Here is a 288358-nt window from a genome sequence, read left to right as displayed (position 1 = left end):
TCCCTTCAGCTCCAATTACCCATTATCTTACCCTGTTTCTAACTCCTGCTGGTCTGTTACCAATGATATATTCCAAGCTGATTCTCGAATGTCGGTTCGCATCAGTGGGACCATACAGTATTTGTCCTTTAGTTTTGGGCTAGACTCACTCAGCATAATGTTCTCTAGGTCCATCCATGTTGTTACATGCTTCATAAGTTTAGTCTGTCTTAAAGCTGCATAATATTCCATCGTAGGTATACGCCACAGTTTGTTTAGCCACTCGTCTGTTGATGGACATTTTGGCTGTTTCCATCTCTTTGCAATTGTAGATAATGCTGCTATAAACACTGGTGTGCAAATGTCCGTCTGTGTCTTCGCCCTTAAGTCCTTTGAGTAGATACCTAGCAGTGGTATTGCTGGGTCGTAATCCATTCTGCCATTCTATGTCTTTTGATTGGGAAATTCAGTCCATTAACTTTTAGTGTTATTACTGTTAGGATAATATTTTCCTCTACCATTTTGGCTTTTGTATTATATATATCATATCTGATTTTCCTTCTTTCTACACTTTACTCCATACCTCTCTCTTCTGTCTTTTCGTATCTGACTCTAGTGCTCCCTTTAGTATTTCTTGCAGAGCTGGTCTCTTGGTCACAAATTCTCTCAGTGACTTTTTGTCTATAAATGTTTTAATTTCTCCTTCATTTTTGAAGGACAATTTTGCTGGATATAGGAGTCTTGGTTGGCAGTTTTTCTCTTTTAGTAATTTAAATATATCATCCCACTGTCTTCTAGCTTCCATGGTTTCTGCTGAGAAATCTACACATAGTCTTATTGGGTTTCCCTTGTATGTGACAGATTGTTTTTCTCTTGCTGCTTTCAAGATCCTCTCTTTCTCTTTGACCTCTGACATTCTAACTAGTAAATGTCTTGGAGAACGCCTATTTGGGTCTATTCTCTTTGGGGTGCGCTGCACTTCTTGGATCTGTAATTTTAGGTCTTTCATAAGAGTTGGGAAATTTTCAGTGATAATTTCTTCCATTAGTTTTTCTCCTCCTTTTCCCTTCTCTTCTCCTTCTGGGACACCCACAACACGTATATTTGTGCGCTTCATATTGTCATTCAGTTCCCTGATTCCCTGCTCAAGTTTTTCCATTCTTTTCCCTATAGTTTCTGTTTCTTTTTGGAATTCAGATGTTCCATCCTCCAGTTCACTGATTGTAGCTTCTGTCTCTTTAGATCTACCATTGTAGGTATCCATTGTTTTTTCCATTTTTTCTTCTTTGTCCTTCACTCCCATAAGTTCTGTGATTTGTTTTTTCAGATTTTCTATTTCTTCTTTTTGTTCAGCCCATGTCTTCTTCATGTCCTCCCTCAATTTATTGATTTGGTTTTTGAAGAGTTTTTCCATTTCTGTTCGTATATTCAGCATTAGTTGTCTCAGCTCCTGTATCTCATTTGAACTATTGGTTTGTTCCTTTGACTGGGCCATATCTTCAATTTTCCGAGCATCATCCATTATTTTCTGCTGGTGTCTGGGCATTTGATCAGATTTCCCTGGGTGTGGGACCCAGCTGGTTGAAAGGTTTTTCTGTGGAATCTCTGGGCTCTGTTTTTCTTTTCCTGCCCAGTAGGTGGCGCTCGTGGCGGTCGTCTGTCTGCGGGGCAGTCGGCCCGGAAAACCGCGCGTGGAGACGGGGGTCGCTGGCCGCTGCGGCTTGGGGGAGTGCCAGTCCTAATTGCCCAGCTGGCCCGAGATGCCAAGCCTGACAGGAGGGCCCCGCTATCCAACGTTCCCAGTCAGACCGGGGAGCCACGTGCGTGGAGGGGACCCCAGTCGCCAGCCGCCCCGGCCGGGAAAATGCGCGCCCCTTGGGTATCTCACCGCAGCGGATTCTCGCTGCCCGTTCAGCCGTTCCAGAATGGGGTACGCTGTCTTTTTGGTCTCTGTCGTGACTCCGGGAGCTGTTTCGTATTGTTTCTCTTTCTTTAGTTGTTTTTCTGGAGGAGGAACTAAGACCCGCGCGTCTTACTAAGCCGTCATCTTCTCCGGAACAATACAAACATTCTTAACATACAAACATTCCATACATGGTGTACAATCAGTGGCTTATAATATCATTACATAGTTGTATATTCATCACCATGATCATTTTGTAGAACATTTGCATCACTCCAGAAAAAAAAAGTCATGTATACCATATCCCTTACCCCTCCCTCTCATTGACCACTAGTATTTTCAACTACCCAATATATTTTAACCTTTGTTCCCCCTATTATTTAATTATTTATATCCATATTTTTTACTCATCTGTCTATAACCTAGATAAAGGGAACATCAGATACAAGGTTTCCACCCTCACACAGTCACATTGTAAACATTATATCTTCATACAATCATCTTCAAGAAGCAAGGCTACTGGACCACAGCACTATAGTTTCAGGTACTTACCTTTAGCCATCTGAATATACCGTAAACTGTAAAGGGATATCTATATAATGCATAAGTCAATACTCTGTGTAAAATCTCTCAGCCACTGATACTTTATTTTTTTTCTCATTTCTCTCTTCCCCCTTTTGGTAAAGAAGTTTTTCTCGATCCCTTGACGCCAGGTGCCAGCTTATCCTGGGATTTCTGTCTTACGTTGCCAGGGAGATTTACACCCCTGGGAGTCAGGTCCCACACAGGAAGGGAGGCAGTGGGTTCCCTTGCTGTATTGGCTTGGAGAGAGGAGCTGCATTGGCAAAAAAAGAGGTTCTCTGGGGATGACTCTTAGGCCTTATTTTGAGTAGGCTTAGGCTATTCTTTGCAGGAATAAGTTTCATAGGGGCTAACCCCAAGATTGGGGGCTCAGCCTCTTGATTTGGTTGTACCCACTGCTTGCAAGAACATCAGAAATTCTCCAAATGGGGAAGCTGAATCTTTCTCCCTTTCTCCCCATTCCCCTAAGGGGACCCTGCAAATACTTCTTTATTCCTTGTACAAATCACTCTGGGATTTATTACTAACCTGGACAAACCAACAAAATCTCATGCCTTATTCAAGATTCCCTGTTCTTATGTTGTTCAACTAAACTGACCACACAAATTAAATTAGGAAATGCACTACCCAACATATAAATTTTGCACCAAATAAATATCCCTCCCTTTACTCTCACACAGAAGTTGAAGTTTTAAGATACGGGCGATGTCATCCTTTACCCAGTCCTCTGATATAGGTAACTCCTATCCAGATCAGCTTCACTCATATCTCTCCTCGATGTCTGATCACTTTTTCAACTTTTTAAACCGTTCCCATATAGGGTACTGCCGATTTTCATAACTTCAGAGCTCTCACGCTGAGTCCCAGGTGTCACATAAATACCTGAGTTTCTGGGAAAGACTGGGTTATCTACAAACAACTCAGTATCTCAGAATTTAGAATTAACGGTTACACCTCCTGAATATATGTGACTGCTGGAAGAGCTTACAGTCTAGGACCCTTTACAATAGGCCCCAACCTGGTAACCCATGATCTCTACTTTAGTTCACCAAGTTTTTATATTATAGTTAGTCCATATCATTAAGGATTGATAATATTTGTCTTTTTGTTCCTGACATTTTGGACTGATTCTTAAAAGATGGAAAGCTGAAGGTGCATTTTTCAGGCTCTACCATAGTTGAGGCCCATGATTTTTTACCTGAAATTTCCCTAACCTCCTCTTCTGTCTGTAGTACTTTTCTTGCTCCCTGTTAAGCCATTATCCATGAGTAGTCAGAGTGACCTTCTAAAACATAATTCAGATCATGTCATTCCATCACTTAAAACCTTCTAGTAGCTACTACTTGCACTTAAAATACAATGAAAACTCTTTGGTGTGGCCTATAAGGCCCTACTTGACCAGTACCTACCACCATCAAGCTCAGCCTCCATTCCTCTCTCCATCCCTCTGTCCTTCTCCAACATGCTCTGGCCACTCTGGTGTCCCTTCTGTTCCTCTTCCCAGCCTCTGTCCTTGCTGTGGAATGCTCCCCCTGGGACTGGCTCCTTTCTACTCTCAAACCTCAGCCAAACCTAAACTCCTCCTTAGCATCCTTCTCTGCCCGCTGTATCTAAAGCACCCTCTTCATACTTTTTGATCAGTATCTTATTCATTCCCTTCACATCCCTTATTACTATCTGAAATTGGCTTTGTTGGTTGGTTTTCTTGTGGTTTAGCGCATGTCCTCCCCACTCAGTCTAAACTCCTTGTTCATTGTACAGAGGGAAGGTCCAGCCCTGGCTGACCCATGGTTAGTAGTCAATAAATATTTGTTAAATACGTTAGTAAGCTGGGAGGATGTCTTTGTGGCTGGAATGACTGACAAGGCTGCCCAGGCAGGAGTTGCATTGTCTCAGACACTGGACTCTCTCTCTCCTTTGGTTCTTACAGTCAGATCAACTGTCCTTTTCGCTGTCATTGTGTCACCTTTGTTTGATGATGTCCCACTGCTAATTTCTAATTCTTGATTTTATTTCAAGTAATGTTTTTCTTCCCCATTTCAGAAATCAGAGAAAGATTAGAAAATTCAGTATAGTAGAGAGGGAAAAGAAATCACCCATAGTTCTTTATTCTGATTATAACTGTTGCTAACATTTAGATGAGTTTCTTCTCAGGCTATTTGCTGTGAATATTTTAAATGTAATGATCGTGTGGCAGATACAAAATTGTATAAATTGGTTTTTAAGAAACAATATTTTTTTCTGATTATTAAAGTGTACATGTTCAACTGTAGAAAAATTACAGAAAAAAATGTGAAGAAGGAAAATTATTACCTAGATTCTTTTACATTCATGTATTCTTTCTGTATAGACACATGCATACATGCACACCATACTTGGCATTTCATCATACCCCACAAAACATTCAACTTTACAACACTTAAGGATAAAAGAATATTTTATAAAACATTTTGTTGGGAGACAGGAAAAAGAATCCATATCACATCACATCCATGAGACTCTTAACCAAATTCCCATTTGACACCTCTCCCTCTCCTACAGTTCCCTGCCTGGGCAGCATGTGATATCTTTGAACACAGATTCTGGTGCCAGAATTGCTTGGTTTGATGCCCAATTTCTGTTCTTTATTAGCCGTGGGATATTGGATGAGCTACTTAACCTCTCTAGGCCTAAGCTTCCCCATCTGTAAAGTGGTAATAATAATAGCACCTACCTCACAGAGTTGTTAGTACTTAGAAAATGCTCAGAACACTTTTTGGCACCTAATGAATGTTAGCTGTTCTTCTTGCATTTGGTCTCCGCCAATTCCTTCTGTGGTCTGGAGCACTTAAAATGCCACCCCAGTTTATATTCTGACTCAGCAAAGCAAAAGCTACTTGGTTAGAAAAATTACCACTACCAATTGTAACAAGCCTGTGTGTGTGTCTGTGTGTGTGTGTGTCCATCACCATCCCCCCCGGGGCTCAGGAAGGTAATGTTCAACCATAAGCAAATATTTTCCTACAGAGATTTTTGTTTAGCTTTCCTCATTCGTACTCTCTTAAGCTCATTCTCTCTCTGATTGTGTGCATGCGTGTGTGTTTGCATGCATTATATATATATCACATAGTCCAAGCTCACATATATTTCTTTTAAAGAGAAACTAGCATAAGGGTGTTCACAGGTCTCAGATGGAAGATGGTATGAATAGAAGCTAAGGATATAATATTTGCTTCTTGGTATTTTATTATTTTTTTAATTAAAAAAAGAAAATTTTATACCATTCAAGATGTAGAAGAATCACTATTCAATTTCCTTATTATCATGTAGTCATATTTAATTTTTTTTAATGGAAGGCCAAAAAAAAAGAAGAGAGTCAGTTTAATAACTCTCTCCCAGCACAGTCTTCTACCGTGTTAATAGTTTGCTAATGTTTGTAACTGCTGGAACAAAACAGCAGCAGTTACTGTTTTGTTTGCTTATTGAGCATGGTAAGAACTATCACTGCATTTATGAGTGATGGATATGGCTCAAAACCACTGCTCTTGGTACTAGAGAAGGCACAGAAGCTGGGGAGGAAGGGACGAGGGCTCTGTATGGTAAAGCATTTCTCTAGATAAACACCATCTGACTGCTTTACTAAGATTAGGTTCCAAATCAAATAAGGGAAGACCTACAAATACTCTTTTTTTTTTCTGCATGGGCAGGCACCGGGAATCAAACTGCCTGCTGAGCCACCATGGCCCACCCTAAATACACTTTATGATTTCACGATCCTGTGTTACAGATTTATCTCTTGGTTGAATGGAACGTATGTATTCATGTAATTTTTTCCATAAATGTTACATTTTCTGTGCCCATATGTAAGAATATGTTTTAAGTTGCCGCTACATATCACAAGTAATGTGGCTGGGAATAAAATTCCTAAATCCTTGCCTCCTTCTACAAAATGCTCTGGATATAACTTTTTTTTTTTGCCATGGGTAGGCTCCAGGAATCAAACCTAAGTCTCCGGAATGGCAGGTGAGAACTCTGCCACTAAGCCACCATTGCCTGCCCTGGATATTAAAAAAAAAAAAATTTAGCATAGCTGAGAAATCTGGAACTAACACAAAATGTTCCTTTGCTTAGAATATAGGCATAAAATTTCCCCAGCCTGGATGCTTACAGTACTTGTATTTTCTTGTAATTAAAGGCTATCTCCAAAAGGTTTCCAGAAGTGGGTCTTTTTTTTTTTTGCTTTTTATTGTTTTGCCTCTTCAGTTTCTGAATCTAGTACAGTCCCTTCCCCTTTGCCCTGCCCTCACCACCATCACTCTTATTTCAAGATATCAATTTGCATAATCTCTTCCATTCTGGAATTGTCTGATTGTTTCCTCTTGGTGTATTTAGCTTGTTCTTTCACCACTGTGTTCACTGCCAGTAAAGCTAGGTTTTAAGGTGTGATTAGGTTCTGGTACGTTCTTCATATTACCCAGTGTTCTGTTACTAACAATGCTAAGTTTGATCACATCGTTAAGGTAGTAACAATCAGAGCTCTCTATTGTAAGGCTACATCTCCTGTCTTGACAATAGCCAGTAATGTGTGGGGTTACACTTGGCACTGGTGTTTCTCTTGCATGCTTCATTTCCCTGTAATATTTTCTTATCTTCCTCTTCATCATATAATAGTACTTGTTTTCTTTTAGTACGATGACATCAAGAAAGTGGTGATGCCCTCTGAAGGGCATCCTGGGCGACGCTGAGGACCAGGTTGTCTCCTGTGACTTCAACAGTGACACCCACTCTTCCACTTTTGACGCTGGGGCTGGCATTGCCCTCGACGGCCACTTTGTTAAGCTCATTGCCTGGTATGACAATGAATTTGGCTACAGTAGCAGAGTGGTGGACCTTATGGTCTCCATGGCATCCAGGGAGTAAGAGCCCTGGACAACCAGCCCTGGTGACAGCATGAGAGGAAGAGAGGCTGTTGGCTGCTGGGGAGTCCTGGCCCCACGCGATCCCCCTGTACTGAGAATCGCCCTTCCTCCAGTTTCCATCCCAGATCCCCTGGAGAAGGGGAGGGGCTGAGAGCCCTACCTTGTCATGTACCCTCAATAAAGTACACCCAGCCAAAACAAAACAAAAAATAGTATGTGTCTTTTCATCTCAAAGCATTTTCTTTCTGCTCTGCTTTATGAAGGCCATAGCTTATTGTATTCTTTAGAGAACACCAAGTGCTGTTTTCAAATTTCCTTTTGGTTTCTGTAGAAAATTACTGCCAGAGTTCTCAAGTCTTCAAGATGATGGCTCCTTTCCCACACTCTACAGTATGTCTTCACAGCTCTTGTCTGGGATTTGAGACTGCTCCTTCTCAAAACAGGAGGGATCCAGAGCTGGTGTTTGCGCACAGGAGAGTGTGTGGCTCACTGTGGCTTCTCTCTCTCCATTCACTTAGGTACTTGCCAGATGCCCTTTTAAAATCCATCTCTGGACAACAAGTCAATGGGCTCGAGAGCTCCTAGCTCAGTTTCCATGTCTACTTTGTTCCCTGGACTGAAATGAACTATTCTCAGCCCTTCTGCCTTGTTCTTGGAGGTTCTGCACAGATGAGGCACATCCTGAAGTATGTTCTTCAGAGTTCACTGCCACCAGGGCTCCTCCCCATGTGTGTCCCCTCTTCCCCCTCACCTCTCACTTCCTGCCTTCCCGCTTTGGGAAACAGAAGTCTCTGAACAGATGTATTTTTGTTATAGAGAGAAGTGCTATCGAGGAGTAAGAGGATGGAGATAAGAAGGATTGCAGTTCTTTTGTTGCTTCTGAAAGTCGCAGCTCTGTGGTCTGACTGCTCAGTCTCCTGGTCTGCACAGATTTGATATTTGGGAATCAAGGTCAGGCCGCAGGGGAAAGGAGGAGGGAACCTGTGTGTATGCTGAGGCAGACAGCCTCATGGCTTTTCGTAGGTGATCTTCTGGTTGGGCTTCTCAATCTGGTTTTATAAGCATTGTAGTTAGAAACTGGGGAAAGATAGACTGTTGGATCTGGTTTTTGGCGAGTGCCCCTCACTCTGTCTTCCTGAATATTTTAGTGGGAAATTGGGGACGGCATGTTGGTGGCCGACATCCAGGTCACCCTAGCAGCCTTCTGTCAGACTATCAAGGCCCTCTGGAGTCCAGCTCTGTCTCTTATCCACTCTTATCCACTGCTCTTCTTTCCCTCTTTATTTATTCTTTCCTCTCTTTTTCACCTATATGCTCCCACCCCGTTTTCTTCTTTTTCTCCATTTTTTTTTAATGTCAGATGCCCTGTACTGCTGGATTGAAATGTCATATTTTCTGGCTCCCACTATCTGGTTCTTTGACTTTCTGAACAATTGAAGTATATAATTATCCACTATTTCCACTATAACCCACTGGAAAAACGTTCTGTCCCGTCCGCATAGCATCGTCCTTGTATTTCAGACACGCCAGGTTAATTCTGACCTTCTTTCATTTGGTCCCTCTCACCTGGAATCCCTTTCTTCCACCAATCTAAATCTTTAAGACATCATCCTTTTACCTCCTGGATGTTTTTTTGAGTATTCAGTCCCCCACAAATCTCTCTTCTTCTGAATTCCGGTAACATTTCATGTCTGAACCGCCATGTCAGCCCCCATCCTATGCTCACATTTCCTCTTTGTTTCACGGGTGCCATCTGTGTCTTCGGAATTTGAAACCCTTAGATTGAAGTTCTCTGAGGACAGGGATGAGGATCTTCTTCTGACATCCAGTGCTGGGGGTCTGTGCCCCTGACTTCTGCCTCCGTAGTTTGGGAGGAGGAGAGCAAATTTGCTTAGTGAGCTTAGAGAAAGGTTGGTTTCCTGTCCTCTAATGTTGCTCCTTCTGTGACCTGCAAGTCCACTCCCCCAGCCCCACAGCTGGCGACTCACTTTATTATGTTCCTCCATCACCAGTCTGTCTGCCTCAGAAACCTTCCTCAGTCACATGGACTTCAAGGTCAGGCAATTTCTTGAAACTTTAATTTAATGATCTGTGAAGTAAAAGTAATAATGTCTTCCTCCCAAGGTTGAGGTGAGTATTCAGTGAGTTAGGTAATGCCTGTGGAAGTGTGCTTCATTCAGTGCCTGGCCTGTGCTAAGCACTCAGTTAATATCTGAATCTAAATCTACGTTCATACCTAGTATTGTATAGTCTGTCCCCAAATTAGCTATATACACTACTCTTCTTTCCCTCTTTATTTATTCTTTCCTCTCTTTTTCACCTATATGCTCCCACCCTGTTTTCTTCTTTTTCTCCATTTTTTTTTAATGTCAGATGCCCTGTACTGCTGGAATGAAATGTTGTATTTTCTGGCTCCCACTATCTGGTTCTTTGACTTTCTGAACAATTGAGGTATATAAAAAAAGCCAGTCTGGGTGGTGCGATGGTGGCCCAGTGGCAGAATTCTTGCCGGAGACCTGGGTTTATACCCAGTGCCTGCCCATGCAAAAACAAACAAACAAACAAAAGACCAGTCTTTTAGTATTCACTGCTACCGAGTGTCTTTCTTTTGAAAGTCCTCTCCTTTGTCCTTAACCATTCATTCATTTGTTCATTCATTTATTTATCCATCCATCCATCCAAACACTTACTCATTTATTTTTGACTAGCTTGTAAATGAAAATGAACAACTCGGAATGTGTGTGTGTATGTGTGCAATGTTGTCGCCACCTATTGGTTACCAGGACAAATTGCAGGATGAAAACGGGAATAAGTGGATGAGGAAGGCTTATTCCTGCAAAAGACAGGCTAAGCCTCTTTGAAATTAGGCCTGAGAGTCACCCCCAGAGAACCTCTTTTGTTACTCAGATATGGCCTCTCTAAGCGGACATGGCCAGTGAACTCACTGCCCTCCCACTCTACGTGGGACATGACTCCCAGGGGTGTCAACCTCCCTGGTAACGTGGGACAAGATGGGACCTGGTATCAAGGGATTGAGAAAACCTTCTTGACCAAAAGGGGGAAGAGAGAAATGAGACAAATTAAAATCTCAGTGGCTGAGAGATTTCAAACAGAATTGCGAGGTTATCCTGGAGGTTATTCTTATGCATTATATAGATATTCCTTTTAGTTTATGGTGTATTTGAGTGGCTGGAGGGAAGTACCTGAACTGTAGAGCTGTGTTCCAGTAGCCATGATTCTTGAAGATGAATGTATAATGATATAGCTTTTACAATGTGACGTGTGAGTGTGAAAACCTTGTGTCTGATGCTCCTTTTAACTAGGGTATGGACAGATGAGTAAAAAATATGGATTAAAAAATAGACAAATAGTGGGGAAACAAAGGTTAAAATAAATTGGGTAGATGGATATATTAGCGGTCAATGAGAAGGAGGGGGGAGAGGTATGGTATGTGTGAGTTTTTTCTTTTTTACTTCTTTTTCTGGAATGATACAAATGTTCAAAAAAATGATCCTGATGATGAATACACAACTATGTGATGATATTGTGAGTTATTGAGTATATACCATGTATGGGATGTTTGTATGTTAAGAATGTTTATGTGTTTATATGTTGCTTTATTAATAAAAATATTTTTTTTAAAAAAAGGATGAAGAAGGGAAAGCAGAGCTCCAGCTTGGAACTCTGATGTGCAAGTGACAGGCAATTACACCTATTAAAGTACACTTTTATTGTACTACAATGCATCCCAATGGTTCCCTTTTGTTCTGTTGGGGAATATCCTATTCAGCTCCAGTAATGACTGGGAAACTCACCATAAGTCATAGAATGTTAACGTGCCCGCATGCGTCTCAGTTAAATCAAGTTTGCCGAGCAGGAACACATATGCTAGGGAAGACGGGTCACAGCCAGCTGGGTGGTGGTAACAGGTGAGAGGCGGATTATTGCATCCCTGTGAAGAAATGACACTAACACTGTGCTAAAGGCAGTAAAAAACAAACAAACAAAACAAAAACAATAAAACCCTATTTGGATTGTGGTGCATATTTTAAAAAGTTTGGTGGGGGAGAAGAGCTAGGAAGAGAACATTTATGAAGCTGCGATGGGTTAGGTACAGAGGATGAGACTGTTAAAAGAGGTCACAAAACACCAGAAACCTGTCCTTGGAGGGATGTCCAGCCCGTGCTGGGTAAAGAGGGGCCGCCACAGGAAACCTCCCTCACCTGGAAGAACCAGGTCAGCTTGGCTGCTGATCAAGCACATTCTAGTGTCAGAAAGGGAGAGGCGGTGACACAGCCTGGGAGGTGGTGGAGGCGTGTGATTTCAGGACACAGATGCTGCAGATGAGAGTAGAAAAATGATTTCATTAAATCACCTGAGGGAATGTGTGAGCAACTACTGAGCAGAGGTGACAGTGCAGAGAAAATAGCCCTCCAGACCTAAGTTTTGCTGCATTATTCCTTATTATACCGTTTTCCATATCACTCACTCTTTTTTTTAAATTAATTTTTAAAAATTACCAAAAAACACCAAACAAACGCAAACATTCTTAACTTTCGATCATTCTGTTCTACATATATAATCAGTAATTCACAATATCATCACATAGTTGCATATTCACCACCACGATCATCTCCCGGAACATTTGCATCCATCCTGAAAAAGAAATAAACAGAAAACAGAAAAAAATTCACACAAACCACACCCCCCACCCATCCCCCTCACCGACTACCAGCATCCCAATCCAAATCTATTTTAACATTTGTTCCCCCATCACCATTTTTTATTCCATATGCTTTACTCATCTGTTGACAAGGTAGATATAAGGAGCATCAGACACAAGGCTTCCACAATCACACAGTCACATTGTGAAAGCTACACCATTATACAATCATCCTCAAAAAACATGGCTACTGGAACACAGCTCTACATTTTCAGGCAGTTTCCTCCAGCCTCTCCACCACATCTTGATTAACAAGGTGATATCTATTTAATGCATAAGAACAACCTCCAGGATAACCTCTCAACTCTGTTTGGAATCTCTCAGCCATTGACACTCTACCTTGTCCCACTTCACCCTTCCCCTCTTTGGCTGAGAAGGTTCTCTCAATCCCTTGATGCTGAGCCTCAGCTCATTCTAGGGTTTCTCTCAATCCCTTGATGCTGAGTCTCAGCTTATTCCAGGATTTCTGTCCCATGTTGCCAGGAAGATCCACACCCCGGGAGTCATGTCCCACGTCGACAGGGGGAGGGTGGTGAGTTTGCTTGTTGTGTTGGCTGGAGAGAGAGGCCACATCTGAGCAACAAAAGAGGTTCTCTTGGGGGTGACTTATCACTCACTCTTGCAGTTATCTCAGTTCATCAGGTTTGGCTTCACAAGCCCACCCAGATCCCCCTGGGCCACTTCTTAACCTGGGTAGATAGAGGGCCCGCCAAGTGGCAGTTGCCCTTTACCAATGTGAGTAGGGAAAAACTCTGCTCTCAGAAGGAAAGGATGACCCTTATCCCAGATTCAGAATTGCTTTCGGTGTAGAAGGTCCTCTATGTGCTCTGTCTCGGGAGGCTCCTCAGTGCCCAGTGAGGACAGATGTCTCCCAGATCAGCTGTGTGATGAGGTGGAAGGAGTGCCATTACTGGGGTTGCCCCCAGGGAGCTTTCTGGGGCTGCTGGGCCTGGGCCCAGTGGAAGTCTAGAAAACTGAGATCTCCAGGCCTGGCTGACAGTCTTTCTGCTCCCAGCTTTCTGCTCCTCCCGTGCCCCTTCCTCTTCACAAAGTTGACCCTCAGAACTACACTTTCACTTCCTCTTCTTGGGGGAAATGGTCAAGGCATCGTCATCCATACGCATCCTGAAACTCTTGCTGCCCACAGCCTGCGAGATAGCAAAGGATTTCTTAAACAAGAGGCAAAACCACGAACCTTAAAATGGAAGAGCTGAAAAAGGTTTGGATTACATTAAGATGAAAAACTTCAATTTTCATATATTTCTATTTTCATTAAAAATAAGTGAAAACACAACTCAAAGACTAGGAGAATATATTCACAATGTATATTACTGACAAAGTGTGATATTCAGGGTATATAAATAATGCCTACGAACTAGTAAGATAAAGACCATCATCATAATAGAAAAATGGGCAAAGAACATTGTGCTGGTTTGAATCTATTGTGTACCCCAGAAAAGCCATGTCCTTTAATCCTCATTTAATATTGCTGGGTGGGATCTTTTTTATTGTTTCCATGGAGATGTGACTCACCCAGTTGTGGGTAATAGCTTTTGATTAGATGGTTTCCATGGAGATGTGTCTCTATTCATTCAAGGTGGGTTTACTGGAGCCCTTTAAGAGGGAACTATTTTGGAAAAAGCTGTAGAGCCATAAGAGCCACCAGAACCAACAGAGCCCACATAGCCAGAGACCTTTGGAGATGAAGAAGGAAAACTCCCTTGGGGGAGCTTCATGAAACAGGAAGCTGGGCGAGAAAGCTGTCAGACATCACCATGTGCCTTCCAGCTGAAAGAGAAACCCCAAACTTCATCGGTCTTTCTTGAGTGAAAGTTACCCCTTCTTGGTGCCTTAACTTGGACATTTTCATAGCTTTGCCTTAATTTGGACATTTTCACAGCCTTAGAACTATAAACTTGCACTTAATAAATTCCCCTTTTTAAAAGCTGTTCTGTTTCTGGTATATCTCATTCTGGCAGCTTGTAAAATTAAAAAAATGAATATGTAGTTCCCAGAAGAGAACGCTTCAGTGGCTAATTAGCTTATGAGAATTTGCTCAACCTCAGTAGAAATTGAAGAAATGTAACCAGCAATAGTACAATGGATTAAACCTACTGAATGTATGCTTGAGAGTGGTTGAGATGGTGTGGTTGCTTAATCTGAACCCATTCCTGTGGCCCCATTATAAATAGGACCTTTTGATGTGGCTACTTCAGTTAAGGGTTGGCCCAATTGAATCAGGATGGGTCTTAATCCTATTACCGGAGTCCCTTTATAAGCAGAATGGAATTCAGGCACACAGAGAGAAAGCCACGGGAAGAAGCTGGAAGTCGGTGGAAACTAGAGAAGCTAGGAGAGGCCACTATGTGCACTGCCATGCAACAGAAAAGCCCAAGGACTGAGGGTCATCAGCAGCCAACCTTAGAATGCCACAGTCTTCTGGAAAGAAGCACTGCTTTGATGACAACTTTATTTTGAACTTCTCCTAGCCTCAAAACGATGAGTCAATAAATTCCTATTGTTTAAGCAACCCATTGCATGGTGTTTATTTTAGCAGCCAGGAAACTAAAAGAAATGGGAAATTTATGTTGTATACATGTTTCCACAATTCAAAATTTAAAAAGAGAAACTAAAGAGATGACAATTAAATGTAATACATGATCCTGGATTCGATCTAATAATTGAGGATAAAATGTTCAAAAGTCCATTATTGGGACATTTGAAAAAATTGGAATATAGACCTGTGAGTTTTATATCAATGTTAAATTTCTTAAATTGGTAACTGCACATGAAGTAGCTACATATGTCCTTGTTATTAGGAAACCTACATGGAACTATTGCGTGTTCAAGGAGCATGTAATACATAATTACTACGTAATACATATGTAATACATACGTAAATAGGTTGAGGTATACGTCCTACTCTCAAATGTTTGAAAATAGATAGATAGGCAGATGATAGACAGATAAGTGAAGGGACTGATAGATGGATTGACAGAATGATATGGATGGTACATGTGACAAAATGCTGAAGTTGGGTATCTGGGTGGTACGTTGGAATTCTCTGTATGGGTTTGGATTATTTTTATAACTGTCCCATAAGTTAGAAATTATTCCAAATAAATCAAGAGAAAACAAAAAAATCAGTGGGATGCCATTTAATATTGGCTAGATGAAAAACATTGCTTTATCATACCTGATTTTTTGTCAAGAAGAGTGATTTCCCCAAGATACTCTTGGCCTCTCATCTCATCCTTTCTCCTTCTTATGGAGGCAGAATGAGTTACCTGGTTGGAAAGTGAGAGCTTTTGGTGCACATTTTTCTCCTGGGTGGAACTGCTCTTAAAAAAAGAAAAAAAGATCTTGCATGCAAAGAACACTGTTTCTTCTATCCTTCCTCTCTGCCAAGACCAGCATGCTCCAGCATCCTCAGTCTGGGAAAGTGTGATTATGCCGCAGACTCAGTCGTCCCATGGGTGAGATGTTCCAAGGGCAAGACCTTTTGTCTCTTAACACTAACTCCAACTTTGCCACTGTAAAAGGTGGTGTTTGATTCACCTTCAGTGGAATCTTTTGTCTTATTTTTCAATAGGATCAGAACTTGGGCAAGAGTCTTGTTGGTTGGTCTCCCTCAAAGCTGATCCATCAATTGGCAAAAATGAAAAACAAAAAGAATTTAATGATAACTAGTGTTGGCAAGGAAGTAGAGCTGCAGGACTTCTTACATGCTGCTGGTGATGTAATAGTATATATCATACTATATACTATTATACTACTTTGGAGTATATACTATATACTATTTTGGAGAGAATTAAACAGTATTCAACTTGGAGATGTTGATGCCGTTGGGCCCAGCAGCACCTCTTTTAGGGAGAGCCCTCACTCACATACATAGAAAGACATATACATGTAACATTGTAAACATGAAAAATAAACATCTAGATGTCCATCAAAAGGGAAAAAATGAATAAATAAATCATGGTATAGTTATGCAATGGAGTGATGTACAAATACAAAGCAGTATGGATACACTTGCGAAAATATTGAATGTATAGAAACAAGTTGCAGGAGACATAGTATAGGGTTCTATTCGAATAAACATTGAAAATCATGGTGAACAATGTTATTTATCAACACATGATGATAGTGGTATGATTATGGCAATATGGAGCCACAATTCTGATTCTAAACCCTTGAGGCCAGGTCTGCTTTGATGATTGCATGATTTGATGTTGTTCAGTTTTAAGAAAGGTCATGTGGTCCTATATATTATGAAATGCCTCCATCGGAGTATGAGGTGGCAACCCATATTCAAACATATAAATGTTCCTGCATTGAGATATATGGGTAGTTATTTGAAATGAGATATACACCATCCGTAAAATAATTTCAGGTTTTACTGCCAAATGAGTTTGTTATAAATTTACTAAAAAAAAAAATCTGTTTCTCAAAGCTTTTTGGATTTCAGAATTGTGGGAAATGAATTATGGACCTACAGTATAAAAGCATGCATGGAAATGATAAAGAATTGATTATCTTTAGGGAAGGAAGGAAAGGGTAGGGATTTGGTAGAGGGCTTGAATTCTGTTTGTAATGCACCTCCCCCCTCCTTTTTTTAAGGAAGTGAATATGGCAAGATGCTGAGATTTGATAATGTTTAATTGTGAGTTCATGAATGTATGTTATTCTCTACAAAATGCTGTAGGTTTTAAAATGTGTCATAATAAAAAGTTTTCAATCCTTTTATCCTCTAACTCCAAGGGGCCAAAAGAGATGAAAGTAAAAGTCCCCAGTCACGCAGCTAGTTGGCGGGGGGGTCACAGTGAGAACTCTGTTCCCCCAACCCCCCACCTACATCTCTTTCCTCTAAGAGGATTGAGATATTAACCTATCAACTAAATAAATGATTCTATGAATCAATGAATTAACGTCCAATTATTTTCTCAGAAGAACCTAAATTGTAGACAACATAAAGGAAAACCAACACAGATTCAAAACCAAGCAGAGCCAAGAGCCACCAGGGAGATGTGTGCAGCCACCAAATTCTCAGTGTCAGAATTTGCAACGTTGTGTCCCCATTTGTTTCCCTCTAGGGTTACCTTAATTAGTCCCACTGAACTTCAATCAGTTAAGCTCACTCTTCACCATGTCTCCTGAGATGGCTAATCTCTGAGCTAATCTGCCCAATCTTTGGGGGTTAACTTAAGCTTAAACTTCTTTCTCCCTGTATCAGTTTGAAGCTATTATGTACCCCAGAAAAGCCATGTCCTTTAATCCTCATTCAATATTGCTAGGTGGAATCTTTTTTGTTGTTTCCATGAAGATATGACCTACCCAATTGTGGGTGGTAACTTTTGATTAGATGGTTTCCATGGAGATGTGTCTCTGCCCATTCAAGGTAGGGCTGCTTACTGGAGCTCTTTAAGAGGGAACCATTTTGGAAAAAGCTTTAGAGCAACCTGAACTAACAGAGTCCACACAGCCAGAGATCTTTGGAGATGAAGAAGGAAAACATCCCCAGGGGAGCTTTGTAAAACAAGAAGACTGGAGAGAAAGCTGGCAGATGTCACCATGTGCCTTTCCAGCTGAGAGAGAATCCTGAACATAATCAACTTTCTGGAACCAAGGTATCTTTCCCTGGATGCCTTAATTTGGACATTTTTATAGCCTGGTCTTAATTTAGACATTTTTATGGCCTTAGAACTGTAATAAATTCCCTCTTTTAAAAGCCATTCCAGTTCTAGTATATTGCATTCTGGCAACTTTGAAACTAAAACATTCCCAGACACCAGATCTGTCCTTAGGAGGTGCAGGGCTAGGAGGCAAAGTCATGCCCAGGGAATCATGCTAAGGGGGATCTCCTTCCCCATACCTATTTATTTTTGCCCAGTTGATAGGTAAAAATGAACATTCAGAACATTTAAGGCAAAAAGAAAATTAAATACATTGTATATACACTGTATGCCAGTCTCTTTGCTAAAGTATTACCTGTCTTAGTGAAGGAGGTGTGATTATAGAGAAGTAATGAGGGTAACATGGCTTGTAAAGGGTAGAAAGAAGAACAGAAATCTGGTTTCCTCACTCCGAGGTGCACAAACTGTTCAGTGCCCTTCATGAGGAGGAGGTTGAGAAGCTGGGTTAAGGAAAGTCACATGGCTCTACCTTGCTCATGGGCAGGGGATCTGGATCTTCTTTCTTAGTTCCAGTTGGATGGGCTCTTTCTTCTTCCTCTCTGCTCCTGACCTCTGTCTAGCCCTCTGATTTCCTCCAACTTTCGGCACCCTCAGCCAGGGACACCTGAGGGAGGATAAGATGAGGCTGGAAGACTCAGGCTTGACCCCTTTGTAGATGGTAAAAGATTGAAAGAAGGTAAAAGTCACACAGGACTGAAAGACATTACTGAAAATTTCCCCTAGCATTGGATACTGTATCAATTAAACACTGCAATGGACTCTAACAGAAACTTGAAAAACTGCAGTTTAAATGAATCAAGGATTTTCTTTTTCTTTTGATACAAGAAGGTCAGAGATAGGCATTTTATGGCGTTGTTCAAAGACTCAAGAATATCAGGGCTGAGATCTCAGTAAGTTTTTGGCATTTTCCCCATGGTGCCCTTGGTCACCATTAGGCAGGAGTAAAGAGAAAAGCCAAGGTCAAAGGGGCCTTGCCACCTTTTAAGGTGCTTTCTGTGACGTCCCACTCATTGATTTCTGCTTATATCCGACTGGCCAGAACTGATACTTGGCTACGCTATCTTCAAGAAAAGCTTGGAAATGTAATTATTTTTTAAGGGGAGGCTTTCAACAATATTGGGGTTCTGTTAGCAAAAAAGAAAGGGAATATCAATATTGGATCACCCCAAAGTACTGAAATCCCCCCTGCTACAGATGAGAAAGAATTTTTGCTGTTGGAATCTAGGAGTATACTCTTAGGTGACCCATGAATAGTGTTTTAATAAAAAAAAATCCATTTGAATTTTACATTTATTTCTTATTCACTTGTTTTCAAATAAAGCCAATGTTTTAAATTACTTACCTCCTTACCCCAGAAACTTGTAAGTGGAATTCATACTCCATGTGGATGTCTCATGTTTATCATGCTCTTGCTTATACCCCCATCTCACCTTTACACATCCCTGGGGTGTGGGGTGAACAGTCCATTTCAGAAGCACAACCTGGAATGATAGGGTGGATCTGAGGTAGGAGATGAGGGAGCCATTTCAATTTACTCCCTGCTTTGGAATAGGTGCTGATGCACCTCAAGAACCCCTGGTGTCATCCAGCAGCCTTCTGTCCCAGCACGCTCTGCTCGGAGGAGTTGTCTCCCTGAACCCCATGCTGCAGCCCCAGGCTCCTGGTGGGAGCTTCGTAAAGCAATTTTGGGTACCTTTTCACAACCACAGTGCCTTAGGTTGTATTCCCTAGAAGCAGACCCTGAGATGGGACTTCCCTCTAAGTGATTTAAGAAAGTGCTCCCTGGAGAAACAAGTGAAGGAGTGTAGAGGGAAGAAGAAAATGCACTCTCAGGCAAAACCTCTTACAGGGAGCTCTGGAGTTCAATTACACCTCAGAAACTGTCCTGATGGGAAGAGTCATGGGTTCGGAGAAAAAGGAACAAGTATGCAAAGGAGTAAAAAGGATCCAAGGGAACCCAGCTGTGCCTCAGACTCTGTTACACAGAGGGATGGCCTCACAACCCAGGGAAGCTAGTGCTAGTCACCCCTGTGGCCTGAGGGAAGAGGAAGTGCTCTATTTCTGATTGTTTTAGTTTCCTTGGCTGCTCAAGCAAATACCATACAATGGGTTGGCTTAAACAATGAGTGTATTAGCTGGTGGTTTTGAGGCTAGGAAAAAGTACAAATCAATGGGTCATTTAAGACATTGCTTTCTTCCCGAAGATGGGTGTTCTGGGGTTGGCTGTCGGTGATCCTTAGTCCTGGGCTCCTCTGTCACATGGCAATGCACATGGCGGCCTCTCCTGGCCTTTTCTATATTTCATTCTGCTTATAAAGGACTCAGCAATAGGATTAAAACCCACCCTGATTGGGGCGGACCACACAATAACTGAAGTACCCTCATCAAAAGGTCCTACTTATAATGGGTTCATACCCACAAGAGTGGATTAGATTTAAGAACATATTTTTCTGGGCTATCTAGGTCCCGGACCACTGAGGCAGGATAGGATAAGGCATTGAGGCTGTGGTCCCTGGTTCCTATTCAGCTCCAAAAGCGGTAATGCACAGCTACACACTTCATGGGAGAAGAATTTCCCCTAAAGCCCTCAAACCCACCCTCCCAAAGTCATAAAGCTTGTAAAAATCATGGGTTTGAAGAGGACTCTTAGTGACAGAAAGCGTGGGGTCCTAAAAGTGGTTAAACATCTGCCCCAAAACAAATTTTGAGTACGTGACGGAGCATCACAAGCATGGAGAGTTATATTCTCCTGGAACCAAGAAGACACCCGGTGTTAAAGTTGAGATGAAAAATCTCTGCTGCAAAACCTCCCTATAAAACAAGCTATCCCACTCCACTTGGGGTGGCTCATTCTTGAGCACATCCGTACTAATCCTTTAGCATGAGCTAACCTTTCAGTAAACTTTCCTACTTACTGCTGCTGGCCCTCCCTCTCCTCCCTGAATTCTTTCCTGCAATGAGACTCCCAAACCTGGAATGGAGCTCAGCTGACTCTGATACCAGCAGCGCTCTGGTTACACACCACACTGATTATGGCCAGGAATCCTTTATCCTTGTGGTCTGCATTAAACTTGGACCCATCCTCACCAAAGTCTGATCCCAGAAAGATTTTGAAATTCACCCATTTACTCCAAAATTTCAAAAATTTTTGCCTGGAGGAAAATGAAAATACAAGTGTGAAATTTGCAGCGGTTTCTGTGATTTCTTTTCGTAGCTGCTGATTTTGGATGTTTCATGGACCAGCAACAACTTGGTGAGACCCCAGTATGCCTGGGGGACAAAAAAGGAATTATTATGGGACTACACAGTGCAGAGTAAAAACTTGACATTTGTCTTAGTGCTGCCAAGCTGCCTTACTGCTCTCTCATCCACATCTGTGTATCAGGACATGCATTTTGGGTCTTAATACAGTCACCACCTAACCTGAGGCCACTCCCCCAACCTTTCTCCAATGAACTTTTAAATTCTTAGTCTTTATCTGATACATTTCACACTAATTTTAATTACAGCTAAAAATTAAATCACAATGGATGCATATAAGTGGGTTCACTGTGGTATATTTGTAATTCTGAAAGAATTAGGAGCTACCTAACAATGAGAAATTGGCTTACTAAATTATGGTACATCTACATCCTAGAATACATGCAACTATAAAAGATCATGTTCTTGAAGAGTATTTAAATTCATGATATATATGATATGAGAAATATATAAAGTAGATGCCAAACATTTCATATATACCTTTTAGTACTATCCTTAAGGAAATATGATCACTCTAAAAATATAGCCCAATGTATGTGACAAAAGAATTTTTTTTGCTACAAGTTATTGATCATTATCGGTGTCAGTATAGAGAAACAACCATCCTAAATTTCACTAAGAGGACCCTGTGCAGGTATGATGCACCACACCATCTGCAGTGAAATGTCACCTCACTGACACTTTAGAAAACTGTAAAACTTTCTCTCTCTCTCCTTGCTCTGAAAGATCACCAATAACTAAATCAATGAACACCATCCAACAGTTGAGGAAATATTAAATAACATTAATTACATGAAAAAATATCACATTACTAATGGTTTGTATAAGAGGACCTCTATCTGTCTATCTATATCTATCTATTTATCCAATCATCCATTTATACTTATATATTGTGTTAGTCAAGGTTCTCTAGAGAAACAGAACCCACAAGAGGTATCTGTAAATATGAGATTTATAAAGGTGTCTCATGCAGCTGTGGGAATGGAAGAGACTAAAATCCACAGGGCGTGTTGAAGAGTGCTTTGAAAACTATTGCTTTTTTTCTTTCTTTGCTTTGTTTGTATGGTATATTATGCAATAAAAAAAATCCATAAGGCAGGCTGTGAAACTGGTGGCTTTGATGAAAGGTCTGGACGAACTCCATGGGAGAGGTTCACTGGCTGAAGAAGCAGCAAAAGAGTCTCTCTTCTTCCTTAAGTGCCTTTAATTAATTGGATTATCTCATGGTGGGAGACACGCCTTAGTTGATTGCAGTGGTAATCAGCCACAGATGCAATCAACTGACTGATGATTTAATGCATCAGCCTTCCAGTTTATCAACCAGCCATGAAATATCTTTGCAGCAATGGTCAGGTCAGTGGTTGCCTGAGAAGACAACCGGGCATAATCATTTGGCCAATTTGACACCAGAATCTAACCATTACATACATTAACATGTATGCATACAAAAAATAGTCTGTAAAGAAGGATCCAAGTGAACCACCATGGTTCTGAGATGTTGCCTCTCTCTTCACTGTTGATGTCATCTCTGCTCTTGGGCACTTATGGGAAGACTAGAAAAACACATCTGAAAAGTCAAATCACAATCCAAGCAGGAGGCAAAGAGCAGGACAAGGGTGCTGCTGTGTTGAGCTTAGGCAAATGCTTTAGGTGGCTAAAGGGCTAGGCTCAAATCAAAAGACTGCCAATTACCAGGTGGAACTTTGGGCAAGTTACTTTACTTCTCTAGGCCTCAGTTTTCTCACCTGTAATACAAGAATCATTATAACCACCTTGCTGTGTTATTTGCACATAAATGTATTATAAAGTGTTTAGCAAAGTGGCTGGTGTATAACAAGGAAACAGCAAATGGGAGTTTGTTTTTGTTTTTGTTTTTCTGAAAGAACTTTAATGAGGTATAAAAGAAAACTCATTGTGTCCCATAGATTATGTAGCCATAGCCAATTCTACCATTACCATAGATTAAATTTGCCTTTTCTAGAGTTTGAAATAAACGGAATCATAAGTATGTGCTTCTTTCACTCAGCCTAATATTTTTGAGATTTATCTCTATTGCTGCATGTTTCATCAGTTTTATTCATATGAGCCAAAACCTGAAAATATCCCAAATATCGACCATCAGGTGGATAAATAAATTGTGCTCTGTTTTTGTTTTCTAAGGCTGTCAGACTGCAATATACCAGAGATGGACTGGCTTTTATAAAGGGGATATGTTTATTTATAAATTTACAGTTCCTCAGAGAAAAGGCAGCTAGATTTCATCTGGGTTTCTCTGTTACATGGGAAGGCACATGGCGAAGTCCCCTGGCCTTCTCTTCCAGCTTCTGGGTTCAAATGACTTTCCTCTGGGGTGTTTCCTCTTTGTATCTCCAAACATCTGGGTCTATGCTGGCTCTGAGCATTGAGCTGAGGTGTGCTGAGCTGCAGAGATCTGCTGAGCTCTCCTTCTAAGCCTCCAGTTAAATAAATTAAACTCACTGTGGAAGGCACTCCCCTTAGCTGACTGCAGATGTAATCAGCCATAGATGAATTTCACATGCTGATGATTTAAGTCCCAGCAACAACTGAGCGCCGTCACCTGGCCAAGTTGACAGCTGAACCTAACTACTATAAGGTCTATACAGTGTCCTATTGCTTAGCAATTTAAAAAAGCAACAAGATCTCGATGCACATAACACGTGGATGAATCTCAAAAGCATTACGTAGGAGTGTAATTTTTAATTCTACAATCTGACAACCGGCCTAGATTAACACAGACCAGGGGCCCAGTGGGCTTACTGCATAATAAATGCTGGGCTTTCACAGGAAGGCATAATCATGGTGCCTGCAGAGTGGGGAGAGCTCCAGAGGGAAGTGAAACTCAGGCAGGGCGGGGAGAATGGATGGAGATATGAGGAGGCGGAGAGGGCCTCTCCTCCTAGGCAGGGGGAGGATACCCCAGGAAAACAAGCCTGAGGCATGGGCAGTAAGGAGAGACAGAAGATGCAGCTGGAAAGTTGGGACCCTGTTGGAAGGCTCCAGAGCTTCCAGAGGTGGAGGGAGTTGCTGTGAGGTGAAAGGAGGTTGGAAGAAACTATTTCATATCAATGCTTCAGACTGCAGAGGTGGGGAAGAAAATCTGCCTACACCCCTAATGCAGAATAATCGTGGTGGTTAGGGAAAAGCATATTTGCTCTGAATATGCAGCAATCAGTGTAGATTTCAATATCTCGTAAAGTATTTATCAAATATTTCTTGATAGTGACCCATACCAAAAAGTATGTTTTACATCAGTTACTCTCTGGATGCGCATTTACACACACACAACTGAATGAAAAGTTTCAAGAAATCGTATTTACTTTTATTATGTACAATGCATTCTGAAATTTTCTATCTATTATATCCTATCCTATCCTAAACCATTCCATTCCATTTTACTCTGCACCATGCTATGCTATGCTATCCTATACTATTACTTCTGAAGAAATGCTGGTTATGAGCTACTACATTTATTTCCTGGCCTAATACTGTCCCTTTCCATCTCCTGTGAGGACGCTGGCCCTCTGGGGTGGGGGTAGGGGCGCCTTGCCTTTTCAGGGAGAGGTTGCCACTGCAGGTGTGGCGATAAGCTAGATGGCTTGGGGTGTATGATCGGTTTGGAGGCTGGTTTTGGGGGCAGGGCTTGTGTCCCAGATGACGTGGCCTCAGGCACATCTCATCACCTCTGACCCAACCTCCCCCCTCCTCAGAGGGGTTGAAAACTCCCTCCTTATTTCAGAGTTGTGTGGTGCATTCAGGGATGAGATCAGGTATTTGAAAGTGTTTGGAAAAGAGGGAAAGATTTTAAGGGAGAATGTGTCTCAGTTGCTTTTCTCCCTTTTCCCCCTTTCCACGGAGGTTTGGAAACCACTGCAAGTGATGTGTATCACAAAGTGGGCAAGTGGTTGTCACAAGCACAAGGAATAGTAGTTGTAGTAATAATAAATAATAATGCGTTAGGTGTACTGAGCACCCATTCAGTGCCAGGTGGGTATGACAAGTTTTAGATGTACGATCTCTAAACCTCACCAATATAGACTTAGCTGGGAATTATTGTCCTTCTCTTATGGGTGAGGAAATAGAGGCACAGAGTGGGACACAGAGTCCCATGGGCACAGGGACTGAGCCAGGTGTCTGAGCCAGGCCTGTCTGTCCTTAGGTTCTGTTCCCCTGCCCCCCGCCCACGCCCACCCCCCCATCCCTCACCATGTAGCAGCCCCAAGGCTCTCAAGAGCAGGCCCACAGCATTTAGGAGTCAGTTGTAGGGCATTAGGTGCCCCCATAGAGCTCTAGAGAGCTTTCATGTATACAGGTCTCTCTCTGCCATTGGAAGGCAGCTTTCAAAAATTTCAATAACAATTGCTAACATTTATGAAACATCCAGGGCACTGAGCAAAACCTTACATATGCATCACCTCAGTCCCTCGAGGTAGAGTGTCATTATGCCTGTTTGACAAATGAGGAAGCACTGCAGGAGTTGAAATAACTCACCTGTGGCCACACAGCTAATAAACAGCAGAGCTGGGACTAGACTCTAGAGCCCCAAGTCTGCTGATCACTATGTTTTGGGAAGTTGAGGAACAAGAAATCGGGAAGTGAGAGAGCAAAGACAGCTGCACAAGTCTGAGGCCATCTGATTTGCTTTCAAGGAAGCCCAAATATAGAAGAAGAGAAATGCAGACACACGAAATTGAGCAGAGAGCCAGCCAGACAACAGTGCACCACACACCTAAGACCCCCAGTTCCTGAAGAGTGTTTCACTGTTTCGAAATGACCCTGTGTCAAAATGGCGCCTGCAGATAAGAAGGCACAAAGTCTAACTTGAACTGCTTCCCAAATAATAGCCCAGCCATAAACTTGAGAAATCCACTTTGCTGGTTCTCACTCAGTGCAGGTGTATTTTTCATTAAAAAAAAAAATGTTTTTAATCTAGAGAAGAGTGAAATTGCACATCCCATCTTTGGGTCTCTGACGGCTCAGTGGACCGGCAGAGAATCTCCATCTAGCCCGCCTTGGCCTGAACAGCGGGTCACTGGGAGGCTGCCGCCCGTGGAGCAGGATGGAGAAGAGGGCAAGCAGCTGGAGAGAAGGCAGAGGCTTTATAAATAGCTACCTCCTCCCTCTGCCTGGAAACCACAGCACCGTGACAGGCTGTGAAATTAAATGAAGAGCAGACAGGGCCCCAGAGAAGCCGAAGCATCAGCAGTGATAGAGGGTGCAGGGAGTGATAAGCTGGAGAGGCAGGTTGATTGTAAAACAGGTAACAGGTGGCCAGAAAGGAGTTAAGCTCTGAGGTGTGTGCGTACATATGTGTGTGAGAGTGTGAGTTTGTGTACTTGGGTGTGAGAGACACCATGAAACCAATTGGTACTTTAGCCTGTCTTTTTTAAATATATATATCTTTTTTTATTGTATAATATATATATAAAGCAAAGAAAGAAAAAAGCAATACTTTTCTAAGCACTCTTCAACAAGTAGTTATGTGACAGATCCCAGAGTTTGTCATGGGCTACCATATCATCCTCTCTGACTTTTCCTTCTAGCTGCTCCAGAATATAGGACGCTAGAAGGAATAAATATTTTTTTTCATCACAATGACTTTTTTGTGAAAATAAACATATCCAAAAAAAGCAATAAATTTCAAAGCACAGCACCACACTTAGTTGAAGAACAGATTTCAGAGTTTAGTATGGGTTACAATTCCACAATTTTAGGTTTTTACTTCTAGCTGCTCCACGACACTAGAGACTAAAAGAAATAGCAATATAACGATTCAGTAATCATACTCATTTGTTAAACCTTACCTTCTCTGTATAATTCTGCGATCACCTTTGATCTTTCTCCCACTCTTTAGGGTTATTTGGGCTATGGCCATTCTACCTTTTTCATGTTGGAAGGGGCTGTTGATAATATGGGGTAGGGAGATGGAACTAGCTTGGCCGTCTTTTAAACCCAATCCAAATGGGTCTTCTCTCCTACATTGATGCTTGCATGGGCTCCCTACACTCTTACTGTCAATCAGTTGTTATCATCTCATCCTCAAAGACTACCATAAATCCCATTGCAGTAAAGACATCTTTAAAATGTAACAGTCCCCGTCCCCCACTGGTCAGGAGTAGAAGGACAATTAGGGTAGCCTGATCCCAAGGAAGGGGCACCAGAACTGAATACACCAAATCTTGTGGGGAGAGGAACATTTCCCCTCCACAGAGCCCAGAAGCCCCTCACTGATCTGTCTGAAGAAGTCAAGAAGTACCAGGGATCTGTCCCTCAGATCCTGGGGAGATAACTCTTGGGATTGGAGCATGGGGAGATAACTCTTGGGATTGGAGCAGAGAATTCTATTTGAAGGTAAGCATTTCCTTCACTCGCTTTACTTCCATGGCTGTTTCTTAGATCCCAGTTGCTTCTGAACTGCCTTCATTAAAGCAATTCCATTAAGCTTTCCTGGTCCTTTTCCCTCTTGTCTCCCTGCCCCACTCCTCAGCAGCTTCCCTGGCTCAGGCTGCCCACGGGAATGACTAAGTGTAATTGTCCATGAAGACCCTTTCAAGTCCGTGAAGGATTTATCGAGCCCAGAGCTGAGCTGGGTATCAGGAAGCTTGAAGTCTGCGGCCCAGTCCCTGTCTTCAGGAGCTTGCAGTCTGGTTGGGGAGAAAAGATTGACCACGAGGCAAAGAGGGCCTTATACGCAATAAGGTCTCTGAACAGGAGTAAGCCTGTGGGCAGATCAGCATGTTCTAAGCACTTTTGGCCCAACGATATCCATTACTAAATATACACCCCCACCACCCCCTCACATATACACTTTTCTTCCTCATATCCCTGAGTAGCTAAGCTGTGTGACCGCAGTGGGTTGAAGTAATCAGAAGTCTGCATCCTAGGTGGGTTTCTCTGAGCTGTCTCAATGTGACCTTGACCAATGGCATCACGAGTTAAGCTCATAAACTAAACCAGTGGCTTGAGCCACTTAGGAAGAGATGATTTGAAACCAGAGTTGGTTTTATCTTCTTGCTTTCTCCCTTTCTTTGTGTGCTTAAATATTTATCTTATTTTTTTCTCTACTCTGACTGGAGGAAGAATTTTGCTAACTTGAAGGTAATCTTTGAGTGGCTTTATCCTCCACAGTCCCTTCTAGAGATGTAACTCTAAGCCCTTAGATTGAGGTTTTAGGCACCTCTTCCAGAGTTCCCTTACAGGGAGAGCCATAGTGTTAAGCTCAGCTTTTCCTTCATACCAGGAACCTATTGTTGTAGAATTATGGAAAGCTATTCCAGTGAACATGCTGCCTACTTCTTAGAAATCTGACTGAGCTACATGGATTCAGCCAGAGTCCATTTATATAATGCTAAATGAGTGTTGCCCACATAGAGAGAAGTTTAACATCCCCAGATAAATAGCTTTGCAAGTAGAAAATGCAAATTATGACTTAAAGTCGGCCTCTACTTTTGCACAGTGCATACCAATGTGGCTTTCCCCTTCAGCTAGGGCAATGTAGCTACTAGTTCCTTTACACAGATGGATGCCCTGTGTGAATTGGCTTCATGAGCCTTCTAGAAAAATAAGCAAACTATTAACTACTCAGTTTCCCTTTCAGAAACCCAGGAGGCACAATAGGGCTGGATAAGTTGTATTTAAGCACCAGGTCTATGGAAAGACCACACCTTAGGGCATCACTCTGACCAGGACAGAGTGGTAAACAAGTTAAACAAGTCTGGAGAAAGGGCATGAACAGTCACAGAGATTGACAGGTGCTAAGTTTGTGCCAGAGGTTTTTTTTTACTTTTAAAAAGGGAATTTATTAAGTTGCAAGTTTACAGTTCTAAGGCCATGAAAATGTCCAAATTAAGTGTGCCAGAGGTTTTAATAATTAATTTGTAATTAAGATCTTTTAACAGGCAATGAATCCACTCAGATGAGAAAGAAGTATAAGAAAGCAATGAGAACGTCATAGAATGACATATGGAAGGTAGGAAACACCAGGCGCCAAGGGACAAGAGGAAAAATGAGTTCCAGAAATTGGGACCTAGGAAGGTGCAATGGGAGGATAATACAAGCTGGGGATGCCTGGAGGGCTGTGGAGGTGGATGCAGGTCCCTAAGAAGTGGCTCCTGCAGCCCCGAGCCAGACGAGCCTGGCCATGTGTGCATGTCTGAGTTGAGTTTGTATGGGAGGTAAGAGCAAATGTGGTGGAATCAAGGAGGGGATAGGTTTTAAATTGCTGCCTGTTGATTCTACTTAATTTAATTGACATTTCCTCAATCTTAAAAGTAATAAGGAAAGGTGGGTAGAGGAGAGGAGAAAGAGAGAAGAAAGAGAGCCCAGAAAAAAGATGAGTGGCAAAAACAGAACTAAAGATAAAGTTGGAGAAGGTAAAGTATACATGAATATTAAGGTTTCATAGCCAAAATTAATATGAATGTGGAGGTGGGTAAGAACTTATGTCTTACATTAGTTTGCTAAATGCTGTTGGAATGCAATATACCAGAAATGGAATGGATTTTAAAAGGGAATTTATCAAGTTACAAGTTTACAGTTCTAAGGTCATAGAAATGTCCAAACTAAGGCATCCAGATAAAAATACCTTGACTCAAGGAAGGCCAATGTCTGTCACGTGGGAAAGCATGTGGCTGGCATCTGCTGATCCTTGTTCCCAGTTCCATTGCTTCCAGCTTCCGATGCCAGTGGTTTCCTCTCTAAGCATCTGTGGGCCTTCACTTAGCTCCACCAGGACACAACTCTGGGTTCTGGCTTGCTCAGCATCTCATAAGAAGGCAAATAGCAAAGTCTGCTGGGTTTTGCACCTCTGAGCATCTGTGTCTATGTATCTACTCTCTTTGTTGTCACTTCAAGCGTCTTCAAATGTCTGCAACTCTGTCAGCTCTGAGCTTTCTCCAAAATATTTTCCCTTATGAAGGAGTCCAGTAAACTAATCAAGACACACCTTAAACGGGTGAGCCACATCTCTGTCTAATCAAAAGGTCACACCCACAATTGGGTGTGTCACATCTCCATGGACACAATCCAATAAAAAAGATCCCACTCTACAAAATTAAATCAGGATTGAGGAACATGGCTTTTCTGGGGTGCACAACAGTTTCAAACTGGCACATACCTTTTGGAAGATGGAATAGATATATTGTTCTCTATTCTCCCCACTAAGGGCAACTAAAACACTGAACAATATTTAAAAATAAGCCTAAGGGGATCCTGAAAGGGGGACAGAAGAAGGCAGAAAAGCTAGCAGCTGTTGGATCTAAGGAACTACACAGCGGTGAGCTTCTTGGGTTTTCTTTTGCCTCACCCAGACTTTGGACTGAAGAAGTTAGCAACACAGGCAGACAAAGTATAGCTATCCAAAAAGTCTGCTCTTTTTAGTCAAAGGATGAGGAAAGAGGACGCTTATTAAGACAGACATTTTTTTTAGAAACTAACTGCTGTACCCCAGTCACACACCACAGAGAAAACTGTGAGCTCACCTCCACCCCACACCTGCAAAGGTCTGGTGGAGAGTGTCCACCTCCACCTTCATGAGGGTGTAACCAAGGTAGAAGCAGGGATTTTCATGTCTTCGGACTGGTAAAGAGGCCCGCTGCCCTTACTAGGTACACGTGGAGATCATGTGGGAAGTTGGGATGCCCACTCCCACCCAGGACTAATTAGGAACTCTCCCCTTGAGGTCAACAGAGGTTGAGTGGGGAGCCTTGACGCCCGCCTCCACCTGGCAGTGATGAGACGGTGCACCCACCCCTGTTGGAACGGTAAGACGAAAAGCCAGCTAAAACAGAAGGTTGTACTATGATTCAGCATCTCACAACATAGTACAAAAATATCCAAGCTTCAACTGAAAGCCGGTGTCATACTTAGAACTGATTTCAAACTGAAAGGAAAAAGGTAACCAAGAGATACCAACATTGAAATAACAGAGATGTTAAAATTAGAGGACAAAGATTTTAAAGCAGCCGTGGTAAAAATGCTTCAGTGAACAATTACAAACACACTTGAGACAAATTCAAAAATAGAAAGCCTCAGCTGAGAAATAGAAATTCTTAGCAAAAGAAATAGAAGATATAAAGAAGAACCAAATGGAAATTTTTGAACTGAACAATATAGTAACTAAAATTAAAAGCTCAAGGGCGGGCTCAGCAGCTGAATGGCAAAAACAGCAGGAAGAATTAATGAACTGAAAGAAACAACAGGAGAAATTACACAACCTGAAAACCAGGGGGGAAATAGTATGACAAAAAAATGAATGGAGCCCCAGTAACCTTTGGGACCATGACAACAGATCATGTCATCAGAGGTCCAGAAGTAGAGGAGAAGGAGGGTGGTGTTAAAGATGAACCAGAAGAAATGATGACTGAACATGTCCCAAATTTGGCAAGAGACCTAAACCTATAGTTTTACAAGAAGCTGCGTGTATACTTCATATAAGCTAAAGCCAAAGAACCTCATGCCCCTAAATAGAATAAACTTCAGAAAACTAAAGGCAAAGAAAAAAAATCTTGAAAGTATCCTGAGAAAAATGACACCCTACTTGCAGCAGATAGAAACAGTGAAAATGAGAATGAATTTCTCATCAGAAACCATGGAGGCCAGAAAGAAATGGCATAATATTTTTCAAATGCTAAAAGAAAATAATTGTCAACCCAGACTCCTATACCCAGTGAAAATATCCTTCAGCATTGATGGGAAAATCAAGACATTCTCAAGTGAGAAGACAACAAAGAGAATTTGTTACCAGTAAACCTCTAGCAAGACTGACAAAAAGAGAGGGAGGAGAAGAGAAGGCACAAATTACCAATATCAGTAATGAACGAGGGGATATTATTATAAACCCTGCAGACATCAAAAGGATAATAAGGGATACTATAAACAATTCTATACACATATATTTTACAGTTTAGACCAACGCCTCAAAAAACACAAACTGTCATAACTCTCCCAATATGAAACTAAATTTGTTTATCCCTGTAACTCTTAATAAAATTAAATTCATAATTTAAAAACTTCCAGCAAATAAATCACCAGGCCCAGATGGTTTCGCTGAAGAATTCTACCAAACATTTAAAGAATAGTTAAGACCAATTCTACACAACTTCTTTCACAAAAGAGAAGAGGAAGAAACACTTCCCACTTCATTTTATGAAGTTATTTACACTCTGATACCAAAACTACACAAAGACAGTATAAAACAAACAAACTACAGAAAAATATCCCTCATGAGTATAGATGAAAAAATTCCTAACAAAACGTTAGCAAAGAGAATTCAGAAATATATAAAAATAATATATACCGTGACCAAGTAGTGTTTATCCCAGGGATGCAAGCCTGGTTCAATATTCAAAAGGCAGTCAATGTTACCACAATACAAATTAAAACAAATAAGTAAATAGATGAGAAAGTAAATGTACTCTACATATAAATAGGCTAAAGAAGAAAAATCACATTATCATACTGATGCAGAAAAAGCTTTTGAAAAAATTCAACACTCATTTATTATAAAACTCTCAGAAAAAAAGAAATAGAGGAGAACTTCCTTAACTTGATAAGGTGTATCCATAAAAAAAATATGCAACTAAAATTATACTTAATGGAGAAAAACTGAATGCTTTCCCCCTAAGATCTGGAACAAAGCAAAAATACCTGCTCTCTTCTTTTATTCAACCCAGTGCTGGAAGTTCCAACACGCAACAAGAAAAGGATATAAAGACACACAGATTCAACAGGAAGAAATAAAATCTATATTTGTTTATGGCATATTTGTCTAGGCAGAAAATCCTAAGGACTTTTGCTAGAACTTCCTAGAAATTAAAATTAAGTTCTGCAAGGACAGAGTTTACAAGATAAACATACAAGAAAAATTGTATTTCTGTATATTAACATGAACAACTGGACACTGAGCTTTAAAAATACAATAGCATTTAAATCACTCAACAACAAAATACTTATGAATAAATCTAACAAAATATGTGCAGGATTTGTATGCTAAAAACGACATGATGCTGATGAAAGAAATCAAAGAAGGTATAAATAAATGCAGAGACATATAATGTTCATGGGTTGGAAGATTTAACATAGTAAAGATGTAATCTCCCCAAACTGATATGTGGATTTAATACATTTCCTATCAAAATACCAGCAAGATTTCTTGTAGATATAGATAAAATTATTCTAAAATTTATATGGAAACACAAAGGAAAGAGAATTGCTAAAACAACTTTGAAAAATAATAAAATCAGAAGAAGTAGTCTACCTAATTTTTTTTGTATGTTGTGCAATGGGAGTCACATTTCATTTTTTTTCCATGTAAATATCCCATTATTGCTGCACCATTTGCTGAATGGATTTTTGATTTCACAGTGCCAATCATCTGTCAGTCCTGCTCAGAGCACGCCAGCTCCAGGCCATCCATGCACTGAGGAGGACCCAAGGGCAGGCAGGACCTTATAGTCATCTTGCTAAACCCCTGCCCCAGCTGGTGCTCCCTCAGCTTGGGCACCTCTGGCAGCTTGGAAGGGCATGTGATTGGCATCTGTTGATCCCTTACTCCTGCGCTCTACTCCTTTCAGCCTCTGTTTCCTGTGGGGGTTCATCACTTGGCATCTGTGGGCCTTCAGTTAGCTCCTCTGGGACACATCTTTGGGTTCTGCCTGCTCAACATCTCATGGGAAGGCACACAGTGACAGCTGCCAGTCCATGTATCTCCAAATGTCCAGGTCTCACGTTGGCTCTGTCAGCTCTGAAGCAACCGCCATCCTAGTATTTAACATCTGCTCTGAGTTTACTCCAGAATGTTTCCTCTTTTAAAGGATTCTAGCAAACTAACCAAGACTCATCTAATTAAAAGGTCACAGCCACAATTGGGCATGCTACATCTCCGTGGAGATAATCTAATCAAAAGTTTCCACTCTGCAATATTGGATCAGGGTTAAAACATGGCTTTTCGGGCGGGCCGCGGTGGCTCAGCGGGCAAAGTGCTTGCCTGCTATGCCGGAGGACCTCGGTTCGATTCCCGGCCCCAGCCCATGTAACAAAAACGGAGAAACAGAATACAATAAAACAAGAAAATGTTTAAAAAATGTTTCCCTTTCTTCCTTCCTTCCTTCTCTCTGTCTTTCCTTTAAAAAAAAAAAAAAAAAAAACATGGCTTTTCTGGGGTACATAATAGATTCAAACCAGCACATTAGTCATTAGGGAAATTCAAATTAAAACCACAATAAATAGCACTACATTCCCATCAGAATGGCTGAAATAAAAGATAATGACAGCATCAAGGAAGCTGGTAAGGAAGCAGAGAAACAGGAACACTTACACATTGCTGGAGGGAATGTAAAATGGCAAAGCTGCTCTGGAAAATGGTTTGGCAGTTTCTTAAAAAACTGAATATGCTGCTACCATATGACCTAGAAATTGCCTTTCTGGGAATTTATCCCAGAGAAATGAAGGCTTTATGTTTATATGAAACCTCTATGTGGATGTTCGCAGCAGCTATACTCCTGACTCAAAACTGGAAGCAACTGACGTCCTTCAACAGGTAAATGGTTAAACAAACTGTGATATATCCACACCATGGAATACCACTCAGCTACAAAGAGGAACAAACGAGATGCATTTTTCAACCTGAGTGACTCTCCAGAGAATTATGCTGAGTGAAAATAGTCAATCACAAAAGTTACATGGTATGTGATTCCATTTATATTACACTCTTGCAATGACAAAATTATAGCAAGAGAGAATAGGTTAGTGGTTGCCAGGAAGTCATGGGGTGGAAGGGAAGTGGTTGTGGCAACAAAAGGGCAACACTGTGGATCCTGGTGGTGCCGGAATGTTCTGTCTCTTGAAGGTATCAATGTCAGTGTCTTGGCTGTGATACTGTGCTATGGTTTTTCAAGATGTTATCACCGGAAAAAAATATGTAAAGGGTATGGAAACCTCCCTGTATTATTTCTTAAAACTGCATGCAAATCAAAATGATCTTAAAATAAAAAGTTTAAAGAAAATGAATGCAAAGGAGGAGAAAGTAAAAGGAAACGGGTGTTTGAAAAGGCTAGAAATAATAAAACAAAGTTTAAAAAATCCTACCCATAAACAACGTAGAATGATTTGATTTCTAATTATAAATAACCTAATAGGAAACTTGACTTTTATGTCCCTAAATAAAAAGCTGGGTAGTTTACATTATGATTTCATCTGGACAGATATGAGAACAAAGGAGGTTGTGCTCTCTTAGAGGTCTCCTCAAGGCAATGGCAGAGAACAACCCAGGGAAGGAAGGAGAAGGGAGAGGGGAAGACACCGGAATCTTAAAAAGCAGAGGAGAGGCGTGTTAATCCCTTTGAGGCATTGCCGTGTGGTATTAAGCAGTTCTCAGTAAAGAGTGGAGGGTGAAGATCACACCCAACCCTGGGTGTGGTAGTTAGACTCAGTTGTCAACTTGGCCAGGTGAAGGCACCTAATTCTGTTGCTGTAGGACTTGAGCCAATGGTACGCGAAACTCATCTGTTGCTGATTACACCTGCAGTCGGCTAGGAGGCGTGCCTGCTGCAATGAATGATGTTTGACTTAATTGGCTGGTGCTTAAATGAGAGAGCACAACGTAGCACAGCCCAAGCAGCTCAGCATACCTCATCTCAGCACTTGCAGCTCAGCCCTTTGGAGATGTAGAAAGGAATCACCCCGGGGAAAGTTGTTGGAACCCAGGGACTTGGAGAGAAGGCCAGCAGAGATCACCCTGAGCCTTCCCACGTAAGAAAGAACCTCAGATAAAAGAACCTCAGCCTTTCCTCTGAAGAACTAACTAAATAAATCCCCTTTTATCAAAAGCCAATCCGTCTCTGGTGTGTTGCATTCCTGAAGCTAGCAAACTAGAACACTGGGCTTTACCTCAGTAGAAAATTATATCAAAAAGAAGTAAGAAGGAACTGGGAAATAGGATCATGCTATCAGTTTGCTTAAATTCTGCTCAGTGTTTTGTGAGTCATGCATATGTTTTCTTTTCATCAGCTGTCATCGCTATTCATGACTTTACAGAATGAAAGCGCAAGACTTAGGGCTTTGTGCCTGAAAAGGAGTAGTAGACCAAGAATGGGTTCCACACACCAAAAAGGACCATTAGGGAGTATTGGTGGTTGTGGAGGTGACTCTGAAGGCCCCTGGGTTCGTTTTGGTGGATCATAGCTTATTGTGTCTCTCCAGAAGATTAGATGAGGGTCTGGGCTTAGCCGATCTGAGCACCCTCTGGGCAGAGGCCTTTAGCCGCACGCAGCATGGGGTGGGCGCCTTGAAAAGCGGGACCTGCTGCTCTACCCTGACAGTTCAGGAGCCAGACAGACTTGCGTTTAGACTTGGCTCTGCCTGGGGATTCTGGTAGATCCTGTGGATTGGTCACTTCTTCTCCCTTCTACCCATCTTCCACCTGGGAGATTTGGAAAGCTAAAAGCCGCTTCCCCCTAGACTCCCTTATAGCTTAGGATTCTAGACGAGAAATTTGTGCTGCCGGTTGGATTCCCTTGCACAAGTTTGGAAGGAAGAATCCAGGATGAGGCCATTTTCCTGCCTCTTGCAGTCATCTTTGGTGGTGAGTGAGAGTGAAAATGTGAGGTTTTCTGGCAGCAGGTTTCCACTGTCCACATTCCAGCTTTCTGGGTGTTGTGAGGCAGGTGCAGAGATGCTGCTTGATTCTGATTCCTGATCCCAGGGTTGTATCTTGAAGTTTGTAATTCTGGTGGTTCTGGATCCAAATGATTTAAGCCCCAATTCCCTGTTAAATCACTTTCTGTTTCAAGTACTGGATGCTGAATAATAAAGTGATCTCACGCAGATCTGAGTGCAGTGTCCTCTTCTGTAGAATGAAAACACTCATTCTTATTAGCAACAACCACTTGATGGGATTGTTGGAGGACTAAATGAGCTAGTAAATTTAAAAATACCTTGGGGGCTTATTCTGGGAATACCACAGGCTCTGACTAAGGGCTAAACTCTTTTCCTTTCTCCTGAAAAAAAAATGGGGGTCTCTACTTGGACCTCTAAAGGGCTCAACTGTGTGGCCCTGTAGCTCACTGAAGCCTCTTCCCCAAGCCATTGGGGAACAGGGGCTCCCCTGATTAGTTGGGGGCCCCCATTTGCAGAAAAGCATAACTTGTTGCCAATTTCTAATAACTCCCGTGTATTGCAAAGACCTGAAATTGTCAAAGCCTTGGCATCTTTGAGCCTTACAGGGCCCCAAAGACCTAGCTATAAGTCTCCCTGCTCTCACCAGGGATACCTGCCCACCCCCCACCCCCAACACATGCATACAGAGATGCAAAGATTCCCCACTGCCTAGTACCCCTCTCAGCTGGGCCAGTGCACTCTATCCAGTCCTTAACCTAAGGGGTTGCACTTCCCTACTAGCCCAGGATGCTATTCAAACCAGCCAACCACAAATGTTCTATGGAAACCAGAGGCAACCACTGCTGGTTACTGCAAACCCTGCCTCTCCCAGCCCCTGCTGGTCCACTCTGCTCCCGACAACTCCCGTGTTTCCCTGCACGGTGTGCGGTATCCTTGTTCCCTGGGCTCTACGTGCATGTGACTAATAGACTGTGCCAAATTCATCTGTCCAGTGCAGGCTGTCCTGTGTTTGGCCATCATTTAGTATGTAGGGTAGGGAGGCAAATGAAGAGGGCAAATAGGAGGTGGTCAGATCACCCGCAGACAAGCACGTGGGGTGGGAGGAGCCAGTCCTCCAACTAGGAGGGAGCCACGTCCCTATGCCCCACGGCACTTTTCCTGCAGCCTCAGGAAGGGCCCTCCCCATCCCAGCCCTTGTCATTCAGGCCGGGTTCTGCTAAAGATTGATCATTCCCGCAGTGGGTCTCTCAAGACCCCAGGCCTCTGCAAGCTCACTCATGCTTTGGATCCCAGAGAAGCAAGCCTCTGAGATTAGTGGGGCTGATGGTGGAGAGACCAGACACCTTTAATCTGGCCCAATACTTTCTGCTGTCAGAGCCCAGCCCAGACTGAGAAAGGCCTAAGCTGGGTGCTGAAGGTAGGTGAATGGGGGCTATAGGTGAGTCGGGGGCACTCTGGTTTAGACACATAACTCTGTGTCTAGCTCTTTTATTTATGTATTTATTTATCTATTTTTTTGGGGGGGGGGTTACAATAGTAGGAAAGCAGCATGTGAGTTTCCTTCTGGTCCTATCTCGCGTTTAAACCATCCTGTGGTAGGTATATTCCAACTCTCTCTTCTTCATAAACAATGAGATGACTGAGGTACTCCAGCTGGAAACTCACCTCATAGGGTGAAACAAGTGTGTATTCCTTGGTTGGAGATATTTTCTGCTTTTTCCTACACAGGCCACCAATTCTTTTACTTTGCCCATTGTTTCATTTGTATTAGTAGTCTTACAGCAGCTCTGTTGAACTATCACATTCCCTATTGCTGTACGGAGAGGGTAGGAAAACTGTGTCTTCCTTGTTTTATCTTCATCATCTGTGCCTAGCAAAGTGCCCAGCACAAAATACATGCTTAATAAATTTTTGCCGGAAAGATGTATGGGTGGTTGAGCGGGAAGAAATAACTGTCAACCATGTGCAGGCAGAGGAAGAAGGAAAAAGAAAAAAGAGGGAAAGAAAGAAGAGGCAGGAGGAGGACAAAGAGGATGAGGAGCAGAAGGAGGAAAAGGAGAAGAAAGAGAAGGCAGGGAAGATGAGAAGTGCAGAGTGCTTGGGCACACTGACACTGCAGGTGAGCAGAGAGCAAGCCTGCACAGTTCATGAGTGTTCCTTGGGTGCAGAAAGCTGCTCCTCTGGTGTCTGGCGCTTGCATACTCTGTTCCATTCCCTTTGTTGGACAGGACTGCTCCCTCCTCCCCACCATGCAGCTTCTGTTGCCCCTCTCGGGCTCACTAACACCATGTGGTATCCCAGCTCTCTCTACTGTCTCCTCCTTGTCCCTGTGCCTGCAGACACTCAGGACATGTTGATGGAGTTGTTCTGATGTCTTAAACCAGGGAGACCTTGCCTGTCCTGGGAAGATTGCAGATGGAGGGGCTGGGAGGAAGAGGGATTGCTTCCCAAGAATCTACCTAGGATAAGGATGTTCTCTGCACACCTCCCTTGTTACTCTTTTCTCTGGGGGAAGGGATAACTGGTGAGACAGCAGTGGGAGAGGAAAGATGCTTTTCTTAGAGGGGCAGACAAACTGGGGACTAAGAATTGGCAGGAGTCAACTGAGTTGTGGGGAGGGCATGAGCTAACCTGTAAGGTGCTGTTCCAACCCAGCTCTTGGAGGGCTTGGGTCAGGGCAGCCCATGACCAAAGTACACATCAGGCACGGAGTTAGGCATGAATTGTATTAGGACTTATGGATGGGAGAAGATCGTCCACAGTGGTGGCTGGCTGTGGAAAATGAAGGTTAGTGCACTGTGGAGGGGGTAGGGAGGGCGACTCATAAGGGTTCAGGACAAAAAAATTCCATAGCATGTGACAACAGAGTTTCATCAGGGTCTTGTGACACAGATAGGGCTTTGGAGGTTTGGCATTAGCAGGTGCATTAGTTTGTTAAGCGGCCAGAATGCAATATACCAGAAATGGAGCAGCTTTTTAAAAGGGAATTTAGTAAGTTGGAAGTTTACAGTTATAAGCCTATAAAAATGCCCACACTAAGGCATCGATGGGAAGATACCTTAATTCAAGGGAGGCCAATGGGCCTGGAACTGCTCTGCCAGCTGGGAAGGCACATGGCTGGTGTCTGCTTGGGTCTTTGGCTTCTGATTTCAAACAGTTTCCCTGGGAGCATTTTCTTTCTTCATCTCCAAAGATCTCTGGCTGTGTGGGTGCTGTCACTTCTGCTCTCCAAGCGTCTGCACAGGCTCTGAGGTTTCTTCAAAATGTTTCCCCTTTTAAGTACTCCAGTAAACTAATCAAGACTCAATTTGAATGGGCAGAGTCACATCTCCATCTAATCAAAAGGTCACATCCACAATTGGGAGTGTCACATCTCTGTGGAGACAATCTAATCAAAAGTTTCCACCTTACAATCTTGAATAAGGATTAAAAGAAATGACTGCCCCCACAACTGAATCAGGATTAAAACACGGTTTTTCTGGGGTGCAATATAGCTTCAAACTTGCAGAGCAGTGATCAGGAGAGGGGAGTTTCCATGCTTTGTTTATGATACCATTTGTGCATTCTCTTCTCTAAGGAGGTCTGGTGGCCTTTAATGTTTGTCCCAGTCATGTAGGTGGCTACATGAAATGACCTGCTCTCACCATGGAGGGGAACGCTCTCAGCATCGACAGGGATCCCGGACCTTGGGTCCCCACAGGTGCCAACTTGCTGGTGAGTCAGAAACCTTAAGGCCTAATGTCTGAACTGTGTGCATCACTTATGAGTTGGCTTTGAGTGCTGGACTCATGCGCTCCCTGGAGACAGGGCGCTGATCCTCTCTCCCCATGTGGCAAATTAGGCAATGGGCATGGGGACACTGCATGAGGGCCCCAGGAGAAGGAGGAGGAGTAGGACAAGAAGACACCCCTCTCTCTCTAACAGGGAAGGCCCCGGCAGTTGAGAATGGACTGCGTATTTGCTAGGTTCCTGCTTATTGTAGGATTCTGACTCATTTCCTCAACCAACCCTGTCTGTGACTGTTTTAGTTTGCTAAAGTTGCTGAAATGCAATAAACCAGAATTGGGTTGGCTTTTATAATGAGGATTTATTAATTTTCAAGCTTACAGCTCTGAGACTGTGAAAATGTCCAAATTAAGACATCATCAAGATGATACCCAAACTCTGAAGGCTGCAGGCAATCCTCAGCATCTCTGCCTCATGGCAGGTCTGCTGGTCTCTCACTCCCAGGTTTTGCTGCTTTCAGCTTCTGGCTTCTCTGTCTGGGGCTTTCTTTCGCAGCTTCTATGTCTCTTTCTCTCTCTGCTTCTCTGAATTTCCTCTTCTTATAAAAGAACCCCAGTAAGAGGCTTAAGACCCACCTGAAGCATGCCTCAGCCAAAATAACCTGAGCAAAATGTCCCACCAACAGTAGATCTACACCGCAGGAGTGGATTAGCTTTAAGAACATGATCTGGGGCAGTGCAATGGTGGCTCAGTGGCAGAATTCTCACCTGCCATCGATTCCTGGTGCCTACCCATGCCAGCAAACAAACAACAACAACAAAAAGCAAACAAACAATCTTATCTGGGGTAAATAATAGCTTCCAATTACCAAGGGGACCCAGGGCTTTTCTATGCGTTCCCTGTGCTTCTCCCCTTCACCTTCTACTTGTCACTCACTTGGATTGGAATATGGGTTATTTTTTGACGGCTAGACCCCTGCGGTCTAAAGTGTTTGAGAGTGTGGATTGCATGGCTTGGTTCCATGAAGTGGTGTGATTGGGAATTTCCTAAGTGCCTCTAGTTTTGTGTTGCTTTAAATTTTCTAACCAAAAGAAATTTGTAAGTTTCACACTATTACAGAGCAAATAGAAATGTACTGGTGACCATATTATAGACATTTAGTAGTTCTTTCATTTATCTGACAAGTATATATATGTTATCTTTCCCCTAAGATGCTGTTGGGAGTGAATAGGTAGAGACCACTTAAAAATGATAAAGATTAGTTACTAAAAACAGAGAACAAACATTTTACTAAATAGAAAAATGCTAAACTAATTTCTCTTAATTCAAGAACAAGATACAATGCCTGTTGTCATCACTATTGATCAACACAGCTTTGAAGGGTTTAACTAATACAATAAGGTCGGAAAATAGACTGATTGGAATAAATATTGGTAAAAAAGCTAAAAATATCTTTATTTACAGATGATCTGAAGGTATGCGTAGACAAACTAAGAGATTTTAATAAAATAATATTAACATAAGAGAATTTGACAAAGTAGATAATATATAAACATAGAGCTTTGATCTAGGATAGCAATAAACATTTGGAGAAGTAAATTAAAAAAATTAGCTCGTTTGTAATAACACTTCAGCAAATGGACATGTACAAACCACGCTTCTGTGTGAAAAGACTTAATATCAGAAAAATTTCCTTAAGAAACTAATATGTAAATTTAAGACATTATTATATAAATTTAATGCAAGTATAATCAGAGTCTTACTTCTAAGAACTGCATAAAGTGATTTAAAATCTTATATGGATAAAATAATTTAGCATTTCAAATATTCATAAAATAGTGAAGAGAATTAAAAATGCAAAAGACCAGACATAGGAGATGATAAAATTTAGACTAAAGCTACCAATATCAAATTAGCATGATGTTGGCACAGGAACAGCCCGATAAATCAAGGAAAGCACACATGGATTATTCTCCAGGATAGACTACATGTTGAATCACAAAACAAATCTTAATACATTTAAAGAGATTTAAATTATACAAAGCATCTTATCTGACTATAATGGAATGAAGCTGGAATCAATAATAGGTAGAGAACTGGAAAATCTACAAATATATGACAGTTGAATACACTCTTAACCAATCAGTGGGTCAAAGAAGAAATTGCAAGGGAATTCAGTAAATATCTTGAGACAAACGAAAATGAGAACCCACATACCAATCATATGACCATCTCCATTGATTTAGAAAAGACATTTGACAAAACTCAGCATCCTTTCTTGATAAAAACATTTAGAAAAAATAAGAATAGAAGGCAACTTCCTCAATATGATAAAGGATATATATGAAAATCCCATGGTTAACATCATACTCAAAGATGAAAGACTGAAAGTTTTCCCTCTAACATCTGGAACAAGACAAGGATGCCCACTGTTACCACTGTTATTCAGTGTTGTGCAGGAAGTTCCAGTCAGAGCAGTTAGGCAAAAAAAAAAAAAAAAAAAAAAAAAAAAAAAAAAATGGCATCCAAATTGGAAAAGAAAAAGTAAAATTTTCACTGTTTGCAGATGACATGATCCTGTATATAGAAAGTCCCCGAAATCCTCAACAAAGCTACTAAAGCTAATAAACAAATTCAGCAAAATGGTGGGGTACAGGATCAACACACAAAAATCAGTAGTGTTTCTATACACTGGTAATGAGAAAATCAAGAAAACAATCCATTTACTTTAGCAACTAAAATAATGAAATTTCTAGAAATAAATTTAACAGAGTATGTAAAGGACTTGTACACTATAAAATATTGCTAAAAGAAATCAAAGAAGACCTAATAAATGGGAAGACATTCTGTATTCGTGGATTGGAAAACTAAGTATCATGAAGATGCCAATTCTACCCAAAAGGATTTACAGATTCAACCCAACCCCAAACAAAATTCCCACAGCTTACTTTGAAGAAGTGGAAAAGCCAATTATCAAATTTATTTGGAATAGTAAGGGGTCCCTAATAGCCAAAAACATCTTGAAAAAAAAGAACAAAGCCACACTTCCTGACTTTAAAACATATTACAAAGCTACAGTAGTTAAAACAGCACAGCACTGGCATGATAGATATATTGACCAATGGAATTGAATTGAGAGTTCAGAAACAGACTCTCCATCTATGACCAATTAATTTTTTTTGTATGGTGTATGGTGGGAATCACATTTCATTCTTTTTTCATATGAGTATCCCATTATTGCAGCACCATATGTTGATTTTTTTTCTTTTTTTGGTGGGGAGAAGTGCATGGGTCGAGAATCAAACCTGGGTCTCCCACATGGAAGGTGAGAATTCTACCACTGAAGTACCCTTGCACCCCTTATGGCCAATTAATTTTTGACAAGATAGTCAAGTCTACTGGATTGGGAAAGAATATTCTCTTCAACAGGTGGTATTGGGAGAATTTGATATCCATATGCAAGAGAATGAAAGAGGGCCCCTATCTCACACCATATACAAAAATTAACTCAAAATGGGTCAAAGATCTAAATATAAGAACAAGGACTATAAAATCCTAGAAGAAAATGTAGGGAAACATCGACAGGATCTTGTATTAGGCAATTAGTCTCTTAAACTTTACACCCAAAGCACAAGCAACTGAAAGAAGAAATAACAAATGGGACCTCCTCAAAATAAAAAGCTTTTGCACCTTAAAGGACTTTGACACAAAAGTGAAAAGGCAACCTACACAATGGGAGAAAATATTTTGGAACCACATATCTGATAAGGATTGAATATCTAGAATATATACAGAAATCCTAAAACTCAACAACTCAACAATAAAAAGACAAACAGCCCAACTAAAAAATGGGCAAAAGAAATGAGTAAATGTTTTCCCAAAGAAGAAATAAAATAGCCAAAAAAACATGTAAAAAGATGCTCAAAATCACTAGCAACTAGGAAAATGCAAATCAAAACTACGAGATATCATTTCTTGCCTACTAGAATAGTATATAAATACATCTACACAACGAGAAAACTACAGGTGTTGGAAAAGATGTGGAGATACAGGAACACTTCACTGCTAGCAGGAATGTAGAATGGTGCAGCCACTATGGAAGACAGTTTGGCTGTTCCTCAAGAAGCTAAGTAAAGACTTGCCATATGATCCGGCAATCCCACTGCTAGGTATATACTCAGAAGAACTGAAAGCAGGAATGTGAACCAACATTTGCACACCAATGTTCATGGTGGCATTATTCACAATTGCCAAAAGAAGGAAGCAACCCAAGTGTCCATTAACTGAGGAAAGGATGAACAAAATGTGGTGTACACATAACGATGGAATATGATTCAGCTGTAAGAAGGAATGAAGTGCTGATGCATGTGACAGCATGGATGAACCTAGAGGAAATTATGTTGAGTGGAATAAGCCTGACATAAAGGTCAAATATCGTATGCTCTCACTAGTAAGATCTAATTATAATAAGCAAACTTGTAGAGTTAAAATCTAAAATATTGGATACCAGAAAATAGAATGAGGGTAGGGAATAGGAAGCTGATTTCTTAATGCTTGATTTGCGCAGAATTTTTAATTAGGTCAATTGTAAATGTTTGGAGGTGGGTAGAGGTGAAAGTAGCACATTATTGTAAGTGTAATTAACAGCGCTGAATTATGTGTGTGAATATGGTTAAAAGGAGAACTTTAGGTTGTGTATGTTACCAGGACAAAAATTAAAAGATAAAACATAGGACTGATAACTCAGTGAATCCTATTATAGGTGCTGAACTATATATAGTTAACAGAAGTATGAGAATGTTCTTCCATGAATTATAGCAATTATTTTCTGTAAACCTACAACTTCTCTAACAAAAAAACTAAGCCTCACATTTAGGTCATCTGCCTGGGAATAGCTGACTGTGAAGTACCTATACAGCCTGCGGAAGGTATGAAAAAGCTTGGATCAGTAAGGGTGGGAAATCTTTGAAAGGAAAACCCATATTTCGGTGCTCTCAGAATTTACAAGTGTCTTAAGCCCCTACCTCCACCACCCCTCTGACTCACTCTACCCCTACCCCACCATGTCTCAATGATTCGTAACATCCTGGCCATGTCCAGTATCCCAGGCAGAAACAACTGCCCTTTGAGTAATAGGGGCTCTGGAGGGAGAGGGATGAGAAATGAGTGGGTGGTTGGGGTGCTGGCAGGGTGGACTTGAAGGCTGGGAAAATCACCTCCAACCCCAAAGGAAGTGGCAATCGTTAGATCAGTGGGTATTCCCTCACCAGCAAATTCTTGGGCTCCACCCCAGACCTCCTGAATCAAAAATTCTGGGGTGGGGCCCAGCATTCTGTGTTTTAACAAGCCCTCCGGGTGATGCTGATGCACACTCAAGTTCGAAAGCCACTCCTTTAGACTCTGCCTGGGAAGTCCCAAAAAGGCCTCCCTCCACGGTCTCTAGAGACTGAGGTGCAGGGATGTAAGGTTGTGTGTGACCTGTTGCTGCAGGGTTTCAGCCCGCACACAGCAGCCTGCCTCAGAGAGATAACGTGGCACAGAGCATTTGCATTCATATATGCAAGCAGGAAATAAATGAGCCATCTGTCAGCTTGTGACCCAAAAGGCTAAATGAAGCTGTACAAGAGGCTCTCCAGGAGAAGTGAGTGATGAGGAGAGCATTCTGGCTCAGAGCAGCTCCTTTCTTTCTCTCTGGGGTTACTGCCTCCTTTACGCCCCCCTTCTGGGGCTTGAGCAGGTGTGGCACGGCCTGTTATTTACTGGACTAGTAGAAGAGCTCAGAATCATCGGACGGTGTTTCAAACTAACAGACCCCAACCTACTTTTAAAAAAATCTGGAGGTCACAGCCCTAATAGGTCTACACCCACAGGAATGGATTAAAAGATCATGACCTTGATCATGCATCTATGTGATGATGTTAAGAATTACTGATTGCAGGCGGGCCGCGGTGGCTCAGCGGGCAAGAGTGCTTGCCTGCCATGCCGGAGGACCCCGGTTCGATTCCCGGCCCCAGCCCATGTAAAAAACAAACAAACAAAATATAATAAAAATAAGAAAATGTTTAAAGATGTTTCCCTTCCTTCCTTCCATCCTTCCTTCCTTCTCTGTCTTTCTTTCCTTCCCTTCCTCCCTTTCTCTTTAAAAAAAAAAAAATAAAAAATAAAAAAAATAAAAAAAAAAAAAGAATTACTGATTGCATATGTAGAATGGTATGATTTCTAAATGTTGGGTTAATTTCTTTTTTTCCGTTAATTAAAAAAAAAAAAAAGAGAAGGGGTAATTGGAGCTGAAGTGATACAGACTGTACAATGGGACTGGATATAAAAACTCAGAAATGGACAGCACAATACTACCCAAGTGTAATGCAATTATGTTAAAACACTGAATGAAGCTGCATGTGAGGTATAGGTTTTTTGTTTTTTTTTTTCTTTCTATTATTGTTTTAATTCTTATTCTGTTGTCTTTTTATTTCTTTTTCTAAATAGATGCAAATGTACTAAGAAATGATGAATATGCAACTATGTGATGTTATTAAGAATTACTGATTGTACATGTAGAATGGAATGATTTCTAATTGTTTTGTTAATTCTTTTTTTAATTAATAAAAAAAAAAAAAAAAGATCATGACCTTTTCTGGGGTACGTACAACTCAAACTACCACACATGGGCTCCGAAAGGCCTTGGTGTTGGCTGTGCTGATCTGGAGGGAGCACTGTCATGTGGAAAAGCCTGGGTCCACAGTAACATGTCCACTCAGAGTCACCCCCTGTGCGGTCCAAGGTCATGTTTCAGAAGCAAGCTCCTCTCTGGGTGAGGGACTGCTGGGTTTGTGGGGCTCAAACCTATCTGTGACGCTGCCTTTCTGATTTTAGAGCTGTGTGGTGCCTTGAGGGATGTCATCCCTGCCAATTGCTCCGTTGGTCTTGCCACCCAGTGATGGCCTCTCAGATCTGCTGTCCTTTGTTCTCCACATAGCCAGCTCCATGGAAAGACTTTCTCATTCTCAGGTCCTGCAACTCTTCCTCCCACCAAGTCAGTCCTTTTAAATCCTAGTACTTGTAGCCTCCTCTGCCTGGGCTCTTAAAACTTGCCCTGCTACGACAGAGGGGCATAAGTATCTCCAGCCTAGGGCTACGGAGCTGAGCTTCAGGTCTCCTGGCATGCTGTTGGCAAGAGAAAGGAGGAAATAGTCAACTTCCCCATTTGGAGAATTTCTCAGATTCTCATAAGCAGGGGGGGACAACCAAATCAATAGGCCAAACCCCTGATCTTGGAGCTTGCCCCCATAAAACTTATTCCTGCAAGGGAGAGGCTAAGCCTATTGATAATCATGCCTAAGAGTCACCCCTGGAAACCCTCTTTTGTTGCTCAGATGTGGCCTCTCTCTCTAAGCCATCTTGGCAGGTGAACTCATTGCCTCTCCCTCTATGTGGGACATGACTCCCAGGGGTGTAAAGCTCCCTGGCAACATGGAACCTGTCTCCCGGAGATGAGCCAGGACTCGGTATCATCTGAATGAGAAAGCCTTAAAAAAAGGGATACAAAATAAAAAAGTAATTGGGGGAGATAAAGGATAAATATTGGGTAGATTAAAACACTGTGGTTCAATAACAGGGAGGGGTAGAGGGTAGGGGATGTATAAACTCTTTTTCTTTTCTTTTTATTTCTTTTTCTGGAGTGAAGCAAATGTTCTAAAGATGATCCTGGTGAAGAATACACAACTATGTGTTGATATTGTAGGCCATTGATTGTATAATATGGTTGGGCTGTATATGTGTGGTCATTTCTCAGGAAAAATAAAATAAAAGTGATGCTATAGACTCATTTAGAAAAGGTGATACAGCTTCTGTCTGCTTCTCTCAGATGTTCACTTTTGGAAGCTTGGGCCACCTAGAGAGGCTACAGGTAGATTTTCTGGTTGAGAGTCCCAGGTGAGCTCTTAGCTGATGTCCAGACAAGTGAGTGAGGGAGCCTTTGAGACGACTCCTGCCCCAGTCACCATCCCACTATGCAAGGACCATCCAGCAGAGCTCAGTCAACACCCTGAACCAGAGGAGATGATATAAAAATATTTTTATTGTTTTAAGCATGGAGTTTTGGGGGTGATTTCTTTTTAAAAATAGTTTTATTGACAAATCTGCCCACACATACATTCCATACATGGTGTACAATCAGTGGCTCACAATATCATCACATAGTTGTGTATGCATCACCATCATCATTTTAAGAACATTTGCATTACTCCAGAAAAAGAGATAAAGAAAAAGAACTCATACATCCACATACCCCTTACTCCTCCCTCTCATTGACCCACAGTATTTCAATCTACCAAATTTATTTTACCCTTTATCCCCCTATTATTTATTTATTTTTTATCCTTTTTTCTCATCTGTCCTTATCCTGGATAAAAGGAGCATCAGAACAAGGTTGTCACAATCACACAGTCACATTGTAAAACCTATGTAGCTATACAGTCTTTTTCAAAAATCAAGGCTACTGGAACACAGTCCAACAGTTTTAGGTGCTTCCCTCTAGCCACTCCAATATACCATAAACTAAAAAGGGATATCTATATAATGTGTAAGAATAGCCTCCAGGATAACCTCCCAACTCTGTTTGAAATCTCATAGCCACTGAGACTTTATTTTGTCTCATTTCTCTCTTCCCCCTTTTGGTTAATAAGGTTTTCTCATTCAGATGATGCTGAGTCCTGGCTCATTCCAGGAGTCAGGTCCTATGTTGCCAGGGAGACTTACAACCCTTGGAGTTATGTCCCACATAAAGGGGGAGGGCAGTGAGCTCACCTGCCAAGTTGGCTTACAGAGAGAGGCCACATCTGAGCAACAAAAGAGGGTCTCCGGGGGTGACTCTTAAACATAATTATCAGTAGGCTTAGCCTCTCCTTTGCAGGAATAAGTTTCATAGCAGCAAGCCCCAAGATTGAGGACTTGGCCTATTGATTTGGCTGTCCCCACTGCTTGTGAGAATATGAGAAATTCTCCAAATGGGGAAGTTGACTATTTCCTCCTTTCTCCTGCCAGCAGCATGCCAGGAGACCTGATGCTCATCCCCATAGCCCTAGGCTAGAGAAACTTAAGCCCCTCTCTCATGGCAGCGTAAATTTTAAGAGCTTAGGCAGGGGCTGCTACAGGTACTAGGGTTGAAGAGGACTGACTTGTTGGGGAGGAAGAGTTGCAGGGCCTGAGAATTCTTCAAATGGGAAAGTTGAATATTTCCTCCTTCCTTGGGGGTGATTTCTCAAACAACAGTAGATAACTAATAGATAATCAGTACCATGATTCAGGAAGCTGTGCACTAAGGCCAACCCCCTGTTACGAGCTCCTTTCTAGATAATTCTACCCCTGCAGCGTTCCTGTGAAGTCAGTCATGTGCTCAATGTGTATTGGTTGCATGCCTGCCTCATGCCGGGTGCCATGCTCAGCCCTGGGACCACGGTGTGGAGAATAGGCAGACTTGGTGCCTGCTTCAGGAATCTCAATCTGTAACCAGAGAGCTACCTTCATCTCCTTCCTGAGAAAGGGGAGATCTGGCCCTGCCTGGTCTCCTCTATGTTTCCCTTCAGCCAGGCTGGGCCCAACAACATCCTAGTTACTGTCTGAATTATGGAACTTTACTATTGACTTCATAGGAGAGCTGAAGAAGGGGCCTTCAAGGGATGAGATCAGATGAACAGGCTTGAACAAAAGGAGAGACAGTTTTAAGCCAAGAGGCAAGCAGGCTGTAGAGAGAGCTGGGAACTCCATTGGACAGCAGGGATTTGACAGGCAGCTGGGCATGGCCTGGGGGGACATCACTTAGTGTCCTTTGGGTCCTCTCCTTTTGGGAGAGGAGGTTGGGTCATGTCTCAGGGCTGTTAAAATATATAGTAGTAATTCATTCAGTGCCACTTCCTCAGAGGTTTGTCCAAATATCTCCAAATCAGAAAGAGATCTTCCTCAGTTGCAAGGACCTCTTCAGTGCAGCTCCATGGAACACGGGCAGAAAACAGATGGGACGTTTAAGGAAGTGGTGGGACTACTCTAAGGAAGTGAGGCAGCCACCTCAGAACCTCAGGTGATGGCAGGGGCAGGGGAGGACAAGAGGGTATCAGGTTCATTGTTTCAACAATGAACTTCAGTTAGAAGATCTATAGGGTATGGGGTGATGAGGAAGTAAACCATGCACCTAGTTCTACCCGTTACTCCTTTATCTTGTCTTCTCTACAACAATATGAGAGTAGTACTCTATCTTTCTATATTTTTATTATAAAAATGTGAACAAACTTGATAGCATAGCAGGTAAAAACTCTGCTGTCACCTTGGCCTGCCTGATAAGAGTTTATAGTGAAGACCACACTTATATCTACCGCCTGGACTGTACCATTGATATTTTACTGAATAGTTTGGACACCTAATCTAGCCATCCATTCATCCCTCTATCTACCCATTAATTCACCTTATTTTTTGGATGCATTTCCAAGTAAAGTGCACACATTTCAGTGCCCTTCCCCCTAAGTTCAGCTTGCAATCATTAACTAAAGTTCAATATTTGCCTATAGCTTTTTCTTTTGAGATAAATGCACATACAATGAAATGCTCAAATCTTAAGTGTACATTTATTGAGTTTTGAAAAACACAAATGTGTGTGTGATCCAAACCCTATCCAGATTTAGAAAATTGCTGTCAGCGCAGAATATGTCCTCATGCTTTTCTCTAGTCACTCCTTGACTCTCCTTTCAGAGGCTACCGTTGTTCTGATTTTCCACTGTGAGCTAGTTTTGTCTGTTCTGAAACATCGTATAAATGAAATCATACAGTATGTGCTCCTTCATTTAAGGCTTCTTCCGTTGAGCATAAAATTTTCAAGATTCGTCCATGTTGCTGCCTGTATCAGTAGTCCATTTCTTCTCAATTGCCGAATAGTTTTCCACTTTACACTTTGTTTATCCATTCTTCTATTAATGGGCACCTGGTGTTTCTAATATTTAGACATTTTGAATAATAATGTATTCAGAACTGCATTTTGCATTTAAGGGAATGATGCTCCCAGAGTTTAAGTGACTTGTTGAAGGTCATACAGCTAGTGGGGCGGGGTGGGGGTGTGTGCAGGGCAAACCTAAGGTTTCAATTCAGCCAAATAAGGCCAATGCCAGAGCCCAAAAGGTTTTTAATTACACTGTGATGTCTTTGGCTTTTCCCCTGGCCTGGTGTGGCTTGGGAAATCAAGTCTGATATGAGAAATGGACTCAAATTCATTTGACTAATTTGTATTATAGTCATGCTGTATACAGAGTGGCTTTGAGTACTTGCTCTGCCATTTACCAGCTGCATGACCTTGGGCACATTACTGAACCTGTCCCTGCCTCTGTTTCCCCATCTGTAAAATGGGGTGATAAAGGACATGTGTCATAGTTGTGAGGATAGAGTTAGTGTTTGAACAACCCTTGTAACTGGGCCAGGTGTTTAAGGGCCACATATGTGTTTGTTATTACTGGTATGACCAATATTTATTGAACATCTCCTGATGCCAGATCCCTGTGTTAAGGATGAAATAGCTCCTATCAGACCCCTCTTGCCCACACCTGGCGTCCTCTGGTCCCTTCTACTCAAGCCATCAGTGAAGCCATCAGCTTCATGCAGGTGTAGACTGTCAGTGCCTCACCTTGGCACAGGAACCTGCTACTTGGGCACAGACAGTCTGGGTGGGACGGAGTCACTGACCCTTGGGGTAACACTTTTTTTTTTTAATTTTTAAAATTTTTTAATATTTTTATTTAAGAAAACAAATGATACACTTGGAACCACCAAAAATTGATATCTTAGTTAGCTTAACCATAGGCATATTTAAATAAAGTATCCACATAATCATTGTAAAGCCTGTGTTTGTGCAGTAAGTTTCATAAACCAATTTAAAATTAAGGCAACAAGGAAAAAAATCTACAAATTCAGAAAGCAAAATTCTTAAATTCTAAATATTAAACACTAACTTAAATACTATCTGATCAATGAATATTTCTAAATTAATTTTTTAGAAAATATAACAGCAAACAGACACAAACATTCTTAACATATGATCATTCTGTTCTACATATATAAATAATTCACAATATCATCACATAGTTGCATATTCATCATCATGATCATTTCTTAGAACATTTGCATCAATTCAGAAAAAGAAATAAAAAGACAACAGAAAAAAATTCACACATACCATACCCTTACCCCTCCCTTTCATTGATCACTAGCATTTCAATCTACTAAATTAATTTTAACATTTGTTCCTCCTATTATTTATTTTTATGCTGTATGTTTTACTTGTCTGTTGATAAAGTAGATAAAAGGAGCATCAGACACAAGGTTTTCACAATCACACAGTCACACTGTGAAAGCTATATCATTATACATTCATCTTTAGGAAACATGGCTATTGGAACACAGCTCTACATTTTAAGCAGTTCCCTCCAGCCTCTCCATTATGTCTTAACTAATAAGGTGATATCTACTTAATGCATAAGAATAACCTCCAGGGTAACCTCTCAACTCTGTTTGGAATCTCTCAGCCATTGACACTTTGTCTCATTTCACTCTTCCCCCTTTTGGTTGAGAAGGTTTTCTCAATCCCTTGATGCTGAGTCTCAGCTCATTCTAGGATTTCTGTCCCTTGGGGTAACTCTTGACCAGGGGAACGGTGCTCCTCCATCCTTGGGAGGAACTTCTCGGCATTGTAGGGTTTCCATGGATCCAGCTCCAGTTGTCCATCTCAAGAAGAAGCCCTCATGTTGCCGCTCCTCCTTCTCTGCATCCCTCTCTCCAAGCCCCCCCTCCTGTCTCCAGCATCACACAGGCCTGCAGGCAAGACAAATGAGGAGCCAAGGTCAGTGGGGAGCATTCAAGTTGGCATCTGGTAGCCTGAGGGCACAGGGGGGCATATGACATCGCCCAGCCAGTGTGTCTGGCAAGTGAGGCCCGAGGGGGGCTTCCCGTGACCCTTCCTTACATCCTCGGCACCCCCAGGAAGGATGCTGGCATTTTGTATTGGGGGCATTCAGGGAGGAATCTGATCAAAATAGCCTGTGCCACGTGCTCTCCTTTACCAACCCCCCGTTGTTAATTTCAATGTTCCCTAACTTTTGCAGGGCAAGAACATCATATAGTCCACTGTTCTGCCTGTGGGTTCCTTCCTGCGAGGAGAGGAGTGTCCATGTTTTCCCACGCCCTTCTTTATAGCCTGTGACAAGGGAGGTGAGGAGAACCTGCCTGCACAGGAAAACGTAGTCCTCTTCCCCCAAGGCCTGCCCGTCCGGGAGGACTGGAAAAGCTCTGCTACACTGGTCTCCATCACGCAGGCTCTGGAATCCTTGGAAGTTGGGTGCAGGCTTTCCATTCAGGAGCAGGAGGGGACAGACTGATCTTGGAAATGCTTGATTCAGTTATGTGAACTCAAAGCTTCATTATAGCAACTTATGCAGATGTCTTGCTATTTATAGTTAATTACTGGGAGCCCAGCAATCATTCATTCACATCAAAATATTCGCTGTCTACCACGTGTTAAATACAGAGCTGGGCATCAAGAAATGGAGGAAGCAGACCTGGCCCTACCTTCCTGAGCTTACAGACCAGAGGGGGAGAGGACACAGGGCAGGTGGTGACCCCAGCTGGAGACAGGGGACAGGAAAGACATTTGGTAATTCCTGAGTTGATACCTGAAGATTTAACATAGCTAGCCAGGCACAGGGGAAAACAGGGAAAGAACGTTCCAGGCTGCCAGGGATAGCAGGTACAATGGCCTGGAGCCCAGAGAGCAGGGCAGGTTGGAGGATCCATGAGATGTTGAGTTTGGGTGTAGCATACTGTGTGAGGGAGAAAGGGGCTAGAGCTGGGTTGGCTGGGGAGGGCCTCATTGACTGTGTGAAGGAGAGTCGGCCATTTTCGAAGAGTGATGGGAAGGGCCTGGAGCCCATCTGGCAAGATTTCACTCTATTATGGGAAGTGGACACTGCTCGCCCGGGCACAGTCAGGCTCTCAGCACTGCCTGGTGGGCTCAGTCTTGCCCTGTTCATTCCCCAGCTGGGCAGTTAGAGGCTGTCTGAGTTGCTTGGTCATCACAGGTGCCTCTGAGTCCAGAACCTGACCACAACCTCAGCGCCTGCAGTGAGGAAGCAGATCCCAGGGCTTCGGACTTGGCAGGCATCTGATGACTTTGCAGAAGCCTGCCTGGGGCAGAGGTCCCGGACCTGTGCAGCGGCATCCCAGGGACAGTGTTCCTGGGAACTTTTGACTAAGCTGGAGGGCTGGGGGGAGCACTAGGCCAGCTCAGCTGTGCCGGGGCTGCTGCCAAGCCCACCTTCCCCTGCTGCATGCACGCACACCTCCTTCGCTCACCCTTCCCCGCCTCCTTCTGGGCCACTGTGTTCTGCTGACATGCCCTAAGGGCTAAGGGCAGCCCCTTCCATAAGCAGCAAGTTGTTCTCTCATGGGGCTTGCAGACCTGGTCATAGGGAGTGGAGAGCTGGGGCCAGGAGGTACCTCAGAGCTCATCTCTCGACCCCAAATGCTCCCAAACATCACTCCTTCACCATGTTCATCTTTTTTGAACATACTGGTTTTTGCTGATGTTTTTCTTTAAATTGATTCTTTAAAAATTTAATCTACTGATTTAAAAAGGAAAATGTATTATAATTATATATTGAAAAACCATTTTCACTCTCCCTAAACAGAAGGGAAAAAGAAAAACCTAGTATAAAAGGAGTTTATCCATATACTCATGTAAATTCATGCCCTCTTCCACCAGCAAGTGAGTGTACTTTGGGATTTTGTTTGAATCCAACAGCATTTGGGCAAAGCTTCTGGCACCAGCTCTGTGCTGAGCCCCAGGGCACTAGATCTCACAGCTGGGATGGAGGGACGCAGTTCCCACCCTGCAGCATGGACGATGCAGAACTGAGGGCTCGGGTGGCCACAGGCTTAGGGTAGGTTTGGGGAGGGGCGGGGAGGCGGTGGGGTGGTGGAGGGGAGGGGACTAAAGAGGAAGTTTACCTCTTTATACCCCCGACCGGCAGCGGGTGTAGGCTGAGCAGCTGTGAGGATGTGAGGCTCCTGCTGCATCCAGAAGGGCAGTGGGGGATCCTGTGCTAAGGAACTTGCTGGCTGAGCGGGTGCCAAGGTGCCCTGTGCTGGTGAGTGGCTGCGGCCCCCTAGAGGGGCTGGCACGGCTGGACCTGGGGACCCATGAGCCTCCAAGGTGTGGAAGCCGTGGAAGAGTTTTAGGGCATAAATACTTGTTGTTTTTCCTTTTTGTTTTGGAAGGAAATGTTGCGAATAGAGGAAAGAAGGACACAGGCAGGAGGTGATTCCTCTGACCCAGATGAGGAAACCAAGGCCCAGGACGATACCAGACTCAGTACCAGTCCCAGCGCGAGTAAGTGGCCGGAGAGGGATGAAGATGGATTTCCAGTTCCCACAGCTACAATAGGGCTGTGTGGGGCCAGGCATTTCTGCCCAGTTGCCCTCTGAGAACACAGTGCCTGCCGGACCAATTTATGTTGTTGTTACAGAAAAGTCGCAGAAATGACCTAATCTCCACCCGATACAAAGATAGCGTTCGGTCCTTCCTCTGTGGCCTCCTACACCGTGGGCAGTTCCCACCCTACCTGCCAGGCATCCCAGCCCCCTGGTTTCCTCCAGGCCCACTGGGCAGAGGCTGTTCCTCAGAGCTCAGCCCTGGCTGCTTGCTCATCCTTTCACTTGTTTGAAATTCACATGCAGATGACTCGAAATCTCCATCCTTGCTCCTGCATTTCCGACCCATTACCTACTTTGCATATCCACTTCTAAATCAGCTCAGCATATTCCAGCCTAGACTTGCTCCAGCCCCACCACTGTGACTGACGCCAGCCACCACTTGCTTAGGCCATGCACCAGGAAAAACTCTTAGCCCCTTCCTCTCCCTAGTGTCTTTCCAGCCCATTCCCTCTCCTCCTGGTCTAATTGAGGTCACACTACCCTTACCACAGCCTCCACTCTGGTCTCCCTTCTCCAGTCTTGCTTCATTCCACACTGAAGCTGGTGGGATCTCCCCCAAACTGCACTTGTTAGAACACTGCCGTGGCTCCCTAGGGTTGAGACCCACCCATTTTCACGTGGCCACAGGCCCTCTGCAGTCTGGACTAGGTTTAGCATCACTGCTTAAGACTCCCTGAGCAAACTTTTCATCCCCTCTCGTAGCACTCATGATATGATCGCAGGTACCTAATGCTTGTCTTCTCTAGGCTCTGAGTCTTCTAAGGGTCCCCAGTACCTCACCTAAAGGTTGGCACAAGGTGGACGCTCAATAAATACGTGACTGCCGAGAGCCCGTTAGGGCCGACACAGCCCTTCCACGTGCTGTCTCACGGGTGCCTGGCCTTGGGCCTGGTTGCTCTGGATTGTCCCCCAGGAATCCATTCTGAGCCCCAGACTATTGAGGAATGAAACGCAGCCTGGCAAGGGCCAACTCACAGGTTGAATTCTACTTTTAGCCCATTTTAATTCCGACAAGCATAGGTTTGAAGTCAGACAGACTCGAATTCAAGTGCAATGGTGTGGCCTTGAGCAAAACAGGGAAACTCGGGGGTTCCTCATCTGTGCAGTGGGGTGAGGGCACCAGGTTCATGGGGCCATTGTCTGAATTCAGTGACAGGGCCAGTGTCGGCAGCCCTGGGCAGGGTGAGCTGGTCCATTTGCTCGTCCTCTCATGCTCTCTCACTTGGCCCTTTGCAGGCATGCTACTCTGTTTGGACGTTTAAAATATTGCAAGCGTTTGCTTTATACTAGTTTGTGCCACCTCCAGACCCCACCATGTGGGCCATTTCCTCTCACACCCATCCTGGGTTTTCTCTCAGGTCACTGAAGGGCCCAGTGTGACAGGGATTTGAGCTGACCACGCACCGCAGCAGGCCCAGTTGGCTGAATGCAGCGTGGTGGGGCGAGTTGCTCAGCTCACAGGTGACACTTTCCCTAAGTTTATTACTCGTGCTTCTCCACCGTCACCCTCAGCTCCCAGACCTAACAGTCTGCTCCCGGTAACATGGAGTCTTTCCTGATATTGAGAAATTGTACTTTGCATCCCTTGTACCATATCGTGCTCTTTGTATCCCTGAGGGCTGGACTCGGGCCTCTGCAGACGCTGAGTGAAGTGGAACCGGGAATGGTCAGAGCCAGAGGGGACCCTAGGAATCATTTCTGTTCACCCCTTCTGGGTCAAAGTCTGTTCTTTGACTCCGCATCCTTCTCCTGTCCCCATCTCTCCTCCACGTCCCCTGCGTCCCCGCCCTCCCAGCTCCTTTGAGCCACCTGACCCGTCGGTTTGGGGAGAAGGGAAATCAATAGAGGCACAGATGGGGCTGGACTCTATCTGACCTCTGAGGGGCCGCCTAGGAGAGGCTGACTCTCCTTTGCCAGCGCTCCATCAGCATTCAGGGAGCATCCCCAGTTTGCTGATGAGGAAAGGAGGGTGAAGGGCTTTGGCAGAAATCAACCCCAGCAAGTTATGAACAACCCTTCCTGCCGATGATCAGACTTGGTGAATGCGGACTGACTGGGCTGACTGGAATGCAGAGCAGGTGTGCAGGCAAATGGGGGCGGGAGTGTGGAGATTCCAGGTCCATCTGTCAGGAGAACAAGACCAGATTACAGGGGCAGCCCTGGAAGGGAGGGGTCTCTTAGTCTCCAGCCAAATCCCCGCCTCCCTTCCCAGCATACACTCCCCTCCTGTCCCCTTCCTCCTCCCTCCTCCTGGCTTCCCCTCCCCCTGACTTCCTCTCTCCTCCTCTCTCCCTCCCCTTTTTCACCCGCCTTCTCTCTTTCCCTTCCCACAACCTGACTGTCAAGGTAATATAGAATTCTCCTTTCCCTTTCCCAGGCTGCTGTCCTTTATGAAGTCCTCTGATGCTGCTCTTCAGAAACGGCTCCTGCTCCTTTCTCCTGGGTGCAGGCTGGGTGCAAGGCTTTTGCTTCCTCCTTGTCCAAATGAGGGGTTCATTTGCCCAGGTGCACTGGCTTTGAGGGCAGTGGGGGCTGCCTGAATCCCTGTGCCTCGGACAGAGCGAGGGAGGAGAAGGGGAAGGCAGCCACGGGAGCATGCAGGGAATTGAGACCAATGATGGACTAATGGAAGGAGAGGAAACCATGTGGGTTCCCTCAGTAGAAGGGGGGCCGGGATGGACCTGGGGGTCAGATCTGGCCGGCCAGTGTGAGGAGAGTGGGGTAGCACGGTGCAGAAGAGATGGGCAGTCTGTACTTGCTGAGGGAAGGAGGAACTGAAGGAGGGAAAGGAAGGCTCCTGCAGGTGCTCAGAGCCCAAGGCTCCTGGCTCAGGGGCTCTGTCCAGTCCATCCAGCCCTGGGTTTTCAGGGTCTGACTTGGGAGAGTGTAGATCACCCTTGGATCTCCCTTTTCCGGCAGCCCCCCCAGGGCCCCTCGCCAGCCCTCTGCCCAGGAAAGGGAGTGGAGAACTTGATCAGTCTGGTTTTGCTCCACCTTGGAGAAAGCTGTGTGGGCCCCAGGAGGCCTCGTGTTCCCTGGAGTTGTTTTGTGCCTCGCTGTCCCATCTGCCAAGGGAGAGCGGAGAGCAGCCTGCTGTGCCCACTGTGGCCGCCGTGGTCCTGTCCCTGCCCAGTAAGAACCAGGAAGGGAACTGGGGCGGCGGCACGGTCTAGTTTTGCAGGCCAGCTGTGCACAGTTTTTCACCACAGCAAGCAGTAGGCTCCTTGCTTGCACAGCCGGGGAAGGAGAGGGAGCTGTTCCTGGCGAGCAAGTGCACCAGACCCTTCCGAGAGCAGAGGAGTCGGCTCCCGCCCCCAACACACTGGCACGGAGAGGTTTAGAAATGCTAAAACTGAGGGCTGTTTTGGCTAGAAGTTATTTAGTCTTACCTAACTTGCCTGTTTGACAGTAGGGAAACTGCATGGCCCATGGAGGGAAAGTGATCTGCTGAGGGTCACACATTTAGTGACTGAGCCAGGCCTAGAAACCAAGTCTCCTGGTAATCCTGTTTGTCTAGTAGATGAACAAACGAGACATTTCAGCCTCAGTTAACGGAGCTCATGGTGCCATTGCTGGAGCACAGAGACGTCCAGGGCAAACACTAGCAAAGAAGGAGGCACAGTCCAAGCCAGAGAGAAAAACCAAGGCATGTTGGTTTTATCGGACTTTTTTTTTCTTTTTCGGAATGTATTATTTAGGCCTGTGGAATGCTGTACCTACGTAACTTTTCAGTTGGGACAACTGAAGGAAAGGGCCATAAAAACTTGATACGCTTCTACAAACATTAGCCCTTATTGTGGCGGCTTTTTTGTTTTTATCAGAAGGTTCGCTTTCCTAACACCTGGGCTTTATGAAAACTGATAAAATGACAGAACTGGAAGGAATGGAAAGGTCACCCAGACAACCCCTTGTCGCACAGCCAGGCTCAGGCAGAACCAGCCCAATGCCTTGGGGCTGGAAGCTTGTTCAATTTAGGGACCTTCTTTAAGAAAAAGAATACAAAACCACAAGGGCAAAGTTGCTACAAAAATTAATATTTATTTAGAATGAGAAATAACAACAGCTTGCACATTTTCTAAAGCTGGCAACACAAAATCCAGAAAAATAACTGAATTATTTTATAAATTATTATTATCGATCACCTGCTGTCTCTGATCCATAATAATCTTATCCTACATATTGTGGCTGCATCTTCTTTGATCTTTTCTTCACAGGAAAACAATTTTGTGCTATCATTTCCTATAGAGAGAATAGAAATGCTGCCTTTCCTATAGCGTGTTGGTCCCAATTTGATTTTTTTTCGGTCACTTGTTTAAAAGCGTGCCTTGTCTGGGTTCTCTGCGTGGTGATGCCGTCCTGGAGCAGACCCTGCAGGGGGCAGCCAGTGAACGAGTTCCTGGCTCTGGGGAGGGCTGTGAGGAGCCGGAGGTCACTCATGCTGCATGGCTCACAGCCGTCCCCCAGCAACTGGGGTGGGGTAGGTGGCCGTGAGGCCTGGCTCACCGTGTGCTCTCAGTGGGAAGCTGAGCAGTGTCTCATTCTGATCCTTCTTCCTGGGTCAAAACATCTGGGAATAGCTGAGGCTGTCAGAACAGGTGGAGGTGGGGCAGGCTGCAACCCCAGGAGCCCCACTGGGGAGTGGAGTGTGACCCCGGCTGGCGCTGCTGCAGCCTCCCTACCACTCCTGAAGGAGAACATGCTACTGGGAACTCAGAAAGGCCTGTGGGAGTGCAAAGCAGGGAGGGTGGGCTTTGGTGGTTTTACGGTAAATCCCCTTCTGATCCCAGGTTAGCATTTCCCAGATGGGATTCTCTGGGATAAGAGGGTCCTGTGGGAAACCCTGTATTACTGTTACTGATAAAACTCTGAGAGGTCCTTCAGTTTAAAAGAAATATCAAACAAACAATTTATTGGCTTAACTGAACTTTTCCCAAATATATTTGACTGTAGAACCCTTCTTCCATCTAACAGCTAGTAACATCCTACACTGAGGGAAATGCTGTCATATAGAGTCTTTCTCCAAGAAAAGTGAGGGGAACTGATAATGTCCAAGACCCCCTGAAGGGAACCCACAGGAGGAGACCCCATAGCCAGTATCCCTACCAGGAGACGGATATATCTTTCTCAGTACCGCTGTGCTCAATAAAGGGTTAAACAAGCCTGACACTCAATATGGGCTCAAATTACACTTAATCGAGACCTTTTTAACTTGATTTAAGCAAACCTAGGTAAGGCAACACCAGGAGTGTGTGGAGCCTTCCTAAAATTTTGACCAGAGGGAGGCAAGGCCAAACGTTGAGGACATTCAGGGTTACTGTTCAGGGTTTGGAAAATTGGAGACAGTCTTGGAAATCATCAAACAAAGTGAAAAAAGCAAACTGCTCCAAACCCAGGGCATTTAGTAGTACCACAGGTTATGGCTGAGATTCTGAAGGAAGCATGTTGTGTTGCTGTGCTGCAGTCAACAGAGCTGGACCTGATAGGAGGGAAGGTGGCAGGAGGGGCGTGCAGGGATGGATGACACACGATTGCGTGTGAATTTGAACCTTGGGGTAAAGTAGCCTGGAAAACATTTATATGTGAATAAAAGGAGGGGAGGAAGGGGAGGATTGGTATCAGAATTTGTGAAAAGCCACTTGACCAACTGGAAGAAGTGGATGACGTTTTAGACATAGATTGGAGACCATATATAGTAGGAAGGCGAATTTCAACTATATAGAATCTAGCTGAAAATATCATTCAACTCTTGATTTTCCTTAAGAATAATAATAGAGAACTATTTTTTAAGCTCCTACTTTTGTGCTAAAAAAGACATCTTGCATTTGCTGTCTTATTTAATCCTCAAACAAAACAGTTTCCTTTTGTGTATGAAGAAACAGATTCAGAGAGGTTAAGTCACTAAGGTAAGCTCACACAGCTTACCAGCTACTGGGATGTTGAATTCAGGTTTTCTTTTTCTAAAGCCTGTGCTTTTTCTACTTAACTACAGACTAAGTGGACAAGGGGCTACTTGGGCTAATGACAGCTCATAAGACCCTATTGTATCCATGCTGAACCCAGAACTCATGACTGTGGGGAAGAGAGATTGGACCCATTTAGATGCAATCTTCAGCCTTAGCAATAAATGCTTTAGAGTGAGGGTTTTTAACCTGAGTCAGTGGCTAGAATTCTTGGGGGCCAATGGACTTGGGTGAGAAGCACATCTCATTTGCAATTGCTTCTAACTGAATTTAGCACTTCCTCCACTTTTCATATGGGCAATAAAACACAGTAGTGTTAGCAGTACTTGCAGCTTTGTCACCCAAATAATTTACATTTATTACTATGTTTACAGATATCTCAAAACATTGTTTATGCAGCTTATTACTACTTTGCATTTATAGGAGTTATTAGACCTGATGCTAGACCATGCTATTTGATGTGCTGATGAAGACAAAATACGTAACAGTTACATACTTGTTTTTAAAAAAGGTTTGATGACTTTATTCAATACAAGTAATTGCTTTTATTTTGTGCATTTAAAAATATTATTCCCATTCACCAAACATTACCAGATTGCCTAAGGAGCCCAGGCACCAAATGATCTGGATGTCCTGACTCACAGCAAGGGTGAGAGTTCAAATCCTGGCTGCATTATTCACCAGCTGTGGGACATTGAGCAAGTTATGTAGCCTTGTGGAACTTCATCTGCTAAGTCTGCATTTCTTAACCTCAGCACTACTCACATCTGGGACTGGAAAATTCTTTGCAGTGGGGCATCCTGTGCATTGTAGGATGCTTACCAATACCCTGGACCTTTAGCCACTGGTGCCAGTAGTATGTTCACAGTTGTGACACCCCCAGATATCTGCAGACATTGCCAAATGACCCAGTGGAGGGGTCTGCAGTGGGGGCTTGACAGCTGCTGTGCTGGATACATGGTGTGAGTTCTGAAGGTCATTGGGGATTAATTGCCTGTACATTGTCTACACATTGACTGCCATAATTGAGCTCTCGATCAGTGGAGGCTCTTGACTTGGTTTGGTCTGGACACCAAATTTCAGAAAGTTCAGAGCCAAGATGACAACCCGAGATTCCACAAGGAAACACCCCTCTGGAGTGTTGGCAGCTTTCAAATGGTAATTCCCACAAGGATTCTGGGAAGCCCCCATCTTGGTGAGGATCCAGCTGGGGGAAAGCATGGATCCAGGGGTGGCTGAGGGGTGTGGCCTGATCTGAATGGTTGGGAAAAAGTCCAGCCCAACCTCAGAGGAATTTTAGTTTTTTTACAGGCCAGAAGAAAGAAGAACGTGAGGGACATGTGGCTGCTTAGGGTGGATGGTGCAGGCTGACAGGCAACTGAGAGAAAGGGGGCATTTTTTGGTCCCTCGGAATACAGAAGGGAAATAACAGAAATGTTGAGTGCATCTAGTGCTTTTAAGTGTTCACTTGGCTCAGGTACTGTCCGAAGCCATCTACGTCAACATCGTATTTAATCCTTGTGACAAATTATGAGATCGCTACTGTTAGCCTCACTTTACAAGTGAGGGAGATGAGGCTTAAATGCCAATTACCTCGCCTGACTTCACTTCTGTAAGTGACAGAGCTGAAGCCGAAACCCAGGTCTGTTTAGCCCGTAGACAACACTGCTGAAAGGCCCCCTGCCAGACACCCACAGAACCCAAAGCCGAAGTTGCTAAACCAGCCTTAGGGGCCCGTGAGGACTGCGGCGATGGGGTTTGATAGAACATGGAGAAGAAAGTGGATTCTGCAACCTATTTTAGCCAAGCATCTGGATTTATTATTAAGCATATGACCTAGATAAGGAAGTGGTGATTGGTAAAATCACTATAAGATTAAGAGTTAACAGAGAACAAGTCCTACCAGCCTAACTTCATTCTTTATGGCGTCAGTCTTTCAACGGGTTGGGCCGGGGTGGGGTGGAGATGATAGAAGGCGGTTTGGAGATGGCTGAGCTCTGGGTCTCTGCTCAGATTTCTCATGCTATCTGGGTGGATGGATTCGCAAAGGTGAGTTGGATGACACCAGGGCAGACCGCTTTCTGGTGGGTGGAAGACCGGTACCCCACGAGGAGCTTGATAAGCCAATGTGCACTTATAGAGTTTCAGTTTCAACCTGGAGGTGGGCTCCATAATCAGAGTGGAATATGCCATCAAGACATTCTTGTGGACAAAAGTATACCAAGCAAGCAGATAATCCCATGTCTGGGACATCAGGAAGGGCACAAACATTATGGGCTAAATAATGATTAAACAACACATTTCGAATATGTACCCTATACCAGGGCAGTTCTAATCTCTTGACGTGAACTCCCTCATTTACTTCCAACAACCATATGAAGTAGGTTCTGTGATTTCCCGTTGAGGAAACTGAAGCAGCGAGAGCTCTTGTAGTTAGCAGGTAGCAAATTTTTGCTCTGAGATTTTGCTCTAAGGTGGGAAAAGCCTGGCTGATAATGTGCACAAAAAGAAGATGGTCACAGTGTGCCAAGAAACTCAGGTGTCACCTCCTTGGGGCCCTTTCTTGCCTCCCAGTCTGGGTGAGTGGCACCTTCATGTGCTTGCAAGGCAGCCTGTACATGCATGTCCACTGCCCATCCGTGTGTGCGCATCCCTCCTCCTGTCGGCTCATCTCATCCATTTAGGGATCCTCACTCAGCACCCAGCATCATGGCAATTCATGGACTTCCAGTATACGCTGATGAGGGGATTGTAAAGAGTCTGGAGTTGAGTAATTTAAAGGGTTGTAAATTAGTATGAAGGAAAGTTGAAAGTACCAGGACCAATTTAGCCTGAGCGATTCAAGACGTATATAGTCCATGTGTGACAAAACCTCAACCGAAGACAAAATGGGAGGGGAAGACAGAAGGAAGAAGTCTGTCAGACTCCAGGATGTGGTATTGAAGGACGTGTTGAATTTTTCCTGAGTCCTTGGATGGCCTTGGGGAGGCAGCGTCCCTGCTGGCTCAAATTCTTCTCCAGCCCCATGAGCCAATAAGTTTAAGGAAAAGTCTAGGAAGTTTCAAGTTCTGAAAATTGAGCTTTAAAAATTGTCCCTTTAGGGTGGGCCACGGTGGCTCATGCCAGAGACCTGGGTTTGATTCCCATGTAAAAACAGAACAAAACAAATTGTTCCTTTAAAAATACAGAGCTCTTGGGGCTGCATGTTCAGCATTACCAGGAAATATTGCTGACACAGTGATAGAAAGTCACAGGAACGTGAGAACTCTGCAGAGAGAGGCAGACTCCTTGCTCCCTGTGATGGACATAAAACACGGACAGCCGAGGTGAGCCTGTAACTTATCTGCTTCCTTCCCACGCCTTCACCTGAAGAACACAACGTGTAAAGGATGCTTCGTGGAATGGGAAATGCGACACAATTATAGAGAATTCATGGGCAAAATCAATATAATGGATCTTTTGTTGTTTCAAGTTATGTTAAAACGAACTCCAGGAGGGTTCGTTTGTGTTCTTCTGGCCAAAGACCAAATGAATCGGGGTTGGGAGAACTGCCACAGGAGGCCTGAGTTGCCCCAGCTGCCAACCCTCCCCCAGCACCAGTCCGGCTGAGGGCCGTGTGGAGTAGGCCCTCTCGTAAGGGGGTGTTGGAATGGGAGCTGCTTCTGAGCTGCAGGTGCACAGGGGAGAAGAGCTGGGACCCAGTGGCAGATGGTTGTTGGGTTGGGGGGAGGGGGAGGGGGTGGAAGTGGAAGTGGGCAGCTGTTAAGAGATTGCAGGTACAGGTACACAGCTGGGTGATGTTTGACTCTGGATTTTTAAAACATGCAAGAAAGAGAACTTTCACCTTATCAGCTTGAAGAGATTTTCAAGACCATCTGTTTCACCCTCTTTCAGTGGACAATTGAGGAAGCTGGAGCCTGGAGGGGTCACCCAGAGACACAGCGGCAGGCCTAGCATGGACTCAGATGTCTCTGACTCCAAAGTCTGTTCTCTTTCCAAACGCACAATTGAGGCTGTCTCTAAAATAGCTCTCAAACCCATCCCCTGCTCTCTGCCTCACCCTACCACTTCTCTGCTTCAACCTTTTCATTGGCTCCCAGTTCCTCTAAGGATAGCCACTGACCTGCCCAACAATGGCGCCCCAGTGCAGTTATGGTCTGCCTTACATACCTCTCCACCCCTACTCAACCTCTCTTCCCCAAAACCTCATCACTGAAAAACTCCACATTTCCCAAATCTGCCCAGCTCACTTTCACCTCTGGGTTCTTCGATGCCTGGCTCATGCCCTCTGCTCCTGACACCCAGCTTGACTGCCTTTCGCAGAGGCAGGACTGCACCAGGCGCCATGTGCTCCTGGAGCTCCTGCTTTGTAGTTGTCTCCTCTCCTGCTGGACTTGACAGCATGGACAGGGCCTGGCACATGATAGGTGCCATTTGTTGAATGAAAAGGGGTTTGTAAATAGAGGTTCCAAGCAGAATATGTTAATCTGCATTCTCTCAAATTCCATTCCATCCCCCTTGCCCCAAACTCTTTAGGTGTCTGCTGGTGCCCAGGTTTCATTTTCCATGGCCTTGGAGGATGGGAGGCCCGGGATTCAGGTAGGGTCCCACAGTGGCTCAGTATGAGCTGATGGGGCCCTGTGCCTAGCTGGTTCGTGGACCCTGCTCAAGGAGCTGGTGCCCCACTTCTCTGGCCACTGAAAACAGTGCCATGTGGGTCTAGCTGGTGTGGAGATGGCACTCTGCCTGCCTTGTAGTTGCAAACATCCCCGCTGGTGCCACATTCGCTCTGCATCAAGTTTTAGGATTCTGCCACCATTGTGTTCAATACTCACTCTCCATGACAAGTGTCTGCTGCTCTCCAGGGCACTGTTTTGCCCGTTAGACCAGGAATCTTTACTATAGAACTTTCCGTTTATCACCTAGGAAATGTACGGGCATTAACTTTTATGCTTTAAATCCAAAATAGACAATAAAATTAGGGAAGCAGGTTGGTATTAATCTACCGGGTTGCCCGTGGAGATGGTCTGAGTCTTTCAGAGTCCTTGGGGAGGCTTGTGGGGAAAGCATGCTAAGGAGCCTTGTCTGCCTCCCTGAGCAGAACACTCTGCAGCATGCAGAGAAAGCCTGTGTGGGAAGGAAGGTAAGTGCCCCGTGGGCCGGCACCGCACACTTCCCCTTGCATGGAAAGCACAGCATACAGGAGCCAGCAATGGGCTCCTGGGAGTGGACCCCACGGGAACAGGCAGAACACATTTCTCCCCATTTGCTTTGGGCAGGCTCCAAACAGGCCTCACTGGTAAACCCACTGGAAGGTGGGAGGGACCATGGCAGGGGAAGAGCTTAAACTGCAGGTGCATGCCTGAGTTCAACACCCATGGGACACCCTCCCTTACACATGGCAACACGGGGATAGCAGCTACCATTTATCAAATGCCCACTGTGGCCTGGGCGCTTGGCTTACATTAGCCATCATCAGATGAGGTTGGTAGAGGTAAGACCGCTCTAGTTTCTACATGAAGAAATTGAGGCCCCTGAAATTCATAATATGTCCAAGTCTCAGGGGCAGTTAGCGGGAGAGGCAGGTTTGAAGCCAGTGGATGTGTCCCTTCCGAAGCTCGTGTTCTTTCATGATATTGTGCTGCCTCTGCATGCCCAGGGAATACCTAGGGATGGGGTGGGGGACAACACACAGGGGTATTGGTTAAGGGGTGTATGCCTATCCCTGTCAGGCATGGGGGGAGAAACAGCTCTTTCTGGCAGGCGATGGCCCAGAGTTTTTGCCTTTGAATTCTGTCCCGGGCCTGTGTGTGGCCAGGGGCAAAACATTTCTGCAGGAATAGGAGGCAGCCTTGTCCCTGTGCCAGATGCTGGGACTGGGGTAATTAGGTGGGAAAGGTTCTACAGATTCCACAGCAGCTAATCACAACCTTGCAATTAAAAAGAGCTCCATGGGCGTGAAATATACAGACGCCCTGTGACTTCTGCTGTGATTATGATGGGGGCACGCCAGCCAGAAAACTGCTGCTCTGCTGTTTTCAGAAACAAACACTCAAACGCCTCAGATTGACTTGACGGAATACTTCTGGGTTTTTAACAGCACACTCCTGAACTTGCTCCTGAACTTACTCCTGAACTTGCTCCTGGATGTACCTCCTTTTCCCAAAATAGCAATGCACTTACATCGGGCGTGGTTTGGTCTTGCACACCTCTATAGCACCAATTCACAATACAGCCTGGTTTGTTCTCTTTAGCTAATTTCAGAAGTAGTATGAGAATTACTAAGTTCAGTCAGACCCAGAAGGGCTTCTAAAATCTTAAAGGAAGAGAAAGCCAGTATCATGAAAAGACAAGCTTGAAATATCAGGATTCTTGACCATCAGATAAGGTCATTCTAATGAAAAAACAAAAAACAATACTTGTAGGTGAGCTCTGAGGTGGCTACAGACTTAAAGGGATGGAGGGAAGAGCGGGTGTTTTGGTTAGCCATTGTCTGATGCTGCAACCCAGAAGCATTTCCTTCCTACCAGCCTCTATTCTTAGAACTATGTTGACAGCAGTTTCCTGGGTTTGCAGGTAAGGGGCTGGTGGGGGGGGGGGGGGGCGGAGGGAGGCGGTGCCCACTGCCTGCTGTCTGCTCCAGGTGGGGGGATGTTTACCAGGAGGGAACATTTCCCTGGAGAGCCCCCGATGCCTCCCCTGCACCTGCGCAGGGGAAAACAGAGCACTTACCTGTGGCCTCTGAAACACAACCCACGTGTCAGAGGTGTGGGAAGGAGGACGTGTGGGCTAAGGGGAGGAGCTGCGACCTGGCACGACAGGGATCCTGGGGCCCCAGACCCCACACTCCCTGAGCATGCCACATGACATTTAATCACAAACACATAAGAAAACCAATTCCTTCCACTGGCGCCTGTGGCACCAAACCGTGCAAGCTGCATGGTGAGGCTGTCATTGAATGAATTTGTAATCTCCAAACACCAGTCCCCACTTGTCCACAGCACTGCCTGTGCTGGTGGCACCACGGCCACGTTCTCTCATTTAGCCTCATGTTCTTAATCCTAGATTTGATTTCTATCACCCATGATTGCTCTCATCGCCGTCCTCCTCCACCCGCCTCTACTCCACCAGTAAAGTCACGCTTCAAATTGTCATTTTCTTTTTAATTTTTAATCAGTCTGTGTCAAGAAAAAGACAGGACCTGACCAAGTTTCCAGCTCTCACTGCTATATTGGCGTAGCGGTTTTACAGATCAGACTTTTGTTTATTTTTGTCCAAAACCCAGAGGAGGAAAGGAGTCGAATCCACAGATCAACATGTATTTTGAGAGACACTTCAGGACCTGGAAACATTTTTTCTTATTCAATCATTATTTTAGAAACAATCCCCCCTGGGAACCCCAAGACCAGGCAAGGTGGGAAATGCAGGATTGGCAGGCGAGCAAGGCAGTCCCAAACCCCCAAAGCAGGAGGGGAAAGCTGCTGGGGCCTGGGACGCTAGCTTCCAGATTCTCCAGGACAAAGTGAAATGGAAAAAAAAAATAAGAAAAATCTAATCTCATACTTTACCTGGAGGTGGAGTGTAAATAATGGTGGAATAATTTCAAAATTATTTCTATTTGGGAAAAAAAAACCCATGAGGTCAAGTTTGGGGGTCAGGGGGGAATGATGACAGTAGTTCACTGGAGAGGGGTTTCAGACTCTCAGTTAAACTGTTAAGGGAAATCTTTTTAAAATGCTGAACCAAAACATTACCTTGGTTACTTTCTCCACCACGAGAAGAATTTTAGCACATTCTGACCATTTGTAAAGTAATGGGGTTTACCCAATGCCACACATTTGTGTAACAGACTGTGAATACAAACACTGATGATTCTTTGCCAAGGGAGGCATAGAGTGCACGAACTCTGCTTTTTTGAAGAAACTTCCAGACAGCAGAGTCGGCCTGAGTCTTCCCTTTTCTGCTGGAACTGCCACACCCGTTTAGTGTTGCTTTTGTGTTGAGTTGTCCAGATCAAGGAAGATTGTCCAAAAAGTCACCGGCACCTTCCCTTTGGGGACCTGCCCCTTCCTGAGGGGACAAGGGGCTTTGCTAGTTTCTCATTAGCTCAGCATAGACTTTCCGCAGAGGTTGATCCATCCTCACCTGGAGTCCAGAGACATTCTAAAGCAGATTTTGGAAGCAAATTTACATAATGTGACATGCTTTCAGAGGAGGCAGGTAAAACTGGTAACAGTTCAATAGGAAGTGTAGCTCAGAGGGACGGGTGTGGAGTTGTCCCATATCCTGCAGCACGGAGACACATTTAACACCTTAATCCAGGATCGCACAGGGATTTCCCCTCCTCCCTTCCCCACTGGTCTTGGAAAAATCCTCATCTCCTTTAAAAGCATTGCCACTGCAGTTTGTCAGCCTCACTGCTGAGCCCAAGATGTACATTGTGCATCACTGTCCCAGGTAGATAAATTTAAAACTTTCCCTCCAAATCCTGTCCTTCTGCGGCCTTACCCCAAGGTACAAGGTTCCCTTTCCCAAAGGGGCAGTAGACTAATGGACACTTTGGCCAGTTAAGGATCTTCTTCCATCAGAGGGATCTCTGTAAAAGAAGAAACGGTTATTAGCTTAGGGTAGCTGAAACATCCTGCCATGAGGTGTAATTATGAGCCTCATTGAAATAACTATACTTGTTGAAAATAGGAAGGCCATGAAGAAACTGTTAAGTTCCACATATCAGTTAATAACCAAATATGCCAACTCCACTATACAACATCGATTTGCTGGAAAACAGCTGTGATCTGATGTATGCTTTGTTCATAAAAGATAAAATTTCAACCACTTGCCCTAATGGCCATATAAACCAATGGGTTATGAAGTTCAAGTTCAGAGAAGCAGAAAAGTCTCTCTGTGGAGAACCAGGAGACTTCTGTTTTGCATCAACTATCATTTACTATCAATATAAACTAGAATTTTTGCCCTCATTGGTGAACTTATGCTGGGGCTTCTCTCATCTAGGAGACACAGACTTAATGAATGATTGATACATTTTTCTAATTTGCTATGAGCTACGCTCTGCCTTTCTTTGGACAGGTGCACCTAGATCTTTCAGTTCACGTCTTAACACACACACAGAATTTCTCAGGTGATGGGGTGATCTGTGGACACTGTGGGGTCTGCGTGCATGCATCAGGGTTTTTTTCCTCCTTGCATATGTGTGTTAATCTGTTCCAAAGCATCACTTTCAGAAACCCTCCCTAATTAAGGCAGAGAGAAGAAAAACATTCTGGATCACACAGAACGCCACAAAAACCAGGTCCCAGCCACAGTAGCCTTTCCACTCTGGATAGCTCCGTGCCCTTTTGTGCCTCCTGAAATTTCTGCTAATGGGCTCATTACTTGTGAGATAATGATCACTCCTTACAATAACTGGCCTCAGGAATGGCCTCTCCACGTAAAAAGAGAAAGGAAGCGATTTATACTGAGTGAGAGGGAAGCAGATAGATGGGGCTCTGTGCAGTGCGCGGTAAGGGCTGGGCGCGCAGATGCCGGGGGCTGAGGTGTGCGCAGGCGCAGCGGTGGCTCCAGGCCCACTTACCATCTGCGATGTCGATGCCTGGGCTGCTGGATGCCACCTCCCCCGCTGCGCTAGTGATTGAGCTGGGGTTGTCAGAAGTGGGGCGGGCTCCCCCTTGGCACGTGGGAGGTGAATACAGACTCTGGAGTAGTTCGGAGGAGCCCGAGACGCTGTCACAGGTTTCTGACTCCCCCGCGCCCGCGTCCGTGTCCCCTGAGCCGGGGTACGCAGGGGGGCTCTGGTCGTCCACAGGGAAGGGGCAGCCCGGGCCCACGGAGGCCAGGTACCCAGGGCCTAAGGCACTCAGCCCGCCGCTCACAGCCTCGTCGTAGGACGGAAGCATGACGGGCACGCCGTCCACCACCACGAAGTCAGGGTCACTGCTGGAGCTCCTGGGAGGCCCCCTGTGGCAGAGGAAAGCAGGGCCAAGCTGTCAGGGCGACCCCCACCCCAGGAATGAGCTCACAGGTGTCTCTCACAGCAGCGAAGGTCCTGAGGGCACACTACCCATAGACAGGTCCAGCATGGACGCGGGGAGGAAGAATCAGCATCCTTTCAGGTTCTCCTCTGGCAGATGGTGCTGCCCACCACGCTGGCTCCACAGCACAGGCTGTCCTTCCCACCCAGCTCCTACCCAGGACTCTCCCCCTGCACCTCACCTCGCCCCTCTTCCCTGATCCCGCCTTTCCCCCTGACCCGGCCCTGTCTCCCTGCCTCCGCCCCATTCTCCCTCCCCGCTCCTCTCTCCCTGACTCCCCCCAAGTCCCGCCCCTCTCCACCTGACCCCGCCTCTCCCCACTGTCTTCTGCTTTGGCTCTTGCCCTCATCTTTGGGCTCTCCTGTCTCTAACAATTCCTTCCGCCTTCCTCTGACCATGAACTCACCGGCCAGGGAGAACACACCCCAAGGACCTGCCTGAGGACGTCAAGATGGAACAGCACTATTATAGGAGGGGAAACTATGGACCGTAAGGGCCATGGGGAAAGCGTCATCGCTGTGCTTCTTATGCCTCTTCTTTGTTTTCTGCTACAGCATAAAAATCACTATGTTTTAGTCAAAATAGAAACAATAGGGGGGAAAAAGAGAAAGTTAAGTGCAGCATCTCACAGAGGGACCTCATGCTGCCCCGTTGAGGTCCATCTCTCTACCCACCATCCACTCTGGTCTAAGCCACACCTGTCTTGACTGGTATGAGGACTCCAGGGAGTGGCTGAGATCAACTGATTACGTTCTGCAGGTGCTTCCACACATGGGGACACAAGCGACCCCAGCCTTGCCACTTGGCATCTCAGCACCCTGCACATTCAGTGCTGCTGGACCTGAAGCCAGGTAGCACCTGACACCCAGGCCTGTGCTGTTAGACCACCACACTTTGCTCTCAGCCCTCAAAAGGAACCCAAAGCAGCTGGTGAGTAGCCAAGAGGATTGGTTTCCTATTTTGTCTCCTGGGAAGTGGTGATGACAATGTGGCCAGATGGTAAAGGGACAGAAAGAGAAGAGAACCCTGGTTGGGTGGGCAGATCCTGGCTCACAGAGCATCATGCAAGTGGCTCTGAAATCCAAGTGGATGGAACATCTGGACATGGGCATTTTGGTTGGAGGGTCTTGCCTTTCTCTACAGTTTCAAGTTCACTGTTTTTTGGAAACATCTTGTAAAAGCTCAGAGATGATGGCAGTGGATTTGTTCCAAAGAGGGGAAGGGAGACCATCAAAGCCCATGCTTCCCAGAAGGGAGGAAGCAGTGAGAGCAGCTGGGAATCTGCAGCTAAGCTTGTTCCAAATCAGTCTCCTTTTCCTTCCTTTTCCTTCCACCAGCAAACAGCCATTTGCTGGTGTACCCTTGACAGGCTAAGCTGCGTCCCCTTCCTCTCCTGCCCACTTCCTCATCTCACTCTGGCTTCCTTTTCTCACTCAGAGTCATCTACCTTTTCATCATCCCTCCTATCTCCAAGGTGTCTAGTTCATACAGCCAGATGCCTCTCTGCTCTCCACTTCTCATCATAATAATGCGGATCCAGGCCGCCTCTCTCCAATGATGCGGCAGCTCCTCCTCTGCTGTGCCTCAACTACCACCTTGAGCCTGATGTGCCAGCATGCTCAGTGGCCACTCCTGTGGGGCCTGGAGAAAAAGCTCATTCTTGCCTTGCCTTTGAGAATCGTATTATCTATTTGGAATGATGTTAGGAACTTTCCCAAAACAACCAGAGAACAACATAAGATTAAATATTCTTGAACCTTAAATATCAAGTGAATAAGTTTTGAGAATACTTTTAAACATTTTACGATTTAGTCAATGTCATGGTCAGGTTCATGTGCCAACTTGGTCAGGTGGTGGTGCCTGTTTGTTTGGTTGGGCAAGTGCTGGCCTGTCTGTTTCTATGAGGACATTTCATGAACTTAAATCATGATGATGCTGGCTGCATCCACAGCTGATTGTGTTTTTAATCAGCTAAGGGGAGTGTCTTTTGCAATGAGTGTTGCTTCAGCTAATCACTGGAAGGCTTTAAAGGAGGATTCAGAAGAGACAGTCACTCTTCCTGCGTCAGCCAGCGAGCCTCTCCTGTGGAGTTCGTCCAGACCCTTTAGACAACTGGCAACTCTGATGAAGGTCCTCAGTGAACTCTTAGGAGAGGTTGGCTGGACAACCATGAGAATTAAAGAGTCCAAAATCTGCAGGGCAGGCTGTGAAGCTGGCAACTCCGATGAAGGGTCTGGACGACACTGGGGAACACTGTTACATGAGATGAGGCCATCCGTGTGTGTGTGTGCACGTGTGCATGTGTAGAGGGTGAGGTTAAGGGAAAAGGTGGACACTATCCCCAGTAACTCTGCCCACTTCCCTTCCCTCACTGTTTCCCCTCTGGGGATTTCCTGGAGGGAAGCAAGAGGAAGTGGTTAATTCCAGAAGCCTCCTCTACTAAGATACTTTTCCAGGGGCTAGGTTGTCCCTGTGGGCAAAAACAAATGTCCTTTGCTGAGGTGAGAAGACTCTGGCATGGAAACAGAATCCAAGGCGGTAATTCTTATTCCTTTGCAAAAGGCAGCTTGTGTCAGGGACACGTGGGTTCTGTGACATTTAGGACCCTAACCTCCTTTTCTTAATATTCACAAACTTATTTCTTTGCTTTCTAAATTATTTCTTCCTCTAGGAACAATGACCTGCCTGGGGTAGCCTGGGGTGATTTTTCTTAGTTCATAAAGGCACTGTCGCATTTTGTTGGTGTCAACTCTAAGCTACTGGTGGGGAACGGGCCGGCTGCCCTGCCCATGTAGGAGTTTAGAAAGCCCTGGTGATGGCAACTGTGAGGATGAAGACGCCAACAGAGCTAATGTGTGTAGCTGAGGATGGGGAGTCACCTTCCGATCATGCATGCAGATCCTCCTTCAAGGCACAGTATCAGTAACTCTTTCCTGATTCTCCCATCCAGAAGTCTTTCCTTCTTCCCGGGAATTCCCACTACACATTGTTTCTGCACCTCCATTATATCACAAGGCCCCTGGCCTTGTATTCTAATTAGTTTTGTGCATTTCTTCGCCTCCCTATGGGCTGTAAGTTCCACGGTGCAGTCGTGTGCAGGCAGACCCCGGTGTGCATGGCACGCCCAGAGGGCGCAGTGCATGGCTGACTCTGTGCCCCCCATTCCATCCCCCGAGGGCCTGCCACCACATGGTCTACTGAGCAAAGGAAGGGAAGGAGGAAACGGAAATGAGGTCTGCCTCCAGCTTGGCGCTCTGACCCCTGGGCGCTTTCCTATCCCAGGACAGTGTTTTCAGTTTTCTCCCTCTTTCTGCCTCAGGACATCAATTTGCACTCATCAAAGTCTGGCTCCTCATCTTCCCTCTCTGCTATTTAACGGGGCTGCCACCCGGCGTGGCACCGACCTGGGGGGAAAGTGGGCCTTGAACTTGGTCTGGAACATCCTGGCCAGGATGACGAGCAGCAGCACCAGCAGCACACTGGTGGCCGTGAACGCCACGATCTTCCACGTGGTCAGGAGGGTCTCATGGGTGCTAGGCCACATTTGCTCTGTGGGGGAAGAGAACGGAACAGCCAGTAAGGCTTCCAGAGTGTGATGGCTATTAAGGTTTCCTGCGTGCTCATTTGCTGGATTTATCTGTCAAATGGAGCTGCTCACAACATGCCTCCTGCCCCCCACCCCGGACTCAGACTCCCACCCCCACCCCCACAGAAACCAGCGCCAGGAGCACCGGCCTGTTACATCACGTTAGGGTCCATGCAACACCAAGACCCGTCTCCAGGGAGCGCTCTGCCCTGCTTGAAAATATACCCGCCTGTTGACACTGCAGACCTGGGGAGAGCCAACTGATGGAGGGCTAAATCAAGTGTCTGTTTCTTGCGAAGAGAATGAAGCAGGGAAGGGGGTCCCTGCATGCTGGAGAAGTGTTATTCTGAAATGAATCTACAGCGGGAAGAGGGAAGCTGGGCTAAAGACCTTTGTCAGTGTTCTGGAGTATATCGTTGGTTGGGGTGAAGGAAAGGGCAGAGAATAAAGAGAAGAGGCTGCTCCCCCCACCCCCGGCCATCTCTGGCTGACACTATGTCTGCCAGGTAAGGGCAAGTATGCACAGGCACTTCCAGAACAGATTCTTCCCCTTTTGGCACAGCCACCTGTTTCTTATATTCTCCCTCTTAGACACTCTTCACCCACCATCCTTTTTCCACTCTCTTTCCTCATTTGTTATTATCACCATTTTATGTCTCTCTAGTACCCTGAGTTAATAAATGCTTTTCCCCACATGCTGTGCCCAGGAGAAAAAGTGTGCAGCCGCCTCCACTGCTTACGGCAGGTGGCCGTGGGTATGGTCTGGAAGTTGCTGGAGAGGGTGGGTGGGACCGGGGAGGGTGGGCACTGGTGCTGCAGGTCCAGCTGTACAGTTGCAACCCCAGTGTGTTGAGACCAGTTGTGAGGTTGGTTTGAAAGTGATTTGTTATTAACTATAAAGCACTGAAGCTTGCAAATGGCCTACATTTCTGTAAGTGAGAGCAGGTTTAACCCGTAATGACATCATTTGTATTCTGGTAGGCTTCCTTGGGTGGAAGAGGAGTTACATATGTATTCTGGTCACACCGATGGCCTGTGTCCTGAATGAGAAAGTCATCCCCTTTGCGCATGGAAGAGGAAAAGGCTGGGAGAGGAGAGACAGAGGCTGGAGGTCTGTCTGTGATTGCTGGGTGCCTAGGTACCCTGCTCAGTGGGTCAGGACTGTAGCCTGGGAATGGGCAGGTTAATGCTCCTGATCCTCTCTTCAGGGTCTAGAATCACCGGGCGGAGTCCAATAACATCAGCCCCAGACAGCCATGAAGACGTGTTTCCATGTCTCACCCCTAACCCTGTGTGTGGGGAGGGGCCGGGCTCAGCATATCACCACCGACCACGGTGCGCAGTTGGAACCTGGAATTGTGCATCCGCCTTGTCCAAGGAGGCTGGAGCCTCCTCCAGGGGGAGCCCCTTGAGCCACTTACCCGACCTGATGCAGTGGACTTGATAGGAAGGGAACCACTCCCCGTACTGGCAGGTGATGTACTTGTAGTCACTGGTGAGGCTGTAGCCAGGGTCACAGTAGAACTCGACCACGGTCCCGTGGCTGTACCGCTTACAAGGCCGTGGGTGGCAGATGAAATCTCCGTGACTCACCATCGGAGGGAGTGGACAGACTTGGGCAGTGGGGGAAAATAAAGGTTTCAGAATCACATCCTTACCCAGTCCAAAGCCCTTAAGATATAGACCGGTCTAGGGGATCATGAGGATGAGCTGAAAATCAGTCGTCAGCTAGACTAGGGACGGTCCCTTCGTTGGCATCTTCCTAGGAGGTCAGAGGGAAGCCTGCCATAACATTCTCAACACATGCTCCCGGGACATGGTGTTGTAAAGTGCATATGAAAGAGAGAGGTTCGCTTGACAATGCAGAGTATGCCTATTTATTAGATAGTAGTCAGCTACTCTATTAATAAAGCATGCTAATGTGTGCCAGACAACCCAGTAAATACAATGAAGATATTTATGGATAAAAAAATCTTTGCTGAAAGGAACAGCTGTCCCAAGCCTGTTTCTATGACTATGGTAGTAATTCAGGACTGTTCAAACCACTGGGCTTGTGTCGCTAACCTGAGCCCTGAATGCCCTACTGGGGTTTGGCCATTGACAAGCAGGAGTAATTCTTCGGCTCTGCTTGCAGATTCAGGCCACAGCCTCCTGCTCGCAGGCATGACCCGGTCAGCAGGGGAGAGCATGGGGCTGGGAGTCAGGAGTCTTGGGTTCTAGTGATGTTATGCAAATCACTTTGGGCCTCGCTTTTCTTCCCTGTAAGATGGAAGCTTATTTTACTCTAGTGATACTTTAGAATTTTTCTGACTCTAATATTCTATACTTTTCAGAGGAAAAAAAAGTTGTTTTCGTTTCCTATCTACCATAAGACCACGCTCTGGGCTGCAAAATCAGCCTGGTGGCCAGGAAGATGATGCGTGCAGAGTTTGGTGGTTGTTCATGCCATGCCACAGAGAGCTCTGTTTTCTGCAGGAGGACTTGGAAATAAACAGCACTGCCACCTACACATTCTTCAAGAAATAACCCAACCACAAACTCTACCAAGGCCAGCTTCAAACCCACATGGTTGACAAACAAACAAAAAAATGCAAGTTAAATTTTGAGTCCCTTCCTTGGGGTAACCCGATGCCCCAGCCAATGCAGAATCCCAGGCATCGCCCTGAAATGGTCCTCACCCACACACAAGGCCAAATTCAGACTGGCAGCTGGGAGGCACAGGAGTGTCATGGGCAGTACTCAGTGTCCACTGGGGCCGACCACGAGACAGTCCTCCCAGTTCAGTGGGCTCATGCTGACAGAGGCGTGCCAAGGCTTGGGGTGAGAGACACTTCACAAAAGCTATCGCTAATCCTTCAGACACCACGGCAGCGCACAGCATGGGCTCTTTTTAAGATGAGGGAACAAGAACTCTAGGAGGTCCTGTTCTCTGGAAGCAACTCGAAGAGTGGGTAAGAGCTCAGGGTGGCACCAGATGAGCCCAGATCTGAGTGCTGGCTGGACTACACCAGCCGAGTGACCCTGAGCAAGTCACTTCCCTGAGCTTCAGTGACCTCATTTTAAAGTGGGGGACTCTAAGGGTCATCGTGAGGATTGCTGGTAAGGGCTTAATTCAGAGCCTGACATATTTTAAATGGGTCAGTCAGGGATAACCAGGAGCTGGGTGCTCAAAAAAGGAACTGTAAGAGGGGGATTGCTTACACAGGTGATGAAAAGTGGGCAAGACGAGACGCCCCAGTGGTAAGCAAGGGCAGGAAGCCACCACCACCCCTTGGCTGTAGGACAAGGGGGTCCTTGTTGCTGTGATCCCCTGTGGAAGCTGGAACCAGGGGAGGCCTCCCCAGTGGGAAGTGGGGTCCAGAGGAAACTTGGACAATGCCCGAGATGCTCCTCAACATAAAGGGGTGTGGCAGTTTGAAGGTGTAAAGATCCGAGAAAAGTTTGTTGTTAGTCAATCCATGCCTACGAGTGCGGACCCATTGTAAGAAGGATCTCTCTGGTGACTGAAATCTTAAGCTGTGACCCACCTCCTTCAGCGTGGGCCCTGATCCTCTTACTGGAATCCTTCATAAATGGGATGAACACAGGAAGAAAGACACAGAAACAGAGAGGAAGCCACCGAAGCCAGAAGCTGAAAGCAACAAAACCCAAAAGAGAACGGAGAGACCAGGAGACGCCACCACCTGCCTGGCCGTGTGGCACAAGGGTGCAACCTAGCAGCCTGAGACAGAGGGCGAGGGAAAAATACTCTGGGTTCTCCCAGCCTCCGTCCAGAGTCTCCCTCTTGGCAAGGTCAGTGGAAGCCAGTGGAAAAGGCAGGCTGGGAAAACTGGAGCCTCCAGGAGCCGGCCTGCCTGCCAGACGATGCGGGGCAAAGCTGAGGCAGGGATCTGGGGTGAGCAGGCCCAGGCGTGCACAGTCAGGGCTCCGCCTCCGACTCTGGGGCCTGTGCTCACTCCACCACCCCCGGCATCCGCTGGCCCGGCACACACCTCCACTGTGCTGCCCACTGTGTTGCTGGCACATGAGCCCAAGCATATCCCCACGCAGGCCACTTTTCAGATTCATTTCCTCCAGGCATCTGTGAGCATCCCCAGTAGGGAAACAAGGCAGCTGTAGAGTAAAGAGAAGGCCGGAGAGGAAGAGGCACCAGCCATGGGAGAGGCTTCCTGGGAGGTGTTGAGGGATGCAGCGGGGAGTGGCATTCCCTCTCCAGAAACCCCCCTTGAAGGGTTCTCCTCCACAAGGTTCTTTAAGGAATACAGGGAAGGGAAAGGGTCTGTGAACAGCAGGCATGACCCCCAGAGCCCAAGCGGCTCCCAGAACTAATGAGGACACCATGCTCTGACAACAGAATGTCAGAGAGGCTTTGAGGACAGCATGACCAATGTCTGTCACCCCACCCCACCCCACCCTGGTCTTCAGGGCTGACCCAGCTCCTCTGGCTGTATGTGTGTGTGTGTGTGTGTGTGTGTGTGTGTGTGAGAGAGAGAGAGAGAGAGAACTGCCGGGGTGGGTGTGCCTCCTCCCCATTTCCCTGTGAGTGCTGCCCACTGCAGGTGCTCGCTCACCAGCAGCTGGAACCTTCTCTGCGAGAAGTGGTCCAGGTTATACAGAGCAGTGGGGCTCTCCTATCCAGCCTGCACGTAAGTCCCTGAGGGCCACTGCAGGACTAGAAAATCACCAGGAGCGTTTTCGAGACTGAGAGGATGCATGAGAGCTTGGAAGAGACCCTGCAAATGTTTGCACATTTGTCACCATTTTCAAATCACTGCACAAACCCTTGAGGCAAATGGCTGCATGAAGTGCTACAGAGTTACTGTTCGGTAGCCACCAATCATTTAAGGAGGCAAAGGTAGGCGGCCAGGTGTGGAGTCACTCAAGTTTGTGTTCACATCCCACCTCTGCGACTTGAGGAGCTAAGGGGCCTAGGGCAGGTTGTCTAACTTCTCAGGGCCTTAGGGTACAATGAGGGAAATGAACCTAACTCTTAGCTGTTGGAAGAACTGCTTAGCACAAACAATGACAACACAGAAAGCGCTTGGTAAACAATAGCTATAGGTATTACTGCTTGCCAGACTCTCTGGACTTCCTGTGTCTCCCTGTGAGCCAGGCCAGCCTCATATGTTCAAAGAAACTGTATGCATCTCATGGCCATGTTCCCTCGGAGGCCAGATAAAAACCATCCACTGTAGAGGCTTTAATTCTGATCACTGTCAGAATCGGCTTCTATTTTCTGGTGATGCATTTTCCACCAAGGTGGAGATATTTATCTTCACACCTTGCCTTGCATCTAATGATTGCACCTGGCAGGCCATTAGCTTTGCTCCAAGGGAAACCCTGGGTTGTGCGAGGGGCACAGGGTAGAGAGTGTCTCCTTTAACTTGGAAGGAAACAACAGAAGTGTTGTTAATTATAAACTTAGGAAAGTTTATTTTAAAATAACAATACAGGGACGCCTTAAGCTCTGGGGACTCTGCACCTTCCAAGACAGCCTCTCACTATGGGGCTCAATGGAGACAGAAGCAGAGAGATGCAGACAGACAGAGGGACACAGTCTCACACACAGAGGTTTCAAGCACATGGCAGACAGCCACGTGTTCCTAGGAACTTCCATTAGTGGAAAGGAATTGCTTTTCCTTAGAGCCTGCTAATCAAGCCTGTGACTCAGATCCCATCCATTGGTAGTCGGGAGCCAAATAATACCTGTGAACACCTGAGGGTGGTGTGAACAAAGATTATTCTGCAACTCTATTTCTTTTTTTAATGTTTCTTACAACTTCAGACATTGTTAGCAGTGGTTATCAGTTTTGTAAGGTTTGGAGTCTGGGCATTCAGTGGTTACCGGCAGAATGCAAGTGAGGCTCTGTGGAGACATCTAGAAACAGATGATGACTCCATCCAGCGACAGGGATGTGCTGCTCTCTTTTATGAGGAAGGTACAGCTCCTTTCAGATCAGCAGGAAAATTCACAACTATCCAAACAAGTGCAGAGTATAGTTTTTCACTATAGTTAGTGTGCTGGTTTGAAAGGAAGTATGCCCCCTAAGAAAAGCCATGTTTCAATATAAATCCCATTTCATAAAGGTAGAATAATCTCTATTCAATACTGTATATTTGAAACTGTAATGAGATCATCTCCCTGGTTGATGTGATTTAGTCAAGAGTAGTTGTTAAACTGGATTAAGGGACGACATGCCTCCACCCATTTGGGTGGGGCTTGATTGGTTTATTAGAGTCCTATAACAGAGGAAATATTTTGGAGAATGAGAGATTCAGAGAGAGCAGAGGATGCTGCAGCACCACGAAGCAGAGAGTCCACCAGCCAGCGACCTTTGGAGATGAAGAAGGAAAACACCTCCCGGGGAGCTTCATAAAACTGGAAGCCAGGAGAGAAAGTTAGCAGATGATGCCATATTCGTCATGTGCCCTTCCAGCTGAGAGAGAAGTCCTGACTGTGTCCACCACATGCCTTCTCACTTGACAGAGAAACCCTGAACTTCATCGGCCTTCTTGAATCAAGGTATCTTTCCCTGGATGCCTTAGATTGGACATTTCTATAGACTTGGAATTGGGACATTTTCTCGGCCTTAGAACTGTAAACTAGCAACTTATTAAATTCCCCCTTTGAAAAGCCGTTCCATTTCTGGTATATTGCATTCCAGCAGCTAGCAAACTAGAACAGTTAGTATGTCTTGGAACTTGACATGGTGGGTTAGACTTGGGGTGCGGGGGAGAAGGCGGGGTGCAGAGGCACTGGGAGTCTCTGTCTACTTTGCTGTTAGTCAAGAAAGGGCTGAGTCAGGGTTGGTGATGAGGGGCTGAGACTGCAGTTTCTCTGAATAAGCCCTCGCTACCAGTCCAGCTTCCTCTCCTATTCTTGGGGAGTGCCTCCCCTCACTCTGGCTATTTCTGCCCATTCAGATTTAATTCCAGCACAAATACCAGCCCCTTCACGAAGCCCATCCCTGACCTCCAGTTTATAACCATGGAGTTACTGGGCACTCTACACATATTACATGTCTTATACTTGTGCAAATTCGTAAGCTCTTTGAGTGTAGGGATTGTATTTTAAAAATTTTTGTAACTCCTATAGCATCCAACATCATTCTTGATAATTGCTGTTATTTGAGTGAACGAAAACTTCAGTCTTCACTGTAAACCAGATTATGGTCCTGTCATTTTCATGCTGTATTTAGTCCCATTTTTTAATGGGGTGGTGGGGGGGATTGAGATGTGATAATAGATTTACCCTAGCTTCTTACCACATGGACGCAGCAGGAAAATATTTGCATATGTTTTGTTTGTTTTAGTGACGGGAGCTAGCATATTGCCAGGCTCACCTCTGAGAAACATACTAAAATAAAGTCAGTGTTCCATTTGGCTCTTCCCATGATGCACTCTGGTGTGCAGATTATAATCCAAAACAGTATAAAAATGGAATTTTTAATCTAAACATCCTGTATTGCATGTGGACAACATTTAGAACAGAGACGTGGTGGCAATAGGTGAGGAAGAGCTGAGTGTGGGGATGAGGAGAGGACTGAAGCACAGTGCCAAATAAAGCACAGCAGCTGCCAACCTGAGGTGTGGAAAATAAAGTGCAGTGGAAAAAGGGCTGCGTCTTCCTTCTGTAAAAAGTATAAAACTGAAAAAAAAACATGAATACTTTTTTCTCTTGATTAAAAAACCCAGAAAGGCTTTTCAAGGGCTACGGGAGGCTTTACAGACTACCCACAGCTCTGGACATTCGGCAGCTCCTGATGGGGCCAGGGGCTCGCCTGCCAGCTCTGCGCTTGACCACAGCTCCATAAGCTGGTGACGTGATGGAGATGGCTACCCCGTAAGAAAAGAAAGGAGTGCCTTTCAGAGCCTGGAAACTGTTCCTCAGCCTTCCTAAGGAAGACAGCCCCACCATTCCCTTTCAGAGGGGTGGCCTGGGGAGAAATTAGAGTCTTTTCTTAATATCAGACATCTCAGTGAACCCAGGAAAAGCCAACAATGATGTGTAAGCTGGCAGATTCTCTCACCAGGGGTGGAATGGCCTTGGGGCAGGCAGCTGATCTTTTATGGTACTGTACAGGACACAAGCAGGGTGTTTAACATCTTCAGCCTGACAGAGTACCAGCAGCACTTCCCAGCCATCCCAAAGCATCCCAAAATGTTTCCAATGCCCCTGGCCTCACCCTTAGGAATCCCTGCTTGCCCAGCCCCCTTAGCTTTGACTGCTGGCCCAGCCCTACACAACTAGCTGGCAGATGCCCCGTAATGTCTTGGGAGGGGGAGCCAGGGTGTGTAGCCCAGTTCTGCCATTTACTGGCTGGCTGACCTCAGACGAGTTGGGTAATTCTTTGGAGTCACAGTTTCCTCATCTATCAAATTGAGACAATAATACCTACTAGCTAGAGCTGGTGTAAGGATTGTAGGAGCTAAGGGCATGCAGTAAGTGGCTTGCTGGGAGCCTAATATTAGATAACAATAGTACCTTTTTTGTTTTTCTGGAGGGAAACCCTGCCCCCAGCCTAGTACACAAAGCAAAGCTGCTGGGGAGTGTAGGGAGAGGAAAGCATTTACAGGTAGATGGAAAGTCCCAAATTCCTCATGCATGTCTGACCCTGCTTGAAAGTGGATTTCTCACCCTGGAGTTGGGACAGGGTCCCCTTGGCCAGACACTCATTCTTGAGTGGCAGCCCAACAGAAGGCAGCTGCAGAGAGCCAAGGTAGCAGGCTCCTTACTGGAGCATACTGGCTCTCTGGTGGTTCCAATATAGGGATGTCATAGGATCTTCTCCAGAGATGAATGCTGCCTGGCTCTCAGAGTTATGCAAAGCTCACCAGCTGAGTTCACTTAAGGAGGAAGTACTGGGCTCCCCACCCAGGCCCTCTGGAATCCTGGTTGATTTATGACAAGTGGATCACACTCTCCTCTTGAAAGACTGGGCTTACCCAAGACGCAGTCAACCAGCCTCCCTTACAGGGGGCACAGAGTGGCCTTCTCCCACCCAAGTCACTGCTTCCTTCCCTCCAGCCCTCTTTTTTTTCCCTCAGGTGACTCCTCGCCTCTTCTGGTGCATGCTATTCACAACACAGCATGGTAGATGGGCAGAGTTAGAAGCAGCAAAGGTGTTGGCAGGCAGGTGAGAGATGATGGTGGTCCGGACCAGAATAATGGCAGAAGAGGCAGCCAGAGTGGACTGACAGGACATATTTTGGAATTAGAAACATTAGGACTTGTTGAGAGATGAAATTTGGAGGGTAAGGGAAGAATCAAGGGTGACTCCCAGATTCCTGACATTAGTACCTAGATAGATGGTGGTGCCATTTGCCAAGTCAGGTCTTTATTCTGTTTTGTTGACTTTGTGGGAAGGGATTGAGTTTGTATTGAGTTTGGCTTTAGACTGTTTAGGTTTGAGCTGCCATGAGAGAGTCATCCAAGTGTCAAAGGCATGGGGGTTAAATGTATGGTCTTAAGTATAGACTGGATGAGCTCACCAAAGAGACAGGTCCTAGTCCAAATCCTGAGAAATCAGATAGGAGAAAAAGAGACCGGGGAAGTAGATAGGGCTATATCATAGAGAAAAGAAGAGAGTGTTTTGAGCAGGAGAGAGTGGTTCCTCGCAAGTGGAGAAAGGTGGTACGGAAGAGTGTCCACTGGGTTGGCCATAGGAACTCACTGGTGAGTTTGAAAAAAGCAATTTCAGTAGACGGGGTGGGGAAGCCATTTTGGGTGCATTGAGGAGGGAATGGGGTGGGAGGTGGAGGTAACTTTCTAGAGAAGTTTGCTGAAAGGAAACATCAAGTGGGACAGCTGGAGAGCCAAGGGAGATCACCATTCTAACCCAACTGGAACCATACATCTTGCTTATATGTTGGTGGAAGTCGTATAGTTTGGAGGAAAAGATTAGTGATGCAGAGTGGGAGGGGAAAAGGGAAGGAGGGAAGTTGTCAGGAAGGTGGAAGGATATATGTTCGTTTCCTAGGAATGCCATAACAAATTATCATAAACTGGGTGCCATAAAACAACAGAAAGTTATTGTCTCATGGCCCTGGAGGCCAGAAATAGAAATCAAGGCCTTGGCAGGGCCTCTGAAGGCTCCAGGAAAGTAACCTTCTTTGTCTCTTCCCAGCTTCTGGTATTGCCCAGCAATCCTTGGTATTCCTTGGCTCGTGGCTGCATCATTCCAACCTCTGCCTCCATCTTCACGTGGCTTCTCCCCTCTGTCTCTGTGTCTCTTTTCCCTTTCTTATAAGGACGCCTGTCATATTGGATTATGGGCCAACTCTACTCCAGTATGACCTCAGTTGTACTTATTCTATCTGCAACGACCCTTTTTCCAAATAAGGTCACCATCTGTGTACCCAGGAGTTAGGACTTCAACATATCTTTTTCAGGGACATAATTCAACCCCTAATAGGAGATGTGATCCAGGCATGAAGGAAAGACTGGCCTTTGGTGGGAGCAGGAAGGACTCAGAAGGAAGAGCTGGAGCTTTTCATAGGTGTGACTAGATCAGGAGACAGGGTGGCGGAAAGATGGGGGTGGGGGTTCCTACCTGAAGGCTCCCATTTTCTGAATGAAGTGTGAGGTGAGGCCACTGCTGGGGATGGGAGCAGGGGAGGCTTAGGGTTGAGAATTATATATCACTTATCACACATCCTTAACCCATTCACATGTTTCAGGCTTAAAATAAGGTTTAAAAATAGTCTATATGCCATGTGAATACATACACAAATTAATTTGGGGGAAGGGGCAGGAGAATGTAAAACAACATTGTAACCTATAGCCTCTAATTTTTTTAATCCTTCTGAGCTACTGAGCCTGGGTGCTTTGATTGGATGTTTTAATTCTTAGTCTGACAAAAGCACATACAGTCTTCAGGATGTTCTTCAAGTAGGATAGAGCTGCCCCTTTAGTCTGCATACCCACATTTACCACATAGAGTACCATGTGTGGCAGAAGTCACTGGCTGCTCTCCATAATCCAGATTCACCTCTTGCGGCACTGACTGGAAGCTGTGTTAGCCAGTGAGCTGTCCTAGTTCTTTCTGATCTTCAGCTTCCCTTGCTATTCCAAGTACACTTCTCAGCACATCAACTTTGGGATCAGCTGGGAGCTTGTTAGAAATGCAGAACCTCAAGCCATACCCCAGACCTAATGACTTGGAAACATTTTCTTAGCAAAATCTCCAGTTGATTCATATACACACCCTAGTTTGAGAAGTGCTGCCCCAGATCATAAGAAAACTTTGTAGCTGAGCTCAGTACTGATGAGGAGAGAGAGCTGGTTCTTAATGCCAGATTGGGGACCTGAGCTGGCTTCTAAGAGCCTAGGGAAATGCTGGGAAAGCCATGATTCTATGTGCTGGTGCTAGGGGATTATCTCAGACAACACAGAGTGTCTCCCCCTGCCCCGCCCCCACCTCCTTGCTGGAGTGACTCTGCTAGGAACCAGAAATACAGGGACTGTTCTGCTCTGACATGTACAGAGTCACCCAAACCTCTGCCTCTGGCTTCTAATAATCAAAACTGCTATTGAACCAGATGTCTCTTATCTGATCTAAGTTTGGGTAGGTCTGAGGAAGTTTATGGAAACTTCCATGCCAAAGTCATAGCTGTCTCCAAGAGTACATCTGAAACTTTGCTTTTAGCTCAGGGAAAATCAATAAATATTATACAACACATTACATTTTCCACTTTTGTTTTGTTAGAACAAACCAAGAAGGCCAATAAATGTGTCCACCAAAGGAAGCAAATGATTACAAGGCCGGGTGTTTGCTTGTTTTCTGACCGGATGGAGCCTCATGTTCACTTGCTTGGAGATGTGCTGACAGATCAAATTTAAGATCAGTATCACCAGGCAGCCCTGAGGGAGGAGCTCTGATGTGCTTCCTATCTCAGAGTTGCCACATAAGGGTATCCCTGAGTAAGTGCAGAGTATGGCTGATGACAACGGGAAGCTTCTGTGCAGAAAAGTATTGCTTCATGTAGGAAATCTGAAGTCTGCCTGGGTTTTGGAGACATGAAGCCGCTGAGAAGCACATAGTGAGGGAACAGGTATAAACCCATGATTTACTTGGACAGTCTTTTGCAGCTAAGAAAGGCTAGTGCTAGAATCAAAAGCTGTCATGTGTTTGGGTTCTGATGAGGCTGCTCTTCTTTCTTTGCAATGATTAGCGCATCAAGGGCTAAACAGAGGAGAATCGTAATCACCACAAGGTGAAAATAAATCACATAACATCCGTCTGACAGAAAAGTGCCTGGAGATTAGTGAAAATGTTCCAAATATGATCCCCTCCAGCTGGGATTTCTGATGGTAATCAGGGCATCTTACATGTTGAAGGGGGAGAAATCGAGAGGTACAAAATTAAAAAGGAGTGTGTGTCACACAAGGTCACACAGGAAGTCCGTGAGTATGGAGCATTTTGAGTAAGTCTTTTCTATCTCTTCCTGTGACCAGCAAACTCTTCTACCATCACAGATGACAGTGAAATTTAATATAGCTCGTGTACAGTGGAGATTCTCAAACTACTCCACAAACCGGACCAAGGGGCCACAACAAAAACTTACCTAAATGTATCAGATTTTCTGAACCTCAAGTTTTTCTCCTATTCATTTTTCTTAAAATTGTGGTGCTTTCTTATTCTTGTCTATTAGCGAGTCTTAGCAAATAAATAATTGAGTAGTCAGCTAATAATAGTGGGAAGCAACTGGTCATGCTTTTTTCCTAGCTATATGTGAGTGTGTGTGTGTGCATCCACATGCAATCACACTTAGAGGGAGGTCTCTCCATCATATATAGAAAACAGCCATGTTTTCTGCTTTATACAGTATTATCAGTATTTCTTAGTTTTCTGCAAAAAGACATGCTATTCTGTGAAGAGCAGCACGCTGTTCTGATGCCTGAACAAATTTGAGAGCCTCGGGCTTAGAAGTCATAGAAAGTGAAAAGAGAGGGGAAAAAAGAAAAGTTGTTTAGGAGAACACAAAAGGGGAGAGTGTGAGAGTGAGAATGAGAGTGAGAGAGGAAAGACCGAGAAGATACAGAAGGCAGTAGATTAATGACAGCTCCTAGAGGCTCTTACATAGGATGAAGTAGACATTCCTGGGTTGAATTCCTGGCTCACTTACTATGTGGCCTTGGGCATTTTACTTAACCTCTTTCTGAGCTTCAGTTTCCATCATCTATAAAACAGGAAAACTAATACTTAAATTGCAGACTCATAAAAAAATAAGAATTAGAAGTAATATCTATAAATCAGCAAACACTATCCCTGACACAAAAGTAGATGCTCTATAAACAGTTATTATCATTATCGGTTTATATTGTGAGCCAATGAGACAAAATGCAAGCAAGCAGTAATTGCAACAACATTTTCCAAGCACCTGTGGTGTGGGCTGTATAGCCCATATTTAACTTAACTCTAAAAACAGAGTAGGCATGGCTGTTGCTTCATTTACATCGATAAAGAAATTAAGGCTCAGAGAGGTGAAGTTTATTTGCCCAGGGTTACCCAGCAAATAAACTGCAGAAGGTGGAGTTTTATCTTACATGATTACTGACTCCAAAACTGTGCTCTTTTGCTGATTCTTCCCGGGGGGTTTAAGTGTATATAAGGTGTCATGGTTAGGGACAGGTGTCAACTTGGCCAAGTTGTGGTACCTGTTCATCTGATTGGGCAAGCGCTGGCCTGTCTGTTGCAATGAGGACATTTCATAGGATTAGGTCATGATCGCGTCAGCCACATCCACAGCTGATTCCATTTGTAATCAGCCAAAGGGGAGTGTCTTCTGCAATTAGTGATGCTAAATCCAATCATGGGAAGCCTTTTAAGGAGGACTCAGAGGAGACAGGTTGCATTCCTGCTTTGGCTGGTGAGCCTCTCCTGTGGAATTCATCCAGGCCATCCATTGGAGTCATCGGCTTCGCAGCCTGCCCTGTGGATTTTGGACTCTGCGTTCCTACGGTCACGTGAGACACTTTCATAAATTTTATATTTGCAAGTGTTCCCTGTTGGTTCTGTTTCTCTAGAGAACCCTAACTAATACATAAGGGAAAGGGAGGGTAGGGCCACCCAAAGGCTAAGTCTGAGCACAATAAGGAGTTCTTTATCTGCTAAGATGCATGTTTTACACAGTGGGGTTAGTTTGGAAGAGCCTTGGGCCATCAGAGATACAGAAAAGGCCAACTGGGGCAAACCTCATATACCTGGAATTATGCTCTCGTTCAGCTCAGGTGGCAAAGCAGGATGCTGTGGACTGGGCCAGAGGAGAAGCTAGTTCAGGTAGGGGCTATGGGCAGAGTCCAGAGGATGCTAGCTCACTGGGGTTTGGGAAACTGCCAAGACAATTACTTCATACTTGGAAGCAAGAGGTAGAGGGCAGGCCAAGGGGAGTCTGCTTCTTCCCAAGCCAAGACAGGGTGAGCATAAGCCCAGCACTGGCCTGGTAGAGGCCAGGTGCATGGGGACATGGCCAGCTAGAGGAGGAGGGAGACAGAGGAGATGCTGACTTCAAGCAAGTTACCTGGTTAACGTCAGAATGCCTATTGGAAATATCTAGATACTGAGATTTCCTAAAAATGAAATAAAATCCAATTGTGAACATTAAAGTTGTTAACTTGTGAGATATGCTGCAGTCAGCAGAGTAGGGTAAAACTAACACAGGAAGACTGAATCCCTGGCCTTGAACCTCAAGTGTTCCCTGGGAAGATATCATCATTCTTTTCTTCTCTTCAGGTAGTACCAGTAGAAACCAGGTTGGGGATCCTGCCTCGGGGACAGTAGAGAGTCACCCACAGCTAACCCAAAGGGCCACCATGTCTTTGAAAATGCCGGGCAGTGTGGTAGAGTGAAATGTCTCATATGCTATTTTAGCCACAGTTTTCCACAGAATGCTTGGTTTCTCAGCTTCCTACAAACCTACTTTTCTTCCTAATTCAAAACCATTTTCCTCAGAATTAAGATATTCATGGTATGAAAATACAGACTGATGTAGGCACAGTTGTTTGCTTGTGATATCTTAGGCTAAAGATGAATTTTAAAATCTGAATTCCAATAACTGGCTTCTTCTTTTTCTTTGGCTCCAGCTATTTCCCACCTCCTTGATGCCTTGGACTATTAAATCCCTTCAGTTAATAATCTCTTGGTGGAAGAGATGGGGGTAAAAATGCATTCGGTTCTCACCTGTTAAAGAACAAACCAGCCAGAATAGGAACAAGGTTCTAGACTCATCTTCATAAGCCATAACTACTAGGAGAAATTTGAATTATCAGATGAGACACCGTTTTCTCCAAGCACTCTAACTTCAGGGAAATCTGGGCGCAGTTTAGATGTGGGCATCATCTATTTTGCAAAAACAAAATTAAAAAACCTCTTCCCATACAAAAGGCATTCTGATCTCAGGGTCTGTGAAAAAACAAATGACAGAAGACACACAGATGTCATGTAAGGGTCTGAATATTTTAACTACCTATCAATCCAGCTGTCTAATTACTTTGGAAGAAAAGGCAGGAAATTCTGGCAATCATTGATGAAGACAAGTAAGAATGGGGGAGAGAATTGGAGAAGAGAAGGAAAAAGGAAATGATGGGGAGGAACGACCCCCAAACTACCTGCCGAATATCTCCGAGTGAATATTTTCATCCAGCCTGAAAAAGGCCAAGAAGCAACTGAAGGGATTTATGGTCTCCTGAGTTGCACCTGATTGCAAGAGGTTTTATTATCATGAAATAAATATAAGTCATCTAACTTCCTAGAGGAAAGAAGGAAATAATTCTGCCTGGGGCAGGGATGGAGAAGATATTCTAGAGTTTAAGGCCAAGCACTGTGAATTCCTCATTTGTACTGGTAATCTGTTTTCTAAGCATAATGAAATCACCCTCTTGGCACAAGCCTGTGGCTCCAAACCACCAGTCATATAGTTTGCCTGTTTTTCAGCTCTGTACTCTTTCCAGTGACCTGACATTTCAACCTCAGGAAATGAAGACTTCAGCTTGTGTGCCTGGGAATTTTCCAAAAATACGAAGTGTATAGGGTAAAGCAGGAATAAGTTTTGGTGAAAGAAGAGGCTACGTCCCTTAACTCTGTACCCCAAACAAAACCCACCCTAGCGTTCAGCAAAGGGGCAAAGAAACTTAGTTATAGCACGGAGGGTACGGAATTCGGACGGATTCAGAATGGTGATTCCTGGAAGAAGTTTATGTGTATGATTCTTGTTGTGTACAAATAGCTCTCATTGCAGAAAACTCCCACGTTCCTGACACAATTTGACAAAGGGCTTTGCTGGACCCATAGCATGAGGGCAGTTTCAAATCTCTAGATTTATTTGCTGACTAAGGAATTCAATCCCATCCCTGTGCCAAGAGACATTTCCATAAAGACAAGAGCGAGGGCCTAGGCTCAGACTACCGGGTCTCCCATGCTGGTTCAGGCCCCGTTAGCAGCCCGCCCGCCCGGGTTAGAGTCCATCTCTGAAGGTGAGTGTGTAAGGAGGGGTTATTCTAGTCCTTCTTTGGTGTTCTCCTCCTTTCCTGATTTGGTGGAAGAAATCATTACAGAGATCTGCTTTGCTCCCCTTTGGTGGAGAGAAGAATCACTTTCTCATCTTCCTTGGACATTCATCTAAATCTCTGCATCTGAATGAGACTAAGAGGGAAAAAAGATAATTCTGAGCCAGGACAGATGGTGTTTCCAATAGGCTAAAAGGAAGGTAAAGTATTGAATCTGGAGCCACCTGAGGGCTAAGGCTAGTGAACAGGGGGTTTAGAGGGAAAGGACAAGGGAGAGTTCAGGGCCATCTATTGTGTCAGTAGTCATAAAATCCAAGAGCAAAAGAGCCTACAGAGTAGTAGCAGCATAGCCTGAGAACTTGGTTTTATTTGAAAAATAGGAACAAAGTCTCTTGGTTTTCTTAGCACAGAAAGATCAGTGTTTACAGTCTAAATATAAAAAATGAATAATGAAGCTTTGTGATACCACGGCACAATCTACTCTTGAGCACAAGAGAGATGTGTGACCAAGAAGAGGAAGAGGCTTCAGTAGTAATTACTCACTGTAAAGAAAAAAAAAATTAAGTACAGTGATCCCTGGAAATGCTGGTATGACATGCAAGCAGTTGTTTTGTTGTAATCACTCTGCTGTAATGTATGAACAGTACAAGGAAATGTTATTGGAATAATTTACTATAGCTTGTGAACAATAAAATTAATAGGATTGCTTACTATTTTGCATTTCCCTCTAATAAAGAACTGTTCCAAGCTCACAGGCAAGGTGGTAAAGATACAAACAGTGCTGGATGCAGGAATTTTCATTTTTTATTGCCAGAATAAAAAAGGGGATGTTGAGCACTAATCCATGTGCCAATATCGAAAGACACATTTTCAGTTCATGCAGTGACCTCTATGTTGTTTCAGGCAGAGCTTTGCTGCTAAGGTAGTTAACTCACGAGATGGAAAGTGCAGGCTGGGAAGTACTGGAGATTTCCTCTTGCCCAAACCCAGGGAACACAATTTGTTTTCAAAGGGAATGTAAGATTCTTTCGTTCTCAAGCATAAGATTAAAAAACCCAATAAGACTTAAACTGAAGTAAGCAGGGTTCCTGATTAGGATTCCAAATTAGTTATCTACTTACACATTTGAAGGCTGGGAGTCTGAGGAGATGGGGGAATTTTTGTGTGACCCCAGGCAAATCATTTCATTTCTCTGAAGTTCCTAAGGGAGTAAACTAGATGAATGATTTTCAGACTCTGCACAGGCAGGCTCTTGCTTCAAATAAATCTTAAGTGGGAACACAACATGCGAAACAAACTATTGGGAAGGGAGTGTGATCATGTGATGTGCTGGCTGGAACAAGCCTAGCTCAGGCTCTCTTTGCTTCTTGGGGTGCTCCCTGGGCCTCAGGACCAGGGGACGTTCCACAGCCACTGCCCAGGTGTTCCCTAACCTTTGACAAACCTCTTGCATTGGGAGAAGAGAAAGAAGCAGATAGCCTCGGGCAAGCAGCCCTCCTACCACCCATGTCAAAGTTGGGAATATGTTCTACAACTAATTGTGGTGCTGTGCTTGGAAATTTATAGCTTTTTTGTATATATGTTATTGTTCACAAAAAAAGAAGGAAAAAAAGTCGATTGTGATGATAAGAGAAGGCTAACCTTATTTTTTCCATATATAGCTACTCCTATATTCTGGAGCAGCTGGAAGGAAAAATATGAGAGGATCATATGGAGACCCATGACAAACTCTGGGATCTGTCCTGTAACTACTTGTTGAAGAGTGCTTTGAAAACTATTGCTTTTTCTTTCTTTGTTCTGTGTATATGTTATACTATACAATAAAAAAGTTAAAAAAAAAAATCCAGTGCAGAATAGTTGCCAATTAATTAGGGGACTTGATTTGATGCTTTCTTATCGGGTGGTCAGGGGGTGGACGTCAGAAGGTGAGAGGCCCTGCTCCTCCAGGCTTCCCTGGGGGGGGGGGGGTGGCAGAAGGAAGGGCACAAGAACCACCTGCAGAGTTTCCGGCTCTGGTCTGGGGTCACGCCATCCTTGACTTCACCCTGGACGATAATTTACAGCAAACTTCTCAGCTACAGACATGATTCCTTTTTGTTCTCTGAATTTTCCTTTTATAAAATGGGAACAAGAGCAGCAGTACCTAGCTGTTATAATACCCAAGGGGCTCTCTCACTCCTTTCCTAAGGCAGGGTGGCGTCCTTTACCTGGTGAGACCCAGATTTCCCTGCTGTGTCTCTGCTATTCCCTACATAAGATCCACTTGGAAGTCCTGAGTCAGGATGAAGTGACAGCAGGATTCCTGGAGGAAGAAATCATGTCAGGCTCCTCTTACACCTGGACATGTTTTAGCTTGGGAACAAAGTGGACTGCAAATGCAGCTCGGGAGCTGGGAACCCTCCACATCCAAACTGGCTTTCAGTTTTGATCCCAAATTGGAACCTTTCAAGTTATCTCACATTTGGCCAAACAGGGTTTTTTGATTTCTTATTTCTCCTCCTTTTCTTATAAAAGGACGCAGACCTAAAAGGAACCGTGGGCACTAGCAGGTCCTTAGGAAATCACACTGCTGCACTGCCTATAATTGAATTGAAGCTGTCTGATTAAACTTCCATCTCAGTCTGTGTGTTCTCTGAAAAGAAAGGGAAGGGGAAAAATCACTTCGGGCATTCTGAGTTTGGGGACTGGGCGAACTTAAAAACAAAAAAGTTTGAGATGTTCAGCCTCTAATGAGGTCAGATTTGCTCGCTCCTGGGAGAAATGCCAGCTGCGAGGTTGAAAAAGCCTGTTGAAAATGTCAGCATCGAGGAAGCCACTGCCTAAGTCATTACAGATGAAACCTTACGTAGCTGCAGTTTCTGGAGTGATTTATTCCGCTATTTGGGAAAAGCAAACAAACAAGCACACCAAACTCCCTGGGCCCCTGGGCCCACCTGGCTGCTTTCCTGGAACGCTTGTGTCCCCAGCCGCCTTCTGAACGCAGGGAGTGCATCAGCACAGCAAAAAATGACTCCTCAACTCAGTCCTCCCCAGCTCTTCCACAGCCTCTTTAGAAATCCTTCCAGGCGGTCTCAGGATAGGTAACAATCTTTTCTACTGCCAGAGACCCTGGATAGCTTACACATGGAATATTCAGAATCAGGCACCATCTGCCTAGAGAGAGATTTCCAGCACACCACAGGAGAAATGTAAACCCCTTGGGAGTGGAGACCATGTATAACTTGTTTGCCACTGCCTTCTCTGTACCTTGCCAGACAGTCAGCATATAAGCATAAAAACATGTTTACTGAATGAATAAATAAATCTCACAGGCATTTACTTAAAACAGCACATACCACTGAATTGATTTTTTTCTTTTCAAACTCTAATCTTGACTACACGCTTGATTGGTCCTCTCAAGATCTGATTGTATCTCTTTTTCCTACACATCTACTCAAAGAATGACTTCTGGTTAGAGGGTCTAGTCCTCTAATTTGACTATAGGGAAACAGGAATCTTTGAATGGGGCTACAATTAAGGACTCCGAATTCAATCCCGGGTTCTGGCTCTGTTACCTGCCTCAGGAGATCTCGGCTGCTGTTAACCAGCCCTTTGAAAGAGGTGCCCCTGAGATTCCTGATCCAGATACCCAGCACCACTACACTACTTCAAGAAATTTGAAAATCTGAATGTGAAGAGAATGTTACTGATACTTAAGGCATTTTAATGGTTCTTCCCCAAGGACAGAAAAAGCCCTGTTCTACAGCCACTCATAGCCAGGGTCCCCTGCAGTGCCAAAGGCATGGCATCCAGGGAATTCTGGGTGGTTATCACCTCTTCTTAGACTGCCTATGTGTGTATGCATCCCTCCCTGGAACCATTTGCCGCAGGGATGCTTCACTTACTTATTTTTATACCCCTCAATATCCTTCCATATTCCTGCCTTTCAAACCACTGAGCCAGTGCCCCTCACCAACACACGAAGGCATTTTGCCTAAGTCGATGAGCTCCAAAGAGCTTCGAAATGCACCGTGCTTCTGTATGAGTGTGATGTTCAGACTCTTTCTCTTTTCCCAAAGCTAAAGTGGAGACAGAAAAAACATGCTTCTGTTTGGCCTCTAGGGAAAATAAACCAAAAACAAAAAGCAAAACCTCAAATCCCTGGGTAAGAATTTTCATTTTACAATTGTTATATCACCAACTAGAATTGTCCTTTTACCCATCCCAAATGCACAAGCACTCATGGGCCTCTTGGTAAAAAATAAGCATTTATTTTTGTGCATAGGTGGATGCTGCTGTAAGTGGGCACTGCCTGTAATGATGCTATTTTTTATGGTTAATGAATTTGTTTTCTTCTCCTCTTTAGACTGTAAATCCTTCAAAGCAAAGAATTTTGTCTTTTTCTTTCTTTGTAATTCCCCAGTGCCCAATTTAGTTGCTCTGTGCCTAGCAGGTGTTCAATAAACACTGCTGACAACATGAATTGAGTTCTTAGCACTTAATAAATGAGAAATCATTCACATTCATTCTCAAAGGTTTTATTTAAAAAAAATATTTTTTTGGATTCAATGTGTGTGTGTGTTTATGTAGTAGATAGAAAAAGACAAGAGACTCAGAAGAAGAGGGCCAGAGAATGGGAAATTTTAAGATACACACACAGGCAAGGAAAAGCATGCAGACCCACATTGAGACTGGCCAGTGCACAGAGACCCAGAGAAAGCCTTCTAGGTCCAAATAGTCATCTGTTTCAATGTGTTGCAACGCCCATTCTGGTTCAAGACTTCAGGCGTTTTATTCCACAACACACTGATGGGAAAATACATATGCTCCATGATATTCCACTCTCAACAAGATGGGCATAACAGTCCATCTCTCAAAACACACGACCTGCACCCACATAGCAGGCCTTGGGATTTTTACCCCTTTTGCCGATGCCTGCCAAGCTTTTCCTTCCAAGTTATAAACTCCTTCATGAAGCAAGGTACCGACATGTGTGAACGGGACAGCTGTTACTTTGAACATTTGCACCTGTGAAGCTTGCCCTCCTAAAGCTTTCTCTGTCCCACTGGGGAAGGGAGCATCATGTGGCGGAAAGAGCAATGGACCAAGAGTTGGAGAAGCTGGGCAAGTTATATCATCCTTCGAGGTATCAGTTTCCTTGTCTGTTAAAAGGACATCAGTATCCCTGACTAGCTCACTGGATGAAGTGAGGGTTCACTGCACCCAGGGGACACATGGGACAGTAAGGTCCACTGCCACCTGATGGGCAGCAGGACCTCATTTATACTCCCAGGCCCCACAGCTGGGATTTCTACAGGGAGAATAACAAGAATGGCAAATTCCTTTCTATGCAATGATTCTTTAAAACATTTTTGACTCTTTAAAAAAATGGCTATCAAGACATCCAATTATTTTCCCTGTTGGATGTAAAGCAGTCTGAAAAGTTCATTTAGATAGCATGCCTTGGTGATTAAGAGCATGAGCTTTGAAGCAACAAAGACCCACAATGGAGTCTCAGTTTACCTACTTAGTAACCACGTGACCTTCGTAAGCCTAGGTTTGCTCATCAGTAAAATGAGGCTAATAACAGTATGTGCCTCAGAGGGGTATTACACAGATTAAATGAGACACTGTACCGAAGATTTTGGTCAAGAGCTTGACATGTGGTAAGTTTGCAAACTAATGGCAAATACTCAGCCTATCTTCTCATTATCTAGGATTTTAATATGAAGGCAGCAAAGAATATGCAAATAATCAAAACAGCATCTAAACAACCAAATAGGGTAACTACGTACATGCACTAAAGTGTCAGATCCTCATTCACTTATTAACTGCAACTTTATACACAATTTTAAGAGTAATAATAATGATGAACACTTGATTGGCTACTTACTATGTGCCAGGCACCTCACTAACTAAATGTGTTACATTTGTAATCAATACTGAATCCTCCAATACCAAAGGGTTAGTATAATCATCATCCTCAGTTTTCAGATGAGGAAACAGAGGCTCAGTGACCTGTCCCAGGTCATAGTTACTAAATAGACCCAGAATATGATCCTGGCAGCCTGAAGATAAGTCCACACTCTCAGTCGAGGTGCTACTTTGCCTCCATAACCATGTTGGTGATCCAATCTCCTGGCTCATAGCAGGTCAGAACAAGAGAACGGGGGGCAGAGCTGCAGTGACAGGTGCACTGGCAGCTGAGGGGTTTGTGAGAGAGGAAAGGGAAGGTGGCAAGATGCTTAGAAGAAAGGCTTTCACCCAAACCCATCCACTTTAGGGGTCAGGAAGCCCTAGGATATTTCCAACCCCCCCCAAGAGGATCATCATTCCATAACACGGTGCAATAATTTTCACTATGTCATCAAGAAAAATCAAACGGTGTCCTTAGGAAGACTGGAAAATGAGGAGGAAAAAGTATGGGTGATGTGTGAAAGGGGTAGATTCCTTCTGGACAATTCATTTATGCTGAATAGCCTCTGACAATATGGCATAAATAAGAGGCCCTCTTTTTAAAAAAATGATGAACAATTAAAGAAAGGGTTTAAGAGATACCAACACCTAGGTACCTCTAGACAACTTTTTCATGAATCTTTACCTCTTATTACCATTGCTTACTTTAACCCAGTTTCTATCAAGTTTTTTTTTGGGGGGGGGGTTCATGGTCTGGGAATCAACTCGGGTCTCCCACATGGAAGGTGGGCATTCTACCACTGAACCACCCATGCACCCTCTATCAAGTTTTGAGAAAAAAAAATAAAAACATCTTTTAATCCCTCTGCACCCCTCAGTTTAGAATCGTGGCTTCTGTGACTTTAGCCAATGTTGTATTTAAAGGGATCATAGACTAATTCCATCAGACAATTTAAAGGGATAAGTAATGAAAATAAAGATTTATAGACTGTTTCCGGCACATGGGTGGTTCAGTGTGGAATGCTCGCCTGCCACGCAGGAGACCTGGGTCAATTCCCAGCCCATGCACCCCCACACCCCCCACAAAAAGATTTATAGATTGTTTAAATAAATGAGTAAAAAAGAAAGGTCTCAAGTGGCCTTCCTGACACATGCTGTTCTCACAGTGGGTGCTCAGCATCCTTCCTCAGTGGGCGCCAAGGATGTCAGGGGAAAAGGCCCAAGTGGTCTTTCCACATGTGCTGAACCACGAGGATCATTTCCAATCGGAAGCCGGCCACAGCTCCTGTTTATAACCTTCGATAGTTGCATCCTGATGCTATATTTTGTTTCATACCTATTCATCTTATATTCTCTAGGTTCCTTAAACACTGCTTTCGAAGTCCTAAAATGAAGTTTATCAGCACACGACTGCTTGAAATGCATATACAGTAAATTTTAAAAGATTTAAAAATAGGCATTTCAAATTAACATAACAGGGCCAGCTTTAAACTATCCTCTATTTCTGGTTATCTGAGGAGGAAGAAACCTCTAGGAACCAGAAAAGAGCACCCTACCACCCGCTGCTCAGCCTCACCTGAGCCTCGCGCCCACCCTCACCTCAACTTACCAGCTGAGTCCAGACAGCACAGCTGTTCCCAGCGTTGCCAGATCTAGCTAAGAGAAATACAGGAGGCCCAGTTATATTTGAATTCCAGGTAATTTTTTACTATAAGTAAGTCCCATGCAATATTTGGGATTTGCTTATATTAAAAAGTCATTTGTTGTCTACCTGAAATTCAAATTTAACTGGGCACCCTGGATTTTATCTGGCAACTCTACTCTAGGCCCCAATTCCCTAGAGTATCTAGGATGGGTTGGAACTAGGGGTGAATGGGGCTCTAATTACTAGCTGAGGAGTGTGGAAAAATGAATGGCTCAAGCCCAGTATTCCGGCTCCACTAGGAGCCAGGCTCCCCTCCCTTCCACCTCTTCACTCACTCTTGTCCAAAGGGGCCCAGTGAGACCTGAGCCAACCCCACTCTAAGTCCCATAATTTCCTTTAAGCAATGCCCTCTGACCAGTCACACATCCTGACCTGGCTTCCTCCCACGCTGAGGTGCGCTTCTGTAGAGATGCCTTTCAGGAGAATTCACTTGCTGCCACATTCTATTGTTTCATATTTTGTTTTCCAAGCTAGGCTGCAGATAGTTGTAGGTGGGGCTCTTGACTGGAGGTTTCCTTCTATTTCTTCTTTTCCCACATTGACCCCTTGCCACCCACTGTATTCAGATGCCAAGTGTTTGTTAACTTCGGGCGGTCTTCGGTCATCATTTCAAATGAACAAACATGTCCAACTTGCCAGGCAGAAGTTTTTATGTCTCCACAGACACTGCGTGATTCTGGTAATGGATGCCCCACCCTCCACACCTCTGCCACTACTCCAAACTATTGATTAGCGATACTTAATTTTATTACATTTTCTTTTTTTATTTAATAAAAGCAGGGAAGAAAGAGCTCATGGTTTCAGGCTGTTGAGCGTGTGCCTGCAGCAAAACATTTACAGCTAAGCTATAAAGCGCTTGAAAATATGGAAGAAACATTGACACAACAATAAAACGAGGCATGAGATTAATGATGCCAGCATACAATCTGTTTTCATTTGGTGCAGAGAAAATTAATTTCTGAAGCCATTTCATTTAACTTTGCAGTATTTTGCAGTTTAACCTTTAATGCTTGAAACTTTTCTCTTTTATCCATCTTCCTCCCCATTAAACCTAAGGATGGGGGAAGAAAGTTTTATGGTGAGATGTAAGGACAGCTTTCTGGTAGGTGACCTGGCTTGCTGCCTCTGCTCTGGAGGGAGGCAAGAAAAAGGCACTCAGGTAACAAACATTATGCTGACCAAAGTTCGCCACTCTTTAACTCTACGTAAACACCCATATTACTTATCTAAAACACAACTTCTAAAAGAATAAGATGTGTTACCTTCCAGAGCAAGGCACCGGGGTGGGCTGGACGACCAGATGAGGTTGTGGATGCACTCGAGATACTCTGACCCCTCTAGTTTAAATCCAGGGAAGCAGTGGTAGGAGATCACAGTTCCCACAGGGAAGGAGGTCTGGAACTCAGAGCTGTTCATGTAGCCATTAGAAGAGGTTAATGGTCTCAGGCAGCCTGTGCAAGGCAAAAGGAAAGGGGAAAGTCCTGTTATGGGGAAACATTTCACTCAGTCATTGCGATTGGTTGAGCAAGGTCTCCCTCAAATTCATGTCCACACAAAACCTCAGAGTGCGACTTTATTTGGAATAAGGGTCTTTGCAGAAGTAGCTAAGATAAGATTCAAATGAGATCATTTTAGATTAGAGTGGGCTCTAAATCAATCAGAATAGAAAAGGAAAAGACAGAGACACAGGAGAACACCATGTGACAGCGGAGGCAGAGAATGAGTTAAGCTGACACAAGCCAAGGCATGCCAGGACCTAGCAGAAGCTGGAAAGGGGCAGGGAAGTTTCCTCCTCTAGAGCCTCTGGAGGGAACATGGCCCTGCCGACACCCTCTTTGTGGACTTTTGGCCTCTAGAACTGTAAGAGAACACATTTCTGTTGTTTAAAGCCACCTGGTTTGTGGCAATTTGCTATGGCCACCCTGGGAAGCTAATATAGTCATCTTTTTACATCTAAAAGACAAACCCGATACTTAACTCTTCAGAATTCCTGACTAAAGATGGCACGGCCCAAGGAAAAAAGCCCCTTGGTCTTCAGTGCTCAGACTTCCTTATTCTATTCACCTATTCTGTTTATAATGCGCATATTTGCAAATGGTGCCAAATGAATCAAATTAAGTTGATAAGAGTGGGGGTGTTTGTGAGGATGGGGGACTGAGGGTAGAACACCCCTCGCCTGGTGGTTCCTGGCTCTGACTACACATCAGATAACCCCAGGAGTTTTCAAACATACCAGTGCCTAGGCCCCATTCCCAGTGGCTCCAATATTTTTGATCTGGGTAAAGTCTGGGCATCACCCTTTTTTTTTTTTTTAAGCTCTCCAAGAAAGTCTAATGTGCTGTCAGGGTTGAGAAGGTGCTATACATAAGAGGAAAGACACACCCTAGTGGTTTTGATGATGGCATGGATGGCCAAGGAAGGTTTTGATGCACACTCAACTCCACTGTAGCAGATCATAGAATGGATGCATGCCTGAGAAGGTGCAATTAAATGTTTGAAACTCCAGTTGTGCTTTGAAGTTAAATAGATGTGGAACCTTGCGGTGCAGTGGTATTCATACTTTGACAAGTATCAGAATCATCTATGGGGGGCGGAGGAGAGGGCTTGTTAAAACACAGATTGTGACGTCCCACTTCCAGACCTTGTAATTCTGTAGGTCTGGGATGGAGCCTGGGAATTTGCATTTCTGGTATGTCCAGGTGATGCTGATGCTGCTGGTCCAGAGACCACACTTTGAGATCCCCTGCGGAATTGAGTCCTTGCATCAAGCACAGAAATCTGTGTGACATAAAGAGTGGAAGTGAGACCTGCATTCCCTACTGCTTTCGGTAAAACATCAGCTCCCTATTTTCTTCAAGCCTGTGCAGCCTAGTAGAACATTCTCAGTGGCACAAAAATCTGTTTTGTGTGGCATCTACTGTGATCATGGAATTTCTCATTGGCTTCAGCAATTCCACTGGAGGGAATAATGACACTGCAGGGATGGTATTCTTCCAGGAGAGACTTAATTGTGTGTGAAGTAAATATCATATAACGAAAATACTTCGTTCCTCTTCCAGTCACCAAGTATAGACTATATCATATGCACAGTAGCAGATGCCTTACGTCTTCTCCAAAGCTGACCCTGTATAAGCATCTTAAAGAGATCTCTCAGCAAATTGTTTCAATCAATGACATGTTTTTAAAACACGCTGGTGTACGGTGTCAGGGTGAGACTGGGGTGAAGTGAGTGGAGTGCCAAGGATGCAAAGTTTAGGGAGCACTCACTCTTGGGTTTGGGCAAGTGCTGAGCCCACACGGCTGTGTCCTGGTGTCACAGAGTGCTGCAGACAGCAGACCCATTGTGAACCAGCCAGCATCCTGCCCCAGCATATGATCTATCCTGGAGAATGTTCCATGCACACTAAAGAAGAATGTATATCCTGGTATTTTGGGGCATAATGACTTATATATGTCTGTTAGGTCTCATTCATTTATCAAGTTGTTTAACTTCTCTATTTCCTTGTTGATGTTCTCTCTGGTTGTTCTATCTATAGAGGAGAGTGGTGTATTGAAGTCTCCTACTATTATTGCTGAAACATCTATCGCTCCCTTCAGTTTCGCCAATGTCTGTCTCATGAACTTCGGGGCTCCTTAATTGGGAGCATAAACATTTATGATTGTTATTTCTTCTTGGTGAATTGTCCCTTTTATTAATATATAGTGTCCTTTGTCTCTTATGATGTCTTTACATATAAAGTTTATTTTGCCTGATATATAGCTACTCCTGCATTCTTTTGATTACAACTTGTGTGGAACATCTTTTCCCATCCTTTCACTTTCAAACGATCTGTATCCTTGTGTCTAAGATGAGTCTCTTGTAAGCAGAATATATCTGGATTATATTTCTTAATCCATTCTGCCAATCTGTATCTGTTAATTGGTAAATTTAATCCATTAACATTCAAAGTTATTACTGAAAAGGCATTTCTTGAATCCACCATCTTATCCTTTGGATTTTGTTTGTCAGATCTATATACTCTTTTCCCTATATCTCTTTTTATCCTTTAAGTTACCCTTACTGGAATACTTCAATTCTGTGTCATTCTCCAGACTTCCCTCCCCTGTCCTGTTTTTTTTTTTTCAACTGGCAGAAATCCCTTTAGTATTTATTATAGGGCTGGTCTCTTGTTGACAAATTCATTCAGGATTTGTTTGTCTGGGTACAGAATTATTGGCTGGAAATCTTTCTCTTTCAGATTCTTAAATATATCATACCATTGCCTTCTTGCCTCCATAGTGCCAATTGAGTAGTCTGAATTCAGTCTTATGTGGGTTCCTTTGCGTGTAGTAGATTGTTTTTCTCTTGCTGCTTTCAGGATTTTCTGCTTCTCTTCAACATTTGACTGATTAGTATGTGTCTTGGGGAAGGCCTATTTGGAGTTACTCTATTTGGAGTTCATTGGGCTTCTTTGATTTGTGTCTTCATGTCCTTTATAAGAGTTGGGAAGTTTTCTCCCATTATATCCTCAACTAATTTTCCTAGCCCTTTACTTTTCTATTCTCCTTCTGAGACACCGATGATTCTCATATTTTTGTGGTTTGTTTTGTTCATCATTTCAGGGAAATCCAAGTCAAATTTTTCCATCTTTTTTGCCATTTGCTGTTTTGAGTGCTCGAAATCAGTTGTCCTGTTCTCTAGTTCACTTATTTTTGCTTCTGCCTCTTCAAATCTGCTGTTGTGTGTCTCGTGTATATTTTTTTATTTGGTCTACAGCATCTTTAATCTCTATGATATCTGCTATTTTTCTATTTATTCTTTCAAATTCCTCTTATGCTTTTCTAGTGTCTTCTTGATCTCCTTTATGTCATTAGCCATCCCATTTATTTTATTTAGTAGAGTTATATGAACATCTTTGATTAGTTGTTCTAAAGTCTGTGTCTCTTCTAGTGCTTTAATTTGGTCATTAGGCAGGGCTATATCTGTCTACATCTTGACATGCTTAGTGATCTTCTGTTGTATTTGTGGCATATAAACATCTTGATAAGTTTACTTTGTAAGTCGATTTCCTTCAGTAGTCTAAAGCTTTGCATTTGTGCGATGGATGTGGAGCAGGATGTAGGGCATAGGCCAGGGCATAATGCATTGCAGTGCAGGTATAGGCGCAGGTTGGGGATGCTACGCTAGTGCCTTTGAGCATAGGGTGCACGGTGCGGTGTTGCAGAGGTGTGGTGCAGGGGCCGTGGGTATGTAGTGCAGCTCAGGCAGACCTTGGAGCATAGAAGCAGGTGCAGTTTGAGGGACACAAAGGTAGTCCTAGTCTGCTAGCCCCAGTCTCCCCTTCTGTGTACTCCTGAGGGCTCCAGGCTTCCCTTTGGAATGCTTTAGGCTGTTTGCACCAGCTGGATGGTCTCTAATTCTCTGCATCTCAATTTTTCAGCTTTTGCAACCAGGGCCTCTCTATGTAGTGTAGAAGACCCTTATGGGTCACTTATACCCTGGAATCGCCACCTCAGTCACTTTTCTGTTTCTTGGAGCAGGGGTGAACTAGACCTATCCTATTCTGCCAATTCCTGGAATCCAGCCGTTTTGCAGTAGTTTGTACTGTCTGACTCAAAAAGGCTTGGGTTTTTGTTGTTGTTTTTTTCCATCAGCCCTACTTCTCAGTCAGGGCAAAAACTCCTGATACCTTTAACACTTATTCCAGGTTTATCTGAGCTGGTGTCCTATTTTCAGTAATCATAATTTGTTAATTAATTCCTCAAGTGGAGCTTGGCTGAGCTAAGCCCTTGCTGCTAGTAAAGTCTGTTTCCTTTCCCCTCGGGGAACCAGACTGTTGATCTGTGGGGGAGGGGCACCAACCTCCGTGCCTTGGGGGACTTATAGTTCTGTGTGGGATCTCAGTCAATCCAGCTTGCCCAGACTGGTGCACACTCTGTGTCCGGTCACTGATGTAGCCCCAGCAGTCAGTTCTTGGCTATTTACTAGCTGCTCTAGAGGACGAGCTAAATTCCACACCTCACTAAGCCACCATCTTGCCCCCGTCCCTTCTAGCCAGCACTCTGGACCTAAGGAATGGACCATACCTGGAGGCTGGAGTTCATGGCTTGTTTTAGATAATCCCCACAGCCTCAAATGATTTTTATCTGAGCTGAAAACTGACAATGTTCACAGCAAGAATGAAGTGTGTGAGAGAAGGGAGAAACAATCAATAATCTAAGCAAAAAAAGATAAATAAATGAATAAGCAAAAGTGAATGTATTAAAATCATAGCATAGTTCAAATGAGCGGGCTGCAGGGATGACTGCCCCACTCCTTTTCCGAGGAAGGAGCTGTAGTCTAAGTTATACAAGCTGATAAAGTAGCTTCCCCTAAATAAAGAGGAGCTCAGCTCCATAGCTAGCAGGAGGCATCAGGGCACTAACCTTCAAAACATAAAGGTCCCTTGGGAAAAAATGGCCTCGGAACAACCCCCTTCCTCCACCTCCAAGAACTCCAGGAGATGGAAGGGGTTATAATTCATGGAGTTAATTGGAGAAGGAAAGATATGCTCACTCTTGGTTGGAGACGGCCTGTCCTAAATATAACAGCAGGAACCCAGCTTCAACTCAATAGCTCAAGGTGATTTCTATTTGCACTTCCAGATAATAGAGAAAAGACACCTCAGGCTTTAGTGCCTGGATCTATAGGTGCAAATAAAAGTTAAAGAATGAAATGTCACGCTAAGGGCCAATTATATTCCCCCTGGGGGCTTGGGGCAGTGTGGGGCTATCTACAGCAGCCCTGATTCCTCAGTGTCTGAGCTGGGCCCGCAGGCCGGCTGCAGAGAGCAGGTGGAACGCCAGCAGCTCCGGCCGGCGAGGGCTCTCTCCTGCCTCTGCAGCAAAGCTTGGGGGTGGCACCTCCTCCAAAGGGACAAAGGGCTCCAAGGAGAAATGAAAGCTGGGCTTCGGTTTGAAGAAGCATGCCTCTCAAGAGCAGCCAGCAAACCCTTCTGCTATCGTCGTCATTGTAGAACCACAAAAGTTATTTTTTGACTTTTTTGACACTTGAATGTAGACAGATGGAGGGAGGGGCAGCGGCGGTCAGACAGAGCAACGGGAAAACCTGTTTCTGAACTCCTCACAATGACAGCCCCAAATTTATACCGCCATAGGATATTTTCAAAATGTCACTGGGGAAAAAAGGGCTGCTGCAGAAGCCTACTGTGCTGAAGTGACTTAAAAGGAAATAGAAAGGATGGAAGAACAAAAGGATCTGTGGAAAATATGAAGGCGAGAAGTGACTCGAGTCTGAGGTAATTTTCCTCACCATTTCTCAGCTAGCCCGAGGACTGGAACAAATCAGCACTTAATACAGTTCATTTGAATAAACAGCCCAGCCTAAAAGGCAGCTGCTTATTTTATGGACAGTCTCTCAAAGTGTAAATAAATCATGCATCTCCCCTAAACATGTATTATATAATATGCTAAGCAATGCAGGAAGTTTCTGGGGAGAAGCAAATGGGGGTGTGATGGACTGGGCTACCCTGTACCCTAAAACTGAAGCTTTTGCTTCTTCAAGGGGTCATGACGCACACTCTCATGTAAAGAACTGATTTATTTCCAACTATGGGAAAGCAATATCAGAGGCTGCCAGTTGTGATTTCCAGGCACAAAGTTAACATTCATTTCAACTTTAACATGCCAGCGGTGCAAATGAGATTGCTCTCCCTCTCCTTTCAATTGTGAATTATGCATTGGTTTCTTGGACCTTTGGTCCAAGCCACACATCAAAAAAATAAAACCAGAATTAATGTGAATTCAAGGGCTTATTTTTACAAACAGGGACCCCTACACTGGCCCACGTACATTTTTAAAATGCAGGAGGATAAAGATTCACTGTGCGGTTTGGATGAAATTTGAATTTGATTATTTTTCAGCCCTTCATGCATTATAAAAAGGGATAACATTATTAGGAGAAAATAGCCTCTGTAAAATTGGCTTTAAAGATATTCTCACTGCTACTGAAATACGTATAAATGCCCTATTATTTCCATTAAATATACCATAGTTCATCATTGTGTTCACAGCCTATTTACAAGTCTTCTCATTCTTCAGCCACTTTTGATTTCTTAGAGTGAAGGAGACATCCAAGATGCTAAATAATATGGTATTCCCCTTTACACTTTAAAGCCAACATACGGAGTCAGAATACAAACCACAGGGAGTGGCTGCAGAGAATCCAAGAGCAGAGTTTTGGCCACCACGATGAAGACACAGCTGGAGCCGTGGGGGCGGGAGTCTTTGTTTTCTCCCTCTAGTATCTGTAGCATTCTATTAGAGAAACATGTAGCTGCTCTACAGCATTGTCTGAGAGGAGAGGAGCTGAGAACTAAAGCTTCTGTCCTGTACCTTGACAGATGGGCAGATTGTCCCATGTTCCATCATCACGACATAATGAAACCATGTTGTACAGGTCGGGGTAGCGGATTTGGAATCCTTCATGACAGGTGATGATTAACTTATCTCCGTGTCTGTATGTCTTGTTATGAATCTCAGCATCTTCAATTTGAGGGATACGGCAATCTGCAATTTTGTAGAAAGCAGACATTATTATGGGGACTTAAAACAGTTCATGGTTAAGAGCTCCACGAGGAAGCGTTTACTTTCAGACCTGATCTCAGCCTACACAGCAATCTGATCAAATGGTTCCTTGCTTATCACAAGGTTCAAGTCCCGATGCCAGGCAGCAAGAGTAAAAGGAAGAGGTTGCTCAGAGAGAGGGACCGAGAGACTGTGGATTGAATCACAAAAGGACCTTTATTTTCTGTTTGTGACATTTCACACAGAACAGCTGATCTTGTGGATAATTTTGGAAATAAGCAAAGATGAAAGCTGGGGATTAAGCTGCATTATTCGTTTGGTTGCCTACTCTGCAGAGTTTATGGGCATTGCATACCGCAACATGTCCTGATTGGCTGGCCCTCATCACCACTCCAATCGCACAGCCTCTACCTGTGGGGCCGGGACCAGAGCGTGATGAGAAAATATGCTTTGCAGAATCAGGTGGGCTGAGCTATGGTTGCACTTGCCATTAGCATTTCCACCTTATCTGTTTTTAACAAGATAATAAATAAGCAGCACATACTATTGCCAAGATCACAAAAGCTCAGAGCAAGCAGCTGTACTGCCTCCTAAAAATAAAGTAAGAGCAGAATGTATATGTACAGGAAGAGATGAGGCAGGGCTGGGCATGCAGGAAAAGGACCATGGAGGAACTCGGAGCTCATGCAACAAATAATTAAAAGATAAAATAAAATGAATAAATTATAATTATCGACTTCTAATTCCATCTAATCCCAAGAGCCTAATGAATCCACAATATGCTTGAAATAGTGTCTTATAGGAACCCTGACCCTCATGTTCCTCTAAGCTTTGAACAGTCAGCCCTGAGGCACTGAGCCCTTGGACGCAGAAGGTAGAGAAGGGAAGAAGCAGTGGCTGGCTGGGTGGATGGCTGTGATGGCTAGGAACTTCGGTGGCTTTAGGAAGGACATGTCCCAGGAACAACTGGATGGGGATTTACCAGGGAGCAGCAGGGACTCTGACCAAGAGACTACAGAAAACAGGACAGGTAAGCCTCTAACAGCTGGGGAGTAAAGGGGCAATGTCCATTAGTTGCCTTGGACAGGTCATCAAACGTCTATCAGCTCAGGTCTGCTGTATCTCAGCCATTGCTGCCGTTAGATTGAGAGCTCGAGAGCAGGGACAGCGTCTCCCACTTCCTCTGACATTCCTTCCATGCTTTCAGACCTTTGTATAGGCCTGGCAAAGAAGAAATGCTGAAGAGAGCCGTCTCAATTTCTGCCTGAGAACACTGAGTGCACAGCCCCTGGAGAGCTTGATTAACATGCTCTCAGCGTGGTTTGGCAGCTAAGCCTTCCCCTGAGGAAACCTATCACTTGTTCTCCCCTTTGCCTGTGGATTTTAACAGAGAGCCTTGGCTGAAGAACTGTATTACGACTTCAATTTTGCCTCTCATTTCTGTGTTTCAGGTTGTGGAAAGAGTTCATGTTTAACCAACAGGTTTTCTACTAGAGCAGTTGAATTCCCCCCAAATGAATCCCAGAATAATTCTGTCTGGAATCACAAGATAATTGACAACTCTTTGCATACCACTGCTGCCTTCCTCTTAATGGAAATTATGAATTACATTTTTTCAATATCATGAGGCAGAAATTATTCACGGCAAACAAAAACACATTTATCAAGGCATCCGTCTGTAAAATCTTGGCTGTAAATAGATTCTGTAGCAGTAAAATATATGTCTCAAGAACTATTTTCATGACTGACTTAAAACTTGTTCAAGAGTTAAGCAACATATCCATGAGATGGCCAGTAATAGAGAGAAAAGTCAGTGGGCAGAAATGTCCATGCCATGTGGACACAGGCTGGCCAGTAGCAGAAGCATTCCAGCCTTGTTTCCAAGGGCACTATAGTGGTTTAGAAGGCTAGGAGGCTTGAATATGAAGCTCTACGTTTTCATAAGCTGGAGTCGGGGACTATTGAAGAGAATATGACACAGGGTTCAAAAGGAATTCACAGTCTTCCAAATTCTAGTAATCATGTTTTCTGCTCAAAGGAGTCACGATAGAGAGTGACATAGACAATTTACTAAGTGAGAAGAGTTACACAGCAACTGAGGAGCTGGAAGTTGCAGTTCAAACCCCATCAAGGCAGAGAGGCCTTGTAACCACTCCAGGCTTTCACTGAGACCCCAGGAGAAGCTGTGCCTGAGGAAAAAGGGAAAAAACAAAATCGACTAACTCCAACGAAGCCTAAAACTATCATCCGGAAACTACAATTTTTAAATCTACAATACAAAGTACTTAATTGCTGGCACTGAAAAAGGGTAAGTAGGAAGAAGAGGGTGTCTGGAATGAGTATGTGCCCCAACAAGTTGTCTATGGCAGTAAACAGCCACACATTTTATTTCTATGGAAAGAAAATGATCCAGAATCTTTCGTATTTTAAAAGAAATAAGTAGTGTTAATCAATTCTTACGTTTCAAATAGAAATAAGACGATTTCCCAGTCAACAGAAAGAATTTTTTTTTTTTTTTTTATATTTTGCTATATTTCTTGCCAGTCTTTTCTATGAATATTTTATATACACTTCGGATCATTTACCAAGCCTTTCTATGTACTTAATAAGTTTACTTGCTTACCAGTTATATTAGGAAGGGGCAATATTTCTGCTCTCTGGAATTTACAAAGGCATGGGGTATAATTGGTCTTCCCATTGAATATTTTAAAAGTGACTTCAAATATATCATTACCAAGGACTATGGAAAAATATGTATCAATAGCTGACTCTGCCATTTAGAATCAGGTCAACAATCAGAACTGATGTCTACAAGGCATCAGTGGGCACCCTTAGGATGTAACCTGAGGGATGTCAAAGGTTTCCACCCCAGAAATCATCTTTCACTAATGCACCACAGTTATTATTTTTGTACCCTGCTTCCAGTAACATAGAGAATCAATATAATAGTAAAAGATGGGATCAAAGACCCTAAGCCAGTATGACATGATTATATCCACATACAAAATAATCTATCAGATTAGTTAGCAGAGCAACTTTAGTAAGTAAAAGAAATGTTAAAGAATATGTGCCATATGTTGACTTTACTTCTATTTAAAATGTTAGTTATATGGGAAAATGAATCTGATTCCTAAAAAAGCACCAAATCTTGACATCAATACTCTCCAAAAAATGTTTCCAGGAACCTGGATACTTGATATTGCACTCAGAGATTTGTAATGCACAATAGCATATTAAAAGCTCTGAAAATCTTACAGGAAAGCATTCGACTTAATTTTGTTTAAACTAGCATTTGTAAAATTCATTTATTCATCCATCTGTTCATTCATTGATTCAGTGAAGTACTGAGCACTTGCTCTATGCCTGGTATGCAGGTCTGCTGGGGATATAGAAAAAATCAGAATCTTCTCATGCACTTGAATGGAAGGAGACTGCTAACAGACAAATTAACAGATAAATGAGTGAGAAAATGATGACCATGGACAATGATGAACATAAAACAAAGTGAAATGACAGGGCTTCACTGAGAGACGCCTTCAGTTTGGGTAGGCAGGGAAGGCTTCTCTGGAGGCAATGACATCTATTAAGCTGAGATCTGAATGAGAAGAAGGATCCAACAACCAGTGAGGAGCTGGGAGAAGAATATTCCAGGTAGAAGGAATGGCCAGCGCAAAGACAAGGAAAGAGCTTGGTGTCTTTAAAGGCACAAAAGAAGACCTGTGTGTCTGGAACAGAGTAAGCAAGAGAAAGATGGAAGGGCCAGATCATGTAGATCTTTGTAAGTGAGGACAAGGAATTTGAGTTTTATTTTATGTGATGGGGAGCTATAAAGCTCTGTAAGCATGGGTCAGAACATGATGTGCTTTATATCCTTAATGGGTCTGCCACAGAACCCTTTTTTCACTTAATATCTATGAACATACTTCAGAGTTACTGTTCCAGGTCAGTGCTCTTTGCACCACTACTATTCTACAGAACTGTTGGTCCCTGACACAACTCAGGGAGCACTGACCTGACCAGTAGCCTCATCACCGGGGAAGAAGTTGAGTGGCATCAATGGAGGCAAATGATGTCATCATAAGCAATCAACATAAAGTAGAGAAAAGTAGGGCGAATTGGTGCTGTTCTGAAAGGAGATGACTGGAGAGACTGGGTGCTTCATAGAACAGAAGACACCACCACAGGGAAGTTTTGCTTTAGGAGCAGGGCTAGTTCAGATAGTTTCTATCTTTCTCTCTTTTTTTTGTCTTAAAATATATTGACTCCTATGAAACCCCAAAACACATCAAAGCAGTACACCCGAGAACCATGAGCTCTCAGCTGAATGGTAATGTGAAATTATTATTGCACACCATTGAGGAAAAACACATGTGAAAGAGAGTGGGTCAAAGTAAAGTTACGATAAGTAAGTGTGCTTCTTGTACTTTGTGTTTTCCTTTGACCTATAGATTGGTGCACTTTATTTGTGGTTGACAATCAGTATGTGCGTGTTTTGTTAAAGTATTTACTTTTTTATTTTTTTAAATATTTTTATTTAAGAAAACAAAAAATATTCTTAGAATGGATATTTTAGTTAGCTTATCCATAGGAATATTTAAATACAATATGTAAGTAATTATTATAAAGCCTGTTGGTACAATACGTTTCAAAAATCAATTTAAAATTAAACCAGGGGAAGGAAAAAATCTACAGATACAGATATTAGAGTTTCTTAGATTCTAAATATTAAACACTATCCTAAATACCATTTGATTAACTATCAAAACTGTGTACATTCTCAAAATATCAAGTGGAAAGTTATTACAAATATCAACTTTGCTATAGTAGTGACCTGTTACTAAACATTTAAAAAATTTTTATTTCAGGAGTTTATCTAACATAACTATAGCTGTCTATACTTTTTTTTGTTGTTGTTGTAAAATATAACATACATATAAAAAGCAAAGAAAGGAAAAAGCAATAATTTTCAAAGCACACTTCAACAACCAGCTGCAGAACAGGTCCCCGAGTTTGTCATGGGCTACCATTCCCTCGTCTCAAAACTTTCCTTCTAGCTGCTCCAAAACCCTGGAGGCTTTACCAGAATCATAATAATGAAATCATACAGTACCTGTCCTTTTGTGTCTGATGTATTTCACTCAGCATTATGTCCCCAAGGTTCATCCACATTGTCAGATGCTTCAGGACATCATTTTGTCTAACTACAGTGTAATATTCCAATGTATGTATATACCACATTTTGTTTATCCACTTGTCTGCTGATGGGCACCTGAATTGTTTCCATCTCTTGGCAATTGTGAATACAGCTGCTATGAACATTGGTGTGCAAATGCCTGTTCGTGTCTCTGCCCTCAACTCTTCTAGGTATATAGTGAGTATTGGTATTGCTGGGTCATAGGGTAACTCAATATTTAGTTTCCTGAGGAATTTAACATGTGGATAGTTGTTTCTGTTGTTTTTTAGCTGTCTACTCTGAAGGACTAAGACTGTTACCCAGTCTTGGAAGGCATATATGGAACATTTGCAAAATGTTGATTATACTTGGGTCAAAAAGAAAGTCTCAACAAATTTCAAAGGTCTAAAATCATGCAGAACATATATTCTGACCACAATGCAATTAAGACAGAAATGAATAACTAGAAAATCCCTATATAAGCAATAACTTTTTAAAGAACCCAGGTCAAAAGAAATAACAATAAAAATTAGAAAATATTTTGAACTTAATCGTAATGAAAATATAACACATTAACACTATTATATGCAGATAAGACTATGGTTATAAATATCCTACAAAGCACATACATATATATTAGAAAAAGAGAAATATCTGAAAACCAAGGATGCAAATCTTACAGCTAGTTAGGTCAAGTTTCCTAATCAGATTGCTCAAGCTTTTTACATCTACATGTTCTATAAATTACTGAGAGTTGTTAGATTAGAAAATTCAATATTTAGAGGCATCATTTTCTCCCAAATTTATCTATAACTTCAATGCAATCTTATTAAAAATTCAGACTTTTTTGATAGTTGACATACTGATTCTGAAACTTTTATAGAAAGGCAAAAATCTAAAACCCACCAAGACAGCCTTGAAGAAATAGAACGAACTGGGATAACTTGCTCTACCAGAATTCAAGACTTAGTATAAAGCTACAGTAATTAAAACTGCATAGTATTGATGTAAAGCAGACAAACAGACCAATAATATAGAATAGAGAGTCCTAGAACAGGACATGTGTTCTATGACAAAGGTGGCACTGTAGAGCAGTGGGGGAAAAAACAGTGTTTTCATTAAATGGTCCCGGATTACATCATATACACAGATCAAGAGCAGATGGATTATAGATCTTAAACTGAAAATCAAAATAATGAAGTTCCAAGAAGATAATATAGGAGAATATCTTCCTGACATCAGAATAGGAAAACATTTTTTAAATAAGACAAAAAAAATAAAGCAACAATATAAAGAAAAAAGACTGATAAATTTGACATTAAAATGAAAATCTTCTGTTCAACAAAAACACTGGCAAGAGGTAAAAATGTAAGCCTCAGGATGGAAGAAGATATTTGCAGCACATTAAACCAATAAGGGACTTGTACCCAGCAAATATAAAGAGCTTCTACAAATCAGTAGGAAAAAGGAAACAACAGAAAAATGGGCAAGTGAATTAAATAGGTGCTTCACAAGAGAGAATAACAAGCTGATCAAGAAACATACAAAAAGGTGCTCAACCTCATTACTCACCAGCAAAGTATACATTAAAACCTTGAGATACCACAACATACTCATCAGATGGTTAAAATACTGACAATTCCAAGTGCTGACAAGGAGCGGCTGCTCATACTCTGCTGGTGGGAACGTAAATTGGTACAGCCACTGAAAAACTGGGTGAACCTATTAACACGGAACACATGCATATCCTATGATCCAGCAATTACATATATATATATTACATACACACATACACATTTCTGTTGGACATATATATATTCTTGAACATATATATGTTCTTGAGTTCGTGGGGGGAGCGGGTTGGACATGAGCATGGTGCCAGCTCCATGAAAACCTAGGCCACACATCACTCTCACTTTCACATGGCGGCTGGAAGACCATGCCAAGGGGCAGTGAGTGGGCAGTGATGCCATGAGATCCCAAATCTCACCAGAAGAGAGGGAAACTTAATCAGGAAGTCCAATGCTCTGTATGACACAGCAATTCCACTCTTAGTATATACCAAGGAGAGATGAAAACATGCATCCTCACGAAGACCTGCACATGAAGGTCTGTGGCAGCTTTGTCTGTAATGCCAAAACCGCGTGTATCAAACAGGAATAGGTTCAGCTGTGAGTCACAGATGGGTAGCAAAAAGCAGTGCTGGCTGCTTCAGCCGCATGCACCAGGCCCAGCCAACGGCTGCACCCCAGGTGCCCCAGCACCTTAGACCACTACATGTGCGGTGGCCGCGCTCCGGATATGCTGGCACTTGCAACAGGATGACTTTTCCCCAGGCTCGGCTGCTGCTTCTGTGGGCACCGTGGTCCCCCCTGCTCTGCCGCCAGCTCCCGCCCCATCCAGCCAATTGCCTTGCTTCCAGGCAAGTTCAATTCCAGGGAATTGGACTCTTTCCCTGGGTTTCCTCTGGGCTTTAGGAGAAGATATAATGTGAAGATCTGATCTCCAAATCTGGCGAGCTGTCTGGCCCCTTGATTCAGTTGGAGAATATTGCCATTCTATAGCAGGTGTTTGATGAAATGTTCTCTCCAATTGCAGTTCACACCTCCTATTAATTTGTGTGTAAATTGATGTGCCACATAATTTACTAATTATAGAGTGAATACAAACCAACCAAAGCAAAACTGATTTTGTCTGGGATCTCCACAAATGGTGCTTCTACTTTGCTTTACACATTCAACACCTAAACCTCACTGTGGTGGCAGCAATTAAAACTTTCCCACAGATGAGGATAATTTTTAGCACATAGCTCTCCCTCTTCTTTGGACTCCTACACAAATCCTGCCCAATCTATATCTTTCCATTATTGACCAGAGGCATTTCGGAAAAATTACAGGGAAAATCCCATGTAAATACTCCCGCACGTACAAACATTTATTTTAAAAACGGCTGTTACGCTTTTCAACTTCACGCATTGTAAGCATTTAGTCATGAAACTATGTACTTTAAAAGTCATGGTTGGTGGTGATTTAATATCCCATGTGTAACAAACATGAATCATCATGCTTCGTTTTAGATGTATAGTTAGGTTGCTGTTGTTGCTACTATAAATCATGCTTTACATGAGCATCTTTACACACGAATTTCCTTCCTGACTTTTCCTATTTCTTAAGAAAACATTTGAAAATGGAGATTTTCCAGGTACAGGTGTTTGGAAGTCTCTCAGTGATGTTCAGCTTTCTAATTACTCCTCTGTGTTAGCCATGACCTCCTCCAAAACTTCCAAGCTCCTCATAGTGACCATGTCTGCACTGTCCTATTGTGTCCTTGCTGTATATTGCTGGGGTCTTATAACTGGATAGTAAATACTGATAAATTGAAAAAAAAAAAGTCAAAAGTAAATCAAACTTAAATTAGTATTGCACTTAAGGATGGTGCTTCTGGGTGAAGTGATTACCCAAGGAAGTAATCTTGAGTTAGGAAGGAGGCAGCCTCTGTGGGGAAGGGAGGAGGCAGGGATTGGGAGGGGACCTGAGAGCGCCCTGGGGTGCCAGCAATGTTCCTACATCTTCACTCCCATGGTGTCTGCTTCGTGAAAATTAGTTGGATTGTTCTCTTGTGTTTTGTGCACTTTTCTAAATATTTCACAAATTTCGAAAACGTTCAAAACAGAGGGTGGGGAGGGAAGGAAAACACTAAAAAAATTAAGCCAGAAAGAGGAATAAGGAAGTCCACTGAAAGTGTAGAAGCGAAAGCGGAAGCTTCTGGGCCTGACAAATATTGGGTGTTGAACAGGATTTTGTGGAATGAATGACTACAAGTATTGTGGTGGCACTGAAATTCCAAAAAGCATAAAAGCCTTAATATTTTCAAGAAAATTCTCAGAGGACATTGTGACCTCTTGTAGTTAGTTGTTTGAGAAACTGGGTAAACTGACCTCATTTCTCGCTTTTCTCTTGATAAACACAAACAGTTTTAATTGTAGTATCTTTAAAGAGACTCCGAGGTCGCTCCTACCTTCTGGAAAGTAGCCCTCACTTTCAACACGGAAATGACAGAAAGCACTTTGTTTCCAGAGGAGAGCTCCCAAGAAAAATAAAAGAAGGCATTTCAATTGCCCTTCTCATGTGCCCACGACTGGCGGCAGTTCTTTCCCACATCCCGGCGCTTTCCTTGTGGAGCAGCCACAGCAAGTATCTCGAGGTGTGTACTGAGGCTCACAAGCATTGTAGTCACCTGGAGGAACCTGCTAAACTCAGATTCCTGTGGCATACAAGCCTCTAAGAGTGAGGTCTGGAAATGTGCATTTCTTAACAAGTCTCCCAGACAGGGCCTATCGAGTCAATCACTACGACCCACTGCTGGATGGAAATGTAAGGCCAGCCTGGACGTGGGAGTGGACTGAGAGAGCAGTCAAAATGCAAAGGCCATCTCTCGTCTCTAAGCCCAACTTGGCAAGGAAAATCATTACCCTCTCTCTTACAGGGCACATGACGTCCATGGGTAAAAGTCTTCCTGGCAACATGGGGCATGATTCCAAGGGATGAGCCTGGCTCTGGCACTGTGAGATTGACAATGCCTTCCTGACCAAAAGTGGGGAAAAGAAATGTAACAAAATAAGGTATCAGTAGCTGAGAGAGTTCAAATAGAGTCAAGAGGCTACTCTGGAGGTCACTCTTATGCAAGCTTCAGCTAGATATTGCTAATGGCCATGGTATGCCATACTCTAACATCACTCCTGTTAACCCTAAAGAACACCAGGGCTCTATCTGAGATTCTACCTAAGTTCCATGCACTAAGATTATTTTCCAGAAACCTAAAACCTTCAGATGGCTTCCTAGGCCAGCCAAGTCCTAACATCCAGCCTCTCCAGAACATCAACTAGTCCCTCTCTCTATCCCATATTGTTGGCGTCCTTTCTCAACATGAAAAAGTTAGAATGGGCATAGCCCAAATATCCTTGAAGGATCAAAGGAGAAAGAGGAATTATAACAGAGAAGATAGGATTTATCAAATGAGTATGACTGGTGAATATTCACATTTCTTTTAGTTTCCAGTGTCTTGGAGTAGCTAGGAAGAAGTCTGAAATTGTGTAATTGTAACCCATACCAAACTTGGAAATCTGTTCTATAATTATTTGTTAAAATGTACTGCTTTTTTGTATATATGTTATATTTTGCAATAAAAAAATGTTAAAAAAAATAAAAGCAAAGACTGACTCAGAATTTAACTCGCTCCAGCCCATCCCTTACCAGCTGTGTGAGAGAAATGTAATAAAGAACAGAATCTTATCTGAGCAGGCTGGGAGGCAGCTTGCACGCTTAGGCCTTGTCCTCCCAGTTCCCGGTGTGGGGGCCGGGGAGATCTAAATTAGTAATAGGACTCGAGAAATGCTGACTGGGGAGCCCCAGTCAGTCCGAAATTGCTCAAGACTGGTATGAAGGAAGACAAATGTCTTCAGTGGTGCATTGGGAAAGACACCCGTGGGGGCGGCCCTGCATTTTTCATAAGCAGCCAACCTAATTTTGGGTAGTCTCAGTTGCTAGCTGGTGAAAAACTGCTTTCTGGGGGAATCTCACATTTAGCTTAGTGTTCAAGGTCTCTAACAGTCATTCTGTGGCCTCTTTACAAGATCCAACAAGGACGAGTACGTGTAGTGTGTTGTTGTTATTCTCTATTTGTCTAATAAGTCTCCCACTTAGAACGGCCCTCCACCTGGGCCCTTCTGCAGAAAGATGAATTCCCGGCATTGGCCTGACAGGCTCCTTTCAACACTGCTTTGACATGGAAGAATATGTGCTACAGCTGGTAAAGGAAGAAGCGGCTGCTGTAAATTGGACTTTCTCTCTGCATTTACAGGGGGGCTTGTTTACACAGGGTTGCAAACTCTTGTCTGTGGCGTTCCCGCTGTCATCTGCAATGATTACATAACTGATCATTTCCATCACTTATCTTTGGCATTTATCTGCCCCAGTCTGGCTTTGGATTTTCTTTTCTTTCTTTCAAGTTATGACCACATACAAGTTAAAGAAATGTTTTTAAGAAGAAAAGCCAAACTCGCCAAAAGGTGCAAGGAGAGGAGTGTAGGAGCGCATGACTTCTGTTAACAGAAGTATAAAGAAGAAATGACAGTGTCTCCTAAGACAGGTAGAAACACCCCTCTGATCCCTTCCATTTTAGAAGATGGAGAACGACAAGAGAAAATCTTAGGGGAAGACATGCAAACGCCTGCCCCATGGGCCCAGGCTGCTGTTTCTGATAACCCATGTCTGATGGAACAAGAAAGAAATTTGAAATGACAGAAAATGCACACGAGAAGAAAAGCTTTCTAAATAAAACATCTTTAAAGCATCGGTCTGTTATACAAGAATAACTGTAAAGGAGTAAGACCACCCTGCCTAGAAAATATGGAAAGGAAGATGTGCCTGTTCACTGCTGGTAGGGAAATGAGAGGTGCAGCCCCTTGGAGGGCAGTGTGGTGGTTCCACAGGGGGCTACGGGTGGGGTTGCCACATGATCCTGAAACCCTTGCTCAGTATATACCTGGAGGAACTAAGAGAGGGGACACGAATGGACATTTGCACACTGGTGTTTATGGCGGCAGTGTTCAGGATCCATAATGAATGGAGGAGGCCTAAGGGTACAACCACTGAGGAACGGAAGGGGGAACTGTGGTGTCTACAGACAACTATGAGCAGCGGCAAGAAGGAATGAAGTTGTGAGGCATGCAACTAGATGAATGAACCTAGAGGACAGTATGCTGAATGAAATGTCAGAAACAAAATGACAAATATTATCATGCCTTATTCGTATTTACAAACTCGGAGAATTGAAGTCAAGAGAATGGGTTATCACCTTGTGTCCTACTGTAAGGGGTCCTAGATTGTAAGCTCTTACAGCAGTCACATCTGTTCTGGGGTTATAATTGTTATTTCTAAATTCTGAGATACTGAGCTATTTTTGCATAACCTGGTTTTCCCCAAAACTTGGGTATTTATGTGACACCTGAGACTCAGAATTAGAGCTCCGAAGCTTTGAAAGTCAGCAGTACCCCATATAGGAGCTTTTTTAAGAAGGTAAAAAAGTCATCAGACTTAGACTAGGGATATGAATGAAGCTGATCTGGATAGGACTAAGGTATATCAGAATACAGGGTAAAGGATGATATGGATCATATTTTAAAACTTCAACCTCTGCATGAGACCAAAGGAGGAGATATTTATATGGTGCAACATTTACATTTTTGGGGTAGTACATTATCTAATTTAACTTATATGGTCAGTTTATTTGAATATCATAATTACATGGAATCTGGAATAGGGCAGGACTTGTTGGTTTATACAGGATGGAGTGATGTCCCAGTGCATCACAGAGTGATTTGGGCAAGAATAAAAGTGTGTTTGCTGTCCCCTTGGGGATTGCGGAGAAAGGAGGAAATGTTAAACTCTCCCATTTGGGGAATTCCTGATATTCTCGCAAGCAGTGGGACAATCCATTCAATTGACTGAGCCTTTGATCTTGAGGTTCACCCCTATGAAACTTATTCCTGCAAAGGCTAGGCTAAGCCTACTTATAATTATGCCTAAGAGTCACCCCTGGAGAACCTCTTTTGTTGCTCAGATTTGGCCTCTTTCTCTAAGCCAACTTGGCAGGTGAACTCACTGCCCTCCCCCCCACGTGGGACTGGACTCCCAGGGTTGTAAATTTCCCTGGCAATGTGGAACATGACTCCCAGGGATGAGCCAGGACCTAGCATCATAGGATTGAGAAAGCCTTATTGACTGAAAGGGGAAGGAGAGAAATGAGACAAAATAAAGTTTGTTTCAGTGGTTGAGAGATTTCAAACAAAGTTGAGAGGTTTTCCTGGAGGTTATTCTTGTGCTTTCTACAGATATCCCTTTTTAGTTTATGGTGTATTGGAGTGGCTGGAGGGAAGTACCTGAAACTCTTGAGCTGTGTTCCAGTAGCCTTGATTCTTGAAGACAACTGTATAAATATTTAGCTTTTACCATATGACCGTGTAATTGTGAAAACTTGGGTCTGATGCTTCCTTTATCCAGGGTACTGACAGATGAGTAAAAATATAGGCCAAAAATTAAATAAATGGAGGGGCGGGAGTGGTAAAAAAAATGGGTAGACTGAAATACTAGTGGTCAATGAGAGTGAGAGGCAAGGGTATGTGATACATGAGTTTTTTTTCTTTTTTCTTTTTATTTCTTTTTCTGGAGTGATGCAGATGTTCTAAAAATAATCATGGTGGGTGACCCATGGTGGCTCAGCAGGCAAGAATGCTCACCTGCCATGCCCAGAGGACCCGGGTTCGATTCCCGGTGCCTGCGCATGTAAAATAAAATAAAAAATCATGGTGATGTGTACACCACTGTTATGATACTGTGAACCACTGATTGTATACTCTGGATGGACTGTATATGTATGAAGATATCTCAAAAAAATATTAAAAAAAATAATAATGTGTTGACATTGGTTCATTCATTGTGACAAGTGTACCTTACAGATGTTAGTTGCTGAGATTAGGGGAAATTGTGTATGGGTTATGAGGAAACCGTACTATTTCCACAACTGATCTGTAAATAGAAGTCCATTTTTAAATAATAAAATGAAAATAAAATTTTCATCTTTTTAAAAATGCTAGCTGCCTGCCAATGCAAAAAAAAAAATGCGAGCAGTTTATCTGGGTGGTGAGGTTACAGCCAATTTCTTTTAATTTTACTCCTCTGAATTTTCTAAGTGATCCACAATGAATATGCTTTGTTTCTATCATCAGAAAAAAAGGCAATACAGTTTGTTTTCAAAAATGGGAAAAAAAAGACCACCCTGCCTTTGTAAAGTACCTTCACACAGTTTCAATGAATAGAGGAGATATCTGCCAATTTTACTGCCAGCGTTAGCTTGTGAGCAAAGTTGAATCTTTTAATTAAAAATTTATGATGTAATAATAATGCTTAAACTCATATTGCACCTTTTCCCCAGGAAGCTCAAAGAACCTTCTTAACATCAAATTATTCATCTTTTATAGCAATCTTGGTCAGGTCTATGGGAGCCAAAATATTTTAGTAAACACTTAAAAATAATGTTTGCTGAATGAATTATTTTGTCCCTGTTGCACTCTGCAAGGAACTGGGACAGGGAGAACTTAAGCACAGGACAGCAAGTTGGGGCTGTGACAGGGACAGACTCTCCTCTGGTACTCTATGCCCCCTTAGCAGCGACTAGGTAATGAGGGGATTGAGACAAAAAGTGCAGGTGGCAGGGGTCTCTGGTTGCATATTGAAGTTACCTTGGGAGTTTTTAAAAATACCTTGCCTGGATCCCCACACCCTCATCAATTAAAACAGAATCTCTCGGAGTGGGTCTCAGGCATGTTTATTTTTAAAAGTTCCCCACGTAATTCTATATGCAGCCTGACTGCACACCACAAGTATAGTAGAGCGAGAACTGAACTAGGTGTCAGGATGTTGGTCCAAACCCCAGTTTACTTGCTGTGTGATCTGTGAGGTCACTTAGAAGCTACAGATCTCAGTTTTTTGTACAACAACAACACTGACATTCTCTGATTCTAAGAATTAATGATCTCCCAGCCTCTGTTTAGCACTAGAGAAAATCATGTTCTCTTTTATCTTGTAAAGCAGCATCAGACCACATCCGTATGTGAATGGGTTTCACATTTTTTATGTATAAGAATCAGCTGGGGTCTGGTTGGCCAAGATGGTGGCATAAGTTGCTCCAGGGCGCTGTTCCCCACAGAACCTTCCAACAGCGAGCAAAAAGTGGCAGAGCCATCTTCCTCAAAATGCTGAAAACAGTTACTGGGTGATGCCAAATCAAGAAAACATAATGGTAAGAGAAGCTTGTGACGCCCTTGCTGGCCCTCCCCCTCCCCCTCTCTGGCCCAGGGCAGAACCAGTCTGCTGTCCCTCTGTGGGTCCCTGGCCCTGCTCCAGAAGGAAGGGAGTAACCCCCATGAGGATCTGGATGCCTGTATGTGGGTGCCAATCTATCAGATGGTAACATGAAAGACTGAACCAGGAAACCCCTCTCTGGGTGGACCTCCCACAACCTGCCCTGAAGGCAGAGGCAGCTTGCTGATAACCAAAGCAGTGCAAGAAACCAGTCTAAGCAGCTGGGGCAAAGGATTACCTGCAGTAAGCCCTACAGTAGAGCACCAAGGAGGGGGAGAATGTCTATCTCATAGGCAGTAGAGGGGCATTCAAACTCTAGTAAATGGGGTCATTCCTAAGGCTATGAGCAAGCGTAAGTTCAGAACAAGACATAGGCTCAGAAAAGAAGGTAAGGACCCTGCACTTTGCATTTACCTTGAGCTGATCTTGTTAGGAAGGCTAAACTCTGAAGGAGAGCACCGGCCAAAGCAGAGCTAATTTGCAAAGACTGTGAAAAGTGTTTCTTGCATTGGTTAATTTGTTTTTGTTAGCACCTGTTACTCAAGAAAATCTCTGTCAAATCACTACCTGGATAGAAACTGCAGGTATGCACAGCTCAGGGACTAAATTACAGTTACCCTTTAAAATATTTAAATGGACAGTATTTTGATTTGCTAATGCTGCCGGAATGTAATATGCCAGAAATAGACTGGCTTTTATAAAGGGGATTTAGTAACATACAATTTACAATTCTAAGACCATGAAAATATCCAAATTAAGGCACCAACGAGATGATACCTTCTCAGAGGAAAGGCAGCATCCGAGTGCTTCTGTCACATGGGAAGGCACAGCCATGTCTGCTGGCCCTTTGTCCCGGGTCACATTGCTTTTAGCTCCTGGTTCCAGTGGCCTCCTCTCTGAGCTTCTTCAGAATGTCTCCAAGCACCTCCACATGTCCATATCTGTTTTTTTCTCTTTGATCTCTGTGTCAGCTCTGAGCTCTTTGTCTCTCCAAGAGCTCCTTTAAGGACTCCGGTAAACTTTTAAGATACACCTTGAATGGGCAGGGTCACAACTCCATGGAAATAACCTAATCAAAAGACCCCATCCTAGAACAGGTCTGTCCCCACAAGACTGGATTAGGATTCAAAGAACATGGCTTTTCTGGGATACATAACAGTTTCAAACCAGCACAGACAGTGTGCGACAAAGCATTACAAGACCAAGAAAGTGATAATGATGGTCCATCCAATGCAATAAGATATAAATCCAGGAATCACCCATGAAAAGGCCTAGCCATTGGACATACTGAATGAAGATTTTTATAAAATGATTCTCAACAGCTTTTTCTGTTTGGCATTAGCCATTAGGTAAGCCAATAGGAGTGCTTACAAGTATTTCCAGAGGCTGTGGAGGAATAAGCAGTCCAAGATGATGTGGTTTCTTCTGAGGGTCCACTGCTGACAATACTGCCAGCTCTCTGTGCCCCACAGGACCCTCTGCCCCCATCAGCCCAATAAAGCACACAGACTGGGATACATGGCTAGGCAAGGCTATATGATCTACTGGATCCATGTGTGTTGTGGTGACCTCCAATGCCCGGTTCCTTGGCAAGCTTGTCCATCACGGTGAAAAATAGCTGAAGTTTTCTTGACATCTTCAGTGTGCTGCCAAGGAGTTAGCTGGACGCTGCTGTGAGGACCTGAGAGTCCTGAATTCTTACTAGGTTGGTGAAGATTCCATGTACAGATTCTTTGAGGCTATCTTCATTGATCCATTCCATAAAGCTATTTGAAGAAATTCTGACACCCAGTGGAATACCAAGCCAACCCACAAGCACAGGGAGACATGTGGGCTGACATCTGCATGCATTACATGCATTACAAAAGCTGGGGCCTAGGAAAGGGCCCCAAGTCCCACCACTCAGTTGGTGGTTCTCACTGTGCAGCCTGGAGAAGGATACTCTCCAGCTCCTCTGTTACAGTGCATTTAAACAGTATTTGTGAAATTTATACCTAATAAATAATTTGGCCAGTTAGGTCTATTTAAAAGTATTCTTCTGTTAAAACAGTAGCTGCCTGCAAAATGTATCATCAAATTATCAAAGTTAAAAGGGAATAATGTTTGAAGACTATAAAGAGATGGTGTATGTTGTTTCTAATAAGATAAATGATTTTGTCTTTATCATATTAACAGGTTATAGGTCAGTGTTGAAAGTGCCATGCTGTGTGGTATAATACATGTACAATAAATTATTTAAAAGAAGAAAATCTAATCCTCAATATGCTCAAGGAGATAAAAGGGAACAAAGAAAGATATCAGGAAAACAATTGTGTTAGTTAGATTCAGTTGTCAACTTGGCCAGGTGAGCATACCTAGTCTTGTTGCTGCGGACATAAGCCAGCGGTACGTGAACCTCATCTGTTGCCAGTTACATCTGCAGTCAGCTAGGAGGCGTGTCTGCTGCAATGAGTGATGTTTGACTTAATTGGCTGGTGCTTAAATGAGAGATTGCACCGTAGCACTGCTAAGCAGCTCAGCATTCCTCATCTCAGCACTAGCAGCTCAGCCTAGGTCTTTGGAGATGCAGAAAGAAGTCACCCCGGGGAAAGTTGTTGGAACCCAGGGGCCTGGAGAGAAGACCAGCAGAGACCATCTTGTGCCTTCCACGTAAGAAAGAACCTCGGTGGAAAGTTAGCTGCCTTTCCTCTGAAGAACCAACAAAATAAATCCCCTTTTATTAAAAGCCAATCCATCTCTGGTGTGTTGCATTCCAGCAGCTAGCAAACTAGAACACAATGAATGAACAATATGAAAATCTAAATAGAGAGAGAGCAATTTTTAAAAAAGGAGCCAAACAGCCTACTGGAGCTGAGGACAATAATAAGTGAAATGACAAATTCCCAGGAAAGTTTCAACAGCAGATTGGAGCTGGGAGAAGAAAGAATCAGTGAACTTGATGACGAGACAACTGAAATGAGTCAGACTGGGGAGCAGAGAGAAAAATAATTATAAAAAGTGAAAAGAGCCTAAGAGACCTTTGGGACACCATCAAGCATACCAATTTTTGCAGTTTGGGAGTCCCAGAAGGAGAAAAAGGAGAGAAAGGGGCAGAAGGAATATTCAAAGAAATAATAGCAGACAGCTTCCTGAATTTAATGAAAGACATGAACATGCAAATTCAAGAATCCCAATGAATCCCAAACAGGATAAATGAAAGAGAATCACACCCAGATACAGAATAGTCAAACTGTCAAATGCCAAGGACAAGGAGAGAGTTCTGGAAGCCATGAGAAAAGCAATATGTTCTGCAGAAAGGAGCCCCAGTCAGATTGCCAATTTTTCATCAGAAACCATGGAAGCAAGAAAGTAGTAGGATAGGTTATTTAAAGTTCTGAAAGAAAACAATCATCGATCAAGAATTTTATATTTAGCATAAGTGTCTTTCAAAAATGAGGGCGATATTAAGACATACCCAGATAAATAAAAGCTGAGGGAGCGTGTTACCACTAGATATGCCCTACCATTAGGCATGCCCTACAAGCAATGCCAAAGGGAGTTCTTCAGATTGAAAGGAAAGGAGCACTAGACAGTGGATCAAAGAGGCATAAAGAAATAAAAACCTCCAGTAAAGGTAACCATATGTTAATTATAATTGCCAGTATTATTGTACTGTACTTTTTGGTATATAACTCCACTTTTTACTTCTTACAGGTCCTAAAATGAAAATGCATAAAAAGTAACAAATCTATTTTTATTTTTGGAAACACACTGTATAAAGATAATTATAGACTTTCTGCCCATAGATGCAAAAATCCTCAGCAAAATACTAGCAAATTGAACCCAACAGCACATTAAAAGAATTACACAGCATGATCAAAGGGAATTTATCCCAGGTATACAACAGTAGTTAAACATATGAAAATAAATTAATCTAACACATCACATTATGAGGACAAAGGCAAAAAATCACATGACCATCTTAATTGAAGCAGAAAAGTCATTTGATAAAACTGAGTACCCCTCCTTGATAAAAACACTTGGCAAATTAGGAACAGAAGCAAAATTTCTCAACAAGAACATGGGTATATATGAAAAAAAAAATACAGTTAACATCATAATCAATGGTATGGGAATAGGATGAAAGCTTTCTCTCTAAGATCAGTAAAAAGGCAAGGATGCCCAGTGTTAGCACTGTTATTCAACGTTGAACTTGAAGTTCTAGTAAAAGCAATTAGGCAAGAAAAAGAAATAAAACCATCCAAATTGGAGAGCAAGAAATAAAATCCCCTATTTGCAAATGACATGATCCTAGATACAGAAAATCCTGAAAAATCACATGAAAGCTATAAAAACTAATAAAAATTTTCAGCAAAGTGGCAGGGTATATGAGCATCAGTATTTCCATACACTAGTAATAGCCTGAAGAAGAAATTTTAAAAAATTCCATTTACAATAGCTGCTAAAAGAATCAAATATCTATGAATAAATTTAATCAAGGATATAAAAGACTTGTACAAATATTGTGAAAAGAAATCAAAGAAGACCTAAATAAATGGAAGGACATTCTATGTTCATGGAATGGAAGACCAAATATTGTTAACATGTCAATTCTCCCCAAAGCAATTTACAATTCAATACAATCCCAATAAACATTCCAACAGCATTCTTTGCAGAAATGGAAAAGTCAATCATCGAATTTCCATAGACACATAAAAGGTGCCAAATAACAAAAGCCAACTTGAAAAAAAGAATGAAATAGGAGGACTCATACTTTGCAATTTTAAAACTCATCACAAATCTACAGTAGTCAGAATAGCATAGTACTGGCATACAGGCAGAAGAGAACTGAGAGTTCAGATATCAACCTTCACATCTATGGCCAACAGAATTTTGACAATGGTGCAAAGTCCACCAATTGGTAATGAATAGTTTCTTCATCAAACGGTGCTGGGAAAACTGGATACCCATATATGAAAGAATGATGATGAACCCCTACCTCACACCATATATAAAAGTCAGCTCAAAATGGATCAAAGATCTAAATATAAAACTCCTTAAAGAAAACATAGGGACACATCTTTAGGACCTTATGTTAGGCAATGATGCTCTAGTTTGCTAGCTGCAAGAATGCAACACACCAGAGACGGATTGGCTTTTAATAAAAGGGGATTTATTTTGTTGGTTCTTCAGAGGAAAGGCAGCTAACTTTCCACCGAGGTTCTTTCTTACGTGGAAGGCACAAGATGGTCTCTGCTGGTCTTCTCTCCAGGCCCCCGGGTTCCAACAATGTTCCCCAGGGTGATTTCTTTCTCCATCTCCAAAGGCCTGGGCTAAGCTGCAAGTGCTGAGATGAGGAATGCCGAGCTGCTTAGCTGTGCTACGTTGCAATCTCTCATTTAAGCACCAGCCAATTAAGTCAAAGGTCACTCACTGCAGCAGACGCCTCCTAGCCGACTGGAGATGTAATTGGCAACAGATGAGGTTCACGTACCATTGGCTTATGTCCACAGCAACAAGATTAGGTATGCTTACCTGGCCAAGTTGACAATTGAATCTAACTAACACATGTCCACCCCTTGTCAACTTGGCAACTTCAAGCATCACCTTAAACAGGTACAAAAACTTCTCTTCTTGCTGTGGGCCTGTGAATCTCAAAACAAGTTATCTGATGCCAATATGCAAAGAAGGATAAACACCGGATCCATAGGGAGAAACTGGAAGGAAAACCTGCAGGCAAACACCACTGGATTTCAAAGTCTGAAAGTCATTCATCCTTCGGCTGTAGAAAGTGGCAATCCCACCCTTTCCGAGGGCCTATGCAGTGGCCCGCCTCTTTCCAAATCAACCTCGGGGAACATCGAGGAGACCACCTCTGGGCTCCACTCTCTCCAGGCATCAGGGCCACCCCTGGGCTCTCTGCCATTTCTGGGGCACACGCTCAAGCCCTCCACATGGTGGCATCCAGGCTCTCCCAGTCCCCCAAGGAGCGTGCTCTACCTTCTCCAAGGCCTAAGGCTACACAACTCTTCCACTGCAACAGATGAGAGGCTCATCATCACCCTTCAGGGTAAACTCCCCCTCTCCATGTATACAGGTGGGTCCACTCTCCTGGCCGAGGTTTCTTGGCTTCAGACCTGAGCGTCCATGGTTCTCACTCTGCAAACTCCAGTCTCTCCCTTTTGTGTCCTCCTTTGTCAAGATTGGCAGTGGTTCCATTTACACCAACAGTCCCTTCATGCACTCCAGGTCTTCTCCATCATTCTCTTCACAATTCCTCCAAAATCTTCCCCTTAGCCATCCAAAGCACCGTTCAAACATATCTGGTTTTTGCAAACTGCAGCAGCACCCCACTCTCCAGTACCAAATCTGTTCTAGTTTGCTAGCTGCCAGAATGCAACACACCAGAGATGGACTGGCTTTTAATAAAAGAGGATTTATTTTGTTGGTTCTTCAGAGGAAAGGCAGCTAACTTTCCACTGAGGTTCTTTCTTATGTGGAAGGCACAAGATGGTCTCTGCTGGTCTTCTCTCCAGGCCCCTGGGTTCCAACAACTTTCCCTGGGGTGATTTCTTTCTCCATCTCCAAAGGCCTGGGCTGAGCTGCAAGTGCTGAGATGAGGAATGCCGAGCTGCTTAGCAGTGCTACGTTGCCATCTCTCATTTAAGCACCAGCCAATTAAGTCAAAGGTCACTCACTGCAGCAGACACGCCTCCTAGCCGACTGCAGATGTAATTGGCAACAGATGAGGTTCACGTACCATTGGCTTATGTCCACAGCAACAAGATTAGGTATGCTCACCTGGCCAAGTTGACAACTGAATCTAACTAACACAAATGGTTTCTTAGATTTTATGCCCAAATCATGAGCTACAAGAGAAAAAATAGATCAAAATTAAAAACTTTGCAGAGCAGGCCACGGTGGCTCAGCAGGCAGAGTTCTCGCCTGCCATGCCAGAGACCCGAGTTCAATTCCTGATGCCTGCCCAGGCCAAAAAAAAAGATTAAAAACTTGTGTGCATCAAAGGAACTACATCATGAAAGTAAAAATGCAACCTACAGAATAAGATAAAATATTTAGAAACTACATATCTGATAATGGTCTAATATTCACAATATATAAAGAAATCCTACAACACAACAACAAAAACATAAATCCAAGTAAAAAATGGGCAAAAGAACAGATATTTCTCCAAAGAAGATATACAAATGCCCAGAAAACATAAGAAAAGATGCTCAATATCATTATCCATTAGGGAAATACAAATCAAAACCACAACACACCCACTAGAACAGTTACTATTGAAAAAAAAAAGAAAGAAAATGCTGGAGCGGACATGGAGGAACAGGGGCACTTGTTCATTGATGGAGGGAATGGTGCAGCTGCTGTGGAAGACAGTTTGGCAGTTCCTCAGTTAACAGAAAGTTAAGTATAGAATTACCACATGACTCCACTTCTAAGTTCATACTCCAAAGAATTGAAAGACTTGAACAGATATTTGCACAATGATGTTCACAGAAGCATTATTCACAATTGCCAAAAGATGGAAGCAACCCAAATGTTGATTAACAGATGAATGGATAAACAAAATGTGATATACACACAATGGAATATTATTCAGTTGTAAAATGGAATGAAGTCCTGATACATGCAACAACACAAATGAACCTTGAAGACACCATATTGAGTGAAATAAGCCAGATACAAAAAGACAAATAGTATATGGACTCAGTGATATGAAATAATTAGAATAAGAAAATTCATAGAGTCAGAAACTCTAACACAGATTACCAGGAATGAGTGTAGTGTTGGGAATAGGAAGTTAATGCTTAATTGGTACAAATTTTCTTTTTGGATGATGAAAAACTTTTGGTAATGGATGATGGCAATGGTTGCACAACACTGAGAATGTAATTAACAACATGAATTATATATTTAAATGTGGTTAAAAGGGGAAATTTTAGGTTAAATATAGATGTTACTAGAATAAATTTTTTTAATAAACAACCATAAGATTTTACAACCCCAAAAATGAACCCTAATGTAAATTATGGACTATAGTTAGTACAGTTATAATAATATTCTTTTTTCTGTTGTAACAAAGATACCACACTAATGCAAAGTCTTCATAATATGGGGGAATATATGGGAAGTCTGTGTTTCAGCATGATTTTTCTATAACTTCTCTAATTAAAAAGCAATTTAACAAATGCCATCCTGACCAAAAGGAGGAAAAGAAGTGTAACAAATAAGGTGTCAGAGACTGAGAGAGTTCAAATAGAGTCAAGAGACTACTCTGAAGGTCACTCTTATGCAAGCTTCAGTTAGATATTGCTACCTATCATAATTTGCCAAACCCCAACCAAAGCCATTCCTGCCAATCCTAAAACACATCTACAGTATTATATAAGATTCTACAAAAGTTCCATGCACTAGGGTAGCTTTTCAGAAAGCTACAACCTCCAGATGGGTTCCTGGACCAGATAAGTCATGAAACCTATAGGGCCAGCCTCTCCAAAACATCAACTAGTTCCATCTCCCATCCCGTATAACTGACAGCTCCTTCCAACATGAAAAAGCTAGAATAGGCATACCTCAAATACCCCTAAAGAGTGGGAACAAGATTAAAGGTGATGGTGGAGTTATACAGAGAAGGTCAGATTTAACAAATGAGTGCTAAATCAGTATATTGATATTTCTTTCAGTCTCCAGTATCTTAGAGCAGCTAGAAGTAAAAACCTAAAATTGTGGAACTGTAACCCATACTAAACTTTGAAATCTGTTCTACAACTAAATGTTGCAATGTGCTTTGAAATATATTGCTTTTTTGTATTTATGTTATTTTTTTCAAAAACAGGAAAAAAAAGGCAATTATGTGGATAAATGCACAAATATATGATGATATTGTGAACCATGGATTGCACACTTTGAATGATTATATAGTGTTCTAGTTTGCTGCCTGCTGGAATGCAATATACCAGAAAAGGAATGGCTTTTAAAAAGGGGAATTCAATAAGTTGCTAGTTTACAGTACTAGGGCTGAGAAAATGTCCCAATTAAAACAAGCCTATAGAAATGTCCAATCTAAGGCATCCAGAGAAAGATACCTTGGTTCAAGAAGGCTGAAGAAGTTCAGGGTTTCTCTCTCAAGTGAGAAGGCACATGGCGAACATAGCCGGAGCTTATCTCTCAGCCGGAAGGGCATATGGCAAACATGGCATCATCTGCTAGTTTTCTCTCCTGGCTTCCGGTTTCATGAAGCTCCCCGGGAGGCCTTTTCCTTCTTCATCTCCAAAGGTCGCTGGATGGTGGACTCTCTGCTTCGTGGTGCTGCAGCATTCTCTGCTCTCTCCGAATCTCCAGGCTTTCTCTCTTGTTGTTCTCTTTTATAGGACTTCAGTAAACTAATCAAGACCCACCTAAATGGGTGGAGACACATCTCCACCGAATCCAGTTTAACAACCACTCTTGATAAAATCACATCTCCAGGGAGATGATTAATTACAGTTTCAAACATACAATACTGAATAGAGATTAGCAGAAACGGCTGCCTTTACAAAATGGGATTAGGATTAAAACATGGTTTTTCTAGGGTACATATATCATTTCAAACCAGCACACATGGTATGTGAATATATAATATTTATCAATAAAAAATAATTTAAAAAATTAACAAAGATACCACACTAATGCAAAGTGTTAATAATATAGAGGAGTATTTTCAGCATGATTTTTCTACAACGTCTCATATATATATATATATATATATATATATATAAAGTAGAATCGGCTGGGAGTTTTAAAAGAAATTCAGTTTCCTTGGTCCCACCTCTAAATCCTAATGCAGGAGATATGAGCATATATTTTAACAGGAACTTGACACAGACAGTCCTTGGCATAGACTTTGGGAACCTACTACCTGACATGGACAGATGCCTCCCTGAAGGGATATGGGCCTGGATCCATTATGAGGTGTTTCCCTTCTCCACTCAGCTGAGAAAAACCATCCTTGCTAAGGCGAGATTAGCATACTGGAAAGCACAGATCTGGATTTGAATCCCAACTCTGCCACTTATTACCTGTGAGACTGCGGGAAATGTAGCCTGTCTGAGCCTCCACTTTCTCATCTGTAAATAGGTAACAGAACCTACTTCATAGAGCTATTGTAGTAATGAAAGAGACAATATATACATAAATTATAGGTACCTAATACATAAGATACACAGCTTTATATTTTGCTGTCTTGTTGGGGGAAGGGGATCAAAGGCAAAATGCAGCCTGGGGAACAGGTATTGGGGGTGGGCAGGGTGCAGGGACACCAATGGAGGCTTTGGGTTCTGAACTGATTAGATCAATACAGGTCTCAGGCATGTTCCTCCTTTTCCTTCAACTGCTGCCACTCTGAATCTCTGTCCATCTTTGTCAGCATCCCCAAAAGTATATGACCTAGGACAGGCAATTCAATTTGCCTTGGATAACTCTAACTTAACTGTACTGATCAATATTGTTCCATTATTATAAAATACAAACTAACAGGGTGCATGGGTGGTTCAGTGGTAAAATGCTTGCCTTCCATGCGGGAGAGCTGGGTTCAATTCCCCAACCATGCACCACCCCCTCCCCCCCGAGAAAAAGAGATGATGAAGTAAGGAAATATTTTCACTACTATGATAGCAGGTTTGGGCAAGACATAGGCAGAATCCCTTCCCCCACCCTAAAATGTTTGTTCATAATATGAATGGATCCTAAATTAATTTTATTTTAATGTCTTTGGGATATTTATTTTAAAAAATATACCACTTGCTTTATGGTGTGCAAACCGTGATCTAAATCATCACAGTACTGTAAGGTTTGAAGGGCAGGGCTGGCATCCTTGCACGTCCTGATTTGACACAAGCATTGGATAAGTGTTTGTAAAGGAAATTTATATAAAGCTGATCTTTTTTCCCTTCTACTGTTTTTATGCAATGTGGCGAGAGATGTGTTTATGGGAAAAGTGTCCCCCAAGTGGCCCCAGCCGAGTGATTTTGGAAAGGAGAGACCCAGATGGAGCCATCATGGGGGCTTTTGGTCCCTGCACTTGCCAGGCCTGCAGCCCTGTGCCTTGGGGCTTATTTTCCCTCCTGGGCCAATTTCAGGATCTCCTTCCACCACACCAGTCACCTTCCCCACTCCCTGGACCATAAACATTCTCACCCAGGCCCAGGAACGTGCAGGCTCCTGTGTTATAGAAGCAGCTTGACAAAGCACAGACATCTCTCAAGCTGGAAGCTTCTGGCTCACCCCCCACCTCCACCAAAAAAAAAAATTCATTCCTTCTACTATCAGTTCTGCAAGTCCAAACTTCTATAAGTTGAGTTTACTTGGACTAGGCAATTTAGATAGGAATAAAGGAATCACACAAGAATAGAGGATGACTGATCCTGTGTCACAGTGAGGTGGAGAATAAGGAAGGGGCATCTGTGTGAGCCACAAGTGTACATTTGCCTAATAGCACTTTGCATTTGTAAAATACTTTACTCTTATAAAGCACTTTAAGACACAGGAACTTAACATTTAAACATCTGTGTCAAAGGCAGCATAGAGGACTGGAAGGAGCCCAGGAGACAGGAGACCTGGGCTAGAAAGGGTCCGTCCCTAAACTGCCATTCAACTCTGGGAAGGCTCTTAACTTCTCTGAGACTCAGTTTCTCTACTGGTCAAACAAAAAGCAAGATCAGCATGAAGGCTTGGGTTATCTGGTTTCTATGAGTCCCTTTAACCGGGAAACTCTATAATGCTGTTTGTCCTAACAATTTGCTCTTGCATAATTGATTGAAGTGGTGCTTTTGTGATACAAAGAAGGTGAGACACAACCTTATAGAGGAAAAAATGCTGGCACAGAACTAATTCCAGCTCTGCTGCTTACTCATTGCTGAGCTACCTTGACAAAGGGACCAAACCTCTCTGAACCGCAGTTTCCTAATGTGGATATGAGGACAAGAAGATCCATCTTGGAGGCTGGTTGGGCATGTTAAATGAGACAGTAATTCTGAAAGTACCTTTCAACTTTAATGGGCTATAAAAATGTGATAATTTATTATTGCTATTATTGCCACCACTACAAAAATTCAGTAGCCTTTTAAGAGTTACCTGACAAGGGCAACAAATGAATTCAGGGGACTTTACTATTTGCCTGGCATAAATCCTGATCAGGGAGCAAGGGCCATTTACAAAACAGGGCCGAAAAAAAAGAAGACTTAGCTTCTCTGCTATGCCTCCACCCCCGAAACCACATAGAATAAAGAAGGCTGAGGACAGAAACAATCATGATTTTCTTTACTGTCAGGGAAACAAAAGCTATCTCTTTATAAAGATCTTTCAAGGACCAAAGAAATTTCTATTAATAGTAAAAATAAATACATCATTGTACTTCAGGAAGCAACCCCTGTTTTTCCATGCTTTCCCAAACGAAGACAAAAGCATAACATCATGCCTGGAATATGGAGCCCTGGACCCTCTGGAAACCCATGGTCTCATTTCACGTTATAACTGACCCACCGGTGCCTCCCCCCCCAAGCTACAGCCCCTCCCCACACGTTAGGATCTGTGTGTTAAGAGCGATGCACGCAGACCTGTGCAATAAAAGACCGCCCGCTCCAGGTGATTCTCATTCCCTTTCTTGGCATTTCCATGTTATGTAGTTATGACAGGATTCGAAAGAAGTTCATCTTAAAGTAATAGACTTTTCTTTTTTCCAGGACAATAAAATAACAGAGGACCAGGAGCATATTTTGGTTTTCTTTGATTTCTCATATTCTTGAGCTTATCTGGGTTTTAAGTACTGTGTATCTTAGGCCATATGTTTTAGTAGGGAGGCCTACATACATGAACCAAATAGTTTTAATTAAATAGAATCCTATGGAAGCAACAATTTGCCTGGGCCACATGCAACAGGAGAAAATAAACTTATTTTCTAAAACGTTAACTGTTTATTATACTAATTTTGGCTTTTTTTCTTTATCTTGAAAATAAGAGAAAGCAAATACTTCAAGGGCAAAGACACTATTGTCTCCATCCTCTAAATTCCAGCAAGGAGGAGCATAACTGCTTGTTGGATTGAATTATTACAAAAGTTTCATAAAGAAAATACATAGTAAATCAGAGCAGTATTTTACAAATCGTTATTATAAAAGCAACATCCCAAAGCATAATCAATAATGTTATGAAGAGAAACTGAAACTAATTTCTAATGAACCCAATGAAATATAAGTTCTTTGCCTCATGGAAATTTGGGGCTAGAATTAATTCTCGATTCATGCCATACCTCCTTTGCTGACCCTCTGAGATCTAAAATCAACAATTTGGCATTCCAATTAATTAAACTCAATGCATTTTTAAAACTCTAAATGTATCTACTTGGAGTAAAAAAAAAATCAAGTTGTTTCAACCAACAGAATGAGGAATAATTAATAGAAGTAAATAAATATCTTGTGACAATAAATTTAGGGATAATTGCTATAAATATCGACCTTGTCATTCTTTCACTGCTTGACACAGTTTATTCTTTCCTTAAACGAATCATATCTAACAGAGAACGGATAAGTAGTAACTGATTCAATCCTCTGAGTAACATACATGTTCTGTATCATCATATGCAGTTTGGGGACAATATATTTATTACACTTTTATTGAGTAACACGGAAATGAGTGCTGAATTGGCAGGCTAATAATAAATAGCCTTCATGTATCTGAGGTGCTCTCTTGCATTGATAAAAATGGTGATAAACTGGGTTGTAATTGAGAGAGAGATGAAGACTATTATCTCTAATGCTGAGATTAATTTACCCCCATCCCAGCCCTCATTACACACGCAAGCTTTTCAGTCCTCAAGCAGGTGAAGACCTGAAACAAAAGGCCCAGGGGATGTACCCATCAGTTACACTCAGCTTTGCACATCAGCGGTCCACGCAAGCCAAGCCATACAAGTCGCTTCCACAGGGAGGGAAGCATTTTACCTTCTTGCACGCAGATCGGTCTATCACTGGGGATCCAGCCTAGTGTTCCGTTAAGATGTTTCATGCACAGTCTTTTTGTAGAGCCCTTCAGCTTGAATCCGTCTTGACAGTGAAATCGGGTTACTGAACTTTCAAAGAAAACCCCTCCGCTCGGGGTCCGGAAGCCATTCTCAGGTACGCCTGGGTCAGCACACACGTGAAGGTCATCAAACCCTACATCAATAGAGAGAGGAAAAGGGCCTTTGAGGACATTTCGTGAATGCCGAGTGTCTTATGGCTGATACTGTATTATTTCACACACACGAACACAACCATCCTAATGCACCTATATAGAGATTTCCCTGCATGTTTCATTTTGCATGTTGCTTTTGCTCAGAAAAGTGCTGACTAGTTTTCAATTCAATGGCCAAGTTAGTCCTTCCAGGGGGGTTATATGTAGAGGTGAGACTAGGGAAAGCAAACAAACAAAAAGAATACAAAATGCTAAGTGCCACAGCAGATATAAAAATGCCAAAGGGAGTTGAGGAGGGCGATGTGGTCAGGAAAGGTTTAGGGAGGAGATGGAATCTTGAACAATGGGCAGGACTTCAGTAGGCAGAATTCTGTGGAAGGGAGGTATGGATGGCATTCAGACAGCGGTAGTGAGCGATGAGCACGGCCAGGGGCCGGGAGGGGGTGAGGTGCGTTTGCATGCTTAGGGACCAGTAAGTGGACTTAATAGTTATAATCCAGGGTGGTGGGAGAGATGTACTGGGAGTGCTTTCCCTGATCCCCTCCCACCCCAGGGAAGCAGCCCCTCCTCTTTAAGGCCAAGTTCAGGTATCATCCTCTGGAGACTTCTTTAACCGAACTGCCCCCCAAGCCCCAGCTCAACCAAGCAGAGTTCATGGTTCCCTTCCTTGTTCCCTGACTAGAACATGAATGTAGCTCTGAATTTAATTAGTTGTACAATGGCCACCTTTCAAATCTGGCCGTGAGCCCTTCAATGACAAGTCCTGTGACTTTTTCATGTCCCTGGAATCCACCACACTGTCCAACATAGAAAGCGTTCCACAAATGATTGCTGAATGAATAAATGGAGTTGGAAAAGGGCATTAAAGACATATGAGGGTGACCCTAGAAAGCGAGGTTGGGCAAGGAATCCCATGTGGAGTTCAAGAGCAGAGCAGTGAGTATTGGAGGGTTAAACAGGGAAAACAGCTTGAGGATTAGCAGAAGAGCCCAGAAGCTCAGGTGGAAAAACAAGGCAAAAGTGTGAATAAGAGGTGATGGGGCCTCCCAACTCTGCAAGTGAAATCATTGCCCTCCCCACTATGTGGGGCATGACATCCACAGGTGAAAGTCTCCCTGGCGACAAGGGAGATGACTCCCAGGGATGAATCCAGACCTGGCACTGTGGGAGCAACAATTCCATCCTGACCAAAAGGGGGAAAAGAAGTGTAACTAATAAAGTATCAGTGGCAGAGAGAGTTCAAAGAGAGTCAAGAGGCTACTCTGGAGGTTGCCCTTACACAAGCTTCAGGTAGAACTTGCTACCTATCATAACCTGCCAACCCCCAACCGGGACCATTCCAGCCAATCCTAAAGAACACCTAGGACAATATATAAGATTCCACAAGGGTTCCATGCACTAGAGTAACTTTCCAGAAACCTACAACCTCCAGATGGGTCCCTGGTCCAGATAAGTCCTGAAACCTAGACCAGTCTCTCCAGAACATCAGATAGTTCCATCTCCCTACCCCATATTAGTGACAGACCCTTCCAAGATAAAAAATAAAGAATTGCCATAGCCTAAACAACCCTAATGAGAGGTATGGAAAGATCAAAGGTGATGGTGGAATTATAGCTAGAAGATAGGACTTAAATGAATATGAACACTGAATCATTAAAACATCTCTTTTAATCTCCAGTATTTTAGAGCAGCTAGAAGTAAAAACCTGAAATTGTGAAATCATAACCCATGTCAAAGTTGGAAATATGTTCTACAACTAATTGTGGTACTGTGTTTGGAAACTTATAGCTTTTTTGTATATATGTTATTGTTCACAAAAAAGGAAGGAAAAAAAGTCAATTGTGATGATAAGAGAAGGCTAACCTTATTTTTTTCATATATAGCTGCTCCTATATTCTGGAGAAGCTGGAAGGAAAAATATGAGAGGATTATATGGTAGCCCATGACAAGCTCTGGGATCTGTCCTGTAACTACTTGTTGAAGAGTGCTTTGAAAACTATTGCTTTTTTATTCTTTTGCTTTGTATATATATTATACAATTAAAAAAATTAAAAAAAAAAAAGATGGGGTCTGAAAGAGGGCATGAAAGTGGTGAGGACACAAGGAGGGGATGGATCTGTGAGGCATTTCAGTCCCAGGAGCATGCTGCCAACAGACTAGGTGCTGGGGTGAGAGGGTTATATCTAGGAGGTTTTGTACCCAGATCACTAGAATAAGGCAGACACTGGAAACAAATGTGGATGTCACAAGCTGGTTAGGGAAGGTCAGGTGCAAGGAAGGGGAGTTTCTGTGTGCATAAGGCCCCAAAGGTACACTCACAGGGATGGAATGCAAATGTCACAGAGCAACCGAGGGATTCGGCTCAACTTCCTTCCTCACAAAAATCATTACACAAATCCAAATAGGCAATGAATAGGACCACCATCAAGACATGCCATTTGCCGTCCTTCTCAACTGGCCTCCAGACCCTGGGTCTCTGCCAATCAGTACAGCAGGCACCAAGGGGTAGGAGGCCAAGGGCTTACTGATCAGTCAGGGTTGTCTAAAGAAACAGAACCAACAGAAGAGATCTGTAAATATGGGATTTATAAAAGTGTCTCACACACAACCATGGGGACATAAGAGTCCAAATCTGTAGGGCAGGCTGCAAGCTGACAGCTCCAATGAAGGTCCCCAGTGAACTCCACAGGAAAGGCTGGCTGAAGTGGAAAGACAGATTCTGTCTTCTGAATTCTTCTGAAAAGTCTTTGGGTGGGGCAGGCCACGGTGGCTCAACAGGCTGAGTTCTCACCTGCCATGCCAGAGACCTGGGTTCAGTTCCCAGTGCCTGCCTGTGCATAAAAAAGGTCTTTGGGTGATTAGATTAAGTGTCACTCATTGCAGAAGATACTCCCCTTAGCCATGGATGTAATCAGCCATGGATGTAAACAAACGTGCTCATGATTTAAGATCATGAAATGTCCTCATAGCAACAGATAGGCCAGTGCTTGCTTGACTAGACAACTGGGCACCATCACCTGGCCATGTTGACACACGAACCTGACTATTTCACTAACCTTATACAGAGATCGTGAGGAATTGTAGAGAGAGAGAAAAGTCAAGAACGAAGGGCAGGAGGAGGAAATGATATCCAAAATGACACACCTACTTGTCAAATCGGAGCAAGTCTGATATCTTATCAAACTATGGTGTCCTTATAAGAAGAGAAGAGACAGAAACACACACATACACAGGTAGAAGATGGCTATGTGATGGCAGAGGCAGAGACTGGGGTGATCATGCTACTACCACCAGAAGCTAAGAAGAGGTAAAGGATTCTTCTCTTAGAGCCCTAGGAGGGGGTGTGACCTTGCTGACACCTTGATTTCAGACTTCTAGCCTCCAGAACTTTAAAAGAATAAATTTTTATTTTTAAAGCCACTCGATTTGTGGTGCTATGTTACGGAAGCCCTAGGAAACTAAGAAGGAATGGGTGACAGTATCAGCATCCACTGGCTAAAGACAAGAAAGTTGGGGGAAGAAGTCTCTCTGCCCATGTTTGAAGAAGGAAGCGTGACAGTAACTGTGGCCTTCTCTCCTAAGATGCTGTTCTAGTTTGCTAGCTGCTGGAATACAACACACCAGAGATGGACTGCCTTTCAATAAAAGGGAATTTATTTAGTTAACGTATAATCCTTCTGAGGAAAGGCAGTTAACTTTCAACTGAGGTTCTTTCTTACGTGGGAAGGCACAGGGTAATCTCTGCTGGCCTTCTCTCCAGGCCTCTGGGTTCCAACAACTTTCCCCAGGGTGATTCCTTTCTGCATCTCCAAAGGCCTGGGCTAGGCTGCGAATGCTGAGATGAGGTATGCTGAGCTGCTTGGGCTGTGCTACATTGAGCTCTCTCATTTAAGCACCAGCCAATGAAATCAAACATCATTCAATGCAGCAGGCACATCTCCTAGCCAACTGCAGATGTAATCAGAAACAGATGAGGTTCACATGCCATTAGCTCATGACCACAGCAACAGAACTAGGTAACTTTACTTAGCCAAGTTGACACCTGAATCTAACTACCACAGATGCTTAGTGTGAGCCGAACACAGGGTAGTAGCTATACACTGATTAGTCAATGGAGGGCTTTTATTATTGTTGCTTTAAACTTTTAAGATACAAAAGATCTGAATACATTTTACAAAGCAGGGAGAAAAACAGTGAAGAAAGAAACGTTGCAGACAAGGTGAGGAAGAGAGGGGTGGGTGGGGTAAGATCCCCTGGATATAAGCAGGGTTCCCAAGCCATAGGGAAGGGACTTGTCTTCCACTGAGACAGGATGGGAATTATGCTGGAACCCCCACTGAGAAAGGACATTGCCCACAAAGTGCTCAGCTTGTTTAAACTGGGTGTCAGCCTAAATGGCAGCTCTTCCAGAAAGCCCTTCCTCAACCTTTAGAGCCAAAGAAGGCAACCTGAGTTCCACCCAGCACCCCTGGGCTCACCTCTCTTAAGTGGGCTACTCACTGTCATTGCTGGTTGACTCTGCTGTCTCCCCTCTGGGCAGTGAACTCCTACAGGGGCGACCAGGTCTTATTCTTCATCTCCTCAGCAGCTGGCATGCAGGTGCCTGAGCCACAGTGGGCATCCCACAACTGATACTAATGAAGGATGAGGGGATGAACAAAGAGGCATGCCAGCCACTCTCCTGGACTCCGGGCAACTGTCCTTGCCCCTACCACACAGTTACACCTACTGCCGCAACAGTTTGAGATTATATATTACAGGGAGAAGGGAGGTGAGAAATGCTCTACTGCACAAACACACTCCCTCCCAACATCCTTTCACATTGCTCTCTTCTCCCAGCCTGAGTGGACCACATTCCCTCACGTTTTACGACCTTTCCCAATCCACAGCCCCGATCATATCAGACCTCCTCCCTCCTCTGATGTGGGAGCCACAGGTAGGTATATGCTAGGGATTTGGTCGAGAACTTAATCCCTAACTGCATCCCCACATCCCCCACACACACTTTTTGGACAATCACCTCCTGCTAACAAATGAACCTTCGCGAATGCTGCGTCCACTGCGTCCTAGACACACAGAGCCTGAGCTTGTCATACCCTTTCTGGACACAAAGCTGTTCTCAGTCAGAGATGGACAGATAAGACAGGGGAGAGGTGAAGATCTAGCCCTGGACTCCATCAGAAACAATGATTTCTGCTCTGATAAATAAATGATGAGAGTCTCATGAAAAATACAATGTGAGTGCAGCAGAATTTCCTCATAAATCCGATTCCGTATTCTTTCTTGTAAAAGAAAGGGAAGTCCACTTTCACATAACCATATTAACCTCTGCTTATGTTTCCGTGCTGATAATCAGGAGTTGCTGGCTGTGGGATCCAGCATTGGGACAAAAGAAGAGGAAAGGAAAAAGTAGTGAAGGCAGAGCAATCAGAAGACAGGAAGAAAATATTCTTCATCTTGGACAACTAATCCCATTGAGCAAGACAGTAATTTTCTTGGGGCTGCCAGAGCTTCAGATTCCACTTTTCAAATTACCCCCTAGCAGATCAATTCTCAGGCAGGATCATTTTTCTGTAGAGCCGTTTTGTTAGCACGCTTCTGTAATGATGATCATCAGCACCATCAGAAAACATAGCCATCAAGGGGGTGGGGGAGAAGGGAGGGGTGGAAGGAAGGTGTTAGGAAAAAGGAGCGGAAAATAACTTGCCTGTGAGCTCGCTCAAATATGCCCTAGGAACCTAGGAATTCCGGAATTCCCCTCCCATTCTTCAAATCCTTCAGAAGCAAGTGGCCACAGCTCAGAGAAGAGAAAACAATTCGCAGAATGATTTCGAATGTGTTTGCTTTTTGGAGGGGATGGGAGAAGGGACCATTCTGTTTTACCACGTCGTCGTCAGAAGTGGCATCCCCTAGCAGCTTTTCCTCAAGTCAATTCATAGGGCAGCACTTATAGACAAAAGGCTTCCTAATAGGACACAGGCATTTTTAAAATATGCTAATGACAAGAATGTCATCTATTCCTGCACCCTGGAAGATGCTATTTTGGGATCCCTGAGTTCAGGTAAGCAGTCAGTCAGGTGGGGCAGTGCCTGGGGGCATTGTCCCCTCACCGCCCAGGTCCAGCAGCCCTGCCCTGCCATCCCCTCTGGGGTTTTACAATCAAGCCTCTGCTCTGGGCTCCTATCAGTCTCTTGAGAACTACTATCACCATCACTGGCACTGGTTTTCCTGCCCAGTGTTTGAGATCTCAGAAAAAAATTCAAGGGCAGAATTGTAATTTGAACTCTGGTTCTCAACGCAGGGCAAGAGTCTCTGTTTTTTTTTTCTTCCTGACCAAAAAAGGTGGTAGCAACAGGGACTCTGAGTGCCCTTGCCTTCCCAACAGAAAGAAATGCATCAAACCCTCAGCCTCATTATTAGGTCTTGACACATCTGGTTTGGTTACTGTTGAGCCTGCTGAACCCTGCCTGATGGTTTTACTGAGAGTGACAGAATAAGTCTTTGAAAAGTATCATAAAAATGAAAGAGGTGTGAAATACAATCATTTGGGTTATTCTGACTGAAAAGCCATTTTCTAGAAAGGAAGAGTGTATCAAATCTAGCCAAATCAGTTCAGAACTAGGGCTGGGATTCCATTTCTCTGTAAACTGCTATACGAGTCTTTGGGGAAAAAAACAGGATATAGAAACAAAATTGATATTTTACGCACTTACATAGTGAGAGGATCCTGAAGCTAGTGGGAAAGGATGGCCCTTTGCTAAAGCTTAAACAAACATTTGCAGAGTTTAACAGGGATCACGAGCAACCCTCAAGCCCCTTTCTACCCCAGACTTTCTGGCAGCCTCACAGAGTTGGCACTAAATCAGCTTAGAGGTCATTTGTTCAAACCCCTTTGTTCCCAGAGACAAAAACCTGGAGAGGTTAAGTGATTGGCCCACACTCACTCTGACTGCCAGTGGCAGAGCTGGAGCAAAAACTTTGGTCTTTGGACACCCACTCCAGCACCCTTTCCACAAAAAAGTTGTCCACACTTAGCCTTTTCCTGTTATAATTCAGTTTGTGAATAACTCAAATCTTGATGATCCATGTAAATTCTTTGAGGAAAAAACATTTCTAAATGTTTTGAGTCCCCAGATTCGTTAAAACAGGGCTAAGCAAATGGTGATGCTCAAATATTGAATGATGTAATAGGAAACAATCCTCATGGTTTCCTCAGCCTGCCAGCACACAGTCTCAGCATGATGGGGCTAGGGAACCTGATTTGTCACCTGAAACATTCAAGAACTCAGTCATCAGATACCTCCTGAGCAGACTGCTGTTCTCAACTACATTTCTGGTAATGAACAATGCCCTTGGGGAGATCGCAGCCTAACTCAGGTTTCGGTTTCATGAAATATAGTCCTAAAGACTAGAGTACATATTTCCCTCGTACTAAGAGAATAAAAGGAGAAAGATGAGGTTGGCTTGAGGAGGTCCTTTTTGCCCACTTGAGAACTTTCCTGCATTCGATTCTGAACATCCAACTCCAGCTTACCACGGACTGAAATCTGCCTTTTTCTCATCACCAGCCACACAGATAAAGTTTCTTTTAAACCACCTAACTAGTGTAATGTCACTGCTTCAACAAACCTCTACACCACGAATGGAATCCTTCTGTCTCATTAGAGAAAAAAATCTTCCAAAAACCTTTCTTGTTTTAAAAGACTCTGAAAGTTTAGTTACATGGGTTTGTTAAGTAATAAGCATAAACTAAAAATGAATCACATCACGTAGGTACTAAAGAGCTTTAGATAAGGAGTCACTTTTGACCACCTCCTTACTACCAACCCTCGGCTTATACTATCTTTGAGTTTCTGCACCATTTCAAAAACATTGTGTTCTTGGAACTACCTTAACCTCTTTTTTCTTTTGCATGGGCAGGCACTGGGAATTGAACCCAGGTCTCCCGCTTGGCGAGAACTCTGCTGCTGATTGCACCGCCCAATCTCTCTTTTTAAATGAACATATATACTGATATCCTGTCGTACTCCAGAAATGATCATGAACTAGTGTTGCACCTGTAAAAAGGCATTAGCAATGAAAACAAGAGGAGGAAAGAGGCAATGTTAAAGAAATCATATCAGGAGTCTATTAAGCACATGAACCAAATGTCTAATACTAGTACTAATACAGATGTCCAACACACTGCTTCTGGCCCCTGGTGATCTGATAACACATCATTTCCAGCCATGCCGGAAGTTTCCAGCCACCTTGTAGCCAACGTACATTTGTGCCGGTGCACTAGCACATCTGAAGTTTCTGCACTAACAGCAAATGAAGTACTTTTTCTAAGGTTTGAGATTCTGAAGAAGTGCTACATATTCTGGAGGTCCGCCCACAGCTAGGATAAGGCTTAAACATCTGGAAGGCCTCCTCCCAACAATAACACAGTTTAGAGCTCCCAAACCACTCCAGGAAATGCCAGAAAGATTGAACTAAATCGGGCCCCAGATGGCCCTGGAATACCTCCAATCTCTTAGAATTGAAGGAAGAGCTATGCCCCTTCCAACTTGCCTCTAGAAGAGAAACCAGTGTGGACCAGAGAAGACCTTATAGGAATCAGGATGTGGTAGAAACAGCTGGAGATACAGACACACTGTTAAAATTACAATGAAAATAAACTGGAAAACGTACTTTATAAAAATTCACTTTGTAACATGTATTTCCATAGCAAAATCATTAAATGGCTTCTTGACCTTCTCTGTTTCAGTCTAAATGATCTCCATATTTGACAAAATTTCAGCTCTTGTTTTTAAAGAGAAAAGGAAAGAAAGGAAGAATGGCACTTAAAACATGAGAGATAATGTTTCCATAGAACAATATCATCTCCAGGTCATTTTTAGAGTTAATTTTGTTAGTAAATTTTTTATCTCTTTTCTCTATTTAAAAAAATAATAATAATTTATTTAATATTAAAGAGAATATTAAATAATTCCTTATAGCTGTGTCAAAAAAAAAAAAAGAGAGAGCTATAAGGAAATCAGCAGCATGGAGCATCATCAAAGCTAAATGAAGAATGTTCCGAAGGAGGAAAATTCAATCATCTGTTGCATCTTATTCCCAATTCTGTGTTTTTGGGGAGGTGGGGTGAGGTTCTTTTCTCATTTGTACTTACTATGCTAGTTTGAGACTATCAATTATTTTCTTAGAGAATCATTTCTTAGCTTATCTCCAGGTTTTTCTTTTACAGTCATTAATTCTTAAATGTATCTTTAATAAGTCCTTCTTTATGCTTTTGTTTTGTTTATCTTTATCTATTTCATGCATTGAATTTTAAAACTTGTGGCCTTTATTTTAACTCGTTTAATATTTTAAAGAAATAATTTACTTCTCAATTATAATCTTTGCCATTTATCAGAAAACATTATATAAACTTCTCTCCTTGTCATTATTTTCTAATTACTTTGTATTATCATTTTTTATTTACTTCTTGACTATGACATGCTTATGATTTATGAATTTTAGGAATTTATTGAGACTTTCTTTGTGATATAACAAACACATGGTAAATTTTGTAAAAAATATTGAGGCCAACCTTAAAAGAAAATATATTTATGCAGTTGTGAAATTAGATATTTCTATTAAATTGATGTTTTAGTTTTATTGTTCATCATTTATTTTCTTAGTTATATATTTCCTATTTAATCTGTCAAGAGCTAAAAGTAATGTTAATATTTGTGTGCCCATTGTGATTACATCAACAATTCCTTGTATTTCTAATAACTTTTGTTTACAATTTAAGCTATATATTTTTCTTCAAAGAAAGTTCAATGTACCCATAAGTCATTGCCAACCATACCATTTCTTTAATGCAAAGTAATCCTTAACGGGGTGTTTTTGCCTTGCATTTATACTCATTTAATAAAATCATACCTTGAAATCTACATTGTTGAATTTCAAAAACAAACAAACAAACAAACAAAAAAAAAAAACATTAGAGATAAGGAAAGAAAAAGTATAATGCATTTATACATTCACTTAGTCAACAAACGGCAAGGTACTGGGTACTGGGGGAAAGGGGGCTGATAGTTATTTATTCAAGAAACAATTCTTGAAGTGGATCTACCACAGAACAAGTTTTAACCTAGGACTTTCAGAAGTTTTTGATCTGTAAGTTGTGACCTGTAATAGGCCTTGAAATAATTCTAAGGGTAAAAACCAGTACTTTTTTAGAAATGAAGGGAATAGAAAGGAAAAGTCAGAGGGCACTGCATGTGGTAAGCGTGGGTATTGTTTTATGTGGTTTTATTAGCTTTATTTGTGCATGCATGCTCATTTGCAATGTAAAATATATTTCTTGCAGTGGGTCATAATAAAAAAGTTTGAAAATCACTGTCCTAAATATACTACACCTTGTCATGGAGTTTGAAAACATAAATGTAAATATATGATTCTTATATATAAAAGTATACATGTTACATGCGTATGTATATATATATAAATATGTTTTTTATATAAGTAATTCAAGTAATGCAGTTGGTACTTAAGGGAACAGGTTCTGGAGAGAGATAATCCTCTTTGAATCCTGATTCTGTCATTTTCTAGCTGTGGAATCTTGGGTAAGTTACTTAACCTCGGTAGGTCTTAAGTTTCTTTACATATTACATATATAATGGGTAAAATAATAGTACCTACTTCTAGATCTATTGTAAAGTTTAAATGAGATGTAAATGCATGTAAAGCAGTGACTGGTACATGGTAAATGCACAATAAATTTATGAAACTTACATTTTAATATTCAGCCTGTTTAATTTATAAATGACTATATATTCATATTCAGCCTAGCTCCTAAAGAACATCAACATATAGTTTCATAGAAAGGCAATCTCTTCATTTCCTAGAGCCACCTTAATTTCTGAAAAGATTCAAACCAACTGTCCTTCCTAACTTGCACTAGAATTAACTGTCTTTGAAAAGTACTACTGAGCTCAGAACAACAACAAATACTTCTAAAAAGAGTCCTTTTCTTGGCCAAGTTGTTAGGCTATAAAATAGTCAAGAGTAACACACAATCCCCTAAAGAATCGAATTCTAATTTCTCCAAATAAAGAGCCAAGTTTGGAGGGGAAATCGATGAGAAAGGGCAGCATTTGTTGCAAACAGCTCTGGCCTTTGTTCTAAGAGGTGGCAGCTGGTCCCCCACAGGCGCTGGGATAGGTGTTTGTTCCTGGGCACCAAACCAAACCAAACCAAACCAAAAAATGGAAAACACCAAGAAGTCTAAGATTTATGCGTAAAGAACAGAGCAAAAGAAGAGTTTTAAGACACATTTTCCAATAAGAAACAACCCCCAAAAATACAACAAAGGAAATCAAAGGTTCAACATTCATTTTGTTTGTGAACTTAGCACTATTGTCATTCCATACTTCAGTGTATTATCAGTTATATATTTAAGAGTTATTTTGAGGGGAAAAAGGGAAGCTGATTACTGCCACCATTTATTAAGCTAAACGGATTCTTCACTGCAAAAGTATCCCTTGGGAAACACAGCAAACACCAGAAAGCAAAGCTGGGCTAGTTACTATAGCAATATTTCTGCCATAACACTAGCATGATATACAATTTATTACAGCAAATTTAAACTGATGAGCCTCCACTTAAACCTAGTTTTCTTGAAGACATAACAAAAAGTTGAAGACTGCAGAATTTATCGTGTGGGTTGAAATCTCAGTGTCTGCATCTCATTTCCCAGAATCTTCACTGAACACTGCACTCATGGTTGTAAACATAACAGCAACTCTGAATATTTAAATGGTAATCAAGTTAGGTAACTTGTCTCTAGAAATAGTGAAAATGATTAAATGTTTCTAGAAATATCCAGAGATGACTATAAAGCCTGCTATGCCTGAGCAAGAAAACATAGCAAAAACAAGTCTTAATAGCATAATTTAGAGTTGATTAAAATGGATAAAGTACACAGATGTGGAAGTCACAACACTCCCCAAGTGATGCCAGAACTGAAACTTCCCCCTCTTGATTTAATTCGCTTTGATTACCCAATTATTCCTAAATCCTTTCACTCAGTTTCAGTGCCAATAAAACTGATAACAATGCTCACTCATAATGTGACTTTCACTTCAGTCTCATGATACTGCTCCATAAAAGCACTCCCAGCAACATAAGAAAAGTATTCCACACAGTGATAGCACAATGTGGAAAAGCAGAATAAACCTGGATCTGTTTGAAATAAAGCAAGCACAGAAAGCCATTCATCAGAAAAAATCTGAAGATCCCTTCCATCAACAGAAAGATGGGTGGTAACGACATTTTTTTAATAGATATAAATTTTAGGATTATCAGTTATCAAAACATTTCAATAAGGGCATGGATGCATTTAGACACTGATTGATACAGTTAAAGATGTGATTCTTTTCTTAGGCAAATCATTGTCAAGTATAATTAGCATTACTTGTCCAGCTGGCTCTATGACCCTGAACTAGAAACCTGACCTTCCTGGGTTTCTTATCATTAAATGAGGCAACTGGATAGATTCTCAGGTTCCTTCCATGATTTCTAGTCTCTTTCTGATAGAAATTGGGAATAACCTCCCAAAGCACAAACACTTAGAAGCAGCTTAGAAGTCAATTCATGGGTGATTAAAAAAAAAAAAAATCCTAGAAAGCATTCTCAAAATGCCCATTGTTATTCTTAGTTTAAAATAAAACAGATTTCCTTTCTTTTCCACGATCATCAGTTTCAGAGCAATACTAAAACTGTTCTCCACATGCACGGAACTTCACAGCTTAAAAAGCATTTTACAAAAAAGAAGCGTTTTACATATACAATCTCATTTTATCCACACCACAACCCCATGAGATCAATATAACAGTTTGAAAGGATTAGTCGCACAGTCAAGTTATGAAAATCCAACTGTTAAAAGTAACAACTTTAAAACAATCTCTTTAGAAATACTGGGCATTTCCTCCCCATTATTCATCCATAAATGAGCCCAGATCATCTGTGAGATATTTTTTATTTCAATTTACATTCCAAAGTGCCATGGGGGAATCTAATAGACTTTGGGGGTGGGGTAGGGGGTTCGGGAGGAGGAAGGAAGAGGAAGAAATGAAACAGGAAGATGGAGTCAAACCCTGGTGGACTTGGAGATGCACTGTGCAGGAACAATGTCCTCTTCCACCGCCCTTGGCCCCACTGACAAGCGAACCCAGTACATGCTTAGTCAAAAAACAAAAGGGTTAAAGGGCTCTGTTGTGCTTTTTGTTTGCTTTTAGGATACTAAACTTGAGAAAAACTTTGTGTGCTGGTTTAAAAGGATGTATTCCCCCATGTTTTAATCAGAATCCCATTTCATAAAGGTAGAATAATCCCTATTCAATACTGTATGTTTGAAACTGTAATCAGATCATCTCCCTGGAAACGTGATTTCATCAAGAGTGGTTGTTAAACTGGATTAGGTGACAACATGTCTCCCCCCATTTGGGTGGGCCTTGATTGGTTTATTGGAGTCCTATAAAAGCAGAAACATTTTGGAGAATAAAAGATTCAGAGAGAGAAGAGAACGCTGCAGCAACTACGAAGCAGACAGTCCACCAGCCAGCGACCTTTGGAGATGAAGAAGGAAAATGCCTCCCAGGGAGCTTCATGAAACCAGAAGCCAGGAGAGAAAGCTAGCAGATGACGCCATGTTCACCATGTGCCCTTCCAGCTGAGAGAGAAGCCCTGACTGTGTCCACCATGTGTCTTCTCATTTGAGAGAGAAACCCTGAACTTCACTGACCTTCTTGAACCAAGGTATCTTTCCCTGGATGGATGTCTTTGGTTGGACATTTCTATAGACTTCTTGTAACTGGGACATTTTCTTGGCCTTTGAACTGTAAACTAGCAACTTACTAAATTCCCCTTTTTAAAAGCCATTCCATTTCTGGTATATTGTATTCCAGCAGCAGCAAACTAGAACACTTTACTTCCATCATCTATATGAATTCATCACAAGCAACTTGCCCAGATGTTCAGTAAACACCATTTCTGTTCTGTCCCCCTATGAATGGGTCCTCTGGCCAAAGCCTCAACAGCCACTTACTGATCGATGCCACCAGATCTTTTATCTGAATGTGGCAAGAGAATTTATATAAACAGTAACTTATTTTAAAGACAAAGTTTTATCACACATTTCTCTTACTAGTGGGATCTCTACAAAATATTTTAAAAGCTACAAAAAATATGCAAGTATGTAGAAGCTGAAACTTTTCAGGAATAAAAAAATGGCAAAATCTTATTGTTGGAAAGAAGCTTAGAAATCACCTAAAATAATTTCCCTTACCTTACAGCCGAGCAATCTGAAACCCAAAAAGTTTAAGTGACTGTTCAAACTTACACCGTTCTGAATGGAGAGGGAGGCTAGAACTCTGGGGTACAGACCCCTAAGCCAGATTTCTTCCTACTCTGTGGGCCACAAAGAAATGCTCAGAGAGGAGTTACAATACTTTCCCCTGCTGGAACGGGCACTGTGACAATGACACTTTTACTAAATTTCTCTCCAGAAAAATGAACACGGATCCAAATAAGGATGACTCTGTGAATTCATTTACTGTACAGAGAATGTAGCTCTTTTCTGGCTATAAAAATTGGGGGAACACTGTTTTTATGCATAAAGAGAGTTGTTTTTCTCCCTCTTCCCACAAGCCATCAGAAGGCATAATGGAGTAAGCTGTTAAAATATTTGCTGCAATGCACCAATAAGGATTCAAAGTAAAACGAAGAATAGTGTCATGGTCTTGCACATAAGCTGTCCCCACAACCATCTTGAAGGTCACTGCATTCCACTGCATGGAGAACAGTCTCTCTCTCCTTCGAATAACTGCAAAGAATTCTATTTTATGTCTTGCACTGTGCTGTCTGCCTGTTCATTATTAGTTGTCTGTTAGCGGAAGAAAGCTTCGTCTGAAGGTAGCAGAGAGGAACCCGTGCCCAGGAGGAAGGGGTTCTGGAGACCAGGAGGGAGAAGGACCCGACAGACGGTACCCACACCAGGGATCAGCATGGGCTCCTCCGTGGGCCAGAGAGCTAGGCTTGGAGTGGTGCTTGGGGTGAGCAGGGTAGGTGTAAAGGGCAGCTGGTGCCCTACGAGGAGAGCAGTGCCCAAGACACTGGCTGGAGAGCTGTCCCGTGCAGCTGAGGGACAGCGTAAAACGGCAGCTGCCAGGGCTTCCTTCCTTACCTGGAACCACAGAAGCCCAGGAATCCTGTCTTATCTTGTGAAAATGGATGTGGAGAGGGAGCGTCCCAAGTCAGTCACCAACACACACACATACACACAGGCTAAGCCTCATTCTTGGCATATAAGTTTGGTATGAACAAGGTACAAATTTCTCCAGGCTAAACATCATTCCACGGGCAATTCAGCTTTTCCTTTGGATTGATGTTGCTTATACAGTGCCATATCAGCTCCTCCAGAGTTCCGTTGTTGGGTTCTAGAGCCAGTGGTTGGGACAACTCAGGGACAGTGGCTGGATGGCACCCTGGGTGTGCTGGCAGACTGACAGGGAGGCATCACTCGTGACCCACTGGTGATTGGTGGGACGATTTCCATATATATAATTAACTAAACAGAAAACAAATGCAAAACAGTATATATATTGTCATATATACAGTATATATACTTTTTTTTGGTATGCTGCATGGCAGGGGTCATATTTCATTCTTTTTCCATGTGAGTATACTGTTATTGCAGAACCATTTGTTGAATTTTTATTTGTTTGATTGTTCTTTCTTTCTTTGCTTGTTTTTTTTTTGGGGGGGAAGCACATGGGTCAGGAATAGTATGCTTTCTTAATGTTCAAAAAGTATGCTTGTGCACAGATAAAAAAGAATAGAAAGAAATATCCCTAAATGTCTCTGTTATTTGGGTTTGAAGGTTAATGGATGATTTTCATATTCTTCTTTATATACTTCCTCATTTTCTAAATTCTCTACAAATGAACATTTATAATCAATAAACAATGTTATTTTCAAAAAATTGAGTCCCTAATGGCAAGGGAGTAAGTGAGGGGTGAGAAATGGCCCGTGTGACTCTGCAGAGCTGCTCTCAGAGAGTAAAATCAGTGAGATTCTGCAAGATAAGTGTAGTACAGAGGCCAGGCTCTGCTTTGGTGGGTATTAAATTTCACAGAGATGCCTGCAAATAACATAAAATCCTCTCAGTCATTCCCCTAAATCATCTCCTTGTGTGAGGAGCTGCATTAACCCTGAAACACCCAAGACTGCGAAGGTCTGTGGTAAACGTCAAAGGGCTGTTGACATCGAGAATGCTGCTGGTTTGGTTTATAGCCTTCTCCCCCCAAGAGGGTCTCCTGCATTTAGAAAATAAATGGTGCTCATGCTGGGCAGGCACCATGAGACTAGGAGAGAAACAAAACAGATGGATGCTGAGAAAAAAACTGCCTTCTGGTTGGTATTGATAATGAACTGTTACATCCTGTCTGAAATTACTTAATTTCGGAAACCCTGTATTAGAAATATGCTGGCTTCAATAGAGTTCATCAGTTTGTAAAAAAAGGAGGTGAATCAGAAACAGTTTGGCGAAATACCACCCGTTCCCAAAACACATCCTTCTCTCTGATCTGAGCTTAAATACTACCTGAGGATAAAGGGAAATCCAGCGAAGGACATAAGATGTTATGATAGTGACAAACAGCTTTGCGTCAAAACAAAACAAGAGAAAAACAAAAACAATTAGCTACTAAAGGGCATTGAAGCATTGTCCTTTTTTTTTACCTGAGATTTCTATCCTAACTTATGGGTTTTGAATGCAATACAATAACAGTGGTGACGGAGGTAAGCGGTATATGTAAACAAATATCAGTATAAATCAATTTTAAGTGTATACAGGGAATGCAGATATTTGTTTACTCGGAAATAGAGATTTTCTTTTTGTTGTTTGTTTTTCTTGCAAAATCTTATAAAATCCCCATTCTTTATGACCACAGAACCAGTTAGGTCTTCCTTCCTCTATTGACAAATGCAATTTGTACTATCATTACTGGCCGTGGGGAGGGTGGGCAGGGGCACAGAAAAATCTGCACTTAGGTTTTAGGCCACATTGAGGCTTGCCCTGTATCTCTGTCTGCTTCCTCCTATTGCTGAAAAGATGGTGTAGAACTTCATGCTGTAGGATTCAGCTGTTTGCTAATTTTCACTGAGCTCAATTCATTTTCTAATTGCATCCCTTTCATATTATTCCAGCGAGAAGCTTCAGGTAGCTTCCACCTGTAAGATATCATTAATTAGCAGCCAACAGGGTGAGCAGGAATCGCTGCTCCATTTTCACAGTTAATCATTTAGTTCATGAATGGTGGTGCTCAAAATATTTTATGCCAGCCCATCTAAAGAAAAGTATATATATGAGTCTAGTTAAATTCAAGGACTCTTAGATTGTGAGGGCAGAGATATTCTTACCTTGAGCTGCCATGCAAATAAGATCATTGTAATTTCAAAGTTCAATTGGAAGAAAATGAAGCAGCTGCTATTTAATCTTTTATGGAGCCTACAATTTGTCTCATTAGCTGGCAAATAGGGTAGGCTGGGAACTAAGAGCAGCCTAGGCCCCAACTCTACACAAGAGAAAATGAAGCGATTCCTATCACAGCCCTCACACAGGCCCTCTGGGGAGTGGGTTAGACCTGTTGATGCTGAGCCAGAAATCCTGGCTGCTAGGCCGGCTCTGCAATCCCAGAGACAAGTGACCTGCAGCAAATCACAGAAGCTTTCAGTGCTTAGTTACCTTATCTAAAAAAAGAGAGATTTGGAATTACCCTTGCCCAGGAAAGCAAGGATTCCTAAATGCTTTGAAAACTCTGCAAGGCTATTTAAATGCAATTTGAGAATGACCTGAATTGGCAAACTGAGGCCCTAGTATAGCAGATTTGACAGAGGTGCAGTTGTAAAGCTGGGCCACCCCAAACTGAGACTCAAGGAAAATCCCTGTATTTTTTTTCCCTATCGCCACTCTGCCAGGGAGGCCACTGAGGAAAGGGGAGGCCAGTGTTATTCTCAGGTCATTTTCAACCTGGGAACAGAGCAGCGTTCGCTGGAGAGAAGACTTGGTAAACTGCTGAGAAAAGTCAGGAGACCACAGCAGGCAACTTTAACTCACGGCAGTAGGAGGTGGGGAGGTGGGCAAGACAAAAAGGAGCAGAAAGAGCCCTGAGGGCTGAGGGGGGAGCAGAAAGCTTGGGTTGGGTTCTGCCTGTGTCAACACCTAGCTTGGTGACTTTATGCAGGTTACTAAACCTTTTAATTTCCTGCCACTTAGTCTGTTGACTGGAAAAACGGGAAAAATAATACCTGCCACACGGAGTGATGAGGATTGAACGTAATATCATCCCAAGTCCTGGATAAGTATTCACTGAGCAGAAATCTGACAGTAGTGGGTAGAGCAGGGCTGAAAGTCAAACAAATCTATAAATTTGTTTCAAGTCTTTGGCCTCAGAGTGGCGTGCTATGAGGGGTAGTGATACAGCTGTAGCCCAAAGCCCAGGGACAGAAATGAATAAAACAGAGATTTAGAAGAAAAAAAAAAAAGTAGGAAGGGGGCGAGGTGATCCAGAAATGCCCCAAACATCTCCTATGAACAGAGCATTTGACAGATTCTCTACCTGCCCAGAAGTTCCTGTGTTAGAAAATGGGTTGTTTCAGGTTCTGTCTTAGAGGGGAAAGGAGAGGCTAAGGAGCAGAACTCTTGGACCACTGCTCACTTTAATGTTTTCTAAGTTCATTTGGGGAAAAAAAAATCTACCGCTAATTTTTTTTTTAAGTTTGTCTTAGAGAATAGATCTGATTACTAGAATAGCTATCTCTTGGAACCTTATTCTGAGTTTCAAGAATTAGATGACAAAGATGGGGAAAAGACACTGCTGATTAGAAATCATAATTGCAAGGGAAGGGAATGACAGACTCATAAAATCTATTTCAAAAACCTATACTTACGATAACAAGTTTTCAAAAGGTCAAAGAAAAAGTGTTGAGAAGACCTTCAGACTGTACAACCTCAGGAAGTGGGAAACATACATGGCGTCAGAAGTTAACACCGAAGTACAGAGGCTGCACGGAAAGCACCGAGGTAACTAAGGAGGTATATGAGAGGTGTGGCATGAGCTTGGGAGGAGAGTGACAGGAGCAAATATTGACCGAAACCCACAGTGACTTGCAAAAATCTAAAAAGACCACAAAAGCTTAGGGGGTGGGGATGGAGAATGACTCTATTCGAGCATTTTTACAGCAACCAGTAACCAGGTGCTAGGCCAGGTGTTTCTTGGGAGAAGTGAGGGAGAATATCTCTCCTTTTTATATCATGCTGATGGGGCTGCAAAAGTAACATTGCCTTGCACCCTGTGACTTACAGAGCTCTCCCTGCAATAGCTCCTTAAGTCTTCACTTAGATCCTGCAATCCATTATCAGAATGAACACTAGAGGAAGGGAGATGGGGGAAAAGGTTTGACAGACACCACGCAGAACTGGGACTCTATCCACACCCTTGATAACTGCCCCTGAGTTAAGCCAGTCTACCTGTAACTTTCTTCCCAGAGGGTGAGTCAGTCCCAGAAGGGTCTTCAATATTTTATTAAAATACTTCTACCACAGGGTGCACTTGCTGAACCAGCACTATGCCTAGTAGAGGACAAAAGCTAAGCGTGGGCTGGGACTGAGATCCATGCCCCCATTTTACGAATGAGGAAACAGAGGCTCAGAGAGGTTAAGTACTTTGCCCAAGGTCACCAAGTTAGTAGGTCACAGGGCCATGATTCCAATCCAGGTCCATCTGGCCTGCTGTCTCTCCCTACATGAATCCTCCCCTACAGGCTGTTAAAGGTAGAATCTGGACAGAAAAAGAAGGAAAGGGAGGGCATTGGAGGCAGGGAGTCAGAGACAGGAATGCCTGGGAGATGGTCCAGCAGTGTGGGGAGCAGTACTGAGGGCTGATCAGGTGGAGAAAGGCCTTCAAGTGAAGCAGCAGAATCTTGCTTTGATGTGGTATGTGCAAATTCAGATTGAGCCTGCTAAAATCATCAACTCAAATTAGCTTCCTAATTATCAACAGTCGATGCTCTTATTCTCAGTCCTTTATATCAAGGGGGGGGGCTCTGACAAAGTTGGACTTTCCACGGTTGACCTCCAGAAGTATGTTTTGCAAGGTCAGTGTTCTCTGTGAGGGGTCTGCTACCCCTCTCACTACTGGCCTCCCAGTGCATCCCAACTGAGATCATCATCTCCAAAACCAACGTGCTCCTTTTCCCCATATTCCTCATCCTGTTACTGACCTCACCATCTACCTAGTCATCTAGGTCAGGCACATGGGAATCATCATGCATGGAAGACCCTGTGGGTACAGATGAGTAGGACCGGTCCCTGCCCTTGAGAGCCAGAGAAGAAAACCTAAGGCTCTGATGTGGTGTGACAAGTACTATGACAGGATATATACAAGGGCTTCAGAGGCATCCACATTAGCCTGGGGTGTCAGAAAAAGCTCTTCAGAGGGGCTGATGCTTGAACTGAATCATAATAAATAGGAGTTGACCAAGGAAAAAAGGAGGGAAGGGAATTTCAGGTTGTGGGAACAGCATATGAAAACTACAGGGGAATTCATGAGCATCAGACATTATGAGAACTTGAAGTAACTAACATGACTGAAAGGAAGACTATGAGGAGGTGGTGGGCCGTGTGGCTGGAGTAAGATGCAGGGACTGAACTCCAAGGCTCAAATGTGAGAAACTAAGGGAGGCTATGGGAAACAATGAGGACTGTAAGTAGGGAGTAATCTGACCAAAGCTGCACTATATGAGGAGCACTCTAGCATGAGATGGAAGGGAGGTGGGGAGAGGATGGGAAGATCAATCAGAGGGCAAATCCAGGAGGGAAGGCTTAGAGCCTGTATAAGGACAGTGAAGGTGGTGATGGAGTCATGTGGACAGGAAGGAAAGAGAGTGAAGAGGCAAAATCTATGGAATATATTGGATAATGAAAGATGGAGTATGAATGGCAATGAAGGGCTCAAGCCTGATGCTTTATCTGGAAAGAAATCCAGATGTTTTGTGATGGGAAGAAGAGTTTAATCTGGTACATGTTGTAGTTTGAGAAAGCTCTTGGAATCCAAAAAAACATTTGGGGATATGGATCTTGAGTTCATAAGACAATGTCCAGGTTAGAGACAGAGCTTGGGGAGTGACCAACTTATAAGAGATAGCTGAGGTCATGCTTTGGTGAGGCCACCTAGGAAAGAGAAGATAATAAATAAAATGGAAACCTAAACATGAAAACTTGGGAACAACAATCAGAAGAAAATATGTCTGGAACAGAATTCAACATCCAGAAATAGATCCACATATCTATGGCCAATTGATCTTTGACAAGGGTGATAGGGACATGCAATAGAGAAAGAATAATCTCTTCAACAAACGGTACTGAGAAACTTGGATATCTACAGGTAAAGAATGCATTTACACCCCTTCCTCATAGCATTAAAAAAATTAACGCAAAATGGATCAAGGATCTTAACACAAGAGCTAAAACTGTAAAATTCTTGGAAGATAATAGGGGCAAAACTGCATGACTTGGTTTAAGCGGTGGATTCTTAGATATGACACCAAAAACATGAGCAGCAAAAGAAAAAATAAATAAATTTAACTTCATCAACTTAAAAAAATTTTGTTCTTTGAACGACATTGTCAAGAAAGTGAAATGACAACCTACCAAATAGGAGAAAATAGTTGAAAAAACCATATATTGGATAATGGCTTAATATTTAGACTAAATAAATAATTTTTAAAATGCAACAACAAATAGATAAACAACCCAATTTAAAATTGGCACAGAAGACTTAAACAGAAATTTCTCTAAAGAAGATTTAAAAAAGGAGCAATAAGCACATAAAAAGATGCTCAACAGCATCAACCATTAGGGAAATGCAAATCAAACCCACAATGAGATACCACTTAATACCCACAAGGATGGCTACTATTTAAAAATATGGAAAATAACAAGTGTTGGAGAGACTGTAGAGAAACTGGGACTCCAGCACACCGTTGGTGGGAACGTAAAACAGTGTAGCCATCATGGAAAGCACTATGGTGTCCCTCAAAAACTTAAACATAGAATTACTTATAACCTGGCAGTTCTACTTCTAGGTTGTGCTGGTCTGAATCTGTGGTGGACCCCAGAAAAGCCATGCCCTTTGATCCTCATTTAATATTGCTGGGTGGGAGCATTTTGATTGTTTCTATGAAGATGCGACCCACCCAATTGTGGGTGGTAACTTTTGATTAGATGATTTCCATGGAGGTGTGTCTCCACCCATTGAAGGTGGAGTTGCTTGCTGGAATCCTTTAAAAGAGGAAACATTTTGGAGAGAGTCCCTTTTTTGGTAGAGCCACAAGAAAACCAGCAGACGCCGCCATGCTCGCCATATGCCCTTCCAGCAGAGAAAGAAACATTGAATGTCGTTGGCCTTCTTGAACCAAGGTATCTTTCCCTGGATGCCTTAAATTGGACATTTCTATAGACTTGTTATAATTGGGACATTTTCTCGGCCTTAGAACTGTAAACTAGCATCTGATTAAATTCCCTTATTTAAAAGCCATTCCATTTCTGGTATATTGCATTCCGGCAGCTAGCAAACTAGAACACAGGTATATGCCCAAAGAAAGTGAAAATAGTATCTCAAACAGATACTTATACAACAATGTTTACAGCAGCATTATTCTCAATAACTAAAAGGGGAAAAACAACCCCAAATTATTAAAAATGAACAGATAGACAAAATGTGGTACATACAAACAACGGGATATTATTCAGGCATAAGAAAGTAAAAAAAAAAAGGAAGTTCAGAGATACGCTGCACCACGGAAGAACCCTGAGAGCACTATGCTCAGTGAGGTATGCAAGGCACAAAGGACAAATACTGTCTGATTATCACTTATAAGAGATAACTAGAAAGAGCAAATTTGCAGAGGTAGAAAGTAGATTAGAAGTTACCAGGGGCTGGGAGAAGGGGAGGGGGAGTGTATGTTTGGAAAAGCATACATACATACATACATACATACATACATAAGTAAATAAATAAATAATAAACAGAAGGAAGGAAAGGAAAGGAAAAAGAAAGAAAAAAAGATGTCTATGAAATGGTTAAAGAAGATGTGGCCAGAGAGACAGAAGAACCAGGAATGGGACCGCAGAAGGGAGGAAAAATGTTATCAAGAAGCAAGGGGAAAGCAGGGTCAGAGAACTCAGTGAGGTCAATAATATAAAAAAGGGCCCCCTGGCTTTGGTACCTAGAGACCATCATTGGCTGCAGGGCCAATGGAAAGAAAGCAGGTAGTTACAGAGGCTCTTTCAAGAAAGGCAGACAAATGGGGAAGGAGAGGACAAGGATGGCAGCTAGAGGGGAATGGAAGGTCAAGTAGGGTTAGAAAGGGTTTGAGTATTTTTTTTTTCACATTTATAAATGTATACAAGTAAAGAATGTAAGGAGAGGCTAAAGCTTTAGGAAAGAGAAAGAGAGATTGGTGGGGTGAGTACCCAGGGCATAAACCCAGCAGTCAGGGGAGGATCTTCTACCAAGAGCAGTGTACACAGATGCAGTAGTGTGTACATGATGAGAATGAAGCTGAAAGGTTCTCAGGGAGGTAAGATTTTCAGGAAGCATTGCCTACCTCTTGCCTATTTCAAACATTGGGAAGATGGGTTTTGCCAATAGCTCATATTACTTCCAGGACTCCAGGAAGGTTACTGATGTTGTTATTATTATTACTGCTATTATTACTATATCAAGGTTTCCCATTGCCTACCTCCTGCCTATTTCAAACCACGGCCAATGATAGTCTCTAGGTACCCAAGGAGGGGGCCCTTTTTTATATTATTGACCTCACTGAGTTCTTTGACCCTGCTTTCCCCTCGCTTCTTGAAAACATTATTTTTCCTCCCTTCTGTGGTCCCATTCCTAGTTCTTCTGTCTCTCTGGCCACATCTTCTTTAACCATTTCATAAACATCTTTTTTTTTTCTTTCCTTTTCCTTTCCTTTCCTTTCTTCCATTTATTAGGAAGGAACTAAGTAAGTGGAACCCTCTTAGCCTTCCCTAGAACTCTTTGGGAAACTTTTCCTCTGAGCAGTTATCACACCAGAGTGGACTTGTTGGGCACCAGTCAGTCTGACTTCCCGAAGGACAACGATAATGTCCTGCCCAGTGCTGATTCTGCAGCACCATGCCCTGCACAGGGAGGGCGTGCAGGGAACCTCTGTCCTGGCTGGGCTCCACAACCTAGAAGACCAAGGTGGCCAGGAAGAAGGTACCATCTTGCTAAGGATCTGCTGGGGGAGTCAACCGGGCACCAGAATCCAGCCGAGTCCCAGTGGATCTATGCAAGGCCCTCATAGAGCCTGTGTGTTGGTGTGAATATGTGTATGTGTGTGTGTATGGAAGTGTGTGTGTGTATGCCATCCATGCTATTACACACTTCTTGGAATCTCGGTCCCTAGAAAAACAGAACTTCAAAGATCATTCCTAACTCAGTAACTCACAGCTATAAAATCACAAGGGGATTTTTGGAACTTCTCATATCTTAATCTGGTTCTGAAAAGATTTCGTTTTTAATTCCATTTGGTGTCTCAGAGAGTCCTCAAGCAACATTGGGAAGACGGGCTTTGCCAACAGCTCATATTACTTCCAGGACTCCAGGAAGGTTACTGTTGTTGTTATTATTATTATTGTTATTATTACTATATCAAGGTTTCCCATGAAGCCAAGAAGCCCATTTACTCCAGATTTGCTTGGTTGTGGCTGCCCTGGAGTTGCCTTGACTTCACCAGGATTTACACAAGATTAATGAGCCCTGCAGGCTCTGGCCACACTCACCGTGCTGGGTTAATAACCTCCCCAGGAAATATCCTCTTATTCTACGGCAGGTACCTGTGCATCCACCCAAAACACACTGAAAATTCACCAACAAACCAGCTTGAGCAACAGTGGGGGCATGTGACAGCCTGGTTTTCACTGGAAGGAGGAAAAAGGCTCTTTCAATAGGATCAACTTCTTTCCTAGGGGCAAGCGTCCTCTTGCTGAATTTTAATCCAACATTCTTTATGCTTTTCAACAAAGTCAAAAGTTGCATCTTGTCACTTCTAAACAGCAAAGAAATTAAAGGTGTAAGTAAGTTTAGAAACAGCCCCTTTCCTTTTTCATTGCAGAAGTGTCGAAGGGAGAGGCACGGACAACGGGAAAGTCAAAAACTTAAGGCCAATTAGGTCTGGGTTCCAGTCCAGCTCTGCCACTTACTAAAGAGGGGATTTGGGCTGGACAAACTACTTTCCTTCTGTGACTCCATTTTCTCGTCAACAGAACCACACTGAGTTGGGGTAGGGATCAAATGTAAATGCCACCACAATACCCAATGTATCTTGAGCCCTCAACGAGGCTTCTCTTTGCCCTACTTCATCCAAAAGAGGTTATTGCTTTTTGTTCTCATTTTCTTTTTTGTGAAAAATAACATATATACAAAAAAAAAGCAATAAATTTCAAAGCAAAGCACAACAATTAGTTGAAGAACATATTTCAGAGTTTGATATGGGTTACTATTCCACAATTTTAGGGTTTTTACTTCTAGATGCTGGAGACTAAAAGAAATATCAATTTAATGATTCAGCAATCAGATTCGTTTGTTAAACCCAACTTTCTCTGTATAACTCCACTATCACTTTTGGTCTTCCTCCTACTCTTTAGGGGTATTTGGGCTATGCCCATTCTAACTTTTTCATGTTGAAAGCGCTGTCAGTAATATGGGGTAGGGAGACGGAACTATCTGACGTTCTGGAGAGGCTGGGCTCTTGAGGTTTCAGGACTTGTCTGGTCCATCTGGAGGTTGTAGGTTTCTGGTTGCGGTTATTGTTCTTTAATGGTTTCTTTCTAGGAGTTCCATTTTGTCCTTTAAAAATTGGAGGCAAAGGAACGAAAAATTAACTTTCTTTTCCCGTCTCCCTATTCCCTCCACCTCAATATATATCTAAAAGAGATGCTGTCAGGGGAAGGAAGGAGGGAATGAGGCAGTTCTGAAGAAACCCTGAACAAGAGATTAGAGAAGGTAGCAGGAAGAGAGATGTCATACCTGCCTGTTCACGGTGCCTGAGGGCTGAGGCAGGTGAGGCAGGCACACAGCAAGCAGGGAAGTGCGGACTCCCTCCAGGCTGGTGCTGGCTGCTCGCCTCCCACACCAGAAACGGGGGTAGCTGTGTCCCTCTGCTTCCTGGGGCACTGCGCAGAGGCCTCCGTGGACATCTGCCTACACGTGAGCGGGGGTCTATGGGTTTGCCGGCTAACGTGAACATTTTCCCTGAGTGGAATAGTGCAGTGGAGCAGCAGACACCAGAGGGAGTTCTACAATATGAGAAGCCATGGAAACCTGGCCTTCGGCTCCCTGCAACTCACCCAGGGGGAGTGAAAGGGCTCCCTTTGGGTCTGAGGGCCGCAGGGCATGGCAGCTCCCCAGGCCACACAGCCCCTGAGCCTAGGGGCAATGTTCACTGTTATAGAAGTATCTTTTCTTCCTTGAGGCCCTGCGCTCAGGAGCAGTTGTCTGGGAGAAAGCCTCTCCTGCACAGGCCCATGCCAAGGCGCAGACACAGACCCATGAAGAACTCTAACATTCACAGATTGGCCCTGCCTGCTTCCAGAACAGCTTCAGCGGCACGTGGGCTTCTGGGTAAAGGGGCATTTCCTCTGGGCTTTTCCTGACCTTCTTCTCCAAGTTTCAGACGTACTGTCTTCACTCTAACACTCTCTCTTCCACATCTTCGTGATGTACCGATTTCTATCACGACCTCTCTCACATCTCGCTTTTCCAGACCAGAGCCCTGGGTATGCAGGTGTCTTTTAAGCTACAGCCCACATCTCCTTGGATCAGCCACTGCCAACCCTCACCAGACTTGTCTGTCCTCTGAAATACTGATACCACATAGCCAGGGAAAGCAGACAGGGCATCTGCATGGCAGATAGGGCTGCCCAAACAACAGCCTCAAGCAGCTGGCCAACTGGACCTGACAGAGGGAGCCCTGACCCTCCCTGCCTGCTTTTCTTCCTCATTTTGGAGGCAGCATATGCATGGCATAGAAATGCACAGACATGGGAATCTGACCAGCTACATTCAATTTCTAGCTGCATGACTTGGGCAAGTTACTTAACTTCTCTAGTCAGTTTCCTCATTTGTGAAATGGGAATAATAAAGTACTTACCTCCCATAAAGGAGATTTACATGAAGCTCTTAGAACTCTGCCTGGCACAATAAGTGAACAGCACATACCATCATCATCATCATCATCATCATCATCATCATCACTGGGCATCCTTCCTTCCTTCTGGGGAGTCTTTTTTGACTTCCTCATACATTTCTTCCTCTGTGCCTCCCTACTGCCATGCTCAAGCCACTAGCCTCACACTCAGCATGTCACACTTAATAAAGTGTGTGTTGATCCAACTGGACCATGTGTTCTAAACTCTTCTATGCCATAGATCCCTCTGGCAATCTGGTAAATGCATTAAATGGGATACAAGGATAGTCCAGTGGAAGAATTCTCTCCTGCCATGCGGAGATTCCTGGCCTGTGCACTTCAAAAAAAAAAAAAAAATCAGCCAATGGTGCTGCAATAACGGGATACTCATATGGGAAAAGAATGAAAGTGACACCCATCACATGGCATACTATAAATAAATAAATAAATAATATGCATAAAATGAAATAAACAGGATTACAAAGGAAACTTATACTGAAATTAGTTATCAAACTATTTTTGGGAAGGCCACAGTGGCTCAGCAGGCAGAGTTCCCACCTGCCATGTCGGAGACCTGGGTTCGATTCCTGGTGCCTCCCCATGCAAAAAAAAAAATATATATATATATATTTGAACATCTGTGGTGTGGCAATACAGATGCTTCTTTATTGACATATTAAATAACAACATTTAATGCTATGTCTAATAATTACCTTAACTTTGAAGTAGTGGTGAACATCAACGATATTTTGAGTTAATAACAACTGTAAGTGGGATGAAAATACCTGTGATTTCTATTGGTGACAAGGCCACAGGTGGTACTAATATTACTCTGGTCCATTCTCTGTATTCAGAAGTAAAGGAAAGTTACACTTCAGCTAGAGATTAGTGAAAAGAAAAAGGTATTTTTTTTTCCTCATCTGAGCTCAAAGACCCCTTGAATTGTGCTGAGAACCTTGATTGAGACTATGGGTTTCTAGGAGTTCACTGTTCTATTCATCTTTGTAACCTTAGCGCCGAGTACAGAGCTCGGTACACAGGAAGGACTTAGCACATCGTTGTTGTTGTTTTTTTAATTAATGAATTTCAGACACGATGCCAAGTGCCACAAAACAGACAAAGCTCCTGCCCTCTAGAAGCTAAAATACGTGCACAAATAACTCTGATAGAAGATAAAAGCTGGCAAATGCCATAACGTAGGGGATGAAAGGGTAGGCAGCCTGGCATGTGTGTTTGATGGTGTGTAATGTGGAAAGCAGGGGACTGCAGTAGGAACTGAGCACTTACCAAATTATTCCGAAATGGCAGGTTATAAATCTATCTCCTTGACTAGAGTTAAGCTTTTCATGGACAAAGATCACATGTTATTTATGTTTGTGTAACAGGATGATATTTTGAAAATACTACACTGATGTATTTTTCATTTCCTTCTAATCATGTCCCCTGCAGCCCTCACACAGTTACAGCTAAGCGTTTCCCCAGGAAAGAGGAGCACAGCACCAAAGAAGGCCACAGAGAGGGAAGGAGGAGGGTATGGCAGAGACAGCAGCCACCAGTCACCTCCCAGACAGGAAACACATAGGCCGTCTGCTTCCAGGAGGGGGGCGAGAGGAAGAGAGAGAGAAGGGCAGGGGCTAAAGGGCAGCACCATGTCTGGCTCCTCCCTTCCTTGGGGCTTATCTTCAAGAAAAGGGAGGGCAAAGGAAATAGTAAGGACAGGAGACAGAGAGTGGAGACAGGAGGGAAGAGGGAGAGGGGGAGGTTGATTATAGGGATGAAGCTGAAAGCCACGGGTTCTTTCTTTCTTGCATCCCTTCCGAGACTCTAGGCAAAGAATTTCACCTTGCAAGATGCCTCGGCATCACCATGAGATATCCCAACAGAAAGGAGATGGTGGTGTGTAGGGCTCTGATAGAGAGGGGGCCCAGGAGAATACAAACAGGGCCCTTTGGCTTCCATGTAGCATGAAGGAATCCAAAAGGGGATGTGCAAAGTAGCTGAAAACTAAGAGCCAGCAGGCCTGCCATAGGCTGCTGCAGAGAGGAGCAAGGGGGTTTCATGACAAAACTGCAGGGCCCACCCAGGCCAGAGACAGGATGCAGAAGTAGGCCATGACTCAGACAGCAAGACCAGATGGCAGGTGGCCATGCCAAGAGACCACAAGACCAAAGACCCCAACTGTTGACTTCAGCTTGGAATGCCAGCAGGATGCTTGGTGACAAAGGGCAAGGACTCTGGGAGAACAGCTCATGGGTCTCTCCACTGCTATGAGGATATCCAGTTTCCTCTATGCCCAGGTGCCATTTAGGGAGAAAGGAGAGGGGAGACAACGAGAAGGGAGACACAGCCCAGGTAGAGAGTTTGAAACTTGAATTTACCCAAATATTTATCAAAAAGAAACAGAGCTAATTTAGTCTGGGAGAGATACATTTGTGGGCTCCTTGTCAACCATGGAAGTAGAGCTTCATTGCTACATGAAAAACTACAGAAAATAAAGGACGCAATACCTGGGGTTCTTGCAAAAATATAAGGACTATAAAAGGCCATTTGATGTATGGGCAAACAAGATCATATGGTAGTGAATATTCACAATGAAGACCAAGACATGAAAATTTCTCTTTTAAGATTATATAATATGTTTTATATAATGTTTTAGATTATAAACATTATATTATGTTTTATAATCCATATGTTTAGGATATATCATGTTATTAAATAACATTATTTAATGTTTAGAACATAGACATATATGTTTATAATATGTTCTTTTAAGAACACAGAGAAATAGATTAAATAATATGTTTTAGAACCTCAATATATTTGAGGTTCCAAGTATCTCAAGAGCCAAGATTAGCTAATAAAAAATGAATTTCATGGAACCTATTCTTCCCCCAATGTCTGGATCAATGAAGCACAACTGCACTTTGCCCTGGCCCTTCCTCCTCTCAAAATCAGTCCATGAATGCAGTCATTTCCCTTTCTATGGTTGACCTTGGCGTGACCCTTAAAGGATATCCAACTCTATTGTGGCAGAAAACCTCTCTGAATGTGGCCTGCAGATCTCCTTTAGATAGGTGAGATACAACCCAAATCAACACTTGGGGGAGCAAATTCAGCAAGACTAACCTACTCAAACAAAGAATGAATAATGAGGAGGCTGATTGGTACTCATAGGTAAGACCACCAAACTGCCCTATCTTAATTGCATTTGCTTTTCTTGCCAGCAGGATTTTAATTTATAGACAATTACTTGCATTTTCCCCACCCCAAGACCAAAACACTGTACTCCAGTGTGGTGTTCTTTTCTTATATGTCTCTATGGCATCCACTCCTACCCTGCAGTTGAGATGGGCCTAAGAATCTTTTTGTCTTCATTTTGCAAAGTGGGGAGGAACCAAGGTATTTAGAAATTTGAATGACTTGGTTAGGTCGTACCCAAACAGGACTAAAGTGAAAACCAGCCCTCATTATATGGCTTGACATCGGATTGCTTCTCTCTTATCTCCCTGAGAAGGTGAACAAAACCATTATGAAAAAACATAATGTATGTTTTAAATAATGTATTCATAAAACAAGCAAATTTAATGAAATAAAGGAATTATAAGATAATACCATCATTTGTCTGAATTTAGCTTTTGAGGAGGTGCTCTGAAAAACCATATATTGAGAATGACAGGAGAGATAAACTTTGGAAGTTATGGTAGTTCTACAGAGTTCTAAGGAAAGACCACTCATAATTCATACCAATCTTCATCAATGTTCACGATTTCCTATAAACCAGATTTAACTCATCCTATAATTTTACCTATTCACAGGGAACAAAAAAAATGGTTTACCTATTATATGGTTAAAACCTGACTGTGTGACCTCTACTAGGCTTGGGGCGATGAGGCTGAGGGAAATCCTAAAGAACTGCTCCCAGGCCCTGTTGACTCCACGGCTCCTCCAATCAGCAAGGGGTAGAGGGCCACTGCTAGTCCACAGAGAGCTTCCGTGCATTTAGAAAAGGACAGATGCAGTTCCAGGCCAGAGCACAAGTCCAGTGAACAAAGCCTTCTCGCCCCACACTCTTGAGCAGGCTGCTACCTGCATAACTTTTTTCCATGTGACTGCCCACACCATTCAAGGAGTCGTTGCAACTATCCAGGGGAAAGGAGACCAATGAGTGTTACCGGCTCTGTCCTCCACCAACCTCATCCAAAGCACCCTGTTATTTCCCTAAGGCGTGGCTTCAGGAACGTCTGCAAGGCCCTCTGGGTATTAACCAATGTGTCAGCAGCTGTGCCTCAGGGACCATCCCTGCTTTCTTGACTGACAGATGGCTCCCTCCTCAGAATCCACCTGGGATCAAATCGAGTTCCTAGAAAGTGAGGATCAACTTACCAAAAAGCCTGAAGGGATGGATAACTGGTGGAGGTGAGTCATGGCTAAAAAGATATCTGCCCCCTACCGCTGCTCCACAAACTTTTATTTTGGCCTAGAGTTTTGATGACCAAAGCACCATGCTCTGCCCACCAGACTTCCAAATCCATTTGTCACCGGATAGTTTAGTGCTAAAAAAAAAATCAGCCAGTGTGTTCTGTCCTAACCACCTACTTTCAGTTGTCCAAAGATGGACGATCCTGTCTCAGTGTGCCTCCATCCACCATCATCTTCACTTCTCCAGTTCACTGTACACTCTGGGGGCTGTTTTCTTTTTTTTTAAACTCTAAGAAATTTTTATTCCACCTATAATCAGAAGTCAAAGTAGGGTGGCTCCAGCTCCAAGGCTGGTTAACTCAGTGGCTCCACCCAGATTCTTTGCACTTTTCCTCTCTGCCATTCTGTGTCAGTCAGGGTTCTACAGAGAAACAGAACCAACGGGAGACATCCGTAAATATGAGACTTGTAAAGACGTCTCACGTAACCGAAGGAATGTAAGAATCCAAAATCCATATGGTAGGCTGTGAAGCTGGCAGCTCCAAAGACGGGTCTGGATGAAGTCCACAGGAGAGGCTCACAGGCTGAAGACGCAAGGAAAGAGTCTCTCTCCTTCCTTTAAAAGCCTTCAACTAATTAGTATCTCATTGTGGGAGATACATCCTTAAGTTTATCGCAGATGTAATCAGTCACAGATGCAATCAACTGATGATTTAATACACCAGCCTTCCTATTTATCAACCAGCCACAAAATATCTTTGCTTGCCTGACCAGACCACTGGGCATCATCACTTAGCCAAGTTGACACCAGAAACTACCCATCACACATCCTCACATGTGCGGCTTTATTCCAAAATTAGCTCTATTTTCTCCTGAGCCACAAGATGCCTGACACTACTTCAAGCGTCACTTGTAGAAACAATATCCAGCAAAAGAAGAGGTCTTGTCTTTCTTTGTGTCTCTCTGTAAGAAGAAGGAAACTTTCCCCAGAAATATCCCAGCACTTTCCCTTATATCTTGTTGGCCAGAATTTTATCACATGAGGAAACTTTTGAATGTGATGGATATGTTCATTATTCTGATTGTAGTGATGGTTTCATGGGTGCACGTGTCGAAGCGCTTCAAATTATACACTTCAAATATGTACAATTTATTGCATGCCAATTATATGTCAATAAAGCTGTTTGAAAAATGTTTACATAAGTAATGAATAAATATGTTCTTGTAAAAAGTTACGACATTACATATAAAGCTAAATTATCCTTTTCCATTCTCCTTCAGTTTCTTTCAATTGTCAGATAGTGTCTGTCTTTCCAAATCTTTTTTCTATACATTTATAGACAAAACTGTACCCATAAAATATATTTTGTGTTGGCTGTTTGTTTGGTTTACCTAAAAGTCACAAGATTTGTATTATGCTGCAACTTACCTTTTTGAACATAATATTTCTGGAGGCTTTTTGTAAATCAGCACTTAAGAGATTCTCCTTGTTCTTTTTTTTTTTAAATTAGAGAAGTTGTGGCTTATAGAACAATCATGCATAAAATACAGGATTTCCATATATTTTCACTTTAATTCAGCGGACTTACCAGTGGGTATAGGAAAGAGGAAAAGAGTGAGAAAAAGCAGTTAAGTCCAGTTTCCCACTTATACTCAGAAGATTGAAATACAGATGCAGATTAAATTTTTGGATTATCAATGGCCATCATTTACCCAAATTATCCTATTCTTGATCAACAATGAACAAGGATGACTACAGGTTGTCTGTTCTGACTTCATACTTTCAGAATCTCACTCCCAAAAACACGAAACACCTTTGCCTGAAATCGCCTTACCTTTCCCTATGTATTCACATCCAAGCTCAATGTCATTTTCCCCAAGGTTGTAACTCATCCTCCTCTAACCGTCTCTAGTACTTCATCTACATTTTCCTTTTGACACTTTCTTCTTAATTTTATAGTCATATATGTCCTATGCTCATCTCATATTCTAAGCTCCTGGAAGGCACGCTCTTGATTTCACTCTGAATCCCTAAAGTTCTTACAGCCCAGCCTTTTCCATGGGAAGAGCTCAGTGAAAGTTGATTTAGCGAGTGGCCCAATGGAGGGATAGACGGTAGGAAGGACAGATGGATGGATGGGTGAATAAATGGATTGATAGAAGGAGAAAGGAAAGAAGGAACACTCTTCCTTCATGCATGCTACTATCACTTACTCTCATTTTGTATTTCTTTGGAAATCAACTCACATTCGTTCTCATTATCATACTCATTTGATACCTAAGCACATTCTCAGTTGAGGAGGTTTTGCAATTTCTCAGCTGCCACCAGTAAATTAAAAGTACATTGGCATAGTGTAGCAGGGGAGAGCCATAAAAGCTCCAAAACTTGAAGGGCTAGATATTACAACTAAAATACAACCTACACGTCACTGTTCTAACTTCATATTTAAGAAATCAAAGTTTTCTGTTTGGAAAATTCCCCAGGCCTGCCCTCTCTCACCTGCTTAATGTGCTTTCCAAGTTCTCCTGAAATATCTGTATTCTTTTCTAAGACTCTCCTTGCCTTTTTTTTTCCATTAAATTTTAAGTCTTAAACAAAGAGATTCAGAAAAGAGCAAATGAGAAAATAAAGCCCACACTAAGAAAAATAAAATAGGTTCGTCGACAACAAAAGGAGTATCTGCCAATAACAACAACATTTGTCTTAGTTACTGCTTTTAACTTTCTCTCTCTTTCTCTCTCTTGGCATTAATAGAAATAAAACTGCATGTCTCCAGCCTCATGCAGCTAATGTACAGTTAGCACCCCAGGCAATAGGAGCCAGAGTGTTCGTGTACAATGAGGACAAATTCAAGCAAACAGACCGGAGGAACAATTCATGGCAGCATTTAGTCTCATGGAACCACTCACCATGTGAAAACAGGAGAGAGAGTCCTATGATGGTAGAGACCCACACAGACATAGGGACCAGGTGTCATACAAGTATCTACCTGTCAGACGTAAAAGATGTAAAGACAGCAGAGGGAAAGGAGCAGATTTGGGATTTGGGTTATCTTTGTCCCAATAAAAGGGTCTTGTACCCAAAACTTGTGTTGCTGCATTGCCCCTCTCCTCCCAGTCACAATCACTGCTAAAGTCACACTGGCCGGCCGATGACTGGGGCGACACCTGACTCTGCACTCCACATGCACCCCGGTATCAGGCCACCCAACCCCTTTAATACAGACCCTCTTGGGGATACCTACTAAACTCCGATGTGTGTACTTCGTTAACAGCTTAGGACTATTTTCACTGAGGGCATCAGCAAGTATAACTGCTCAGGGCAAGTGACGACTGCCAATAATCAAGAGCCATAATAATGTCAACTTAAGTTAGATCCGGGGTGCCTTAGAGTTCGCCAGGTGCTTTCACACCCTGGTGACAAGGGAAACCACCTCCTCGGCACAAAGACATTCCTCTGAGCCACGGAGGTCCCAGATGCAAGCTTTTCTTTTTTTCCTTATTCTTCTCTTTTCAGGCCAGCTGTGAAGTCCCGTGTGCCAACAAAGCTCTGTCACTTCCAGCAAAAACACAGCTGAACCTGTGTCCCCACACGGCTGGAGTTGAGCAAAACCAAAAGGGCTTCCGAAAAGCAAATGCAAACATGGCCTAGAAATCACAGTCATTTCACACTGCCCACTTTAAAGCCCTCAGTGTATTTTCAAGGCCTTTGACACGATCTGCCCAAGGCAGAAAACGAGGTTCTTGGGACCTGAGACCATTGAACTGCAACTTGCCTGACTCACACAGGGTGTGCATCTTCAATACACACGACCTTCTGCGCTTTTTTAAAGCCTGTCTGTGAATACTCTGACCAAGTCACCTGCTCCGGCAAACAGGGTTGGAGGCCGAGGTGACCCAGGAGCCCAAGGAATCAGAGGAGCTCACTCCCCAAGCCTGGTAGAGCTGACCCTCAGATGCTGGGGAGGAGGGAGCTCTCTGCCTTCGCCAAGAAATCACACCACAAACCCACCAAAGGGCAATGATGAAACGTCTAGGTTGTACTGAAGTAAGAGCAAGGCAACTACTTATGGATGAGGCAAGAAGTGGGTTCCTCATAAATCCTAAAGGGACATTTTAAAATGCTAGTTTCCCATCTCCCTCACCCTGCTGTCTTTCCACCTCTCTTGTGCTTCATGAAATCTCAACAGGGCTGTGTTGGAGGGCTTTCCTCAAACCCTCTCAGAGAGGGTTGTGTCATGGAGAACTGAGGAAGCTGTGTGGCACTGATTCCCCAGCTTCTGAATTCTGGTCCTTCAGTCAAATGCCAGTTGCTGAGTGAAACAGCAGGCAGGGTGGTGTGTCAAGTACGCTGTGTGTGGCCATAAAACACATACGATGCGGTTCATAAAATATTTGGAGGGTGCTATTAGGAAGCATGGTGAGGTTACCTCAGAACAACTTGTTTTATATGTGTTCAAATATATGTATCTACAGAAAATATTATAGAATATGTATAAATGAAGTATCTATATTCAGACACGCCACCTGAATTCCAACAAGCATCAAAAGGATTGAATCACTTCGGTGAGCTCTCTTGCAAAAATTGGATACTTACTGCTGCTGGTATTTATACCAATTTTCAGGCACTAGCATTACTTAACACCAGCCTTCCTAGTTCACTGCAAAGAGACACATAAAGTTTCTTAGGATCTGCCCATTTCAACTAGAGGTTATTAGTTATTTTTAATACTGTAGTTTGCATTCAAGACTTTAAAATATACATCCTTGGCACTGAAACATGGCCCAACTGCAGTGAAGTAAATTATCCTGCAATTCTCTGTGACTGGAAGTAGTTATAGGAAGATGTGAGCCTCCACAGAGAAGCCTCTTCTTTAGGGTATGTGTTGTAAGAGTAATTTCTTCAGGGCACTGGCAAATAGAACTAGGGGTTAAAACTTCCACCTGTGGCTTGGTGCGCTGCGCTGGATCACCATTCTCTCACACCTGACCTTTATACTTCCCTCCAACTGGAAGGGCCTTGGGGAAGGGGTCCACACTAGGCATGCCTCACACTGGCCATCCTCCTGCATGTTCCCAGCACTCTGACCGTCCCTGTCCATGTGGTCCTGGCACCCTGGGTGGACACTGTCCCATTGCTGTCCACCACTCCACACCGCCCACCCATGCCACCATCTCCACCTTCATGCACTGCTCTCCTACAAAAGTCAGCCTCAGTACCAGATGCAGGGATGGCTCAATTTGCTTTCCTGAAGCCTCTCCTTCCATAGCTGGAGACTAGCAAGACCTTTCTTCTTCAACCCATAGAAAAGTCTATCCATCCCAGGTGCTGACCGTAACCTCACCTGTGAACAGGTACTGATTCATCCACACACACAAGCACACACTCTACTGACAGGCAGCACTATGGAGCAGTGTAAAACTTAGAGCCTGCTGGAACTTGAATCCATACTCCTTGGACAGATGCTAAACCTCTCTCTACCTAGGCTTCCACGGCGGTAAGCCGGGGGTCTCAGTATCTCCTTACAGAGAGGTTGTGAAGCTTCATTGAGATCATGCACATGAACCGCCACGAAGAGTGTCATGCCCTAGAACACACTCCAATAAAAAATTATTCTGAAACAAGTGAAAATGAAGTGAGGGCTTCCTATTGAAACCATGTGCATTTAACACATGGATAGTTTTTCTTCTTCCTAAAATTCTGCTAAAATGACAGCAAAGGATTAAGAAAATGTATAAATCCCCAACAACAGAGGAAACAAAAGAAGCAGCAACACATAAGATGTCTCGGATATTCTGGAAAACAGAAAGTAGATGCAGGAGTTAGCAGAGCTGTGAAGGGCTGAGCTGCAGAAACCCACATAAGTTGGGGAATTGGAACGATCAAGTTCTCCAGAAGGTGGGGTGGGGCATGGGCTGAAAACAGAGGGACTGGCTAAAATGTGTGTAATTAGCAATTAGGCTAATTAGAGCAATTAGTATGTTTGCAGTCAACAGGCAACCACCCCTCCACCACCACCGCAAAAGAGGAGAGATTCATTCTGTGGAAGAATGAACCAGGAAGTCCTAGACTTGTAGATTTGGGGATACCTGGCACAGACAGGGTCAGGGGAAAGTACCATCCACAAAACAGAGGGTTTCAGTAAAAGTTTAAATCCAAACCCAGCACCGCTCCTTGTTAAACTCCATCCACTCCCTCCTGGTATATCTCCTTAGCCCCAGCCCAGGAAGGAAATCAGAGAATTCTCCTCTGGAGGAAATGACCTTCAGAGAAAAGACCTACAAATGTGGACAGTCAGGTATGCCCTTGTGAAATGGCTGAATTCCAACCCAATCAATCTTCAGTGATGTCTGTGATTTGACAAGTCCCACCCAGGCACCTAAAGCTGTCACAGTCTTAATTATGAAAGATCAAGGAAGCCTCCAATTTGAAAGGCAGAGCATGAAGAAATATGAAACAATGCAAAAAGAAAAATTATAATTAATATCTCAGATATAAGAGAAGATAGCGCATCTGTGAAGCAAGAAAAGGTGATTAGATAAAAAGAAATAATTGTTATGGTAATTACAGTTGCTAACCCAAAAAAAAACTCAGTATAACATCTTGAAGAAACTTCGTGGAAATTTCTCAGAAAGAGAACAACAGGCAAAGAGATAGAAAATTGGAGAGAAATGCTAAGAATGTTTAAGGATCAACATAGGATTTCCAGCAGGAAATACAGAAAGAAGAGAGAAAATGAAGTGGAAGAAAGTATTGAAGAAGTAATATAAGAAAATTTCCCAGAAATGAGAGGCGTAAGTCTCCAGACTGACAACATAACAATAAAGGAACAGACCCCCATGCCATGTACATCAATGTGAAATTTCCAAAAACCAGAGTTAAAAAGAAGATCCTAAGCTTCCAGAATGGGACATGTGGTAGAAGGAAACAGGCCACAACCAAAGGACTGGAGACTAGAATGACATCAGAGTTCTGATCAAAAACACTAGAAGGTGGAAGACTAGGGAGTGATGCCTTCAAAATTCTGAGGCAAACTATTTTTAACTAGAATTCTGTGCCTCTCCAAACTATCAATCAAATGTGAGAGTTAAAAAAAAAAGACATTTTCAATAGTCAAATCTCAAAATATTTACTTCTTATACCCCCTTATTCTGGAAACTACTAGGAGAGGTGCTCCATCGAAATGGAAAGACAGAGACTGAGAAAGCACGGAATCCCAGACAGCAGAGAAATCAAGTGCCAAGAAAACTAGGGAGGGAATTTCAAGAATGGCCAGACCAAATTGGGAAAAATGGAATGGATAGGTTACGAGTTGCTTCTGACCACGTGGAAATGAGTAATAAGAAAGATTTATAATTTTGGGGGGATATTTTGGGAATAATTATTTGTAGAGACACAGAAAAGACTGTAAAAAGAAGAACAGAAGGTAACTATTGACTCTTGGGAAAAACAAAATATTGTAAAAATAAATCAAAGAATTGTCATCTTAGTACACTTTTGGCTCAGCAGTTAAAGGTACTTACAAAATTATTGTAATATAAATGGTGACTATCAATTTAAACAAAAATTAGGAGACAACTATTAGGCAAGAAGGAAGACTAGGAATTGAGAAAGGAAACTGTCATCATTGTCCATATTAAGAAGTCAACAGAGAGCTAAAATTTTTAAATCAAGAAACATCAACATAAGCAAATTATTTCAATACAATCATTTTAAATCAAGAATTATCAATATAAGCAAACTATTTCAAATACATCCAGAGATTACCCATTCCAGACAGCCACATGAACAACCAGAAGTGCTAGAAGTACAGCCTCTGCAGAAGACTAGAAGGGACAGTGGGGGAAGTGTTTTCTCACATTAAGTCTTTTGGTTCCATAGAACCGGCCCAGAGATCACAGTTTTCATGCTTTCTAAAATGTTAGTCCATGTATTATTCAATCGGTAAGAATTTTGGTAAATGGACCTTTGGCTTTGTATGAATCTATTGATACAATAGTGAATTGGTGATTCAGTATGAGTTAGCAAAATATTTTGTTAGAGACTTTTTTTTTGCATGGGCAGGCACTGGGACTCGAACCCGGGTCTCCGGCATGGCAGGCAAGAATTCTGCCTGCTGAGCCACCATCGCACTGCCCCCTTAGAGACATTTTTATAAAAAAGCTACTTTCAACTACTAAAGGTAAATCTGATTTCCAGAATGGAAAAGTTGCCATAGGGGTCTTAGAGAATTTACTTAAAGTATTAGCAAATAGAGTCATCAGTTATAAGTCCAGTGGTATCTGAATATAAATGATATTGCTAAAGTAGTTCTATAAAATAACGAGTAGGCCTTAATTCTTACTGAAGTTCAGTTATAACTCTCTCACCCAGAAGAGAACTGTCCTGATGGGCAAGGCTGGAAACTAACAACAGTAACATTTATACTTGTATAACGTTTTACTTAATACTTTCACTTACGGTACCTCATTGCCCCCTTTTTGCAGATTATGTAATATATACATATTTTAAGGGACTTGACAAAATTCACTCAGCTAATTTCCCAGGAAGGTTGGAACCCAGCTCCTCTGACTCTACATCTAACACTAATTCTATCTCACCAACTCCTAGCACAGCTTATGGCACATTGGAGATGTTCAAAGAGCACTTGTTGAAAAGGGATTTACTATGTCCCAGGGCACCATGTCTCCAGCGCATCTTGCCGGGTCCAGAAATACCCCTAGCAGAGCCTGGACTTGCTGAGAGCTGGCTGCTGAGATGGTAGAAAAGGCCATCAGCAAGCAGTCTTCAAATGGCCTCCCTCTTCCAGGTCTGATCCTTACCATCGTGCTCTCCAGACAACAGCCAGTGCGTTTTCTTAAAAGTACTCGTCCTATTTCATTATTATTAACTTGCTTTATTGCCCATGTTCTGTCTAGACTGTACACTCTGTGAAGGCAGGGCTGGATCTACCTTATTTGCCATGGCCCCCTCGATGTTCAAGTATTAATAGAATGCATGAATGAACAACACTTCCTAGAGCCTATCCACAGACCATGCTGTGTGCAAGAAACCTCAAATGTCTAAATTTGGCTTAAGATGTGAGGGAGAAGTATAAGGATCCAGGGAACAAACTACCGAAAATGAGGTGGTGAAAGCTCTTGCTGCAACTGGGTGTTAACAGCAGACGTTCTCCTGCAACCCTGACAGCCCCGAGTAAACCATCTGCTCAGAAGATGGCAATTAGGACACACGGCCCGAAAGCCCAGTATCACTTGCTTGCATCTGTGAGCTGTGTACAAAATTGTTAGGATACACTTTTCCCCTCCATGTGTCTGCGTATAGTTACAGGATAAGTTTACAGAGCCATTATTCAGGGTTGTTTTTGTTCCCAAGAGGAAGGACTATTGTTTTTAGGATAAACAGAGGAAAAAACAAAGGTGGCTTAAGGAGAGAAAATGAGGCCAAAGCACAGTGAATTCCTTAAGAAAGGTACCAGGAAGCCCTCAGAGAGCTGGCCCAACTGGAGGCCGCCCAGGACTCTGGGCAGAGCCTCTTTCTCAAGTAGGACTAAATCTGTTCCATGAAGGTCCTTGGACTCCTAGGAATGCTTGAACTATTTTTCATTTCTTTAAAAAGGTGAATGGAAATAGTACATTTATCCAGGACAAATCTGCACAGGCTAATGTTAAAAAATCAGGTTTCTTTGCTTTGGGTTGGAAATGCCATGAGGTGAAAAGACTTACTGAACACATCTTTATATATATATATATATACACATACATCTGTAATGAAAAATAGAGAAATGAATTAATTACTGCTCAATAACGGTAGCCAAACTCTTAAAACAGAAAGTTGGTGAATTGAAATAAGAAAAGGGGTGAAAGCTGGGAACCACTGTTCTAAGAGGACTATTTGGGCCCTTTGCTTTGTCATCAAGTCCATCAGAGCTGCACAGGGTCTCCAGGGGACCACCAGTCATTTAGCATAGCTGAAAAAGAGAGAGAAATGGGTGAGGTGGTAAAACTGAAGTGGTAGAAGGGACAAGGTGCCTATTACAGAGGGTCTTTCATGCCATGCTTCGAAATTTATACTTCCACCTGCAGCAAAAAGCAACCAGTGAAGGACTTGAGAGGTAAAACAATACATCAAAGGTGTGTTTTAAAACAACTCTTTAGCAAGTTGACAAGATGGATTGGAAGGGGTAAAACTGAAGGGAGAGAGAACCCAATAAGGAAGCTTTCCCAATAAGGCAGGGGTGACTGGAAGCTAGCCTGAATGAGGAGGGAGCTGGGGAGGAGGGGCTATCTACGAGGCATTCTGACTAAGGTAACATATGAGATATGGAAATCCCAGTGACTCCCAGGTCTCTGCTTTGGAAGGCCAGGCAGTTAATAAGGCCATTCACTGAGATGGGAAACTCGGAGAAAGAAGCAGTTTGAGGGAAGAGATAATTTAGTTTTAGACAAGTTAAGGCATGTGGGACAACTCAGTAGAGATGGCCAGAAGGCCGTCGGATAACCTCATCTGCAGTTCAGGAAAAAATCAGAGTGGGAGAAATACACCCAGAAGTTACCTGTTCCAGGTGCTAATTCAAGCCCCGAGGGTAGACTGTGCGAAGTGAGGGAAGAAGAGGGCCAAGATTGAACTCTGGGGATAGAATACATGCTAAAGCCAAGGAGACAAGGTAGGAATGGGTCAGAGGAAGAAAAAGACAAAACAGCCATGTCCTAGCAGTCACGGGAGGAGATGGGTTTCAAGAAAAAGTAGTCAAACACTGCAGAGCTTGGAAGGAGGACAACTGACAAGACTCCATGTGTCCTTGGATTCGGTGTGAGCAGGCCTTTTGGTGGTGACATTTACAGGATAATTTCAGTGGCAGGTGGAGGTGGAGCCCATATTGTTGTGGGCTGAGGAGTGAGTTGTAAGTGAGGACAGGGACTAAATATGAGCTAATATACCTCTAGGAGCTTGGCTGTGGGGAATGGGGAGTGTTAGGGCAGGGCCAGCATAAAGGGAGGGTTTTCACTTGAGAGGGGAAAGGTTGGCCCTGTATATGGGCTAAGAGAAAGGAATGGGAGGGGTAGTGAGCGAGGGAAACAGAATCCCACTGCATCATCTCCTGAACCCCTGGCCTGTCATTCCTCTGAAAGTCTGTGGCATCACCGGCTGGCCAGAATGCCTCGGGACCCAGTTCTGCTTCAGCTTCCATCCCCTCGGGAATAAGTCCGCTCAGATTTGGCGTGGGATTGAGGGTGTCATTAGAGCAGGGGCTACCAAAGCTGGGTACCTACCCATCAGAATCCCACAGGCAGCTTTTAATATAGAAATTTCTAAGCCTCATCCAGACTCTACCTTCTTAGAGTCTCTGGGGGTAAGGCCAAGAAATTGTTGATTTCTGACGCATTCAGAGACCACTAATTTAAAAAGCCTCAGAGGTTATATACCTAAGACTCCATAACCCTTGACTGCTCTTCTCACAAGGAAGCCCAAGTCTTACATTCCCAGAACTGGTCCAGCCCAAGGTCTGCCCCTGCATTGCCCAACCATCCTGAGAAAGGCAAATACTCATATGTTAAGTATTCCTCTAACAGAGTAACGACACAAAAGTCCTCTATCTCCTTAAAATTGTCCTCCTTTACAAAACAGGGTTAGGAAGAATTGCAGGCAATAGAGCCTCATGATAATCTTGCTCTCTCTGGAGGTTCTGCAGCTCAAATCACATTTACTGAAGAAAATTGCATACAGTCAAATCCTGGAGGAACATTTTGGCTTGTGACATGGGTTTTAGTGCTTGTCCAGACCCCAAGAAAAGACTGGATAATGCCAATGCACACCCCATGTGCCTGAGAACCAGGGAAGTCACGTGTGTGTCCATCACTCCTTTTCCCAAGACATTTGTGCCCTGGTGATCCAGTCTGACCTCCTAGAACTGACAATAATTCAGGCTCTGAACTCTTTCTGAGGGGGGCAGGGGTGTCCGAAGACATACAGGAATCCCCCCACTCTGTGAGGCCTCCACGTGGGGTGCAGAGCCAGGAGATGCCACAGCTGTGATAGAAAACACAGGCCCCTCTGTGTCAGGGAGGAGACAGGAAGTCTCCTGGTTAGCAGAAGGGTTTGAAAGGAGACATGCCACCTTCAAAGGTGAGGATGGGGCTGTCAATATTCAGTCTTTTAAATGCCCACTAATTCAAAATGGGATTCTGTCCAGCGCTCATAATATTCAACCTGCTTTGATTGCTGGGGAGCTGTGTTTCCACCAAAAGCTGAGCAGTAAAGACGGCAACTTGGTCTTCACAAGAAGTGAAATGCAAATCTCTGCTTCCTGTGAACTAGTAAGGAAGTTTGATAGAAAGAGGACACATTCCATGCTTCAAAACTAAAATAAGTGCCCAGCTGATACTGACTTTTAGGGAAAGACATAATTGATCTCATACATCTACCCATTTTCTTTTAAGCTAGTTTGCATGTAGGAGCTTTTTCTAACAGAGGGAATAAGAGCATTTTGACTGCCAAAATGTACATGTTTGACATGCAGCATCCTAAAACTATCTGGAAGAAGATACTGCAATGATCTGGTGTTCTTTGGGAGAAGTGTCCTGGTGATGGCTTTTATAAAAGCCAAATGCATCTAAAGCAACCTGGTGGCCCTGTCGCAGATAGCATTCATCTCCCTGCCTGTCTCCCATAATATCCTGGGGACCCAGAATGCAGCGCCGGAAGCCTGCCGGGGTACTTGGCAGGCCACAGGCGCTGCTGCAATTAGCAAGCTGGATCATGATTCAGCATCAGAGGCGGGCAGCCTCCACCAGAGCATAGCGGACAGCTTAAAAATAGCAAAACGGCGGCTGCAACCCGCCAGCCCAGCTCCCAGCAAGGCATCGCAGCTGCAGCGCACAGAGCCTCGAAAGGGTCCCGCCCACCGCAGGCTCCTCGACCCATTCCCCCAAGCTGCGTTCCAGCTGCAACGCCGCGTGGGAAATGGAAAGGGCCGGCTCCCCTCGAGCTCCCCACCTTACAATACCCAGAGCAGAACTGCGGTGGTCTCCAGTTCCATCCATGGGTGCACCCGTGTTCGCAGGGTGAGGTCTTCTTTTCAATTCACAGACAGAGAGATAACCAACGCGTTCCTCGCCAAGACCCGAACAGGACAACAGCGGCACGTGCGGGCCCCCCCCCAGAGGGGGCGCCGCTCAACTCCCTCTTGCTCATTTAAAGACCAGTGAACAGGGGAGCTCTCAACGTGAAGGGGGAGAACTGACACCTTGGTTTAGTGGGAAGAGCTGGGACTTTGAATTCAGAGAGGCCTGGGTTCAAACCCATCCCAGCCCCACGCCATCAGATAGTACCGTGCTTTCTGTTGGCCCTGCACCATCCCTGCCATGGGCAAGTTATGTAACTTCTCAGGGTTCCAGAGTCTGATGCAAAACAGAGCTAATGATCACTAACTTGCTGGTCCTGTAATGAGTAAGTGAGTAACACGCAAAGCATGGAGAAGGGTGCCCAGCATATGCAAGTTTGAAAAACTAAACTTCCCTTTGCTCGTTCAAAGCTCTTCAGTAGGACTGGCTGAAGGGTGTGCCTAGCAGGAAAGCACCCGCACACAGTGGCACCACGGCCAGGAGGATGCCAAGGCCTGGGGCATCCAGGAGAGAGGGCCTTCAGGAGGACCATCAGTGTCCAGTTTCCCCTGGAGGACCCTCAGTGTCCAGCTGGTTTCCACTAGAGGATCCTCAGTGTCCAGCTATTTGACTAGTTTTCACTTCAGTGACATTCTCTCCATCAGTAACATTTTCTGGATGAAACTGGGATACCCTAAGGGCTGATGTTGTCTGTAAAAATGTTCTACCCAATAACCCAAAAAGAGATTTAAAATAATGGAGAGTCTTGCTATTTTTCCAAGAACACTAGTATTGAAAAGATGTCACTTGTCCCCAAATTAATCTACAAAATTAATAAAATGATTCTAAAATTTATCTGGAAGAATAATTTCATGGGACTAGTTGAGAACATTTTGGAAAAGAAGAGTAATGAGTGGGGAATTTGCTTTATCAGATTTTAAGAGGCACAAGCAGTAAAATAGTGTGGTACAGGCATAGGAGGAGACATCAAATCAATGGAATATAATAGAAGGTCTAGGAACAGACCCAAATATCTATACAAACTGAGTATATTATAAAGATACTTCAAAACAGTAGGAAAAGGATGGACTATTCAATAAATAGCATTGGTACAATTGGCTAACCATTTGGATAAAAGTAACTATATTCCTACTTCTCCAAACATAAACAAATGAATTTCCAGTAAGATGAAAAGTTTAAAAATAAATAAAATATAGAACTTATAGGTGGATTTTAAATAATCTTGGGTTGGCAAAAAACTTCTAAGCATGCCACCAAAGGACAGAAACCATAGAGAAAAAAGGTTGAGAAAACTATCATAAATAAAATTAAAGGCAAATGAAACACCACAAAAAAATAACTGCAATACATGTGAAAGGGTGAACATTTGTAAATAGTTTTCACAAATGATTAAGAAAAAAAGATAAGTTCACCAATACAAAAGTAGACAAAGAACATGAACCAGCAATTCAGAAGAATAAATACAAATGATCAATAAAGATATGAGTCCTCTGCACTCCTGCCACACTGACCTTCTTTCAGGTTCTTGAACATTCTGTGTTACCTCCTGACACCACATCTCTGCACAGCCTGTCCCCTACCCTGGGAACACTCTCCCTTTATCTTCACCTAGTTGAATCCTTCAGTACTTTGCTCAAAGCTACCTTCCCCAGGAAAGCCTTCCTTGGGCACTCCCCCAACTCAGATCCAGTGAGGTCTTCCCCTGCCGACCCCCCACAAACACCTTCAACACCAGGTAATTTTCCTTTAGACTCCTAAGAGCACTTAGAATATAATGTGAGTGACAACGTTCTGGATATCCATCTATGCTTATTTAGCTCCAAAAATCATGTCTGCCCAATGAATCTATATGAACTGAATGACCACTTAAGAAATCAGAGAAAGGAGCATTTACAGGTTTTAACAACTGAACAGCACAGGCCATTCTTGCAATATTTCAAAGAGATTGGCATATTTTATGTGCTCAACATACATAGTGCATGAAATAAGAAAGACCCAAAGAGATAAAAGTGTCCCAGCCAGAGGTCAGGGGAGAAGTGGAAATGGGACCCAGCTACTTAGGTGAGGCTCTCATTCAGTTAAAAAATAAGTTTGGTCAAGAGTTCAAGTATCCCATTTGCCTGGTGTTCTTAATGCAGTAAGGCTGTGCTGATGTAGCATTTTCCTATGGGTTTCTTCTTCTGAGAAAATTGGCCTGCTTCTTTGGAGTCAAGTAAAGAGCCAGCATGCCCTTTAACAGATTGAAGGAATTGCTCAAGAATTGTTTGTCCCTGAAAAAGGCTTGAAGCACTGCCAAGGACAACGTCCACTTTCCTTATCAATGTAGGCTTGATAGGTTCAGTCTGCCAGGACTGAGCTTTAACCTTCAACGCTAGAATTCTTTGAAAAATTATGACCATATCCCCTGTTCTCCAGAGCTCATGGCCCTCCTTTAATCAGGATAGGCATTTCCCATTGAGGCTGGGCAGATTCTCCTCCTGCTAAGCTCTAAAACAAAGCAGGCCCGTCTTGCTGTCCAGGAAGAGTTTGACATGTATTCACAGAAGGCAGGCAGATTGCCTCCCTGAATCCGTCTGGACAATTTTCCTGAGTTCGGAACAATGAGAACTATTTCTTACATTCAAGGCTAGGAGTCTGAGGGTTAGAAGAAGAGATTCTGAGGAAATAATCAGAATTCCTCTCTGTTGTCCCTCCCTTCTTGTTTCTAACTTCTCCTCTAATCATCTTCCCTTTCTCTGTCTCCCTCTTAATTTCTCCCTCTTACTTAAGGGAAAAACAATACCCTTAATTTGCTTTTAAATTGAATATACACAACTTCTGTCACCCACTATGAAAAATAAATAAATAATTGGATGTTGTGACAGAGCCAGTGGGGCTAACTTATACTGAAGTGGTGCTCACAAACCAACGAGCAGATACGCCCCACAAAGTCACTAATGAGCTCTTAACACTGTTTTTAGTTCTCGTGCATTCCCTTGACGTCTGCAGAATTTCACTCTGCTGACCACCCCCTCCTTGAAGCCCTCTTGTCCCTGGCTTTGGTAACACTGCCCTCGCCTGGCTCTCGACCAATCTCTCTGAATGCTCCCTGTCTCCTACTTAGAAACTGAGGCACGGAGAGGCAAAAGGACATGTCCAAGATCACGTGGTTATTAAAAGATGGAGCCAAGTTTCCCATCCAGGCATCCTGATTCTCCCTCTCCCCGAGCCCTCAGGTGGGCTCACTCACAGGCCCTCTGTCCCTCAGTCTGCTCCTGGACCACTGAGAACTCCTTTTCATTACTGCTTCCCATGAGATGACTCCTAAATCCACATTTATAACCCCAACTTCTCTCTTTCCATGCCCCTCATTCTTGAAATTCCAGCTGGGCGATTCCACCTGCATGTCAAAATTTAAATATCGTCAGACCAAACTCATCACCTTTCTAAAATAGCTTTTCTTCCTGACTTCTCCGTTACACTTAATAATTCCACTCTTCTCTTTGGCATCCAGACTAGAAACCTCTGGCCGCAATTTCTTCCCTGGTCTTCTATTTTCATCCTCTGAAATGTCTTTCTCTTCCTTTCCATTCCTACTGTCTCTGGGCCCTTAGTCCCTCTCCCCCATAACACCCTCCTCCTGGTTATCTGCCTCTGGTATCTCTCCTCCAGTTTCCCTGCCCAACACAGGCAGACTAATCACCGTAGAATGGAGTTTCTCAACATCAGAAGTATTGACAATTTAGATCAGAAAATTCTTTGTTCTGGGAGCCACCCTATGCATTGTAAGATGTTTAGCAGCATCCCCGGCTCTACCCGCCAGATACCAGCCAGAAGCAGTCCTTCCTCCTGTCGTGAAAACCAAAAATATTTCCAGATATTGCCAAAGGTCCCTTGGGGGCAAAATCACCCCCAGTTGAGAAATACTGCCCTAAAGGTGGCTGAAGCATGCTGCTCCTTTCAGAAACTTTCAATGGTTCACCAATGACCAGATGTGCTGGTTTGGAAGGATGTATGTCCCCTAGAAAAGCCATGTTTTAATCTAAATCCCATTTCATAAAGGCAGAATAACCCCTGTTCAATACTGTATGTTTGAAACTGTAATCAGATCATCTCCCTGGAGATGTGATTTAGTCAAGAGTGGTTGTTAAACTGGATTAGGTGACAACATGTCTCCACCCATTCGGATGGGTCTTGATAAGTTTCTGGAGTCCCAGAAAAGAGGAAACATTTTGGAGAATGAAAGGAGATTCAGAGAGAACAAAGCAGAACAATATAACCATGAGAAGCAGAGTCCACCAGCCAGCGACCTTCGGAGATGAAGAAGGAAAATGCCTCCAGGGGAGCTTCATGAAACAGGAAGCCAGGAGAAGAAGCTAGCAGATGACGCTGTGTTTGCCATGTGCCCTTCCACTTGAGAGAGAAACCCTGAACTTCATCAGCCTTCTTGAATCAAGGTATCTTTCCCTGGATGCCTTAGATTGGACATATCTATAGACTTGCTTTAACTGGGACAGTTTCTCAGCCTTAGAACTATAAACTAGCAACTTATTAAATTCCCCTTTTTAAAACCCATTCCGTTTCTGGTATATTGCATTCCGGCAGCTAGCAATCTAGAACACCAGATGAGTTGGACCCTCTGGTCTGATACTGAGGCTTCTGTGTGGGACCACTTCCTAGCCTGGAATCAGTGGAGAAGAATCCAGTCTCCAGGGTCAGACTGCTTGGATTTGGATCCCAACCCCACCACTTCCATTCTAGGACCTTGGGTCTATCCTTTAACCTGTCTATGCCAAGGCGCCTCCTCTGAAAACATGGATAAAAGTAGCACCTTATCCATAGAGTTGTTAGGAAGCTAAATGAGTTAATACATATAAAGCACTTTAAAAGTGACTATCACATCAAGTGATTGATAAACATTAGGTGCCATCACCATCATCATCATCATCATCATCACTACCTTTCTAGCCTGTATATCTCCAAAACATGCTTTTGGTTCCGGTCAAAACGAATCCTTACCTGGCTGAGAACACACCTTATACTTGTCCACAGCATGCCTATGTGTATGTTTTTTCTTCTAAAATCTTTTGCTCCCCATTTCCTCCTCTTAGAATCACACATACTTTTCAAGGCTACCTCAAAAGCCAACTCTAAATCCTTCCCTCTTCAAACAAATCAGAAGCAATCTTTTTCCACCCCAGAACCCCACAACACTCAAAGCCCTCAACATTTGCTTTTCTCTGTCACAGTTATAGGGGTAGAATTATTTCCCCAACTAAATACATCTGATTCTCTAATGGCAGAAGTTCTATCTTAGAGATTGCTATGACCTCTAAAGAAGCTGACATATCCACACAGGAAGAACTTAGTATCTAACTTGAATTATGAATGAAATAACTAAGCCACTATTTTATAAAACTGTGATTTCTTGTCTAAGACAAACATTTTAAGGCATCTGAACACTCAACCTCTGCTATACCGATCTGGATATTCTTGCTAACTTATACTTTAATAGAAAGTTTTCACCCTCTCAGTTCTTGTTATAAGATCTTGATCATAATGGATACCATTTTCCCCACTTTGCTTTATGAGGTCGTGTTGAATTAATCTTCTCACATGAACTAGAACTACTAAATCATTAACTGCGGCATGCTCATTGTACTTCTGAGTTGGCTTTGATGGTTCATGATAGTAAGGAACAGTAAAATCTTACAGTTGATGCTCGTGAGCGTGAAGTTCTCACATGAAAGATTCCTCATCTCGTCTGCTCCTGAGCAGAGTCTGGCCCAGGGAAAACAATTCACACTATACAGCAGTTCTCACCAAACAATGGGCTCTGCACAATCAGTGTACTGCAGAAGAGGTCTGGGGAGTCTGGGCCTGCTGTTCCCTGGAGATAACATCAGCCCAGTATGCTGCCGGAAACCCCGCTGTCAAAAACATGCTGGACGTCATCAAGAAGGAAGTCATCGCGTTGGCCTCGGGCCACCCACAGGCCTGGGAAGGCGGACCACTAGTGCTCCTCAGCCAAGCCTCAAGGGACAGGAAGGCCCTGGTGGAGAGACACAGGTGCACGGAAAAATGAGGAGATGGGGGTGGGGTAGTCAGTGGCACAAATAGTGACCTTTCCCAAGGTGGGGTGGGGTGGTAAGCCTGAACGGACAACAGCATCCTGACATTCTACAGAGAAGTACAGAGGGTTCTCTGAGCAGCCCTATAACTAGGAGACACCTTCTGAAGCCAGCAAAGGGGCAGTTATAGCTGAGGAAACTAAAGAAGTATTTAGCAGCTCAAAAGAGGATGAAATAGGCCCAGAGTGGGGTGGTACCTACTCAAGAAGAGTCAAATGAATTTATGGACAGCAGGGTTCACAGGAGGTAAGGAATCATACAAGCAACACCAAGTAGCATTTTCATTGAGCTCTGTTCTGTACCAAGCCTCGTTGTAAGGGCTTTTCCATTAGTTAGCTCATTGAATCCTCATAACCCCCAAGGAAGGCAAGTGATGCTACAGAGAAGCCCCACCTGAGAGAGAGACCCAGAGTCCCGGCCCCAGCTCTGCCACTGACCAGTTGTGAAGCTGGCAGCTCCCTCCACTCCCCGGGCCTTCATTTTCTCACCAGTAATTAAGACAACCTCTAAGCCCCTCTAGATTGAATACAACCCAAAGCCTAGACTGGGTGGGCCACAGATCTAAATAACAGGGATGTTTATTATGTTTCTAATATTCATTAGGCAAAAAACCACTTCTTTCATATGCAACTAAACCATCCGTTTATAACACTGGAAAGAACAGCATAATCACTGTTATAAAGTTCATAATGCTTCAATATGTCATAACAACATGCTGAATGACAGAGAGAACTGAGACAAAAGCATCTCTTTTGCCTGTTTATTGGAATATTTTTCATTCTGCCACATTTCTGGGAGCAAAAAATAAAAATAAATATTTTCCACACATAATCTTCTATAACACAAGCTTTTGGATCCTATCTATCTTTCATCTCTGATTCTACCACCTTGCCCAGCACAGTGCCCTCTTCACAATACTCATTAAATGCCTGTTGAATAAATGATCATTTCACCTCTTCTATATCTATTTATTCTCTTGATATTTATACAGAAACCATTTCATAACAGTTTTTTTTTTCTAAATTACACAGTATTTGCAATTGCCATGGCAGACAGAAGTTAAAACAAAGAAGCAGCTCTCCGATGGCTGCCAGTCCCCATGAATTTCTGAGCCAGAGCCATCTAGTTTTGTGTCTTTACACCTCTTTCCCCAGTACCCCTTGAGCCCTAACCAAAGGTATTTAATCCCAAGCCCTCAAGAGAAAGGAACTTATAAATATGAAAAATAATTTCCCAGTCTCTTAAAAACTATTTTCTTCTCTATGATCAATATCAATAGCTTAGCCACAGACTCACCCTATGTAGTTTGTTCCATATCTGTGACGTTTAAACCTTTTTGAGTAATTAACTCATCTGAGAATCTGTTGAAAGTCATACACCATCTTCAGAGAAATGCACACACAACTCTTCATACATTTTCAGGGCTAGTTGGGGGGGGGGGGGGGGGACTAGTTCACAGACCTCCTGAAGCAGGCATATGGACACTTACTACCTAGGATGTACTAAGCAGAGAGAGGCCAACGAGGGGCGTCAGACTGCAGATGACTTGGCTGCTGGCTTCTCTGTCAATTTGGAGGAGGCCCTTCTTTAGCCAAAGGGGCTATGGGTCTCTAACACAGGCTCCTTATAATGGCAGCACAACCAAAATTGGACACATAAATAACTCAAACACTCCATTTGTTTTAATTCAAAGTATCAGAAGGAAAAAAAATCAGGAAATTTTTTGATTAGAAAGAGAGAAAAAACTGCCCCACAAAAGATAATTGTGAAATAACTTAAAAGTAAAATATGACATCGCCTTCTATTACTACAGATAGTCTCTGCAGTCTAACACAGTAATGATTCAATATTCACCTGACCTAAACCAGGAGGGAGCCCTCTGCTTGGCGTGGGGATCCACTTGCAATTGATTTTTAGTAGCCAGCAGCTGTTATTGGATAATGGGAGAATCTAGCAGTAGGTTGATCAAGTTACAGCAAATGTTATGGCCCTATAATTTGGAAAACTCAGCAAATTTGAGCCTCCAAATAATCTCTGAACCCCACCACCAGTGCTGCATGTAGTTTGTATAGAGAGAACATCAGGAAGTATTTATGAATGACTTCATGAAATGCAAGCATAGGCAAATGGACAGCTTGGAAATACCACTATGGCACACACACGTGCACACACAGATGTGGTCTCGTCAGCTATACCTTTGATTATATCGCTACTTCTTCCCCTTCTTTAACTTATTCTCACTCGTCTTTCTGAATGCAGTTCTGGCATATCCTCCTAGAAATCTTGCTGAACTACCCCTGACTGGGGTAAGAATTCTACCTCTGCCCCACAGCACCTTTTCAGTGAAATTGGCCTTTGTCTCCCTTTGATAGCCCATGTAGACTCGAGCTTCTTGAGGGCTAAGACTGTATCTTATTTGTATTTCTATTCTTAGTACCTAACACCCTTATTGGCATGTAGTAAGTGCTTAATACTTTGTTGAGTAAGTACTAGAGTAGACAAAGATAAGCTGGAAAGACCTCCTCACTCTCTCACCCTTAGGAGCTCAAAGCAACATTTGAACGCCCTTCAGAGTAAGTGAAAAAATCAGACACACCAGGTGCTGTCCATCACTAAGGAAGGGACAAGGTTTAAGTCACAGCCAGATAGCAACCCTTTCATTGCCCTTCCTGCCAGTTATCTCAGCTGCTGTTGCCACTTTACCCAGACGTCAGAAGCAAGATGGAAAAGAGAGTTTAGAAATAATGAAATACATGCACTTCCCAAAGGGAAAAAAAAAATCAACAAATGGTGCTATGATAACGGGACTGAAAAAGAATGAAATGTGACCTCCACCATACAGCATACAAAAAGAAAAATAGAAAAAGAAATAATGGAATGTTTGACTCAACACTACCTTTCATTTGTATGGTAGGTGGTTTAGGCTGTCAAAGCTAGCTGCAGAGTCCTCTAACTCTCTGATCAAGCAGTAATTTTTGGACTGAGACTATGTATGAATACCGTGCTCTGAGAGACAACAATCCAGTGGAAAATCTAGGAATTTGTAAACCAGTTGTGGCGGTCTGGCATTGGGCTGTACTCTCTCAGTCCTACACTCATCCATTAGACAGCAGGAAATGCTTACTGAAGGTCTAAAACATGCTGAGCACAGTCAGGTAAAAAAAGATGAACTGGCTGTGGATCCTGGTTTAAGAAGTTTGTATAACTAAAAAGACAAAGATAATGATGATAAAGATAACAGGCAACACTTACTGAAATATTACTCCATGCCAGGCACTGTTCTATGTGCTTTCCATATATTAACTTATCTGGTCCTCACAACAGACCTACATGTATAAGTATTATCCCCATCTTACAGATGAGGAAACTGAAGCACAGACAGATTAAGCAGCTTGGCCCACATATAAGGCAACTAAGCACTAGAGGTGGGATTCAATCCCAGGTGGTCTTTCTCCAGACCCTTGTCTCAATGACAGAGACCTTCTCTTTCCTCATCTTCAGGACAGTGTGACTGGACAGGGGGTGGTGCTGGTGAGAGGACATGAAGAGGTGCAGCCTGCACAGTGCACACTCACGTGGAGGCAGGTGTGTGCTCAGCAGCAGCTTGCTCAACCCGCTCCCCTCAGACTCTACCCTGTCCAGGCAGACCCTGCGGGGAGCCAAGGAGTGCCACCCCCTCACCTCTAGTCCAAACCATCTCCATAGTCCTCTCCAGCTCAACATCCCATGATTCTAGTGCTTTGAGGATTCTGAGAATAGAGAGATTTCTTCAAGCTAGGGAAGCCAGGGGCCATGTGAGAGGCTCCCAGAAGGTTGTACAGGTGAGATGTAAGCTGATTTTTAAGGGATGGGAAGGATCACAGCTGTGTAACAGCCAGGTGGAGGAAAGAGCAAAGTGGCTTAGGGAAGACTGAGTGATTGGGGTTAGTGGGTCTTATTTGAAATTTGGTCCACTTTTGTTTTTGCAGTCATTCAGCCTTCCTTAATGCATCAACTTTCTTCTGCAATTCTCAGAGAATATGTGGCCATCTAGCTCTTCAGCTTTATTAGTTGTGTCTCCCCTAATCCAGCTACAAGACTGAAAAACTAAGAGTTCAAATTAGTCGAAAGTCAAGAAGAAATGGGAGTGGCACAATCTTCTGAATTTAAGTGAAAGCTTATGCTCGACCACGGAGAACATGACCCAGTTTAGCAACAACATCCACACAGCAGGCACTGAAGAAAATGCTAAGTATTAGAAGACTAAGGAACGTAGGAGGTGAGATGACACAAACCACACAGCAAAGTCAAAGTGGAGACTCTGCTTTTGATTAAAGCTCCTAGTAACCACAGTGCATAGAGGAAACAGAAAAAGAACAATTTTAACAGCAGCAAAAAGAGACCAACAGGAATCTACCCCTGCGTTTGGCTCTAGTTCTCCACCCAAAATGCAGAGGCAACTGCTAGAAAGAGCAGGTTCACTTCCATTTTTAGATATTCTGTGTGTTTGGAGAGCCCCTGAAGAACTGGATCTTCCTTCATTGGAGATAACAAAGGGCAAAAGCTCTGTGCGTGTATTACCATGTAAATGAAAACTGCAGCAGCAGATTTTCAGCAAAGCCACTCTCAAGGGGATAAATGTCTTAGTACCTAAGAAAACCATAAAAGACCCTCCTCTATAATTCAAAGCGTTTTGGTCTGCTTACATTTGAAAGAACCCTTCCCCACATAAGAACCTGGCATTCCAGAAGCCCACTTGCAGCAAAGGTCTGAAGACAGTGAGGGTCAATAAAAACCTCAGCAGGTGCCCTAAGCAGGTAAAAAGACTGCTTTCCTGAAGAGCTCTTAGGCTGGAACACAGTCAGAGGATTTCCAGGCATTTCCCCCAAAGGATTAGGAATCCCAAGATCTCCAGCCCACAGAAACCAGAAGCAGCTTCCCACTTGCAGAGCTATAACGAGATTCCCAAGAATCAGAGACAGCATGCAGCTGGAAGTGAGGGGAGGCATTTAGCAAAGATAAAGCACTTAAGTGATTCTCTGGATCCCAAGGCAGCTTCTGATTCATCCTGCTGCTCCACCTAAGCCAGAAGATGCTGGCCCACTGTGTCCATATGCTGCCAACCACGATAGCACCAAGCAGGACAAGGGGGTGGCAGAGGGAAAGACACATGTCACAACTTCCTCTCTCACGTACCTCTGAAGCACCTAAAACAAAGCACTTGCCTGCGACCTGTATTTAATTTCTTTTTCCTGAGCCCCTGTGAGCACACAAAAGGGACCAACTGGGCTTGAGCCAAAAGCTGTTGAGAAGTTCCTCTCAACACACAAGGACCTTCTCCATCTCCAGACATGACTATTCACTGAACGTGCCAGCAGCAGGGACACAGCACAGATTAGTACATCCCATTTTGCTACAAAACAGCTCGTGCAGCTGCTTCACATCCTATCCATATAAAATGAGCTTGCACCAGGGTCAGGACTTGCTCGTGAGGAGGTGTTTACATGCTGCAGAGAGCATGCCAACCTGGTTTAGTACTTAGGGAGGCAAAAGGCAAAAATGGCTGTAGGCACAGTGGAATGATGTCTCCTTCTAGACAGGCAATGATAACTCTGTTTTGTATTTATAAAATGCTTTATCTTCTGACACTGCCTCCGCATAACCGCATCATCTGGGCTCCTGGGAAGTGTAGAGGAACAAGCCTTATTGCCCCTGATTTACAGATGAAGAAACCAAAGTGTGAAGAGGTTAAAAGATTCCCTGCAGAGGTGACAGAGCTGGTCACAGGGTGTGGGAGTGACAGAAGAATCCCTCTCTGACAATCACACCTTTGAAGATTAACTGACAGCCTGAGAAGAATGAGTCTTTGAAGGACTCAAGGATTGGCTGCCAAAAGATTTGTGCAAAAGGGCATGCATCGGAAGCACTAGCACATAAAAATATCACAGCGCCCCCAGGAGAAGGGAGGAAGGGGCTGCAGCAGGAAAGACATTCCACAATCACTAACACTACTGAGGAACCAGTTCCCCTCGATCCAATGACCCCAAGAGGGGAAACTCTCAAAGCTTCCCATGGCCACCCAGAGACCTTGTCGAATTCTAATTCTGCCCAAAGTTCTAATTCTGCCTGTTAGCTTCGGCCTTTCAGTAAAACCTAAAAACATTCTGAGTCTCCTGCAGGTGAACTTCCAATATCTCTATGCAGACTCTCCATCAGCACAGAGATTCATAGAGATTCTCTTGGCCCTGCTCTCCTTTCTTTGCAGTTGGTATGGGCACCCAGAATTCAAATTACTTGAACATTATCTTAATAGTAACACAATTAGGAAAATCAGTTGCCCCCAAATTAGAGTGGACCATCAATAGCCAGAATCAAGCTTATTTTTTTTATTATGAACACTGATTATCAGCATGATTTCTTAGCCTTCTTACTGGCTTCTCCTCTTTACACTTAAATGTGGATGTTTCCTGTACTACATCCTCGAAACCTCTTCTTTGCTTATACTACATGCGCTTCCTGGGAAAGTCCAGCCTTTCCTGCAGGTCTAACAACTCTCTTGATGTTGATGGTATGCAAATCTACATCTCCAACCCTAATCCCTCTTGTGTGCACCAAGTAAATACGAAACTGAGAGACAGATGGCGCCCAAATGGATGACCTGCAGGCAACACAAGCCTCCTTATCCAAAATGAACTCTTTGGCTTCCAGTCCAAATGACTGCTGCCATGGATCTGTTAATGCTCTCCCTCCATCCCCATGTCCAATCAGCTGTCTAGCCTCAGTTATTCTCCCTCTTTCATATCTTTCACAACCATTTATTCCCTTCTAGTTAAAGCCCTCATCATGTCCATCCTGGGCCAATAAAATCGTTTCCTAAGTGCCCCCCCCCCACTAGAATATAAATCCTCTGTGGGCAGAGCTTTGTTTTGCTCCCCACTGTATCCTCCACCTAGCACAGGGTAGGTGCCGAATAAATATTTAAGTAAAGGAGTCTCTGCTTCTGTTCTCTCCTGTGCTGTTCCATCTTCCACACTGCCACAAGAATTCTTTTGTAGAATGAAGATCAAATCATGTCATGTGCCTGACAATGTGGGTTCCCAGTTGCCCACTGTGTAATGTTCAAATTCCTAAGCATCGTAGTTAGGAAGGTGGAGGGGTCCAGTCTACCTCTTCAGTCTCTTCCCAACCTATCTACCCTTTAGTAAGGCTGCCCTGAGCTACTCCTTGTCATCAATACATATTCTTTCTCATTCCAGGACTTCGCTCGTACTATCCTTTCTCCTGAAAAGATCACCTCCCAGCACTTTCTCTGCCTAGATAAAGTATTGCTCAAGACTTAACTCAAATGTTATCTTCTCTGATAAGCCTCCCTGACTCCTCCCCCATCCCAGAGTTTCTGAGATAAATGTCTGCTATAGGACCTACCATCCCACCTCATGACCAGTTAGGTCTATAGGATGATTGGGGCCAAGGATCAAGTGACCACCTAGTAGAGGTCTAAACCACACATCTGCCTTGGCCTATGCCACTCTGTATTACTTTGCATTTGTTATGCTATATCCCTACAGGGCAAAGGAAGCTCCTGGTAGGCTAACCCCAGCATTGTGAACATAGAAATCATTCATCACCTGCTTGTTGGTGATGATATGTATTCCTCACACAGTTATGGTGCCTTCCTTCCAGTTAATGTATTTGAATCTCACTACAACCACAAGAGGCAGATGGTCCAAGAATTATTGCTATTTCCCAGAAAATTAAACTGAGGAAGTGATTAGGTTACTATCCTCAGCCAGCTGGTGACAGCAGCAAGTAAAACTGACCCTGTGTACTTTTCAATGGACCCTATATCCCTCCAGTTATTTGCCTGGAGAAATTAAAACCTATCCATCAAATCGTTATAAACAGCAAGTGAGCACCTCCCATGCTCACTTGGTAGTGTAAACAGAAAGATGGTAGGAAAAAATCGGGTTCCAGATTGGACACATCTTTCAAAGGTTGCATAGAGATTCAGGACTGTATTGTTCTAAATTAGATGAATTGCAAGTTTCTAAACTATTTTTTCCTCATTTTGTTTCAGTATAACTTAAACATATAGAGATGGTTCCAACACTGAGTGATGCTGTCATACTATAACCTAAATTTGCAGATGTGTCTTCAAAATGAAACTGCTAGTTTAAAGTGCACTCTTGGATTAGATTCGCACACAGTAACTTGGAGTTAGTTAATAGCAATCTAATGGAATAGTTAAGAACCTCTCACAGCCATAAGCCTGACAACATCAAATACCTATAAAAGAAGTAGATCTTGTTGTTTCCCTCCTAGAGAATACCAGGAGTTGACGTTTGGGGGGAAGTCTCAAGGATTCTTCTACGTACTGAGAATCTGAATTTGAAAACCTGCTAGATCAGTAACAATACTGGAGGCACATAAATTTGAAAGAATGTATTGTAAGAATGCATTTTATTTCTTTCTTAAAAGAGCTCCTTTTTACTGTACCACCCAATTTCACCACATATCTATAAGATCTTTTTGTATTTTGTTGCTCTGACAAAAAGAAAGACAGTGCATGAGAGAAACTTCTGTTTAGTCTTGCCCCCATGCTGGTAATTCCATGAGACAAAAGTCACCAATTTCAAATCAAAGAATGAGATATCCAAGTTGAACCTTCATTTCCAAATAACCTCACCCTAACTCATCCTCTCTTTTTATTTTTTTAAAAATATTTTTTAGGGGCGGGCCGCGGTGGCTCAGCGGGCAAAGTGCTTGCCTGCTATGCCGGAGGACCTCGGTTCGATTCCCGGCCCCAGCCCATGTAACAAAAACGGAGAAACAGAATACAATAAAACAAGAAAATGTTTAAAAAGATGTTTCCCTTTCTTCCTTCCTTCCTTCCTTCTATCCTTCCTTCCTTCTCTCTGTCTTTCCTTTAAAAAAAAAAAAAAAAAAAAAAAATATTTTTTATTGTAATGAATGAACAGACATACCAACATTCTTGACATGGTTACAATCACTGGCTCACAATATCATCACATAGTTGTGTATTCATCACCATGTTCATTTTTTTGAACATTTGCATCTCTGCAGCAAAAGAAAGAAAAAACTCATACATGTCATACACTTTACCCCTCCCTCTTACTGACTACTAGTATTTCAATCGACTCAATTTATTTTAACCTTTGTTCCCCCTATTATTTATTTTTTAATCCATATTTTTTACTTATCTGTCCATACCGTAGATAAAAGGAGCATCAGACACAAGGTTTTCACAATCACACAGTCACATTGCAAAAGCTATCTCATTTTACAGTCATCTTCGTGAAACGTGGCTACTGGAACACAGCTCTACAATTTCAGGCACTTTCCTCTAGTCTCTCTAATAGACCTTAAACTAAAAAGGGGATATCTATATAATGCATAAGAATAACCTCTAGGATAACCTCTCAAATAATTTGAAATCTCTCAGCCACTGTCACTTTATTTTATCTCATTTCTCTCATTTCTCTCTTCCCTCTTTCAGTCGAGAAGGTTTTCTCAACCCTTGATGCTGAGTCCCATCTTATTCTAGGATTTCTGTCCCATGTTGCCAGGGAGGTTTACCCCTGGGAGTCCTGTCCCATGTAGAGAGGGGGAGGGCAGTGAGTTTGTCTGGCCATGTTGGCTCTCTTTAAATGCTCAATCTATCACATTTCCTCTTACTTCTAATAACCAAAATCCATTCCTGCAGACTGGTATATATCGACAGAGTCACCCTTGTGCCTGCCTCCTGCAGCACCCTGTGCCTTCACTCAACTGCGGAGTCATGGAGGCCCATTCCCCACGGTATTCTCAGGTTTACTGTCATGTCCAGATAATGGCAAGAATTATTTTGTTTTACTTCTCTGGTGTTCCCAGTTTACCTTGTTTAAGATTAATAAAGCAGTTACAATACTCTCAATTAAGAAGCTATTTTTAGTGCACTTTTAATTCCAGTTTATGAACAACTTGCTTAATTATTTCTATTTGTTTTTCTTCTTGAGTGGATAATTTCTTCTTCTTACAGTGGTATTAAGGAATCAATTTCTTAAAAAAGGAGAAATGGTGAATGAACTTCTTCCCTAAGCTGTAGCATCTTAAGCTCATACCATCAAACATCATTTTTCTGAACAGCTGAGTAAGTGACTTACAGATCTCATAAGCCACTGAATCAGTTATTCTTGCTTCAAATTTAACCTTCTTGAGGGGAATTTTACTCATGCTCATGATCCTAAAATATAATTTTTCTTTTTCCTTTTGATATGTACTAACTGGAATAAATCAAAGGCTGGCCCAGAATGATGATGAGGAAAGTCTTGAACTCAGGAGGCTCGGCTCCTATTCTGGCTTTGTCTGAGATCACAAATTTAAGAAAAGAAAGAGAAGAAGAAGAAGGGATAAAATCATAATCTCTTCCTAATCAATAAGGGTTGTTAAGAAAATTAAAGGTGGTGATCCATGCAAAAAACACTTTGCAAACTCTAACACTCTAGACACATATGCACTAACATAACTATTAGTGCTTGTCTAAATTACTTGGAAAAGAACCACTCCAAGGAAGGCTATCACACTGAGATAACAAACGGCTTAGAGAAACATCCAAAGGGGATGATGATGGCAATAACTGTCTTATCAGGGGGTCTCTGCCAGGTGTTTATTCAGTGTGTGATCCATTTGACCACTTTCTTCAGTGTGGTGGTTGGGAACTTTGTGCCCCAGAAAAACATGGTCTTAAACTTAATCCACTCCTGTGGTTGTGAACCCATTGTAGGTAGGAACTTTTGATGACACTACTTCAGTTAGAGTGTGGCCCAATCAATCAGGAGGGGCCTTAATCCTATTACTGTAGTCCTTTATAAGTAGAATGAAATTCACACAGAGGTATTTAAAAAAAACACACACACAGAGAAACCAGAAGCTGAGAGTCAATGGAAACAGAAAAAAAGGGGGAGGCCAAGAGAAGTTACCATGTGCAATGTCATATAACAGAGAAGCCAAGGACCAAGGATCGCCAGCTGCCAGCCCTAGAACACCAGTCTTCAGGAAGAAAGCATCACCTTAATGAGACCTTAATTTGGACTTCTTCTAACCCCCAAACCATGAACCAATAAATTCCCATCATTTAAGTCAACCCATTGCATAGTATTTGCTTTAGGAACAGGGACAGAAACTAAAACAGCTTTTGGTACCAGGAGTGGGGTGCTGCTATAGCAAATACCAAAAATAAATAAATAAAAATAAAATGCAGAAATGGCTTAGAAATTGGCTAATAGGTAGAGGCCAGAAAAACTGTGAGGTGCTTACAAGAAAAAGCCTAGATTTCTTTGAAGAGACTACTGGTAGAAATATGGGTGCTAAAGGTACTCCAATGAGCCCTTAGAAGGAAATGATGAATGTGTTTTTGGAAACTGGAAGAAAGGTGATCCTTGTCTGAAAGTAGCAGAAACTTAGCAAAGTTGAGTTCTGATGCCAGATGGAAGGCAGGACTAAAAACCATGAACTTGCATATTTAGCTGATTTCTGAGCTAAGTGTAGAAGGTGCAGCCTGGTTTCTCCTATAGTGAAATGAAAGAGGAAAAGAATAAACTGAGAAGTTAATTCTTTAGCACAAAGAAATCAGAAATTGATGATCTGGAAAATTCTGAGCCTGTCCAGATAGTGTGCTCAGAGACTAGGGCATGAAGCGGCTCTATCAGGGACCTATCTGAGTATCAGGAAAGTAAGTTTCTGGAGAATAGGGCTCCATGTGAAGGTTTAATTGAATATGGATACAGTCAGCCACTTCAATGGAAGTCAGAATTGGAGGTACACTTATCCAGGAAGGATCTGTGGAAAGTCATTATTCCTGATGCTTTTGGGCCCCAGAGCATGGGGCTTACTGTGTGGTTATTTTCATTGTAGGTAGCAATGTGAACTGCATGCAAAGCCGACAAGTGTTTTGTGAAATTTCTATGAGTGGAACCACCAACCAGCCTGGATTGAAGGGGACAGAGAAAGGACAAACTGAGGAAAGAATGACTTCTATGGCAGAACAATGGAAGCTGAGGTCTAAACCAATGAGATCTCCTTGAGCCTACTGAGAGACAATGGGAATTGTGGTAAAACACACTTGGAGGTTCACAGTTACCTTTCTTCACCAAGAACTCAAAGTTCAGAAAGTCTGGACTTCACTTTTTCTTGGGTTGTGGGACTTGGTTGTTGTTGTTGTTGTTTATTGGCTTGTAGGTTTTAGGCTTTTCAGCCACAACACAAAAGAGTTCCCTCAGATCAGGGTGAGATGGGTCAAAGTTCCAAAATATTTGACAACTGCAACTTAATGAGAAATGTTTGGATTGAAAGAAAAAATGCATTTAGACATTGGGATTTCCATTCCTTGCTATGCTACAGAGAAAGCTTTTAATTAAAAGAAGAATAATCTAGGTCTTCACGTTTCATTTATTAGCTGGGTGATCCTGGATAAGTTGCTTAATCTTTCTGTGTCTTAGTTTCCTTTTCTGTAAAATAAGGATAGCAATAGTCCCTACCTAGCACATTTAATGTGAGGCTCAAGTAAAGTGTGGTGAACAGCTTTAGCACTTGGTAAGCACTCTCTGAAAGTTTACAATTATTACTGGCATTATTTAATGATTAAAAAACTTTTATAAATCACTTAGCTGACCAAATTAAAATGTTATCCCATCTTTTTTCCAATTTCCCATGGATAACAACAGTTGAATAGCTCATTCTTGTGAGCATGGACCAATAAATCAATGTCATCTCAACCTTAGGAAAACATTAGAGTCATGGAGGTTAGTTGCATTTTTTAAAAATTTAGATAAAAATGTCATATCTAATGTATGAAAACGTATATCCTACGTATCTGTCTTAGATACTGAGTTTAGTTTTGGTGAAATGTGATTGTAAATAAATTAGAAAGCCTATTCTTATGTCTCTTCCCAACAATTCAGAGGCCATGGTCCCAATAACCTATTTAGACATGTTGTTGCTATGTGTGGTTATTTCCATTATAAAATACTGAATGAGATTTCAAAATAAGGCAAGGAGAAGGAGGAGCAGTCTGGAAAATATTTCTCACCAGAACCAATAAGCAACACTAAATTTTAAAATGAGTTAAAAATTTCTGTGAAAACCATAATTTTCTGCAGCTTCTTCAATGAAAACTTTTGAGAAGAGATCAACTATTACTTTTATGTTTTCCTCAGACCACATTCAAGACATGCAACAGACAGGCCACAAAAGATGGATGGACAAATGGTTAAATGGTAAAATAAGAATAATAATCAGAGCAAGCCTTATGCAGAGTTCAGAACTGATCAAATTCCTATAATTACAGAGTCAAAGAATATTAGTAAGACAGAAGGAGCAGAGTCGAGAAGTCACAACTTGCCCAAAGCCATATAGCTACTTAATGGCAGAGATTGAACTTGAATATCTGTAATGGCAGAAAGAAAATTATATTTGGTGCCTGGTCATCCTGTCTGGCTTAATCGTGAGTTCCCTCTGAACAACCACCCAGTTAGCCCCGCCCTGGGCATTAGCGTGACTAGTGGGGCCTGAACCTCCACGATTTGGCTGAAAAGATCTGCCCTTAGCTTCTCCAAGCAGCCCTTACTGCATCGTCTCCAAATGGCTCCTTGCCCTTTTGCACCATATTATTTCTAGCAAGGCCTGTATCTACATATGGCTTGGACAATTAAGAAGCTGCCCTCAGATTCTCCAAATGGATTTTGTTGCCTCTGCTTTCCATATTGTATAGTTTGAAACTCCCAATCCCAGCATTGCAGGAAAGCTCAATTCCTCCCCTCTGGACCACAGTAAAGGCAAGAACCCAGGTCCCACACGTTCATCCCCCTTGCCCTCCCCCACAGACCCTTGCAGAAGCCTAGGTTACATAAGCCCAAAAGGTCCCTTTGCTGCCTATTCTCCCCTCTCTCCCTCCAGGGCCTTTGATCTAACAAAGCTGTCCTTTCAGGCATTCCTGGCAGGCTGGCAATCTGTGTTTGTGACTCATCACCCAAAACTTTCACATAACATCCACAACAACTCTGTCAACCCCATAAAGAATGCAGGGCCTTGATGCTGCACTAAAGATTCCCTTCTAAGAGCAACCCTCCTTGGCTTTTCTGAACTTTTTGAAATATGCTTCTGACACCAGGATCAGAGAATAATTGGGGTGCTTTTTTCTTCACGTATCCAATCGATAGGCTAGATTCTGGTGTCAACTTGGCCAAGTGATGATGTACAATTATCTGGGCACTGGCCTGGTCATTGCTGCAAGCATATTTCATGGCTGGTTGATAAACTGGAAGGCTGATATGTTAAATCATCAGTCAGTTGATTGCATGTGTGGCTGATTACCTCTGCGATCAACTAAAGCATGTCTTCCACAAAGTGATAACCCAATCAGCTGAAGTCTTTCAAGGAAGAAGAGGGACTTTTTCACTGCTTCTTCAGCCAATGAGTCTCTCCTTTGGAGTCTGTCCAAACCCTTCATCAGAGCCAACAGCTTCACAGCCTGCCCTATGGATTCCGGACTCTTCCATTCCCATAGTTGAATGAGACACCTTTATAAATCTCATATTTACAGATCTCTCCTGTTGGCTCTGTTCCTCTAGAAACCCTAATAGAATAGAAAGAGCTCTCCTGTTGGTTCTGTTCCTCTAGAAACCTTGACTAATAGAATAGAGAGAGTTCTTCACCCATACTCATATTCTCTCAGGCATTAAAGAACCACTGATTCTCTCTCCAACATGCCTGTTCAGGCCTCTAGTCTAGAGATTTGATACTTACTTAAATGAAATCCTTCTCATGTCTCCCAAAGCATGCATATTTCACCTTGTGGATAAAAAGAATTTCCATGCTGCTTATATTAAAGTGGCCTTTGGTTGAAGAATCATTATCTTTTTGAGGAATTGGGACTTTGTTTATTGTTTGAATTAAGTATGGTTTGAAATTGTGGCTTTTAAATGTAGCACTGCATGAAAAGCTTACTTATCATGTAAAAACAGTTTTCTCAATAAAACTCCAAGGGCAGGCAATAGTGGCTCAGTGGCAGAGTTCTCGCCTGCCATGCCAGAGACCTGGGTTTGATTCCTGGAGACTGCCCATGCCAAAAATAAATAAATAAATAAATAAAACTCCAAAAGACTGACACCCCAAATCAGTGAAACACTCAGAAAGCATTTGTTCCTGCGTGTTGGCACAGAACCCAATGCTACAGCCAAATGGCCCCAACAAGACATCAAAAACCTTAACAACCACACGAGTACCACAACCTAGGTGTGCAGAGAGGGTAGTGGGACTGGGGGTTTGCTCTGAGTAACAGACTTGCAACTAGAGGAAGGAAATCAAGTATATAGCTCAGCTGATGTTACACCTCTGCTCTAAAACCTTCGGTAGGTCCATACTGCCTGCAAGTGATATTCATAATCTTCACTGGGGCTTCAAGAACCATTACAATAATATCCTAACCTATTTGTGCTCACCCTACTTGGTTCCCTGCAAGTATTCAATGTCCTAGATTAGTCATATTATTCTCTGCTCCCTGAACAGTGCACTCATGTAGCCATCTCCATACCTTTGCACAAAGCGTCTTTCCTTCTGAGATACTCCCTCCCATTCCATCCTAAATGCTACCTCTTCTCTAGATCCTTTCCTGATTCTTCCCCCAAACTCTGGACCATGTCCACTGAATACAGCCTCAAATGCCATGAAAATCTTATGCTTTTGGAACTCAATCCATGGCACTTATATTCTAATGCTATGTCAGTCATTTAGGAATCTTTTTTCTTGCTCTCAGTCAACAGAAGAGGAGCATCTACCTTGTGTCAGACACTGTGCTGGGTTCTTGGGAGACGGCAATAAAGAAAGGCAAGGTTCTTGCCTTCCATAGGCTTACAGGCTGGCAGATGAGATGACACTATGGATGGATGATTATTCTAAGTGCAGTGGGGACCCAATGGGGGAACTTAGTGACCAGAGAAATGTCAGACAGCAGCATTTCAACTGGATTTTGAGGAGAAATTACTTCATTAAGCAAAAAAAAAAAGGAGGGCTCTTCTAGGTTAAAAGAGCATCACATGCAACAGTCAGCACAGAATGGAGATGGGCACTTAATAATACTCACCAGATGAACAAAGCAAAGACCCCCAAAGATTACTGTGCCATCTCAGCCCTCTCCTCTTTTTTCACTGCATTTTTTGAGTGCTATGTGATTTTTATTCCTCACAGCAACCCCACATCACCATCTCATTTTATAGATAAGGAAGCTTATCTGTAAATAAGGGGTTGTAAGGCCCAAGGTTCCAAAGCTATCAAATGGCAGAGTCAGGCCTCAAATCCTGACTCTAAAAACTTAGGGATGCGCTAGTAAGTTCACCTCCAAAGACCTCTTTGTGGAGCAAACTTGTGGCTCTCTTCCTCAAACCCTAGATGAACGACTCCTGGCAGCCCTCAGCAACCCAGCAGACCTCTGGAAAAGTGCACTCGGGTGGAGGGGAGAAAGAAGAGCTAAAGTCACGCTCCATGCATGTTCTAGAACAGCAAGATCTCATATCTCTCTACAAACCTGCCATTAGGCCTCTTCAGTTATTTGGTCTTAGGCCCTTTTTTCTAATTTACAAAAGAACCTGGAGAGAGTCACCACTAGTCACCTCAAGGTAACTTAGGCACAGGAAAGCTCCCTTAGGACTCAAAGAATTGAACTGAATCTCTAACTTCCCAGGACACAGCATTTTGTTTCTCGTGTTTCTCGTGTTTCTCGTTTCTATCATACATGTATTGGGCACATGCTTTTTTCTCCTAGCAGAGACTATTATATCTTGCTATGGTGGTGTTCTTTTTATATTGAAAGCAATCAGAGATAAAAATCCACATTTCAGAACAATGTCTATTAAATATGCACCTTTTATGGTTAAAAAAAAAAATGAAAGCACTCCCTCAGAGAAGAATTTCAGCATTGAGTATCTCCTAAAGATGGGATACTGGGTGAGAAGACTTCTGCTTCTGTGTAGGCCATTTGAGTTTGGTAATTGAGAGTGATGTCAGAAAGCCGACTTCAAAACAAACTTATTTTAAGAAATGCCTTAGTTTAAAGCCTTGCTAACCAAAGTGAGTTAACAGCAGAAGCAGCATCACCTAGGTGATTGTCAGAAATGCAGAATCGCAGGTACCATTCAGACCAACTGAATCAGAAGTTTAACAAGTTCCCCAGGTGATTCACATGCACATTAAAGTTTTAGCATCCCAGGTTTAGCGAATGCTAAGGAGAGTTGATTCCATTGCCATCTTGGAGCCTCTATATAGGTTTATTTCCTAGGAAAGAAAACCTCTGTAGAATGAACTCCATAGGACATTCCCTATTACCCTTCCCCACCTAAACTGTTTATTCACGGAGGAATTCTGAAGTGATCAATATTCCTCCAGAAATCACACTCTCAGTCTGAAGGAGTTCAAGATGAAATAAAGTGATGGCTAGCCTTTCTGCAGGGTACGAATACCTAAAAAGAAAGGGCTCTGAAACTGAGAAGTGAAAGGCAACCATATGTCCACCGTCCTCTTCAGGGTTCTAGCTCTTTTTGCTTCATGTGTTCCCTGTGGGAAGAGAGGGACAGAGGACATGCTTCAGGAACCTAAGAGGCAACTGACGTGAGACCGAGGGGGCCATGCTGTGCACTGAGCTGGCTGGGGGATCCTTGAGGAGGGTGCACGGTAAACACAAACTAGCAGAAACAAGAGTGCTGCCTTCAAATCCAGCAGGGCTTTGCTCAGACCTCACACATCGAATAAGAGCCGCCAAGGCTCCCAAATAACAGGGGAGAAATAAATACGTGGGAGAAATGGACCGAAAGGATGGAAACCCATATGGACCTGCTTTGAGGAAATGAAAGCTAGAACTGGAGACAAGAGAAGAAAATGGGGAAGGAAACAGCCCAGCCCAATGCAACACTGTCCTGCCCACTTGTGCCCATTCATCCGTGAAGCAGAGCTAATGCCTGGGGTGGGACAGAGGCTAGGACAAGAGTCCTGGCAGGCCACACAGGTCCTGACCTGGCATAACAACATCTGAACTTGTTCCCTATGACAAGGAAGTCCACACCTGGCTCAGAGACATGTCTGTGGAAATAAGGGCACCAACAGTGTTACCCCTTGTAAAAACAAAACAACAACAACAAAAACCAAGTACCCACCCAAAGCAAATGTTTTCTCACTACTTCTAACAGACATGCTCATCACAACAAGCATCTTTATATTCTGGGCATCGTTTAGCTCTTTAAGTGAAAGGTCTGTGTTATTGATTATTCTATGTTAAACCCTAATTTGTTATTCCCCTCCTCCACTTCTGCTCATTTGTCACTCAATTCTTCCATCTCCACCTTCTAATTCTCTGAAACAGCAACATTTTAAACACTAAAAAAGGGCTTTTAAATATTGATCCATACTTGTTTTTCGACCAATGATCACTTATTTATATGTTAACAGTATTTCAGCTCCAGAAACACAATTCTGTCCTTATAACATGTCTGTGTCAGCAAGCCCTCACAGAAAATGTGAAATGGACAGCAACGAGACACAGCAAAGAGGAGTGGAGGCAGGGAGACTCTAAAGCTCTGAAATTCAGACAAGAACTCCATCTGTCTTCCCCTACCACAACCAAAAGATAGCCCCCTTCCATAGAAGCAAATACGTTATGGATTAAAAACCTACAGAGAATGAAGCTATCAGTATTATTTCGGTTAACTTCCACTTCATAAAAGAGCAATTGACTTTTTTCTCTAGGAAAATCATACCTAGATAAGCAAAGCAATTTTCCACAAACACAGGTAAATCATACTGAGATAAGCAAAGCAAATTTCCACACACACACACACACACACACACACCTGAAGGAAAATCTCTGCATCCCTTCCCCACCTCCAGCATGCACAGAAGTGCTGGCACCTACCACCTCCCAGGGAGAGAGAAAACGAAGAGAAAGTTAACTTTCAAATAAGCCTGCCTTCAGCCCGCCTGATCATGTTTTCAGACCCTTCACATTCACAAACGTGATTCTTGCAACTATTGTCTAAATCCAAGTGCAGAAACCTGGCCTCTATCTGCTGAGGGCACCGACTAGGCTCAGAGGTACACAAATACACCTTAACCACATGTACCCCCCTCTTTATTTTTTCTTCTCTTGGTCAAAGCAAGCAAAGTGAACCAGGTTTTATTGTTTTTCCTGTAGACAAGCCAGGCTGGGCAGCTTGGGAAAAGCCCAGGACAGAGGGTGTGCGTGGGAATCTGTGTGGGAGCCACAGAGGTATTTTCAGGGAGCTCCAGCGGTTTCGAAGGGTGGTCTTAGGCTGGACCCAAGGGCCTTCGGATTCTCTGGTACCCCTGAAATCTGGGCGTATGGAGATACGGCGGGGTGGGGGGTGTGTGTGTGTGTAGTGCTGTCCTTCTAGAGAAGCTCTTTCTCCCGGGCGGGCGGACCGTCCCAGGCCCTCCGGGTCACAGCGGGGTCACTCACCGCCCGTGAGCTGGGCAGGGCCGAAGCACAGCGCCAGCTGAAACCACAGGATCACGGCCAAGAGTCTCTGGGGGGACTGAGGCTGCTGCTGCTGCTCTAAAAATCCATCTCCATTGCTCGGGTTCATTCCATGATACATCTTTCATCCACAGAGGGCATCCGGCTTGCAAGAGTCTGCAGTCAGAAGCGGAACACGACAATACCCTGGGCTGCTGGGGCTCGGGGGCCCGGCACCTCGGTTTCCCGGTCTCCATCCGCGGTCCTCCCCCGCGCGGCCCCCGTCCCCTTTCCCACGGCGAAATCCTCCCGCCCCTCCGAGCGGGGCACACTGAGTAACAGCCGCCGTGGGATGCTGCGCGTGCGGGAAGGATGGAGGAGGGGAGGGAGGGCAGGGGTTAGCGCACCCTGGCTCTGGGCCGGTCCCTGGAATTCAGCGGCTGTGACCACGATAGGAAAGTCTAAAGCCTTCCTGCGTCTCGAGGCCGAGGAAACACTTTTGCCTGGGCCTCTACATTTCACTCTTACGAATCTCACATTGTGGCTCCAGATCTCCCCAGCTACTTCTCTGGTTTTCCCTGGGATCGGGATGGGTCCTATTGCCCCAGTCTCCAATGAGATTTCTCTGCGCTGTCAAAAAAATTCCTTCCCTGGGGAGCAAAAACAGGTACCAACTCCCCCTCCCGGGCCTGCGCGCTCCTCCCCGGGTTGGAAAGCCCCTTCCGGGGCTCTGGGTCTTACCTGTGGGTCTCATGCATGCAGCTTCCTTCCCTCCTCCGCCTCCTCCTCCAGTCAGTCTAACCCGCATCTGTGCGCGACCTCTGCTGCCGCCGCTGCGCTAGCGAGCGAGACGAAAGCCTCGGCGGCGGCGGCGGCAGTGGCGCCCGGCTCCAGCTCCCCCCGCCCGCGCTCTCCCTCCCCAGGCTCCCGCGAGCGGGCGGGTACAGGCGGAGGACCGCAGCCCGGACGCGCGCCCCCGAGGAGGCGCCCGCGTGCCCGGTACCTGGGCCCGCGAGCGCGCGGTGGCGGCGCGGAAAGAGGTCGGTGGTGGGGGCGGGGCAGTGGGCGCGCGCGCGGGCACGCGGGTACGCACCTCCGCCGACCGAGCCGGCGATGCGGCGAAGGGGGAGGGGGACCGAGGAGAGCGAGGAGAGGGAAAGGACCCGCCATCGTCGCGACCAATGGGAAGCCCGCGCGCCTGCACCTGTCCGGACGCTAGGCGCCGTGCGGACGCTCTCGCGCATACGCGCGGCCCCGATGCCCCTTTCCAAGCGCGGGACGACGGCCCCTTTCCCCGGCTGTGCGCGAGCCCGGGTGCCCGCCGCGGTGTCCGCGCGTCCTCTGATGCCCCGAGCGCGCGGGGCGGGTCAGCTTTAGACTCTGCCGCTGCGGAAGCCGTTCAAACCGACGGGGCGAGAGTGCGCTGCGACCCGCTTCCCCACCCCCAAGACCCAAGCAACAACTGTGTTAACTTGGACAGGGCGGGAGGGGCTGTCAACTGCTAAAGTCTCTTATTTTCCCGCGGTAACACCCCACCACCGAAACCACCAAGGCTTTGCGGAACCCGCGGGAGCCTCTAAGGAGGCTGACCTACCCCCCACCCCCTTGGGTAGTTTCCCTTTTGCAAGCCGCAGGTGTTGTGCGTGAGGATTCTTGGCCTGCCCTGGAGATGCACCGACCCCTCCGAGCCTCGGCGGGGGAGGAAATTCCGGGCAGGGGTGATCCGAGTGGTTGCGGAAGGTTGTGCACCGGGAGGAGGAAAGGCTTTTGGAGCCCTGAGTGGGATCAAGGGGGTCGGGGCTGTTTGCCCTCCCAGCGCCCAGTGGAAAGGGTTCGCCTGACCGGTGCTGTCTTTCTGAGCAGTTTCTGGCGCCCAGGCTCTCCCCGCAGCGATTGTCGTTCCCAGCGGCTCTGGCCGTCCGCGGTCCCTTCCCAAGAGGCCTTCCTAAACCTGCCTCACCCCAAGGGACGACGTGGTTAAGGGGTGTGAGCTAAAGAGGTGATGCCGGCAGCCAGCACTTTAGAACCAAGGGCCTTCAGTTATTCTGTAGCAATTTGTGGATGCGAAAACCATGTTTCTGGCGCTGCCTCTGTATCATCTCATGCTTCTATCGGCTTTCCCAAAATTTCACATACTGATGGTAGTTGGGAAATTACAGCTTTTACTGTGTCGACTCTTACAGGGAGTAATTTTAACAGATTCTTTCAGGATAGATTAAGCTTTTAGTAGATAAATCAAGCTCAGCATTTTCTGCCTTGTAAAATCGCGGTTTCAGAAGCTTTGGACAGAAAAAGTTTAAGATTTTGGCCAGCACAAGTTTGTTCCCACTAAAGCTTGTACTTTGGGATTCAAATTCTTGGTTGGGCACTATTCCACATTTCCAAGGTCATATGACTGCCTCTACAGTTTGAATATTTATTCCATTTTTTTCTCAGTAGGTTTTCTGAAGCTTTTCTAATAACCGTCATTTCAACAAAAGCTCAAAAATATTTGTTGATGCACATGTTCTTAAAATCATAAATATATATATAAGTGCATTGAAATCTGTTCTTCAGCTACAGAACAATCCAATTGTACAGAAGATGCCAGGATTGAAAGGAACATCTAAGTTTATCTAGTCCAAACACCCTCTCCCTGCTTGAGTTTTCTCTTTAGTATTTCTAATAAGTGGCTATTCAGCTTCATTGACTACTTCTTGAGGAAGCCTGTTGTATCTGCCAGCGACTCACTTAGAAAGTTCTTTCTCATATTGAACTGAAATTTATCTCCCTGTACCTTTTACCCACTGATTCTAGCTCTTCTCTCTTGGCTCACACAGTTAAACCAAATTCCTCTTCCTTTCAAAAACACTTCTCCCATTTGAAGATGGCTTCATGTTCCCTTAATTCTTCCATTCTCCAGGTAAAATGTGGCCACTTCCTTCAGTGTGACAATTCCTGGACTCCTCACCAGCCTTATGGCCTTTCTCTGGATGTGACCTGGTTTTGAAACAACCACCACCTAACAATCAAAGTTTGTGTCCAGAAAGGGGCTGTGTTATTCAGTGTGTTGGGTCTGACCAGCACATAACAGTGCTGGCACTTTGGTAGTCTGAATAATTTGCTTCTATGAATGCAATTTAAGAAAACAAGCATTGTGGGGGGCGGGGGGGGGGGGGGGAGTTAGAGCATACTATTTTGTTAATTTTTTACATTATCTCACAACACAAATGAAGAGCCAGGGTTAGACTCATTTTACAGATTAGGATGGTGATCAAAAGATTAATCTATTTGCTCAAGGGCACCCAGCTAGTAAAAGCCTCAGACCTGAATCCAAGGCAATTTGACTCCACCTAATAGTTTTTCCACAGTTATTTCAATGAATACCTTCCACCTCAAAGAGTCTACAATACAAGTCACCCTGACTATGTTTTGACATGTATTTTTCTCAAGAGGTAGGGAATGAATGACAGTCATAGGTAGATGGCAGGAAGGGGGCATAGTTTACTTCCTACTGAGTGAGGAAGAAAAAAAGAGCAACTTATTTTATCTATCTTCCTCTCTCAACTCCAACACCAATGGAGAGGGCCCCCCACAGCCCCCCTCCAAGACACAGGAGAGTCCAAGGGACAGATGTTTCTGAAGAGATTAGAAACTCAACCCCTCCTCTCCCTCCATCTGCATGCTCTGCACTCTCCATTCATGCAGACAGAATTTAAGTTCCTCATTGTCTTCACTCTTTTCCCCCTTCCTACACCTCATCCTCTCTCTACCCTACCACACACACACCCTCGGATTATTTTTCAAACTTTACTAAATTCTTCTTTGTGACATAGGCTCTATGATTGTACCTTCAGTAGCCAATAAGATTTCACTCCAAATACATTGATGTAGCACTCCTCTGAGCCTGGCACAGTTCTAGGTGCTGGGTATGCCACAGTAAGCAAGGACACCAAAAATCCCTGCCTGGAAGAGCTTACATTCTAGTTAAGGAAGACAGGTGATAAAATAAGGAAAACATTCAGTATGTTAGATAGTGTTAAATGCTATGCAGAAAAATAAATCAGGGAAGGAGTAGAACAGATGTGCACATTAGAGTACAAGCGTAGTTATTGTTACAAAGTGATCCAAACTTATAGTAACTGAAATAAAAGTTTGCTGTTCTCATGTAGTTGTCTGACCATTCTAGTGGAACATCTGTGCTCCACTGAGTCACAAAGAGGCCTGGGTGCCTTCTATCCCATCTCCTAAGGTGTTGTCTTTATCTGTATAGTTGAAACTGGGTCACTGGCATGTCTGGGGTCTAGCTTGAAGAAATGTAGTAAAGAAAAGAAGTCAATTGCAAACAATTTCCTTTTGTTAGTGAGAATCTAGTCACATAGTCATATCTAGCTGTAAGAGAAACTGGGAAATATAATCTTTATTGGGCAGCCATGTGACCAGGAAGAAGAGGAGAATAGCTAGGAGGAGGTAGAAAAACTAGCAGTTTATGACAGGTTCTGTGCTTCTGCAAGAAGAGAGGTTGTGATTTTCAATAAAGTGGACAGGGAAGCCCTCCTTGAGAAGATGACATTTAGGTAGAGACCTGAAGGAGATAAAGGAATAAGCCATACAGTTTTCTGAGGGCAGAGCATTTTCAGGCAAAGGGGAGAGAAAAGGCAAAGGCCATGATATATAAGAAACAAGAAAGAGGCCAGTGTGGCTGGAGTCGAGTTAGTGATGGAGAGATCCTGAGGAGATGAGGCTAGAGAGGTCAAGGGAGGCCTAATGGAGATGGACCTTAGAGGACTTTCACTCAGAGGGATAAGAGAAGTCATTGGAGGTTTGTGAACTGAGAAGGGACATGATGGACTTAAAGTGACTGAAAAGAATGTGTGTCCAGCATTGCGTCAACCACACCCTACCACTCTCTGTGCTCCTGAGTCCTTTCTTCCTCCCTCCCAAGGGCCTCTCAGTTCCTTTGCCCATGATGCCCCAGATCCCCTGGCCTGCTTTGATAACACTGCTTCAAAATCTTACTCAAACCTCTGTAGAGTGTCTCCCACACCCTACACCTTTTCATTCATTCTTCCATAATCACATGTAGCACAGACTATTACAGTGAGTGCTTGCCTACCCATGCCTTTCAAAAGATCATAAGTTCTCTGAGAGTAAGAACAGTGTTTATCTAATTCATCCACCTATTGCTGAGCACAGAGCCTGAAACACAATAGAATGATCCATAATTAATTTTCTGAATCATTAATTAATATTAGAAGGAAAGGAGGGAATCCCCACCAATCTCTCCCGGACAGTGGAAACAAGAGACAAACCAGTTGACCCTCTTCTCTCTTCTCTTTTGGTTTCCTCATATCCAAGAAAATATCTGGTCAACCACAAGCCTCTTAATGAATCTAGAACTTGCCAGAACATGGGCCTCGCATTGCACTGGATACAGTGCTGGATGAAGTTATAGAATTTTCAGAGCTCTTTCATTTGTCTCATCTGAACTTTCTACAGCCTCTGCCCTGGAGGAGCTACATGTTCAGTGAGGAGACCTGGCTTCAGGATCTGGAGTGTAGAACACGATAAATGTACTCATTCATTCATGCCCTCATCCTTTCTTCCCTCTATTCAAAATGCACTTACTGGGTACCTGATATATTTTAGTCATTGTCCTAGGTATGGAGGATACAAAAACAAAGACTTTTGTCTTCAACAAGTTTATAATCTAAGGGGAGAGCTTAATTAAAAAACTAACCTGCAATTATAGTGTTATAGTTCCAATCTAAGTGCTAAGATTGGAAAGCACATAGTAGAGGGAAGGGTTAGAAGGGCTCCTAGAGGGAAATGTGTATGTTGTTTGGAGTGTGTGTGTGTGCATGTGCATGTAAGAGGATGTGTTAGTTAGATTCAGTTGTCAACTTGGCCAGGTGAGCATACCTTAGTCTTGTTGCTGCGGACATAAGCCAATGGTACGTGAACCTCATCTGTTGCCAATTACATCTGCAGTCAGCTAGGAGGCATGTCTGCTGCAATGAGTGACTGGTTTGACTTAATTGGCTGGTGCTTAAATGAGAGAGCACGATGTAGCACAGCCTAAGCATCTCGGCATTCCTCATCTCAGCACTAGCAGCTCAACCCAGGCCTTTGGAGATGCGGAAAGAAGTCACCCCGGGGAAAGTTGTTGGAACCCAGGGGCCTGGAGAGAAGACCAGCAGAGACCATCCTGTGCCTTCCACATAAGAAAGAACCTCAGTGGAAAGTTAGCTGCCTTTCCTCTGAAGAACCAACAAAATAAATCCCCTTTTATTAAAAGCCAATCCGTCTCTGGTGTGTTGCATTCCGGCAGCTAGCAAACTAGAACAGAGGAATAAAAGGGAGAGGAGATGCAGTGAGTTCCTAGGCAGAGGGAACAGCCTGTGCAAGGACTAGGAGAGGGAGTCTAAGGCCAAGGCTGGAATTTAGAATAAAAAAGGTAGAGCTTCTGAGAAACACCTGGGCCATAAGAAGAAAGAATTGGAAAGCCATGAAGGAAAGCTTGGCATGTGTCTGAAAACAAAAGAAGACCCTGGGGGAATGGGAAGATATTGGTTAAGGGAACCAGTAATGGGCTATTCACCATTAACCCCTAAATACATGAAAAGTGTTCAAACTCATTCATTAATCAGAGCATGCCAATTAAAACAACAGAGGACATTTTCACTCAGCAGATGGACTACAAGTAAAAAATATCAAGTGTTTGGTGATGAAGCAGAGAATAGGGAATTCCCATATTCACTGGTAGGAGTGTAAATTGCTATGACTATAGTGAAGGGTAATAAAAGGGTCAAAACTTTTCATTGTTCTTATTGCAATTGAACCTCTCAGTATCTGTCCCTAAAGAACCACTGGCACATTTGCCTTAGACACTTCACCCATTAAATGACGATCTCATACAACTGCTGAGAGGCTTAAATAGGATTACATCAGCAAGGCACCAGACAGAGTGCTCACCATGTAGTAAGTGCTCAGGAAGGTAGGTCAAAGGATATTCACTTCTGATTTTTTGTGTGTGAAAAATCGGAAACTTTCTGAATGATGGAATAGCTAAATAAATTGTGGAATAATCACACTACAGAACAACATGTAAACATTAGGAATAAAATAGATTTCCATATAGAAACATGGAGGGTTCTATAAAACACTGTTGTTGAGTGAAAGAAGCAAATCGTGGAACAAATGTACAGTTAGATGTGATTTATGGAAAAACAATGCCCATTGATTTTCTATGGACTTATGTGAATACACACACAAAGTTCTGAAATGATTTACACCAAACAGTTGGGTGTACCTTCGGATTGGTGAGAGCAGTTGGAATTGCTGGGGTGGAATGGTCAAAGGATAGTTTAGTTTTATTTCTAAGATATTTAATTTTGGGGGGTAAGGAGACCATTATGTAATGTTCTGGTAATTTAATACTGATTTGAAAGCACAAGAAAATATGGGGGAGAAAAAGATAAGCATAGCACTGACAGAATCCTTTTGAAAACAGAGGTAATACACATCTCTCTTCACAAGGATGTCTTTCGACTGAAGGCTTTCCCTTTGGAGGATAGGGGAGAAATGCCCAGTGTGTCTGTTTGAATCTGTTGTGTACCCCAGTGTTCTAGTTTGCTAGCTGCCAGAATGTGATATGCCAGAAACAGAATGGGAATTTTATAAGTTGTAAGTTTACAGTTCTAAGGCCATGAAAATGTCCCAGTTAAAGCAAGTCTATAATGATGTCCAAATTAAGGCACCAACAAGAGGTTACTTTCACTCAAGAAAGGCCCGTGAAGTTCAAGGTCTCTCTCTCAACTGGAAAGACACATGGCAAGCATGGCGACATCTGCCAGCTTTCTCTCTCCAGGCCTCTTGTTTCATGAAACTCCCCCAGGGGTGTTTTCCTTCTTCATCTCCAAAGGTCTCTGACTGCGTGGGGTCTCATGGGTCTCATGGCTCTCTAGCTTTCTCAAAAAAATGTCTCCTCTTTTAAAGGATTCCAGTAAAGTATCAAGACCCACCTGGAATGGGTGAAGTCACATCTCCCTCTAATACAAGGTTAGTCCCACAATTGGGGGAGTCACATCTCCATGGAGATAATCTATTTGAGTTTCCAACCTATAGCACTGAATAGGGGTTAAAAAAAAGGCTGCCTCCACAAGATGGAACCAGGATTCAAACATGGCTTTTCTAGGGTACATAATCTTTTCAAACTGGCACACCCAGAAAAGCCAAGTTCTTTAATTCTCATTCAGTATTGCTGGGTGGAATCTTTTTTATTGTTTCCATGGGGATGTGACCCACCCATCAAGGTGGGGTTGCTTACTGGAGCTCTTTAAGAGGGAACCATTTTGGAGAGAGCCAACAGACCCCAGGGAAACCAATGAAGAAGCCTGGAGGGAAAGCTAGCAGATGTGTGCCTTTCCAGTTGAGCAAGAAACCCGAACAGCATCAGACTTCTTGAGCCAAGATATCTTTCCCTGGATGTCTTAGTTTGGACGTTTTTATAGCCTTGCCTTAATTTGGACGTTTTCATGGCCTTTTACTTTGTAAAAGCTGCCAGAATGCAATATACTAGAAACAGCATGGTTTTTTAAAAAGGGGAATTTATTAAGTTGTTACAACTTAATAAATAATAAAATTGTAACTTAATGAAGTTGCAGGTCAATGATGGTGGGGCAGGAATGGGAGAGGTGGGGACAAGGGGAGTTGAGGAATATTTGCTCCACCACAATCATTCAAGGACCCAGTCAGAAGGCAACTATGTCCATTTCCACACATGGTTTCCAAAAGTCTTTGGTCTTTGACATTTCAGCCCATAGGGGAAAGCAAGAAAGGCTGATATGGGCCAGGTCTGTAAGTAGGCACATCTTTTCTGCCCACATTCCATTAGCAAGAGTGAGGTCACATGGCCAGCTAGTCACATAGCCACATACGGATGCAGAGGGAGCTGGGAAATGTCATCTGAGGGACAACTCTATTCCTGGGTAAGAAGACAAGCTCAGATTTCAATAGGCAACTATCCACAGGCTGTAAATTAATATGCATCCACACATTTATTTGCTATTTTTTTGGAGAGAGGGTGCTTTCTTTTTATCTGTACCATCTGCTTAGATAGTAAGCTCTTTCAGGGTAAGGACCATCGTGTTCTTTAACTTTTGAGTCTCCCCTCAGCAATGCATTCTGTACCCAGTGGGGTTTTTAATAGATGAGCTTCTCACTAAAATGATCCTCAAGTAACTTCAATATGCAAAGATGGTTGCCACATCAGACCCCGGCATAAATATCTGATATTTAGAGTATAGTTTCAGTTTGTTAAATTTAAATCACTAGGGGAAGAGGGAGGGTGGAGAACAGAAGCAGAAATATTCTCTGATCCTTTAGCCTTTTTATTTAATTCTGAATTGGGTAAATTTTCATTAACTTTAAGCTTTGGCCCCTATATAGCAATATTTGGTTCTTGGATTAAATCAAACAGATGTTGCTAATGAGAAAGTCCAATTTTCTTTTTCAATTGATGACCAGGTAAAGATAACCCAGTACTTTTAGAAACACTTTCAATCATTAATTACACAAGAAATGTTATTTTCCTGACCTTTGAATTGTGTCTCATCTTCTATCACCTTGCCTTTTCTTCTTAGTTTCTTAAAGACTTTTACCTTTAAAACTACTGTCAGCTTGGCACAAATATTTTCCTCAAGATGGTTAATGCTTAGTGACACCAGAGAAAGATGTAGGAAGAAAACAAACCTCAGCCATGATATCATTTACTCAACATACATGCAGTATTCTTTGAGTGCCTGAGATGTGCCAAATATAATGAAAATCCATAAAAATGCAAATAGACTTCATCTCACCATTTAAGAAGCACACAGATATAAACTCGGATCTACATTTCTTATACATGTAATGTCTTTATTCAGTCACCCATTCATTCAACAAATATATATTGAGCACCTACTATGTGGCAGGCACTTCTCTAGGTGTTAAAAATACAGAATTGTGCAAAAACAAACAAAAATACCTGTTCTTCTGGAACTACATTGAAGTAGAGGGATTCCTACCCCTCTAACTTAGAAATGATTTCTTTAACCTGTAAAGACCCTGATATTTTAGTATCTTTCTTTTGGCAATTGATATGGTCCTACCAGATATATCTAAGTTGTCAAAGAGGAGGGACTAAGTTTTCAACTTTATATCCCCCATTATTCCTAGGACAAGGCTAATAAAAGCATATCCACTAAATGAATAAATAAATGAATGTCTTTTCACAGAAGTCAAAACCCAGTAGGTAAAACAGGTGAAGACCCAGAGGAAGCTGACAATGCTCTTCTCACCTCCATTCTCCAAAGTCAACGAAGTATTGCATCCATACCTCCTACCTGGTCTGGGATGAAAGGATGCAGGAGAGACTACATCAACCCCTGAAGAGTGCATCATGAATAAATTTTGCAATGGTCTTTACATTATGATTTTTCATTTTCAGAGAGATAAGTTTTGGAGGTAGTAAAAGCATGAGAAACAATATAGAAAACTTGAAGGCACATTTGGGAAATTATGAATAATCTCTTGTGGTTAGAGAATATGATGTTATTAGTCAGGATTCTCCAGGGAAACAGAACTGACAAGATATATCCCCCATTATATATACATAAATATTGTACTATCCCAAAGCTATATATATTATGAGACTTATTATATTGGTTCCTGTGACTATGAGGATTGGCCAGTCTGAATTCCATAGGGCAGGCCACAAGCTGGGAACTCCAGTGAAGGTTTTGATGAATTCCCCAGGAGAAGCTGTCTGGCTGAAGTAGAGAAAGGCGTTCTTCTTTCTGACTGCTGAAATAATCAGTTCTCCTTTAAGGCCTTAAAGGAGACTTTAGGCTTTAACTGATCATATGAGACTTCACTCATTGATGAGGCTTGATTGTCATGTAATCAGCCATAAATGCAGTCATCTGATGGATGATTTAAATCTGTGAAATTTCTTCACAATAATAGTCAGGCCAGTGCTTGCTTGGCCTAGTCAACTTGACACATAAACTTAATCATCACATATGCGTATTTGGGTTGGTTTTGGGGAGGGGGTGGCTGTCAGAAGTAAAGGTAGAATGTCATGTTGGGGCCAACATGTTAGGAATTTTAAATGCCAAGCCAAGGAGTCTGAACTTAATCCAAAAGACAGTGGGGAGCCATGGAAGGTTTCTGAGCAAGGAAGTATCATAATCAGTTCTGTTTTCAGATATTTGTCTTTGAAGAAGATTGATGGGTAGAATGGAAGAAGCAGTGGAGCAGGGTGAGAGGACAATGGGGAGGCTATTGCAATAGTCCAAGTAAGAGGTAATGAGGTGAGAAAAGAGCAATGGCAGTGGGGGGTGGGAAGCTCTGAGAAAGGAATTATCAGATCTCAGGGACCAGTATGTGTTGAGGGTGAAGGAGAAAGAGGACCCAAAGATAACATAAGATTTAGAGTCTAGGAGACTAAACTATATACCGCTAACCAAAGTAGGGTTCACAAATAAAAAGGAGATTTTACGAGGATTGTTGGGAACTCAATTTTGGACATACTGAGTTTGAGCTGCTGGAGGGAAATATGTGATAGGCAGTTGGGAATTAGCATCTGGGAGCTTTGAAGAAGGTTCAGAGTTGAAGTGGATCCATAAGTTGCTCCAATGCTGCCCCTTAAAGATGCACTTGCTCAGGAAGTCTACAATAAAAAGAGGAAAGACCCCAGAATGAACTTCTGGAAATTTTACTGTAACTAAAAGAAGGAATGGAAGGAGGGAAGGAGCAGGGAGGGCAGTCAGTGAAAAAGGAAAAGGGCAATGGTTCCCAAACTATAGAGGGTTAAAGAATCATCCAGAGATAAAATGCAAGTTCCTAGGCCACTTTACAGAGAAATAAATTTACTAGGCCTGGGTAGGGTCTAGAAACATGGTGTTTATAAGGCACAGTAGCTTCATAATCTATTGATGCATAACAAATTGCCCCAAAACTTAGCTTCTTAAAGCAATAACAAACATTTTTTATCTCACGGTTTCTGTGGATCAGGAATCTGGAAGTGGTTCTGCTGGGTGGCTCTGGCTCAGGGTCTCGCATGAGGTCACAGTCAAGTTGTTGGCTGGGCTGCAGTCATCTGAAGACTTGCCTGGAGCTGAGGACCTGATTCCAGGGTGAGTGTTTCTATCATATGGCAGCTGGCTTCCCCCAGAATGAGTGATCCAAGAAAGCAAGGTGGAGATCACAATATCCTTTATGATCCAGCCTCAGAAATCAAAATAATCATTTCTGTGAAATGCTGTTAGGCACAGAGGTGAGTCCTAGTCAATATGAGAGGAGAGTTCACAAAGATGACAAGAGACAGAATCATGGCAGTCACCTTGGAGGCTGTCCCACACCTCCGCATCCTTAGAGTGGGCCTGCTTCAGCTCTTTGAGTGGGTGACTTTGGGAGAAAAGAACACTGTGAGCTGCCTGCTGAAAATTCTTCCATAGTATGACAAACCTGCTGGGTGCAGAGGCAGGAATTTTAGTGGGCTGGGGGTAACCTACCCTGCCAATGTCATTGGCAAAAGTTTCACAATGCATGGCATAGTACAGTACATGCACAGGCAGCAGTCATGGCCAACTGTCTATCCACAGCCTTCTCCTGCAGCACGCTCTTCACTCCCTTTTACCGTTCTCAAAAAACAAATGCCCTTTTGACTTAAAAAATCCCAACTCAATTTTCACAAAACAAAATGAAACTTTTAAAAAAACACATTTAAAAAAAGTTTCAACAAAATGCATTCTTTAAAAAATGTATATTTAGTTTAATACCTATGTTATGTTGTGGGTTAAGAGATAACTCCAACTTGGATCAGCTATTAAGTACAACTATTTTCCCAAGTTTCCACAGGGAAAACCTTTTCACATGTTTTAAATTACAAACTATTTGTGAAAATCACTCAAAAATAAATATTGCCTGTTTTTGTGTTTCTCCGTCACCGTTGGGTGATCTACTAACTGCAGCCCACTGTAGAAGTGAATTTCCTTTCTCTGAAAATACTTATTTCTTGTCCTTTCTTTATTCAAAATAATCTGTTAATTACCATCTCCTGCCTTTAATTGAAGTAAGGTTACAAATGTGAAAATCCTAAGATGTGGCAAATCTAGAAATGTTTTAAATCCTCTGAGGCTCCTTTAACCACACATAATTTTCACTGCTTATGGGGACGCAGTGCTAGCAGTATAGAGGTGAGGCATGAAGGCTGACTCCATTGCTAACTAGCTTTATGATCTTGGGCAATTTTCTCTCTGGACCTCAGGAAAGAACAGCCCCTAATTTACATTGTTCTGGTAAAGCATTTATAGCAATCCTCCTAATACATGCTCACTATGTGTCAGTCATCATTTTTACACATCTAACCTCCATACACATGAAATTGTGGGTAAGTGATTGTTTCCATGGAAACCTAACTTTCATATTTCTGGCTCTTATCTCACAATTTTCTTTTTAAATAAAAGAAGTTTGTAGGCTACAATTTTCATTTTAGCACTGCATTAGCATAAGTTTCCCACTTATTGCCTGGGTGTTTTTATAACTTTTTTTTTAATGTTTTGCAGTTCTGGTATTTTTTAAGTCCATACCTCGTAGGCATGTAGAGAGAGTGGTCCTGTTTTTTATTCTCAGGCACTGTTACTTAGGGGCATCTGTTTTTTCCTGTGTAGTAAGGGAAAATTGGGGGTGGGATGTGAAAGATCTGAAATCCTATAAAACTGCACTACAAAGCCATATTATGAAAATTAATAATTTATAGATCATCCAGACATTGATTAAAAAAAACTCCTGGCCTAAATACTATCTTCTTAGTAAGGGTGATTTCAAAGCAATATATTTATATTTCATTTAAATGACAATTAGCTAGATTTAAAAGTTTTCACTAACACTATGCATATTGGGGAACCTCAATTACCTAGAACAACGCGTCTAAGAAATATAATGCAAGCCATGTTATTGCATTAAATAACATGGCTTGCATTATAAAATGCAAAGAAGCCACATTAAAACAGGTAAAAAATGTGACATTAATCTTAATAACATATTTTATTTAACCCAATATATTCGAAATTCCATCATTTCAACACATAATCAGTATAAAAAGTATCGATATTTTACATTCTTTTTTTCTGTACTTTGTCTTTGAAATCATCAGGTATTTTATACATACAGCACACAGTGAGAACCACCCACATTTCAAGTGCTTATACCGCAGGTGTCTTACTGACTGCTGTACTGGACAGCACAGCTCCACCTTCTAGCTCCCGTTTAATCCATCCGGGAATTAGGAGTTTTGCTGAGATAAAATTTGAAGTCATCACAACAACTAACAGTTTGTTTTCAGGAAGGGCATAGAGTAAATTTCTATTCCAAAGATTAATTTGGGTTTTCTGGGGTCAGAACACGTTTTGTTATATTTTCCAGGTCTCCAACAAATTAAAAAAGAGACTCAGGCAGAAGGCCCAAATATTTAGGCATCCAGTGATATGCAATCAGAATTTTTTCTGCCAAGTAAAAATGAGATGGATTGTTCTTGGTATCAAGGGAATGCTTGGCAGCTCAGCATTTGCAGAACATCTCTTTTATCTGCCCCATAGAAGAGCTGACGGTGGCATCCAAACTTGTGACCCTCCAAGGGTCTTAATCAGATGCTAAAGATGCAGGTGAGGGGGATTTTCTGTGCTTAAAGGCCTAAACTCTCCTCAGGATGTAACTGAGAAGTAGGATTTAGGGGATGTTTCTGATTACTGAACCATTATATCCCTTCTTAATTTCTGGTGTATTAGAGTAGACAGAGGGCAATACCTGAAATCTCTGAACTGTGATCCAGCTGCCTTGATCTCTGACAATGATTATATAACCTTTATTCTGGGCCCTTCTGATTGTAAAAACCTTGAGACTTACCCTCACTTGTACCCCTTTTATCCAGTTTCTCAACTTCAGAGTCTTATGATCACTAAAGAAAGCCCCTAATATTTATTTATTTTTGTTTTAAAATTTTTTCTGTTATTTTTTTCATTTTTAATTTATTCTTAATTTTTCCCCTAATATTTATTAATGAAAGGCCTTTGAGTCAGCCCAGAACTAACCCACCCCAAATCCAAAGCTATCTTGATAAACGAAGCTAGATCCAACCAAGATCGACCAGCCTGACATGTATAGTAGCTTAAGCTTTAACCTATGAGTGACCTTTCCCTCATTATAATACTAAAACTCGTGCTTACCGTCACATTAAGGCCACCATTTTCTTACATACATTCTGTGACTAAGCAGGTACTCAACCTGCACATGCTCAACAATTAGATCATCTAACCCTGTCATCTTGAGCCTCTGTGCTCGTTATCCTAAAAATTGCCCATCTTTTGATACTATAAAACTATCAGAATTACTGCAGTTTGGGGAGACAGATTTTTAAGCCAACAAGGCCACCTGATCTCCTGCTTTGCATCTAGCAATAAACTCTTCGAAACCCTGGTGTCACGGATCGACTGTTATGTGCATGGGGGAGAACCCACCACTTCTGTCAGGTATCAAGAAGGACCCTCAAGAGGACCCTCGGGAAAAGTTTTCTCTTCCAGTTTTTGTCAGTCTATTCCAGACATTCTGTTTTCTGTTCTGTTGTGGAGTTCACTTCTTATTACAGATTCTGTTACCAGGCAAAGGTGGTAGATTCTTCCGCTGGTGCACTCAAATGACCAATTCCTGAGACATCAGGGTTTCAAAGAGAGAAAAAGTTTATTGCTAGGTGCGATCAGATGGCCTATTGGCCGAAAATCTGTCTCCCCAAACTGCAACAATTCTAATGGCTCTATAGGATTAAAAGACAGGAGGTTTTAGGATAATGAGTTCAGTGACCCCAGATGATGCGATTAGAGGTGATTTAATTATTGAGCGTGTGCAGATTGAGTACATGCTTAGTCACAGCATGCATGTAAGAAAATGGTGGCCTTAGTATGATGATGAGCATGATTTTTAGTCCTGTAATGAGGGACCAGTGACTTAAGGTTAAATTCAAAGCTACTGCACATGTCAGGTGGGTCCATTTTGGTTAGATTCAGTTTTGGCTGTCAACTTTGGATTTGGAGTGGGTTAGTTTTGGGTTGACCCAAGACCCTTCATTAAATAAACATTAGGGACTGTCTTTAGTTATCACAAGACTGTAAAGTCAAAATACTGGATAAATGGGTACAAGTGAAGGCTAGTCACAAGGTTTTTTAGAGTCACAAGTGTACAAAATAAAGACTATACAAGTATTATCAGAGATCAAAGGGGGCTGGATTCAAAGATTTTCAGGTATTTCTCTCTGTCTATTCTAATATATCAGAAAGTAAAAAGGAATATCTATATAATAATTCAGTAATCATAATCATCCCGTAAACCCTAACTTCTCATTTATGACAGGATGGCCAGTTAGGACAACGGTTCAGCATTTTGAGAGAGTAATCAGGAGCACCTAACCAGGACAATGGGCAGTGGGATAGGAAAGGATGGATTCAAGGGACAGTCCAGAAGTAGAGGTCTTGAAGATGGATTCTGGAGAAAGAGGGCTTCTAGCCTGGGTGCCTGAGAAGATGGTAACTAGCAGTGACAAAAGGTCTCCAGGGTGGGTGACCTTGAAAATGATGATCCTGGAAATTAGGTGGAAGAATTGTAACCGAGAAGTTAGGATTTAAGGGATGAACATGATGACTGAATCATTATATAAATATTCCTTTTCACTTCCTGATATATTGGAGTAGACAGAGGGAAATGCCTGAAATCTTTAAACTGAAAGATTTAAACCGTCTCAGGAATTGGTCATTTGAGTGCATCAGGCAAAAGATTCTACCACCTTTGTCCTGTAACACTGTCTCCAATTTCCCTCCCCGATTTGTCTTCCACATGCCTGCCAGGATGAGCGTTCTAAAATACAGATTTGATTATGTCACTTTTTTGGTTTCAAGACTTTCATTGACTCCCTACTATTGTCTACACTGTAGATTTTAACCCTTTTAAAATTATTTATTTAATTATTTTGTGTGTGCATGGTCCGGGAATTGAACCCAGGTCTCTTGCGTAGAAGGCGAGCATTCTACCAGTGACCCACCCGTGTACCCCTGAACCCTTTTTTATAAGGAGAAGAATCCTGATTTATTTCAATAAGGTGTTATAAGAAATCCTGATATATAAAACATAAAATCTGAGCTGCTCTGGGTAAGCAGGGACAGAAGCCTCAGAGCCTGCCCTAAAGGACCTGAGCCCTATACCCTCTGGAAGAGGAGTCCTGGCACTCTTGTGAACACAGTTGGATTCTGCTGCCCAGTAGGACAAGGCCCAATGCTCCTTGGCATAGCATTCAAGGCCCTAAGGAATCTGCCCAGCCTACCTTGCTAGTCTCACCTTCTGCCTCTCCACTGAAAACCCCAGCCACCCACTGCACCCTTACCCCCTGTTATATAGTAAAGAACTTGGTTGGGCTTTATTCCCAGTTCCTAGTGGATTTTCCCATGACAGAAGTGTCTTTGTCATTCATGGCAGCCTTTTGTCCACACCTGATAGTTTATGCTAATGGGATGACTCCGGGTGAGGGCTAGCCATGTGCTTAGAGGGTTGAGGCTTTGAGCCACATCATATCAGCTTGACCTCCAAGCAGGAGAAGGCAGCTGGAGATTGAGTTCAACCACATGGGCATTGATTCCATCAATCAACCTATGTTACAAAACCCTAGTAATGACTCTTGGCACCAAAGCTCTAGAAAACTTCTCTAGTTGGTAACACACATCGATGTGCCGGGAGGTTGACAGACACATCCTGACTCCATGGGAAAAGGACTTGAAAGCTTCACATTGGGGTGCCCTCCCAGACCTCACTCACCCTATGTGTCTCTTCTTATTCGTATCCTTTTTGCTATAATTAGACCAATCATAAGTATAGCACTTCTCTGAGCTCTAAAAGTTGTTCTAGAGATTTATCGAACCTGAGGGGGTATTGGGAGCCCCAGAATTTGTCACCAGTTGGTCAGAAGTATAGGTGGCCTGGGAACCCCCAAACTTGCAGTGTCTGAAGTAAGGACAGCTGTTTGGGGGCCTGTGCCCTTAACCTGTGAGATCTGACCTAACTCCAGGTAGAGTCTGAACCTCATTGCAGTTGATGTCTAAACTATTGCAGTTGGTGTCAGAAGTTATGCACCCTGCCACCCAAACCATACATGTCCCCCGCTGGGCCAGGCCTATTTGAGGCTCCATGCCATGCTCATACAGCTTTTCTACCTGGTGTGTCCTTCTGCTCATCCCTGTCTTGTGATGTCCTCCCGGGTTCAGCCTTATTATCATCCTGAAGGGAACCTTCCCTTATGAACAACCCAGCTAGAATTAACCTCCCTCTCTCCTCTAAGAATTCAGCTATGGTCTCTACTTAACCACTTACTCCACTGAGTTCAACGGGATCTGTTTCTCCCAGCAGTGTTGTAGAAAGGGCCCTGACTTATCTAACCTTGGCCCAGACTTCCAATAAATACTTATAATAGTACAAGGTTAATACCATGTCCTTTATTCCATCCTCAGCAGAAGTAAGTGAGTTACACTCAATTCCATGATGAACTCTGAGAGCCGTCAGAGGAAGCAAGAGGCCAAAGAGCCCTGAACCAGAAATCTGAGCCCCTGGTTTCTAATTCTGGCTCTGCTCCAAACTAAGTCTTTAAATTCAACTCTACGCTACTATGGTTTTAGTGCTTTTGGCATAATGATAATAATGATTCTAATAACTAATATTTATAGGGCAGCTATCACATGCCAGGCACTGCTGCAAGTATTTTTCATGGATTAATTCATTTTTGCTTTACAGAACAAAGGCTGAAACTGAATCATTAGATTGAACCACTTTCTCCAGTTATATTTGTGACTGGAAAAGCCCTTACAGATCATCTCCTCCGGCACCCTCACTTTACAGGTGAGGAAACTGATACTGGAAGGTCAAACAACCATATGAGGTGGCTCAGTGGGTGGCAGCGCTGGCAGATGATAAGTCTCCTGGCTCTTGGGCACAATACTCCTCCTCTGAGACAGGATGTGGCCCAGATAAAAGCCACACTTATCTATGCAAAATGCCTTCCAAAGCTTTAACAGACAGATAAGAAACTCAAGAACCAGCCCAACTCAATTCATACCTAAATATTTCCTAACTTAGAAAAGTTAAGCAATTCCATTTCAAATTTGGTTTAATTAATTTTTTTTTACCTCCCTGGTAAGGGTTGCTATCACATAAAATAATCTCTCTGACAATCTTATGAGTGGTGCCAATAGAAAATTAAGAAAGGAACAACTTCTTATTGCCAGCTATAGATGTGCTACTGACTGCAAAGGAACCTCCCCCCACCTCCCCGAGAAGCAGCAACTTAGCTCCTCAGCTGATTTAGTTAAGGCTGCTCACCACATGGCTTCAAGGACATGGTGGCCACCATCCCATGACATACATCTGATCACAATTTTCAAAGCACGCCTCAATTCATGGTATGTTTCCTGGGAGGCAACATGATATCGTGGAAAGCACTGAACCTGAAGTAAAAACTTCCACCATTGTCTGAATGACCTTTAAGGATTTCACTTACTAGGGCCCAGTCTCTGGTTTGTCCGAAGGAAAATAGATCAGTTCCACTGGTCCTGCATGGCTGGCATTGCTGCAAAGCTCCAAGGAGATGTGGATGAAGGGGAATGTGGCATGTAAATACTCCTTTTTTTTCATTAAGGAGTGCACAATATTTGGAGGTTAACCAGGAATGTCTCTCATTGTACTCCAGAGACAGGAGATGACTTAGCCAAGCTCTACAGTGCCTGGGGTCATGAACTTTATCCTTTACCTAAGCTATTTTAGGGTTACATTAATTTCATCCTTCTTTTCTTAAGGTAGGAATCTGTAGCAATTTTTAAAACTCATACAATAATTTGTCTGAAAACTTTCAACTGAAGCCTAATGGGACATAAAAATAGCATTTATTGAGTGCATAATGTATCAAGCTCTTGATATATAATCCTCTGACCCTCAAAACAGCCCAGGGAGATGCTGGCATCACCCCCACCTCACTCCCATTCCACCTGCAGAGAACTAAGGGTCAGAAAAGATACGTAACTTGCCTAAGATCACACAGGTGAGAGGTGGCAGCTTAGATTCAAAATTGTTTTGCCAAATTCCAAATCTTATGCTTTTCCCACTAGGCCACGGTGCCTCATCAAAGAAATAACAATTTCACAAAATTTGAAAAAAAAAGGACCAAATAAATATAAAGTGATATTAGCATGGCATTCACTGATGTTATTTCAGAAATGTGCACACCACATTCCTATTTTGTCAAAAACAGCAAACACCGTATTAGAGGGAAAATACAACCATTTTTTTCCTGTTGTAAAACTTCAAAAAGTAAATATTTAAATATACTTTGGTGTCAATTACATTCACAAAGTTGCACTGGATTATATATTTGAATGTGTCTGGAGAGAGAAATTTGAAGTTATACATATATTGCTAGAATAGAATTTTTTTAAAAAAAATCCATGGAACTACACAACACAGTGAACCCTAAGTTAAACCATGGACTATAGTTAATAGTACAATTATAAAAATATGCTTTCATCAATTGTAAGAAATGTATTACGCCAACGTAAAGTGTTAATTATAGGGTGGGATGTGGAAATCCTGTATTTTATGCCTGATTATTCTGTATACTAACAATTTCTCTAATAAAAAAAAATCATACTTTGGACTTGCTAAAGTAAATGTCAAAATCATGGTGCAGTGCATTAATGTGCTTCCATAACTGCTTAATTTGAGTACATTGTACAAATGCACAGATGTGGGGATGGTGACTCACAGCTAAGGGTATCTCAGCCACTCAGAGGACTCCTCATCCCACCCTCTCCCTACACCTCGACCCCCCCCCCCATTCCATTCTGGGGGGCGAGGCAATCATCCGGACTCTTAAAGCCCCACCACTTTGAAATGTACAAATAGGAGTTCAAATTCCTGCCTGAAACACGGGTGGGGGCTCACAAAGCTCCCTCGGTTCTAAATGTCACTCTGATTTCCTACAACTCCACCTACCACCTGCGACCTCCGTCCCGGCCCCCTCCCTGTCCCAGCTATTCTCCCCTCTCCCAGTGTGCGGGGTGCGGCGCTGGGTGATGACTGCAGGGACCTGGTGGTGCCAGGCGCATTGTGAAGTAGCCAGAGCGTCACAGGCGACTTGGGGCCCCGGGATCCGAGGGCGGGGAGGGTCTCCGCAACGCCCCTGGAGGCGCCGGCACCGTCGCACAAACTCTGGGCGCACCCAGAGGGAGCATGGCAGGCCTCGGCCGCTTCTCCCCGCGGCCCTACCTGAACCTCTGGGAGCACCCGGCACCCGGCACACAGCGTGCGTCGTCCGCGCGGCTAGCCGAGTCTGGGACCTGGGCGGAGCCGGCCCTGAGCGCCTGGGCCCGAACCCGGGTCGAGGGGAGCGAGGCCGAGGCGCCCTGGGAGACGCTGCACCCGCGCTGCTCGCTCACCCTGCGGCCCCCGAGACTCCTGTACTCAGACACACCGCAGGAGAGCCGCAGCCTGACCGACGTGGCCCGGAGACCTCCGCACCGGGCCAGGAAGCTACGGACCCGCAGCCGGCGCCTGGAGGATGCCTGGGGGAAGGCAGAGGCCAAGTCCCAGCAGCTGGGAGACGAGGGGAACAAGCTGGCCTGGCAGACACAGACCCAACTGCAACTCCCACAGCCTCAGCCCTATCAAGACTACCCTGCAGCTCAGGCAGACTCGCCCCCACCTAACAATCAAGAAAGGTATGCTCCCTTGAGTGGAACTTTTGGGAGGTGGGCTGTGCCGATCTGCAGAGGTCTGGACCACCGTTCCCACAGTGGAGTTCCCACAGAGAAGTCTTCTGTGTCCTCCAAAGAGTTCAGGACACCGTCAACCAATGTGTACACCCAGAACAGGGACAATCACGAGCTGACTGGATCACTGGCCAGCCATTGCTCCCAGTCCTCAGGATCCAGTCAGGAGATCCAGAGCCAGCAAGCCCAGATTCTCAAAAACAAGCTGACAGAGGCAGTGATCTCCTCCGCAGACCAGAAGATTGTGGACCTGGTGCTGGTCCGGCTCAAGAAAGCCCAGCGGATGCGGGAGCTGCAGCAACAGGCAGCTGTAGCCTGGGAGGAGCTGAAGCGCTCGGACCAGAAGGTCCAGAAGATCCTGGAGAGGGAACGCTGGCTGCTGCTGCAGCAAGGCCAAGAACGGTGGCACCAGGAGAAGGAGCGGCGCAGGGCTCTCCTAAGCTGGGAGCAGCATAGCCCAGAGGCCAGCCTGGTGAAGAGCATGATCCAGAAGGAGAGCCGGTGGAAGAGGCAATTGGATAACCAGGAAAATCCGCTCCGGGAGAAGCTGGAGACGGCCTGCACCCAGGCCAAGCACCAGAAGCAGTGCCTGGTACAGCAGTCGGGGGAGCAGGAAAGGGTGCTACAGGGCCTGCAGGAGCAGAACAGCCTGCAGCTGCAGAGGAGGTTGGAGCAGGCCTGCTACAGGAGGCAGCAGCACAACGTGGAAGACAGGAAGAGGGCTCAGGAGCCCAACTTTACTTCCTTGGTCAATCACCAGGCACGGAAGGTCCTCATGGAGTGCCAGGCCAAGGCTGAGGAGCTCCTCAGGAAACTGTCCCTGGAGCCGAGGTCCCAGCAGATCCATGAGACCCACAAGTGCCTGCATAAGGAGCGTCACCGAGAGCTGAGGAACAAGTCCCAGAAGGAGAAGTATTTCCAGCAGGTCCGGTGGCGTGCAGAAGAGTCTGAGGAGCAGAGGAAGGTGCACAAAAGGATGCTGATGGAGTTGGCAGACCAGAAGATCCAGCAGGCCAGAAGCAACGTCCACAAGAACCTCAGGGACAAAGTGCAGCACATTCGAGACCTCAGCATCCTGCGGGAGAAGCATCATCACATCCTGAAGCTGAAAGCTGAGAAGGAAGAGAAGTGCCACATTGAGGGCATCAAGGAAGCCATTAAAAAAAAGGAACAGAGGATGGAGCAGATCTCTCAAGAGAAAGAGGCAACCCTCCAGGAGTTCCGAAAGATCTCCAGGGCCTCTCTGCAAGCGAGAGACCAGGCGAGGGCCCTTCACACCAGCTCTCTTTGAACAGATGCACTGGATGCCCAGTTCTGTGCCAGCCAGCAGAGAGGGAGCTACTGAGAGCCTGAGGGTAAATAGCTTGCAGCCCTTGTGGCCATAAAAGAGAGGTGGAAATGTGATTCACTTTCTAATCTGATTATAATTGAGCATTGATTTTAAAAAGTATATAAAGTAGCTGCAATTTCCTCTCATGAACTAGCTTATTGATTTACTTGGATATTTTAGAAAAACGGGGATAAAAACTTTGGAATTTTAAGATAACTACTTGACTTTGTACATTTTTATTTGAATAGGAAACACTCATTCCAGTAAATCGATAAGCATACGTCAAGCATACGTTGGAGGAACCAAAGAAAAATCTACCATTGGGGATATAGTTTATGTGTTGTCTTAGTAAAGCATCCTGCCACAGAACTTGTAAAGAGTTAGGTGTGAAGTATCACTCATAAGAAATCTCCAAGTGAGATAAAAAGGGAAGGTGGGGAGCATGTTCTGTGACAAACTAGATTTGAGAGCCCTACAGATTATAAATCCCTCTTGGGAGATCACAATGCACATTAACATTTTTTTTTTTTTCAATCGTGTATGCTGTATGGCCAGAGTCACATTTCATTCTTTTTCCATGTGAATATCCCATTATTGCAGCACCATTTATTGAATGTTTTGTTTGCTTATTTGCTTTTGTTTGTTTGTCTTGGAGAAGTACATGGGCCGGGAATTGAACCTGGCTGGGTCTTCTGCTTGGTAGGCAAGAATTCTACCACTGAACTACCCTCGCATCCCCAGCACGTTAACATTTTAAAGGCTCTGAAAATAATTGCAGGAAAGTAACTCATTTAACTTAGTGTCTTTCACAAACCATTGAACCCTTTTTTCTCTCAGATCATTCCAAGGAATCGGTGTTCTTCCAGACATGTTTAGAAAAAGTTCCTGCCAAATGATGAACTTCTTAGGCTTTCCCTCCGACATTAATATGAAGAGTTTAGAATTCCATCAGCACTACTTTACTGCTCAACCAAAGCCGAGGTATCCAAAACTTACTGGAATCTATTTGGTCTGTTTTTTGTTTGTTTGAATTTGGTCAGCCCTGACCAATCTTTTTTTTTTTAGTTTTAAACTTTTTATTGGAATATAATAGACACGCAGAAAAGTGCACAAAAGTGTACAGCTCATGGAATTCTTACAAACTGAACAAACTTGTGTAACCAGCTCCCTAATGAAAAAACAAGTACCAGCACTCCAAGAGGTCCCCCCTGTGTCCCCTGCCAGTCAGCTCTTGTCCCCCTCCTAACCTTGTCCTGAAGTTTGTGATGTAGTGAAATGGAGTATTGGGAGCCAGAAAGACTAGGACAGACCTAGTTAGACACATTCGTGCCACTAGTCACACATCCTCACTTTTACTAGAGATTTTATAATTTAAGGCAGGTCATAATGAGGCTTTATTATTCTTTCTTGAAGCTTTACTTCCCTCTGATTGCGCTTAGAATTTCCAAGAAGCCATCATAGTTTATGATAACAAAATTTACAGAGCAGTTCATGTTCCAGGCACTGTGCTAAGCTCTTTGCATGCATATCTCATTTAACCCTGACAACAACCCTGTCAGGCAGACAAATCCTTACTGCACAGAGAGGGACTGGAGACTCTGTGGGGTATAGAAAGAAACTGGCCCGGCACCCGTTCCTTAACAACTCTGCTCCTAAAGTCAGGTAATTACCTGCTGCACTACTAAATCTATGAGAACTATCTGATAGGAACAAATTAAGAAGAAAAGATTTAAAGTAAAAATTATAGATTTGGGTACTATTTTTAGTGTTCTCCATAGTTACAGTCAGGATTGCCTGTAACTAATTGGTCATCCTGTCGTGCACCTGGCCGGCTGTCTCCCTTCCCAGCCCAGTATCCCAGGTGGGCTCCTGTCCCATAACCAGGGGTCCAGTCTGCTGAGCTTGCTGCACCCACAGTCACTCACTGACAGTTTTGAAATGGAGAGCCATTCTAACCTCCCTGCTGCCTGGAGTCCTGGCCAATCCCATGGAGTAAAATTCTAATGGAATTTGCCTTCTATTTCTCCTCAGTCTCTTTTGAAGGAGGCATATGATATCATTCTGTCTACCCACATTATGTCTAATTGAACTGACCAGGATCTAAATGAATGACTAAGCATGACTCAATAACCTGACATCTTTAAATGAAGGAGCCAAAAGTGAAGTAGACGTTAACCCACCATATCTCAAAGTCACCATCAAAACATTCTAAATATTTTGAGCTCTTAATGTAACATTTATCTTTTTAAAGAGAGACAGAGAAAAAGAGCAAGCCCCATTGGAAAACTTCTGGCTTATTGAAATGAAATTAAAAATTCCCTGGCAAGAAATTTTATGCAGAGGCCAGTGTGAGTTTCACTTTCTCACCATGAGTAATGGAAACCAAGCACTCTTGGTTTCCTGGGCCCTGTTTCGTGGCCCTAACTCCCCTGTGCCTGCTGCCACCAGAGAGGCCTACTGGGGCCCCTCACTATTTTGCTCAAAAATGTTCCAGGGGCCCCCTGTTCTCTGAGTAGGGTCTTGGACATCTTGCCTCAGTTTCCTATCTTATACTCTTCTCCTTACCCACATTAATCCTCTATTCTAAACAAATGCCATGTGCATGCCAGGCATTCTAGGGTAGTACATGAGATGTTTCAGACAGACCTAGGTGTGAATTATAACTCTTCCTCTTCAGCAAGTGTGTGACATATGTGACTTTGGGGAAGTTACCATGCTGAGCCTCAGTTTTCTATCTGTAAAATAAAATGATACCCACTTTAAAGGGATGCTGTGAGGTATGATTAAATAAAACAATCCATATAAAGTATTTGGCATAATTCCAGAACCTAATGCATATCTGGTAACTAACTACTGTGGTAATTTTATTAATAATATCGACCTTGTGCCTTTGTCAATTCCATTTTCCCTACCTTGATGCCTTCTCTCCAGTTGCCTTCTCCCCACTATACAAATCTTGATCTTTCTGAGCTTAGCTCACCTTCCATCTCTTCTGTGGAATATGGGACCTCCTTGGCTGCACTATCTTCGTATCACCCTTCCATGAAATTCTGCATGGCTCACTGAGCACTTAGCCGTTGCTGCTTTGCATGGCATTTCCTTTTTGCAACCCACATCTTGGCTCCCCAGCTAGACAATATGCTATTTGAGTCTAGAGTCATGGTCTTAGACTTCTTACATACCGATGCTTAAGTTGATGGTCAATATACACTCAAAAGGAAAGCTATTAAATAGAATGTTTTAACCCCATTGTTTTGACCCCATCTCCGTGTCCTATGCCTTTGGCTTTACTGATGTTCTTTCCTCCGTGCTTCAAGGAGGAAACACATTTTCATTCTTTTATCTAATTCTTTGTAAATATCATTGGTAGAAACAATCAGAACAATTATTTTAGAAAATAGGTAGACATATTTTGCTATTTCTCCCATAAATACAACTAAAACCTCTGAAAAATAGATTAAAACAAACATAAGGAAACTCTGACAGGTGGAGAGAAGACAAACTAGCTAACGAACTCAGAACACAAGGAATGAAAGGTAAGTTTCCTGGGTTTTCTTTTTGCCTCGTGTACCCCAGATTTGTAGCAGAAGAAGCCAACAATCTAAAAATGCCAATGGGTACAGAGAAAGAAAACTCCCAACAAAATCCTGTTCTCTTTAGTTAAAGGACCAAGAAAGGAGCACCATAACCACATTGAAAACTTTCAGACAATAGCATTCTACTCCAGCCAAACACCACAGAAAAACCTGTGGCATCACCCGCACCAAGTTGACAATCCGGGTGGGAAGCATAGACTTCTACCCTTCCTAGGCTGTAACAAGGTACCTGCCCTCCATTCCCACTTCCACCCCTCGGCTAGAGTGCTTTCATAGAAGGTTGAGTTGGGAGCTGGGACTTTCATCCCTGCTGCCTTTCCACAGCAGGGATCAGCAGGGACCACATGGGGAGCCTGCATGAGGCACATTTCCCTAGAGGGCTAGTGGAGAACAAGAAATCCACACAGAAATAATAAGGAGCCCTCCATCTCAGCCGTCAATGGAGGCTGAGTGTGGAGCCTGGACTTCTACCCCAACTGGCAGTAGCAGGTGGAAATCATGCACTATTCCAGGAAAATCTCAAACTACATGGAAAAAATAATAACAGATGCTAATACTGACATGACAGAAATGTTGGAATAATCTGAAAGAGGTTTTTAAGCAGCAATGATCAAATATAATCCAATGAGGAGTTACAAATACACTTCAAACAAATGTAAAAGTTAAAAAAACAAAAGGTCCTTAACAAAGTCTCAGCAAAGAAATGGAAAATAAAAGAATCAAATGGAGGTTTTAGAACTGAAAAGTACTATAGTTAAAATAGAAGGCTTTGTGGATGGGCTCAACTGCAGAATGGAAGGGATAGAGAGAAAAAAAATCAGTGAACTGGAAGACAGAACCATAGATATCACCCAGCCCGCACTACAGAGACAAACTAGAAAGAAGACAGAGTCTTAGAAACCTAAGGGGCTATAATGAAACATCTAACAGTCATGTCATCACAGTCCTGAAAGGAGACAGCAGGACTAAAAAAAGTACTCAAAGAAATGTTAGCTGAAAACTCCGCAAATTTGGTGAGACAGAAACCTATAGATTCAAAAATTAAAACAAAAAATAAACAACAAAAAAAAAAAAAGAGGAAAAGAAAAAGAAAAAAAAGGGAAAATGCAAACAAATCCACTTCAAGGAACATGATAATTATCTTCAGAAAACTGAAGACAAAAAATTTTGAAGTAGCCAGAGAAAAATGTCATCTTACCTCTAGGGAAAGAAATAATGAGAATGACAATGGAATTCTCATCAGAAACCATGGAAGCCAGAAGTAAGCAGCACAGTATTTTTCAACTGCTGAAAGTACTTTCAACCTGGGGGATCCTATACCAAAAATATCTTCAGGATATTTCTCAGATGAAGGGAACCTCAGATAATTTGTCAGCAGTGGCCCTACTCTACAAGAATGGCTATAGGAAGTTCATTAAAAAGAAAGGAAATGACAAAAGAAGGAATCTTGGAATATAAGAAACACAGTAAGCAAAAAGCTAGCTAAATGCAACAGGCTTTCTTTCTCCTCTTGAGTTTTCTACATTATGTTTGACAAGTGAAGCAAAGATTAGAACACTGTCTGATATGGTTCTAAATGTAGATGGAGGAAATATATAAAGACATTATTAGAAATAGAGAAGAGTAAAAGGACATAAAGGGAGGTAAAGTTTCTAAACTTCACTAAAACTGGTAAAATCACACCACTAGGCCGATATTATACATACACACACACACACACACACACATATATAGCATATAAATTTGTATATCAAGTGAAAGAGAATTGACATCTTCACTGTGTTGACTCTTCCAACACATGAACATGTCTCTCCATGTGTTTAGCTCTTTTATTTCCTTCATCAATATTTTGTAGTATTCAGCATCCAAATAGTATAAATTTTGTTAAATTTATAACTTTCTCATTTTTTATCAATTTAAAATTGCATTTTATTTTAATTTTCAGTTTGTGCAATTGATTTTTGTGTGTGAATCTTGTATCTTGTGGAACTCATTAGTTCTAGGAGCTTATATAGTTTCCCTTGGAATTTTTTTAGGTAGGCAATCACATCATCTGCAAATAAGGTCAGTTTTATTTCTTCCTTTCTGATCTATATGATTTCCTTTCTGATCTATATTTCTTCCTTTCTGATCTATATCTAGATCAGATCTATATCTATATCTTCCTTTCTGATCTATATCTTTTATTTCTTCCTTTCTGATCTATATGATTTCCTTTCTTCCTTTCTGATCTATATGATTTTTTTGGGGGGGGAGGGAGGGATTAAAATTATGACTTCCTTTTCTTGCCTTATTTTACTGGCTAGGAATTCTAGCATTGTGCTGAATTAGAGTAGGAAGAAGGAAAATACTTGCTATATTCTCAAACTTCAAGGAAAAACATTCAATCTTTCACTTGTAAGTATAATGTTTAACTATAGGGTTTTTTGTAAATGTTCTTAATCAGGTAGAATCCCTTTCTTTCTATTTTTTTCTGAAAGTTTGCATCATGAAGGTGTGTCAAATTTTGTCAAATGCTTTTTCTTTGTCAACTAATATGATCATGTGATTTTTTTTCTTTAGCTTGTTAATATACGATCATATTGATTAATTTTTACACATTAAACCAATCTTGTATCCCTGTAATAAATCCTACTTCGTCATGGTGTATAATTCTTTTTATTTTTGCTATATTCTCCTTGATAATATTTTCTAAGGATCTCTGCATCACTATCATGAGGAATATTGGTTTGTAGATTTTTCTTTTCTTTTTTTGTGCTATCTTCATCTGATTTTGTTATTATGGTAATACTAGCTTCATAAATGAGTTGGAAAGTGTTACCTTCTCTTATGTTTTCTGGAAGGGATTGTGTAGACTTGGTGTTGATTCTTCTGTAAACACTTGGCAGAATTCTCCAGAGAAACCATCTCTGCCTGGTGATTTTTTGTGGGGGGGAGGGAGGGATTAAAATTATGAAGGGAATTTCCTTAATAGTTATAGGGCAGTCCAAATGATCTTTTTAATAATGACTGAATTGGGATTGTTTGTGTTTTTTGAGGAATTGGTTCATTTCCTCTAAGTTGTAGAATTTATGTGTATAGAGTTGTTCCTAACATTCCCTTATTGATCTCTGCATGTCTCTAAGACCTGTAGTGATATCCCTTTTCATTGATAATTTGAGTTCCTCCCTCCTTTTTTTTTTTTCGGTCAGTCTTGCTAGCAGTTTGTCTATTTTTATTCAAAGAACAAACACTTTATTTCATTGCACTTTGTATGCTTTCAATTTCATTGCTTTTGCTCTTTATTTTCTTTCTTTTACTTGCTTTGGATTTATTTTGCTATTTTCTTAGGTTCCAAAGGTGCCTATTTATATGACTGATTTAAAACTTTCCCTCTTTTTAAATATCCCAGCAAGATTTTTTTTTTGCAAACAGATAAGACTATTCTAAAATTTATATGGCAAAAAAAAGGAACTAGAATAGCTAAAACAATTTTGAAAAAGAATATAGAGGGAGTAATTAATTTACCTGATTTCAAGATATAACAATGGTGGAAGGACAGGCACACAAATCAACAGAATAGAGAACTAAGAAATAGATCCATATTAAAATGTCCAACTGATTTTCTTTTTGTTGAGGTAACATTCACATAGCACAAAATTTACCATTTTACGCATTTTAAAGTATACAATTAAATATTTTCAGTGCTTTCACAATGTTGTACAGCCATTACCACTACCTAATTCTGGAATATTTTCATCACCTCTTCCCAAAAAATCCACACTCATTAAGCAATCACTCTCCATTTATGGCTCCCTACCCTCAGCTCCCTAGTGACCACTAATTTTCTTTTTGTCTCTACGGATTTCTTTATTCTGAACATTTTGTAGAAACGGAATCATACAATAGGGCCTTTTGTGTCTGGCTCTGTTTACTTAGCATAATGTTTTCAAGGTTCATCTGTATTTTAGCATGGATCTGTATTTCATTCCTTTTTACAGTCAAATAATATTCCATTGCGTATAATACCATATTTTGCTCATCCATTCACCAGTTGATGGACATTTGGGTTGTTCCACTTTGGGGCTGTTTAAGAATAATGCTGTCATCCAACTAATTTTTGACAAAGGTACATAAGTAATTCAATGAAGGAAAGATAAATTTTTCTACACATGATGCCAGCATAAGTGGACATCCACTTGGCAGAGAAAACCTGTCTCATAACTTATACAAAATTTAACTCAATGGATCATAGACTTAATTTAAGACATGAAATTGTTCAAAAAAATTCAGGAAAATCTTTGAGATCTAGGGATAGGCAGAGTTCATTTATTTGACACGGAAGCACAATCCATAAAAGGAAAATTGATAGATCAGACTTATTTAGATTTTAAAAACTTACACTGTGAAAGACTGTTAAGAAGATGAAAAACCAAGCTAGAGAGTAAGGTAAATTATTTGCAAACCACACATCCAACAAATGACTAGTATCTAGAACATATAAAGAGCTGTGAAGGTTAACATTAAAAAGGCAAGCACCGGGGAAAAAAGACAAAGAATATTTAAGTTCCATCTAAGGGGCCAGAGAGATGCCAGCAAAACTGAGCTTTTGGAGGACACAGTTGAACACTTGTTAAAAAAAAAATGTTAAAGGATATTAAAGCATAACACATGCACCAAAAATACATTTTGAATCTAAAAAAGTATGGTATCCCAACTAAACAAATGAGCATTTGAAATAAAAAAGGCAAGCAATCCAATTGAAAACGGGAAACCGCAAATTAAAACTACAATGAGATGTCGCTACTCACCTACTAGGATGATTAAAATAAAAAAAAACAGTGACACTACCAAATGCAGATGCAGAGAAGACTGGATTGCTCCTACCTACACTAAAAAACAATTTCACAGTTTCTTTAAAAAATAAACATCCGACTATCATACAACCGAGTAATTGCACTCCTGGGCATTTATCTCAGAGAAATGGAAAATTTGTGTTCTTCATTTACATGAATGTTTATACCAGCTTTATTCATGATAGCCCCAAACTAGAGACAACCCAGATGCCCTTCAATGGGTGAATGGTTAAACAAACTGTGATACGTGCCTACGATGCAGTACCTCTCAGCAATAAAAAGGAACAAACTATTGATACTTGCAAAAACATGAATGACTCTCCAGAGAATTATGCTGAGCGAAAAAAGCCAATCCCAAAAGGTTTCATACTGTGTTATTCCGTTTATATAATACCTTGAAATGACAAAATAGAAGAAATGAAGACTAGATCAGTGGTTGCTAGGGGTTAAGGGAGGGTGAGGTGGGAGGGACTTGAGGGTGGCTATAAAAGGGCAACCTGAGGGATCTTGGTGGTGATGGAAATGTCCTGTGTCTTGACAGGATCACTTCTGTATCGAGGTGATGATATCGTGCTCTAGTACTGCAAGACATTACCAGTAGGGGAAATTGAGTGAAGGGCTCACAGGAGCTCTCTTAATTATTTGTTACAGCTGCAGGTGGGCCTACAATTATCTCAAAATAAAATTTAAACACAAATACAAAATAAAGTTGGCATCACGAAAACTGTACCCTATATATTGTTAGAAAAAAGACTGGCTGAAAAAAATAACTTTTTTGGGGGGAGGGCAACAATGAAAGCCTCAAAAACTGACCTAGAAGAAGTGTTAGAAATTTATTAACACAAAGTAAACTCAAAAATGCTAAATCATCAAATAGTGACATTTGTTAGTGACTGAAATTGAGTGATGGAACCAAATTTTCCTTACAACATTGAGATCTGTAGAATATGATCTGGGAAAACTGAACTTTCTAGAAACAATTTTGTCTTAGTTTCCTAGCGCTGCTGTATCAAAGTTCTGCAAGCCAATGGTTTTAAGCAACAGAAATTTCTTATCTCATGGTTCTGGAGGCTAGAAGTCTGCAGTCATGGCAGCAGGGCCATGCTCCATCTGAAACCTGTAGGGGAGAATCTTTCCTTGCCTCTTCTAGCTCCTGGTATATGCCAGCAATCCTTGGCATTCTGTGGCTTGTGGCTGCCTCTGTCTTTACCTGACTTCTCTCCTGTGCATGTCTGTTTCTTCCTCCTCCTTATAAGGACACAGTCACATTGGATTAAAGGCCTACTCTACTCCAATAGGACCTCACTTTTACTTAACTAATTCCATCTGAAATTATCCTATTTCCAAATGAAGTCACATTCTGAGGTACCAGGAGTTAGGACTTCAACATATCTTTTGGGGGGTTGCAATTCAACCCCTAACAAATTGCCACAAAGGAAGGTTCACATGGCAGACGCTATAATTGGTCAAATTTGATGTTGCGCAAACTACTGTTAACTAAATGCAATTGATCCAAATGCAAATTTTTTTAATAAATTTAGATAGAAGCAGAAAAGTTTGGAAACAGTGACTGTGCTTTATAGAAACTTGATATGGAATTGAACCAGCTTAGAAGAGTTTGTGTTGGAAAACACTTTCTCAATGAAAAGTCATTAATGATTTAAACATTTGTATTTAAATATTCATCAGATCAAAGCTACGGGATCAAACATTCTGTTTTTTCATGGCCAGACCTTACCAAATTCCTACCTTGCTCCAGGGACTTGTCCCATGGTAGGCTCTTCTATATTCTCTATTGTACAAGTACAACTGCATTTCACAAATGGGGAACCCAGGCTTGGGGACGTTGGGCAAGATTTCTGAGATGCTACTAGTTAAGTGGTAGAGCTTGAATATTTGCGTGTGTGTGTTTCTTTCTTTGTTTTTTTAACTTCTTAAAAATTGTGTAATATAACATATACACAAAGCAAAGAAAGAAAATATCAGTAGTTTTCAAAGCACTCTTCAACTAGCAGTTACAGGACAGAGTTTGTCCTGGGCTACCATACCATCCTTTCATATTTTTCCTTCTAGCTTCTCCAGAACATTGGAAGCTAGAAGGAATAAATATGTTTTTTATCGTCACAATTGACTTTTTTTTTTTTTTGAAAAATAACATATACAAAAAAGCAATACATTTCAAAGCACACTACAACAATTAGTTGTAGAACAGATTTTAGAGTTTGGTATGGGTTACAATTCCACAATTTTAGGTTTTCACTTCTAGCTGCTCTAAGATACTGGAGACTAAAAGAAATAGCAATATAATGACTCAGCAATCATACTCGTTTCTTAAGCCCTACCTTCTCTGTTTAACACCATCATCACCTTTGAACTTTCTATACCACTCTTTAGGGGTATTTGGCCTATGGCCATTCTAATATTTTCAGGTTGAAATGGGCTGTCAAAACAATATGGGGTAGGGAGATGGAACTAGCTGATATTCTGGAGACGCTGGGATCTCTAGGTTTCATGACTTAACTGGTCCAGGTACCCATCTGGAGGTTATAGGTTTCTGGAAAGTTACCCTAGTGATAGAAATGTTGTAGAATCTTATATAGTGCCCTAAGTGTTCTTTAGGATTGGCTGGAATGGTTTGGGTTGGGGTTTGTTATGATAAGTAGCAATGTCTATCTGAAGACTGCATAACAGTGACCTCAAAAGTAGCCTCTCTACTCTATTTAAACTTCCTCAGCCACTGATACTTTATTAGTTATACTTCTTTTCCCCCTTTTGGTCAGGATGGAATTGTAAATCCCATGGTGGCAGGGCTGGACTCATCCCTGGGAGTCATCTCCCATGCCACCAGATAAACTTTTACTCCTGGATGTCATGTCCCAAGTAATGAAGAGGGCAATGATTTCACTTACAGAGTTGGGATTAGAGATAGTGGGGCCACATCTGAGCAACAAAAGAGGTCCTCTGGAAGTAACTCTTAGGCATACCAATAGGTAGGCTAAGCTTCTCTGCTACATATACAAACTTTACAAGAACAAGCCTCAAGTTCAGGGGTTTGGCCTATAGATTTGGTGTCCCTAATGTCTGACACAGTATCAGGGGTTTTCCCGGTGGTAAAGTTTAATAGTTCCATATTTTTTCTCCCATCCCTCAAGGGATTTTGCCAATACTTTTTGATGATCTGCTTTAATATATTCTAAGATGTGTCCAGGTATTACATTTAGCTATACAGGGTTAAAGGCCCTCATTCTTATTTTGGGAAACCTGTATTTCGATTGTTTAAATGAGCTATACAAACAGGTTGAGTTAGATTATGTGCTACAGAAAATTTAGGTTCCAGACAAAAAAAATCTTTCTATGGCCTCAAAGATTAGGTGCGGTTATGAAATGTAGACAATGTCTTCCTTACCAATGTGTTCTGAATTACCTTAAACCCCCTTGATCGGCTTCGTTCTTATCTCTACAAACTGACAATGAGTTTAGTTACATATATGAAACAGCCTCTCAAAATCCAGAAATAATAATTACCACTCTGGACTAAATGTGTCTGCTATAAGAGCTTATAATCTAGGCCCCTGTTTTCTTATAAGCATTTTCTAAAAGAGACCACACAATAATTGTTCTTTCATTACTGGCTTACTTTGCCTCACCAAATGTCCCACAGGTTCATTCACAATGTTGTATGCGTCATGACTTTGTTCTTTTTTGGAGCTGCACAATATGTGATTATAAGTATACACCATTGTTCACCAATTTACTTCTCTGTCAGTGCATCCCTTCAGTCCCTGCATTCATCAGGCATCATGTACAATGCCCAAAGTCCACAGTCCATCAACACTCTCAATTTTAGGTAATTTCATTGTTCCCAAGAGAAAGATAACCAATAAACACACCCTCACCAACCAGGAAATCTAAACCTCCCCTTAACTCTTGTCCCTTTCCCCACTATTTACTCCCGGTGCTGCTGTGGTAGTGCTGATGTTTTGGTAGAGTTTGAATTGAACCGAGATGTCTCTGACTCCCTAGTCCATGCCATTTCCATGTATCATGCGGCCTTTTGGTGATGAAGAAGAAGTGGGGCCCAGTGGTTAGAACACAGACCCTGGAGCCAGCTGCCCATGTTTAAATCCAAGATCCATCACTTAACTAGTGAGTGATCTTCAGCAAGTTTCTTAACCCATCCTTGAATTGCTTTCCTTATTAAACAAAGGAAATAAGTATATACTTCATACAGTCATGAGGAGTAAATGGATGAAAGCATGTAAAGGATAAGAACTTCATGTTAGCCTTTATTTTGCAATATTTTCTTTATTTGCATATAAACTAAGAATATGCAAGGATTCTTAGAGAATGGAGGAATGAATAGCAAAGTTACCAGACTTGTCAAATATTAAAATGTACATGTCTTTTATGGTAGAACTTCAAAAACTGACAATGAGCTTAGTTACATGTAAATTGATAGAGCTCAAGAGTTTTAAAGAAGTTGCCTTTGACTCTAGAGGATTTAAGTGTTTCTCCACTGATTCTGTAATTGAATTAATTCCATAATGAACCAGCCTTTATTAACATTTTCATTCCATCCTGATCCTGTAACAATCCTGCAATGAAGCAGGAAAATGCTGACTCAGTTGAATATTCTCAGGCATTAATCCTTTCTGTGATGTCACTCCAGAGAAGCAGAACCAAAGGGACGTATGTGTGTGTCTGTAAAGAGATTATAATCTCTATTTTAGTTTGGCAGACTCATAACAGATACCACACAATGGGCTGGTTTAAACATGAAGCATGTATTGTCTCATAGTTTTGGGAGCTGGAAGTCCAGCATCAAGGTGTTGTCAACGCCATGCCTTCTCCCTGAAGTCTGTAGTGCTTTGCGAGCTGGCAGCAAACCTTAGAGTTCCTTGGCTTACATCTCTGCCTCCTGTCACATTACCACCTGTCCCTCCTTATGTCTGTTCTTGCAGTTTCTGCTGACTTCCAGCTTCTGGCTCTTCCCTGGAGCTTCCGCTGACTTCTGGCTTCCAGTTTCTTTATAGGTAACATGGATTACCCATCCTGACTCAGTTGGCCACAACTTTACTAATAATATCTTCAAAAGGATCTATTTATAAATAAATTCACACCCACGGGAGTGTAGATTAAGAACATGTCTTTTGAGAAGATACATAATTTGATCTACCATAATCTCATATATTAAGATATTTATTATAAGGAATCGGCTTCCACAATTATGGAGGTTGACAAGTCTGAATTCTATATGGCAGGCCAGAGGCTAGAAATTCCTGGAAGAGTAATGTCAAAGGTCTGTAGACCAAGTCTGGAGGCCAGGGAGGATTGAAGAGTGTGATCTCGAGACAGAATTCATTCTTATTCTTGAAACCCTAATTTCTTGCTCTTAAGATCCCAACTGATTAGTTGAAACCCATCTACATGGCTTTCAGGATAATCTCCTTTACTTGAAGCCAACTGATTGTAGATGCTAATTATATCGACAAAACACCGCCACAGTAACAATGAAGCCAGCATTTGATGAAATAATTGGACACCATAAACTAACCAAGTTGATTCTTAAAATTAGCATCACAGTCAGTGAAATGATCTGGAGCTGTATTCTCTTTTTTGTGTATCTTGTATAATTAGAACACTCTCAATAATAGGCTTTTAAAAATCATTTTTTGAGACATCAAACATTTGCCAATTGATTTTGCTCTTTTCAAAAATCACAAAGTTCTACTCTTTTCCAACTCCCTTTTTAATAACACTTGAATCCCTAAAATTTCTGTTTCTAATTAATTTTTTTCCACTTCCAAAGGAATTATTGTTTCATTTTGATGTTGCAGATGTTCTAACTAACGTGAACTGGGGGTCAGATTTACTCACAAGTTGATATTTTTGAGGTTAAGCAGAGATGATCAAATTCTAAAAAAAAAGGGGGTGGGGAGGAGGACCTCTCCAAAAGGTTCTGAATGGTATTTTCTCCATTGGTCTAACTGTCACTTGTATTGGGTGGATGGCAATAATTGCTAAAGGCCATGCCATGTTCACTGCCTCAACGATAGCAAAGGGGTAGAATTTTAGGGTCCAGTCATGGCACTGTGAGGGGGTCCTTCTGTAGCTTATAATCATTTCAGAAATGTGTATTTTATGTTCAGCTCAGAAATAAGCCTATGTGTTAACTAAGGCCACATATTGGCTTTCTCTGTGTAACATGGAAAATGGTCACCAAAAGCCTCAGATTTATGTGATTCCTATTTGCAATCAAAAAGAAGACAGATCTCTTTGCCTCCAATATGGAAAATTCCAAGAAAAGACTTGGATTGGTCCAACTTGGGTCCAAGCCCATCCCTTATGCTCATTGTAGCATTATAGCATATACATAGCATTGTTCTTGGTCCAGCCTGTAGGTGGGGCTTTTGGATACTGTTACCAGGAAGAGTAGAACGGGTAAAAGTTTCCTTAGGTTGCCAAATAAAAAAATGGATACTGGAGTAGCTCATGGAACTCACAGGGCAGACAAGCTTCATATACATGAAATAGCCAGAGAACAATTACAAGATGAATTTAGGAAAGTACAATAATTAGTACTTATATAGGGTTGTTTTAATGGAAATTAAAGGCTTCCATGTTTCTCGGGCTTCTTATACCCTCTCCCAATTTCATTAATGCAAAAATAGGCCCAGACTTCATTTTGAGGACCCTCAAGTTTCAAAATCTATCTCCTTAATAAAATACAGGTTCTTTGCATTTTGGGGTCTATGGAAGTAAGGACAGCCTCCACTGGGACACCAAACACACACACATACACACACACACACACACACACACACACACACACACACACAGAGTCAGAGTCCTGTGCAGTTACTATACATAAAGACAGAGCTGCTCTAAGGACAATTCTAAACAACAATATGGCAAGAGGGAGAAGCTGACTTTGAGACTCCAAGGCCTGTGGAAGAGGATGATGACATTGGTCCAAGCCAATGGTGTCCCTGGCTTCTGGCAAAAGCAAACACAAATCCGTTCCAGAGGCAAATACCCTCAATTTAAGTTCTCAGGTTTTTCACAGATTAATATCAACCAAATATGAGCTCACAAAGACCATCATGCAAGGAAACAAATCATAGTGAGTCATAATCAGCAGAAATAAAATAGATTATACCCTCATGCACTTGAAACACTATAATAATCATAGTAAAAATAACCATATATCAAATATTTAAAGAAAAAAATTGAATTGCAAAAATGAGCCAAGCAAAAGAGAACAACAGATATGAGTAGGTAGATTTGAAAAGAGAAATAGCACTTTTAGAAGTGAAAAAAAAGTTTTGTATAAAAAGAGAAAACTCAGAGTGGGGTAAATAGCATATTGAACACAACTGAAAAGAGAATTAGTGCACTTGAAGATAGATCTGTAGAAATTGCCCAGAACACAGCACAGGAAACAAGAAGAAAAATGCAAAAGAGAAGTTATAGAAGCTAGAGTGAGATGTTCCAATATCAAATCAGAGTTCAGTATGAAAGAAAAGAGAAATAGAGGAGAGGATGAATTTAAAGATAAGTTTCTAGAACTGATGAATGATATGACTGCAATGATATAGAAATTATGACAGTTACCAAACAAGATAAGGGTATTTCAATTGGAACCAAAAGGGCTACCAAAATCAAACAGATGATCTTAAAAGCATTAGAAAAGAAAATGCACCATCTACAAAGGAACAACAGTCAGACTGACAAAAATTTTCTCAACAGCACAAACCAAAGCTAACAGATAGTGTAATAATACCTTCTAAGTCCCCAGAGAAAATTACAGTCATCCTAGAATTGTGCACCAGCAAAAATATCTCCAATCATGAGAGAACTAAAAATACACTCAAATAAACAGAGTTTACTACGAAAAGACTCAAGCCACAGGAACTTTTAAAACATGTTCTCAAGGAAGAAGGAGGAAAGGTGTGAGATGCAAAACTAGTAGGTAAGTATTATATGAAAAGTTATATAAATAATTCTAAATCAAATTTATGATACTGAAGGATAACAGTATGAAAACTGGAAGAGGTATGGTGGTGTTATTTGTGAAAAGAGTGAAGATACTAATCGTAGAGCTATTAAGTTTGCATGGTGAATTTCAAAGGCAACCATAAATGACTAAAAACAGAGTACAACATGAATTGCAAACCAGTAGATGGAATAAGGAAGCAAATAGAAACACATTTTTATTAGTTCAGAAGAGGAAAATAAGCATAGGAAAAATGGGATAAGTAAAAAGCAAAAAGTAACGTAGTGAAATAAATTCAAATATATCAGTTATCACTTGAGTGGGAAAAGGACTAAACATTACATAATGGATCAAGATAGTCATGTAGTTTCTTCGAAAAATTTAGCTCTGTGCTGTACATGAGGGACACATTTAAGCATAATGACAGGTTAATGTTGGAACTAAAAGATCTATGAAGCAAATATTAAAGAAAGATCTTGCCATTAGAAAACAGAATTTAATACAGAAAAGCACTATTCATACAGAAAAGCACTATTATAGATAATGAGTATCACTACATAATGATAAAATGTTTGATTCACCTAAAAGATAAAAATAATTCTAAAAAGTCTTGTATATATGTAAAGCAAAATTGATAGAACACATAGAGAAAATAACAAACCCATCCTCAGAGTGGAAGATGTTTAAGATACCTCTTTTATTGATTGATAGGACCAAAAAAATAGTAAAAATATGGAAATGCAATTAGCAGATTTGGTTTACTGGACATATAGAGATTCCATATAACAGTGAAATATTTACAAGAACTGACCGTGGAATAGGCCATAATATAAGTGTCAAAATTTTCAAATATTCAGTGTCATGTGGGCAAAGTTTCCCAGCCACAGTGCAATTAAGTTAGAAGTCAAATACATATGTTTGGATTTTAAAATCTCACTTTAAAATATTTTGTGGATTCAAAAAATCATAACAGACACTTAAATATATTTAAAATTGGACAATATGAAAATACCATAAACCAAGTTTTATAGCATACAGTGAAAAAGATATGAGAGACAGATAGAGACACAAATGTTAATTAATATAAGAGAACAATGGCTTAAAATTAATGAATTAAGCATCCAACTTAGGAAAGTTGGTAAAGAAAACTTCTCGAGTCCCTCCCAAGGGCACTTTGTGTCCCCTTCATGGACCCATGGCCCTGTTTTGGCAGGAAAAGACTGACTTGGGCAAGTCTTCTCTGGCATTCCCCTCCTCCCAGAATTTGACTTCCAGGCAAAGGCAGCTTCAGAAAATTAAAGGAGTATAAGAAACTATAGAGTCCGACAGTCTGGGACAAAGGCTGTCAGCCTCAAACACACAGGAGAGGAAGGCTGATCTGCTAGGAACAGAGGGGACCATCAGACTCCTATAAATAGGGGAACTCCAAAACAAATAGCAAGCAAAAGCCCAGGACAAAACAGAGGCCCAGAAATATGGAAAAAATCCTGCACAGTGCATGCATATTAGGCAGACATTTTTTATAGGAGTGCTGAATCTCAAGAAAATCTCTGTCTTATTACCAGCTGGTTACAAAATCAAGAAATAGTTATCTCAGGGAATAAAGCCCAGAGTTAACATTTTTAAATATTAAATGTACTGTGTGCAACAAAAAATTATAAGACAAAGAAACAGGAAATGATGGCCTATCCAAAGGAAGAGAATAAAAATCCAGAAAACACCAGTGAAGAAGACAAAAATGTGCACATACCAAACAAAGCTTTAAAAAAATGATCTTAAAAACAGTTGAGGAGATGAAAGAAAATGCAGAGAAAGAACTTAGGTTATCAGGCTCAAACAATGAATGAGCAATATGACAACCTTAGAAAAGAGGTAGGAAATTTAAAAAGGAACCAAATAGAACTACTGGAGTTGAGGACAAAAAAAAAAAAAAAAAAAAACTGAAATGAAAAATATACAGGAGAATTTCAAGAGTAGATTGGAGCTGGCAGAAGAAAGAATCAATGAACTCAAAGACAAGACACTTGAAATGAGTCAGGCTGAGGAGCAGAAAGTAAAAGCAATTATTAGAAGTGGAAAGAGTCTAAGACACCTTGGGGACGTCATGAATACACAATGCATTTTGAGAATCCCAGAAGGAGAAGAAAGAGAGAAAGAGGCAGAAGGAATATTCAAAGAAATAATGACTGAGAAACTCCCCAAACTTAGCAGAAGACATGAAATTGCACATCCAAGAACCCAGAGAACATCAAACAGGGTAAATATGAAGAAAAATATACCCCATCAAATACTGGTCACATTATTGAATGCAAAGGACAAGGAGAGAATTCTGAAAACTGCAAGAGAAAAGCAGCATTTTACATATAAGGTATTCCCAATTAGGCGAGTGCCAATTTCTCATCAGAAACGATGGGGGTAAGAAGACAATGGGTTGAAACACTTACAGTGCTGACAGTAAAAAAACTGCCAGCCAAGAATTGTATTTCTTGTGAAACATTCTTTCAAAGATGAGGGAGAGATTAAGATATTCTCAGAGCATCAAAAGCTGAGGGAATTCATCACCACTAGATCTGACCTAAAAGCAATACTAAAGGGAGTTCTCCAGACTGAAAAGAAAGGACACTAGACAATGGTTCAAAGTGGCATAAAAAAATAAAGACCTGTGGCAAACGTAACCATTCGGCCCATTACAAATGCCAGTATTATTATATTGTTGATAGGTAACTCCACTTCCTTCTACAGGTGTTAAAATGAAAATGCGTAAAAAGTAATAATAAATTTATATGTTTATGTACAGAAATATATATCTGAATATGATTAAAAGGCAATACATTAAATTATTTCTACAGTAATAGAATACATATTTTTAAACCCATGGGCCTACACTACACAGTGAACCCCAAGTTAAACCATGACCTATAGTTAATAGAACAATTATAAAAATGTGCTATTATTAATTGTAGCATGTTCCACACCAATTCAAGGGGTTAATAATAGGTGTTAAATGGGAATCCTATATTTTGTGCATGATTGTTATGTAAAGCCACAATTTCTCTAAGAAAGAAAAAAATAAAGCGAGGATATAGTGAGAGTCCAGCTGAGTTTAAAAAGATGAGTGTACTGTAAAAACCTATATGCCAAAGAATGCATAAAGATGCATAAACTTAGGTGAACTGAACACATTCCTTTAAAAATAACCAGCTCAAAAAGAAATAAAAAGTGCAAAAGCTATAAAAACAAATAAATCAATTGTTTAATTTTCCCACAAAGAGAAACACCAGACACAGATGATTTTGCAGGTAAATTCTATAAGCATTCAAGGGATATATCATTTTAATCTTATGCAAGCTCTGAGAAAAATAATACTCCAACTATTCTGTGAGCCCACTACAACCCTGATACTAAAACTGGGAAAATACAACAAAGGTAAAATCACACACAAAAACAACCTTATTCGTGCATATAAAGGCAATAATTCTATACAAATATTAGCAAAATAAATCCTGCACTTTGTGAAAAAAGATAATATATCAAACTAAACTGGGCTTATTCCAGGAATGCAAGGCTTTACTTAAGAAAATCTATAATCATCATTCACCATTTTAGCATATTAAGAGAACAATAGATGGTTATCTCAATAAATGGAGGAAACACAGTTGATGAAATTCAGAATACCTCTTTATGACTTAAAAATTTCATTCAGATAGAAGGGTATTGCCTTAATCTGATAAAAAGAGTCTGCCAGAAATCTACAGCAAACATTATTTTTAACAATTAAACAGTGAAGTTTTTAAAATCAGGAAAAAAAAAAAGACAAGAAATAAAAGGTATAGATTTAAAAATGTAAAACAAAACAAAACTCTCATTATTCACAGATGATATCATTATCCGTGTATTTTATTTAGAACCTTAAAAGTTTATATATTCATAATAGCACCTTTTGTAATAGCCAAGAACCGGAAACCATTCAGATGTTCATCAATGGTAGAATAGTTAGATAAATTGCAGCATCCTCACACAATGGAAGTCTATACCACAGCGAGCATGAGCCATGTGCAACCGTATTCAGTGAGCGCATGAATCTCACAAACTCAAGATCAGGGGAAAGGAGCCAGACACAAAAGGGCATACACTGTCTGATTCCATTTATATAAACTACAAATACATGTGCAACTAATCTGTGCCATGAAAATCAAAAGAGTGGTTTCCCTCAGGGTGATGGGCTAATGGCTGGAAGGAAGGCAGGGATGCAGTGTGCGGTAATTAGGTAAAGCGTTGGGCAGGGGGGGAGTCAATCAGTTAGTTTGAACGGTGGCTCTGCTACAGACCAGGTGACTGACCTTCCACAAGGGACATAATCACTGTAAGTCTCTGTTTCCACAACTGGAAAAGGGCATGATAATGGTACTCACCTTGATGGTAAAAGAGGTAATATATCGGAAACATCTGGCTCATAAAGTTCTGAGAAATGGTAGCTAGGTGGCCATCATGGTTACTGTTCTTCATAACCCTACTTACTAGGAGAATAAAACACAGGAAATGATGACTTTAACTCAGTGGGTGGCATTAGATTTCAAGACATTTCCTCCAAATCTGCTTTGGGGACTGTGATGGCTAATTTCATGAGTCAAACTGGCTAGGTTACAGCATCCAGCTGTTTGGTCAAACACTGGCCTAGATGTTGGTGTGAAGGTATTTTGCAGATGGGATGAGCAACTACAATCAGTTGAGATTAAATAAATGGGTAGGCTTCATCCAATCAGTTAGAGACCTTAAATGCAAAGAGCTAAGGGTTCTGGGATGAATAGGGAGATCTGCCTGAAGACTACATCCTCCACTGCTTCCCAAGTTTCCAACTTAAAGAATTCAGACTTAAAACATCATTCTTACCAAAATTTCCAGCTTCCAGAAGTACATATGTACATGTACCCTGTTAGTTCTGTTTCTCTGGAGACTGACTGATACAGGGGCCCTCAACACCCCAGATGGGGTCTGCTCCACCTGTTCCCCTCGGTTTGGCCATTGACACACCTGTCAAGGGCACAGGCACCAACTGCCAAATGGCAAGTTGAGCAAGTGGAGGGGCTGAGTCCTCGGGAGATGCTGAATAGGCTGCCATCTTAAAGATGCTTCCTACAAATCTCAGATCCAAAACAGACCTTTTGTTCCTACCTTTATGGTCAAAGCTATTGGAGTTTAAGGGCATTTTGGTTTGAAGCTGAGAGTAGCTGGAAAGGGCTTTGCATACCACTTTATTAGGGACTAGTTAGGCAGACCCCACCCCCACCCCACCCCACCCCACCCTGTCAGTACACAGGCATTTATCACAAAAAGAATGCAACACCTGTTCTTATTTTCCCCATTTTTCCTGCCTTTTGTAAAAGCTCCTGTCATGGTTAGGGACAGGTGTCAACTTGGCCAAGTTGTGGTACCTGTTCATCTGATTGGGCACGCGCTGGCCTGTCTGTTGCAATGAGGACATTTCATAGGATTAGGTCATGATCACGTCAGCTACATCCACAGCTGATTCCATTTGTAATCAGCCAAAGGGGAGTGTCTTCTGCAATTAGTGATGCTAAATGTAATCATGGGAAGCCTTTTAAGGAGGACTCAGAGGAGACAGGTTGCATTCCTGCTTTGGCTGGTGAGCCTCTCCTGTGGAGTTCATCCAGGCCATCCATCAGAGTCATCGGCTTCGCAGCCTGCCCTGTGGATTTTGGACTCTGCGTTCCTACGGTCACGTGAGACACTTTCATAAATTTTATATTTGCAAGTGTTCCCTGTTGATTCTGTTTCTCTAGAGAACCCTAACTAATACAGCTCCAAAAATAGATTTTGAATTGTACAGTTTGTACACAATGCTGTTTTTGTGAACTGTTTCTTGAATAAATATTTGTACCTAGTGTTGGAAGTATATTCAAAGACAGGCAAGATAATGTGACTATTAAGTATAACCTATGTTAATGGAGGACACCTGAACCAAATGGAAGGAGATGGAGAGGGGATCAGCATTTTGGCTTTTGGGAGGGGGTCATCAACATGAATGGCCAGAATTGCTTCCGTAAAGTTGTATCACTTGGTGCTCACTGAGCTTCATTGATTAGGCTGTGTAATTGGGAAAAGCAAACACACACACACACATGCATGTTGCTTTCTGTAGAAACAGAGCTCGAAGGATATTAAGGAATGATGAGAAAAAAAGAAAGGAAGAAAGAAAGAAAGACACAGCCGGGCTCAGGGGGTCTGAAGCTTGAGTTTACTTCAGACAGACTTCAGACAACTTTATTCTCAACCAGATCCTTGTTATATACCACAGGATGTCAATAGATATGCAGGCATTTCCTGAGGGAGCAAGATTCTTATCTCACAGTGTTCTTCATACTTAACATAAGTGTTTGGGGTAAACATTCTCTTCCTCCCAGACCGCTCTACATAACAATCGCCACAGTTTACCGCTGCCATCCCGAGGCCAGCAGCTTGCAACAAATTCTGTAGGTCTTGCTTTAAACTCTTGGCTTCTACACATGCACACAAGCACAAGCTCCAAAGGACACGAGAACGAGTTACCGGTCTAAGTAGCTACCAATGTGACTTATCCTTCATTTCAAGATGTGTTTGCTCATTTTAATGAAGCATGGGAAATATGAAATGTCCCTCTAGTTCATGTAATAAAGCAGGAAGGAGCTTGAAGTGGGGTAGGGTGGGGTCAGGGTGATACATCAAACACTGGAAACAATGTCCCATGCCCAGAAGAAAGGCTGGCCTGTCCCCTGCCTGGTCTGAAGATGATACTATCAATTCTGCTGTACATTAGTACATTAAGAGCTTTTACACAGAAAGTCTTGGCAGAGGTAATTTCTGCAGGTTGAACAAAAAAAGAATCATCTTTGGAGCAGACTGGATCGAAGATAATAGATGTGAAAGCACTTTGAAAAGTTAAAGGGATTATACAAGGGTAAGAGATCGTTATTATTAGTGGTGTGTTTGCTAAGATGCCAGAATATTTCTTTTCCTTTTCAATCAATGATCATGATACCACAAGAGCCAATTGTGACAGGGTGAGAAGAGCATCCAACCTTGCACCAGTAGGCCCATAGTCAAGTGCAGCTCCACCACTTGTTGGACACTGACCACCAGCAATCCCCTCACCTCTCTGGCCTTGAGTTGCCACATCTGTAAATGGGGCATAATATTACCTCGCTCATAGGGTAGTTGGATGGTCATGTATATGAAAGTGCCTGGTGCACAGCAAACCCTGAGAAACAGTAACCACTAACTGAGTGTGCTGGTTTGAATCTTTATGAACCCCAGAAAGTCATGCTATTTGAAGCCAATCTTGTGGGGGCAGACCTATTGTTGGGTGGGACCTTTTTATTAGGTTGTTTCCATGGAAATGTGTCCCTGCCCACTGTAGATGGGTCTTAATTAGCTTGCTGGAATCCTTTAAGGGAAGTACATTTGGGAGAGAGCCAAGATAATTTAGCAGAAAGGCCAAGAAAGAGAATACCCCAGGAGAAGCCAGAAGGACCCACAAGAGCTGAGAGAGTCATTTTGAAACAACCCAGGAAAGAAGAATCAGTAGATGTTGCTATGCGCCTTCCCATGTGGCAAGGAGCCCCAGATGCCATTGGCCTTTTGTCAATGTATTTTTGTCTGAATACCTTAATTTGGACATTTTCATGGTCCTAGAACTGTACATCTGTAACCTAATAAGTCCCTTTTGAAAAAGCCAACCCATGTCTCGCATATTGCATTCCAGCCACTTTAGCAAATCAAAACACCCAGTCTTATTTTGCAACAGATACGGGGCTGAGCACTTTATGTACAATCTCCCATTAATCGACTCAAGTAACTTAGGTGGTGAGGGTTGTCATTTTCTATTTATGATGAAGACACGGAGGCTCCAGGAGGCTCTGAGAGATTGAGCAACTTGGCTAAGTGACAGAATCAGGGCCCAAACACAAACCTGGTAATTCCAGCTTGGGCCCTGTTAACTCTCTACTCTTTTAGCTAAGAAGTGGTGGCTGAATCCCAAGTAGGTCATCTATCTTTTGAAGGCAGGTATTGTTTGTGTTTCCTGAACTCTCTTTGTACAGCATCTGCTCTAATGTTGACTGCCAATAAATATTTACCGAAATTGAATTGCAACAGCTTTGTGGGAAGGTCTTTGCTAGCCAGGTCAGCAATATAACAGCTGCTCCATGAGCTCCACATGACACCCCAATCCAGAGGGACTGACCTCTGCACAGATAGGGCTCAGAGGCCAGGCCATAACACACGGAGCTTTCAAGGGCACCAAATCCAGCTAACTGCTTCCTCCCATACCCTGTAAAGAGGAAACCAAGCATAGGCACCCTGCAGGTGGTCAGGCAGGTATCTGAGACCCCTGGGGCATCATCCAGCCCCACAGTAGGGCTTGTCTCAAAGCTTCCACAGAATTACTTATGAAGTAACATTCGAGAGAGCTTGGCAATTTTGCTTTATAAATCTTGGCTTGATGTAAGGGCCGTATTGCAGAAAAGCACTTATCACCAGCAACTTACAAATGAAAACTACCAAAGAATACACAACAAGAAATGCAACCAGCATTTCAAATCAAATCTTCCTAACATAGTATTTCTTCATTCTTAAAATCAAGTGCACAAAGTTTGATTTGACGTGATACCCAAATACAAGTGAAGTGCGACTCGGAAAGCTCAGGCTATCTTTGAGTCAACAATAAATTAACACCATTGTACATTTTCGTCAGGATATCTTCTTCAAATGCCAGAGACAATAATGTTCTGGTCTTCAATTAAATGAAAGATGGATTGAATACTTCCTGAGGTGTTAGTTGGTGGATTCAAACTGCTCTTCTGGTGCAACACATATCCTCTGTTTCTTTCTTTCTTGGGTATTTTCGTTTAAGCAAACATTTTTTTAAGTTACTCATAACCCTATACAAATGCCCAGTTCAGAGTTGGTTCCTGTGGAGTATTCAAAATACTGAAGGAGGAAGAGGATTGTTACTCTACCAATCAAACTCCCAAGAAAGCACTAGTGAATGGGCAGGAGATGGTCAAATCATGTTGACAAGCATGGAAGGCTGGCAAATGGAGCAACTCACCAATCTGATATTATCCTCCAAATCAAACTGGGCTCTACCTTATTGTGATTAGTGCCCTTTATCAAGGTCTGTTTCTCCATCCAGCATGCAGTGTGGATTAGAACTCTAGTGTCCCATGGCCTTCCCAGCCATGAGGAGCTGCACCTCAATTTTTATTGGCCTTTGACTCCACCTACCCGCATAAGCTCTTAGACACTTGCAAAGTTCCCTCTGGAAATACCCAGGGGAATCTCCCCTGTGCTCATGAACTGGTTAGTCAGGTGCACCCACCATGACAGGTGGGCATTGTCTGCCTCTCTCCTGGTCCTTCTGGTCCATAACCACTTCCTGAAAGCCCACATGAGAGTGGCTAGTGCTGCCTGAGTGAGACTCCAGTGTTCTGTTTCACTACACTGACAGGTCTGGGGGTTCTAGGCCAGTGGGTGCCGTGTGCCCAGAATAAGAAGAATGAACATCCCTGTCCTCCACGGTGATCTTAAATTGCCATAGGGGCACACACGCCTGCTGCTTATAGTCGTAGACTTGCAGTGTTTCAGGCAAAAGTTTCTTTGGCCTTTGCCTGCTACCTCTACACCTCAGTCCCTGGCCCCAGAGCCCATCACAAATTCCTCTCAGTCACACACAGAGCCCCAGTACAATTCAGTGCATGCAAACTGACTCCTCCTGCAGGCCCACTGGCTGGACAGATGCGTTTACTCTTAGTGAGGGCTCAAGGTAGGACACCCACTGTAGGAATACTTGTTTTTAAATTCACGTAACTAATTTAATGCTGATAATTTTGTCTAAAATTCTGTGTATGTATGTATGTGTGTATAGACAAGAAAGCTCTTCCTTAGGGTAGAAAGTCAAGTCCTTATAAATACATTTATAAGGAATAATGGATTCAGAAAACTACCATTTGGCAATCATCATTATAATAACAGATTCAGGCCAGTATCACCCATGGATGCTGAGACTAGTGGGTGAAATTCAGAAGAGCATATTTACAGTCTCCAAGTATTTCCCTAAATATATTCAATTGCAAAGTAATTTAGAAAAGCGAAAAAATGTTAACTTTGCAGAAACCTGGCAGGTACCACTTAACCAAAAGATCAAAGTTGGCAACGCTAATAATGAGACAAAGCAATAGAATGTGCCTCCTGACACAATGCATGGTGAACACCCTGACGCCTCTGTGGTGTTCCTGCCCAGAGTGTGTCACCTGGACTCAATCAGGAGGAAACACCAGATATACCCACATTAAGAACATTCTGTAAAATAACTGGCCTATAATATGGAAAAAATGTCAATATCATTCAAAATATGAGACTCAAGAACTGGTCCAGACTATAGGAGACAAAAGAGATGTGACAACTGAATGCATGGTCCTGGGTTTTCTTTTGCTATAAAGGACATTATGGGGAAAATTGCTGATATCTGAATAAGGTCTGTAGATTAGGTTACAGTATTGCATCAACCCTACTATATATCCATATAGATGGTGAGGGCGAGAGAGAAGGATAAAACAAAAGTAATAAAATGTTAACACCCGGGGAATCTGAGTGAAAGAGAAATGGAAGTTTTTTGCACCATTCTCATAACTTCTCTGTAAACTAGAAATATGTATTTTGTTAAATTGGAGCTATGTTTGAGGTGTCTGAAGACATATTTATATGCTTCCAAACCAGGTCCAGGTGCAGAAATAGTTGTTATTTTTCAAGCAATGGTCATGCATAGTCTTCTTGATGTAAGACCATCACTGGCTTCCCAGACCTTTGGGGACAGAGAATCATCACTGCTACTTGGATTTGAACCAATTCTAAACCTTTTCATGGCTGTTATCAAAATAGCTCAGGAAAGATTGAGGGGAGGGCATTGGGGGGTGGGGGTGGGTAGAAGCTGGCTTGTGAGTCTGGAGTCCCTCCATATTGCACTTCTAGAAGAACATGTGGCCTGCATATCCCTGCCCAAGTTCCCCACAGAGATCAAGGGAAGACCCCTCTCTCCCTTTAGTGCCAAGGACTAAGTGCTTATGCCTGTGGATTCTTGTGGATTCCTCTGTGGCTGGTGAGCCAGAGGCTCAGGTTTCAATAGTTGATGTCTTATCCCTCTAAAAATAATTCAAAACTAACCCAAAGCTACTGATACATCACGCACCCTGAGTGCATTCTTGCTGGCATCAGGAAACTCAAGGGAGATCTAATTAAAGCTTTCCTCACCTTCCTTCTCCGGGAGCACAGACTAGTGAAGATAAAGCACCAATGACCAGGCTCAGCATGGGTGTCTCCAGGGGGGCAAGCATGATCTCAAAGCCCAGCAAAGGGGCAGGGGAGGTAGGAAGATCATAGGGTGCTGGGCTGCCTGAAACTGGTTTCCAGGAAGGATGGGTCTCTGATGCATCTACTTTCTCCTATGCAGGAACACATCAGCCCTTTGGCAATGCCCATATGTCCATGTGGTACAGTCCCACTGTCCCAGGCAGAGAGAAATGGGTGTTTATGCTAGAGAGGGGCTCCAGAGTAGAACATAGTTGCAGCAGCTAAGACATATTATTTTCAGCCTAGTCTGCAACAAGTATCTTTTTAGCATCTCTTCCTTTTTAGGAGTGGCATATAGAAAATGGGGAAGGATCATTTATCCCCAGATTAATCCAAAAACTGCCAACCAAACACTACCCTGCTCACAGTTGCAACACCCTGAGTGGCAGAAAGTGCTTATATACTCAGCAACAACACTTCTTGGTTTGAGATCAAATTAATAATATCATAACAATATTCATTGAGTACTTGTTGTGTGACAGATACTATGTTGATCACTCTAATAGATTATCTCAGTCCTCACGACAACTCTACAGTAGGTATTGTAAATCCCATTTTAGAGTTGAGGGAACTAAAGTTAAGATAGGTAAAACAATTTACCAAAGTCACCTTTGAGAAAGTGGAAGAGCTTGTAAGATACTTACAAACAGAGAAGCCAGACATTTACAGTAGGAAATATTAAATAGCAAATTAAGAGCCGTCTTCAAGAAATCTTTCTTTGTAAACTTTTCATTGATAACCTCATCCTTCTCAACACTGCAAGCATCATCTCCACCTATGGTCCCCAAATCTCTAGCTCTTGGTCCAACCTGTCTCTTGAGAAACATATAATCCCTATTTTTAGCTATCTGCCTGATATCTCCCCAAGGATGCCTCACACTCAACAGGGCCGAAACCAAGCTCTTCATCACTTCTATCTTAATCTGAAACCAACTCCACATTCGGACGTCTCTAGATCTGGTCCTGTACTCCTATTCTCCTAAGGACTGAAGTGTTAAATCTTAAGCTTTTCCACCTCGGTTTCATTATATCCTCCTGAAATAACTTTTTTCTTCCTCTCCTTCCTCTTCCATACCTCCCCACCCCCCTAATACACACACACACACACTCCTAACTAGGGAAATCTGGGGCTCTTCTCGCAAATAAATATGATATAACTCTTTCCTTATCCACCCCTTAGTGCACATTTTACAAAATTACCCAAGGAAAACTTTTGGAAGTTGATCAATCAGAAAAAGGAGTGTCAAGTACTGGATACTCACTTTGCCTAGATCCAAATTTAATGGCTTAAATAAATACCTTTGTTACTAAATAAAATGCGATGACGTAAATGCAGAGCTAAGAAAACAATGTTGTTTTTTTTTAAAGAATCCACCACAAACAAAGCTTGTATAAGGTACTTTCATGTACATTACTTAATTTGTATAACAATTTTGCAAGGTTGATATTAGAAAACTCACTTTACTGACAGGTTCAAAAGCAAGCTCAGGAAAGTGAAATAATGTTTTCAAATCACACAGCTGGTAAATCTAGGACTCTTTATCTTCTCTTTTTTTTCACAGTCGCCCCCTAGGTGTTCTCGTCCAATCAAAGATTTAAATACTATCTATAAATTGATGATGCTGATTCATATCTATAGCTCTGAGGTCCAGACTCCACCCAATTACCTAATTACATTGTCACTTACATGGCTAATTCGCTTGGATGATGTTTTAGTTTCCCAGCTGCTAAAACAAACTCAATGTAATACATTAGCTTGAACAAGCAGGAATTTATTGGCTCATGGTTTTGATTCTAGTAGAAGTCTAAAACTGCGGAATCAGCAAGGCAATGCTTTCTCCCTAAAGACTGTGGCATTCTCGGGCTGGCTGCCTGCAGTCCTCAGTCCTTGGTTTTTCTGTCATATGGCAATGCACATGGTGATGTCTTCTCTTTTTCTCCTCCAAGTTTCATTGACCTCTAGCTTCGTTCCATGACTTTTTCTCTCTATGTCTGAATTTGACTTTTTTTGTTGTTTCTTTTTTTTTGATTTATTTTTTTTATTATCAAACCAAAACAACATAATAACATGAACATTCCCAACAAACAAGCATTCCATGCATGGTGCACAATCAATGGCTCACAATATCATCACATAGTAGTATATTCATCACCATGATCATTTTTTAGAACATTTGCATCACTCCAGAAAAAGAAATAAAATGAAAAAAGAAAAAACTCATATATACCATAGCCGTTACTCTTCCCTCTCATTGACCACTAGTATTTTCATCTACTCAATATATTTTAACCTTTGTTCCCCCTATTAATTTATTTTTAGTCCATATTTTTTATTCATCTGTCAATATTATAGATAAAAAGAGTATCAGACACAAGGTTTTCAAAATCACATAGTCACATTGCAAAAGCTATATCATTATACAATTATCTTCACGAAGCATGGCTACTGGAACACAGCTCTACAGTTTCAGGCACTTCCCTCTGGCCTCTCTGATACACATTAAACTAAAAGGGGGATATCTATAAAACACATTAGCATAACCTCTCGACTCTATTTGAAATCTCTCAGCCACTGACACTTTATTTTGTCTCATTTCTCTCTTCCCCCTTTCAGTCAAGAGGGTTTTCTCAGTCCCTTGATGCTGAGTCCCAGCTCATTCTAGGATTTCTGTCCCACGTTGCCAGGAAGGTTTACATGCCTAGGAGTCATGTCCCACGAAAAGAGGGGGAGGGTGGTGAGTTTGCTTGCCATGTGGGCTGAGAGAGAGAGATAGGCCACATTTGAGCAACAAAAGAGGTTCTCTGGGGATGCCTCTTAGGCCTAATTTTAAGTAAGCTTACTCTATCCGTTCAGGGTATATGTTTCACATGAACAAACCCCAAGATTGAGGGCTCAGCCTATTGATTTGGTTGTCCCCACTGCTTGTGAGAATATCAGGAATTCTCCACTTGGGGAAGTTGAATTTTCCCCCTTTCTCGCTGTTCCCCCAAGGGGACTTTGCAAATACTTTTTTATTCACCATTCAAATCACTCTGGGATTTATCGGTTCATCACTCTGGACAAACCTACATTATCTCATGCCCTATTCAAGTTTCCGTGTACTTGTAACCTGTCCATATAAGTTATATTAGTAAATGCACTAGTCAAAATATAAGTTTTATACCAAATAAACATTTTTTGCTTTAGTCTCACACAGAAGTTAAAGTTTTAAAATATGAATTACCATCTATTTTCAACACCCTGCAATACTGACATTCCTTTGTTCTTCCTCACGCAAAAACATTTTTTAATTTGTACACTTAGTCACTGTCTTTGTACTCTCTAGGCATTCCTAGATTATACCATCTCAGTCTTGATTGTCTATCTTTCCTTCTGCTTTCATTTGTGCCCCCAGCCCTCCCCCCTCTATCATTCTCACATTCAGCTGCATTCAGTGTACTAACATTATTGTGCTACAATCAGTTAGTATTGAGCTAACCATTTCTAAATTTTTATAATCAGTCCTGTTGCACAATCTGTGTCACTTCAGTGCCAATCACCCAAAATCTACTGTCTCCTGATGGCCGCTGTTCTTAACTGAAATTCTCCAAGTTCATTCATTAATGTTATTTCATATCAGTGAGACCATACATATTTATACTTTTTTTACTGGCTGATCTCACTCAGCATAATGTCCTCAAGGTCCATACATGTTGTTACATGCTTCGTGACTTTATTCTGTCTTACAGCTGCATTATAGTCCATTGTATGTATATAACGCAGCTTGTTTAGGCACTCATCTGTTGATGGAAATTTGGGCTGTTTCCATCTCTCGGCAATTGTAAATAATGCTGCTATAAACATTAGTGTGCAAATGTCCATTTGTGTCTTTGCCCTCATGTCCTCCGAGTAAATACCTAGCAAAGGTATTGCTGGATTGTATGGCAATTCTATGCATAGCTTCCTAAGGAACCACCAAACTGCCTTTCACAGCAGTTGTACCATTTGACATTCCCACCAATAGTGGATAAGTACATCCTCTCCAGCACTTGTCATTTTCTGTTTTATTGATACTGGCCATTCCAGTGGGTGTGACGTGATATCTCACTGTGGTTTTGATTTGCATTTTCCTAATAGCCAGGGAAGTTGAGCATCTTTTCATGTGCTTTTTAGCTATTTGTATTTCCTCTTCTAAGAAGTGTCTGTCCATGTCTTTTGCCCATTTATAATTGGGTTGTGTGTCTTTTTGTTGTTGAGTTGAACAATCTCTTTATATATTCTTGATACAAGACACTTATCTGATATGTCGTTTCCAAATATTGTCTCCCATTGTGTAGGCTGTCTTTTTACTTTCTTGACAAAGTTCTTTGATGCACAAAGGTGTTTAATTTTAAGGAGTTCCCATTTATCTATTTCTTTCTTCAGTGCTCATGCTTCGGGTGTAAGATCTAGGAAACCACCTCCTATTATAAGTTTTATAAGATATTTCCCTTCATTTTCTTCTAAAAGTTTTATGGTCTTATATCTAATGTTTAGGTCTTTGACAATTTTGAGTTAATTTTTGTATAGGGTGTGAGATATGGCTTCTCTTTCATTCTTTTGCATATGGATATTCAGTTCTTCAGGCACCATTTATTGAAGAGACTATTCTGTCTCAGGTGAGTTGGCTTGACTGCTTCATCATAGATCAATTGTCCATAGATGAGAAGGTCTATATCTGAATACTCTATTCAATTCCACTGGTCAGTATATCTACCTTTATGCCAGCACCATGCTGTTTGACCACTATAGCTTTGTAATATGCCTTAAAGTCAGGTAGTGTGAGACCTTCAATTTCATTTTTCTTTCTCAGGATATTTTTAGCTATTCAGGGCCCTGCCCTTCCAGATAAACTTGGTTATTGGCGTTTCCATTTCTGAAAAGTAAGTTTTGGGGATTTTAATTGAGATTGCATTGAATCTATTAATCAATTTAGGTAGAATTGACATCTTAACTATATTTAGTCTTCCAATCCATGAACACGGTATGCCATTCCATTTACTTAGGTCTTCTGTGTTTTAAACAATTTCTTGTAGTTTTCTTTGTGTAGGTCTTTCATATCCTTAGTTAAATTTATTCCTAAATATTTTGTTCTTTTGGTTGCAATTGGAAATGGAGTTTTTTCTTGATTTCTCCCTCAGATTGCTCATTACTAGTGTATAGACACACTACAGATTTTGGGGTGTTGACCTTGTAACCTGCCACTTTGCTGTACTCATTTATTGGCTCTAGTAGTTTTGCTATGGAGCTTTCGGGGTTTTCAACATATAGTGTCATATCATCAGCAAACAGTGAAAGTTTACTTCTTCCTTTCCAATTTTAATGCCTTGTATTTCTTTTTCTTGTCTAATTGCTCTAGCCAGAACTTCCAGCACAATGTTGAATAACAGTGGTGATAGTGGACATCCTTGTCTTGTTCCTGATCTTAGGGGGAAAGTTTTCCATTTTCCCCCATTGAGGATGATGTTAGCTGTGGGTTTTCATATATTTCCTTTATCATATTGAGGAAGATCCCTTTTATTCCTATATTTTGAAGTGTTTTCAACAAGAAAGGATGTTGAATTTTGTCAAATGCCTTTTCTGCATCAATTGAGAGGATCATGTGATATTTCTGCTTTGATTTGTTGATACGGTGCTTTACATTAATTGATTTTCTTATGTTGAAACAACCTTGCAAACCTGGAATGAATCTTATGTGTCCATGGTGTATAATTCTTTTCCTGTGCTGCTGGATTCGATTTGCAAGAATTTTGTTGAGGATTGTTTGCATCTATATTTATTAGACAGATTGGTCTGTAATTTTCTTTTCTTTTCTTGTAGTATCTTTGTCTGGCTTTTGTAGACTTTGGCAAATTCATAGACTGTGTTAAGTAGCTTCCCTCCTCTTCAATTTGTTTGAAGAATTTGAGCAGGATTGGTACTAATTTTTTCTTAAATATTTGGTAGAATTCACATGTGAAGCCATCTGGTCCTGAGCTTTTCCTTTTTGGGAGCTTCTTGATGATGAATTCAATTTCTTTACTTGTAATTAATTTGATGAGGTCGTCTATTTCTTCTCGAGTCAATGTTGGTTGTTCATGCCTTTCTAGGAAGTTGTCCATTTCATCTACATTATCTAGTTTATTAGCATAAAGTTGTTCATAGTATCCTATCAATACCCCTTTTATTTCTTTGGGGTCGGTGATTATGTCTCCTCTTCCATTTCTGATTTTATTTAATTAATTCCTCTCTCTTCTCCTTTTCATTAACCTCACAAAGGGTCCATCAATCTTATTGATTTTCTCATAGAACCAACTTCTGGTTTTGTTGATTTTCTTGGTTGTTTTCATGTTCTCAATTTAATTTATTTCTGCTCTAATTTTGTTATTTCTTTCCTTTTGCTTGCTTTGGGGTTAGTTTACTGTTCTCTCTCTAGTTCTTTCAAGTGAACAGTTAATTCCTCGATTTTTGCTCTTTCTTATTTGTTTATATAGGCATTTAAGGCAATAAATTTCCCTCTTAGCACTGCCTTTGCTGCATTCCATAAATTTTGATATGTTGTGTTTTCATTTTCATTTGTCTTGAGATATTTACTGACTTCTCTTGTAACTTCTTCCTTGACCCACTGATTGTTTAAGTGTGTGTTGTTGAGCCTCCATATATTTTGTGAATTTTCTGGCCCTTTGCCTAATATTGATTTCCAACTTCATTCTTTTATGATCTGAGAAAGTGTTTTGTATGATTTCAATCTTTTTAAATTTATTGAGACTTGCTTTGTGACCAAGCATATGGTCTATCCTTGAGGATGATCCATGAGCACTTGAGAAAAAGGTGAATCCTGCTGTTGTGGGTGTAATGTTCTATAAATGTCTGTTAAGTCTAGTTCATTTATTGTATTATTCAAATTCTCTGTTTCTTTATTGATCCTGGGTCTAGATGTCCTGTTCCTTGATGACAGCAGGGAATTGAAGTCTTCACCTATTAGGGCAGATGTATTTATTTCTCTTTTCAGTGTTTGCTTCATGTATTTTGGAGCACTCTGGCCCGGTGCATAAACGTTTATGATTGTTATGTCTTCTTGTTCAATTGTTCCTTTTATTAATACATAGTGTCCTTCTTTGTCTCTTTTAACTGTCTTAAATTTGAAGTCTAATTGGTTGGATATTAGTATAGCTACTCCTGCTCTTTTCTGATTATTGTTTGCATGAACTATTTTTTCCCAGTCTTTCACTTTCAACCTATGTTTATCCTTGCATGTAAAATGCATCTCTTGTAGACAGCATATAGATGGGTCCTGTTTTTTTTAATCCATTCTGCCAGTCTATGTCTTTTGATTGGAGAGTTTAATCCATTAACATTTAGTGCTATTACTGTAAGGGCAGTACTTTCTTCTACCATTTTGCCTTTTGGATCTTATATGTCATATCTAACTTTTCTTCTTTTTACCTTTACTGATAGCCTTCATTTCGACACTTTTCTCCACACTTCTCTCTCCTTTGTCTTTTCCTATTTGTGTCTAGTGTTCCCTTTAGTATTTCTTGCAGAGCTGGTCTCTTGGTCAAAAATTCTTTCAGTGATTTTTGTCTGAAAATGTTTTAATTTCCCCCACATTTTTGAAGGACAATTTTGCTGGATATAGAATTCTTTGTTGGCAGTTTTTCTCTTTTAGTATCTTAAATATATCATCCCACTGTCTTCTCACCTCCATGGTTTCTGCTGAGAAATCTACACATAGTCTTATTGGGCTTCCCTTGTATGTGATGGATTGCTTTTCTCTTGCTGCTTTCAAAATTCTCTCATTTTGACATCCAACTTCTGATTAGTAAGTGTCTTGGAGTACGTTTGTTTGGATCTATTCTGTTTGGGGTATGTGGCACTTCTTGGGACTGTAATTTTAAGTCTTTCATAAGAGTTGGGAAATTTTCAGTGATAATTTCCTCCATTAGTCTTCCCCCTCCTTTTCCTTTCTCTTCTCCTTCTGGGGGTATCCCCAAAGTGTATATTCATGTACTTGATGTAGTCATTCAATTCCCTGAGTCCCTGCTCATTTTTTCCCATTCTTTTCCCTATATTTTCTTTTGCTTATCAGATTTCAGATGTCCTGTCCTCCAGTTCACTAATCCTATCTTCTGCTTATTGAAATCTAACATTGTAGGTTTCCATTGTTTTTATCATCTCTTCTATTGTACCTTTCATTCCCATAAGTTCTGTGATTTGTTTTTTCAGATGTTCGATTTCTTTTTGTTCATCCCTTGCCTTCTTTATATCCTCCCTCTGTTCACTGATTTGAGTTTTGATGAGGTTTTCCATGCCTGTTTGAACATCCTGAATTAATTGTTTCAACTCCTGTATCTCATTTGAATTGTTAGTTTGTTCTATTGACTGGGTCATATCTTCAACTTTCCTAATATGATTCGTTATATTTTGCTGGCATCTAGATATTTTATTTCCTTAATTAGTTTATTCTGAAGGTTGTTTTCACTTTTTTACCTAGGATTTTCTTGCTGGATGACCTTATTGTCTATCTGTTCTTTGACATTCAATTCATCTTATCCTAGCCCTCTAGAATAGGTTTTGTTTAACAGCTCAGAATTTTTCAGTTCTTGTTTTCTTGTTTCTTGCACTGCCTGTATGGTGCCTTTTTCCTCCCCTTACAAGGGTCTACTTAGGTATTATAGAACCCAGCCAGATTTTCCCAGACCAGACTGGCCTCCTCTCAGGAGGAAAGAGTCACCTGTATAAGTTTTCCCTGAGGGTGAGGCCCAGCAGGTTGAAAGACTTTCCTATGAAGCCTCTAGATTCTGTGTTTTTCCTATCTTGCCCAGAATAGTGCTTGTCTTCCTGTGGGTCCCACCAGCATAAAGTGATGTAGTACCTTTAACTTCAGCAGACTCTCCCTGCTGGGGCTGTGGTTGAGACAGAGGAGAGGTTGTAGGCTGGCTTTAATCACTTCAGTTTTCCAGTCCCTGGGGTCTGAATTCCTTGAGGGAGGGATTCCACCTGAGCTGGGCCCCACCCCCATGGAATTACTTCCTTTCACCTGACCAGCCTCTTTATCTCTCAGACAAACTTACTTCTGCCCTTGCTTGGGGCCGTTGGAACCTGCAAAGCCTTGCAGTTGTATCCAACCAGCAGTCAAGCCATAGAAACACAGCTATAAAAAAGAAAAGAAGAAAAGATCCTTTTCAGAGTGGGACCCTGGTTCCTTGGGTATGCCAATCAAGAGCTTAAGTTGGTATATTTCTCTGTGTATCTCCAGGTCCTATGTGCCCCCTCATTTCCTTCAGGGCCCAGACCCTTTCAAGTATCTTGTGCTGTCTGGTCCAAAAAAACCCTCTGTTTTCTTTTCTTTTCTTTTTCCATCAGCCATGCCCCTTCTGAGCTGGGCAAAAATCAGCAACGTTAGCTTTTACTCAAGGCTCAGCTGAGCTGGGGGGTCTATTTTTAGTAGTCAAAATTTGATAATTAATTCCACAATTGGAGCTTGGTTGAGTTCAGCCCTTTGCGGTTAGTAAAAATCTCTTTCATTTCCCTTCTGGGAAGCAGCCTATGGAGGAGGGGCACCAGTCTCTGTGACTTGGGGGACTCATGGTTCTAGGTGGGCTTGCAGCTGGTCCAGCTTCTCCAGACTGTTGTATGCTGCAGCTTCTCCAAACTGGTGCATACTGTGTGTCTGGTCACTGATGTGGCCCCAGCAGTTTTTCTGTACTGTTCCTGGCCATTTACTAGCTTCTCTGGAGGATCTGTAAAGAAGGATTTTATAAAGCTTAACAGTAGCTAATTTTTCTTGCTTAATTTAGCTATTTACATATATTTTAGCTTCTAAATGATAGAAATATCCAGCAAAAGCATTTGTGTCATTTTATATTCACTGCTATGCATTTGGTGTGAGTTAAGAATTGTAAAGAAAAGAGTTATGGGCCCCATCAGGCTAAGAAAAACAACCCGGAACTTCCCAGGGGCAGTTATCTGCTGCCTTGGTTATGCAAGGTTATCTGCTGCCTTGGTTATGCAAGGCTGTAACTGCTGGAGGAAGTTTATCTGAGTAAGGGAGTTTTGCACAACGAGACAGCTGCTTCTTGCATGAAGCAGCTCCCATGACTCATGCGCGAAAAATGTTTGTTATCTGCTTCTTGCAAAATGTTTGTTATCTGCTTCTTGCAAAATGTTTGTTATCTGCTTCTTGCATGAAGCAGCACCTGTGACCCATGCTCGACCCTCACCCCCCTCCTCCTACCCCTTAAAAGCTTCCCCAAACCCAGGCTCAGGGCTCTCTGTTCCTGCGTGTTCAGCGAGCCCCACGCATGTGTGGTAAATAACCCCCTTGCGTGTTGCATGAGAGAACGTCTCTTGGAGTCCTCCTTTGCGTGGCAAAACTCTCGAATTCTTACAGATCAATTAAATTCCACCCCTCACGAAGCCGCATCTTGGACCCTCCTGAATTTGATTTTGATTATAAAGAACTCTACTAATCTGGATTACAGTTTATCCTGATTCAGTGGGTCACACCTTCACTGAAGTACACCTTCATGAGCTCCTATTTACAGTGGGTCCACACCCACCAGAATGCAGATATAAATTAAGAACATGTCCAAACTAGAGTATGCAATTCAATCCACAGAGGACTTAGTAAGTCCAAAACTGAATTCCTGATTTTCCCCTCCATGCCATAATGGTTCCTTCATTCTCGGCTGCCTTCCCACCCAATTAGTGGCATAACAATTGCTGGTGTCAAAAAAGATCTGGGAGTCAATCTTGATTTGCCTCTTTGCTTCACCCTCCTCCACACATCCAGTCTACTAGTAGACCTTGAATCCAAATATTTCTTACCATCTTCATAGCCAAAACCCATCTTCCAACTGGTCTCCCTACCTCCACTCTTGCCATCCACTTTTCCTCCCCATAGGACATTCTCCACATGGAAGTGTGAATGATATTTCCAAGGCATAAATTAGGTCATGTTGTTCCCTGCATAAACTCCCTCATGACTTTCTATCAGCAAGACCTTCAAGGCCAGCCCAACTTTCTGCCCAACTTGATAGCAGTTAAACACCTTAGTTTCATTCCTGCCTTGGGGAGTCAGCATTTACCTGTCATATTCTTCCACTAGATTTTCAGGTGGCTTCCTCCTTCACATGGCCCAGATCTCTAGACTATTCAGAGAGGTTTCTCTGAACACCCATTTCTCTTTATCCTGTTGTTCTACTTTATTTTCTTCTTCTCACATATCAGTATATGAAATAAACTTTTAAGAACAGGTTTAATGACTGCCTTCTACATTAGAAAATAAATTCCAAGGAGACATACACTCAATCTGTTTTCTTTCTTTTTTTTTTTTTTTTTCATTTTTATTTATTTATTTTTATTTCTTTTATACCGGTTTCTGAAACACTGATCAATAAATGTTTGTTGAATCTAAAACTGAATGAATTTCAGAAAAATAATTGTAATTGGGCTCATGTAAATACAAACCTTCTATTGGACAGGCTGGATGAAGGATGGGAGATGGCCACTTGCTTTGCAGTTACCAAGATGAGACAAATTCCTGGGTGTGCATCAATTCCTTAAACCATTTGTGGCCAAATTGACCCAAGGGAAGCTAAGGTAAGTAGTAGGAAAGAAGTAAAAGTTTGGGGTCTACCATAGTATACCATCATCAGCCTCACCTTGAAGGATCCATTCTGACAGGTGGATGTGTGAAATGGATCTAAACCCTCAATTTCATCCTGAGGTATATTGGGTACCTTCCCAGCAGGCATTCTCTTCTTCCTAAGATCATAAATTTTATTTGTGGATCTTGCCATGTGTTTTGGGGAAGGCTGGTCACTTCCCAATTCCAAGGATGCAATTGGCCTGAACCAGACATGTCCCATTCCTCTTTCTTGTTTCTGGCTTAACCATGAACAAAGGGTACAATTCTGACCAGGGACACATGCTGGTAAACCTTTGAGTAAGAGGGGATGTCTGTGAAAACTTCCTTCACTTGACCAAAAAAGACATAAAGAAGGAAAATTTCTCTTCTTCCACAAGAAGAATGTATCTGTATGCAACACCTAAACCTACCTAGGTTTGACCTAAGGGTAAAGCTCACCTGCTGACCTAAGGGTAAAGCTCACCTGCTGAAGAAAGCAGAGCAGAAGTATGGAAAGAAATTGGGGTCTGATGTCATGCTGAGCTAAAGTTAACCAACCCCTAGAGCCCTACCTCAAGACTTCTTTTTATGTGAGATAATACTATCCTTATTGTCCAATCCTTTCTGAGTTGAGGTTTCTCTTTCTTGCAACCAAAAGCATCTTTAAGAAGATATATCCTATTGAAGCTTTGTCCATCCACTTCTCAGCTTGGCTTCAGGCCTGCATTAGTCATTCTCTGAAGGATGCTCCAAGTCAAATTGTTACTGCCTTTAGCAAGAAAAGGATCTGCATTTTGGATGTCCTTGGTCTTAACTGTCATCGTTACATGGAATCCTTCCAGATTGAGAAATGCCACATGAATACCAATTTTGGCATGTTTATTGCACTTTGCATTTTATAAAGCTCACAAATCTTTCCTTCAACAAACAATTCTTAAGTGCCTACTATGTGACAGGCATGACGATGCAGATACAGCAAGAAATGAAATAGATGAGATCTCTGTCCTCATAAAGCTTACAAGGAAACAAGTAAGATGATTTCAAATTGTGGCGACTAATATGAAGAGATAAATAGGGCAATGAAACAGAGTAACTAAGTAACTGGGGCGGGGAGATAGGAGAGGCCTCTCTGAAGAGGTAAGTGAAATGAGAGCTAAAAGATAAGAAAAATCAGCCACAGGAATTGCTGAGGGAGTGAATCCCTTATAGATTAAACAGCAAAGGTAAAGGCTTGGGCAATTCCCAAGCTTTACCTAAGACCCAACTCCAAATTCAAAGCCTAACGTTAATGTCTTTTCTCACTTCCCTGAGCAGTTGGCTACTTTCTGCCAAACTGTGCTTCCAAAGAACTTTATCTATACCTGTATTTATCTTATCACACTGTTGCTTCTCTTCCAGGCTGTAGTTCTATCTCCCTCTCCCAAAAAACCTTTTTCCAAGAACAGCAAACAAACCGCAAAACTGGTTAATTTGATCTGCCAACAAACTGCAAAAATGATGGATTTGAGTTTCTCTTAATTCTTCATCCCATAAGGCAAAGGAGATAAGGAATAAGATGAAATAGAGAATACAGGCAGGAGGAAGAATGAGGAAAAGAAGAAAAGGGCTTACATCATCTCCTAGTTAAGCCCTGCATTTAGAATTGTAGCTTCCTAGGGACAGAAGGGATATTGGAAATCAACTAATACAACATGTTTGCTTTGCCCTGGAGTGGAATGCTATATGCAAGCTTCTAGGATGGACATGATTTGGTTGGGAGCAGAGCTGGCTCTCAGCAGCCTGGGGGATGATTATAGTGAATTTTTAGTTTCCCTCCATCTCCTCCAGTGTCCCCAAGAACTGGAGCCCTCACATTACTCCATTATTGGATGGTGGGCTGATGGGTCAAAGGGGTCCTTGCAGAGAGCTCTGCAACTGGCATCTGGAAGTGCAATGGATAGTCTCTGGCTGATTCCTTCCACTCTAGTCCTTTGCTGGGAGGGAGAGATTCAGGAAAACAATGCATTCTAGATGCCTGGAAGAGAGGTAGAGTTGGTTTCTCTGTCAAGGACACTGTTGCACTTGGAGAGTAGGGAATAGGGGCAGACCATCCTGGAAATGACCCAGCTACAGCTTGCCCCTGGCTCACCCCAATGGTGAGCTCAATGGACCTGAGCTTGACACTTTATGTGTGCTTGCTCAGCAGCCCAAGCCTTTCACCTCACCTCTGCCCCAGAGCTCATTAATACTCTCTTTTGGAATAATTCCCAGGTTCCATAATCCCTTTCAAAAGCTATTTTCTTATTTTCCATGGGGTACCCTTGAAGTGTGGACAGAGTATATATAAAATAATGTCAATGCTGAATTCCCAGAAGACATCCAGGCATTAGATCTGTACTTATTAATCCTTCTTATGCAAATAGGAAAACATTTGCCTTTCATTTATTAATTGAGTAATCAAAAAATATCAATAACCATTGTATGATGTGTGAATAAAACTGTCTAAAAATGAACAGAGAGAAATAAGTGCTAGAGAAAATGTAGAGAAAGAGATGTACCTGTTCACTGTCAGTAGGAAAGCCGAGAGGTGCAATCCCTTGGAGGGCAGTGTGGTAGTTGCCATATGACCCTGCAACCCTATTGCTAGGTATATACCTGGAGGAACTGAGTGAGGGGATGCAACTGGACATTTGCATACTGTTGTTTATGGTGGCAGTGCTCATGATTTGCAAAGGATGGAGGTAGCCTAAGGGTAAAAGACTGAGGGAAGGAAGGGGGAACTGTGGTATATAGATATAACAGACTACTGAGTGGCTGTAAGAAAGAATGAAGTTGTGAGGCATGCAACTAGGTGAATGAAACTTAAGGACTGTATGTTGAATGAAACAGCAGAAACAAAAAGACAAATATTTTTATGCCTCACTCATATGGACTAATTATAATACACAAACTTGGAGAAGTGAAGTCGAGAGCATGGGTTATCAGGTTGGGGCCTATTGTAAAAGGTCCTAGATTGCAAGCTCATATAGTAGTGACATATATTCAGGAGTTGTAATCGTTATTTCTAAATTATGAGATACTGAGCTATTTGGGTATAACCTGGTTGTTCTAGTTTGCTAGCTACAGGAATGCAATACACCAGAAATGGAAAGGTTTTTAAAAGGGGGAATTTAATAAGTCGCTAGTTTACAGTTCTAAGGCCGAGAAAATGTCCCAATTAAAACAAGTCTATAGAAATTCCCAATCTAAGGCATCCAGGGAAAGATACCTTGGTTCAAGAAGGCTGATGAAGTTCAGGGTTTCTCTCTCAAGTGAGAAGGTACATGGTGAACACAGTCAGAGTTTCTCTCTCATCTGGAAAGAGACATGGTGAACACAGTCAGGGTTCCTCTCTCAACTGGAAAAAACAAAGAAGTTTTTTTCTTTTTTCTTTTTCTTTTTTTGGAGTGATGTAGATATTCTAAAAATAGTCATGGTGATGTATATACAACTATGTGATGACTTTGAAAGCCAAAGATTATATACCGTGTGTTCTAGTTTGCTAGCTGTCGGAATGCAACACAACAGAGATGGATTGGCTTTTAATAAAAGGGGATCTATTTCATTAGTTTTTCAGAGGAAAGGCAGTTAACTTTCATCTGAGGTTTTTTCTTATGTGGGAAGGCTCAGGGTGATCTCTGCTGGCCTTCTCCCCAGACCTGTGGGTTCCAACAACCTTCCCTGGAGCATTTTCTTTCTGCATCTCCAAAGGCCTGGGCTGAGCTATGAGTGCTGAGATGAGGTAAGCTGAGCTGCTTTGACTGTGTCAAATTGAGCTCTGTCATTTAAGCATGAGCCAATTAAATCAAGCATCATTCATTGCAGCAGGCACGCCTCCTAGCCGACTGCAGATGTAATCAGCAACAGATGAGGTTCACGTACCACTAGCTCATGTCCACAGCAACAGAACTAGGTATCTTCACCTGGCCAAGTTGACAACTGAATCTAACTACCACACCATGTATGAACTGTGTGTGTGTGTGAAATGTTCTCAATATAAATATTTTTTTAATCCAAAAAAAAATGTATGTATAACTTACGATATCCTCAGAACTAGGCATCTTAGAGAAAAAAGAATAACATGACATGGTCCTGGCTCATCACAGGATTATCAACATTCCTGGAATGACTAATGATATGAAACAATGAGAGAAAAATTAAACAGTATGGCATGTGGCCCAGAGTCTCAGCGCCTAACATCTGGGCTGCTGTCCGTGTCTTCCATGGGATGGAGTGGCCCTTAGAATATTTTGGAGGTGAACTAAGTACTGTTCTTCCAAAGGTGGTATTTATTGCACACACCAGTATATGTAGTTATATAAATAACTTTGATCCACAAGTGGTATTCTGTGGCCCATAGTGCAATTACCAAGCATGGACATTATATAGAAACCCTGGGGATTTCACGTTCATCGGTGACAGGTCATGACTTTGACCTGGAAAGCCAAGACTGTGAGTGTCCCCACCTCTCACCAGGATGCACTGTTTCTCTTTTTCCCGTGAGGTTTCTCAATGTGTCAATTCAGTTTCATGTGAGCTGCAGCTTCTTCATCAGGTCTGACTACCTACCACCTGGTTCCCTGGGGCTGGACTTCACAAACTTCACACTCTCATTCTTTGGGTTGCTGAGAATGTCCTTCTGGGTTTATCCAACGGGGCTTCCATCCCTGCTTCTTGCAGTACACATCCCCTCCTCCCTCTATTCTTGTGAGAACACAGTTTGGGAAAAAATAATTCCTGCCCGAGTAGTTCCAAACTTGTCTTGCACTTCCCCCAGTGACAGGGTCAATTAGGGCCATTGTATTTGTTCAGAGTTCCAAATGCAAAGGGGCCCAGAGAAGGGAGAAGTCAGGATGAAAGGAAATGGCTGAAAAGGCTGCATGGAGGAGAAGGCACCTGACTCGGTGCCTGGTGCATTGGCATGATTGGAAAGGGAGGTGAAGGGGACTTCAGCTGGATAAAGAGCTGGGCAGACCTGAACAGGCTAGGTAGGGCTGAGTGGGAGTGAGACCATGGGGAGGACAGGCATGGAGGATTCTGGTGTGTTCAGGGTGGAGGGCATGTTTTGAGGGAGGAGGTAAATAAAGTGCATTCAGCAGTTAAGTGTGAGCACCTACACTGTGCCATGTTCTGTGCTAAGGCCTGGGGACATAGCAGAGGAAATTACAGACAAAGCTCATTGCGCTCATGGAGCTCTGGTGATCAGAGGCATGCCACAAATAAAACAATAAGTAAATTATGTAGTATTTAGAACCAGATAAAGGCTCTGGGGAAGAATAAATCAGGAAGGAGAAAAGGTTAGCTAAAAAGAATGAGAAGTATCAAAATGTAAATATGATGGTTAGAAAAGGTTGTTCTGAGAAAACCACATTTGAAGAAAGATTTGAAGGAGTTGACAGGGTGAGCCATGTGAAGATCTGAAGAAAGAATAACCCTGGCGGATAGAATAGCAAATGCAAAGACCCTGTGGTAGAAGCTAAATCTGCATATTTGCAGATTAGCAACGAGGCCGAAATGGCTAAAGTGGGATGAGCAAGAGGAGAATAGTAGTTCAAGTTCAGGGTATAATGGAGAGACATTGTATAGGGCTTACAGGCCATGGTAAGGACTTTCTTTGTCTTCTACTCTGAGTGATACTCTGGCTAGTGGGTTGGCACTAAGGAAGAAGCCAGGAGACCAATTAGAAAAGAATGCAACAATCAAGGCAATGGAAGAAAAAAAAAAACTCTAAGTATAATGCAAATGCACAATAGAATCATATTTGGGATTTAGTAAAACATAAGTTCAACCTTTCCAACATCCTACAATCAGTCCTATGCCCTCGCTGACATTTCTAATTCCTCAGGGGCTTAGGCTTAGATGGCCATTTCTCACGTTGTTCCTTTGAACTTTTGATCTCATTCTGTCTCACTTCTGGGTCTGTTACCTTGTCTCTCATTCATGAGGAACATGATTCCCTTCCCTTGATTTTTCTTCCAAACCACTGATATGAAAATTGTGTGTAGCCAGCTGGAGACTTCACTAAGGTTTGTAGGGTCATGATGGTGGCAAGGGGTGAGGGAAGGGTGACACTGCACTCCAGCCTGGCAGAAAGCCCAAATTAAGCACAGCTTGCTCTTGAAGAGCTGCTCCAACTTATCTGTCACAATACGAGAAGCCCTGAAATAACAGTAGCTTGGAGTCAAAATACAAGTTTCTCTTTCTCTCACATGAAAGTGCCAAGGTTATGAGTCCATCTGAGTCCAGGGCTGGTGTGCCCTCCACGTTGTCAAGGCCCTGGTTCCTTCAGTCTTCAAGCTCGGCCTGGTGTGCTCTCCATGCCCCATGTCTCCACCAGGTGCAGGAGGACGTTGGGAAGGGAGCGGGGTAAGAATACGGCCCTCCCTTGGAGGTTATTTCCCAGCGTTGCCCTAACCACTTCCGATTCCATTCCACACCACTGACCAGAGTTGGGCGAAAGGTCCACACCTAGTTGCAAAGGAGGCAGAGGTGTGCTGCACAATCTTTATTCTGAAAAGTCTCACGTGCCCAGCTAAAATTCAGGTATCCTTTTTTTAAAAAAATTAATTTATTTTTTAACTAGAGGAAGAGATAGAAATGGGTACAGGTAGAACCTTCCTCCTTGGTGCTGTTCCAATTCTCAGGACTTTCAGTCCCCATCCCCTCCCAGAGGACCTTGTTTTCCAACCAGACACACCCTTAACGTGGAATTCCTAAAACAACACTGTTTCCTCTCTGGGAAGGAATCTATGGTCAATCTTGTAAAGTAACATTTTTTCCCCTCCCAAACCACATACGAACCGAAACACATGTTGAAGAAAGAAATAATAGGACTTGGTGATGGAGAAGAGGAAAATTAAAGTTCCTATCTTAGAGAATTACAAAAATAGGACTTGTCCTATTATAAATAGGGTATTTGGGAAAGAAGTAGGAGAACAGATCAAAACCATGGTAGAAAAGGAGGCATGGGGATGGGAAAATAATGTATTTTAGTAGGAAATGGTTATGTGGGGTTTGGACATGATAAATTAGGGGTAAGGGTAGGACATCAAGGTAAAATAATATTGTAGGCTCTTGAGAAACATGGAAGAAAATGTCAAGTAAAACAATCTCTGTGTGCCTCAGTTTTTTCAACTTAAGATGGGGATAGTCACAGAACCTATCTCACAGGTAAGTGTTAAATGATGTAGCACTCATAGCACAGAGCCTGGCACACGATAAGTGTTGAGTAAATATTAACTATTATAATTATTATTATTTACAAGTAATCAGCAAGCAGCCAGAAGAATGTGTTCAGCTAGAGAGAGAAGAAGAATGAAAATCTCTCACGGGGGATCAAGCATATGGAGGGTAGGAAGCTAGGACATCTGAGAGGAAGGGGAGAGACTGGGGAAGTGGAAGGCTATGGAAGCCTTGGGAAGAGGGAGAGTCAAGAGGTAGATAATTGTGTCAAATGCTACTGCAGTCAGATTGAGGACAATAAGGATTGAGGGAGAGAACCACTGGACTCAACAAGCAAGTACGCTTTGAGAGAGTCTCATCAATATATTGGAAATAGCAACCAAGATCACATGAACGGGTAGAGAGTTATGCGCAGGGACAAGCGGAGACCCTAAATAGCCACCAAGACACAGGAGCTAGGTTGGTGGGAGCCATAAGGAAGCAAGACTTGAAATCTGCCATTGTCTTTGGAAAAAATGAATTCAGCCAGGCTTCCAGCCGAGGTTGCCTTATCTCTAAGGGCAGGAGGTCCTGAGGGACTCGCAGACCAGGACTCCATAAAGAAGGTTAGATGTGCAGGAAGTTCCAGCTCATATACATCCCTCTCTGCATCTTTAAACTTCTGGATTCTACAAGCAGGACAATTCTGAGGGATGGGCTTGCTAGTTTCAGGGAGATAGGTGCCCCTTTGAGGTGTTCCTTGAATCTTGTCTACAGAGATATGCTATATAGGGAAGTGCATTAGAAATTGATTGGAACTTTCTGGCTATCTGGATACCCCCAATCCAGTCCCTTAGCAATTTGTTTATGACATAGTTATTTACAAATATGATGAAGCTAATTGGCCAGAGACCCATATTATTTCTTTGCTTCTCTTTGGAATCTTAGGGATAATAAATAAGAGTCAGTCATATTATTTAGGGTAAAGTGCCACACATACACTTCCTTTGATACTCAAATCGTGTCTTAAATACCATGAAACACGCATGTCTGCCTTAAAGGATTGCTTCTTTGAAAGCATATAATTCACTGTTATCTCTACATGTCCAGGTGTAATTTGCAGAACCAGAAGATTCATTTTCCTATTAAAACAATGAATGAGGCTGAGATTCCAATTTGTGTGGTAGCAGCTTTATGCTGTCAATCTTTGATCTGGACCAGTATTTGTTTTGGAGCAAAAACGGCCAGGAGCAGTCAAAAAGGCAAACACATGCCAGGTGGGACCTTTTGCCAAGAGGGAAAAATTTTATCTAACCTATGTGGGTAAAAGATACCCTTGTCCATCAGCCCAAGTCTGAGAACAGTCTGGAGGGTAAAGAGGAAGGCTGAAATGGCCTGGAAGCCATGCAGGTCTTGCCACTGCCTTCACAATGGCCCACACAGTCAAAGAGTTGCTCAGGACTGTGTTGATTCAGGTCCTCTGAGAATCAGATGCCAAGATGGCCAGCAATTTACTGGAGAAAATGCTGAAGGATAAAGGGGAGGGAGCAGGTAAAGGTGGGGTGAACCCTGTGAAGGAGAGAGGGAAGGATGCTTGAGTTGGAAGAGTCCTTTACATCAACATTGTTCTAAGAAAAGTTCGGCCAGGCAGATGAGAAGTCTCCATGCCAAAGTGGTCCATTAGAGGAGACCCCAACCCACAGGACTGGGCCTGCCTAAGTACCTCTCCCATGCTCTGCTGCTGACCAGCAACAGCCCTAGGGAAGCATGGCCTCAGGTCCAGGACAGGAGTGGAGCGGATGGAGTCCCACCCCTGCCCTGGAAGATCTGAGTGGCACCTTTTTATGGCTGACATCAGACAATTTGTAAAAGTCCACATCCAAAAAGTCTGATAATGATCTTTGTGGAAATATCTGTGATTCAGATACCAATAGCAATAAATTCTACTCAAACAGACTACCTGTTCATTTGGATGATTTTGACAAGAGGAAGGAAGTGGACTCTACATATAAGGATTGAGCAGGGACTGTATCTGGCTGTAAGTTATGAGCTGTGTCCCTATCCTGTCAGTGATCCCTAGAGCTTCCGAACCACAACATGACAGTAGGAGTGATGATGATGATGATGATGATGACGATGATGATGATGATGATGATGATGATAGCTGCAATCTCCAAAAAGAACAGAATCGGGTTCACTAGCTCAGATCAAAGATGAAAATATTTAGAATTGGCAGAACTGGACTCTCATGCTTGCTAAAAGTGGTGCAATTCCATTAAATGTTAGGACTGATAAAATGGCAGAGGATTGTTTCACCTTTAATATGTAAATTTCTGCAGCTGCCTGTACACAGCTGAGTCCACTCTGCAGTCAGGGAGGGGCAGGGCAGCTCAGTAAGGAAGGGAGGAAAGGCTGGCAGGGCATGGGGGAATGCAGACCTGCATATGAAAGCAGCAAATGGCAATCAAGAGTTCCATCCCATTAGCATCAATTACATGGCAGCTTCTAAACTGGGAACTTTGTATATATTCATTATCTGGATTCTTCACCACATTCTCATGAGATAAATCATTTTAAATTGAGAAAATGGACTTACTCAAGGTCACCCCGCAAGTGGCAGAGCCAAAAGCTGGGCCTAAGTTCACCTGACACCTGTTAAAATAAACAAAACAAAATAGAGTTTCTAAGATTAAGAGATTCTAAGGGACTTGGAGGTCATACTGGAGGTTACTCTTAAGCAGGTCTCAGCCAGCTCCTACATCCCACAATGTGCAAAGCCTCAAGCAGCAATGTTCCTGAAAACCCTAAGCACATCCAGATACCATAAACAAGCCACAGGATTAAGAACTCAGTTAACTATTTAAACTGAAGGACAATTGGAGTACCCCAAATATCCACCAACCACAAGCAACTTATGTAAACTTTTTCTTTAAAAACCCTTGCCTGGAAATGTCAAGGTAGGAAATGATTTCAGTTGCTTCCTGAATCTATGCTCCCTGAATTGCAACTCTATGACCCCAAATAAATTCCTTTATTGCCTTGCAGCTGTGTTTATCTCTCGATTGACACACCTAACCCACTTTCCACTTCTGAAAATATTGGAGGCAACTTTTGAGTAAATGCTTCTGCTTTCTCTGTGATGTCAGGACTGAATTCTCTAAACTGGGATTTTCAGCCCTCAGTGACCTGCCTGGTCCTTCTGTCCCACACACCCTGAGAACTCCTTTCTCCCTGTCTTCACTTGTTCCCCATCTCTCTCCCTCTGCTCAACTCCCACTTTCTTTCTAAAGAAAATGCTAACACAGAAAGAGCGGACAACTTAAAATTTGAAGGTTAACTATGTATTCGACCAACTAATTGTTATCTAGCCCTTTGTATCTGTTGAGAACAATAACTGGTTAATCTTTTTGTTTTTGTTTTTTCTGGCCCTACCTCTGTGCTATGAAGATATTAGACGCTCAATACACATTCATTGGCTGGTTTGTTTGCTCTTTAAATAAAAATCCATCAAAGGGTGTTAGATGTGTTTGAAACAGACTGATTGCACCACAAAATTTAGCACATGGTTACATATTACCTTAATCTAGAGTGCATTAATTATTAAAATATTGTCTTGCCACTGAACGAGAAGGAATTTAAGGACAGGAAGAAATGGAGAGCAGTCTATAGTCCCTTATCTGCAATTCTGGAATCCAAAAAGCTCTGAGAGCTGAAGTGGGTTTTCTTTTCCACCAAAGTTTGAGCAAACTCCTTAGATGGCAAAACCTGACCTGAACTGATGTAATACTATTTAAAATCTTCATTTATCCTCCAAGTATGAATATTTATATATTACACCACACAAATATTAATGAGTTGGATTATAATATTCTGCCTCGGACCCCACTTGGGATGTTACATAACAAATAGTGTATCAACTGAATTACCTTTTAAATCTGAAAAATTCTCGAATTTAGAGACACATCTGGGCCCAAGAATTTTGCATAAGGGAGTATGGTCCTGCATTCTGCATTAATTAGTATAATTTCAGATGCAAATAACAGGCAATTCTACTCAAATAGGCTTAAATAGTAAAAAAGAAGGTATTGATCCGTGTAACTAAAGAGTCGGGAAATTGCCTGACTTTCAGGCATGGTTTAATCCAGAGGTTCACAAAGTTAGAGGTCTGCTTTCTCTCTGCATTTTTCTTGCCCCTGCTCTCCTCTGTTGGTTTTATATTCGGTTCTCTGTCCTCAGTGAAGCAAACATAGCTGCAGCAGTTCCAGGCCTCCCGGTGGCACCCCACCCGACTCAGAGGGAGAGAGAACACCTTTGTGTTGGCATTTGAAGATTAAGGTCCTGTGGCCATACCTGAGTCAATCACTGTGTGCATTAGGGATTGACGGTGGGGATGGATTTTATGGTTATGCTGATTAGCTTTGCTGAGGGCAAGTGCTCTACCTCCAGGACTAGGAGAAAGTTAGTTGACTTGAAACCACATAGAACTTCAAACAAAAATCGGAGCTGTTGGGAAGGTTATAGTGGAAATGGTTAGAGTGGAGGTAGCCACCATATTATTTCCTTTAACGGCATCTCTAACACATGTGTGCCAGTGCATTAGTGATACTCAACACATACTGGCTTTCACTCAATTCAAACCTTATCCCCAATGGTAACAAATGTTCTGCTCTCTTTATACCGTTAGATTAGAACTGCTTCATGGCTCCATGCAGTCTCCTTGTGCTTCTCTTATAATACTTACTTTATTTATTATATTCTAGCTTGCATTAGCCATCTGCATAAATATTACCTACTTTACTAACCCCTAAGCTCCTTTTAGTAGGATCTTGTTTGGCTCTGCACATCCCTCAATCCTTACAATAGTAAACACTCCTATGTGCTGATTGAACCAAATTTATTCCCCTCCTCAGATCAAAGTGGCTGCAACAGAGAAAACTCAGCAAGGCAGAGAGGGTGGGTAGAGATGGATGAGAGAGAGAATAGTGTTCTCTCTCTATTATTTTTTTTTAACTACATTTAAAAGTACTGTATATATCACACTAAGGTAAGATGATTTGAGGGTCAAGAAACAGAAAACTGAAATTGAACTGCCTAAAAACTAAAGATGATTTACTGGCCAACAAATGAAATTGTGGCACGAGGGCAGGCTTCAGAATTGGTTAAAGGGCCCAGAAGCTCAAGATCGTCACCATGGAACCAGTTTCTTTCATCTCTCCACCTTGTCTTGTGAGCTGACTTAAGGCTGACTTCCTAATGTGGTCAAATGGCTGCAGCAGTTCCAGGCGTCTTGTTTACACACCACACTGTCTGGATGCTTGCACTGAGTAGCAGCCAGGGCGTGTTACTTGATGGAAGCCGGGCAAGACCAACCCTTGGGGCTAGGGGGTTGCCAGCTTTTCCCTAAAAATTTCTTGGGATGGGGGGAGTAAATGAAAACCAGGATTCTATTAGGGAAAAGAAACCAAACCTAAAGGTCCCCTATAATGATCTTATTTTTTTCCTATTAAGAGGAAATGGGACTTTTAGGTGCAGCTATCATGGAAAATTACTTTCCCTCCCTCTGGCATATTGTAGGTTATAGATAGGATGACAGTAAACCTTAAGAGAGAGGGACAGTCCATCATACCGTCTTCTGTCTTTGTTGTTTCCGTATATATTCTCTCACTGGCAATCATGTGCTAGTCAGCCCTTTATATCCTCTGGGATATTTCCGAGCATTACCTAGTTAATTCTCACGGCGCCTGCTAGGAGACAGGACCTCACTTACAGAAGAAAGTCTCAAGGAGATTTATGATAGCAAATGCCTAGAAATAGGATGCCAAGGCAGTCCGCTGTCCTAGCCATCCGTCTTCCCACAGCCTGTGTTTTCACCTCTGGGAGAACTATTCAGTGTTAGAGATTAAAAACCACATTTCCAGCCATGGGGGTGGCAGGACGCACTGTGGGGAGAGACAGTTTCACCCGCAGTGTCCACAGGAATGAAGAAGTGAAAATGCCCCTCTGGGGAAGGTGCAAATCTCTTCTATCTCCGACAGGGCTCTATCAAGGAATTTGCTGGAGGAAATGAGGGCTACAGGAGGACCAAGTTATCTAGAGGTGACCAGAGCACTTAAAGGAGCTCCTTCAACCCAAGTTAAAAAGAATTACTATCATTTGCAGTCCAAGCTATGTTGCCAGACAAAGGTGGTAGATTCTTTTGCCTGATGCTCCCAAATGACCAATTCCTGAGACATTGGAGTTTCAAAGGAAGAAAGTTTATTTTTGGACATATGCGATTGGATGGCCTATGGGGTCCAGATCTGTTGCCTGAACTGCAGTAATTCTGATAGTTTTATAGTATTAAAAGATGGACAGGTTTAGGATAGTGAGCACAGTGGTCCCAGATGATGTAATTAGAGGTGATCTAATTATTGAGCACACGCAGATTGATTACATGCTAAGTCACAGAATGTATGTAAGAAAATGGCAGCCTTAATATGATGATGGATGTCATTTTTAGTATTATACTGAGGTCTAGGTGACATGCAGGTTAACGTCTAAGCTACTGCACATGTCAGGTGGGCTCATTTTGGTTAGATCCAGTCTCAGTTATCAAGATAACTTTGGACTTGGGGTGGGTTAGTTCTGGACTGACCGAGGACCTTTCATTAATAAACATTACGGGCTGTTTTTTATGGTCACAAGACTCTACAGTTGAAAAACTGGATATATGGGTACAAATAAGTCAAGGTTTTTACAATCACAAGGGCACCAGATAAAGGCTGTACAGTCATTATCAGAGATCAAGGCAGCTGGATCACAATAGAAAGATTTCAGGTATTTTCCTCTATCTACTCTAATGTATCAGAAAGTAAAAAGAAATGTCTATATAATCTTCAGCAATCAAAACCATTCCTTAAATCCTAATTTCTCAGTTACAGCTATCCAGAACATTTTATTTAAAAAAAACAACTGGGACCAGGTGTGACACAGACAACTGTAAAACTCTTTAAGCTTTCCTGCAGAAAAGACTGGGATCAAGTCTAAGAAAAAGTTATATGGAGTACATGATTTATTTTATTTTTTTAACTGCTTTATTGAGGTATAATTGACATACATTAAATTGTACTTATTTAAAGGGTACAATTTGACAAACTTTGAATATGTGTACAATCTAGAACCTCATCACAATCAAGAAAATGGATATATCCATAACCCCTTCAAAGTTTCCTCAGGACCCTTTGTAATCCTTCCTTCCCACGGGTTCCCATCTCCCCCACCCCACCCCCAGCCAACCACTGATCTGCCTTTGGTCTCTATTATTAGTTTCCCTTTTCTAGAGGTTATATAAATAGAATTCATACAATATGTACTCTTTTTGTGTCTGGCTTTCTTGCTCACCATTATTATTTTGAGATTTGTTTATGACGTTGTGTGCATGAATAGTTGATTCCTTTTATTACAGAGCAGTACTCCACTGTAGGGAATGCCGCAATGATTTCATCCATCCACCTGTTGATGTATGTTTGGATTGTTTCCAGTTTGGGGCTACTATAAATAAAGCTGCTATGACTATTCATGCAAAAGTCTTGGTATGGACATGGGGTAAGTTTGGCAAGTTAGGTGGGGATGGTTTTGTTTTCTGTTTGGGGGTATGTGGGGCCACACAGGGATGTTTTTACTTGGGGTAGGGGAATGGGAGTGAGAACATCCCAGAGCTGTACTTGGCAGAGGCTGATCTGCCACTGCCTAAGCCATCTCTGGTCTCTTCTGACTCAGGGGAACTTCCCTGGCCTCTGCTTTGCTCTCTTTCCTTCCCCAACCCCTACCACTGCCATAACTAGTGATTAGACTGGTATTTAGGGAAACCATCATTAGGGGAACCCAGACTTTAAAAGGGTCTAGGTTTATTTTCTTAAAATCAACTCTAAAATCCCCCATTATCACCAAGGAAACCAGTGGTCTAAGATGGCCTAAGTACCATCCTTAGACCCAAGCAAAAAGGTTCTCTGTCCTATGATAAGTGGGCTTCTTCTGGCCATCTCCAACCACACTCCACACCTCAGGGGAAGGAGTCCACTCAAAGCCTCTGCCACCATCACCCCTCACCCTGACCACTTTCTGGGTGCCTGGGACCTTAACCTTGCTTGCTCAAACGATTTCACCCTTGTAAGATCTTCATGGACCTCCTCCCCAGATCTGAGCTGCCTGAAAGGTACAGGCTGGTGCAGAAAGTATGGATGGAACTTGCACATGTTCACATCAGCACACAAGGCTGCTGGCAGAGTGGATTAGTCAGGACTCGAAAGAAAAGGGGGATGGACTGTGGACCAGGGGCCAGCTCTCCCCATGCTCCCAGCACAGAACTCCAAGGAGTACAAGAATTTTGAATTCAAACCTGGTCTACAGATTGTGATGAGCATGTATTTCTTAAGGTCGGAAGTCAGAACCAACTTGCCTTGGTCCAGAACTTTCAAATATTTAGACATTTAGTGTGTGAGTCTCCATCATACTCTTGCCTTGCACATATTAGAGGCAGGGCTGGAACCACCCCTTCCCTCCTCCTGTAGCGCATTATCATGTTACATAAGGGCTTTTGATCCTTTCTTTTCCTTTCCAGGGCTGTCCTTGATATTTATTTTAATCATTTATCAACAGCATAAATATTTAGAGAAAGAACTGTGGTTGGGAAAGGGAGAAGGGGAGGGGGAAAACACACAGTGTTATCTGCACCAAGCCTGTAGCTCTGGAGGCTCTGCTGTGACTCTAAAGTAATAAGCTTACGGTTCTTGCCTGGACTATCGAAACCAGGGCAGACTCATTGTTTTGAGTTCAGGCTGTTTGGTTCCCCCTAGAAAGCTACATAGACATATCTTGTTTTATTGTACTTCACATTATTGTGCTTCACGGATATTGCTTTTTTTTTTTTTTTTTAACAAACTGAAGTTTGTGGCAACCCTGTGTCAAACAAGTCTATTGGTGCCATTTTTCCACCAGCATGTGCTCACTTCGTGTCTCTGTGTCACATGTTGGTAATTCTCACAATATTCTGAAATTTTTCATTATTATGATATCTGTTATAGTGATCTGTGATCAGTGATCTCTGATGTTACTATTGTAATTGTTTTGAGGCATCACCAACCATACCCATATGAGATCGTGGACTTAATCAATAAATGTTGTGTGTTCTGCCTGTTACAACCACCAGCTGTTCCAGTCTCTCTCCCTCTCCCGGGACTTCCTTATTCCCTGAGACATTACTGAAATTGAGCCAACTAATAGCCCTACAATAGCATCTAAGAGTACAAGGGAAAGAAAGAGTCATGCATCTCTCACTTTAAATATAATGGTAGGAATGATTAAGCTTAGTCAGGAAGGCATGCTGGAAACAAAGTTAGGTCAAAATCTAGCCTCTTGCTCTAAACAGTTAGTCAAGTTGTGAAAGGAAAAGTTCTTGATGGAAATGAAAAGTGCTACTTCAGTGAATACACAAATGATAAGGAAGCAAAACAGCCTTATGCCTGGTACAGAGAAAGTTTTAATGGTCTGGAGAGAAGATCAAACTAGCTAAACCATGCCCTTAAGCCAAAGTCTTATCCAGAGCAAGGCCCTAACTCTTTTCAATTTTTTCAATTTTATGAAGGCTGAGAATTCTATGAGAGGTAAGGAAGCTGCAGAAGAAAAGTTTGAAGCTAGCAGAGTTTGGATCATGAGGTTTAAGGAAAGAAGCCATCTCCATAACACAAAAGGGCAGTGAAGCAGCAAGTGCTGATATAGAAGCTGCAGCAACTTTTCCAGAAGATCTAGCTAAGGTAATTGATGAAGGTGGCTACATTAACCTACAGATTTTCAGTGTAGATGAAACAGCCTTCTATTGGAAGAAGACGCCACCTAGGAGTTCCATAGCTAGAGAGAAGTCAATGCCTGGCTTCAAAGCTTTAGTGGACAGGCTGACTCTTATTAAAGGCTAATTCAACTGGTGACTTAAGTTGAAGCCAATGCCCATCTACCATTCTAAAACCCTCAGGGCCCTTAAGAATTATGCTAAATCTACACTGTGTACTAAAAATGGAACAACAAAGCCTGGATGACACCATATCTATTTACAACATGGTTTACTGAATATTATAAGCCCCCTGTTGAGATCTACAGTTCAAAAAGAAAAAAAAAGTTTCCTTTCAAAATATTACTGCTCATTGACAATGTCATCCAAGAGCTCTGAAGGAGATGCACGATGAGGTGGATGTTGTTTTCATAACTATTAACACAACCTCCATTCTGTTGTCCATATATCAAGGAGTTATTTCAACTTTCCATCTTATTATTAAAGCAATGTATTTCATAAAACTGCAGCGGCCATAGACAGTGATTCCTTGGATGGATCCAGGCATAGTAAATTGAAAACCTTCTGGAAAGGAGTCACCATTCTACATGCCATTAAGAACATTCATGAATCATGGGAAGAGGTCAAGATATCAACATTTTGGAAGAAATTGATTCCAACCCTCATGGATGACTTTGAGGGGGTTAAGACTTTAGTGGTGGAAGTGACTACAGATATGGTTGAAATAATAAGAGAACTAGAATCAGAA

General features: G+C 42.6%; 2 protein-coding genes and 1 pseudogene across 11 annotated transcripts; 2 read left to right on the top strand and 1 right to left on the bottom strand.

Annotated features, from left to right (window-relative positions):
* Nucleotides 1–69028: 69028 nt before the first annotated feature.
* Nucleotides 69029–227646, bottom strand: SUSD4 (sushi domain containing 4). 10 transcript variants are annotated; one of them, XR_013170793.1, is made up of 10 exons: nucleotides 208688–208860; nucleotides 207950–208123; nucleotides 137257–137469; nucleotides 107996–108169; nucleotides 100885–101073; nucleotides 76937–77128; nucleotides 75334–75478; nucleotides 71473–71855; nucleotides 70389–70476; nucleotides 69029–70166 (listed from the first exon to the last, which is right to left on the bottom strand). XR_013170793.1 is itself a non-coding variant. In XM_077149151.1 (9 exons), exons 2-9 carry the CDS (start codon nucleotides 208086–208088, stop codon nucleotides 70448–70450), a joined length of 1464 nt encoding a protein of 487 aa, XP_077005266.1. In that variant the 5' UTR covers nucleotides 208089–208123; nucleotides 208688–208859; the 3' UTR covers nucleotides 69029–70447. The 10 variants fall into 10 exon arrangements, 9 of the variants coding, with proteins under 9 accessions (XP_077005266.1, XP_077005272.1, XP_077005275.1 ...); XM_077149151.1 differs by having other exon boundaries at nucleotides 69029–70476; nucleotides 208688–208859; XM_077149157.1 differs by lacking the exon at nucleotides 208688–208860 and adding an exon at nucleotides 188144–188372 and having other exon boundaries at nucleotides 69029–70476; nucleotides 207950–208060.
* LOC143654296 (large ribosomal subunit protein eL15 pseudogene) lies at nucleotides 109158–125278 on the top strand (annotated as a pseudogene).
* A 1543-nt stretch (nucleotides 227647–229189) lies between the features above and the next one.
* CCDC185 (coiled-coil domain containing 185) lies at nucleotides 229190–231294 on the top strand. Its single transcript, XM_077149150.1, has one exon. The coding sequence runs from the start codon at nucleotides 229280–229282 to the stop codon at nucleotides 231107–231109; it is 1830 nt and encodes a 609-aa protein (XP_077005265.1). The 5' UTR covers nucleotides 229190–229279; the 3' UTR covers nucleotides 231110–231294.
* Nucleotides 231295–288358: the final 57064 nt, after the last annotated feature.

The sequence above is a fragment of the Tamandua tetradactyla genome, chromosome 2 (genome assembly GCF_023851605.1).
Source record: "Tamandua tetradactyla isolate mTamTet1 chromosome 2, mTamTet1.pri, whole genome shotgun sequence".
NCBI classification, from domain to species: domain Eukaryota; kingdom Metazoa; phylum Chordata; class Mammalia; order Pilosa; family Myrmecophagidae; genus Tamandua; species Tamandua tetradactyla.
This window is presented reverse-complemented; position numbering and strand designations above follow the sequence as displayed.

Bases quoted from the DNA above. Each gene is read 5' to 3' on its own strand.
- SUSD4 (XM_077149151.1), bottom strand. From the start codon at position 208,088: ATGTATCATGGAATGAACCCGAGCAATGGAGATGGATTTTTAGAGCAG. The intron at 137,470-207,949 runs GTGAGTGACCCC...CTATTGATGTAG, and splicing joins CCCTGCCCAGCTCACGGGCG to GGTTTGATGACCTTCACGTG. The intron at 75,479-76,936 runs GTAAGTGGCTCA...CTTCCCCCACAG, and splicing joins AGTCCACTGCATCAGGTCGG to AGCAAATGTGGCCTAGCACC.
- CCDC185 (XM_077149150.1), top strand. From the start codon at position 229,280: ATGGCAGGCCTCGGCCGCTTCTCCCCGCGGCCCTACCTGAACCTCTGG.